Genomic DNA, 259,195 nt, shown 5'->3' on the forward strand with positions numbered 1-259,195 from the left:
TGTATATGTATATGGCCAATACGCCCATCTCTCTTTTAGATACTTTGAACCTCCACGTTTATCTAATCTTTATTCTTTATGATCTTTTATGAGTACTCTTTCGTGGGTTCATGATCCTCGCTTATCTTTTTATGTTCAAGTGCTATAACTTTATGTATCTTTATACAAATGTGTGTGTGTGTGTCGACACTTTCATGTGGTTTCATTATGTTCCAGACATGATCTGATCACTTTGAGATTTCATTATCCAGGACATTTGTTACCTAGTAGCTTGGCGTCCCAAGCCACATGGTTTGGTACCTTAGATGTGTAGCTGCGCAGCCTTTTCTCAATGTCTGGTATGGTTTCTCTTATAATCTCGGATCTGTATTCTATGCACCATTATTTTCTATCCGAGATTCCTTTATCTTATGGAACACTTGGTCTATCTTGTATAGACTCAATAGCAACTTGACTATGTCTCTTCTAGGACATTCATTTGGTGCTAAGCTGGTTAGTCTTTTTTTTTTCTTTTCGGGTCAGTGTCCGGCCTTTCAATTAGCTTCTCTATTGGCTAGCTTTGTATAATCTTTCTTTGGACGTCTTAAATCATAATCTCTAGTCCGAGGATCTTACCAAGACAATGATGGTTTAAAACCATTCTTATCATTCTTTATCCAGCTTATAATCTTTCTCCTTTAATGTTTGGATAGACGGATGCAATCCGTGTACTTGGCCACAATCTGATCACCCATGTTTGGCTCAAGTTTTCTTTATAAATCGTGGGAGAAAGTAATACTCCTATCCAACATATATTCTCAATCCTCTTCTGAGGTTCCATCTTAGACGGCACATATATGTATGTGGTGGTTTATTCAAAATCTCTTAAGATGGTGTATGTCTGGTTTTATGACCCGTATTCAACCTGAGATGGGAATATCTATGCTCACTTATATGGCCTGATGCATATTGTCATTCTATACATGTAAATTCATAATGTCCCCAAGCTTATAGATTGTAGAATCTTAGTCTTATAGATAATGGCTTATATGGCCGAACCTTTATAGGTAATGGCCTCTCCGGCCGGTTATGGTCCTTGCGGCCGACCTGTTCATAACATGGTCTTTAGACCATAATGGTACACGAACTTGTATTATTGATCATGGGTTTATCCTCTCTCCCCCTCATGAACATACTATAATTTCGTGATGCTTGGGACAATAAAGCCTGATGAGTTTCCCTTGTGTACATGTTACACAATGTGAGATCTTTTATGGGATAACTCTTTGTACCTTTTCAATTTCAATCTTTGCATCAAGTTTTAGACTAGGATGGCTAATCCTATCATGCCATATAGTGTATAATTTTGTGGGATATATCAGTATAGTCACCACTTCTCTTGCCTCTTATCATACTGATCTGTAGCATAGTTTTAAATCAGTAGAGATCATAGGTATAGTCTTGACCATTTTCTTATAAGGTCTTAGGCGTTTTTGTTTCTTTCTTTGAATCCGAAGGAACTTGTTTCCTTCTTGCCCATTGTTTCTATTTGGAAACCATTTATAACTCAATGGGTCACATATCATTGGGTGTGTATAATGCCCTTTAGGCAATGCCTTAGCCATAGTTTCTTTACTAGGCTTACTATACCCCTTTCATGATTTCTTACTTGGTATCATGCCCTTTAGGCAACTCTTTTATCAATGGAAACATTCATATGTTCAAATAAGATCAGGCAAGATTCAATATACTCAAAACCAATTCCATTATATATAAAAAAATCGTGAATGACAATTAGGTTAAAGCAAATCACAAATCAAGGACTTAAAATGTCGAGATCCTCTTAGTTAATAAACATGCCGGCCACTCCTTGAGTTATATTGGACACGGCTCCCTTGGATTCATCCTGATCCATTGCCTCAAGATATTTCATCTCACTGCTTTTCTTTAGCATCTTATTACTCTGCTCAGTTAGTAATAGGTATGAGAGCAGATCATTATAGGTGGTGAAACCTTTTTCTCAGATATGTTGTAACAATAGATTTCTTGGATCGGCTGTGAGGAAGGTCTTTTCCAGTAAATCCTCCTCTGTTACCACTTCACCACATAGTCTCAGTTTGTAAACGACTTTGGACAAAGCAAAGTGATATTCATCCACAGACTCAAAGTCTTGGTATCTGAGACTCATTCATTCATGTCTGACTTTTGGTAATAACACTATAGTGTATCTGGACTTTAATTATGTTCAAAGGTCATGAGGATTCTCAATATGTAGATACTGATTTCTCAGTTCCTTAGTGAGATGATGGCGCATTATTGTAAAGGCTCTTAACTTTTCACTTCTAGTTGCATAATCACCCTTAATGATACTCCTTTCGAGTCCTCTTAATTTCAGAGTAACTGAAGTGTTCATTGCCCATTCTAGATAATTATCTCCAGAGAGATTTAGAATGGCATAATCCATGGGTTCAAATCTCGGCATCTGAAATCATATTATCAATTTTTTTTTATTTAGAATTCTTGCAACCAATTCAAATAATCAGTGCATATGATTTCATAAGTTTATTTATAATACTTGGACCACACGGTCATGTATTGTGATGCCTAGACCTCACGGCCATATTAGTGATACAACGATCTTATGGATCAGATCATAATGCAGTCTGGGTCATATGACCATCCGGATACTAGGCTACACGGCCACATAGATATGCATTAAGCCAAACGGCTTTAATCTCAATCAAGGGCACAAGGCCGCGGGTATAATCAATGCTTTAGGCCACACAGTCGTTCGGTATGTTTCGTAACACAATGTCACACAATCCATATCAATTAAGTTTACCAATTTCAAGGTTGGTAATGTTTCAGCTAAATTTTTAGAATCAAGTAATCTAGCAACCTAACTCTCATTCAATATGTAGATATTCCTAATCTTTAAATCAATCTTTCAAGCTTTAAGTAATGAGAGATTTAAGGTTTCAAGGCCTTTAGGAATATAAATCGAGATTAAGGGTTTCAAAGCCTTAAGATTTTGATTAGATCTATCAATCAATCTATCAATCATAAAATCTCAGATTATCAATCAATATTTATTCAATTTCAAAATCAATTTTCAATTTAGGTTTTTAGGGTTTTGATTTTATTAATCAAACAATTTTGATTTCAAGGTGATCAATTTTAATCTCAATCAATAAGTTTTTAATAGTTTTCGAATTAGGGTTTTAGGGATTTCGAAAAACTTTGATCTTTGATCAAAGAGATTTGATTTGAGATTCAAAACCTTTAAGGTTCTGATTTTAATTGATCAATAGATCAATCTCGATTTAGTGTTTAGGGGATCGGACTTATTCGAGCTCCGATTTACTCTTTAGGTTTGATCTATTATCATATGACTTTCATCTTTAAGGATTAGATTTTAGGGTTTCAATCTTTACAAAACAACCAAATTTGATTTATGTTCTCAGAATTAGGATTACCTTTGTTTTGCAGATTGTAGAAACCAGACCTCCAAGATGAACGGATGAACCTCGGACGCGAGCTGCGACGCGGACGCGAGCTGTCTTCTTCCTATCGGGTCTCGAGCTAGTTGATTGGGAACTCAAGCTGGCTGTGATTCGAACTGGAAACTGAGGTCATCTAGGATCAGGAACACCTTAGTGCTGGAGCTGATCAGATGCTGACGAGCTGGAACACAATCTAGGACGAATTAGGGTTCTTCGGGATTAGGGTTCCAAAGACCAAGACGGCGCTGCGTATTGTTTCTGCGAGTGAGGGCGCGTCTGAGATCGGATCGACGAACGGTTTGCGTTGATGGATCCGTCTCGTCAAGAGCTTCAAGATGATATGTGGATCGTCGTCTGGTTCCTCAGGGTTGGAGAGATCGATCGATTTTAAGTTACGCCGGATTTAGGGTTTATGTGTGACGGATTTTTAGGTTAAGGTTTTGTCTCAGGGTTTTGGAGTCTATCGTGCTGATAACGTGTTGTAATTAGAGAGTTTAGAGACCGAATATTTCTATGTTATTAATGATCAAGGGGGTTTCTTTATATAAGGATTACAAGATGAAGATAAATGGAAAGTATCCAAAACCTAAACTCACTAGGATTAGGAAAACTACTAATACATAATAATGGAAATATTACATCTATTAGGAAAAGGAAAGGGTTTCTTTTTCTCCAAGCTCTGTGGCCGCCTCTCTCTCTCCTGAAGTCGGTTCTCTCTCTTCTCTCTCTAGGGCTTCGTCCATCTCTCCATCTTCTAGGTATTGAGCCGGTCTTGGATCGGACTTGGTTAATGACAATCCACTCCATGATTTATAACAATTGTGACACATTTCAACTTTTGCTGATTTTATATGCTATTTCATCTGACCATCTAAATAATATTGGTAAGCCAGAAAACGGTTCAAACGCCACCAATCAAAACCAAATATGTTCCCAAACATAGACGTCTAAAGCTAATCACTTTTCTTTATCCTTTTGCAATTGTTGTTCTTAAGAAGCCGGTTAAGCGACAATGATTCTCCCTGACCATCATTCAATAACCGCTGTTCCAGACAGCAAGCCATTAACTGTCGGAGAAGTGTCTCAAGATGAGAATACAACCGATCTTTATGTTTTGGATTTGTAGATAAAACCGCCGCATTTACGGCGTCTGCCACTACTTCCCGTTGAGATGCTTCAAGGAAATATCCCACGTTTGATTCTTGGGGACGTTCGTAGACAAGCAGAGCAAAGCAATCCTAAAAAAGAGAAACAAGAGACGAGAATCTCTGACTTTGAAACCCATAGATATCAAATACCAATCCATCACACAAGTTATATTGGACACGGCTCCCTTGGATTCATCCTGATCCATTGCCTCAAGATATTTCATCTCACTGCTTTTCTTTAGCATCTTATTACTCTGCTCAGTTAGTAATAGGTATGAGAGCAGATCATTATAGGTGGTGAAACCTTTTTCTCAGATATGTTGTAACAATAGATTTCTTGGATCGACTGTGAGGAAGGTCTTTTCCAGTAAATCCTCCTCTGTTACCACTTCACCACATAGTCTCAGTTTGTAAACGACTTTGGACAAAGCAAAGTGATATTCATCCACAGACTCAAAGTCTTGGTATCTGAGACTCATTCATTCATGTCTGACTTTTGGTAATAACACTATAGTGTATCTGGACTTTAATTATGTTCAAAGGTCATGAGGATTCTCAATATGTAGATACTGATTTTTCAGTTCCTTAGTGAGATGATGGCGCATTATTGTAAAGGCTCTTAACTTTTCACTTCTAGTTGCATAATCACCCTTAATGATACTCCTTTCGAGTCCTCTTAATTTCAGAGTAACTGAAGTGTTCATTGCCCATTCTAGATAATTATCTCCAGAGAGATTTAGAATGGCATAATCCATGGGTTCAAATCTCGGCATCTGAAATCATATTATCAATTTTTTTTTATTTAGAATTCTTGCAACCAATTCAAATAATCAGTGCATATGATTTCATAAGTTTATTTATAATACTTGGACCACACGGTCATGTATTGTGATGCCTAGACCTCACGGCCATATTAGTGATACAACGATCTTATGGATCAGATCATAATGCAGTCTGGGTCATATGACCATCCGGATACTAGGCTACACGGCCACATAGATATGCATTAAGCCAAACGGCTTTAATCTCAATCAAGGGCACAAGGCCGCGGGTATAATCAATGCTTTAGGCCACACAGTCGTTCGGTATGTTTCGTAACACAATGTCACACAATCCATATCAATTAAGTTTACCAATTTCAAGGTTGGTAATGTTTCAGCTAAATTTTTAGAATCAAGTAATCTAGCAACCTAACTCTCATTCAATATGTAGATATTCCTAATCTTTAAATCAATCTTTCAAGCTTTAAGTAATGAGAGATTTAAGGTTTCAAGGCCTTTAGGAATATAAATCGAGATTAAGGGTTTCAAAGCCTTAAGATTTTGATTAGATCTATCAATCAATCTATCAATCATAAAATCTCAGATTATCAATCAATATTTATTCAATTTCAAAATCAATTTTCAATTTAGGTTTTTAGGGTTTTGATTTTATTAATCAAACAATTTTGATTTCAAGGTGATCAATTTTAATCTCAATCAATAAGTTTTTAATAGTTTTCGAATTAGGGTTTTAGGGATTTCGAAAAACTTTGATCTTTGATCAAAGAGATTTGATTTGAGATTCAAAACCTTTAAGGTTCTGATTTTAATTGATCAATAGATCAATCTCGATTTAGTGTTTAGGGGATCGGACTTATTCGAGCTCCGATTTACTCTTTAGGTTTGATCTATTATCATATGACTTTCATCTTTAAGGATTAGATTTTAGGGTTTCAATCTTTACAAAACAACCAAATTTGATTTATGTTCTCAGAATTAGGATTACCTTTGTTTTGCAGATTGTAGAAACCAGACCTCCAAGATGAACGGATGAACCTCGGACGCGAGCTGCGACGCGGACGCGAGCTGTCTTCTTCCTATCGGGTCTCGAGCTAGTTGATTGGGAACTCAAGCTGGCTGTGATTCGAACTGGAAACTGAGGTCATCTAGGATCAGGAACACCTTAGTGCTGGAGCTGATCAGATGCTGACGAGCTGGAACACAATCTAGGACGAATTAGGGTTCTTCGGGATTAGGGTTCCAAAGACCAAGACGGCGCTGCGTATTGTTTCTGCGAGTGAGGGCGCGTCTGAGATCGGATCGACGAACGGTTTGCGTTGATGGATCCGTCTCGTCAAGAGCTTCAAGATGATATGTGGATCGTCGTCTGGTTCCTCAGGGTTGGAGAGATCGATCGATTTTAAGTTACGCCGGATTTAGGGTTTATGTGTGACGGATTTTTAGGTTAAGGTTTTGTCTCAGGGTTTTGGAGTCTATCGTGCTGATAACGTGTTGTAATTAGAGAGTTTAGAGACCGAATATTTCTATGTTATTAATGATCAAGGGGGTTTCTTTATATAAGGATTACAAGATGAAGATAAATGGAAAGTATCCAAAACCTAAACTCACTAGGATTAGGAAAACTACTAATACATAATAATGGAAATATTACATCTATTAGGAAAAGGAAAGGGTTTCTTTTTCTCCAAGCTCTGTGGCCGCCTCTCTCTCTCCTGAAGTCGGTTCTCTCTCTTCTCTCTCTAGGGCTTCGTCCATCTCTCCATCTTCTAGGTATTGAGCCGGTCTTGGATCGGACCTGGTTAATGACAATCCACTCCATGATTTATAACAATTGTGACACATTTCAACTTTTGCTGATTTTATATGCTATTTCATCTGACCATCTAAATAATATTGGTAAGCCAGAAAACGGTTCAAACGCCACCAATCAAAACCAAATATGTTCCCAAACATAGACGTCTAAAGCTAATCACTTTTCTTTATCCTTTTGCAATTGTTGTTCTTAAGAAGCCGGTTAAGCGACAATGATTCTCCCTGACCATCATTCAATAACCGCTGTTCCAGACAGCAAGCCATTAACTGTCGGAGAAGTGTCTCAAGATGAGAATACAACCGATCTTTATGTTTTGGATTTGTAGATAAAACCGCCGCATTTACGGCGTCTGCCACTACTTCCCGTTGAGATGCTTCAAGGAAATATCCCACGTTTGATTCTTGGGGACGTTCGTAGACAAGCAGAGCAAAGCAATCCTAAAAAAGAGAAACAAGAGACGAGAATCTCTGACTTTGAAACCCATAGATATCAAATACCAATCCATCACACAAGTTATATTGGACACGGCTCCCTTGGATTCATCCTGATCCATTGCCCCAAGATATTTCATCTCACTGCTTTTCTTTAGCATCTTATTACTCTGCTCAGTTAGTAATAGGTATGAGAGCAGATCATTATAGGTGGTGAAACCTTTTTCTCAGATATGTTGTAACAATAGATTTCTTGGATCGGCTGTGAGGAAGGTCTTTTCCAGTAAATCCTCCTCTGTTACCACTTCACCACATAGTCTCAGTTTGTAAACGACTTTGGACAAAGCAAAGTGATATTCATCCACAGACTCAAAGTCTTGGTATCTGAGACTCATTCATTCATGTCTGACTTTTGGTAATAACACTATAGTGTATCTGGACTTTAATTATGTTCAAAGGTCATGAGGATTCTCAATATGTAGATACTGATTTCTCAGTTCCTTAGTGAGATGATGGCGCATTATTGTAAAGGCTCTTAACTTTTCACTTCTAGTTGCATAATCACCCTTAATGATACTCCTTCCGAGTCCTCTTAATTTCAGAGTAACTGAAGTGTTCATTGCCCATTCTAGATAATTATCTCCAGAGAGATTTAGAATGGCATAATCCATGGGTTCAAATCTCGGCATCTGAAATCATATTATCAATTTTTTTTTATTTAGAATTCTTGCAACCAATTCAAATAATCAGTGCATATGATTTCATAAGTTTATTTATAATACTTGAACCACACGGTCATGTATTGTGATGCCTAGACCTCACGGCCATATTAGTGATACAACGATCTTATGGATCAGATCATAATGCAGTCTGGGTCATATGACCATCCGGATACTAGGCTACACGGCCACATAGATATGCATTAAGCCAAACGGCTTTAATCTCAATCAAGGGCACAAGGCCGCGGGTATAATCAATGCTTTAGGCCACACAGTCGTTCGGTATGTTTCGTAACACAATGTCACACAATCCATATCAATTAAGTTTACCAATTTCAAGGTTGGTAATGTTTCAGCTAAATTTTTAGAATCAAGTAATCTAGCAACCTAACTCTCATTCAATATGTAGATATTCCTAATCTTTAAATCAATCTTTCAAGCTTTAAGTAATGAGAGATTTAAGGTTTCAAGGCCTTTAGGAATATAAATCGAGATTAAGGGTTTCAAAGCCTTAAGATTTTGATTAGATCTATCAATCAATCTATCAATCATAAAATCTCAGATTATCAATCAATATTTATTCAATTTCAAAATCAATTTTCAATTTAGGTTTTTAGGGTTTTGATTTTATTAATCAAACAATTTTGATTTCAAGGTGATCAATTTTAATCTCAATCAATAAGTTTTTAATAGTTTTCGAATTAGGGTTTTAGGGATTTCGAAAAACTTTGATCTTTGATCAAAGAGATTTGATTTGAGATTCAAAACCTTTAAGGTTCTGATTTTAATTGATCAATAGATCAATCTCGATTTAGTGTTTAGGGGAACGGACTTATTCGAGCTCCGATTTACTCTTTAGGTTTGATCTATTATCATATGACTTTCATCTTTAAGGATTAGATTTTAGGGTTTCAATCTTTACAAAACAACCAAATTTGATTTATGTTCTCAGAATTAGGATTACCTTTGTTTTGCAGATTGTAGAAACCAGACCTCCAAGATGAACGGATGAACCTCGGACGCGAGCTGCGACGCGGACGCGAGCTGTCTTCTTCCTATCGGGTCTCGAGCTAGTTGATTGGGAACTCAAGCTGGCTGTGATTCGAACTGGAAACTGAGGTCATCTAGGATCAGGAACACCTTAGTGCTGGAGCTGATCAGATGCTGACGAGCTGGAACACAATCTAGGACGAATTAGGGTTCTTCGGGATTAGGGTTCCAAAGACCAAGACGGCGCTGCGTATTGTTTCTGCGAGTGAGGGCGCGTCTGAGATCGGATCGACGAACGGTTTGCGTTGATGGATCCGTCTCGTCAAGAGCTTCAAGATGATATGTGGATCGTCGTCTGTTTCCTCAGGGTTGGAGAGATCGATCGATTTTAAGTTACGCCGGATTTAGGGTTTATGTGTGACGGATTTTTAGGTTAAGGTTTTGTCTCAGGGTTTTGGAGTCTATCGTGCTGATAACGTGTTGTAATTAGAGAGTTTAGAGACCGAATATTTCTATGTTATTAATGATCAAGGGGGTTTCTTTATATAAGGATTACAAGATGAAGATAAATGGAAAGTATCCAAAACCTAAACTCACTAGGATTAGGAAAACTACTAATACATAATAATGGAAATATTACATCTATTAGGAAAAGGAAAGGGTTTCTTTTTCTCCAAGCTCTGTGGCCGCCTCTCTCTCTCCTGAAGTCGGTTCTCTCTCTTCTCTCTCTAGGGCTTCGTCCATCTCTCCATCTTCTAGGTATTGAGCCGGTCTTGGATCGGACTTGGTTAATGACAATCCACTCCATGATTTATAACAATTGTGACACATTTCAACTTTTGCTGATTTTATATGCTATTTCATCTGACCATCTAAATAATATTGGTAAGCCAGAAAACGGTTCAAACGCCACCAATCAAAACCAAATATGTTCCCAAACATAGACGTCTAAAGCTAATCACTTTTCTTTATCCTTTTGCAATTGTTGTTCTTAAGAAGCCGGTTAAGCGACAATGATTCTCCCTGACCATCATTCAATAACCGCTGTTCCAGACAGCAAGCCATTAACTGTCGGAGAAGTGTCTCAAGATGAGAATACAACCGATCTTTATGTTTTGGATTTGTAGATAAAACCGCCGCATTTACGGCGTCTGCCACTACTTCCCGTTGAGATGCTTCAAGGAAATATCCCACGTTTGATTCTTGGGGACGTTCGTAGACAAGCAGAGCAAAGCAATCCTAAAAAAGAGAAACAAGAGACGAGAATCTCTGACTTTGAAACCCATAGATATCAAATACCAATCCATCACACAAGTTATATTGGACACGGCTCCCTTGGATTCATCCTGATCCATTGCCTCAAGATATTTCATCTCACTGCTTTTCTTTAGCATCTTATTACTCTGCTCAGTTAGTAATAGGTATGAGAGCAGATCATTATAGGTGGTGAAACCTTTTTCTCAGATATGTTGTAACAATAGATTTCTTGGATCGACTGTGAGGAAGGTCTTTTCCAGTAAATCCTCCTCTGTTACCACTTCACCACATAGTCTCAGTTTGTAAACGACTTTGGACAAAGCAAAGTGATATTCATCCACAGACTCAAAGTCTTGGTATCTGAGACTCATTCATTCATGTCTGACTTTTGGTAATAACACTATAGTGTATCTGGACTTTAATTATGTTCAAAGGTCATGAGGATTCTCAATATGTAGATACTGATTTCTCAGTTCCTTAGTGAGATGATGGCGCATTATTGTAAAGGCTCTTAACTTTTCACTTCTAGTTGCATAATCACCCTTAATGATACTCCTTTCGAGTCCTCTTAATTTCAGAGTAACTGAAGTGTTCATTGCCCATTCTAGATAATTATCTCCAGAGAGATTTAGAATGGCATAATCCATGGGTTCAAATCTCGGCATCTGAAATCATATTATCAATTTTTTTTTATTTAGAATTCTTGCAACCAATTCAAATAATCAGTGCATATGATTTCATAAGTTTATTTATAATACTTGGACCACACGGTCATGTATTGTGATGCCTAGACCTCACGGCCATATTAGTGATACAACGATCTTATGGATCAGATCATAATGCAGTCTGGGTCATATGACCATCCGGATACTAGGCTACACGGCCACATAGATATGCATTAAGCCAAACGGCTTTAATCTCAATCAAGGGCACAAGGCCGCGGGTATAATCAATGCTTTAGGCCACACAGTCGTTCGGTATGTTTCGTAACACAATGTCACACAATCCATATCAATTAAGTTTACCAATTTCAAGGTTGGTAATGTTTCAGCTAAATTTTTAGAATCAAGTAATCTAGCAACCTAACTCTCATTCAATATGTAGATATTCCTAATCTTTAAATCAATCTTTCAAGCTTTAAGTAATGAGAGATTTAAGGTTTCAAGGCCTTTAGGAATATAAATCGAGATTAAGGGTTTCAAAGCCTTAAGATTTTGATTAGATCTATCAATCAATCTATCAATCATAAAATCTCAGATTATCAATCAATATTTATTCAATTTCAAAATCAATTTTCAATTTAGGTTTTTAGGGTTTTGATTTTATTAATCAAACAATTTTGATTTCAAGGTGATCAATTTTAATCTCAATCAATAAGTTTTTAATAGTTTTCGAATTAGGGTTTTAGGGATTTCGAAAAACTTTGATCTTTGATCAAAGAGATTTGATTTGAGATTCAAAACCTTTAAGGTTCTGATTTTAATTGATCAATAGATCAATCTCGATTTAGTGTTTAGGGGATCGGACTTATTCGAGCTCCGATTTACTCTTTAGGTTTGATCTATTATCATATGACTTTCATCTTTAAGGATTAGATTTTAGGGTTTCAATCTTTACAAAACAACCAAATTTGATTTATGTTCTCAGAATTAGGATTACCTTTGTTTTGCAGATTGTAGAAACCAGACCTCCAAGATGAACGGATGAACCTCGGACGCGAGCTGCGACGCGGACGCGAGCTGTCTTCTTCCTATCGGGTCTCGAGCTAGTTGATTGGGAACTCAAGCTGGCTGTGATTCGAACTGGAAACTGAGGTCATCTAGGATCAGGAACACCTTAGTGCTGGAGCTGATCAGATGCTGACGAGCTGGAACACAATCTAGGACGAATTAGGGTTCTTCGGGATTAGGGTTCCAAAGACCAAGACGGCGCTGCGTATTGTTTCTGCGAGTGAGGGCGCGTCTGAGATCGGATCGACGAACGGTTTGCGTTGATGGATCCGTCTCGTCAAGAGCTTCAAGATGATATGTGGATCGTCGTCTGGTTCCTCAGGGTTGGAGAGATCGATCGATTTTAAGTTACGCCGGATTTAGGGTTTATGTGTGACGGATTTTTAGGTTAAGGTTTTGTCTCAGGGTTTTGGAGTCTATCGTGCTGATAACGTGTTGTAATTAGAGAGTTTAGAGACCGAATATTTCTATGTTATTAATGATCAAGGGGGTTTCTTTATATAAGGATTACAAGATGAAGATAAATGGAAAGTATCCAAAACCTAAACTCACTAGGATTAGGAAAACTACTAATACATAATAATGGAAATATTACATCTATTAGGAAAAGGAAAGGGTTTCTTTTTCTCCAAGCTCTGTGGCCGCCTCTCTCTCTCCTGAAGTCGGTTCTCTCTCTTCTCTCTCTAGGGCTTCGTCCATCTCTCCATCTTCTAGGTATTGAGCCGGTCTTGGATCGGACTTGGTTAATGACAATCCACTCCATGATTTATAACAATTGTGACACATTTCAACTTTTGCTGATTTTATATGCTATTTCATCTGACCATCTAAATAATATTGGTAAGCCAGAAAACGGTTCAAACGCCACCAATCAAAACCAAATATGTTCCCAAACATAGACGTCTAAAGCTAATCACTTTTCTTTATCCTTTTGCAATTGTTGTTCTTAAGAAGCCGGTTAAGCGACAATGATTCTCCCTGACCATCATTCAATAACCGCTGTTCCAGACAGCAAGCCATTAACTGTCGGAGAAGTGTCTCAAGATGAGAATACAACCGATCTTTATGTTTTGGATTTGTAGATAAAACCGCCGCATTTACGGCGTCTGCCACTACTTCCCGTTGAGATGCTTCAAGGAAATATCCCACGTTTGATTCTTGGGGACGTTCGTAGACAAGCAGAGCAAAGCAATCCTAAAAAAGAGAAACAAGAGACGAGAATCTCTGACTTTGAAACCCATAGATATCAAATACCAATCCATCACACAAGTTATATTGGACACGGCTCCCTTGGATTCATCCTGATCCATTGCCTCAAGATATTTCATCTCACTGCTTTTCTTTAGCATCTTATTACTCTGCTCAGTTAGTAATAGGTATGAGAGCAGATCATTATAGGTGGTGAAACCTTTTTCTCAGATATGTTGTAACAATAGATTTCTTGGATCGGCTGTGAGGAAGGTCTTTTCCAGTAAATCCTCCTCTGTTACCACTTCACCACATAGTCTCAGTTTGTAAACGACTTTGGACAAAGCAAAGTGATATTCATCCACAGACTCAAAGTCTTGGTATCTGAGACTCATTCATTCATGTCTGACTTTTGGTAATAACACTATAGTGTATCTGGACTTTAATTATGTTCAAAGGTCATGAGGATTCTCAATATGTAGATACTGATTTCTCAGTTCCTTAGTGAGATGATGGCGCATTATTGTAAAGGCTCTTAACTTTTCACTTCTAGTTGCATAATCACCCTTAATGATACTCCTTCCGAGTCCTCTTAATTTCAGAGTAACTGAAGTGTTCATTGCCCATTCTAGATAATTATCTCCAGAGAGATTTAGAATGGCATAATCCATGGGTTCAAATCTCGGCATCTGAAATCATATTATCAATTTTTTTTTATTTAGAATTCTTGCAACCAATTCAAATAATCAGTGCATATGATTTCATAAGTTTATTTATAATACTTGAACCACACGGTCATGTATTGTGATGCCTAGACCTCACGGCCATATTAGTGATACAACGATCTTATGGATCAGATCATAATGCAGTCTGGGTCATATGACCATCCGGATACTAGGCTACACGGCCACATAGATATGCATTAAGCCAAACGGCTTTAATCTCAATCAAGGGCACAAGGCCGCGGGTATAATCAATGCTTTAGGCCACACAGTCGTTCGGTATGTTTCGTAACACAATGTCACACAATCCATATCAATTAAGTTTACCAATTTCAAGGTTGGTAATGTTTCAGCTAAATTTTTAGAATCAAGTAATCTAGCAACCTAACTCTCATTCAATATGTAGATATTCCTAATCTTTAAATCAATCTTTCAAGCTTTAAGTAATGAGAGATTTAAGGTTTCAAGGCCTTTAGGAATATAAATCGAGATTAAGGGTTTCAAAGCCTTAAGATTTTGATTAGATCTATCAATCAATCTATCAATCATAAAATCTCAGATTATCAATCAATATTTATTCAATTTCAAAATCAATTTTCAATTTAGGTTTTTAGGGTTTTGATTTTATTAATCAAACAATTTTGATTTCAAGGTGATCAATTTTAATCTCAATCAATAAGTTTTTAATAGTTTTCGAATTAGGGTTTTAGGGATTTCGAAAAACTTTGATCTTTGATCAAAGAGATTTGATTTGAGATTCAAAACCTTTAAGGTTCTGATTTTAATTGATCAATAGATCAATCTCGATTTAGTGTTTAGGGGAACGGACTTATTCGAGCTCCGATTTACTCTTTAGGTTTGATCTATTATCATATGACTTTCATCTTTAAGGATTAGATTTTAGGGTTTCAATCTTTACAAAACAACCAAATTTGATTTATGTTCTCAGAATTAGGATTACCTTTGTTTTGCAGATTGTAGAAACCAGACCTCCAAGATGAACGGATGAACCTCGGACGCGAGCTGCGACGCGGACGCGAGCTGTCTTCTTCCTATCGGGTCTCGAGCTAGTTGATTGGGAACTCAAGCTGGCTGTGATTCGAACTGGAAACTGAGGTCATCTAGGATCAGGAACACCTTAGTGCTGGAGCTGATCAGATGCTGACGAGCTGGAACACAATCTAGGACGAATTAGGGTTCTTCGGGATTAGGGTTCCAAAGACCAAGACGGCGCTGCGTATTGTTTCTGCGAGTGAGGGCGCGTCTGAGATCGGATCGACGAACGGTTTGCGTTGATGGATCCGTCTCGTCAAGAGCTTCAAGATGATATGTGGATCGTCGTCTGGTTCCTCAGGGTTGGAGAGATCGATCGATTTTAAGTTACGCCGGATTTAGGGTTTATGTGTGACGGATTTTTAGGTTAAGGTTTTGTCTCAGGGTTTTGGAGTCTATCGTGCTGATAACGTGTTGTAATTAGAGAGTTTAGAGACCGAATATTTCTATGTTATTAATGATCAAGGGGGTTTCTTTATATAAGGATTACAAGATGAAGATAAATGGAAAGTATCCAAAACCTAAACTCACTAGGATTAGGAAAACTACTAATACATAATAATGGAAATATTACATCTATTAGGAAAAGGAAAGGGTTTCTTTTTCTCCAAGCTCTGTGGCCGCCTCTCTCTCTCCTGAAGTCGGTTCTCTCTCTTCTCTCTCTAGGGCTTCGTCCATCTCTCCATCTTCTAGGTATTGAGCCGGTCTTGGATCGGACCTGGTTAATGACAATCCACTCCATGATTTATAACAATTGTGACACATTTCAACTTTTGCTGATTTTATATGCTATTTCATCTGACCATCTAAATAATATTGGTAAGCCAGAAAACGGTTCAAACGCCACCAATCAAAACCAAATATGTTCCCAAACATAGACGTCTAAAGCTAATCACTTTTCTTTATCCTTTTGCAATTGTTGTTCTTAAGAAGCCGGTTAAGCGACAATGATTCTCCCTGACCATCATTCAATAACCGCTGTTCCAGACAGCAAGCCATTAACTGTCGGAGAAGTGTCTCAAGATGAGAATACAACCGATCTTTATGTTTTGGATTTGTAGATAAAACCGCCGCATTTACGGCGTCTGCCACTACTTCCCGTTGAGATGCTTCAAGGAAATATCCCACGTTTGATTCTTGGGGACGTTCGTAGACAAGCAGAGCAAAGCAATCCTAAAAAAGAGAAACAAGAGACGAGAATCTCTGACTTTGAAACCCATAGATATCAAATACCAATCCATCACACAAGTTTAAGGTCGAAGAAGCGTCAATACCTCTACAATGTCTTGGAATACATTTAAACCAATGAACTGGCTAACTCCACTCTTCCATATTTCACAGCTACTTCCAATGCTCCAATCTATGCATGTAAGAAAAATTTCCCCCAAAGCATTAAGAGAAATAGTCTAACCACCATGGACCTGGTATGCCAATAATATAATAAGGAACAAAGAGCATACCCGTACTAACTCAATGAACTTTTGACAGCGAAGGAGGAAGCAAACTTCTGATTTATCATCCTGCATATAATACAATTGGGGTAAGAGTTCAAATCAAAATGCAAAGCATCTTAATTAACACTTTACGACTTGTTTTTCAATCCACCTGTACAAGTTGGGGATAGCAATCCCTGAGTTTAGCAAGAGCAGCATCAATCTCACCCTTCCCTATAAGCTTTGCCAACCAACAGAAGCATACATCAGTTCAGTAATAACAAATAAAAGCAGTACTAATTAAGTAGTTCAATACCTGTCTAAGGATCTTCCTCTCATTCAGTGCATATGCTGTATCTTGCACCTCAACACCGTCTTCTTGAGCAAAGTAGATAGGAGGAACTGTACTTTTAGTAGCTAGGTTGAAAGCTTGAAAAGTCTCTTCATACCCAAAATGAAGCAAGTAATTTTTTACTAGCCTGATGACCAAAAAAAATAATGAAGCTTTAGGAAAATTCATTGCCAACCTGAAAACAGAACAGAAAAGAGCAAACCTATAATTCATGTTCGGTGGTATGGATGTCTTTTCAATGGCTATTTGTTGCTTATTCCTCTCCGATACCTCATACCCCTTACACAACAGAAAAGAAAATCACCATCTAATTTATACCTAAACATTCTTACAGAGTATATGAATGTTAATCATTGAGTCTAAGTGGTAATGTGTGATCACAAATTATGTACTCAATTTGTATTAGAGAAAACATCTGTCACATTATATATTTATACCTTTATAAACATAGGGAAAATATGCAAATCGTTTCTTTTTACTACTCAATAAATGTATTCAATCTAAGATCTAGAAACTCCACTTCTATGAAATAACACAGAGGACTTACCTTAAAATCAAAAGCAAACTTCTCCAGCCCAAAGTTAACAGTAACCCTGCCAACATTCACAACAGAAGCAAAGAGCACAACTATGAACCTCACATCACGTGCAAGCAGCTGAATCAATTAAACAAAAACAAAGAAGAGAATAAAAGCAATACTCCTCGTTTTGGCTATGTACGGCGACAGTAGGAAACAGAGGACCCTTGATGTACTTGGAGACAGTCCCTACCAGAGTTCCATTTACACTACGACCAATAAGATATGTCAGAAGTGTGACATGAAATGAACTGGATCTTGATCTCCATTTCAAACATTGATTTACTTACGTGAAAAAGAACTCCTGAGAATCATAGTTTATACCGGCACCAACCGTATCACCGGTTGTATACGCCGGACCAAATGCTTCACCTTGTCTTTTCCCAAGATAAATAAGTCCATCTTCACCATGATACCCACAAGTGTTGAGTTCCCATCTAAATCATTACAGAACATGAATAACAAATTAAAGAGTGTCCTAAACCTAATCAAACACAACACGACCGAAACTGACAGAATTGTACCCAGGATGCCTTCCGGTTTTGAAGTTATCAGTAGTGAAACCAATCGCAACCCTTCCTTTAACGCCAGCATCTTTGACGTACATCTCGAAGTAGTAAGCGTGACGCTTGAAGGGAGCAGGCTTATTCGCTTGAACGACGCCGACGTCGTGACCGTGCTGGCCAGCGCCGGTGTACTTGAGGGAGACTTTATCGGGAGAGACGATTAGGAAACCGCCGGAGCTGTTGATCGTGTTTAGCTCCGTGGGTGATTCTTCTTCTTCCTCGTTGGCCATGTCTTCTCGGTTAGAAGAGTGGCGAAATTTGTGAATGAAGTGGGAGGAGTTCATTTGAATCAGAACCCTAGAATTTCGATTTATGGGAACAGAGTTGTTAGAGAGAATATCTCTTTGTTTGTTTCGTTGATTCAAATTATTTTTCTAGAGATGATGATGTTTTTATGCGGTAAAAGCTCTACCGAAAATGTAACAGCTTAACCAGAGAAAATAACAAAAGTAAACCGGTTCATACAAACAAACCATATACAGTTTATCAAACCGGAAAATTCATTGATTGGTAAGTTTTTTTTTTTTTTTTTGTCAAGGATTCTTGATATTAGTTATGATATTTTTCTTTGCACAAAAAAAAGTTATGATATTTTTCTTCTTCACAAATATAATATCGAACTATGAAATTTGGATGTTAATTTTTTTTTACAGAAATATAACACTGTAAAATAATATTTATGCAAATAATTGAAAATCGACTCTGGATTCAGCTCATTAAAACTTGAAATTTACTTTCCCAAATTATTAAAAGAATTTTGAGAAATTTTTATCAAAAACTTAGTTTAAAAAAAATTACTCAACTGCTATAGGTTTAATAAATAAAATTATATTTGCAGCATACACTAAAAGCTTTATTAATATTTGTCCATAATTTTTACACTTTTCTTCACTTTCGCAATAATAAATATTTTTATTTTCTTATTCACAGAAAGTATGAGACCCGGAATTTTAATTTGTTTCTAACTTCCATTATTTAAGAGCCGGCCTTAGTACAACTAGTCAAATACTTGTTTTTTTTTAACGAAATAATACTTCGTTTCTTTAAACTTTTTTTTTGAAAATATTATACCAAATTTTAATAGCAGAATTACTGTTTATTAATCTGACCAACAATGCTAAACACAACAACACTGGCTTAAACAGAGACGAGAATTCAAGGACGTTTGGAAATGGAGACCAATGAAGCGTCCCCTCCATAGACAAAGCCAGTTGCTACGAGTCCGAGAGAAAGGCGGCTCAGACCTTGAAGCTACGGTACCTACAGTTTCCGGCAAGCAAACAAATCACGAACCACTCCAAGAATCACAAGCACGGACTGACAGACCAACCCGACATTGACATACACCGGCGGCACGAGGCAGTGGAACTATCCGACAGCATCGTCGTACAGTTTAAGACACAAAGATTTCCGCTTATAAACCTCTCACCGGGACCGTACCTGTTGAACCTAGAGCCCATAAAGAAAAAGCAGACCAAACAGCACACCACCTCCGGAGCAGCCTCAACCGAGAGAGAAGACCGAAAGCCTAACTGAAAACCAACCTCTATCGGAACCTACTTCACTGCTCTGTTGTCAGCTAGTTGACCGCTGGATTTAGCACAAGGAGAGAAGCCCATAAACGGTGAACACCACAATGATTGAGACTTATAACTTTGAGACGAGCAGACCACCAGAAACGAGATGATGGCCAACGCAACACCAAGCGCAACCACCGGAGTAACCTCAGAGCATGAGAAAGACACGCCCACTCAAGGACTCCATGCGCTTCCCCCGTAGACCACCAGAGGAACAAAGACAGAGAGAAGACATCGGAGTTGCAAGCAACCCAGATCCGAGACCAAGAGGCCTCCCCGATGAACCATACGCCGCCAAAAAGAGAAACTCGGCGAGATCTATAAAAGTATTTCTGGACAAAGTTGCCGGAGCAAAACTGGAGGTAGCTACAAAGAGGAGCATCCGCCATCCTCTAGCATCACTACCCTCATCGGAACAACACAGATCTACTACATAGACACCGGATCTGAGCCGCGAGGAATCACAAAGCTTCACCTCCGCTGACACATAGAAGACCATGAAGACTACAGAGAAAAACGGAGGAAAACATAAAGGGACTCCGGCGACCGCAAAAGGACATTGCGGTCACCGGAGTAGGAAGCAAAATAACCGGAGGAGAATAGTAAGTAGAGGGAAGGAAGATGATATGTTTTTTTAAGGAGATAGTGGTTTCTTTAAACGTGTTTTCTTTAAATACGCTTGAGGACATTATCTTCTTCATTTTCTACAAAATTTTATTTGCTGCCAATTGTATGGTTTGATCATGGGGTGGTTTCTTGATTGTCTGATCTTAATACATAACTTTCAAAACACTAAAAGCATAGTTGAAATGCTCATCAGATATTTGTAAGACATGAGAGTTCGTTGAATTCCTGATCAGAACTTACTAGTTTCCTTTTCAATGTTTATTTATTCTTCCAAGTCTGAAGGAGGCTGATTGGATCAGCAAGCTTAGCATGGAAAAATTGAGCTTTCAAACAACATTTTGGATGGTTTAGCAGAATTCCAAAAACAAGTTCACGAACAGAAACACACGTTTTTGAAAGTTTTAGTCAAGCCCGTCTTTTACCATATATACAAATGAAGAAAATGACCAAAATAAGTTTAGTTATGCAGAATCACGTTTTAACGATTTTTGAGAAATTCTCTATGACATCCATTTTTAAGTTTTTGTCACAAAAATAACATTCAATGAAAAAAAATTACCAAAATAAGTTTTATTAAAGGGTAAAAATGTATTTTTTTCTTTATGGTTAACTAATCTAGACTTAAGGGGTGAGGTTTTGGGGATGGACAGAACTTAGGTTCACCCCCTAGGGTGAACCTTTAAATTCACCCCACTCTTTAGCACCAATCAAATTTCCACATAGATTATTAATTAAAAAACATTAAATTAAATAAAAAATAGTTACAAAAAATAAAAATTTTAATTTTAGCGACGCTAACGCTTCCACGTAAACCCTAAACCCTAAATCTTAAATTCAAAACCCCATACCCTAAATTCTAAACCCAAATCCAAACCCCTAAACCCAAACCCTATACCCTATACCCTAAACCCTAATCATAGACCCTAAACCCAAATTATATACCATAAACCCAAAAACTAGACTATAAACCTAAACTCTATACCCTAAACTCAAGTCCTAGGCCCTAAACCCAAACCGTAAACCTTAAATCCAAATTATATACCCTAAACCCAAAACTTTAACCATAAGTCCAAACGGTAAATCTTAAACCCAAACCGTAAATCTTAAACCCAAACCCAAAACCTATACCCTAAATCCAAATCCTAGACCTAAAACCCAAACGGTAAACCCTAAACCCAAACCCCAAACTTAGATGCTATAGGGTTTGGGTTAAGGTTTAGGTTTAGGGTCTAAGACTTGGGTTTAGGGTATAGGGTTTAGGTTTATAGTCTATTTTTTGGGTTTAAAGTATATAATTTGGATTTAGGGTCTTGGATTAGGGTTTAGGGTATAGGGTTTGGGTTTAGGGTCTAGGATTAGGGTATAAGGATATAGGGTTTAGGTTTAGGGTATAGGGTTTAGGATTAGGGTTTAGGGTATAGGGTTTGGGTTTAGGGGTTTGGACTTGGGTTTATAATTTAGGGTATATAGTTTTGAATTTAAGATTTAGGGTTTAGGGTTTATGTAGAAGCGTTAGCGTCGTTAAAATTAGTATTTTTTATAGCTATTTTTTGTTTAATTTAATATTTTTTAATTAATAATCTATGTGCAAATTTGATTGGTGCTAAAGGGTGGGGTGAATTTAAAGGTTCACCCTAGGGGGTGAACCTAAGTTCTGTCATTTGGGGATATGGTTTCAAATAAACAAAAAATAAATATTAAAATTTTCAAAATAAAAGAGGCTATTTTGGTTATTTTTTTTTTAAATGCTATTTTTATGATAAAAACTTAAAAAAAACTATTTGAGAGAATTGCCCTTCATTTTTTTATATAAGAAATGAAAATAAATTGGAGGCATATACTGTTCACAATCATATATTTTACTCATCAACTGTTGATGGTAAGAAGATCATTTGCTGAATTTCGTGTAAATGATGTATACAAAGATTTCTGTTTTGTTATATTAATAGTTTAAATTCTCTTGTGAGTGACAAATTTTTTCATTTGTGTAGTATGATGTTCTTTTACTTCTATTTCAAATGACATGTGAATAGATTCGACTAAAATCTTCGTGGGAAAATTGCCAAAACGGAACAAAAATTTAGGATGGTTGTCCTTTTATTATAATATCATCACTAAGTTGTTCCTATAATATAATATTTTTCATAATGCCAAAACTAACCTTTCATTAATCAAATTAAACATACATTAAAACAATTTTTAAAAGTTTAATGAAAAAAAGATAAAAATAAAATGTTTTAGAAAGACAAAAAATGTAAAAAGAATTTTAAAAAGGGAACAAAAGACACTGAAATACGGAACCAAATATCCCTACTAACCCTAATCTTCTTCCATATTAAAATCCTCTCCAATCATTCTTTTAAAATCTTCTAAGATAGAACCTGATTCTAATAACAATAGTCTACCCACTTTGTCACCAGCCAAAAAAAACTCATCCCGTGGTTGCACCAAATTTCCAAACACCACATGTTGTATAGATATGCATCATAGAACAAGAGTTTGTGAAAATCACAAGACAAACTATGGAGAAATCATAGATTGATTAAGAAGAAAATGAAAAATCATTTTTTTTTAATATTTTAGCAAAGCAAATCGATCAAAACACGTTTTAGGAAGTTATAATATTTTTAGAATATTTTCTTAACAGAAACTTCCTTAATTTTCGAAAAACAGGTTTTTTTATCCGTAGAAGACACCTTCTACAATGAGTAAAACCATAACAAAAATCTTGAATGCAATTTCTACCTTATGTAGACTTACATGTTGTATTTAGATTTCGCATTCCCAAAATTTTAGAATTCTTCATAAAAGTAGAAACTGCTTTTGAGAGAAAATTAGATATCTTTACAATTAGTAGAATTCGCATTCCCCATATTTAGAATTTTAATTAAAAGTAAATTTTTCGTTCTAAAAAAAGTAGATGGACTTGTTTATTCAGGAATTCGTTTTCTACTAACTCATTTTTCGTAGAAGACGAATTCTACTTTTATTAGAACAAAAATTTTTAAAAATTATTTATCATTCAACCAAAAAAATATATGTGTTTGTGTATATCAGTGTTTTATTAATTGTTTATATTTTTAATAATTTTTTTGATTCATAAAATTACTTTATTTCATTAAATTTGAAAAATGAAAAGGGTAAAAAAGAGACAAAATAGACAAAATTGGTTTTATACCAAAGAGATAACCATGCTATTTTGACCAAATCGGTCAATAAAATCGGAAACTATTTAATCGGCCCAATAAACCGACTAGGCAGCCCGTCAAACTGATTAATTGGCCCATAATTTTACTATACAAAGATAGATATTTTGGGCTTTACTTGAAGCCCGATATCTTAACAATACATTTCACGTTGAGGACACAATATATAGAGCGCATTTCCCTTCTTTTTTCTTCTGTAACCGATGTGGGACTCTTGTACTTTAACATTATAATGCGAAAGTACAATAAAATGCACAGATGGGGCGTCGAAGCCAGGTAGCTTAGCGTGATAGCAGTGGTCTTGACCACTAGGAGACAACCAATCTTTGACATTTTACGCATATGTTAATATATATACGCATATGCTTATAATAAAAGTACAAAAACTAATCTCTAATTAATTCCTTATTTGTTGTCTAGGCCTGTGTATATACATATATATTTTTAAAAATAGATTTTATTAAAGTTAATTATTGATATAAATTCGAGTATATATAAATTATCACATTATAATGTTATTTATGCTTATATATTTAATTTTAATTATTAAATAAAATAAAAAATATTAAAAACTAGGCCCCGCGTATATTCCGCTTAATCTCCGATTTTTCGGTAACTCGCTAGGTCCGAGGTTACCGTCCGACTAGCGCCTAGCGTAGTTTTGAACAGGGGTCCGAACTCTCACCGACTTATAAGAAAGAGGAAAAAAAAAACAAAAATCAGAATCTAAGGAGAAAAAACTGGGAAATGAGATAAAGAAAATAAAAGATTACCTACCAAATCCCCCACACACGACACAGCAAAGCACATACTCTCTCTCACAGACCATCTCACACATAATCACATGTAATGTACCAACTCGGTCAAAAAGTCACCTCCTTTTTTTTATAAGAGACCCAAACTCTCCGCACATCTTGCTTTGCGCTCTTCTCTCTCTCTCTCTCGCGTACACGCAAAACCATATTAATCCACCATGGGAAGATCTCCTTGTTGCGAGAAAGCCCACACAAACAAAGGAGCTTGGACCAAAGAAGAAGACCAACGTCTCATCGACTACATCCGTATTCACGGCGAAGGTAGCTGGCGTTCACTTCCCAAATCCGCAGGTCTCATAACTATTTTCTCATAATTATTGAGTTTAAATCAAATACTTTGGTCTATATATATATGCAATTATCATTATTCCTTTGATTGCAACAGGATTGTTACGGTGTGGTAAAAGTTGTAGATTGAGATGGATTAATTACCTTCGTCCTGATCTCAAACGTGGCAATTTTTCTGATGAAGAAGACAAAGTTATCATCAAACTCCATAGCTTACTCGGCAACAAGTAAATAAACTTTCCATTTTTAAAATTTTCCCGGGAAATAAATTTCAGAAACAGAGAGAAAATAGAAACAGGGGTAGCATCAGTTTTACCTTTTAATTGGTTTTTTTTTTGCAGATGGTCATTGATCGCGGGAAGATTACCAGGAAGAACAGACAATGAGATTAAAAATTATTGGAATACTCATATTAAGAGGAAGCTTCGTAGCCATGGAATCGACCCGCAAACTCATCGTCCGATCAAAGATTCCATCGCCGTGATTCATTCCAAAACGGTGCCGTCTCAGTTATCAACCGTCGTTACTGTTTTACCTCAGAACGGGGCCGTTGACAACTCTTTTACCGTCAGACCGAAGACGGATATTTCCTCCGATAACGTAGCATCCACAAGCGGCACGACGACTGATGAGGATCTCCGGCAGAACGGTGATTGTTATTACAATGATAATTCAGGAGAGAAAGAGGTTAATCTGGACTTAACTCTTGGGTCCGGGTCAACTTCTTTAGTCAGGTCGGGTCGGAAAAGTGGAACCGGATCATCAGCAGATTCAAAGCCGTGGTGGGATCCAGTGATGGCGGCGCGTTTGTCACTGTTGTGATTATTACTTCAGTTTCTTGGCCTTTTGTTTTAGTTTTGTTCATATATTTTACCTTTTAAAGGCTTTTATTGGAAAATTTTCACCGTTGTGGTAAGAACAAAGGAATTTACCGTTCTTTCTTAGCTTTATCAATCGGTACGATCAGCGCCGTGCATAGTGTGTTACCGATTATTCCTTTATTATTCTTTCTAACTTTAAATCGTAACCGTCACCATCAGCTTAGTATTTAGTATTATAAAAATATGTGTAAGCATATTAGATCACGATCAGCATGAGTGAATTTGAACTTTTTAATTTCAAAAGTAATTGTCGAAATTTCTAAGCGTAATCCATCAGGAGTGAAATGTGAACAGAGTTTTGGACTATTTTGGATGAACCGTTATCCACTTTTCCATGTAGATACAGATGGATATTGCTTACAGCCGAATACTTCTAGAAATTTGAGTTAGGTTACAAAACGGGGACCATATAGTATATTAGTATAGCAACTTACAACAAATATCTTGTTCATTATATACGTTCTTCTTTTTTTCTTCAAAAGAACTACATAATATTTCCCACAGGTTGTTGCTGTTAACAAATCTCCACAAATTCCTAACCAATAATAGTTCATTTAATAAAAAATTACTTTCTCGAGCCACAGCACAAAATTAGTTCTGTAACTGTTTCTCATCTCAATCAACATGGAAACATATAAGAGAGCATAGAGGAAAAAGCAATGGAGCAAGCAGTAGTCCGGTTCTCGTAAAGTATTACTCGATTCTCTTTCATCAGTTGGTTAGCGGTCAAAAATAGTGTGGCAACGGGATACGTATGAAAAGATGGAGTCATGGAGACGAGTGCAAAGATGTTTGTTTTGGGTGAACCAGATGAGTCAACAGGGCACCTATTTTTTGTTTTTCCATGCACCTACACTATGAAATAGGAGTGGCAGGAAGCCTTTTCGGGAGGACACCAGATTCATATTTGAAAACCACCTACTTGGCTACTACTCACACGTATGACTTTTCTCGATTTCATACTTCTGAGATTAGTATTTCAGGTGACCATCTACTACATCTTGAGATAATATAATGGTAGGCGTCACAAGCACATCACTAGAACGGTGAAACAATTAGCTCGGGAGATTGGCAACGATAAGGAATCATATTATGTCAACTAAGTATTACTACTGAAAGCCAATAATGCTCCTGGGTCTTTTACACAGATGGTTCGAAGGTTATGGAAACGTTACGTAGTCTGGTTTGTTTCTGTCGTTTCAATTCTTGAAGCATTCATTAGTATGTACCTTTTTTTTTTTACTTTTGATCAACAAATTTAACATATCTATTGATTTAACTCGGTGCCAAAATAAAGAAATATTACACTATAGGCGCAAACAACACAGTTCTTAAAAAAAAAAAAAGACTTCTATACAGGAAATGGAATGTGGAGAAGCAGCTGACTGATCGGGATAAATGGACAACATAAAATAAAATAATTTAATAAAAATAAATAGATAAAGAAGAATAAGACAAGGGAGAAGACATGTGACATGTTTTAGGAAAGTAGGTGGCCGAATCTATCATTATAACCATATTGTATCATTTGATAAAAAAAAAACCATATTGTCTGATAATTGACTTCACCTAGTTTCTTAAAGTATAGATATTTATGTTATAACTTTTTTTTTTTTAACACATTTATGTTATAAGACTATGATTAACCCGGGGTTGTAAGACTTTAAGAACCGGTTCTTAATTTTTTTAGTTAAAAGTTAAGAAACAGTTTATTACCTTTCGCTAAGAACTCCATCCTAAAAACTCCGAGTTAATCATGCTCTGACTTTATATATCTGTAATATATATAGAAATATCGGAGTCTGGATACAACTTATTTCAATATGGTGTTAGAGGCAAATAAAAAATGTACAACAAAAGAAAGAATCATGTGCGTAAGAAGAGGAAGAAGGTATGGGAATGTGGGATTTAGGTGAGATCCAGCCAAACATGACAACCTCCTTTCCTGGAAATTCAAAAGAAGCTGTCACTTTCCATTTTATAATAATAAGATTATTATATATAAAGTGTATACCTATTTACATCTTCTAGATGGGGTAGATTATAAGCGGATCTTTCAAAAATATAATATACAATATTCGTATTCGGAAGCAACTGAGGTTGAGTTTTTAACTAAATATTTTTACAAATCTAACATTATTTACCAGACTCGAAGAATAAGTAGGTACATTCAAATAGGTATGTGGTTGAATCGTATTTTTGAATCCCTTATTTTAATTCAAAGGACGAAATGATTCGATATCTAAGAGAAGTAAATTTGATGAAGTTTATTAATGACACAAATCTGTAAAGAAAATTCGATGAAGTAAATGGGAATCCCTTCTTTGTTTTCTCAAAAAAAAAAAAATCTGTAAAAGAAGTTGAATCTGAAAATATTGCGAAAAAATCTATCTTTTTGTATTGGTTAAGGAAACATAATTTCTAGAAGTAAAGGATAAATATGTACGTTTTCTAGAGAATTAATTTTTTCTGTGACTGTGATTGTTAACAGTCAAAATGGTACATATTTATTATTGTGTGCTAAATTCCATAAGTATGTACGTCGATACAGACAAATCACAAATTCGATAAAGTATGTACGTCCTTACAGACAAATCACACCACAAATGGTGGATAGAAGATGGAGCGTTATGTACGTAGCTGCCTGCACATGTGGGCAGACTTAAGCTTTGGTTCTTGGTTAAGTTTTGGTTTGGAATTTTTTTGCTTTTCAGCTCGGCCTTGTTTTGGTTATTTTAGTTTTCGATTCAAGTAACAAGGTTGGAAAACAACTAATATCTGAAATCTTTTTGGTCCAATTAAGATCTAGTTCAATTTCTGTTTTTTTTTTGTATAATTTGGGTTAAAAATTCGGTAATTCAAAGGGTGAATTAAATAACGAGTAATTCAAATGTTTGGGTAAAAAATATTGGATAATTTTAATTATTTTCATAAAAATATTCAGATAATTTGATAATACCAGGTTTCTGATAGCATTTAAGAACAGTATAATTTTGTGCTTGAGCTTTTTGATGCATAAACCATAATGATAAAGAGATAACTCTATAGCCTTATTATAATGCAAAAGAAAAATGAAAAGAGAAAGCTTTAAGTTTCATAAAAAATATGGTTTATTTCAAATGGTGATATCAATGGCTGATTAATCACACGAAAAACCTATGAACCATAAATCAATAGAACACATTAATGAATCACTCAACGAATTCTTAAAACAGATATTTCAGCAAAGACTTTTGATGATAAAATAAAATAAACTGATTATATTTTTGGATTGATGAAAGGTAATATCACAGTGGACTAATATGATCTTATATAGGTGGTTGCTCATTGTTCAGAAATAAGAAAAATAAATAAACAATTCAAGAAATCTAAGAACTGGCCATTGGAGCGTGAGCCGTGCACACCGTGTATTCAAAAAGGCTTTTGCCTCATGCCCCTAATAAACCGATGGCGCTTGGTTAGCATAGTAATCTGAATGGTGTAGTTGGTACCTTTGCTTTTGTCGTGTGGCTCTCCATGAAGGGTCTGGTGGTTTGGGCTCAACATATTCAGCTCCTTGGTGCATCTCCCAACCTTTGTTCTCCCTTTTGTGGTCGTTGGCCTTGTTTCTAACCAGATTGTTTCTTTTGTTCCAATCGGGCCATGCGATCACTCGTCGCATGCATAGCTACACAAATCTGGTTCAGTGCAGCCAGTTGGGTCTGGTCATGTGCTTGCTCTTCCATTTCTTTCTTAAATGATCCTCAAAGATCAAGTGAAACAGTGGAAGTCCTGGTATAGAAAATAAAGCAAAATGAAATAATGCAACTTAGACTAAATCTGATAAATATGCAAATAATAGACCAAAACGATATAAACTAAGTTGAATGAATTCTCTTTTCCCTTTTGAACGCAGGCTTGTGATGAATCAATTGTGGAAAGTCGAAATATTAAATATGATTCATTTTTAATAGGCCTGGGCACTCGGGTCCTCAGGTCGGGTTCGGGTCGGGTCCTTTCGGGTTTCAGTTTTTTGGGTTTTAGAGTTTATGACCCAATAGGGAAATTTGAAATTCTCGGTTCGGGAGTCGGTTCGGGTCCTATCGGGTTCGGATCGGTTCGGGTCTTAGATAGTTGGACCCAATAGGATAACTAGAATTTGTCGGTTCAGATTCGATTCGGTTCCGGGTCGGATTCGGTTCGAATACGGCCCAAAAATACAAAAAATACCACCTGAAAATATTTAAATATCCAAAATTTTATCCAAAATTGGTATTTTTATTGTATTAAAATGTGTATATATATTAAAGTATGTGAGATATAACAACACTATGTTGTCTCCTAGTGGTCCACCCAGAGCCGGCCTTGAACAGAAGCGGGCCAAGTCCATGCTTCCGGCCGCCGAATATTAAGTAATAACGCGGCCACATTTTTTCAAATCTTTCTTCAGCCGGCTTGGTAATTTAACTATTGTTAGTTTGAGGAGGTCATGAGTTCGACCCTAATCGGCCCCATTATATTTTTGGCTTCTAACCAATAAAATTCCAATACCGGCTCTGGGTCCACCCCCTTGCTCTTTGGACAAATAACCTTACTTCGACGCCCCTCGATGCATTTTATTTAATTCACATTATTAATCTTGTTAGGAAAGAAGTCCCACCTCGGTTAGACAGAAAAAAAGAATATAAATCATGCTCTATATATAGTCATTCATAATTAGATCGATGGGTAGAGAATTTTGGCTTTTTGATAGGGCTTAAAGCATCTATGGTGTTAATAATTCGGGTACCCATCGGGTCTTGGGTTGGGATCGGGTCGGATGCAAGATCCGCAGGTCCTCTATAACAAGATCCAATAGGGTAAAAACATCGGTCTGGTTCCTATCCGGACTGGGTTTTTTCGGGTCGATTTCGGATCCAGGTAAAATGTCCATGCCTAATTTTTAAAGCAAGTTTTTAAAATCAAACAATTATGGAATTACGATTTTTTTTGGACTCTTAGTTATGGAATGCACAAAATCTAAATAAGGCAAGTGGAGCTCACAACTTAAAACAAACTAGAAAATGACTCTCTCTCTCTCTCTTTTTTATTTTTTTATTTTTAATTCTTAATGATCTACACGAGCTAGAATTGTATCTTACCTCTATTATTTTTCTGGTTTTCAATTTAAATGAGCAAGAACACGATAATGACAAAACTGTTTTTTATTTATTTATTTTAAATTGTTTTATGATTTTTGAAATGAAACAACAAGAAGTATTCGGCCAAAAAAAAAAAAACAACAAGAAGTAAACCAAGCAAGGGGATATATTCAAATTGGGTTGTAGTCTTTCGGCTCTGATACCAAGATAATGTAAGATTAGAGGGTGATATCACTTTGGTGGATGATGGGGAGATGAAATTTGGTTATTCAATGCTTTCTTTCAAATTCGATAGATTTGGTTATTCAATGCTTTCTTTCAAATTCGATAGATGAATGATGAAGTGGTCAACGGATAAGGATTGACTCGCTAAATCTGGTGGGTTGATTGACTCTATCATATAAAGTACTGCTGAATCACATAAACAACCTATGAACCACAAATCAATAGAGTACAATGAATGGCTGAAAGAATTCTAAAGACAAATTTTTATGCAAAGACTTTTTTTGATAAAAACAAAACAAAATCATTATATTTATGGAATGATTGAAATCTATATTATTAAAATTGAAGTAACAGAGTATTTTTTGGCACTGTTTGAAAACATGGATAACAATATAAATGAGAATTGTTTCGAAATATGGATAATAGTATAAAAAAGAAGTATATTGTCTTTTTAGTAATTTCATTAATATAATTACATTAGTTGTCTTTCCATATTTCATTTAGTTCAATTATTTCATTAATTTTTGGATTTTTCAAAACTCCATGGACATGCAGAAGAGAAATGCTATCCCCACGCAGACCAATGCAAGGATTACTAGTAATCGACCTTGATGTCACTAAAGTGATATCCATATAGATATCAATATATTACTTGTGACTTTCTTTGTTACAAAACACAAATTTAAATCTAAAATTGAAATGATTAAAACAAAATCATAAGAAAAAATATATAATATTACTTTAACAATACATCATATCATTAATTATATTACTATAATATTAACAGTGCATATTTTTATTTATTATTTAATCAACATTAACTTTGTGTTAATTATAAAATCAAAAATGTAAAATAACTGACTTTTCCATATGGTTAAACATTCGGTTTAGTTTCTTGTAAAACAGTTTTTAGTTTCAATAAGTGGAAAATTATGTAGCTAAAAACATAATTCAAAGACATGTTTTTGTGAATAAAATAATAATTTAAATCAAAATAATAAAAAAATATTACATTTATTGTCACTTAAATTTTCACTCTATATAATTATTTTACTAAATAAAAAATGATTTTTTTTTTTCACTTAATTTAGCCAAACACATAGAAAGAATCATTTTTATTAGTTTATAAAATCAGTTAGGCATGAGCATTGACTATCTATTTAGGTACTGGTTGTTCCGTTCGGGTGTCATTTTTTTGTTTTGAAATAAGGCCTCACTTGAATATTATATATTTATGTGTGGGTTTTGAGTTGGCTCCTTCTGGGTCTAGATGAGTTTGGTTCTGATGTATAGAAATCTAAAAATATCTAAATAACAATGTATCTGAAACAAGTTTGGATATTTGTACCAAAAATAACCATATTACCTGATTCGGTCCAGGATTTTTGAATACAATTAGTTATATTACGAAACATCTAAAATATATAACACTAATTATGGAAAACAAATATCAATATCTAAAAATGTAAGAACCAGATGCACAGGTCAATCTCTAGTTTAAATATTAATATGAGCTTATATAAATCGTGGCTCATTTCTCAGAAAAAGGAAACTAAGGAAACAACCCAAGAAATCTAGAAACTAATCATTGGAGCATTTGGAGGGATTTTGGCTGAATGAAAGGAATTTGAGTTTTCTTGAACCTGAAAGGCTTTAGGGGGTATGTTAGATTCCTTGAGATATTCATGGGTGCTTTTGATCTCGTGCACCAACTGATTAGGAAAGAGCTGTTGAAGTTTAAATGCAAAAGACTCCCAATAAGGGAAGTATGAGCAAGAGTAGATCCGTCTGATCAACTGGATTTTGGTACATGGTAGGAATACAGGATGGCTTCTGAATGCTATAATATCTATCTTGGCTTCCATTATTAAGTTTGAGTCGAACCAATTTGAAAGAGTTGAAGACCTACCTTAAATAATGCCGGTTTGACCGGGTTTTGGAAATTGGTCATATCTTGATATTTCTATGACCGTTTCTCCTAATTTGGACATTTTTTTTGAAAGAATGTTAAATTAATTCAAAAAAATATATAGTTTACAACTAAAGTTTCTTGTTTGAGGCTTATGTCCATCTCTCATAAGCCCGGGCCTCCTCATCCAACACCAAATGAGAGGGATTAGTCATCGCATTCAATTGGCAATTGCACAGTCTTATAAGCTTACTTCGTCTTCTTAGTGATATCACCCACTTGCTTTCTGCTGAGCTCTCTTAGAGACGGCTTGAGCTCCTTTAGCTTCTTAGCTAGCCGGTGTAAAGCAGAGGTTGAGCTGAATAATGGGGCTGTGGTCTCCCGATACTTCTCGACCAAAAGAAGGAAACCTGGGTATTTTGTGATGTCGTTGGTGAACTTGAAAGGACGTTTAGGTTTCAGTGCCTCTGTTGTGAACTGAATTATGCACCTAAGATGGTATGAACAACCACCAGCTTCGAAGACACAATAAATTTGAGGAATCTTTGTTATCCACATGTCATTTATCAACGTTCTATACAACCACTACAGGAAAGCATATGACTTACTACGATTTTTTACGACGAAAACATGGCGTCGTAAAATTACGACAAGTTAACGATATATTTACATCGAAAAATGGTTTCGTCATAAAATGAAAGTAAATATACTAGTAGGAGTTTTCGTCGTATAATCGACGTAAATTTACGTCCACTTACAGACGAAATGATTTATCATTGTAAAGTTGTTGCAAAGGAAGGAGGTATTTACGACAAATAATTTAACATCGGCTTAACAACTGATATACAATACAATTAAGTGGTTGGTGAAAACGTGTATTTACTGGGCTATACCAAACAACTTTCCTCGTATAATGGTTGTAAAGTGGTTGTAAAAAGATGTTAAGAAGTTTTAAAATCTGTGTTATTTTGTTTTATAGGTTGATTATGACAATCCATATTATCCGACATGGTTTCTCGAGTTAGTTCAAGGTCCACTTGCAAAGATCACCACATCACTCATGTATTTCACACGGGGCTTTACTTTTCATACTTACGAGTATCGAAGACTTTAGGCGACAAGTAACTACAGAATATGTATGAAAGGTGAAACAGATTTCTACAAGATCTTTCAAAAGATAATCGAAGTGGAATTCACTGGATTACTGAAGCTGAAATGTGTCCTCTTCAAATGTGATTGGTTCGATCCCGTCGTCAACAAAGGTGTTCGGCTTAACAAATTTGGAGTTGTTGATGTTCATTCTGGACGAAGATACAAAAAATTCGAGCCTTTCATATTAGCTTCCCAAGCAGAGCAAGTTAGCTTCATCTCATATCCTCGGATCAGAGATTCATGTATTACTTGGTGGACTGCCATCAAAGTTACACCTCAAGGTCGGATTATTGGTGGAGACGAGCACCGTTTACAATAATATTCATGTGTCGATACAGTCGAGGTACCAGATCAACCAACCGATGACCTCCTCTTATTGATCCGCATAACCGTGGTTATGAAGATCTTCCTGATGATGAGACTGATGAAATCAATGAAGATGAATTTTATGAAAGTGATGAACAATGGATCGATGAGAACTAGAATGATGAATCTGAATGATGAATAATATTTGTTTTTTATAACAACTATATAACAATTGTTATCACTAATAATAATGCATGTTATTTTAAAAGAACTAATAATGCATGTTTTTTTAAGAAGTATGAGATGTTTGAAAAGAAAAAGAGAAAAGAAGTTTAAAATGGTAGAAGAAAAAAAGAAGGAGTATAAGATGTTTGAATTAAAAGAGAAGAAGTATATGGTTTGGGGTTCAGGGTATTGAAATTTAGGGATTCTGCAAGGGTTCGTCATAAGGTCGACATAAATAGAAACACGAGATCTCTTTTATTGGATGTTATACTAATTCGTCGTAAACTCGATGTAAAACAAAAAAATGCGTCCTCTTTAATTCGTAGTAACATGATTCGTCGTAAACTCGAAGTAATACGATTCATCGTAAAGTCGACGTAATTTAACGATGCGGGAACTCTTTAATTTGTCGTAAAAAACGCAGGATCTATTTATTTCGTCGTAAATTTACTTCGCCTTTACGACGAAAATTAATTCTCTATATATATGGACTCGCCTCATATCCTAATTTCGACGCGTCTTCCTCTGAAGGTCCTCTCTCTCTATCAGGTTAGTTTTTTTTGTTTTTTTTGTTTTTTTTAAGTTTAGTTTAAGTTAGTTTAGGTGGTTAGATTAGGTGGTCAGATTAGGTTTGGAATTTTAAGCGTTTATGTTGTGATAGATAAAACTGGAATTTAAAAAGTTTAGTTTTGATAGATAGATAATTGATATTTATAAGTTTTTCTGATCTAATATTTTTCTTAAAAATTAGGTGGCTCGTAGAAAGCGTGGTGCACCACATTATAGTCAGACATTCGGGATAGGAGATCCTGCATGTTCTTCTTCTTTGGGTCCATCTACGGCTCCGGAATTTGCTCAACATCCACCGTCCACCGAGCCAGACTGCGGAACAGGAAGCTGCGGACTTGGAGCAAACCAACATCCGAGACTTTTTCCAAGACAAAGACCTTACCTAGTTTTTTATTTTATGTATAACATTTGATTTTCTCTATTTTTCTTATGTATAACATTATGAATCTTTTTTATTTATGCAGTTTTTTATTTCAGAATTTTAAATTATTATTTCATAATTTTAAAATTCATTTTATAATATTTTCGGAATTAATTATTAATAAAAATTTAAACGAGAGTTGTTTGTCGACGTAAAGTTTGCGATTAATAAACAAGGAAGTCGACGTAAAAGAGACGTAAAACATTACGACGAACTAACAAGCCTTCGATTGTGAGAAGTCGTACAATTTACTTACAATCAACTACTTCTTTACTTCAAAATAGTACGCCTATTTTACAACGAAATTTTACGAATATATTACGATGAATATATTTCTCGTAAGTTAAGGACGATTTTACGACGACACGCGCTGTTTTGTCTTTACGACGAAAACGGTTCGTTGTAAAGTTTACGATGATTTTACGTCGAAATGTGCATTATGACCAGTGGCGGACGCAGTTAATAATGTACGGGGGCACGTGCCCCCATCTAATTTTTATTTTTCCTTCAATAATTAATACCAGAAATTCCCTGCAACTCTAGAACTAGACATACTGAAAAAATGTCATGTGCCCCCATCTAATTATGATGCTGCGTCCGCCACTGATTATGACCAAAGATTTACGACGATTCTTTTTTTCGAGGTTTGTTCGTCGTAAATGACTTTTTACGACGAAATAACAACGAATATGACAGTTGTAATGCGTATGTTTTCTTGTAGTGAACTTCCTTTGAATGAACTCATCTTTTCTCTTGTTACTCCAAGTAAGTTTTGGTCCATGAGCTTCCATGCCCAGAAACCGACAATGGCATATAACCTCTTAGAAATCACGCATACCCGTAGTAACCGTCGCGATATTATGCCCAAGTGCTCATCCAGCTTCAAAATCTCGTTAAAATCTTCCATAACTCTTTTCTTTCCTCTGAGAAGTTAGATGCATAGAAAAAAAACACAAGAACTCCTCTGCCATGCCATCCAGTAAAACCGAAACAGTAATCATCTGAGAGCTTTTAAAACACAGAGTAACATGAACCTAATGACTCCAAACAACCCATAGTCAGGGGCGTTCCACTTGAAAGGGTGTGGGGTCAACTGACACTACAAAAATACACTTATGAATTGTGGCTCAGTGGTAAGAAAGTGCACTTATGAACCCACAGATACTGGGTTCGATCCTACCCAGTGACAACTTAAAATTATTTTTTTAACTTTACAGTTTTATTTATATTCTGACCCCACACAAATTTCATGATGGGTCCGCCACTGCCCATAGTTTACCAAGTCTATGATGTTCATAGTTTGATATTGCTGACCAGTGTGGAAAAGCAGAAGTAACAATACGTTGCATCGTCCTTTCCTTTACCCGAGTTTCTATTCTATATCCAAATTTCAAAGAATTTTTCTGAATCCATTCTCTAACCACGGATTGCTTTTTTATCTTATTGAAACCTCGGATGTTCCAATAGAAACCTGACATTAATTATTTTTGCGGGTGGAATTTTTATTCAAAAGACTTTGATCAGGGTCGGTTGTCTTTTGAACAGTAAAGTTGGATAGAAGCTTATAATTGTCCTTTGAGAGGCGAGGCAGGGATTGTCTAGGTGCAATTCCCACGTCTCTACCTTGCAGTTTTTGGAAGATACACATTTGAGGAATTTATGAAGACCGTGATTGGAATTTATGAATGCTGCTTCATGGTTGGACCAATATCCGGTTCATAAATTTCTTATCTTTTGGTCCGTATAGCTTTGAGGATTATTCCACCTCACCTTGGAAATTTTTAGTTTAGAATTAAGTAAAATTGGTTTCATGATGAAAGTCTTCATGGTTGGTGATATATGGCTGTTTTAGTGTACAATGTACATATGTCCTGGTCAGTTCCTTAATTGCTTGACTGGTGCATCTGGTTGGCCTAAGGTGGAGCTACTGTTCTGGATATTGAATCAGATAAAAAGGAAGATTTTCAACAAAAAGATATGAAAACTCTTTGTACTAACTAGGAGATCTATATCATGACTTCCTCAAAGGTAATTTTTGTATTTACAAAGTTTAATATAGTCTCTCAGACGTATTTTCAATCCTTATTCTCAACAATTTTTGGGGGGTTTTCTATACTCATCAGTCATCACTTAGCAAACAATATTTTTCCGGTTTAGCAAATAAGTATGTGCATCTTAATTTTAATAATGTTAATTTCAGGGTTATCATGAGTTTCCAACTTAAAAATAACAATTGGTGATAAGAAGATTGACCATAACCCTTTATATGAAAGTTAATTATTTCTCTAACTACTGACATGGAATTTTCATTCATTCATTAACACTTTTCCTCACACACAACATAGACGATTATTAGAAGAATATCCACGAAGTCATGGGAACATCCGTCAACTGAAACAAGAACATCAACAATGGACTAAGGGATCAAAAACCATTTTCGGATACTTTCAAGATCTCTTTTCTTAATTTCATCAACTTGTGTTGCTCGGGAAACCAGATGATTCTGAGGAAAATATCGAGTATGTTCTCCGAGGACTCTCTAATGATTATAAAATGGTGGTCAACCAGATTGAAGGTCGAGACATGTCACTGTCTACGAAGGACACTACAAGAAAGCAAACGATTTGCAAGGAATTTTTTCTAAGAAAATAATATCTCACAAATATCGTAAAAGCTCCGAGCAATCCTTGCAAACCCCTTACAATTTTGATAGGAAAAATATCTCACGCAAATTTTCAAGAGATTTTCTAGGCATTCTTGTGTATCCTCGCAACTCTCTTGCAATTTTTCTAGAGAAAATTTTCCTTACATATTTGCAAGGGATTTGCGAGGATACACAAGAATGCCTAGAAAATCCCTTGCAAATATATAACGAAAATTTTCTAGAAAATTTACTTATGGTTTAGGGATTATTTGGGTTTAGATTACTTCTTGCAATCTATTTCAAAAAATTTACACCTATGTAATCTAAACCCAAATAATCCCTAAACCATAAGTAAAACCATAAAAATCCTAAATAAACCTAAAACAAAAGTTTGAAAATTTAACCTTAAAACTAAACTTCTAAATTTTTGCAAGGGAATTTGATAAGTTCCTAGAAATTCCCTCAAATCTCGGATTTCTAACCCTAAATAATTTTTTGATGTTAATTAATTTCCCAAAATCCGTATACATCTCAAAATTTTATGCAATATTTTTTTTGACAACATAATTTTATTAATTAGATTGTAAGAAATTACACAGATACATACATAATAATGAAAGCACATAAAATGACATAGATAAAATTATACAGAAAACCATGTAACACCGAGAAGCTGAAGATGATTCTCTCTGAGGCCTAATTCTCTTGCGATCTTGAAATCTTTGTCGCATCATAAACATCGATTCTCTTTGTTGTATTACATCGGTTCTATTCCAATTTAGATCTATATATATTCTTCGGTTTAAAATCCAATGTATAGATTTAACCATAAGAAATAAATATTGGAAAGACCAATTTTCAACGATTGTACGAATATCGCCATACAACAAAGAGACTAAATCTTCTATTTCGTGTTGCCATCTCTTCCATAAATCCAACCAAGATTTCAGTGATATATTTTGATACCAAATATATTGTATCAAAATATAATTTCTGAAAAATACATCTTTAGACAACATCAAACACTTTCCTTTGGTCTCTGAATTTTCTTCCACAACTTGAATCCATGGAGGCTTTTCTGGAGGACGTTGTTTCCATAACAAATCTAATAAAATTTGTTTGAAGCATCCGAAAGTCACGATCCGGAGAATATCACAAAACTAACAATAGTTGTTAGGTTTGACAAATAAAGGACGCAGAACGTCAGACCAAAGATTCCAACAAGGCTGTCGGAGATGTCTCGTTCTAGTTGGGTGATGCCAAATAACCGACTCAGCCGAGTAGACTGTAAACAGAACATATGACGTGACCAAAAAACGAAAAGATATCCACTCGCTGGAGATAGTGTCTCTTACCGGTAATCCATGTGTTTGATTCGTTGTTGGTGATGTTGGAAGAAACCCAGATTAATGAACTACCACACAACCACAACACCAAGAACAAGAAATAGGAAACCATGATGAAACCATCTTCGCATAACCAAAACAGTAACCATTACCATCCCCAAGGCCCTAAATTTTTTTATGCAATATCATGTTTTCGATACGATATTCAAATGAAACTCCAAATAAAAAATATATTCAGTATTAGCAAGGGAATTGATAGGGTTCCCTCGCAATTATTTTACAATTGCTAGATAATCAAAGCAATTGCCGAAGTACGGACATTTAAAACAATTGTAGAATGATATAAGATTTCCTGAAATCCATTTACATTTAAAAATGTTTGTAAAATATTTTATTTTCAAGACAAATCTTCAAATAATACCTCGTTCCACAATAAACAAAGCCCCATTCCACAATGCAAGCCCTTTCTTTGACCCCTCCTAGACCATATACCCTAAAACACAAAATGTTACACCCAATATAACTACTTCGAATTGTTTTTACTTTTATGTAATCTAAAACTAAATAATCCCTAAACCAAAATTGAAACCTTAAACCCTTAATAAACCTCAAACTTTTTTAAATACTTTTTTGCAAGGACCCCCTTGCTGCAACTTTGCAATTTTTAAAACTTAAAACAAAACACTTCCAAATCATTAAGTTAAATTTTTTTTTTTTAAAAAGTCAAAGGAATTGCAAGAGAATTAGACAAGTCCCAAGCATTTAGCAAATTGCAATTCCCTTGCAAATTTGCTAGGGAAATTAGTTTGGTTTATACAAACAATTCTCTTGCATTTTACTAGTTTAGTAATCAACTAGTTCTGTTTTTTTAGTAATCAACTAGTTTGGATAAAAGAGAGTTATGAAACAAAACAAACGAAAGGTCTTTGCATTCCTTTAATCTCGAATAAAGGACAAGTCTCAAATGACATTATATAATACAAGAAAAAAGGTTAGAAATCAGCAAGTCCACGAAGCAGATCTCTTGAGAACAGGTTTCATCTGTTTGTCTTCTTCAAGAGAGATCATTCCAATATGTGAAGGATCTTCAAGCATCATCTTAGCAACCAAGTAACCTGCGATTGACCAAGTCTGGTATTTTCTTGCTTGTTTTCCAACGTACCTTCCTAGCTTACCGTCGTAGTACTCTGGCCAGCAGTCTCTGTGAAGCCGTGATTCAATCAGGTCGATGGCTCGCCTCGCTATTTGAGGCCGACCGGTCTTGATGCACGCAGCTGTCAGCATCCACAGCAAAACTGCACAAAAGAAAAACAAAGCCTAGTTATAAGCTTATAGATATTCATATGTCGTTTAAGTTTAGACCAAATAATACTAACCTGGCCAAGATCCGCCATTGTGGTAGCTCCATCGAGTGTTCTTAGGATCACAACCGGTAACGATCCGCCACTCATGGCTCTCGATGCAAGGGTAACATATCTTGAGCGGCATCTCACCAACCAGCTCCTCCCAACGGTGCTCGAGGAGGTCCATAATGGCCATCGACTGATCAGGAGTCGCCAGAGAAGAGAGGATGGCGACACAGTTGCCCAATGAAAACCACCTGAAGTCCATACGAGCCGGGCTTACATTCCCAACAAAGTATCCTCCACGGAGAGGCATGAAGTCGAAAACCCAATCCGGTATCGAGTCCGGCATCACGTTAAACTTGTTCACCGCCGTGTGTGAGTACTCCTCCGTCTTGTACCTTCACAGAAGTTTAATCATTTTAGAGTCACATCAAACCATATATTATACGAATGAATATTCATTTTACCTGTAGATATCGTTGAGTTGCTGAAAGTCGAGCCAGAAGTAGTTACGCATGTGGAAACTCAAGGCGTGAAGTCTCTTCACAATCTTCTCTATGAACTCTCTACCTTCCTCGTCATGTTTCAGCATCGATAAGGCACTTCTCAGCGCCATGAAAAACAGAGCTTGAATCTCAATGGGGTATCCATAAACTCCCTACAAATCAAGAATTGGTAAGAATCATCAAAGATTTATGATTATAGATTCCCACAAGAATGTTCTTACCATTCTCCTATCAACCATGGAACAACCGTCAGCACAAAGCAGCGTAGGGAAAGTATCGAACCCTTCAGACAAGCAGAGCGAGAGTATAAGCCTTATTCCCCTCTGACACTCTGGTGTTTCAGACAGAGTCAAATCTCCGGTGGATTTTGTGTAAGCACGGAGAAGTATGATCCACCAAAACCCTGAATCAACCGGTGCCACTCTTCCTATAGCACTTTCTCCAAAATCAGCAACGATTGTATCGGTTTTACGGACAGGATCATGAAGCACCTTGAAGCTCGCCGGCATAACTCCTTCCCCAAGCTTGAACCGGTCGACCCGTTTCTCCCAACCTTGAAGCTGAAGTGTCTTGAGCAAGAAGTTTTTCACTATATCTGGCTCTCCGTTCATCAGAAACGCCAGTGCACTCGGCACAAAGTCTCGTACAAACACCTAGAGACAAAACCAAAATTACAAAAGTTTTGAGATATTCTATACTCTGGACTTAAGGCTCTTAACCAAAACAAAATTAGTGTGACCTTTATTTTTTATCAAAACCTGTGAAAAATTAATAATGCAAAGATTAATTAAAGGGAATTTTAGTTTTACCACCAGTTTGATACCATTTTTCAAATTTAACTTTAAAAGATAACTATTTTCATAAATACCTTAAATTTGTGATAAAAAGATTAAATTAACTCTTTTAAATCATTTATAAATAATTTAAAAAACATTTATAGAAGTTTATAAACCCAACCAACCCCTAAATACTAAACCCTAAACAATAATCACTAAACCTAAACCCAAATGTAAGAATATTATTGATAAAGTGTATTTTTGAAAAGTGATAGTGGTATTTTAAACAATTTATTTTTTAACAATACATTAATTATTTAAAAGTAAGGATGTCGAGTTGAACTCATTTGGTAGAACTATTTCACAAAGTTTATGTCTCATATCTCTGAAAATATAATGGGTTTATTATATGTGTTGGTTATTACCTGGTCGTAGTTCAAGACCTCCTCAGAGGCATGGTCATAAGCCGCAATGGTACCAACGGGCTGACCACGGAAGAAAACCATCGACCTTCTCAGAGCTTCCCAGGCCTCTGCAACCATTGGATGAGGCTCGAACGAGTTCCTAACATAAGAGAGAGGTGTGTCCACAAACGACCTGCTTCCAGGGGAATGAGCCATGTCTAGATCATGTCTTGAGTAGCCAGTCGATAACTCGCTCATCGACCTCTCATCGAACGATCTCTTCCTTTCGATCTTGAGCCTCGGCTTGTCCAACGCTCGAGTCAGATCGAAATCATCCATCTCGGATAAAGAACACTGTGATTCCAATGGTTCTTTAGGACATTCCATTTCTTTTGTTTTAACGGACAGGACAAGATCTACGATGTTTCAGAGACAAGAATCAGTTACTTGAAGATAAAACATGAAACAGAGATTTGCTTAGTTTAGTAACAGTAATTGACTTTGAATCTAGCTGTCTTTTTTCTTTTGTTCAGAATAATACTTTATCCAAACAATTAAAGGAACATATCAATGATAAAATAAAAAAGAATTATCTAACGGAATAATAATCCAAAATAGTGAATATCAATACATTTATTTCATATTTAATTTAATTAGGAAAATTATGTTAATAAATGAAACAGATCAAGATCCATGAGAACGTTATTAGAGTCAACTTCAGGGGAAGCTACAAAGAACAGATCTCGAGAAGAGAAATCAGATCTACAATTTCAAGACAAGATTGGTAGGTAAAGACGCAGATACATACGTGTTTTAACATAGAGTGAGTGAGATATAAGGAAATCAAACCTACGGAGACGAGGATAATTTGTAGCGGCGGTGGTTAAAACGATCGCCGGCGATGTCGCCGGAGAATGGGAGAGAAGGGGACAAGTGAGTGGAAAAAGGGGAAAAAAGAGTCATGACGAGTGAAGCTGTTATTTTATAGAGAGGGAGAAGACAAAACGGGACTTGTCAAGAGACAGACCGAAACACTAACACGGGTCTGGTAAGAAAAATGTCGACGTTAAGAGACAGGGTTTACCGGTTATGACCGGTTGCTTTATGGTCTACGTGGATTAAACTGCGACGTACAGAGGAGTACTTCTGAATCTCATTGTCTGATTTGGCAAATTGGACTTTTCACTTGGGATACACGATTTATCGGTTTCCCGTCCCCTTTTTTTAAAAATAATTTTTAATCACATAAAGCAAACCCCAATGTATTCTGGTAGGTGGACAATATTTATTTAATTTTTCTTAAGCTTGTTATTCGGTTAGGTGTAGGTGTGGGACTTATTATCCGAGATCCGGATTCGATCCGAGATCCGGATTCGATCCGAGATCCGGATTCGATCCGAGATCCGTTCCGGATCTGCTCCAAAAATAAGATATCCGGGGTGCCCGGATCCGAATCAAGATAGTAAAATCTTGGATCCGTGCAAACCGAATCCAGATCCGGATATCTTAATTTCTAGGTCCGGATATCCGGATCCGGATCCGTATTTTTAAAATACATTAAATTTTTAAATTTTATTAATAGTTATATTTATATTTGATATATTAATATTTATACATGAATTAATCTTATAATATTTTGTTTTAGTTTTTACAATATTATAAACATATATAAATATATTTATAAATATTTAATTTTTGTATTATATTAAAAATTAGTATTTTTTGTTAAAAAAATTATTTTTAATTATTTTGACGGATCCGGATATCCGCGGATAATAGAATATCGAGACGGAAATCCGAAACCCGGATATCTGAAAACCATGAATTCGGATCCGGATATTAAATCCACGGATCCGACGGATCCGGTTCCGGATACCCTAAATTTCTCGGATATCCGGATCCGTCCCAAGGCTAGTTAGGTGGACAATATATTAATTTTAAAAAATAATTCCATATTTGTTTAATTTTAGGGTATTTGCACTCTACACACAAGTCTTATGTCATATTTAAGTGTATACACATTTTTTGTTTGCTTCGGTTGTGTCGAAATTTTTATGACACTTATACTCTTATTCCATTTGATCCTAACCTACGGATTGCAAGTTTCTCAAATCTTCAGTTTAGATTTATTTCTGATAACCCATTCCTACACGAAAGCGTTCACAAGTTGTTCTCTTTATTTTATTATTTTTGAAATATTTCACCTAAATTTAAAATTCTCTAATCTCGAAAACTCTTTCCAACTCTTCTTTTAAATTCACATGTCAATATCTTACTTGTTCTCTTTATTTTATTATTTTTGAAATATTTCACCTAAATTTAAAATTCTCTAATCTCGAAAACTCTTTCCAACTCTTCTTTTAAATTCACATGTCAATATCTCCATTGATTTGAAGCTTAAAATCCAGATTCAACTCCTCAATTACTCCTTCATCCTTTCAAAACCACCTGAAATCGTTAAAGCTTCTAATGTCTACCAGCGGTCTTGTATCCCCTAGTCCACCATTTCCTTTTAGGTTGTTCGCTATCGGTGAAGAACCGCTTGGCATAAGGGATACCCCTTACCACAAACATTTCTTTATCAGTAAAATTCTAAACGCCCTTGACGAAGATGAAGTCAAAGTCTTAAGTGATTCTCCCTTCGAAAAACTCGTAAAATTTGCAGAGAAATCATCATTCTCAGGCTGGTTTGGGCGTTTCCTTATTTCCAGACAATTGAAGGTCGTTAAGAAGGATGAAGACTGGTTTTTGTTTTCTGGTAAAACCGTGAGGTTCTCTCATAGATGTCGGTGTTGGTGGCAGTGGATGTGGTGTGCATGTTGCTGCCACTGCGTCTCCTGCTGGTGGAGGAGCTGTCGTTGCTGCTCCTGCTACGGAAGAGAAGAAATATGAACCAACAGGAGATAGTGATGGAGATCTTAGATTTGGCTTGATACTTGCTTAATTTGTCAAAAATATTTTTGGCAATAATCATACAATTTAATATTTTTTACATATTTATTTGATTCAATAGAAAATTAGCCAGCTATAATCTTACATGTATATTTAAATTATGTTAAGATTCATTATTAAAATGTTAACATATTTACTAACATTTAAAATGTTCATATAGTTACTTGTATGTTTGATTTAACCTCTTTGTTTTATTACTAGCTTGTTAATTAATTCATATTTTCATTTCTATTTTGAATTAATCTTTAAGATCCATTGTGAGACATCTAAGCTTTTCTTATTGATAGCTAATATTAATTTTAGCCGACCTTTGAAATATTTATCCTAATATCAACATTTTTTAGCATTTGTGTTTCAATTTGTTGAAATTAATATTATATTTAATAGAAAACATAAAATTTTAGCCGGGTACATATGAAGTTAAACGTCTACGTTTGTTATTAGCCACAGACAATCTTTGCATAACATACTCAAACCGGTTAATACTATTCAATGCGGCTAACATGTTTGATACATATTTAATATTTTTGTTACAGCTATAATCACTAATTACTTTCAACGCCTACGTTCATTGAAGCCTCACAGTCTTCTCCCTATCTATCTAGTGCCATGAAAACGCCTAGAGAAAGGAAATTTGAACCAAATAAAGATCCACGAATCTAGAAACCGAGCCCCTCAGCGCTTAGATCAACCTAACCCCGAGCCAGCAACTGGAAGAGATCATGCACCAGAAGATCTAAAACAAACATGCAACTACTTCAGGTAAAAATTAATAACTTTCTTAATATTTTTGCATTCATTGATATTCGGTTTTTCACTCAATTCACCCAATTTTATCTTAACAGAGTGACGGTCTCACGGATTGTTATTTTTTGATTTTTTTTAGAAAATAGTTAAACATAAATATTCTTTCCATTCCCGAAGGGCATCAGGGACTACGGCTTATTCCGGTACACTGGAGAAACGCGAACCCTAGGTTACGAGTGATTAAATCTAGGAAAATACACATATTACAAAAAGAAGGAATTTAGGTTGAGGGGAAGACTGAGGGAGTATGCTTCCTCCTCCGTTGACACCACAACCACCAGATCTAGATTCCGGCGACTTCTCACGACAGGGGTGTCGAGTCCCGCCAGATCCACCGTCAGTCACCATCAACAGAGCCACCCACGGAGCGTCTCGCCTTCGGATGAAGAATGACTCCGAAACCCTGACTGCCACTTTCTGCAACCGCTTCATCACCTCGCAGGTCTAAGAAGTTCTGTGCTCATCCACTCTCGCCGACGAGAAAAGAAAGAAAGACGAGCCGACGAGATTCAAGAAAAAGGGGAACCGCCATCCCAGTTGTGAGATCCACTGACACCGCAAAACAAACCCTTACCTCGGAGCTCTACCCCAACCCCGATGACTGACATGTGATTCCGGTTGGGTCGCCGCCGTCCTCAAACAGCATACGCCAACCTTTCGCCAACGAGTCACCAGAACGACGGAGTTCTTTGAGCCTACCGCTACATAAGCCCACCCGAGTCACCCCAGAGAGAGGAACACCTCCTAGTATACTAGATTTTGCTGAGCCCGTCTCGTCGAGCAGACGGGATGTCACATCGAACACCGACGGAGATGCTGGAGAATCGCGTGATTCCCTAATGAGATTAACATATATTTCAATATTTAGACAAGTTTAAAACCAAACACCCACGCTTGCATGAAGGTTCTCCCCTAGTAAATCATAAGGACAAACAGTTTAAACTCATAAAGAATTTTGAATTCTCACTAAATCTGATTCAGTCAAACATTTTGGTCTCTAAACTAAATTGACAATTTAAAAAATAAATAAAAGAAATGAACCAATAAAAAAAGTATGTCCTTTATTTGTGAACTTCCTTCAAATATAATTAACAACGTCCCAGCGTAATAATAAATCAAAATAACTTAATCAAATTGAAAGTATTATAAAAAATATATTAGACAGAAGATTTTGTAACCATGTCTCCTTTCTATGAAAATAGATGTCTTCTCGACCATGTTATTGATTTATCGGTGGTTCAGTTTATTCACTGGTTTGTTATTTTGTGTAGCGGTTTGTATGGAACCAGAAGATGCAGTCGAGAAATACTTTGGTATTTTTTGTTAGTGATTGTTGGCTCTAAAAGTCACACTATGTGATTATTCTCCAATTGCCCAACTTTCCAATTTGTCAGCGATATATACTACTTCAACAATATGACTGTAACCCAACTCACAACTCCTAAACACAAAACCTTACCCCAACTCAAACCCCTAAATACTAAATCATAAACTCTAATAACTAAACCAAAACCAAATATAAACTATGATATCTATTTATGATTTTATAAGTAAAATTGAAATATGAAAATAGCATATAATATTTTAAGTAAAATTGAAATATGAAAATAGTATATAATATCTTTTATATATTAATTGAGGAACATTAGCAAAATAGTAACTTTATTTTTTGTAAGTATTTACAACCAAACCAGCTGAGGTGTCAGCCTCTCATACATTCATGAGTTATATGAACACTCTTTGTTTACTAGAAATGTTACACATTATGCCACTGACCATGAGTTATATGGACACTCTTTTTTACTAGAAATTTTACACATTATGCCACTGACCAATAAATGTCGTCCAACCTAATAATTTCCCAAGTTTTTGTATCATAAAACATTAATACTACACACCATTTGTTGTACAATGAACTTCATACGATTTATCATATCAGAGTATATTTTTTCCAACCTTTTGTATCTTTTAAAAACAATTTTATATATTTATTTTTTGTTCGATTTTATATATTTTGTTATAACTTGAGGTGTATATTAAAGTTCAAACCCGCAATTCTCACTTTAATTGCCATTTTTATTCTTCAATGTACTTATATAAAACAGTTCTTATAATCAATCTTTCAAACTAAACATTACACATATACATAAGACGAATTTTACACAGAAATAAGTTGAAAAATTCAATGTTCCTCAATGGAAATTTCTGTTTACAGCGATCGCATATATACTCAAAATCATGCCATTATATAACACAATAAAATTCAAAATAGGGGTCCTAGTCATATAGGGTTGTGATTATTAATGTGTACTCAAATAATAATTGTTTGCAATTGAAAGTTTCCTAAAAATGTTGTGTCTAATTATCAATCTTTAGGTACAAAATCAACCAACACTTAATCTTTGACATCAAGTTAGCTCATATATGTATGAGTTTTCGGTTTCTAAACAATCTTAACTACTTCAAGGCAAAAAAAAAAACAGCAGCCTAAAAACATCATTCCAAAAAAATTTGATGGCTACTTTTAACAAGATTTCTAATCTGAAACCTTTCAATGTGATATACGTCGTTATCCCAATATTCTAAACCAATTATTTCTGCGTTAGAGGATTAATAACAACCTGTTTAAATTTTATACTGAGTTAATATTTTTTTAAATCCAAAAACTCTTTGTAAACAAAACGAATAGAAATAGAATCCACTATTAATTATCTTACCAATACAACAAGATCTGTATAAGTAAACTGAAAATAGTATAGTCTTACCGAGTTTGCAATTCGAAGATGTAGAATGATCATATTCATGGCTGCTTATTGAATGTGTAAGTGAGCAGAAAGCACCCAAAGAGGATCTTCAATTTCATGAATGAAAATCAGGGGAAAGGAAACATTAATGTTGAAAAATCTAGCTCGATCTAGCTCTCGTAATCGTCTCACTACCTCTCTATCTCACTCGTTTGTTGATCTCTCTCGTTTGTGTAGGTTGGCGACTCCACAACACAATCAATCAATCACAACAACAAAGAAACCAGAGTAAAAAGAGACGCAAAGCTTTTAGAGTTCTGTGTCAATAGAGTAGGTACATCTCCTTCAGGATCGGGACCTGGTAATCCACTATCTCAGTGTTTACAGAAGCTTTCTTGGTTACAACAATGGCGATCGCCTTTTATCTCTCTCTTTCAGGTCTAGAATTGAGAAAAACAAAAGTCGCTACGATTTGTTATATAAGCTGTAATCCTCTACGACGCACAGCTCACTAACATGCAAGTCTTCAGGTTTCAACTCTTTATTCACCGAGGCCCACTTCTTACTTACTTACTTCTGAACGCAGGTATACTAGGAATTGGGCTTAAGTGGCCCATTTTTGTGCAGCCCATTTCTCACCACACTTTACAATCTCCACCTTGGTGAGTCAATGCGTCTGCGACCAACCCTAGATCCTCCGGAACTTCAGACTTCCGACCAAGCTTTAAGCATACTTGTTTTGTCTCCTTTCCCGATCCTGAAACTTTGATTCTTTTGTCCTCACTTCGAATCCTTCCTCTGTTTTCTGATTGGTTATCTCCTCTGACTTCCGAGACCCCTCTGCCTTTCTGTAGCTTTCTCAGTTCCAAAGACAACGATGGACAAGCTTCATCAAGCTTCAATAATGCTCAGCTTCGCCAAGCACCCGTCGAACTTCTCTCCTGGTAGCGTCTTTGTCAACATATCAGACGGATTAACTGAGGTATGTATCTTCATCAGCTTCACTACTCCGTCTGCAATCACCTCCCTTATGAAGTTATACTTCGTTGCAATGTGCTTAGTCTTCTCTCTGTAGACAAAATTCTTTGCTAGATAGATTGCGCTCTGAAAATCACAACAAACTTCAAATTCTCCCTTATTTAGCTTCAGCTCCTCACAAATTCCCTTTAACCAGATGCCTTCCCTTACTGCATCCGATAAAGCCATGCATTCAGCTTCAGTGGTTGACAATGCTACCACCTTTTGTAGCGATGATCTCCAACTGACGGTGTTGCCTCCAACCGTGTAGACATAACTGGTGATTGATCTGCTCTTGTCCAAGTCTGACGCATAATCCGAGTGGCACTAGCCTCTGACTTTGAATTCCTCATTTTTTGTGAAAGTTAAGTTCAAATACAAAGCTCCTTGTATATCTCTCATGATCCATTTGACTGTTAACAAATGGTCCCTTCCAAGTTTGCTCATGTACCTGCACACGAGCCCTACTGCGTATGCCAGGTCTGGTATGGATCCTGCCATGACATACATTAAGCTTCCCACTGCGCTGGAGTAAGGTACATTCTCCATCTCTCTTACCTCTTCTGCTTCTTGGTCTTTAGTTAGGGCCTTTAGTTTGAACTGTGAACATTGTGGCGTGCATACTGCTTTGCAATCTGCCATGCCAAATGTCTTGAGAACTTTAGCTAGGTACTTTCTGAGATAAGTACAACGTTTCCTTAACTCTGTTCCTGACTATGTCCATCCCCAAGGTTCTCCTAGCTGCTTCTAGGTCTTTCATTTCAAATTATGTGCTCAACTGATCCTTCAGCTTCTGTATTGTCTTCATCTCCTTTGACGCAATTAACATATCATCAACATAGAGTAGTAAATAGACCATGTCGTCCACTTTTGATCCTCTTAGATAGACGCACATGTCATATTCACTTCTCAAGTATCCATGCTTGATCATGAACATATGAAACCTGTAGTTCCATTCTCTTGGGGATTGCTTTAGGCCATAAAGTGATCCATGAGTAAGCACACTTGATCTTTGATATACCATGGATTTTACCCATTTTTAGCCATAGTATATTGGTGTTTTTAAATACATATTAGTTGTTTTGGAGTCTTTTTAGTATGTTTTCAGGTTTTGGAGTGATTTGGAGGAAAGTGATGATTTTGGTGCATTTTGTAGATAAAATGATAAAGACCCGTAGCTGGCCATCGACCACCCTATCAATCGATGGGCGAAGGCAATAATCGATCGACACACACTCTGTGTTGTCGATCGACAGCGAAGCGCGCGGAAGACAAATTGGGTTCCAACCAATTTTAAGCTCAAGTCCCACAAGAATTACTGACAAGTTTTAACCTAGTGAACAAGTCAAACCCGCGCGGTAAAAATTGCTAGAAGGAACTTCGATCGATAACTCAGTAGTTGCATCGATCGACGGGCTGAAAGGTGTATCGATCGATAATCCTTAATCGGTATCGATCGACACTTTCTCAAGACCAACAAACAACAAGTGTGTGTTGTTTTGGGCAACACACGCTTTCATACTTTCATATTTTCACATCAAACATATTTAGGGGTTTTAGTAGTTTGGAGAGAAGATCCAAGACTTCTTCGGAGATTTGTATTGGAATTCCAGTTTTTCTACCTTATTCTATTTATGCATTCTATTCAGATATTTATTATGTTCTGCTTTGCTATGTTTGAGTAATTACTATTGTTAGATTTAGGGGGTTATAAGGGATTAGCCCAAACTATGGATCCACTAAGGTGATAAGATTTTCTTCAAGGAATTGTTTGTAATTCTTGTGTTCTAGAATAGCTAACTAGAACCATGAACTTAGGATAATTAGGCGCACACGACGACATGGTCTGTTATCTGAATTAATACCCTTGAGCTAGAATTGCTAAAATCAGCTGATTCAAGACTAGTGAACCTATCGATTGACGCTAATCTCATAGCATCGATCGACGTTGGATCCGTATCTACAAGCGACAACTGAGATATTCGACTTAGTCAATATGATTGATTTGTACGAGGAAGCTAGAATACTTTCTCATTAGAATTCGAGTTCTAGGATTGACAACATGAGCATCTATATCATTATAATCATGATTACCTAAAACCCTAGATCTAGCTACTTTTTCATAATTGTTTACAACCTCAACCAATCAATCAATCAACTGAATAACTATCTTGTTCACCTCTGCTATTTATTGATTTACTCTGTTTGCCTAGGTTAATCATAAACTGATTAGGATCTATTGTGTACATGATAATGTGGGAACTTATTTATGCTACTCGACTTTGCCTCATGTACCCGATGAGGGACTTTGGTAATTTTAACACTTGGTCAAAATTTTAATAATGTTTTACATTTCGAGTTCCTCACTTCACTCCCATTATTTCTCATTCAATTTACATTTGTTTTTGACTTATGAATATACTAGATTGTGTAGTACTCGTTGCAATTTTTTTTTAACGAGCTGATAATCCGGTCATAACAACCACCGGTTTTGCCTGAAAGACCACCAGAAAGTTGACAAAAGTCAGCCTCTTTATTCAAGTCAAAACAGAGTTCAAACATTAACATGTTCTTCGTAATTTATAAATCTGATCTAGGAGTTTAGAGGTAGTTCTGATCAGATTTATAATTAGAGGTAGTTTTTTCGTATTTTGGCTATTATAAGTGTATATATGTACAACATCAAGATGCTGCAAAAATTAGCAAAATAAGCTTATGTTATGATCTATTAATAATTTCAAAACAAAAACAGTCTAGACTTCATATTCTCAAGAAGTCCGACCTCATAGGAAGTTCCTTCTAGGTCCGGCCTTTTCAAAAATTTAATGCAACTAAGACCTTTGATATAGCTTTCATATGCAAGAGGAATGAAGTATTTTAATTTTGTGGTTGAAAATATATACAAGATTTAGTGAAAACATGTTCATCTCACGACCAAACGGAGAAACCGTAGACAACATGGCCCAAGCCTTTGCTAGTGCTAAACCATGTATCGCAACGTCAATGCTGTCATAAATGAGGGTGGCCATATTTCTAACCATGATTTGTCTTGGCCGCACAATTCAAACCTCGACCATGATCTTTGTTCGATCATATTTGACCAAGGGCGACCTCTCCATTGTGCTTAACCTCGGCTATACCGCGTCACCTCGGCCGCGATAACATATTTGACCAAGGGCGACCCAACTTCAGTCCAGCACCGCTAGACTTATCCACTGCTGGCCAACTTTGGTTACAACTCTTATGTGTCCAAGGGTGACTCTGTCTTTGAGTAATTTTTGTATTTATCCTTTTTACTTAACCATAGACCCACTTAGTATTGTATATATGTGTGTGCGTGTTTTAGCTTTTTGTTTAATAGAAACCTAAATACATCAAATTCACGAATCTAGAGAGTAAGCTAGACTGGTGCACAAAAAAAAAAGAGTAAGTTAGACTCTGAAGAGCTTCCAGAGAGGTGAACTCGCTTTGTATCCCATATAAAGAAGATTTATTAAAACTTTTTTCTTTTATTTTTTTTTCTTTCGGTTTCCATAATGATATATATTGAAAACATGTTGTGTTCTCTGCATCATGTCAAAGTAGATAATTTTTTAGGTTGAAGGACATTAATGGTTGCATAAGAACTTACTTCGATTTTATTGTTAAATGGCTTAAGCACATGTTATTCATCTTTACTTGTTCTTATTGCATGATTTTTACTGTATGTTTATAAATCTGATCTAGGAGTTTAGAAACATGATAGCATTGAATCTAATAACTTGAATTAGTATTTGGTCAAGCGTCATGACCAACGAAAACTAAGTTGCAGATTTTGGTGAAATTTGTTAGAACTTGGTGGACTAATGCATATATCTTACAATAAACAACAAAAGATAAATGTATTGATTTTTTTGGGTGCAATAAATGTATTGATTTGCTAGATATAGTGATTGTAGCTGCAATAGTTATAAATGTATTGGTTTGTTAGATATAGTGATTGCAGCTGCAATAAAAAGATAAGTACCCATTAAAAAATATTCCTAAATTTTTTAACTTATTTACACTTTCATGCTATTAAGAATTAAATTAAACTACTTATTTTAATGCTTGTCTTTTCCAGTTAAATTAATGAGTTTTCCTTAATCAAATTTAAACTTAGTATCATTAAATGAACCTACCTATTTTAATGCTGGTCTTTTCCAGTTAAATTAATGATTTTTTTAATCAAATTTAAACTTAATGTCATTAAATGAACCTAAAAATACATCATATTTAAGGTAGCTTATTACGGACGAGTACAACCCAATAATGAACTTAAATTTTATTTTTACGAAAACGTGAATCACTTGACTTATGTAATATTTAAAATATATTAACTACAATATAACAAATGCATATAACCTACCTATGCTTTAGTTTGAAATGATCATGCTCAAGTTTTATATAGTCGACTTACATCATGCATCGATCGATGTACAATATTCAAACCACCTATAGCTTTCGTTTTCTTTATAGGATGTATCAACAAACCAATCATCTCATTGATTTTCTAAGCTTTATAAAAAAAAACAAATCAATAAATACAAACTCAAAATCCAATATCTTCTATTAATCAAAACAAAATATTTTCAATGTCGTATCTTTAATGTACCTATTAAATATATAAACTATAACCATAATTACACTAATTATAAGAATAAATTTGATTTCAACCAATTGATCTATTACTTCAGTAATTGATTTGCTTTCAGAAGATGAAACAATAAATTTAAAATTTATAAGAATATAAAGATATAGAGATTCCAACCAATTGCCTATATTTGGGTATGATTTTTGCATATGATTTTTGCATAATAAGCTTCAAATTGAACATTTATAAAGATAGAGAGATTTTTTTTAATCTTTTACCGATACAAAACTTAAACAAAACGAAGAGTTAAAGGTAATTTGTTTTTGTTACACTTCCCGAAAAAAAAACGGTTACAACATGGGCTTTCATAATATGACATTTTAACATATTAATGTTATGGACATTTAATAATTATCTAGACGAAAAACAAAGACTATAAATAATTTATTATTAATAAAATTATGAAATTATTTACAATTTGATGACTAATTCATCGCCCTTTTTTATATGTTAAATTTTTCATAGAAGTTTAAAAATCATTTTATTTTATTTAAACATGTATAACTAATTTATAATCTTTTATGCCATACTAAGTAATAATATAATATTTCTTCATATTTTACTTTAATAACCATTGTTTTTATATATCGTCTACAATTCCTTAATTACGTCTACTTGTTCAATTTTTTATATGATATCGAATATTCGACATAAATGGATGGTTAAGATGCCAAAAAAATTATTTACTTGGTGAATATAATACAACAAATATTACAAATACATCATTTAGTTAAATAAATAAACAAAAACCGAAAATTCATACCTGCGCTGGCGCATGGGTCAGGGTCTAGTTATAAGATTATATTCTGAGTCCTAGACCATATATAAGACCATAAATATATTATATCGTGTTTGTTGCATGTTATCTGCAATTATTCTTACTAGAAGTTTTACCACACTATGGGCGGTTTGTTCGTTTATAATTTTAATGATAAATATATCTCTGTATTAATAAAATATAAATTTAGAAAAAAAATGTTTCAAATGCATTTTTACGTTGTCAATAGTGTATTTATAAGGTAATAGTAGTAAACTGTGAATTTAAAAGAAATTATTTGTGTTTAGTGAACTTAAGTGGCTAAAATTTGTGGAAATAGAAATTTTAAAAATAATATAATTATAATCAAAATTTAAAATGCTTTTTATTTATAAGGTAATAGTAGTAAACTGTGAATTTAAAAGAAATTATTTGTGTTTAGTGAACTTAAGTGGCTAAAATTTGTGGAATTAGAAATTTTAAAAATAATATAATTATAATCAAAATTTAAAATGCTTTTAATATGTGTGAAACTCCAAAAACATAAATTAATACTTGAGAAATTAATAACCACTATAAATTAAAAAAAAAATTCTGAGTTGAGCTAATATAAAATATGACACAATTTAATAATCAATATATTGTATATTTTGTTTTCTATTCACAGTAAAGTTTATATTTAGTTTTCTTAATATCTCTAAATATTTTAATGTTATTTTCATTTTACACTTAAAATCCATTTACATTTATTGTATACCCTATATAATCGAATAAGAACAATATATAATTTGTATCTATAAAATTTAATCAATACATATACCGTGAAATCATATGTTCTTCATATATTTACATAAAACATAGTAACATACACTAAAATATATAAATCTTAAAAGGATTTTCTTGTAAATTAATAAAATATGAGAACCCTGACATTATTAATTTTTAGAGTTTTTTACTGTAAGTTTTTGAAATGGAGGAATTATAAATTAAACCTCAAGGTTTAAAATAAATGAATTTTATTTTTGTGTTATATTATATCATTTACTGGTTTTGATATTATATTTCTAAAATTAGAGTGAAATGTTTTGAAAGATAATATTTTTTGTTTAGAATATCATTAATTTTTATTTTTTATATAATTTGCATGTAAACATAATTACAGTTTCTATTAATTTTTTGGTAATCATGTTTAAACTTTATTAAGAGTTCAAATACTCTATATCTATAACAGTTTTAATATTTTTATTATTTTTGTATATCATATATTTTTATACATCATCTGATTTAATTTAAAATTATTATTTAAAGAATAGGTTAATAACCTTAATTTCATATACATTAATATTTTCATAAATGTGTGATCCTTTTGAATATTTAAATCTGCAAATTTTATGACCAATAAAGATGATTCAATAAATATTTAAATTTTGAAGCTATAATCTTTTTTCAATAATATATTTTGATATTTATTATTTTGAAAATAATTTTTTATAGTATTATAAAAATGTGAATTATGTATGAGATTTCAATATGAACTTTGTATGTTAGCGTAGAAACATATGTATATTACTAAAACGAAATTATTTTTTGGTCATGTTTGGAAACATAGATAATATAAATGAAAATTGTTTGGAAACATGCATAGTAGTATAAATGAAAATTATTTGAAAACATTGATAGCAGTGTAAATGAAAATTGTTTGAAAAAAAGAAGTATTGTGTCATTTTAGTAATTTCATTAATATAATTACACTAATTGTATTTCCATATTTCACTCAGTTTAACAATTTCATTATATATATTACCTTAACAATACATCACATCATTAATTATATTACCATAATAATAATAGTGCAGTTTTTTTATTTATTAGTTAATCAACATTAACTTTGCACCAATTATAAAATAAAAAATGAAAAATAACTGAATTTTGCATATGGTTAAACGTTCAATTTAGTTTTTTTACTAAAAAAAATTATTTTAGTTTCAATCGATGAAAAATTACGTAGCCAAAAACATAATTCAAAAACATGTTTTGTATATAAAATAATATAAAATAATAAAGATGATAAAAAAAAATAATAAATTAAATCAAAATAATAAAAATGTATTACATTTATTTTCACTTAATTTTCTACTCCATATAATTATTTTACTAAATAAAAAATTCTGTCTATTTTACTTAAATCAGCTAAACACATAGAAAGAGTCTTTTATTATTTTATATAATAAGTTAGGCCTGAATATTAGATCCATTTAGGTACATGTTGTTTTTTCTGGATATCATTTTTTTTAATTAGGCTCCGCTTGAATATTATAAATTTATGTGTGGATTTTGAGTTGAGTGCTTTGGGTCTGGATGAGTTTGGGTCTGGATGAGTTTGGTTCTCGTGTATAGAACCTAAAAATATCTAGATAACAAATGTATCTGAAATAGGTTCAGATATTTGTAACAAAAATAACCATATTAACCGATTCGGTCGAGATCTTTTCAATACAATTAGTTATATTACGACTCTTCTAAAATATATAACATTATTTATGGAAAATAAATATCAATATATAAAAATGTAAAAATCAATATCTGTGTGGATCAATCTCTAGTTTCCATTATTATTCTAGACTTAAGTTATTTATTAAACAGCTTAATTAAGATGGAGTTGGAATAGCTAGAAGCAAATCAGAAATTTTCTATTAAAATTTAAGCATTCTCAAAATGCATTGATTAGTGATTCTCTAACATAAATTGATCTTTACACAAACTTATTTGGTATAACACTATAAATAAACTATGGATAAATCTAATGGTATGTTAATAGACAGGAGGTAACAATTAAAAAAAAAATTGTAATCCGATTTAATGAGCATAATCAAAAGCCATAAACACATCTGTTATTTTTACAATCTTTCAGACTTAATTTGGTTCGGGAAATGTACTTCTAATGAAACAGAACGCAACATATTATCATATATAGGAAGAAGTGAAGATCTCGTAATGCTTTAATCATTCTCAACAGTCTAGTACTGTAACTGTAAAACTAAGAGAGACTCAGAAAATTATGATTCAGTAGGGAAAGTGATGTTTCCTTCTCTTAACCCCAAGTATGGATCCGCCTTTAGAAGCTGTCCCCTCTCAAGCTGTTTAGATCATTAAGAAAAGACTAACAAAAAGGTATAACTATGAGCACGTGGCCAGTTCATAAAACACACAACAAAGCCAATAACACACAAAGAAGCAGTTTCTTGTCGGCTGCAGTTTTTGACTATAGAGGTATTCTTCTGTGCACTTCTCTATTCTCCAAGCATCAGGATCAGAGAATTTCATTCCATAAACCTATGCGCATGCTGTCGGATTTAACTTCTCTTAATCAAAGGATGCGAGAAGTTCATGTACTGAGCATACCAATGGAACAAACCGGCATAAGTCTCTACAGCCCCCATTCACTTTCCTGTTCATATCAATCTCCCAATGCCCCGTTAAATCCTTCTGCACAACTACATCATCGTCCAAGAGAAGTATCCTATGCAGCTTCAGGTACATATCAGGTAAAGAGAATGTCAAGTGCTTCAATAGGAAAATATTGTGAATTTCTAAACTTCATATTCAAGGTATCCTTCGGCGCATTCTCAAGCTTGTTCTCAAGAAAGAAATTCTGAAGATTAGGAGACTCCAGTGGCTTCATATAGGCACACACGAAGAGTTCAAAAACATATAGTCCTCCAAAGCTTACCCTTCTACATGAGATCCATTATAACCCTTCAGCTTCAATATAACCTGCATCGCCCCAAGATTAGTGACGACGTGTAAGACATGTTTCCATGGCCTGCATTCTTCTTAGCAAATTTCACCACCACTGACGCTGCAATCACATTTTCAGGACAGATGGCGTAACTGAAAGATTCTGATCCTCAAGCTCCGGTGATCTAGCTCATTCTCTATTTCCCTCTTCCATAAACCTCCTCGCAAACCAATTAAACCATCCAGGTTGTTGATATCGCTATTACTGCCCCCAACTGCTTTCTTTCTAAATATGTTCAAATTCCTAAAACGTTAGCTTTGTGTCTCAGAGACAAACACAATCACAAAAACAATCTCAATATCAAAAACAGTTACAATAGGAATCACTACGACAGCAACAAAACAATTCAAACACATATATATATTTTTTTTTTCATTTGAGTGAGCCCAAGCTAAGCTCACTATAATGTTATAAGTCCAGACATTGAAAAACTCACTGGAAGTGACTTTAAGTGGCAGGATCAGGTAATAATTTGTGTGGGCTGTAGAGAATTTCTTACCGTGCTTTTTCTTGCTTGATTGTCAAATAGATTTGTTTTTGATGGCTTCTTATGAACAAGTCATAATTTTAGAAGGTGTCTCTGAGGGACATTTAGGTAAACAGCCGTAGACCTTCCACTTGCCCTTTCATCAGTGGATTTGTTAATAACGTAAGAAAGGTTCTATTAACTGAAATACAGTCATTGATCCCTGTGACGTGATCGTTAGCTAAATGACCTAAACCTGGAAACTTCGTCATCTATTGCACATGCACAATAGAGAAAGAACATTTTTTTAAAAGCAAACATTTTTAGAGAAACTGGATTGCAAGCGTTATTGAATCTTCTTGGGCGACAAATTATCCACATAGATGGGATTCGACCGAAACAAATAATAACACAGCATAAGAGTTTCATTGAAGATCTAAGGCCTTCGACTTTGTAATGCAATTTGTTGTATGAAGGTCGTAGATCGTTGTTGGATGAAAGCTTTGATGTAGGGTTTATATCAGAGGAGAAAGAAAGGAAGATGAAAGGATAAAATATCTTTATTAAGATAGGTACAAACAACAAAATTGAATGAGCGTGACTGGGTGGTGGTGATAACTCCACATAAACGTTGGATTGCAGAAATCGGAAACGATGATCGTGAATATGAAGAGTCGGAGACGGCTTAAGACGCAGAGTGTTTGTAAAGAAGTTTGGGCTAGTTAAAAACGGGCCATGGCTTATTTATATATTGAACCCACGTGAATTGATTTTCGAGTAACAAAAGAATGATGTGGCGATTTGGAAGCTTTCTACTGGCTGATTTTCCGATCCGACGTAGCATAGCTCAGAGGGTTTCATATTCCCCTTTTGGTATTGTAAGATAATTTTTCTTAAAGAAACCTATGCTTTTCCTATTTTGCCTAGTTAATTTCAGCCACCAAAATTTGTAACTAATCTTTTTGATGTCCGTTTGCAGTTAATTCCAATTCGGTGAAAATTCACACTCCATTAATGGCACCCTATATGATTAGAGTTAACAAATGTTTGTATGTTTGGATGCTTCCTTTTTGACTTGCTTATCATTGTTTATGAGACTTGGGCCGAATTTCTGTAGATGTAAAGTCTTTTGGTACTTTCCATGTGTAACAAATGTTTGTATGTTTGGATGCTTCCTTTTTTACTTGCTTATCATGTTTATGAGACTACGGGGTGATTTTTGAAACCTGCTTATGATTTATGAAGGATTTAGATGAAAAAGAGTTTGATGTACTTTTCTAAAGTTGGTTGATTTTTATCTACACATTCCAACTTCAAAGGGGATGTTGAGATACAAGCATATCTGAAAACTGATTACTTCTTATTGGGTATTTAGGGCATAATTAACGGGGTCCTTAGCAGGTTTCCAACGGGTGGGTCCCATTATTTTTATAAAAACCGGCTCTTAGAGCTGTGAAATAAGGACCGATCTTGGAGTGTTTCTTGCACTGTTCGCGGGACCCACCAACACGTGGCGGTCCGCGATTGGTTCGCTTTTTAATTAAATTTTTTTTTAATAAGACAAAAAAAAATAAAAAAAAAATAAAAAAAGCTACCTATGAAACCGTGCCAACTATCTCATGCGTTAAAGATGGTCTTAGAGCATGATTAACGGGGGTTCTTAGAGCATGATTATCGGGTGAAACCCGTTTTGGGTTTCTAAATTTTTTTTTTTGTTTTATCTGATTAAAAAAAAAATTAATAACAGAACCAATCGCGGGCCGCCACGTGTCGTGGGGCCCGCAAAATAGTGTAAGAAACGGACCGAAACCGTTCCTTAACTCGCGATTATGAAACCCGTTTTTATCAAAAGCGCGGGATCCACTCCTTAAGAAACGCGTTAGTATACCGCGTTAAAGATGCTCTTAGGAGTGGAGTTATTATCTTAATTTAAGAACCGGTTCTTAAATTACGCTAAAAACCCCCACCCCTAAGAATCCCCATTAATCATGGTCTTAGGTACTAGTAGCTTTCTGTATATTTTGGTTCACTATTTATAGATCTCCAATTAGGTTTAGATATTTGTATATAAGGCAGAGCCAAAACCTTCAGGGTTCTTTAAATTTTCCACCTGCTAAGATTTTCTTTCTGTAAAACGTGGTAATGAAAGTGTCTCAGAATATTAATAATTCATCCATTATTTGATTTTAGTTTTTGAGTTTTATGTTTCGTATACAATACGTACTTAAGTTTTACGTAGTGTTAGGTTGGAAATCAAAAGCGCGTTAAGATAATGTTCAACATATGATAAACAAAGAACTTACACTCGCAGATTAATTAAGATCCAATGGTACAACACAATATTTAAATTATAACACATCAGATATATGCGTTACTTGTCATGAGAAGTCAGGAACATGACGAGACTTCGGAAAGTAGAGACATCACAGGGCAAGACAATCTTATTAGGGTGAGCCTCCGCGTAACCGAACTCCTCGGCAGCCTTTTCTAGAAGATTCTGAAACGAAGGGCTCTTCAGAAACCTTGTGGGGACCACAAATCTTTCCAACTTCGTACCAACGTAAACCACGAAATGCCCTCTCGGTGTTCTTGAGGATGATCTTCTGATCGCTCCAGCATCTTCTTCTTCTTCTCGGTGGAAATGCATGTCAGTGACCTTGTTAGGCATAGTTATATATAGTTTATTTAATGTAGTGACCTATTTGTGTTGGCTGTGAGTCACAAGACATTAACGGATTTAGTGGGATCTTGTGTTTCCACCTCGCTTAGGAAGTTGGGTGCCTCAATATATTTGGACATACTTACATACATTATTTATATAGGGTTTGGGGATGCGTGCCATCTAGGATACATTCACGCAATTTTCATACATATATATTATTATATGATATAATTGACGTTTTTTTTTTTTTTTTTGCTAAACGTTACGAGTAGTTTGGGTTATTGTTTCTTAAACCTGGGTCACTGTTTGATAATACTGTGTGGCGGATCTACTAACCGTCGTATGTATTTTGAGTTTTGTATAGTTAATTAATTATGTGGATTACTATTTTACATTTAGAGCTGAATCTAACGATCTAGATTTAATTGACATATAAACATAAAACAGCTTGTTAGTAAAAAAACATAAATCAGCTTGTTAGTAAAAAAACATAAATCAGCTTGCGGTTCAAACGGATTAGCTATAAGATACAAATACAAGTTCACATGGGTAAGTTCTGTAATTTGTTGTATGGATAATGAACTTACGAATAAAACATCTATATATGTCAATATGTGTGTTGAGTGTAAGTATGTGTGTTGAGTGTAAGTTATCGTAGATAGGTAGACAGGGCCTAGCGATGATTGTGCATGGGAGAATAATGGACTTAGTGAGAGTCAATGACTTTAATTTTTATATGGGTCATATATTGAGATACGATAAAGGGACTGAGGAAAATCACATGGTTCTGCTCGTAGAAGATGATTCCTGTCTCCATACGTTTACATTCACTTAATTTATACTATCCGACAAGGTTTTACATTTCTTCACATACGCCAAAAACTGTGACTGGCTTAACGAAGTTATTGTTTATTAGGAAAATTATGCACAAAAATTCATCATGGTTTTCCTTTTGGTATAAAATTTTTTTTTTTCCATTTTTTTCTTTCTCTTTTAGCCTTTCCAATTCTAAAAGTTAATAAAATAAATAGTTTTATGAATAAAAAATTGTAAGAAATAGAAATAATTGATAAAACACTCATATACACAAACTAATTTTTTTTTTGTTCAAAAATTTGATAAATTAATTTTTAAAATTACGTTCTACTAAAAGTAAAATTCATCTTCTACGGAAAATGAGTTAGTAGAAAGTGAATTCTAGATTAAACATGTTTGTCTACTTTTTTAGAACGAACAATCTAATTTTACTTAAAATTCTAAATAGGGGAAATACGAATTCTACTAATTGTATCTACTTTTCTGTCGAATGCCTCTTCTACTTGTATTACATATTCTACAACTCTCGGAATGTGAAATCTAGACATTACTTTGACGGTAACATGAGGTAGAATCTGCTTAGGAGATTTTTGTCTTCGTTCTACGCAGTGTAGAAAGTGCATTCTACGGATAAGAAAACCTGATTTTTGCGAAAATTTAGGAAATTTCAGTTAAGAAAATATTCTAAAAATATTAGAAATATTCTAACTTCCTAAAAAATATATATTTGGTCACAAAAATATTCTAAAAATATTTTTAATCTCTGTGCTTGCCTTAAACATTACAAACATATATTTTGATATATATATTCAACATTTTTGATATATGTACAAACACATATCGACTAAAAATTATATATGTATATGTATTTTTAGTTTTATTAATATATTTATATATATAATTATTTGAAATTCAATTGTGTATATCATTGGGAATATATAAATGTTATTGTCCATGCTATGCATGAGAATATTTTATTTTTAATTAACATTATATATTAAAATTAATAATTGAATTTAAATATATAAGTATCGTAAAAATATTAGTTCATAAGTTTTACTTATTATAACTGTTTAAAGTATAAAATTATTTATCAAATATGATTAAACATTTAAAATATTTAATAAGAGGTTAAGATATCTAAATAATTTATAAAATAGTTAACATACACTAAAAATTGTTGAATATCGACTAAAAACTTTTAGTCGATATTTTGGAAATATCTGTTTGTAAATTTAAATGTACAACTTATAAAAAAAATTATTTTTTTTGTGCCCTTTATGTTAGTTAAATTTTTATTAATATATTCATTTCTTTTTATTAATGTATTTATTTAAATAATTATTTTGAATTCAATTGTGTATATCATATTTTTATATTAATATAAAAAACGTTAAATATTATTTTATTAATATATTATAAAATGCTGACTTATAATTATATATATATATATATATATATTTTAATTAAATATTTATTTTAATAATTTTTTAATATTTAAATACTTTTAAAATGTATTTATTTGATTAATTTGATTAATCAAGGGTTAGTTTTGGGATTATGAAAAACATTTTCTTGAAAGGACACCTTAATGATGGTATTATACTAAAAAGACAATTATGTTGAATTTTTGTTTTGTTTTGGCAATTTTCCCTTGTTTTTTTATTTAAAGGAAAAGAAAAAAAAAGTTATTGTTTTTTAGTGGTTTTGCAATACGAGTGACAGTTGGATATTTCATTCGATACATGCATTTTTTGTCGTTAAAAATCACGAGTAACAGCCAGGGATGGTACGTAGCTCATTCAGTTAGTAATAACTTATTTAGAAACAGATTCTTTGTTTCCAGATTCTAGGTGTTTTGCTAGAAATGAATGGTTTATATATAAACACAGACGCTTAACAAAACATAAACAATTTTGACTAAAAGATAGAAAACATGGATAATGAGTGAGTAACTGATAGGGAACCACTACTAAATGAATCAAGATGCTAAAATAATTCATTACGTTTAAATGTTTAAGATGTGGATCACACATAAACACACGTACAGTCCACTTATGTGGCCCTTATCACCTTTTAATCAATTATCTAAACATCACAAACTTTCATTTTCAATTAGGATAACTGTCAAGATCAAGCCTACTAAAGTACTTAAGCACCCTAATTGTCAGTTTCCATTGGCTAGATATGTAAACATAAAAGGATTTTGTTCAACTATTTTCACAAACGTACATTAATTCTGGATATAAAATCCTTAAAGTTTGGATTTTAATGACCAATATAAATCTAGTAGAAATAGTTTTTTGTGTGTTCTATGTTAGTTTTTTGTGTGTTCTATGTTATTTAATAATAGTAAATTGTAAACTTAATTTTATTGGTTTAATTTTATTAAAAATCGAAAATAACATGAAATGATGCATTTGTGATATTTTTATATTTAATATATTTTCTTAATATGTGTAAAAAAATAAAAATATTCTTTATAGAACAGACACACACTAAAAGAAAACAGCAAGGATACTGAGGGAAAAAATTGTCGGAATTTCGTCGGAATAACGTTATTCCGACGACATACCGACGAAAAAAGTTCTCGGAAATAATTCCTCGGAATTTCTTCTTTCCTCGGAAATCCCTCGGAATTTTCCGACGGAATTCCGAGGAAACAAATTTCCAAGGAAATTCCGAGGATCACTAGTTTGTCGGAAATCTCCTCGGAATATACCGAGGGAGAATTTCGTCGGGATATTTCCTCGGAAGTTCATCGATCGATGCGTTTTTGGACATATATCCATCGATCCGTTTATAAAAAAACGTTCGGAATATACCGAGGGACACCTTTCCTCGGAATATTCCGAGGAACATGTCCCTCGGTATATTCCGAGGAACATGTCCCTCGGTATATTCCGAGGAAAGGTGTCCCTCGGTATATTCCGAGGAAGATGTCCCTCGGTATATTCCGAACGTTTTTTATAAACAGATCGATCGATGGATATATGTCCAAAAACGCATCGATCGATCGAGTAAAAAATATAATTAATTTCCTCGGAATGTAAAAAATATTAATTTTTTTTAAAAAATAAATTTTTTGAAATTTAAATTCGAAAATATAAAATTAAAATTAAAATTGAAATCATATTAATTAATATTCAAAGTTTCACAAATAAAAATAAAACATTCCGAGTTTTTGGAAAAAAAAAACTACGAGTCTGGCACGTCCGGGAACACCTCGTTCGGGTACATCCTCTGCATCATCTCCATCATTTGCTGGTTCAGCCTCCTCTGTGCCTCATAGCCCGCCTGTTGAGCCGCCATCTGGGTCTCCAACAAAGATATGCGATCATCCTTGTCCTTCAACTGAGTCGTAAGTACTTCTGGATCAACAAAGGGCGGTGGTGCAGAAGAAGGAGGAACCAACCGGGTGCGACGACCCAAACCGACCAAACGTCCCTTCTTCTTTGGAACCGACTGAATAGAAAATAGCCAAATTTACAAATTTAAACCAAGAAATAAATGAATTGAACTTTTAAAAAAAAGAACTTACGGATTCAACGATTTCGTTGATTCGAAACCGGGACAAGTTGGTCGAAGCCGTCGAAGCGTCATCCTCGGTTTGAAGCTGAGACACTTCGTCTACCACCTGAGTTTGGACCAGGTCGACCACGTCCCTCACAAGACCGTCATTAATCTGGCCGGTCTTCTTGTTGGTATACGCCCTCCTCATTAGGGCGAGATCATCAACCGGCTCGCCATCATTTTCTTCCGCCTTGAAAAAATACATAAATTAAAGAAACATTAGAAATTAGAAGAAATGCACAATAAATTAAAATTCTGAAACTCAAATAATTGAAGAAAAAGCGGTTGAACTTACCATGCGATATCCCAGAGTGGCAATAGATTGAGCACCCAAGTTATACTTGTAGATGCCCTTCCCTTAACGGTCGCTCCTGCGGTTGGTGGAGTTGGTGGAAGAAGTTTCTTTCGTCTCTTCCTTATCCCAATGCGCACACAACTCCTTCTAGACCGTGTCGTTCATCGACTTTGGGACCTTTTAATAATAAAAAAAAAAGAAAATAGTTTAATAAATAAAAAAATAGTTTAATAATTAAAAAATTGTTTAATAAATTAAATCGAACCTTATTGATTTCCCACTTCTTCATCCACTCGTGGATCTGCTTCCCATAGTTGTCCATAACTTTATGGACGACGTGGTGATAGATAAAGAGCGTCTCATCGGAATTCCAGTTGAACTCTTGCTGAAAAAAAAAACACAATTAGTAGAAAATTTATATTAAAGATTAAAAATATAAGTAAAAAATTAGAATACTTACCGCAAACTGACGAAACCACAGAACCTGCTTGTCGGTAGGGAAGTAAGTGAAAGTCGGATGTCCCCTGTCGAGGGCCGAGTACATCATACGGTTGATCCATGCGCTGATCCCGTTCCCGGATCGGTTGAACCTAATAAAAAGAATAAACGGTTAATAATGAATCCAAATTTAAAGAAAAAAAATGTTTAATTACCATGTTTGACCCCGTCCATGTGGATACGGAGTGAGATACGGAAGATGGTCACGACCGGGCTGTTGAACCAACTCCGCAACATTCATCACTCCCGGAGGACCCGGAGGAACAGGAGCGGATGCAGCTGCAGGAGCGGATGCAGCAGCGGGAGCGAGAGGAGCAGGAGCGGGTGCAGCAGAGGGAGATGTATGGTTGGAGCTGTGGGGCGAAGGGGAATCCTGAAAATGGATGGAATCCCGAGACTGGCTCCCCGTACCACCACGACCACGACGCTGTCGAGGCCGGGTCTGATCATCATGAGACCTGTAAATTAAAAAAATATATCTAATAAATACAGAAATATATAAATTAAATTTTTTAAAAAAAAATCCCAAATAATTTAATCACAAAAAAAAGATTTATAGATATTAAAAATATTTAATAAATATATAAAAATAGTTCTAATAAACAAAAATAGTTTTAATAAATAAAAAATAGTTTAATAATTACAAAAAATAGTTTTAATAATATATATATATATTAAAAATATTTTTCAATCCCAAATAATAGTTTTTAATCACAAAAAAGTTTTATAGATATTAAAAATGTTTTGTAAAATCCAAAAAATCGAATTAATATACAAAAAAGATTTTTTAAAATCCAAAAAATCGAATTTATATAGAAAAATCGTTTTGTAAAATACAAAAATCGATTTTATATACAAAAATCGATTTTATAAATACAAAAAGAATAAAAAAAATTATAAAAAATTTCTAAATCAATTCAACAAAACAAATTATTCAACCAAATCACAATTCTAAACCTATTATACAACCAAATCACAATCCTAACCAATCACCCTAAAAAAAATCAATCAAAACTACACAAAAACCTAACAAATAGAACCTAAGAGAGTGGGATAGGGTCCTTACATGATTTGTGTAAGAGAAGGGGGAGATCGCCGGAGATATCGTCGGATTTCAGGGGGAAATCGCCGGAGAGAAGAGAGGAGTCGCACAGAGGAAGAAGAGAGAAATGGGGAAGAAGAAGGGGCTCGTGGTTATAAAACCTAGGGTCCGACGGACATTATCCGTCGGAATTCTAATTTCAATTTTCGCGAAATATTTGCCCGGTAAAATGAAAATATTCCGAGGAAATTCCGACGGATAGTAAAATATCCGTTGGGATTTCCTCGGAATATTCCGAGGAAATACCGAGGAACTAGTGTTTGGGGTTTCAAAACATCAATTTTTTTTGCCGTATTTCATTTCTTATACAATTGTAATGCATACCATTGAGGATTCTTTGTATAGATGAGCATAAACCATGAAATAACAAATTTCAAAACTAATTGAAAGTATTCCCTTTACCGTTCATTAAAAGGTATAAGTGTTTCTCTTATGTTGTGGGATTTCGTTCATACAATCGGAATAGTGTTAATTATACGGTAAGGAACAAATTTTTGACTTCATAATGAACGTAAGACACTTAATAAGGGTTATATAGGTGTTATTCAAACCGCAAAACGTTGTTTTCGGTTTAAAAACCCTATTTCCTCGGAATTTCCTCGGATTATTCCGAGGGAATTCCGAGGAAACCCTTTTCTTCCTCGGAATTCCGTCGGAATATTCCGAGGAAATTCCGAGGAAACAGGGTTTGGGGTAACAATGTGATCGATCGAGAACCAAATCTCGTACGTTTTTTTATAAACGGATCGATCGATGTATATATATCCAAAAACGCATCGATCGATCACTAAGATGGACCAAAGCGTAACAATGTGATCGATCGATTAGATTATCCCATCGATCGATCGAGAATCTCAATCGTTCCTCGGAATGTCCTCGGAAAATCTTGTAAGTTTTTTATAAACGGATCGATCGATGGATATACGTGCGAAAACGCATCGATCGATCACTAAGATGGACCAAAGCGTAACAATGTGATCGATCGATTAGATTATCCCATCGATCGATCGAACAAAATCTCGGGAGCCTTTTTTTAAACGCATCGATCGATCCGTATTTGTACAAAAACGCATCGATCGATGCGTGTGCGGGAAACAGAATTATAAGGCAAAACCCGAACTTTTTGGTTCAAAACCTCAGAACTCTCATCCCCTCTGATTTCCCCTATAATTCGACCCCCCCCCCCTTTTTCTCTCTCTATAATCATCCGAGTTGTGCCTCCTGTACCAAGGTGTGAGGCATTTGCTACCGGCATCTGGAAACTCTACATTCCCACCTGCTACTGCCTTCAACATGGGAGCGGTGCTGGCCGCAAACTTAGCAGGATACAAGGGGAAAGTAACCAAATCCAAGAGCAGTGCATGTGGATTTGGTGCAGTGATTACTCGGATCCTTACACATGTGGGTGTAGACTGCGAGAACCATCAGGTAGCACTGGACAGATCAAACAACGTTACGTGGAACTACCTGGATGTCATTTCTCTAGTAAGTAAGGAGTTCATAGCTGGTCCCCACTCGAGGATCGATCGGGGTGGTCCTTACGTCTACGTATTCCAGGACCGAGCGAAGAAAACACTCTACTGCCACCTGCCTCAGATCGGCCTGACTGCTCTACTTTCAGAGGCTGCAGTTGAGTTCCTACCCCCTGCTACCGCACTAGTAGACAAGCCATCCTTCTTCACGCCAAAATATCAGACCAAAGGCAAGGCCGTGGATGATGAAGAAGGAGAAGATGAGGCTGCACAAGCCATTCCAGATGATTCACAACCCCATCAGCTACTCCCATCAGACTCCAGCCAGTACAAGCTGCTTGAGCTTCCACCGAACGCCACTTCGCGCCAGCAACAACATTGGAGAGATAAGAGCATAAAGACAAACAACGACATGCTACACAAGATCTGGGCTGCCATTTCACGTATCAGGCCGTGTCGTTGCCAAAAGGATGATGTAGTTCATCGGGACAACCCTCCATCCAGCTCTGGTTCGGGTTCGAGTGGTACACACAGGGTAAGAAAGAGGTCCAAGAGACCCAAAGATGCAGGAACATCTGGAGCAGGAGACGAGGAGTAGGAGCTATCACCGGCCAGTATTGCCATTTGATTTCCGACCGCGCTATTTTATTTTCTTTTCTATTCTAACGTTTTATGGTCTTATTTTCTGTTGTCACACCAGGGACGGTGTAAACTAAGTCTGGGGGAGGGTACTTGTCATAGTTCCATTTAGGAATCTGCCATAACTTTTTCGGTTAATTTTGAACTTAGTTTTTTGTTTATTTTTTTTTTAATTATGAGTTCGTATTTCTTTTACATGGTTTCTTTGTTTTATTTGGTTGTGTACCAAAACGCATCGATCGATAGAGTATATCAGGTGTTCCTCAGAATTTCCTCGGAATATTCCGAGGCTTTTCCGAGGAAACATGGTTTGGGGTAACAATGTGATCGATCGAGAACAAAATCTTGTACGTTTTTTTATAAACGGATCGATTGATGTATATATATCCAAAAATGCATCGATCGATCATTAAGATGGACCAAAGCGTAACAATGTGATCGATCGATTAGATTATCCCATCGATCGATCGAGAATCTCAAGCGTTCCTCGGAATGTCCTCGGAAAATCTTGTAAGTTTTTTTATAAACGGATCGATCGATGTATATATATCCAAAAACGCATCGATCGATCACTAAGATGGACCAAAGCGTAACAATGTGATCGATCGATTAGATTATCCCATCGATGGATCGAGAATATCAAGTGTTCCTCGGAATTCTGTCGGAATATTCCGAGGCTTTTCCGAGGATAGAGGGTATATCAAGTGTTCCTCGGAATTTCCTCGGTATTTCTTTAAAAAAAAAAAAAAATCAATGGTAGTCTGTTTCCGAGTCATCATCACCAGAAGAATCTGAATCTGGATCTTGGTGAAACTCTCCAATCACTGGTTCATCCTCTACGTGAACGACGGCTTCCTCTCCGAAGTCGGTTAAATCGACTACAAGGCCAACTCCAGCTAAATCTTCTGCTGCACTTAAGTTGCCGGATGTGCTTGGTTGTAGTGGGTCTTCCAGCTCAGAACTTCCCTGAACTCGGCCTCTCGGGTTGAGTCTTGTAACAGTAACCCATGGATCATCTCTGTTCCTTACCCGGGGGTACTTGATATAACAAACCTGTAACATTTAGAAAATTATTAGTAAAATTATAAATTAATACACATGATGATGAATCATTCTGAATAATTAACATTTAATTACCTGATCGGCCTGAGAAGCAAGAATGAAAGGATCATAATATTGCAGCTTTCGCCTCGAATTTACTGATGTAACACCAAATGCATCTGTTCTCACACCTCGATCTGGAGTGTTGTCGTGCCAATCACAATAGAAAACAGTACAGCGCAATCCAACCATGCCCAAATACTTGATTTCCAAAATCTCATGTATGTGTCCGTAGTATACATCATCTCCTGATGCAGAACAAACGCCAGCATCATAAGTCGTACTCGAACGTCTCCTCTTCTGAGTTGTGAATGCATATCCTCGAGTACAAAATCTCGGATATGACTTCACAACAAAGTTTGGTCCAACGACCATCTCACGTATCCAATCGTCAAATGTTTCACCTCTGGCCAAACTAGCAGACACCTATTAATAGCACATATATATATATATGTTATATCAATAAATGTGAATTAGTATAAAAATGTGATAAAATATATTTTAATTTGTTTAAAGTACTCACATAAGTAAACATCCATCCAGTAAATTCTCTCTGCTTCATTTCTTCTAGTTCGTCCTCTGTGGCGTATCTATACTCGAACCGCTTTTCTGCCATGAAAATCCTGTATATGATGACAATAATGTAATTAATTAAGATTTAAATTTCAACTTGTTAAAATAAAAATTTGTAAGCTAATTTATTTACCTCTCATATTGAAGAACGTCTTCGCAGTTGGTGAGCAAATATGTTTGCAAATAACTGCGCTCCTGCTCAGTAAGTCGACGGTCCTTTGGTTTTCCGCTAAGTCGTCCAACGTCTGTGAAAATGTCTGGAACCGTAACATGATATGTTGCCCGTTCGCCTCTATCATCATGCCGAGCAGGTCTTCTGTTTTTGGTCTGAACTTCTGCTGGAAAGTAGTACTCGGCAAAGTTTGAAGTTTCTTCATTGATCATCTATGCGACTATAGAACCTTCCACCCTACTTAAATTTTTCACCATCTTCTGCAAATGGAACATATACCGCTCATACAGATACATCCATCTATACTGCACAGGACCACCAAGTTCCAATTCTCTTGCCAGGTGAATAACAAGATGCTCCATAACATCAAAAAATGAGGGAGGAAATATCTTCTCAAGGTTGCACTGAATCACGGCTATGTTAGTCTTCAAATTTTCAATACCTTCAAGAGTCACTGATCTCGTGCATAAATCGCGGAAGAAACCACTTATCCCTGCAATTGCTTCATGAACATTTCATGCTAATAGTTCCTTGAAGGCGGACAGAAGGAGGCGCTGCATCATTACATGGCAATCGTGGCTTTTCAAGCCAGTAAACTTTCCTTCCTTTATGTCGATACAGTTACGCAAATTTGATGCGTAACCATCTGGAAATTCCACATCGTTTGAAATCCAATCAAAGAACGCATTTTTTCCCTCTTCATCAAGTCGGTATATGGGAAAAGGAGCCCTACCATTCTCATCAACATGAAGTTCTGAACGAGCACATATATCGACTAAATCCAGTCTTGACTTCAAATTATCCTTTGTTTTACCTTGAACATTAAGGATCGTGTTCATGAGATTGTCAAAAAATTTCTTCTCAATATGCATGACATCTAAATTATGCCTTAGCAGATGATCCTCCCAGTATGGCAGATCCCAGAAAATACTTTTTTTGTGCCAGTTATTTAGTTCTCCAACAGCATCTACCGGAAAACGCTCATGTCCACCGACGTCTGGCGTCCTTTCTGCACCAAAATCTCTTAGTTGTATCTTCAAATCTTTCCCACAAATTTCCGGAGGTGGACTGTCAAACACCCTCTTGTTCTTCGTAAACAAATTCCTACTCCTACGATATGGATGATCAGGTGGTAGGAATCTCCTGTGACAGTCAAACCAACACGTTTTCCTTCCGTTTTTTAGTTGGAAAGCATCAGTGTTATCTTGACAATATGGACATGATAGACTTCCATGCGTTGTCCATCCAGACAACATACCATATGCTGGAAAATCACTTATTGTCCACATTAGTACTGCCCGCATTTGAAAGTTTTCTTTACACGAAACATCGTATGTTTCAGCACCTTGAGCCCATAGTTGTTGCAACTCATATATTAGTGGCTGAAGAAACACATCAAGTGATCTCTTGGGATGCTCTGGTCTGGGAACGAGAATCGAGAGAAACAAAAACTCTCGTCGCAAGCACAAGTTTGGGGGTAGGTTGTATGGTGTAAGAATGACGGGCCATAGAGAATACTGTCTTCCACTCTTGCCAAACGGACTGAAACCATCAGTACATAATCCAAGGTAGACATTTCTTCTCTCATACGCAAAGTCGTGATACTTTGATTGGAAATGCTTCCACGCTTTTGCATCTGAAGGATGTCTGATCTCACCATCTGTTGAGTGCTCCGCATGCCATCTCATTGGTTGCGCTGTGCGTTCAGACAGATACAACCTCTGCAACTTTTCCGTCAAAGGTAAATACCACATCCTTTTATATGGCACTGGAACTCTTCCACTCGTATCTTTATAACGAGGCTTTCCACAAAATTTGCATGTAACCCGCTGTTCATCCGCCCTCCAATAAATCATGCAGTTGTCGCTGCATACATCTATTACCTGATACGATAAACCAAGACCAGCTACGAGTTTCTGAACCTCGTAATATGAACCAGGAGCTACATTATCCTCTGGTAGAATACCTTTTACAAAATCAGCAATCGCATCCACACAGTCTTCAGCCAAATTATAATCTGTTTTAATGCCCATCAATCTTGTAGCAGATGATAAAGCTGAATGACCATCTCTGCAACCTTCGTACAATGGTTGCTTTTCAGCATCCACATATCATAAAATCTCCTAGCTTGTGCATTGGGTAAATCTTCCCCACTAAAATGATCATTTACCATCTGCTCAGTACCTACACCATAATCTACATCCATTCTAATTGGTTCTTCTAATCTAACCGCTGGCTGAGGTTCGCTAGTACTACCATGTTCATAATCAGTTTCCCCATGATGATACCAAATTTTGTAACTTCGTGTAAACCCACTAAAATATAGATGAGTCCAAACATCTCACTCTTTAATAACCTTTCTATTTTTACAATTAGAGCAAGGACATCTTAACATACCTGTTTTTGCTTTCGGTTGTCGGTGAACTAACCTCATGAATTCAGTTATACCTTGTTAGTATTCTTCCGTAAGCAATCTCGTGTTCGGATCCAAATGAGGTCGATCGATCCAAGAACGAAAATAATTTGAAGAAGACATATTTTTTATGAATCAAATTCGTGTGTAAATAGAGTAAGAAGGAGGATGAAGTTATGGAGTGAATGAAGAGGAAGAGGACTGCTTGTATTTATAGTTTAAATCCTGCCGACAGACCGAGGAAATTCCGACGGAATTCCGACGCCAACGGCTAGTTCGTCGGAATTTCCTCGGAATTTTGTAAAATCCCCCAACGGCTCTCCAACGGCTATAATATTTCCTCGGAATTCATCGGTTTTTTTCCGAGGAACACATTTTTCCTCGGAATTTCCTCGGAATTTGTGTTTCCTCGGAATTTCCTCGGAAATTCCTCGGGATATTCCGAGGATTTCATTTTCCGTTGGAATGTCCGTCAGAATACCGCTGTTTTCTTGTAGTGACAGTATTAATCTTGGCTACTATAGAAGATGCAGATCTATACTGTTCATTCTCAGATTCAAATTCATACAAAATTATGGAGTAAATTATCGTATGTATATTTATATTTTAACAGACGTAACTATATCTGTTAATATTATATATTTTATATTATATTGCTATGAATTACTTCTTTGTTTCGCTATGATGTTTGAGTAAAATATCCAATATATTTTTGTATATTTGTTATGATTAAAATTCTTAAAAACATATATAACTTATAAGAAATTGAAAAGTGGAAAAAAAAATTTAAATATCAATCATAGTTTTAAGATTTTGTTAGTTCAAGATTTCTTTAGCTAATTCTTATAGTTAGATGATACAAATATCATAATCAATTAGTATTTGAAATTGGTAAAAATTAGATATTAAATATTAGAAATTACTTGATATTTATATTGTTTGATTATATAGTGTGATAGAATAGGATTGAAACTTCTGTGCAATGGACTAAGAAAAACAGATTAGACCAGTTTGATTAAAACAAAAGTCGACCAATTAAAAATGATTTTAGAAATATAAAGTAGTCTATTTCGATTACAAAAGCATCAAACTTGGCGAGTCAGGTGAATGGATTACCCCTATTTGACTCTCATTGTGCACAAAGAAAAATTATGTCAAAACTACAAAAGATTGTGAAAATATTAAGAAAATTATATTACTCAATAGATAACATATGGTTTTCTTAAAGAATACAAAATAAGATTAAATTTACATCACATTATTTTATAATATTTTTTTGTTACTATATCAAAATTATTTTGGAACATAATTTGCGCTTTAGAGCGGGATCCACAACTATTTTTATTATATTATTATCTATTGCTTCTTCATATTCAATATGTTAAGACAGAAATTTTTCAAATTATATAATGTCTTAATATTATGAGAATTTTGTAATTATACTATTCATATCCAAATTTTTTTATTATTAGTTTATGTTTAGGTATATAATAAATATTTATTTAATTTGGAAATAACAATTGAATCTGTGATGCATTTAGAAAACGAAATGGTCAAGTCAGATGATAACTACAAAAATATCTTTGATTCCTAAAACAAAATCACTAAGTTAACTAGACACATAAGTTTTTGTAATGTGAGTTATAAAATTATTTTTAAGGTTTGACACCAGATTGAGGGGACTACTATAAGATCTTATCTCATATTCACAATCCGCCTTTGTGTCAAAAAATGATTTTGAATAATATCATGATTGCTCAAGAGATGTTTCACGATTAACATTTATAGGAAAAAAAAGTATGACAAAAAAAGAAAAGCAGAAAAAATGGCGCTTTAGATATAGGCTAACTCCTTACAGGGGGAGCATGGATCACAAGAGATCATAGAGGTGATGTCGGTATGCATGCAAGGGATGCTCTGATTCCGTCACCTGACCGGTTATCAGCAGAGATGAATTGCTTTCTGTGGGTTCTTAGGAGCTTGAGAGACTTGCGGCTAGAGGAGGTCAGTATTGGTATTGATTCCCAAAGGCTAGTGGGGGCAATCCAGAATCCTATAAGATGGCCAAGGTACCGATGCTTACTTCGTCAAATTGCTACATTATGCTCGGGGTTTGCAGTCATAGCTTTTGAAGTAGAATCAAGAGGCTCCAATAAGATGGCAACAAAGATAGCAAAGAGTGTCCTGCGAGATGGGCGGCTCCAGTCCTACCTTGCATTGGGAGGTCCGTCATGGCTACATGATCTCATCCAGACAGAGGTTGCTTTCGTTGACTCTTAAACCCTTCCCTGAGGGTGAGTTAATGTAGGTCTCTATTGTCATTGATGATTTATATTATAGGCGTTGGCCTTTGTCTTTGTGTTTATTTTTGTAAACTGGAGTTTTATCTCTTGCATTTGAGTTAAAAGAAGATATAGGCTATCTAACAAGTTTTGTCTAACCCAAGTGTATTTAATTTCAATATTATCTGATTCTTATAACATGGATTATTTATTAAGGAGCTACCTAAACCAGAAAATTTCCTTGAATACTATGTAGAACGGATATAAAAACATTAGTAACATTTATCAAGATCCCTAGAATATATTAAAGATTGCTTAAACAATATCAGAACCACGAAAAAGAGGCCTAATTATCTGAAAAATTGTCTTTCTTATGATCAATCGTCGGGGGAACCTAAAAGATCAATATTTTTTCAGGGTAAGGATACATAGAAGCAGTGGAAGATTGGATGAGGACAAGAATTATACGTCTTTCACAATTGCATATGGAGGTAGGAGCGTTTATTTAGAGTCATACATAAGTAACTTTCAAACCAGATTATTTAGAAATGTTTAAGATGGCGTTTGAACCAATGGACTGACATGCATTCATAATTCACCTGGAGGAGATTCAGAAATGTAAGGAGCTTTTCAAATCTTTTAATATCTCACTACTTTCTCATACAATTAATAGAAGGGCAGATAAGTTAGCACACGATGCTCGGATTCAATCATCTTGTTTTGTTTTTGTACATTTTATACCACTAACTTGGTTCTCTAAATCGTTGTGGTTTTTGATCCACAATGTTACAAAAGATAAAATTTTGTAAGAACTTCAAACATATTTTAAAATAAGAAAAATGAATGCAAGCTACACGAAAGAAATCCCAACACAACCAAAATTATGGACAAAGTATATATATTGAAAACTATAAAAATAAGAACTTTATGAATCATTAACAATATCCATAACCTAATATATTTTATGTTGGAAATACCATCAATATATTTTAATAGCTAAAGAATATGTTGGACTTGGATTCTGATGAAGTCCGCCAACCCAGCTTTGAGAAACAGATCATAACACATGCCAAAACTAACAAACTAAAAATATATATCTAGCATTCTGATGCAATGCTATATAACCAAGAACATGTCAAAACATCTATCAAAAATATTCAATTCAAGGTCTGAAACTTTCTAGAAATCAGAATCATGTTAATATATAGTGTTAGTAACATAACACTTATTAAATTTTTTAGTGAAAATTGAAACTTGGTTCCTCGTTCCGGCTACTATAATTTATTGGGATGTACATATATGTATTTTGGATCAAAAGATATGTGAATGTTACAGTGGAATGCTTCTAGTCAAGACTAGATGAACAAATTTATACCCAAGGCCTCGGTATTGATTATTTTGAAACTTCATTCATGTTGTGCAGCATTCTACAATTCGTTTGGTACTTTGTCAAACAGCTGTGAGAAAATTAGATTGTACAACTTGATGTAAAAAGCATTCTTGCAGTGTCTTCTCTCTGAAGACTTTTATATGGTTCAAACACATGGTTTCATTGATAAAAAGATACATGACTGTGTGAAAGTAAACAAAACCATATACGGGCTTATGCAAGAACCGAGAGCTTGATATAACACTGTTTCCTCATTTCTTCTTCAGTGTGGTTCCTTAACTTTGTGACTGACCTTTCACTAATCATCAAGTATCATTATGTGATTTATGATCTATTTTGAGGATATTTTTCTCAAGGGAACTCAAATACTCATATAGAACAATTCATTGATTTTCGCATGTCCGTTAACAGTTATGCATTTCTGGATGTTGATTGAACTAGAGCTAAGGATGACAATACTTCAACGGTGCTTATAACTTCATATATTTTGGATGGCATCTAGTGCTGTGGTCTTCCAAGAAGCGAAAGACACTGGTCAAATTGTCGACATGGGCAGATAGTACAACTCTGTTTATGCGACACATCCGAAGTTAAATGGGTTGTCTCCTTACTAGGTGAGCTTGGCAATTCTCTCCCTCAGTCTTAATTAGGTGTTTAATTATTGTGATAAAATTGGGCAACATACATGTGTCTGAATACTGTTTTTCATTTTAGGATGACATATATATTGCAGTGGATTATCATGTAACTAGAGTTTTGTTTCTTTCAAGTTCTACATATGTGATATGTGTTAGCCAGTCATAATTTTTTTTAATTAAATTTTGATGAAAAATTGCAAGTCTTTTTTTCATATACTAATTTCCCTTTCCAGTATGATATTTTTCTTTTTGAAACTTCTTTCCAGTATTGACAAACGTATACGCATTTTCACGTTAACAATTAGTGACATCAAATAAATCTAAAGTTTATTTAAAAAATAAAGCAAAAACTGTAAAAAATTAGGTTGATGTTTCATATTATAAAATCAATATAATTAATCATAATATACATAAGTTCAGATTCTGACACGTATCAGAAAACTTCTTCAAAATTGATCTCAACAAAAAATAAATTATCATGCAGATCTTAGTCTAGTAATATTTGTATATATAGTATGTTATATCGTATCCTTTTATATCTCTACCCTATACATTATTTTGTGTACATGAACTCGTAAATTTTATTATTAAAATACGATTTACCGTTCCATTTTTTTTTCTAATTTAGTGAACTTGAAGTTGAAAGTTCAATCCATGTAAAAACTAAAAAAAAAATAGGGTTCTATTGAGTAAAAAATATTGACTAAAACTGTAATAACTAAAAGTTTAGGGCTCTAAAAATAAAGAAATTTTGACCACAAATGTGGGCCCTGTGCTGTTGCACTCCGTGCATTACCCTGGCTGATGGTAATATTCACTTTCCACTAAAAAAAGCAGCCGCTTAGATGGGAAACAATTGAAATATAAGAGAGAAACTACACCTACATATTTAATTAAATAAATTTGAGACATATGTATAAACATGTATATAAATATAAAATATGTGGATATATCATATATGAATATATGGTTAATGTAGGCGTGAAGAGCGTTATGGACGGTATAGACCTGAGATGAAGCGAACCATACTGTTGTGGATCGTTGTGGACGGTATAGACCTGATAGATGAATCGAACCATACTGTTTGGATTGTATTCGTTACCTTTCTTTTTTTGTACGGACTGCGCAGTCTGTTAGACATACCGTTTAAACTGCAACATATATAAATTAAGAGTTATTTTCACTATACGACAGTTTATAAGTTTTTATGACATTATAAGGCCTGTGACCAAAAGAAAAAAATAAGATATTATAAAACAGTTTGTTTTACTAAAGTAGTTTTTCACAATTACAAGCTAAATACGTTTTTTTTTTAAACTAAATGAATTCCACAATTTTTAATTTTGTTTTATTTCCCTTTCTGTAAAAGAAAAATAATTTTTAATGACAGAAAATCCAAAAAATAATGATTTTAATGACAAAAGAGGATGAAGAGGATGAAGAAGCTTTCAAAGACAAAAGAAGGAAGCCATGTTGCTCGTCCTCCTCTCTTGTGAAGAGTCATAAGAGAAAGTCAACAAGCTCTCGCCGGAGACAAGATTTAGTCGTCCACATTGTCACCGTGTCGTAACTCTCTTACATGTGTTCGAAAACGCGGCGGTGGTGGCCGAAAATCAAGGAATAAACACTTGGCAGACATGGACAAAAAAAATGTTGGTTATAATCAGTCAAAAACTCGATTTTGTGAAAAATCTTGTTTCTTTAATTGTTTTTTTGGTTAATCTAAATAAGATTTGTAATTTTTTGTGTTAAAACGTAATTATACGCTGGAGCATATATTTAATTGATGGAGTGTGATGGATACACTGATACTAAATAAAGTTCATAAGGTTGTGTGATGTGTACTGGGTGATGTGTACATTATCCACATGTACACCAAGATTTAATATCCACATGTACACTTATTTACCAATATCGACATGTACATTCTGAAATATTTTAAGTAGATCAACAATAAACATATTTACATGTACACTTGTTTACCAATGTCGACATGTACACTTTACCATGGTGCAGCATTTAATTAGACATTTACGAATTTGTAACATAGATTTACAAGTTTCAACATTGTATGTTCAAATGGTGAATATATGTACACAAAATTTATGCCACATGAGAATTCAAAGCAAAGTCTAAATTGTTTTAATTATGTAAATTTTGAGTCTTTCGGATAGAGTTGGAGATGTACATCATGTTCGTGTTAAATTTTGATTCATTCAGATAAAGTAAACAAACTTCATGTTGCATTTTTGTTGTTATGTACATCATGTTTATGTACACGAGTATATTGATTAACCACATGGATACGATCTTGGCTCGACATGTACATGTGTTCTTATATTTAAATATACATGTTTTAACGATGTCCACATGTACACTATTGTAACGATATTCACGTGTACACTATATCTGGGAATCTGCTCATGTCGTAATTATTTGTGGGAAAAATATGTTAATATACCAAGCAGCCAAACAAAATTTATTAAAATTTGATTCAAGATCGAAACTTTACGAGAGGTATAAACTCAAAAGATCTGACAAACATCAAATGTCAAAGTTGGCCATTGTTGCTATGAAGCTTCTCACAAGTGGTGGCTGTGACAAAAAAAGGGCACGGCGACGACAGCTCCGGAGCTTCAGAACCAGTGCCACAGCTTTGAATCTCGTCTTAGAGTTCGAGGCAGAGGTGTATCCATTGAGAGAGAGAGAGAGAGCTTTTATACATCATGATTATACCACCATCAGAGATATAGCTTGACACGTCTCAAAAAATAGATTGGATAATAAAAATATTGATTGTAAACATATTTTCCAAAAAAATGTTCTCGAAACTAACATTCATTTTACAAAAGGAAAAATAAAGAATTCAAAAGGAAGAAACAATTAAGAAGATACATGAGATCCACTTTATTTCGTCTCTTAAATAAGAAAATGTATATTATGGAGATGATTGGTTGTGGCTGTAGATGCTAGGAACAGCCAAAATTTAGTCTAGAGCTATATATGTCAACCAATCGAGGTTTTTTTTCTTTAAAAAACTAACAACAAAAAAATTTCTGCAAAATCAAAATATGGCTGTAGAGAGCTTTATTTTCAGAGCAAAAAATTAGTGCTTTAGAAAGTTACAGCAATGAAAGCTACAGCAATGAAAGCTACAGTAAATAAATCTACAGATTAAATTCTACAGCAAAAAATATAAAGTTACAGCTCTTACCAATCATCCCATATATTTTTTAGATTTAGTTAGTGTAGTTGACACTTATTTAGTTAGATTTTAAGAGAAAATACGTTTTGGTTAAAGAAAACTATTTGAGTTGTGATTATGTTAATAAAAACTTAAAACTGATTTTGGGTGTAGTATTTTCATAAATTAATTGATCAGATTCTGACACATATAAGAAAACTTCTTAAAAACTGATTTTGACAAAATCCATAAATATTTTATTGTTTAGATCTGTAAATAAATTTAAATTTATATTTTTATAAAAACGAAAGTGTAAAGCCAATAGTTTATGGATTAATTAAAGTGTAGATTGTTTAACATACGAAGACAACTTATTGATTAAAATATAGGCTAAGTTTAAAAACACGTTTGTTCTTGCTTTAAAAAGTTAGAGTAGGTTCTATTTTGGTTGCAAAATCTTTGATTTTTAGCATGTTTAGGCTAGGTTTCGGCTACAAATCACGCACTTCGGTTTAGAAAACCCGAATTCAAATCGGGTTTAACCATGTTTGAGATTTGTTACTAAACCCGAGTAAAGCTGAACCAACTTTTAAAATATATGAATGGACACACTCGAAATCCAAGACCGGAATGATCCCAAACTGAGTTAGATTAGACACCCGGATACTTATGCCTAGTTTTTTCCGTATTTATAAACTAATAAATTATAAAGGTATACTATTTATGCATATCGTAGTCTGGTAATATATATATATATATATATATATATATATATATATATGTATATATATGTTTTTGTAACATATATACTTATGTTTTCTCTTACCCTTGACAATTTTTGTACATGTACTCGTAAGTTTTATGATCAGATACGATTAACCTACGATCTATACCGTATACAAATAGTGTCACAAAATTCATATCCCTAGATAATTAAATAGTTGGTAGTATTCACTTTCCACGCAAAAAAAATAGTGTGCTTTAGAAAGGAAACTATTGCAAAATAAACCAGAGAAGTTAGAGCATCTTTATCTTTAAAACCCATTTGGGGTTCTTATTATTTTTATTTTTTAAAAAAAAAAATTAAAAACTAACCAATCGTAGAATACCACATGTCAGTGGGATCCGCGAACAGTACAATAACTCCACCAAACTCGTCTGAAGAAGAGGAAGATGTGGGTTTTAACAAAATTGTGAGACCCACCTCTTAATAATCCACTTAAAAGGTAGAGATAAAGATACTCTTATGCCTAAATAAAAAAAAAAAATTCTACCTAAATATTTAACTTAAATCAATTTGACACACATTTATAAACATGTATATACGTATGTGGCTTCTCCGAGGCGGTTCTGTGACTCCCTTCTCAACAAGGTTTCTCTCTTCCCGATTAGTCAATTTTGGGCTTCCGTTTGAACATTGTCGGCTTGTTCTTCTGTGTTGCTGCTCTCGCTCTGGTTTTGCTCTGCGTGTTTGAACTGTGCCACCGGTTCATCAACTCGACGTCAAAGACTGTTCTTTCTTCGGTTCTCGGAGGAGGCGACTGACGGGAACAGGTTGCTTCTTGTGGTCTGAGGAGTTTTCCTTCCTTTCCGGTGGATCAGTCGTCTGCGAGGCGCATCCCAGTGCCGTGAGTTTGTCTTGCCGTGGGACTTTCTTCGCGGTAGTGTCTCCAGTTTGTCTTTGCAGGTTATGGAGCGAGCTTTTAGATTGATTAATAGCAGTCATTCCGTTCCCGTCTTTCTGCTCTTCGGCCTGGTATGAGGTCCTCACAGATCTCTTCACTTGGACGGTCTCGGTGCTGTTGGAGATTGTACATGGGCTATGGAGCGATTTTCTCACGGTTTGTGTTTTATACCCATCTCCCTTAGCATTTGGCGCTTAATTGATTGAGACGGTTATAAGTTTTGAGGCGATCACCAAGACCTAGCTACTCCTAAGGCGACATCGATAGTCCCGGCATCCGAGGCGACGAGGAGAACCTCACCTATTTATGGTTATCGCCGAGGGTTGAGAACAGGAATTGGTTCCTTAGGATTTTAAAATCGAGATAGTGGAATGTGCCGGGTTTAGTGGGTGGGCGTAACTACTCTTGTAATACATTGACTCGGGAACTTTTGTTCAAGTCGGCCTTGTAACCGTTTTCAAAATTCCCATTTATCGGGTTGATATTAATATAATTTCTATTAAAAAAATGTATATACGTATGTGGACAGTGGATATATGGATAAAGTAGGCATGAAGAGCGTTATGGACGGACGGTATAGACATGAGATGAAGCGAACAGGACTGTTTTGGATCGTTATGGACAGTATAGACCTGAGATACGGACCATACTGTTTTGGATTATATTACGCCATTAGCATTCGTTTTGTACGGACTACGCAGTCTTTTTTCATGGTCCTAAGTAATTTATGTTTTTATGACACATCAAAAATTTAATGGCTAGCAGAAAATAATTGGCAGATAATCACGACAAATAAAATAGCAAAAATTCAAAAATTCAAAAATTCAAAAAGTCATTCATTGTGGCAGAGTTAGAACAAAAGGGGCAAATGAACAAGTGAAAGATATCTAGAGTTATTAATATTATCTCGGGTTATCTTGTGTCAAAACTCTAAAACCGTTATTAAGAACCAAATTAAACATCTACTTGTGTCGAATACATGTTTAGAAAAGTAAGGAAAATCAAAATGGATGAGTCATGACAACGGCTGTATAAGACAAGTCAAAGACCGTAAGACCATCCGCAGCGGCGGATCTTGCGCGGTTCGTGGGCTCGGGATCATAGGCCCGTTGTATTAAAATAAAAGAGAAAATGGGTTTAAACCCGTGAACCGGCTCTTCCGCGTGAGCCCGTAAGATACGGGTTCATAACACGCGTCGACGAGCGAGAGGCTACGCGAGCTCGCGTGTTGAGTGAGAAAAAAAGGGTTTCGCGTTGGATATCTCATTTTTCCTTCCCTCTTCGTTACCTAGGGTTTCTCCGTTTCTGAGGCGATTCTCTGTGCGACTCGATACCCGTCGATTTTGTCGATCAAATCACTGTCGGAATCACTCGTAGAAGATCTGAGGTGAGTCTCCACCACTCCGACGGTTTGATTCATTCGATCTGGGGTCGAGAGGTCGAGAGCTTTCTAGGTTAAGGAAAATCGATTTGGGGGTTTCGTCTTAGGGTTACAAATCGAAAAGGGGGTTTTGATTTCTTGGTTAAAATCGACATGGTTGTTCGTTTTAGGGTTCATTTATCTAGGATTTTAATTCGATTTGGGGGTTTCGTATTAGGGTTCCAAATCCAGAAGGGGGATTCGATTTCTTGGTTAAAATCGACAAGCTTGTTCAGGTTCACCAATGCATAAAAAGACAAATACAGGTTCATAAATATTCATGGACCCGCAAAAAAATATTAAAAAAATCATGTGAACCCCAAGGGGGGTTTGAAAACCTAGTATGTAAGTAAGGTATTTGTCTAGGTTTTAAATAATCGAATAGGGAGTTGCTTCTTGCTTACTCGGAAGGGTTTTGTTCTTTCTCTTTTCCACAGAACTTCTATCAAGTAAAACTAAAGATTGGGGTTTAAATCTTGTAAGCCCTTTTCTTTGATCAAGTGAAACTTGAAGGACAACAGTCTCCTTCTCCAGAAGTAGCGGTTAGAGGCCGTGAACAGGATTACCAATTCATTGTGCGTTCTTTTCATGCATATTAGTCTTAATTTTCAGAGAGGTTGAAATCTCACAAGTATTATCAGAGAAATCCATGTTAACTGGATCTCAATTCAAGGCTGGTGTGCTACAACAGCTTCACAAGAAGATCGACTACAAGTAAATCATTAGGGGTATTAAATGATATAGAATGGAGCAACGAACCGGAATTTTTCGGTGGATATTGATGGAAGAAGTTATTTTGGCTTGTGGAAACACAAGATGTTTGGTCAGATGGAAATCTTAGGGCTGGATTTGGTGCTAACTGATTATGCGGCACTCGCTTCAGAGGCTGATAAAGGAATTGATGGTTCAGAAACTTAAGTGGATCTAAAAGGGCTGAAAAGACAAAAAGATTAAAAGTCTTTAAGTATGAGCTTAACAGATACAATGATAAGGAAGGTGCTGAAAGAGAACACTTATATTAGAATATGGATCATCAGACAAAATACATGCCTAACCGTATCTATTCATACAAAAGTTCTACAGTTTCATAATTAAAGAGGGTAAGAGCCGAAAAGAAATTGGATGTTTTCTTAAAGATAGTGTCTGATCTAGAGAGTCTTGAAATCAACATCTCAGAAAAAGATCAAGTTATTTATTTTATGAACAGTTTACCATATCAATGTTCATAAAGTAACCATATCAACTTACTCCATAGAAGTAGATTTGAATTAAACATGATTTGAATAAGCCTAGGTCAAATGCAGAAGGCCTATACGTGGTTTACAGGGGAAGATCTGAAAGGAAAGGAGGAAGAAGGATATATTACATAGAAAGATTTAAGAAAATTAAGTTATGTGAAAGATGTGTTTTAGAAAAAGCTCACAAGCAGAGCTTTAGGAGAGGTTTAAACACACAACAAATGGGATCTTCGAGTACATTCATTCAGATTTTTGGGGTGCCCCTCAACTTTTTGCAGGTTTTTCTGTATTTCATCACATTCATAGATTATTCCTCAAGAAATATGTGTAAAATATTTTCTAAGAAAAATATGAATCATTCAAGAAATTCAGGAATGGAATATGAGCGTAGGAAACAAGACATGCAAGAAGGTACATGTCTAAAGATAGACAACAACCTAGAGTACTGTAAAGATCTGTTCCATAAGTTTTGCAAACCGTTGGGGATTAAGAGACACAATACATGTACTCCACAACAAAATGGAGTATATGAAATGTTAAATAGGACTATCATGAACAAAGTGAGAAGTTTGTTTGCAAAGAAAGGTTTAGTGGAGAAGTTTTGGGCGGAAGCTGCCTCAACAGCAGTGTACCTAATAAACAGGTCTCCAAGCTCATCTATTGAGGTTAAGGCTACCCGCGGAAAAATTAGCAGATATTAACCAGACTTTATTCATCTAAGGTGATTTGGATGTCTACATTTGTACATATATCATAGAGGACTGGTAGTCCAAGGTCAGTTAAGGGACTGTGCATTGAGCATTAATATGGTACAAAGGGTTACATAGCATGGGTTGAGGAAGATGGAAAGTGCAGAAGCAGCAGGAATTTGATCTTTAACTAGGATGAAATGTATGAAGACACATTAATGTCTACCAAAGGACCTGGTTAAGATCGGAAAGAAGAAACAAGTCAAACAGAGAAAAATTATAGAAGGGTTTTGTTGGCGATGATCTAATCAAACAACCTTTGTAAGGGTACTCAAGAGAGGGAGATTCAGTTTAAGGTGGAGCTGACACGGGGGATTAAATTTAAGGTGAAGATGACTCAGAAAATTCATTTGAAGGTGAAGCTAGTTCAATTGACGTAGGACAAGCTACATGGTATGGTTCAGAATTTGAAACCACTGAAGGAGAAAGTGATGATGGGGTAATAATCAAGAAGCTCTTGAGTGTTACATTCTTGCAAGGGAAAGAGGGAGAAGGGAATCCAAGTTTCCTTCTAAGTATAATTTCCTTCTAAGTATGATGATCTCGGCGTTGAAGCCTACGCATTGTTTAGTTCATATGACATGGAGGAAGAACCAAAATTATTCTCTCTAGAAAAAGGAGGAAATCTGGAATAAGTGACACTTGGCAGCTGGAGATGAGATGGAATCTTTTCACAAGAATGAGACATGAGAGTTGGTCGAGAGAACATAGCAGAAGAAGGTGATTGATTGTAAATGGGTGCTTAAGTAGAAACAAGGAATTCCAAGGGTCGAGGAACAAAGGCATACAACTATGTTGGTAAAAAAATGTTTTTCCCATGTGGAAGGTGTCGACTACAGTGAGGTCTTATCTCATGTAGTCAAGTATGCCGTCTCTATAATCTTATGCTTACTCTAGTGGTAAATCAAGACTATGATCTGGACCAGCTAGATGTGAAAATCACGTTTTTATGGATCATTAGTCAAAGATATTTACATGGATCAAACGGAGGGTCCTTGTACTACCTTGGAGGTTAGATAGTATAATGAAGGAAAAGGGATACATAAGGATTTTGTGGGATCCGTGCATGAATAGGCTTGAATATACATGAGTTAGTATATCTAATGATATATGTGGATAATATGTTGATAGCATTACATTATTCAATGGGGATCAAGAATCTAAAGCAATGCTTGATGGCTGAATGTGAAATGAACAATCTAGAAATTGCAACTAGGAATTTGAACATCTTAGAATTTTTTAATAAAAGTAATTATTGTATTTCATCTATCTCTTCATCTTCACATTATCACATACATTGAAAGATATGCTTCTTCTTTTTTCCAAATAAACAAAAATCATTTCATACTGCACTTTTATGTTCAATATTTGAATTAAATGAAACTTTTGTATAGTAAAGATTGTTCTCCAGTTAACTTTATTTCTACATGGTCAAACTACAAAGTTGAGCTTAAACTTCAAATCAGCATAGTTAAAGAAGAAAAAATATTGAGCTTTATTAATTGGGAAATTTCCAAAATCAACATTAATCAATTTTAAATCATTGGTCTGAAAATCAGATATGGCAAAAGGTGATTTCGACTGTTTTAACAAATGGTGGCTATATTCCATTGTTTCAAGTTATTTCAAGACTATTTTTGAGTCCTCAAACCCATAAAAGATGGATGAATCGTTAGAAAACATCACTATAACAATCTTGGATTCGATTAACGAAGATTTCACATCTCCAGTTACAGTATGGGAGGTCAAACTTGCCATGTTCGCAATGCATCCGGAAAAAAATCATTGGCTAGATAGAATGACATCTTTGTTCTATCAAATATCTTAATATATAGTGAAGGAAGAATTTAATTCATACGGTTAATAATTTTCTTTTTAATGGTTTTATTTCTCAAGAATTGAATTATTGATATGATCCCCAGATTCACTTCTAGCAAGAGTTCTTCAAGGAAAGTATTACGGAATCAGCTCGCCTTTGCGATCAGTCCCTGTGATAGCTCTTCTTATCTCTGCTGGGCGAGCTTATCGGCAGTTAGGCCATTATTGATATGTGGGATCCGACATAAAGTACATTATGTTTTTTTCTTAGATTATAGCATGGTAAACCCCATGGATTCCTACTATACATGTGAGGCTGACTACGCCTAATGTCTTGGTTTGTTCATCCAAGGACGACGGTTAATGATATTATACATGGGGAGCCTAAAGAGTGGGATGTAGAGATGTTGGAGAACCTAGTTGTTCCAGAAGATATACCCCTTATTCAGAGTTTGGTTGTCAACCAGTCCAATACAGAGGATAAGTTTTGTAGCAGTTATACAAAAAGTGGACAGTATCCGTAAAATTGGTTTACTGGGTAACAAGGATTATTCTCTATCATGAGCCTGAGACTATGGTAACTGAACCTAGTCTCAAAAAGCTCCACACCTTTACTTGGATGAATCAGTACTCCACAGAAGATATGTCATCTAATATGGCAGATTATAACATGATATTTAGTGGTTACGAGGAACCTGACACGTCGTTATATCTGATGTGTTAATAATTGTCCACGATGTGGAGAGGCCGACAAATCTATCAATCATGCCATTATGAGTGTCCCCCAGCTTTGATATGGGCTTTATCATCAACTCTTTCATTTCCATTGATTTTTCTCATTTCAGTGTGTATATTAATTTGGATTACCTGTTCTGGAAAAAAATTGATATAGAAGACATTGGTATGGATAGGAACTCTTATCCATAGATAATCTGGTACATAGATAATCTGGTACATGGATAATCTGGCAGCTATAAAAACCTTGTAATGATAAATTATTTAGAGGTACTACCAGAGATCCTCTAGTGCTAGTAAGACACGTTGAAGGTGAAAGTGCTCAGTCATTTCATCATCCAATGAAAGCTCAAGCCTTATGTTTACAGAGCAATGTTTACAGGATGGATCATGCATTTATGACGCACAGATCAGGATATGGATGGGTTTGAAGGGATGATTTAAGAAATGAACAGTCATCTTTGCACACATATCTAGAAGCACTAATTTGGATTACAGAAAGAATGCTTCAATTTTCAGCATGTCAACTCTCTGAGAATGACAGTAAAGATCTACTTTCAATGATTCAAGAACAGGCAGCATGGTGAAAATACTCAACAGAACGAAAGGAGTCAACTTCACCTACTATCAATTGGCGCAAAACTGGACAGATGAGTCCTTAGTCAAGACTGCATCATAGAGCCAAAATTTACATGAAATGAAAAACCTAAATGAATCAATTAAAATTATGTAATTTAAAACCGCAAATCCAAGTCAATCTACCGAAAATTTAACAAACAGTAACAAATTTTATTTTTCTGGTCAAATTATTTTTAATTTTTATATAAAATATAATTAATAAACTAAATTGTTAATTAAAATCAATTAAATAATGTTGCCAAAATTGAAATAAACCAACAACAAAAAAAAAATCACATATGAAACAGTTTTTAATCCAAAAACAAAATTCAGAAAAAAAGAAATCTAACTGTAATTTGATCTTACTAGATCTCGACCCGCGCAACCGCGCGGATTTTTGTTTTCACTTATTTTTATATAAATATTTTGTTTTTAATTCTAAATTGGTATATATTATAATATATATGTGTCTATCAATTTTTAATACGGTATATTTTTTCATTGAATAGATTGTTTCAAACTTTCACATGTATTTCTATCTTCTTCTATATATTAATTTTTCGATTTTATTTCATTATTAAAATTGTAACTATATATATAAAGATTAGTAAAATATTGTTTTATTGTCATATTCAAAGATATTGTAACATTTCACAAATTTAGAAAGTTTTTAAAAAATTAAACTTTTCGCTTCATAGATTTATATTATCGAGTAAATAATTAAACATTTAGTTTTTTATTTAATTTTTAATATAAACTATATAGTTTAAAATTTGTTTTCATTGGTTTAAGATAGTAAAGATTAATCATTGTTAGATAATATGATTTTTGTTATTTAAAAAAAATATTTATAATTTTAAAAGTTAAAATCGACAAATATTTAAATATTTAACATATGGAGGTATAGTATTACAACAATAAATTATATCTATTTAATTTATACTATCTATAAATCTAATGGATCATCTATTGTTTAAATCCAATTATTAATAGCCCAATAAAAATTTCTGGTAGACCCAAAATTTAAATGATAAGATTAGAGATTAAATATAACATGACTTTCTAGGAATAGGTACATTAGGTCTATTTTTTAAAAAATCACACATGAATCAAAATCGTGACTTCTGGTTTAATATATATATTGTGGAACCTCTAATTATAGAACCCAAAAAATCTATTGGAAACCCGAATAACTGATTTTCCAAACCAAATAAGGGAATACCAACACCTAATTGAAATTGTTAACTCTTTGGAAGTTTTTTTCTTTCTTATGTCAAGGTTTGGAAGTTATATTTATTTTTCAGTTTACTACATGAAAATCAACGTTGTTTAATTGTTTTATACACTTCAGAACCCTTTATTGGATCTCACTTGTGTTTCTTCATTTTATAATCATTTCTATATACTATCGCTACTCAAAATCATAGTCAGTTTCTCTTAGCCTAGTCGAGTATATACTGAATTTGAAGGAGCAAGTATATACATACAGAAGGAATCAGAGTAATAACTAATAAGCTACGTATAAGTTATATCCAGACTCAATGGTTACCTTAATGATTCACCAAAAGACGCTTTACTCTTCAAACTCACTCATCTCACAATCAACATTCTCCACAACTGTACAGCTGAAAAATATTACTCACAGTCACACTGAACACACTTTTCACCTCTTTTCGTTTGCTAAAAGCAACCATATGGGTCAGACATTAGTTTAAGAACACAGCCAAGGGACATCCTCCTCGAGTGAGTAGTTAATTGCGTCTTAAAGACAATGAGCCCCTGACACTGAACCTTTGAGTTAGTCCGTTGTTACCTTTTCACCGGTTTAGCAGCCTGGTAAAGAACTAGCAGAGGCAAAGTGAGAGAGAGACCTGCGCGAGTCATTAATATTAAGTGAATGCTCGCGCTGGCTTGACGACGACCCAACAACCCAGCTCGTTGATGCATTCCCCGGGCTAAGTATGTGCGTATATCTTGAGTGGACAGAGCGAGGTGAGTTGTAAGATCTTCGGGAAACAGCATTCCTGAGATCTACTGAGCTCCGGCTAACCGGTATAGGTAGTGAACCCCTATATGACCCGCTTTGGAAGCTTGTATGGGAGCGAGAGTGGGGGAGATACATAGTTGTGGAAGATGAAGGAATATCATAAGATGACCGAAAGGAGCTTGTGGCAGGTGACGATGATAACAGAAAAGACGACGTCGGAGTCAAGCTAGGAGAAAGCAAAGGTGTGCGTTCGGATGGTGATGCGGGCATATCAATGTTGATGGTTCTTGCATCCCGTTTACAAACCGGACAAAAGGATCTCCTTTGGCCAAGCCACAAATCAACACATCCAACATGAAACTCTACCAAACCAAAAAAAAACAACAAATAAAGAATGTTATTACACAAATTTACATCGAGATGTGAGACAAAAGTTACTTACTGTGATTGCAAGGTAAGATCCTAAGCTTGTCACCAATACGGTAGTCTTCAATACATATAGCACAAGAGATAGAGGTAGAAGCTTCTTCACAAACACCATTAAAGATCGTAGCAGGCAACCTCCTAATCGTGTCTATCCCCATACGATGAAACTCTCCACCACCAAGAGACCTAACACGCCGCCTTCTAATCCGATGCCTACGGACAAAGAAGCAAGTGGCGAGTACAGCAGACATCGCAAGAAGAGATATAAACGAGATAGCCATGATTGACCATGCTGAAGTCTCGAAGCTTGGCACGAGCCACAGCTCGATATCGGTACGACCCGCATACCCTTTGAGTATTTCTCCAGTCGCTTTCGACACAAACGTCCCGTATATAACTACACCAGATGGGTTCCCAGCCACTACATTTAAAAGATCATTTAATTATAAGTTTAAGTTTGAAACAAAGCTTTAAAGAGATTGTGTTTTTATTATTTTAATTTACTTGATATCAAGAAACCATAATCCTCATTGTCGTAGACAATAGCTGCTTTGTAACCAGCTTTCTGCGCGTGTCTGATCTTTTCCTCGAAACTACAGCCGCCGCGGATGATCAAGACGTACGAAGGAGAAGTGATTGATCCTTCTTCTACAGTCACTGTGTTAACCAAACTTGAACAAGCATCGAGTGGCTCTGCTGTGTACAGTGCCCCACACTGATCTGATTTCTTGATCAGCGGAGCTGAAAAGCCAAACAGTAAGTATCAATCATCATTACAAAGGCCTGATGACAAAACCCAAATCCTCAATTTCTAGAATTAACAACAAGTTTTCATCTTCCCTACATGCGATCAAACCCTAATTGGTATCAAAAGGATTTGAATCGATGGGACAGTGAGAGAGAACTTACTGAAATTGGCTTCGATGTCGTCGAAGGAGAGAGATGTGTTCTTCCCGATCAACATCACTTTCGCACAAGCCAAGTGAGGGATTAGAAGCAGAGATAAGATCAAAATCGAAGCACGAGCCATGTTCTTTTTCAATCGAAATCGAACACACAGCGTAAAAGGGATACAGTACCGACGAGCTTAGCAAAGAGAAGCGACGAATTGGAAGAAATATTGAAAAAGTGTTTTTAGGGTTTTAATAATGGAAGAAAAGCTTGAGTTTCCCATAGAGGCGAGGTCAGAGTATGACTCTCACAAATATCTGAATCGTTCTGAATCCTTTTTCTTTCTTTTTTTTTCTAATTTGCGTGTAACAGTCATTTTGAGAATATTTCTTAAAGTATCCTAAATATTCGTTTTTGACACAAAAAGGCCTAAACTTTCTTAGATGCGTAAGAAACCCCGCGGAGTAGGAAATGAAATTTAGATAAATGACGACGATATGGGACTCTCTGGTCACTAACACTCGTGTTCTGCTTTAAGAACACTGAACCAGTGTGCGTTGAATATAATCGTATTCCAATGAAAGGATGACCGACACCAAATAAAGAAGATATGAATGTAAGGGAATCTACATGATGGAATCACAAATAGGATTGAGAAAATTTAGTCAAATGGAGATGGATGGTTGATTGGTTTGTATAATGGCCCAATTTATAAGATATAACGAGTTTCGAAAATTTTATTCGTAAACATCGGTGAATACATAACGAGGTGTTGAAATCCGCGAAATTGTTAAAGATTTAGGCAAAACTGTGATGGTTAAAATCATAATCCGAGAATGAATGAGTTAGCGATCTCTTTTTGTATTTATACGTTGAAATCGGTTAGGTATTTCATTTTCTCTTTCTTTCTTTGTTTTTTTTTTTTTTACGAAGAAGCTAAATTTATCTTCAATAGAGTTCGTAGTGTGATAAAATCAATTTTGATGAATTTTAAGGAATGAGGTTTACGAGACAATGAACTCGGCACTTTATGCCTTAAGCGATATTCAGATATAAAATGGTCAATTTTTAGTAAATTGGTCAAACAAGTCTATTGGAGGGTCTCCTAATTTTAATGATAACAAAGTTTTTAAATCTAATGGTGATGATTTTCTCAAAAATCGTGTCGTTTCCTCTGTGTAAATAGATGGATTTTCTTTATTTCTTTACATCCGAAACCAAAGATAATTTTCTCTCAAAATGTCTCTCGTTTTTCTTTACTTTCCCGACCATTTAGCCCCCTCCCCCGGTATATGCGATCAACCCAAGATCCTCACATGTTTCTCACCAAAACTTGTCTCTAGTCTGTATATGCCTAACAAAAGGCAAGGAGATCGTTTATGAATCAGATCGCCATCAGATGAATCTGGTTTGTCAAGTCTTGTCGCGTTGATCAGGAGATACTATGCTTCTCTTCAAAATGTTTCTACTCTCGACTAAGCTCAGCTGCGGTGGGTTCAGTTTTTTGAAGACTTGAATCAACATGACACGAGACTCATGAAGATGTGGACTCTCAAAATGATATCACTGAGAATGAATTCGGCGCAAAGATGATTCACAAAGTCACTGAAGATGATAATTCTTCTTCAATTTCGCAAGAAGAGTACTCTCTACTAGCTAGTCAACGAAACGGCCTCATTCTTCAAGAAGTGATTCCACACACAGACATGCGACCATCTATCATTAAATGACATGAGTTCATCGCTCATCAGAGTACCCTCTACTGGTTAGTCAAAGAAGCGGCCTCATTCTTCAAGAAGTGATTCCAAACACAAACATGCGATTATCTATCATCAAATGACATGAGTTCATCGATCATCTACTAAATTTGTCAACCATGAAGTTTGTTTCAGATGCATTGGAACCACTCTCACTCAATGTCAGCTTCACCTTTCTTATTACAAATCCGTGCAAGCTTTGAAAACAATCTGGTATCTTATGGGCACTTTCGGACAAGGAATTATTTTGTCCGCTAACTCCAACTTACATGTAACAAGGTGGTGTAATTCTGATTGGGCAACATGTTCCATAACTAAGTGTTCTCTTAACAGTTGGATAGTACAAGTTGGAGCATCTCCTATCTCTTGACAAACTAAAAAGCAAGACACCGTCTCATTTTCAGTTGCAGACGTCAAGCCATGAACAAGGTAACAAGAGAGCTCAAGTGGATTAAAGCATTAGTGCGAGAGATGGGTCATGATCACACATAAGAAATGACAATTGAGTGTGACAGTAAACCGGCTATTCATATCAGTTCTAACCCTACTTTCCACTAACGAATAAAACATATTGAACTGGTCAAAATGAGATTATAAAAGGAGTAATCAAGCATTTTCATGTGAGCACTCAGCACTAAGGATCAATTGACCGATATTTTTACCCAAGACATTGAATAGAAAGGAGTTTGATAGTTTCGTTTTCAAGTTGGTATTTCAAATTTTTATGCTCCAATTAAGGGAAAATGTATTGCAATATGTTAAATAGATATATACGGTTTAGATATCATTTCTTATCATATTAGACTAGATTATGACCCGCACAATTGTGCGGGATGAAAGTTATATATATATAAAAATATTTTTTTTATTTATTTGTGTTCATTTAGGTATATATATAATTAAATTTGAGTAAGCACATAAATCAAAACAATACCTCTTTTTTATTTACGATATTTTTTGGTAAATAAATTAATACAATTATTTTATTTATTTAATATAGTTTATAACTAAGTTTCAATGATATGGACGATATATACATCGTATATTTGAAAATTATTGAGAATTCATACTCATATGATAAACACAAAATTTCTAATGTGCGATTTTTTCAATGAAAATTTCAAAATTAAAATACTAAGGTTTCAATACTTTTTCAATACAAATTTATAAATTAACATATTTATGTATTTTATATGTTATATAGTTTAATTTTAAACTATATTAATATATAATATGAATTTATATTATATGAGATTTTATATTCATACGATTTATGATCATTTGTATCTTGTTATTACAAAAAAATTAAATCATTGATCACAAAATTTTAGTATGAAACATTTAACGTTTTTAGTTTTTAGTAATTTATAGTCATTTTAAAAATTCAAAATATAACATATAAGAAAAAAATTTAATTTTTTATTATATGGTTAATGTGATCGTTTAATATATTTTAATAACATAAAATTAAACAAAAAAAAACAAAGATACAAAAATTGTTATCAAATATTTATTATTCATAATCATTAATGTAATATATATGTTATTCATATTAGGTAATTCCGTATCTTTTATTTAAGAAAAGTGTGAGAATATTTTTTGTATACTATTTATTAATTTGATAGCTAATTTAATAAAAAAAATATAATATAAGTTAAGATAGACCAACCTATTTTTCTAATAATTCTGAATTTCATTCTCATGGTGACACGTGACTACAAAACAATGATGTAATGTTTATCAATTAATATATAAAAGATTTAGGATCTTGTAATATGTATAAATACAAATAGCTTAAGATCCATGAAATACAAGTTGAACATTCTTTAATTCACTATTTGTCATAGTGCCAGGAAACAAATATATTTTATATAATTTAGAAATTAAAAATGATTAATCAAATGTTTCGGCGAAATTAAAAAGAAAATAAAACTTTAACATCGTGAGATACACGCACATTTAAATAAATGTGTTTGTTCTAGTGACCGGTATAGAATACATTGCATGTTCTTATAGTATTCATACATGATATACATCATTGTCCTTTTCAAATTCTTCGGAAAGTATCTCCAGTTGAGTTAAAATTTAAAACAATACATATCGTATCGCTCAGAAGACAACGTGTTGTCCACTCTCCACGACTTTTCTGTTTAATTGATTAACATAAATTAACTATTTTTGCGAACATTTTTTAGGAAATAAAAATAGTTGCAGGAACAATTCCACGAAATTTGCATGGACCAAACGAGTCAATAGATGATGATGAACTATACTCTTTTTAATCATATTTATCTAATAAACTTTAATTATTTTCTTGATTCAGAAGTAAGTAGTATAATATAGTTCAAAAGATATAACTTCTAGCATAAGCACCATGAATCTTTCTAATACATCTATTATAACACTAACCCTTGATCCGGGTTTTTTATTTTTTACTTTTTAGGGCGCAAAACCGAAAGAGAGAAAATGGAAGAACATGATCGCTATTGGTGGCCAAGGAGCAATGGACCAACCATAATAATTATTGGGGTCATATCAATTTATAGTTAAATTTATATTTAAATGATTATTAAATATATTAAAATAATTAGTTACATATATCCAAATATTATAAAATATAATACTATATAATTTTGTAAACTTATGTAAAAAGGAAATTTAGATTTAAAATTATTAATAAAAATAGAAGTGTTTGATTACTAAAAATTTATAAGAAGATAAATAAAGGGTGAATTTGTGAGATAGCCAAAATCGAGAATATAATTAGGCAGATGACTATGATTTTGACGTTATTGAGTGAATAACATTTTATCTTCTCCTAAGCCGGTTATACCTCCACTGGAAACAAGTTACCGGTCAAAACAAAAAGAGAGATGACATCAATGAGTTTAGAGATGGATCACATTCACTGTGTACTATTAACTAATGAATCAAGCAAATACATCCATGTCACATGCTTTCTTACCATGTACAGGTTAACTGTGCTATATAGATGTTCTATTCCATTTATAAAAATACTATGTTTGATAGAAACAAACAAAACACATTCATACGAAACAGAACCATAAACCTTAAACTCAACTCCACATCTAAATACTAAACCTTAAACTCGAATCTCTAAACCAAAACCAAAATATTAAATATAATTTCCAATTATAATATATTTAAAAAATAAAATAAAATAAAAATATGTAAATTTTGAACTATTATTCTATACTATCTAAAATGGAATGGAGACTATTCTTGTGAACTAATGCATTTGTGTTCAACCTTAACCCACTTCCAACAAAAGTAGTATATGACACCAACCCCATCCCAACCCCTCAATAATAAACCATATAACAACCCCACCATAAACCCCTAAATACTTAACTTTAAACCATAATCACTATACCCTAAACTAAAATATAAACCCTAAACCCAAATATAAATCCTCAACCTAAATCAAATGGAACTAAATAAATAGCATAATACATATTGGTGAAAATATGAAATGTCTATGATATCATCGAAGAAGTTAATGCTAACTTCTATGATATCATCGAAGAAGTTATCGTAAAAGGACTTTTCATTCTAAAATGACTATCCCCCTTCGCAGTAAACAAATGAGTACGGCGAACCAAGAAAAGTTCAACCCTAAATCAATTTGTTTGCCTCAGCTTACTAGATCGGGCATGCAACAGAAATGATGGGTTAGATTTATCAACTTAGAATAGACTATGGCCGAATCTATTTCAAATAATGGGGAAAACATTGAAATAATATAATCTATGGCACAAAACAGAGAACTTACAATATTGCAACAGATCTCAAGCTAATCGCCGATATGAAGGAGATGAGGCTATGGTGATCGTTCATGCCGATCACACTTACGAACTCTTCTCGCAACCAATTTCACAAGTAGAGGCGATTTCTCCTTTGCAACGCACTTCGAGGAGTCGAAGAAACGCAGAAGAGGCCGACCGTGGCGATTGGGAGAGAAAATCAGTGGGTTAAAAGAAGGTGAGCAAACCGTCGACGGTAATCTTCACTTTTTCAAAAGTTACCAAAACAAATAAAAAAGATAATGTGATGCTAATAGCGCCACGAGTAACTTTCTTCAATTAAAGATTAAAAAAGTTTAATTTTATTTTCAGCAAGTTCTGCCGGTTAGAGTTAGGGACAAAACAACAATATTACATAAAATTGTATCAATGTATAGAAAAATTAGGGTAATTTTCTACTAACCTAATTACACATTATTGTAGTGTCATACAACCCAATTCCCCATAAATAAATTAATGTTGAAAAAAGAAAGATAAATAAATTAATAATTAAATGATTAGAAAAACTAACATTGCACAAGAAAAACATAGATTTACCTACAGTTGTTGTCATTTTTGTAGCCACCAATTCGCCGGAGTTTTGTATCGGCCGACACCCTATTTTAGGGTTACTCAATCAAATTTCAATTAGAAAAAAACAAGATTATTGATTTGAAAAATCTTGAGTTCAAATTGATTATCAGAAAATATTAGATGGATCAATAAAGGAATCTTACAACATTTTATTAAATTTTCTTGTAAAATAAGTAATGTTTTGTTTTCCAAAAACTCATACCGGTGAGCTGACCCCTCCCAAATAGGATAAACTTTAGAATTTACGGGTGACTAGATGAATAAAAAAAAACACTACATTCTTTAACATTCTTAAAAAATATTATCATTTATGAGAAATAGTTTTTTCTTTCCATTCATTCTCATTCTTTTTATCGTAGAGAATAAATGAACAAAATTGTTCTTTTTTTTTTTCTTTTGGTAAAATTTTAATATAAAACTGTTGTGGGTAAACTTTTATATATAGTAACTAACCTCATCCTGAAATGTCTCATATCCAAAAAATTCCGAATGATTTATTTGGAGAAGTATAATACCACCGCGCCGACAAAATATCGAACTTGCGATCTCTAGCAGTGGTCTGTGAAAATCTCAAGGAACCACTAAACCACCTTAATATCTCAAAACTGTCCTCATCATTCCTCATCTTTGCTACAATTTTATTCTTTTCTATAGTTCCTAGTGTTCCAATAATGATCATCAGTTAGGCCCTTGGAGAGAAGAAGGTACAAGGAAATAGAAAGAAAAATATGCCTCTAAATTATGATTCATGGATGCGTGGTAAAGAACTTGATTTTGATACAGGGAGATGGAGAGAGCATTTTACTTTTGCTATCTAGCTATATGCTTGCGCATTTGATTTTACTATGCACTTGCATGATTGCATCTTATTTGAAAAGTCGAGAGAAGATCATGGGCGAATTTTCATTTATATCACTTTTTTGATACCGTTATTCATGTTTATGAATCACTAAAGAGACATTTTCAAAAATTCACTATTTATTAAGTGGCAAAAGACTTTTATATTTTTGTTCTCTATTTATATAATAAATAATTATTTAAATAAATAAAAATAAAATAAAAAGATTTTTTTAAAATTATAATTTTTCAAATTCAAATTTTTTATAAATCTCTTTTTTTCGAATTTATTTTCATGTATATCACTTTCTTGGTACCGTTATTTATGTTTACCATCACTAAAAAAATGATGTATATTATAAATTTTATCCATAGAACTTGATCTACGAAAGATAGGATATCGGTATTGATAGTTTTTGTTCAAAAATACGATTATATTCATATTTAAGTAAGAAATATAACTGTCAAATAATATTAATTTTTTATTAGTTTTTTTAAATTCTATCAAAATATAGCTACAATTGTCTTCCCAGGTCTTTAGCTATTAAAAGTAGTAAATTGCATAAATGGCCCGTCCCTACCCCGCCCACAGTCCCAATCAAATAGATTTATCTTTCGATACAATTTAATGTAATAATAGAAGTTGGTAAAAATTGAAAAAAGAAAAAATGTAAATGCGAATGGTCACGGGATAATAATAATAAAATAATTGCAAAAAGAAAGAGTCAAGCACATGGAGCAGAATGAAGGGTGGTTTGTTTCTCGCCTCCTCTCCCACTCTTAAAACAAAAACAAAAACAAAACAAAACAAAGTCATCGTCTCCTCCCTTCTCCTTCATCCATCTCTCAAAATCAAAATCAAAATAAAAAAATGGAGAAACCAAGCTCTAGACGACCTTCAAGCAGCGTTCTCCCTTACGAAACACCAAGACTACGAGATCACTACCTCCTCGGCAAGAAGCTAGGACAGGGCCAATTCGGCACGACCTATCTCTGCACGGAGAAATCATCATCCGCCAACTACGCCTGCAAATCGATCCCCAAGCGCAAGCTCGTGTGCCGCGAGGATTACGAGGATGTGTGGCGCGAGATTCAGATCATGCACCATCTCTCGGAGCACCCCAACGTGGTTCGGATCAAGGGGACTTACGAGGACTCCGTCTTCGTCCACATTGTCATGGAGGTCTGCGAAGGCGGAGAGCTTTTCGACCGGATCGTTTCCAAAGGGCATTTCAGCGAGCGTGAGGCCGCGAAGCTGATTAAGACGATTCTTGGCGTGGTGGAGGCGTGTCATTCGCTTGGTGTTATGCATAGAGATCTCAAGCCTGAGAATTTCTTGTTTGATAGTCCCAATGATGATGCTAAGCTTAAGGCTACCGATTTTGGTTTGTCTGTCTTCTACAAGCCAGGTTTGATTGATTCTTTTGTTTAATGGCTTTGTCTTCGTTTCTTGATTGATTGAGCATTGTTAGGGACATGTTTTCTTTGAATATATCTTTCCCAATCAGGCTTTCACACTTAATTGATTGCTAAATGGGTTTGTCTTCGTTTCTTGATCCAAAAATGGTTTCTTGATTAGCTATCTTATTGCCTCTTGTATTTCGTTTGTTCATTTATTGCTTCTTGGTTAGAAACATGTTTTCTTTGAACAAATCTTTTTGAAACTTATCTAAGATTATGTGATTCCATTGTAGCAAAAAGCTTCATCATTTCAGATGTGAAACATGTGCTTTATTTAATTTCTTGATCCACAAAAGTTGCTAGACTTTGATAAAAATCGGATCTTTGTTGAATGGGTCAATTCAACTTTACTGCTTGAGCATTATTGTTAGGTGACTTTTTGTTGAGATAACAAATGAATACCATCCAGTCAAAATGCTTTATTAATTTAAAATGTGTAACCCATGCTTATGCATCAATGCCTTTAGAGCCTGTTTCACTGCCTAACCAGACTATCATTATGTTGTTTTATCTCTTCAGGGCAGTATCTGTATGATGTAGTGGGGAGTCCGTATTACGTTGCACCCGAGGTTCTTAAAAAATGTTATGGACCAGAGATAGACGTGTGGAGCGCTGGTGTTATCCTCTACATCTTACTAAGTGGTGTTCCTCCTTTCTGGGCAGGTAAGTTTATAAAAAGAAATCATCTTTGTTGCTATAACGAATCACCTACACTACTAATGCCCCTATTTTCTCATTTGCTTTACAGAAACCGAGTCAGGAATCTTTAGACAGATTTTGCAAGGGAAGTTAGATTTCAAATCTGACCCGTGGCCCACTATCTCAGAAGGTGCCAAAGATTTGATTTACAAAATGCTTGACAGGAGCCCCAAGAAACGCATCTCTGCACATGAAGCATTGTGTAAGCTATTGTTAATGATTGTGTGTTGTTGTTAGTTAGTTCCTGTAATAAGATGTAAGAATTGATTTTTACTCTGATGATATATTAGGTCACCCGTGGATCGTTGATGAGCAGGCTGCACCAGACAAGCCTCTTGATCCAGCAGTCTTGTCACGACTAAAGCAGTTCTCACAAATGAACAAGATTAAGAAAATGGCCTTAAGGGTAAAGAATTAACAAAGTAATAGAGTTTTTATTCTCCTTCTTTATTATCCAATCACATTGGTTAGGTAATCGCTGAGAGACTCTCGGAGGAAGAAATTGGTGGTCTAAAGGAACTGTTCAAGATGATAGATACAGACAACAGTGGAACAATCACCTTCGAGGAGCTTAAAGCTGGTCTGAAGAGAGTTGGATCTGAGCTAATGGAATCAGAAATCAAGTCTCTAATGGATGCGGTAAGGCTCTCTTTTAATTTCTTCACACAAAAGATGTTGTGCTAGGTTCTCACGAGGCATGAACTGGTGTGTTTGGCAGGCGGATATAGATAACAGTGGAACGATAGACTATGGTGAGTTTCTAGCAGCGACATTACACATGAACAAGATGGAGAGAGAGGAGAATCTGGTGGTTGCGTTTTCATACTTTGATAAAGACGGTAGCGGTTATATCACCATTGATGAGCTTCAACAAGCCTGCACTGAGTTTGGTCTCTGTGACACTCCTCTTGATGACATGATCAAGGAGATTGATCTTGACAATGTAAGGAGAAGCCTTCATGATATTGTCTTGTTTCTTAGTGAGTTTGTGTCTTAAAAGGCTGATGCTAAATACGATGTTTGGTTTGGTTTAGGATGGGAGGATTGATTTCTCAGAGTTTACTGCTATGATGAAGAAAGGAGATGGAGTTGGGAGGAGCAGAACCATGATGAAGAACTTGAACTTCAATATAGCTGATGCTTTTGGGGTTGAGGAAACTAGCACTGCTGAAACTGATGACAAACCAAACTAAATATAGGTTTTGGAAATTGAGAAATGAGGACCCCTAAAAGGAAAATTGAATATTTCATCTCTGTGTGTTTTGGTTTTGTTTTTTACTTATTTTTGTAGATGATAATGTGCAACTTTCTGAATTTTGTTTTAGTATGGATTATTTTTGCTTCATCATTCCCTGCCTTCATGAAGTTTCAATTAAAAAAAAAACTTTAATATTTGCACTACGAATAATTATTGTGGTGTAAGGTGTTATATTATGTTGGCATTTCAATATAATTTCTGACTTTATTTTTAAACCATTATCAGTTGATTAAGACCTTCAAAGTTCATAAGCATACATATAACTATTTTGCATGAGACGAATGTCTCTCATTGTCAGTCAATGTTGAGAAAATATAGCATCTTTTAACATAAAAGTGGTTTTTGAATGTTAGTTTCAAGGTTGTATGTAATCCCTTGTGTTCTTCTTTGCTATGTACTCGATCTTTAGTCTATATAATCAGATAATTGTCCATCTTTAGGTCATAGGAATGTCTTCAAGAAGAGTACCGGAGAACTAAGAGCAGAATAGAGTGGTTGCAAGCAGGAGACAAGAACAATAAATTCTTTCACTCAAAGACGATGCAAAGACGATGATGAAGGATGCATTTACACGGATCCAGGTGATATTCAATCCGACATTAAAGCATATTTCCAAAAGATTTATGCTGCTGAAGGCTGCGATATTGCTACTGATCTGATTCAAGGAATACCCAAATTAATAACGGAGGAGATAAACAGTCAGCTAACCAAAGAAGTAACGAAGCAAGAGACTGAAGAGGCGGCTTTTGCTACAGACCCGGACAAATCTCCTGGCCATGAAGGCATGAACGCAGGTTTCTTCAGACATCATTGGAATGTCATTAAGCAAGGTGTGTTCTCTCATGTTAAACTCTTCTTTCAACAGAATCATTTAGACTCCAAGATAAACCATACCCACATTTGCCTCATCCCAAAAACGGATTCCCCTCCCACACTAAAAGACTACAGACCAATTAGTCTCTCAAATGTTGCTTACAAGATAATTTCTAAAGTTTTTGCAGAGAGGCTCAAACCATGGTTGGATAAAATTATTTTAGAGAATCAAACAACTTATATACCAGGGCATTTAATCACAGACAATGTCTTAATTGCCCATGAGCTGATGCATTCTTTACATACCAAGAACCTAAAAAAACAAGTTTATGGCAATTAAATTAGACATATCTGAAGCATTTGATAAGGTTGAGTGGAAACTTCTAGATTCAGTAATGAGACAGATGGGCTTCAGTGATATACACATGTATATCATCTGTTACTTATTCAGTATTGTTTAATGGAGATCCTACATAATCAATTCAACCACAGAGAGGGATCCGACAGGGAGACCCCATATCTCCCTACTTATACATTATCTGTACTGAAGGATTGTCTCAATTGATCAAGAAAGCGATTCATAATCAAAAGCTTCATGGCTACAAAGCTTCGCGAGGAGGACCAGCTATCTCACACCTATTTTCTGCTGATAATTCTCTAGTTTTTTGCAGAGCAACGGTGGAGGAGTGTAGGGCATTAAAAGAAGTTCTTGCCATATATCAAAAAGCATATGGGCAAGCAGTCAACTATGCCAAATCTGCCATAACCTTTTCCAAAAGTATTTCCCAAACTGATGGAAACTAAAGGAATTACTAAATTAGGAGGTTTTGGGAGATATTTAGGACTGCCTGAAAAAATTGGTAGGAAGAAAAAAAAATGCTTTTGAGTACATTAGACAGAATAAAGAATAAAATGGATAGCTGGTACAATAAATATCTCTCTCAAGCAGGCAAAGAAGTGTTGTTGAAGGCGGTGATTACTGCGTTACCCACTTATTCAATGTCTTGTTACATGCTCCCAAAAGGATTAATCAGAGAGATTACAGCTTATATGAAAAGGTTCTGGTGGTCCTCTATTAAAGATAAGAACAAGATTGCATGGGTAAGCTGGAGGAAAATTACAAGATCAAAAAAAAGATGGAGGATTAGGCATAAGAGACTTGGAAGATTTCAACATGGCACTACTAGCTAAACAAGGATGGCGTCTGCTAAAGCATCTTCAGTCATTGCTAGCTAAAGTCTTCAAGGCCAAGTATTATCGTCATACAGATTTTTTAGAGGCCAGGAGTTGCTCCACGTCCAGCTATGGGTGGCACAGCATTATACAGACACAAGGTCTGCTTAAAAAGAAGGATTAAATGGGTAGTAGGCAATGAAAAGGATATTTGTGTTTGGAAGGATCAATTGTTAGGCTCAAAGCCTGCTACAAGTACCACTAGTGCAACACCAATTCATTGTCCTCAACTCCGTGTATGTGAGCTCTTTACTGAAAATACTACGGAATGGAATGTCCAGCTAATCAAGAGTCTGTTCAATGACCAAGATGCAAGTAATATTCTCGCATACGGCCTAGCTTCTTCCATAAGCCTGACATCATTATTTGGTCGTACACAAAAGATGGTCATTACAGTGTTAAGTCTGGATATCACTTACAAAGACAGATCACAACTCCAGAAGTTCAACAAGTTTCTGAGGCAACAGAAACATCTGAGGAAGTTAAAAAATTTTGCTCAGAGATATGGAAACTAAACATTCCTCCAAAAATAAAGACTTTCTGGTGGAGAGTTGCTCATAACAGCTTACCTATTGCAGACAATCTAAGGAAGAGGGGTATAAAACAGAGGATTGGTGCCAAGTATGTGGAGAGCAAAATAAAACTCTTAGTCATATGATGTTCCACTGTAGAGTTTCTAGAGGAATATGGTCCCTAGTTCCCACTACTTTTAAGGTACCCAACGAGGAAATTTCCCTTCTTCAAAATCTAAATAGTATCATAAGAGAATCTGGAAAATGAGGAATGACCTGATTTTCCAGCAAAATAGACAACATATATTACAGGTCATACATGGAGCATTATATGAATCTCAACAATGGAGAGAGGCGCTCCAGCTTGCAAAACAAAGTACACAATCGGATAGGAAGACAATTCCAAAAACTAAAACCATACAGGAGGTACTCCCTTGCTCGGCGTCTATGTATTGCTTGGTAGATGCTTCTTGGGTTAATGAGAAAGAGGTCGGAGGGATTGGATGGTCCTTATACAATAAAGAAGGCATTCATAAACTTTATGCTCCTCTTCAATCATGCCCACAAACTCTCCATTAGAAGCTGAAGCATGCTCCATTCTTATGACAGTTCAAGAAGTATGGAAGGTAAGATATAAGCATGTAGCTTTTATGACTGATTGCAAGCAACTTAGAGATGAGTTACATCAGCAGATGGCTGAACAAACCATCTTCAAAGTCCGTAACACAGAGGCATCCTCTATAGTACGGGACATTGTGGCAATGGCCACAGAGTTTAGTTTTACTTTTCATTATGTACCTAGAGTTTTAACTAGGAATGTTGGTGTAATGGCTAAAGAAGCTACATATAAGGACAAAAGAACTAAGTAAATCTTAGCAGTTTTGATAAGAAAATGTGTTGCACAAAAAAAGGAATGTCTTCAAGCATTTACATAATCTAATACACGTGTCAGCCCATACATATATATATATATGTGTTAATTTAATTAGCTGCATTAACTAGTAATCAGCGATATACTAAGAAATCATACACATATTTAAATATTTACAAAGTAACTAAATCATTAGAATTGATTAATGTTTTACTTTCACTGGCTTAAAAAAATATAAATGGTTTATAAATTATATATATGAAAATTAAATAAAATATTAATTCTATTATTAACTTAGTTTGATATATATAATTTTCGGTATAAAATTCAGACAAGTTTAATTATTTATTTTAAAACATATTCAATTGCAACAATCCAACTAAATTGAACTAACTGGTTCTATTTAGGCTAAAATGTGAATAATTTTGTTCTTATATTTTTAATATAATTATGGTACATTTATCTAGAATAAACTTTTCCGAAGAAAAAGAATAATGTGGAAGAGTCAAAACGACATTATCACTCTCAAAACCTTCAAGGCGAAATGCAGCTAACACATTATCAAGGTTGAGATTGGAGGTTCTTATACATGCAGCTAACGGATTATGAGGTTAAGACGCTAATTTTATGGGTTGAACAAAAAAAAACACAAAAAGACACCAATTTTATGATATTTTTTCTTTTCGGATATAATATTGAGAAATACAGAAAACATAAGTCTCTTATCACTCATTTTCCTCGCTTGCATCTTTACTCTAGTTTGCAATAATTTTGAAACTTAAGTAGCTCTAGATTTTTTTTTTTTTTTGATAAAGAATTTAAGTAGCTCTAGATTTTGCACCAGTTAATGCAGCATATATGAACTCTAGAGATTACAACAGTAAAAGATCGATTCAAAAGGTAACACTAGTGTCTATATATTATTCAACAACATAACATCGCACAATTCCGCATACATCTGTGCATAGATTCAAGGGCACTTGAGGCGGCCACCGCGAGTGGTAATGGAGGCGTAGCAAGGGCATAGGTGATGGTTTCCATGTGTGCCAGGTGGTACACAGTTGCATCGGAAACAACAGCTGTTGCATGCTCTCAAGCAGAGATTCGGCCTGGACGATTTGTTGCATCTCCCTTTGCATCTCCCACTGCAATCTACACGTGTACATACATACATATGTCAAAACTATAAACCAAAGTGACCAGTTGCCACAGAGACAAACGAACAACATTGGTTATTGCTCAACGCTATCGTTGGTCGGTATTAATGATATTTCCTGCAGTTAAGGCTATTTACGCACACAAAGATACTTTATACGTGTTAGGTTTACGTACCGATTTTAACAGCACCTTCCCTGCTTTCTGCTTCTGCACCTTCAGAAGCGTGAACGTGAAGCTGAAGAGAATATTCATTCATCAACACCATACACACATAACTTAAGTATTAATATGATTCAATTATATCAAATGATTATTGGAAAATAAAAGACATAATGTTGAACCTCATATGTGGTAAGGCAGACGAGGATAAGCAACATAAGCAGTGTCGCCCGGAAGATTGCCATATCTGAAAAGCATGCAATTTCAACAAAGCAGGATACAAAACTATTTTCAATTCTCTTCTATTGTATTTCGGCTATATGTGTATGGTACTAACTTCCTTGGAATATTTATAGTGGGTATCCAAATATTATATTGTTTTAAACTTTTTTTGTTTTTATAATCACTGAAAACATTTGATAATCCACATATTTTCTGGTCAGCTAATAGTCCTTCCATAATGAGCTGGATGACCGTGGTTTCTTTTAGCTTACATACGATAATGAACTCTTTGAAACGTTTTGATCTAAAATGAACTTCCCTTGGTTCATCAACAGTTTTCGATTAGTGTTACTAAAATTTATTGCTACTTACATACTTGTTCATGTTAGAGCACCCGCACTGATTACTACTATTTGCGACGAGTTTCTAGCTACAAAATTATTTAAAAATGAACAGAAGGAAAGAGTACAAGAATCTGGTGAGAATCATGCCTTCGTGAAGAGCTCTGTGTTTAGAGAGACTTGGAGTCCATCTGTCATATATTCATTGGAGAATTCTAGTTTTTACTTTAAATTTTAATTATTTAGATAAAATATCTTTATAACTTATATTAAAAATGTTAAGAAACCATGTATAAGAACCTTACCACTAATGATGCCCTTAGATATATAAATATATATATATTTGTTTAATTATGTGTCTACGATTAACTAAAATGAATAAGAAATCTAAGATTAACTAAAGTTAACTTTTTGTGTACATATATAGCATGGGTATATATAAAATTATAACATGTTAAATCGAATTTGTGTATTCTTTTCAAAAAAAAAAAAATCGAATTTGTGTACTATTATAACATGTTAAATCGAATTTGTGTACTGTCTGCCGGAAGACATGTGGTTGGAGATGTAAGTGTACTGGCAAGTGCGAGGCGATGTGGAAGGATATGAACATGCCAGCGAGGTAGAATTCACATGGTACATAAGGGGATCTATCTCGTTGAAAATGGGTAAAGTCCCATTTAATAAGAAGAATTGGTGGCAGCTGAAGAGCAACGCCTCAAGTGTTTTTAACACACATCATACTATTTAAGCGTTCCCCTTTACACGTGTATCATGTATATGCAGAAAATTATTTTGTTTGTTTCTCTTCTCTTTTCTCCAAAAATAATTTGAATCCAGACAAGTGTTCTGAATAGAGACAAAATGAATCTTATCAACGTACAGAACCTGTTTTGACATTTATTAAATTAGAAGCAAGAAAGAGCCTTATAAATTTTAGGTAAAAGATTAACTTAGAAACAGTATTATTAGATAGTATTGAAATAGTTGACAAAAAAAAAGATAGTATTGAAATAAATATTAATACATTAATAAATATTAAGATATTTTATAAATTTGGTTTTCTTGTAATTAGATGCCCAAATTCATCTGTCAAACACGTATAATCAAGTTCTATATAGTCTTTAAATTAACAGTGTTCATAAATCATTCAATTTTTTTTGAAACATACTCAGTCACATATAGAATTTTATATACTTAAAATTATTTATATCGTAATAAATATATAGAAAAAGAATAAGGAAAATTATAATTTTTTTTATAACTCATATAAATAAGTTATAAGTCTCTAAAATATTTTATATTTTTTATAAATGATTAAAAGTTTATAAATAATATTATATTTTTTAGAAAAACATTCATTCTTTGGTTTTCGAACTTATAGCTAATTTTATTATTTTTATAAGTGATTAATAAAGATTTTAATTTTTCTAACTGCATTTATAATCATCTCTTATAATTATTTATGAAATTTTATAATTAATTTACAAGATTTTATAAATAATATTTATAAAATCTTTTATCCATTTTAGTTATTTTATACTATTTTATAAAATTTTACATATTTTAATAAATTATTTTATAAGTTTTTAGTGTACGTCTCAACTAAATTTTTTAATTTACATCCAAAATTGACATAATTATAGATATAGGATAACATATATTAACTTATTACGTTAAAATATTAGTTAAGAATTTTTTTTCAAATCAAAAACAACTAAACGATTTTAACAACAACTAGATTCTGATTCGCGCGCCCGCGCGGTTGTAATTTTTCGATAATTACAAATACATTTAAAATCCAATAATTCAATGGTTTTATTTTATGGTTTCATTTGTGATACTTTATTTTATTGTTCAGACTATATATTTTGTTATTGTGTTATATATTTTTCTTTTGGGATGTGCGTTGGATCAGTTAGATAATAGTATTTTTTTTTATAAAAAATCTAACTATGTATTAATATACCATGTGAACATAATTTTTTTAAGAAGATTGTATCAACCTAAAATTGCATCTATGTATTTTATATATATATGCAGTTATTTTTAACTGAAATAAAAATCAAATATAAATTTGTACAGAAAGCAAAATCAAATACTTATAAATTTGTATAGAAAGTAAACTGTATAGAATCTAGAAAAAAATTATGTATATTTTACTTTCTATAGAAAGAGAGCTGCAGGGTTTGTCTTTGATTCTGTTTTCCATTTTTTTTAATGTATGCTTATGGTCGTATGATTATTATTTATCATGTCACCAGCTAAAAGAAACTTTGTTTCGTTTAATCTTTTGTGCCGTGTTATGATTTTTCATCAAACAGGCTAGTTGTAGCTTTTGAGTTAATGGTCGATACTTGTCTTAGGTAAGATTTGAGCCGCTTGATTATTTGGAGTGAGGGGACAATGACGACTTGAACTCGCCTTGAGTTTTTAAAAGGTATGAGTTTTATGAGAAGAGTAGAACTTGTCATCTTAGACATGCTTAGGTTTTTCTGCGTTAAATTTTGTTCCTTTCGCGCAATAGAGAGGAGGCATATATGCCGGTCCTCAAACATATGTTTTACCGACACATGATACACATCTGAACAAAGAAATGTATAAGATATCTTTAATCCGTTAAATTTATATTCTTAACACCAAAATATTTTGATAACTAAAAAGTGTGTTAGATTTAAAATCCACTAACATCAGATAAAAAAAAACATTTAACCAAACTCTTAAAAGCGGATATAACAAACAAACACATTGTGGAAGCGAATATAACACACAAACACCCACAAAACATACGAAGCTTATCGGAGATTAGTACCTTAGAATAGTCATTCGTTGTGGTTGTCTGCTGCGCAGAAAACCTATCCATCGAAATTTTCGTATATGCAGAACTATTCATCGATCCAAGTGTTTCCGGAATAGCTTCATCGTAAAATCCTTATCCGTATAGCTGTTCATCAATATCTCATAAATTGCAGATTATCATATCTAATAGAATTATATATTATATAATTATATAATGTGTTATCCAGTGTTAAAAAAACACATACACCAAAACATGATAAAAATAAAATAAATTCATAGATTAAACATTCAACTACAAGGTTATGCAGTCAAAATTATGTGAAAGATATATCAAAAGTTATAAAAGTTGTCGGATTTCAAATCTTACATATCTTTAGCTATCAAAATAATATTGATGATGTTAATAATATAAGATGTACTTACTTTGTTTCAAATTAGATGTTTAAGTTCTTTTAGCAAAGATTAAAAAATACTTTAAAGCTTAAATTTTCTCTTATTTAATTAGAAATAAAAGAGATTAATTAATATAAAAATATATATTGAAATAAAATGATATTTCTTTTGCAATAATCATTTAAATCATATAATTTGTATAGTTTTAATATTATTTTGTTCAGATGAATAGTCGTCTAGTGTGTCGTTCGTTTGGCAGATATTCATTATTTTTTTAGAACATTTTCAATTCTACTATATTTTTCACTTTAAATAGAATAAAAAATTTTAATGATATTATATAAAAAGTTAAAAAAATAGATTTACTCCAAATATACAGTAATTTATTTATTTTTTGTTCATTATTTTAGTTTTCAATTTAAAATAGAATAATATTGGAATAAAACATTATCTCTATCATAAAACTACCCAATTTTGATTTTCTTTTTTAACTATTTTCTTTTAAATAAATCATTAGAAATGGTCTTAATTAGAATAATGAATAAAACACAGTTAGTCTTCTTCAAAGTTAAGAATTTACAGATAAGTATAGCATTCAGGCACTTGGAAAAGAGCAATCTCTATGGCTTCTCTCTTCATTATCATCGATAGTCACGTAAAATAATTTCAAGTTTGTTTTTTTTCTACTAACAAAAAATGAAAGAAAAAAAGAAAAAAAAATCCCACGGGTTTTTTATGGTCATCCAACTCCAGAAAATCACAAGGAATAATGTAATGCTACATACAATTTTTAATAATAATTAAAATATAGATTAATTAACAAAAAAAAATCATCTTAAACTTTTTAACAGAAAAAATCATATTTAAAAAATAATAAGTAATATTTATTTTAAAAAATCATAACTAATTTTCAGATAACATGGTTTATTTATTTTTCAAATACAATAACATGTACAAAATTTAACTTATATATATATTTAAATAATAACAATTTATATTAAATATTAATTCTAACTATTTAAATTATTTGTTAATATTCATCCCGTCCTGCTGACCCTAGTAATATATAAAACACAGTTAGTCTTCTTCAAAGTTAAGAATTTACAGATAAGTATAGCATTCAGGCACTTGGAAAAGAGCAATCTCTATGGCTTCTCTCTTCGTTATCATCGATAGTCACATAATCAGCGGACGGTTTCTTGTTTCCCTTCACATTTGAAGATGAAGCTTGATCTATCATAGAACCAAAGAATTTACTTCTACCAAAGCCCATATTACTAATCGATCACACAACTAATCTAGCGATATTGCCAAGAGAATCTAATAAACATTCTAATTCATCAAATAAAAATTAATGTGTGATTCATCTAAAGTACAAGCATTCACATTGGTCCTTCAACCATCGAGGCTAGTTTATTTCAGTAGCTGTAATGAAACCATAAGATGGAGAGACTAGAGACAAACAAACGAACTAGGGAAAGAAAGACTAAAACCGAACCCAACACCGAGTGCACTGAGCAATACAATCTCCTTTACAATCCACATTGTACCCCAACACTTTCGGGTTCCGGAGCAACAGACTTCGCAGCGACTTACCCGTAATCCCCCATTGATTTTCCAAGATCCCAATGTTGGGTTTCATCTCTTCTTCTAAGCTGCAACCGAGTACTTCCGGGAACTTCTTCAGCACTTTGTGAAGATCCTCGTCTGACAAACCGAGACTTCTAAGGAACTCAAGTACGTGATTCAAAGCTTCCACCTTTGGATTCTCTTTCACTCGTTCTTCTGTCCAGTAGGGCGAGTGGATATGACCAAACGCTTTTCCTAGTATCTTGTCTTGCTCCTCTACGCTGAAATCAAAACGAGACAGAGCTTCTTTGCATTCTTCCCATGTCTTTGGCTCATCACCAGAGGTTTCCACTTGCGTTGGTGAACAGACCACTATCCACTTGTTTCGTGGACCACGAGATGTCCTTACTCCTCCAGCCACACCATGATATGACAAGTTCAGGCTCAATGGTAGAACACTAGTGCATGTTAGAGAATCACCCTGCGAAACAAAAGCAATGTATGTCAAAAGGGATTTAAGAAAAGACCACGAGAGGATTGTTAGCTCGATTACGTACTGCAGAGTGTCGAAAGCAATTGGCAGGACCCAATGTAGCCAAAGGGGAAGCTAAGGAGCTTCCTAACATCTCCTGTTTCAGTAAACCAAAGAAATTCCAAAATAAATCAGAAACTCCATGCACAACAAATGTTGGTATCAATTGGTATAGCAAGATAAGTGCAAGGTAATAGTAACCGAAGAAGTGAAAGTCCTCAACCACAAATGGGCTTTGGACAACCATTAAAATCTAACTGGAAGCATACTTAAAACATCATCAAAGGACAAAACATGAGTTTGAATTTAGTCTAAGGAACTTGCACGAACATAATCTAAAACAGAGAGAACTGATAAACAGATTAATTAAAGTAAGCAACATTACCCGACAAATGGAATTGTGTTTAAACCAATTCAGAAGCCTTTCGTGATTATAAAAAAAAATCCCAAATTTCGAGCAACCCTAAAACCTAGAACTAATTGGTTTCAAGAATCCCAAATTGATAAGATTGAAACGATAATCGAAAACATCAATGACGCAAGTTAGACTACTTTCAGTTAGTAATCGGAGACCTGGACTGCGAAGATAGTCTTGTCTTGGTCGCTGGAGAATCAGGAACACTGAGTCAGATATGAATGAAACCGTTGGTATTGACAAGGTTAGGTGTATGGGTGAGAGAAGAAGGAAGAACCAAGCATTGTTGTTGAGAAAATAAAGGTCGCTTTCTGAAATTGCGTCTTTACGCTGTATCCAACAGTCGATCGACACCAAAAACGTTTAGTGTTTTCAAAACAGTGTTAGGCCGGCTGGTTCAACCGATCGATTCGTGTGATGATCCAATCCGGTTATGTCTTCAGTTACTTTATATCAACACACGCAACGACCTTATTTTGTTTTGTCACCGGATTGCCACAATATTATTTCTAGATATGTCTCGCCGGGTACCCTTTTATGTTTAGATTGAGTTTTCGGATTTTATATATGTTTGAATCAGCTTCAATTAATAAACACTAAATGATAATCCGTGCAAGATGCGCGAGGTGAATTTTTATACTAATATCTGTTCATTAAACGATTTTAACATTTTACAACAGTACAATTTTTATCGATTGTAAAATGACAGAATACAAATGTTGGTATCTTAAATGTATCATCGTTGTTGAAGAGTTAACGTATTACAGCTAATTTTAATTATTTTTAAGATTTTATATGCACAAAAGATAATTAAGTTTTGCGAGTGACACAAATAACAAAAAACCATATATGCAACATCGATTGTAAAATGACGAAAGAGAATTATGTTTTCTGCTCTCAATTTGTTTCCTATTGATTCTCCATAAGTGATTTCATTTTATAGAAATCTTTTTGTTCTCGTTTCTGTTTCACTTATATGAGTTTTGTTTCTTTTTTTAACTTCTTCTTTGAATTCAGTGAATTATATAAGTGTCAATTTAAAAAGATGGACATCTGTAAAAATTAGTTCAATTCCAGATACATATCCAAGAATCATTTTTAAAGAAAGTCAATCGCAAACTATATTCACAGGCTAGTGCTCAAATTTAATATATCAAGTTGTTATAAAATATAAGTGCAAACTCGAAATATAAATGTCTGTTTAGTATATATTCACCAGTTCAGTATACAAATCATATAATTCTAGAAAAACAAAACAAATTACTTATTTTATTAACCTGCACTTTTGAGGTTTAGTTACTTGAGAGTATATCGATAAAAAATATATAATACTTTACCATTCTAGTATATGTAAACTATATATAAAGTAAGAACTATTTTATTTATTAAATAATAAACCAGGAAACTTATAATAAATAGTTCAGATCTATCCTTTTTACAATTATAATAACTAGATAGAATATTACGGAAAAACAAATATTAGACGAATGATCAAATCTCTCTTTCTTGGAACAAGCTCAAAAAGAAGTGATTACAATCTTGTCATGATATTTAATTAAAAACTTTTTAGGAATAAAATTCAAGAATAAAATATTTAATCTGAATGAAAAAGTGTATTTCTCGGATTGTCACAATCAAATAACATATTAGACACCACTTATTAAAAAATAATTTGTATACATAAAAGTATATATATTAGAGTAATCACATAAATCAAAACCAATACATTTTGTTTATTTACAATCATGTTTTTGGTAAATAAATCAAAACAATCATTTTATTTACTTTATATGGTATATAATTAAACTTTGGTGATATTGACATAGATACATATATATATAGTATATTTTAATATAAATATTTATTATTGATATTTTATTTTCATATGAGTTTATTAACATTTGTATATTTGTTGTAACAAAAATTTTAATCAGAATTTTTTTTAAAGTGAGATATATATATATCAATTTCAAAATTAAAATATTAAGATTTCAATAATTTTTCAATGTTAATTTTGAAATTAACATATTTATATAGTCTTTATACTTTAATTTAAATGATATTAATATATATATATATATATATATATATATATATATATATATTAATAAGACTTCATATTCATACAATTTATGACCATTTGTATCTTGGCTGAACAAAAAATAATAATAAATCATTGATCCTAAAATTTTCAATGTGGCGTTTTATCTTTTTTCGTAATTTATAGTCTTTTAAAAAACTCAAAAAATAACATACAAGAAAAAAATCTAGTTTAATGGAGATCTAATTTTTGTGTCGGTGAGACCAGGCATGTTTCTGGCCATAACCAATTCCGTGAAAGATACCGTGGACTGTTTTGGCCAATTATCTTTTCCCGGCTTTTTAGAATGCTTAACCCCAGCTTTTACTTTGATGACATATTTCTCTTTAGGGATAATAATGCATAGAATAAGCATTACGATCTTAATCTATTAAAAGTGTAGTACAAATATTAAATTTATCATTTATTTTCATCATAAAATATTAAATGAGACATAATATTACGTACATACACATGATTCTCTCTCATATATTTCTGTTACAGCATTTAGTGTTACTAAATATTTTATATGCATTTATTAATACATCAATACATACTTTATTGTTCATGAGATTTCCGCCCAAATTTATTTATCACAATACTATTGTTTTCTTTAAATGTTTAGTTAATGTAAATTATTCAACTATTTTTCCTTAATATTTTTTTGCTTACGTCATACTAAAATGATTGTTAATATTTATGCATTTATCTCACAAATTTATTTTTTTATGCTATTATATTAATTATCCACTGTCTCATTGTGTTAATTTCATAAGTGTAATTATATTTTTATTTAAGTTAATTTCATAAGTGTAATTATATTTTTATTTAATAAAATTCCATAAACCATTTAATGGTGTTTCTCACGATATTTAGTATCATATATGATATATCTGTTCTATTAAAAAATATCCTTTAAAAATAACCCTTAATTTGTCCTAATAATTACTTATGACTATACCACTAAATTAATAATTATTAACTAATTAATCATAAATTATTTATTTTATAACTTGACTTGTGCATTCGCAACAACCAATTTACAGAAAATTGAAAACCAGTATCTATCACTAATGTTATATATTAGAAATCGAACAAACATCCATACATGTTTGTGCAATCATTACATTTTTACGGTATAAAAAAATTTCATTTGTCAATTATCTTAACACAAACACCCGTACGGATGCACGGATCAAGCTCTAGTTGGGATTAAAAGAATATGATTCAAGTCAAATAAGACAAGGAATTCAATAAAGGTTCCAATATATTTAGAACACATCCATAAAGAATTAGAGGCATCCGAAAACAGAATTCAATATATACCAAACTAGTTAGCGAACAAAGAGTGTGTGTTTTGCTTTGATTAATATTTTATGTGATATATATCTTGTTCTTGATAAATTTCTCTTTGATAGTGGATACAACAGAAGATAAGTTTTGGTATTTAATTTAGTCAAATTCTGAAGAACAAGTGTTTAAATTATAATCTCTTTGTTTCAAAAAGATAGATGTTTTAAAAAAAAATTGTTTCACAAAGATAGATATTTTATGTTTTCTACGTAAAAATTGTAAACTTCAAGAAAATTAATTGATGTTATTGAATTATTATTGGTTAAAAGATATTGAAAATTACATAAAACGATACATTTATTATAGTAATTTAATGTGTTTTTTTAATATATGTGAAAATGTTAGAAAGTCTATCTTTGTAAAACGGATGGAGTAATAAATACTGGTTAGCTAAAACAAATCTATATAATAATAGTACAATTTCCTCTCTCCCTAAGGTGTCAACGTCCGCAAATATTTATTATTTTAGTGGCCTCAAGTTGTTTTTGGCCATAATATTTGTGTTCGCTTTTAACCAAATGTCTACATTTTCAGATTCTAGATCTCCAATCAAAAGCTAACAGTTCCGGCTTAGTGGAATAATGGATAACCGAATCAACATAGAGGGGAATCCCTCAGCCATGTGATCTCGACTACATGTTCTCTCTCCACTCTAGTTTTTATTTCTTTGATCAAAACACGAAACTCTTTTGTCGGAGATCACCTTCTTTCTCTTGAAGGCAATCGACATGGACTGGTTAAAATCTCTCAAGAACTTTATCTTCGCCGTTCATCTCCACGTTCAAGGTAAGGACAATCACCACGGAGGCACCGATTCACTCTGGCTTGCTTCTCCACCAATTCATCAACGGCGACGTCTCTTCTCCACTCGATATGAATCTCGTCTATATTATAATAAGTTGAGTTTTTGTTAACTCCTCAGCGTGCCACGTCAGCGTTTTGTGCGCCCCACTTTTAAAAAGTGTGAAAAAGTGTCAAGCTTATGGTTCGAACCCGAGTTATTGAGATATAAACACCAACATTTATACCACTAAGCTAAATGATACTTTGTACACTGATGGTCGAACCTAATATATATTTATGAAGATCGGAAGCCCTTGCTTCTCCGGCATCCTCTGAGAGTCGGGACTACAAGTGTATTATGGGTTTCATTTTTAAATGGGATTCATTATAACTTGAAAAAAAGTTCAAGTTTGCAACAATTATAGTTTTCTCATATTGTAAGTTGTTGTCGTTTAACATGAGTTTATGTTCTTTTCATCATTGTCTCAAACAAGTCTGAGTTACATAGTTGCGCCGTGTGTCTGTTCGTAATCTATTTTTTCACCGGTGAACTCTTCATGTCCCCATCTTAAATCGCTTGATCATAAATGTTCCTGATTTGTAGCCCCTCTATAAACCCTATATATGATTCTCGTCTTTCATGAGCTCAATCTCCATCTCCACAAAACTCATTGATTCCTCTTAACTTTAACCATCTTCTAGAAAATGTTTCTCTCTGCCTCTCCAGTTCCTCGAGCTGGCGTCCCGGTGTCCGTCACTCAACCTTCGAGTCTCTCCGTCTTGGTCGTAGTAGTCAGAGCATAGCCTCTGGCTTCCTCTGCTTATGGGATTTCCTGAACTTCAAGAAAGACAGGGAGTTTGTGGGAATCACGGTTCTCTTCCTTGATGAAAATGTAAGTTAATCTTCGATCTATTACACTTATTTAACATAATTGTTTTAATTGATTTCCTGATTCTTTGTTAAATAATATTATTTGCAGATTCCGTGATTCATGGGTTTACTCCCCTCGGACGTGCTAATCATTACATGCTATCTTTGAAAGCATATTCCATTGTGAAAGTCAATCGTTTTGAGGTTGCTATGTGCTCAAGCATGTACAAGATAACTGATCATCAATTCCTCATTCATTTCATCTCACTAACTATTATTGATGAAGTCATCACGAGTGCTCCTGAGATCAATCTTCAGTCAAAATTAGACCGTTCAAAATTTCCAAGTGATTGCGAACACAAACCTAGAACTCCGAGGTATATTATCATATTGCATCTGGGTTTATATTATGTTTTGATATCATAGCTGATATTTAAACTCGCAGATATGGTTGGACAAATCCGTTCTGTCCAGGGCTCGGACCTCACCAAAGAAACAACTCGAGTCGTTATTCATCTTCTCATTGATCCGTAAGAAACAATCAACACATAATTCCTTTTATATTACTGTCTATATTGTGCTAGCATCAATAATCAAAAATATTTCCTACCCAAGATTTGTGGTCGTCTATTTATCTCCCTTACTTATCAATCAAATTTTACACAAATATTTATTTTACAGGTTAAAAGAAACCACAATAACCCAAACAATCAAAACACCAAAAACTAGAATCCCAAAAAAGACGAATCATTAATGATAACCTCTCTTTTTGTCTAATCTTATAAATGAACTTCAAAACAAATATACCAAACCAATCAACTCAACTAAAACTAAACGACAAATACATTGAGCCAGCTAAACAAATACAAAATACATGGCCAGCTATTTAACAATTTACAAACTTACTTTCGCAGATGCTTACGAAGAAGACGAAGACGACAACCAAGATCAGTGAAATTACCTAAAAAAAAAAGCAGAGTAAGTTACAAACTCTGATAAATAAAACTAACAATGATTTTTGTTTACATATTACCTATTAAATAAAATAGAAACAAACACATCCACACCAGCAGATACAAAAGACAATCTCAACAGTTACAAAGGCGCAACAACATCTCCACCTGTTCACTCCTCTTGTCTTATGAAAGTAGCTTACATGCTCAATGTTAACATGCCAATGTTATTGTCTTTTCATGAGAAATACATATATTCGTTTTAAGGTCCAAATAATAATTGTCACTCATTTTATAGTTATTTCTGCAAGTCTTCATGTATTTGTTTTAAAGGTCCGGTAAAAGCAACAAGTTTAAAAATAAAATAAAACATATAACCAACGTAATAAGAATAAAAAAAATTATTATTAATACACACAACTAAACTGGAGAAAAAATATCCAGAAACAAAATGTACTCTCAACAACCTTAATATAATTTATGTAATCTCAACAGTACAAGTAACAAATTGAAAAGACAAACAAACAATAAGTCTCAGTGACACAGCAAGTAACACCACGAACTATATCAATCACATTACTAACACACAGTTTATAGTCTTTCATGAGTGAAGAACAGTGCATACACAGTTCATCATCACAACTCTAATCCTATAACAATAAAAAACTTTAAAAACAATGATCAACCCAAAACGCAAAATTCACAGGTATAATAACCCTAACAAATATTGAAATGAAACAAGAAATCTGAGCGGAGCAATGCCCCTGGTAAACAAAATATACCTAAACACTCAGAGCAAAAGTAGCACTGTAAAATGGAGTCCAACCAAAACAAGTGTCAAGCACAAACAATCATAAAATCTCTGAGATAAAAGTTAGTAAGTAGTAATTAATGATGAAAACCCTGAGTACAGATTCAAAATTTTAATTTTTTTTTTTTAAAGACACAGAAAAGCAGAATAACTAATTTATTTTGACTTTCTTGCTCCGACAACCTAATACCTACTCCGACGATCCACTTAGATACACAAATGCTCTAGCTTTTTCATTTTATCATAAATTGTGGGGTTAATTAGAAAAGTAATTCGAACTACTCTACTATAAAATCACTTTTAGATAAATAACAGTAATTGAAAATTAACGACAGAAAACATATATACTATGTAAATTTGGTAAGATACAAAATATTTTGACGAAGATATCTTTCTAATTTGTTCATATTTATGTTCTGTTAAATACTGCGTCAAACAGAATTACGTGTCATTGTATGAAAGATACATTGAAATGAAGAGAAAGTGGTGGTGAGTTGATCAAAAAAAAAAAAAAAAAGAGAAAGTGGTGGTGAGTTGATCTAAAAGTGAAAATTTTAGGATAAAACGTAATTTCGTCAGTACTAAATTTGAGTTTGAGTCTTACCAGAAACTAAGTTGTTATTTGTGTTTGAGTCTTACCAGGAATTAAGTTGTTACTGGAGCTTGGCGCATTATATTTTCATATTTATGTGTTAAATTTAATATATATTTTAAAATTGTTTCTACGGTGTTGGTATTTTTTTTTAAAAAATCTTGGATTGCATTTTAAATAGACTATGATTTTTTTTCTACACGGTGTTGATTACTTATATCGTCTTCGGATATGATATATATCTTACCTACCATTGGAAAAAATATGGTTGGTGGGGCGTATATTTTTCATTTATATATGTGTCTAGCTTTGATTTTCTGTATGATATGATCGTGAAACTATTCTTTATATATGTAAGATAAAATTTTATGTTTTTTTGTACTCGTGTGTATTATATTACATATTAGTGAACTTATAAACTGAAAATGTCTAAACCTATAAAGAAAATGAAGTTAGCTTGGGTTTTATTAGGGCTGCAAATAAACCTAACCCGAAAATCCGAATCGAACCCGATCCGATAAAAATAAATCCGAACCGATCCGAACCCGACATAAATACCGAATGAATGCTGTTTTTTGGTATTTTGGGTTATGGATATTATCCGAACCGAACCCGGACCTAAATGGATATCCGATAGAATCCGAAACATTTAAAATCACAAAAATAACTTTTACCAAATATGATCTTAATTAACGAAACAGATCTGATTGACTTACATGCACCTAGAGGATTTCTTTCAACTAAATGATTGAAGAAGTAGAAAATTTTGCTAGAATCAAAGAGAATGGCTGATCCACGATCAAAATGATATCGCTGAAACTAAATTTGTTCTTTATTTCTTGTAAATCCAATGAAGATATAAATTAGATTATTAGTGAGATAAGAAGACATAAACATCCTTAATGAAGCATGTTTTATTAGATAGTTATTAAGTTTGTTTTTATATTTTAGTCACAACATTTTTTAATAAGTCTGAATTTAAAACATGTCATGGTAAGTTTCTAACACGACTCCGTTTTAATAGATTAGATTTGCTTGATTAGATGAAGATGATGCTATGTCTTAAGACTTATTAGAATACTCGAAACCGGACTAATCATCGGTGATGTATACTTCGGGATTAGTTAGGCTTAGACTCATATCTTCACATTAAAAAGATATATATATTTTTAACAAAATATTTCAAAAATATCTACTTTGCTTTTTCTATACATTTTTATTAATGAATAATGGTAAATTGTAAATTTTAAAACAATTATTTGTATTTGCCGAATTACAGTTGTCTTAAAATTATGAAAAATTAATAATCATAAAAAGATGTAACTATAACTAAAATTTAATATATTTTATTATATGTGCACTCTAAAAAAATATACTATTTCCATTCTACAAAGATCAATGTTTTGCAAAAAGAAATTCATATTGTTTTTAGAATTTTTATTTTGATATAATAAATTGTATTTTTTTGTTAAAAAGTTGATATATTAAATGACTATTGGTATATTACTAATGGTGCTGAAAAGATTATGTGGTGATGTCTTAATGGTATAACAAGGGTTATGCAAATAAATTTTAATGGTATAATAAGGTTAGACGAAGACTCTCGTTGGTGAATACGACGGTACAAGATGGTTCCAGGTTCTGCTGGAGGTTGGAGGATTAGTGTTATACTTGGTTTGAGAGGAGATTGTTGAGATATCAATCAAAATCTCACCTCATAATCTTATACAAATAATGTCTATTATATATAACTTATAAATAATATCCAATGTGAGACCTTTTGAAAAGAAAATACAAAAACAAATTCATTTGGACTTTCTCATCTATTCTATTAAAACACAAGTATGGCCTATTGATGTTAGTTGAATCCAACAAATATTTTCCATGATACCTACCTTTTGATATGATAACTGTATATAAGAAAAATACAAACTTTATACGATAACCACCGCATCAGTTAACCTAATAACCACCACATCAGTTCTCACCTAACTGCATCAATATATTTGGGCCATAAACATTTAATTTACAAAACTCATTAAAATTGGGTCATGGACTTTGATTTACATAATTCATTTATAATTGGTATACAAATTATTATGTGTAATAATAATGTAATTATAATTATATACGAAATTAAATCATGTTTAATTTTTATTTTTATTTTATTTATTTAATCTATCTATTTAATTACTATTTTTTTACTAAACAAAACTGTAACAATATTTTGTTATTTTTTAACAAAATAACAGTTTGAAAATAAAGTACCATATTAACGTGTTAAAGGCTATGGCACAAATGTATAATTTAACAATATAATAAATTCAATACAATTATACAAATACTTTACTAATCATTTTTTTAAATTACGCAAATACGTTTGTTGATAAAAACACAAGTATGATTACAAAAAATACATATATATTACAAGGAAAGAAACAAATATATAAATTTAATTTTAAATAATATATACAAAACAAATAATATATCCGCCCTCCGAGGGCGGGTCACTCTCTAGTTCTACTTAAAACAGAAAATATCAAACTAATCGGTCGGAAGCCATGGACATGATTTTAAAAAATGTGGTATCATAATTAAACATACTATTTGATTTTCTTGTGATCATACATAGGTATAAATCATTACAAAGTAAATAAATTCTAATAATTTATCAATATATTATTTACATTTTAAATTATTTTATAATTTATCTTTATAAATTATTATTTTAAACAATGTTAAATATTTTTAGTTAAATATGTGTTTTATGTAGAATATTTGTTTGTTCGGTTATCATTTGCGTGTATTAGATTGCATCTACTTCTGAAAATTAATAATAATTGTTCTTCTAAGTAGGTTATATGTTTGATTAATTTTGTTAGTTTAGTTTAGTTTCTTTTATTATCTTCGATTTGTAAATATCTTTTAGTGAAATAAACATGGTTTGATCTATATTATTTTTTAAAATAAATTGAAAAAAATGAAATTTCATCTCTTGAAAGTTACATAAAATAAACATAAAAGAACTTTCTGAAGTTCATGTACATATATTATTTGTCATATATTTATACATTTTAAGTCATACTATAATATATATATATAACAAATAGTATATTATTATACATTAAAATATGCTGCTATTTTAGACCTTTACCTTGAATATAAAATTCTAGATTAGTCCGGTTAATCATATTGTAGATATACGTATTTACACAACTGATAGATTTGAAAGTCTATGCACAAATATCAGTAGTTCGTTAGTATTTTATTTCAATTAAACATATCAGTAATTTTATATTTAAATTTATAAAATATAAATTGAAAATTATTATGAACAATCCAAAATATAATAATTCATATTGTTTTGGTTATTTTTATCATGTGCATATCATTTTTTATAAATTCATTTGAATTAAATCCCAATTTTGTGGGGAATTTGTCAAATATAACCCAAAAATTGACTTGAAATGAAAAATTAAACAACATATTCAACCAAATGCAAAATTAACCTAAATAGTTAACAAAAATACATTTTCCCCATATAAGCAAAATTCCAAAAAGTTATATTACGATTACGTCTTTTCAAATTTTACATTTAACATAAAGGAGTCGATTAGGTGGAGGCTCCCGAAGAAGTCAACTAAATAGAATTTTCATGAAATCTACTACATAATTTGATCTACAATTATTTTATTTTTAAAATGTAAAAAAATTATGTAAAATTTATTATAAATCATCTATGAACCGAAAAGAGTTATAAAAATTAAAATTTAATATCGAACAATTTGAAAGAATATATATTGGCTTTCTAACCATGTTTATACAATGTTTATGGTTTAATAACAATATGTTGAAATTCCATCAAAGACTTTTTGGGTATAAGTATCAAATTGATTGATAAAAAGAGAACTATCTACATAAAATCGACATAAGAACAAACTATTTACAGATGAATAAGACTGTTTAAAGCATAGATAAATGTACACAATTGTAAGCTGACATTTTAAACGTATTAAAATGTTGTTATCAACTTTAATAATTCCTCTATGCAAATCAAACAAGGGAAAAAATCTATCTTCACCTAATCATTCAGCTTTTTAAGGATTTTAATTTACAAAGGGACAAAGGACAAAAAAAAAATCTATAACCACCAAAACTAATCTCTTATGGGACAAATGAGTGTAAGTTATGATTATACCCTTAATGAAAGCTCAACATCAACCATTGGATCTGATTCTTCACGTTATAATCTGAGCCGTCCGATCTTTAAAGATGAAATATTTACAATAATGCCATTAATGAAACTTGTCTCTCAGCCGCTGGATCTTATGAGTCTGTTTTAATCTTAGCCATCAGATAATCACTCTTCTTCTTCTCCATTTCTTCTTCAACCATACCCAACCACGAAAATTCATTTCCTTCACCAACCAAACCTCTATTCTTCAACTCTTCACCCACAAACCTTTACCTCTGTTTCTTAGGGTATTTTTACAGGTTATGACACCGTGAAACATCCCATTTGCGTCGTCCTTGGTTCTGAAATCTATTGGTAAGTGTAAACTCTCTTCCTCTCTCTTTTTTGTCTTTCTCTCTTATATTTTTATTGTTATTTGTTTCGGTTAAGTCATATAAAATACATGTTACCTGTTAGTCAGAGTATAAGGTTGGTTGATATAATTTTGTTAGAGTATGAAACATAAAATTGTAAAAGAAATCGTTTTTGTGTATGGTACAACCGGTACAACTTGTAACTCAAAATTCTTTAACAACTAGTTTCACTGGTACAACTGATGTAGTATTACTAACATTTTCATAGAAAATGTATCATTAGTAAATCTGGTACAACTAAGTGTAACACATTGAATAGGTGGTATTGATACACCTAATATAACTTGTAGTAGTCATGTGCAAAATGAACGTCGGATAACTGGTATTACTAGTATACCTTATAACTAGTTTGATATGTAAACCCGTCAAAGTGATAATATAACAGATATTTTTTACAACCGTAAAACTCATATAACTTGTACAACTACTCAATAATATTGTTGTTTTTTACTCATTTCAGGAAGTATGGATAGCAATGGATTTGTGGTGATACACTTTGAACATGGTGTAGACCGACATATTTCTACTTTGGTGATGAAAGGAAGATATGAGGAGAATACTTATTCCCACTTGGTTGATAGAATAGGCAAAAAACTGAAGATTGATGTAGATGCCACCAAGCTTCAACTAAGTTACTTTCCGCTGGTCTTGAATAATAAAAATTCTTCTTATATCTTGGATGATGAAGATGTTTTAGGATATTTGATGATGGTAGATAAGAAGAACCGACGTTGTGTCTTGCATGTGGAACTTGCCAAAATCGTCTCAGAAAATCAGAGCAACGAGATGTTTTCTATGAATGAGGAAAATCTGAGTGATGCCAGAGCTAATGATGGCATGGTTGGAGTTGGAGAGTTGGAAATTGTTCCTCATATTCAGGAGGATGAGTTTGAGCATGAGAAAATCAGTGAAGAGGGTGATGAAATGGATGATAGGGAGGAGTTGCCGGCTGTTACAGCAGTTGAACCTCCTGTTGTCACTTCAGAATGGGATGATGGCATTGATATTAGTCTTCATCAAGAATTTGCGACTAGAGAAGAAGTGAGGGATTTAGTGGACAAAGGTGTGCATTCCAATTGTTTTGAGGTTGATATACAGAAGTCGAATCCTCGGGTTTACATATTGAAATGTCGTGGGGCTAGATGCAGATGGTATTTATGAGCTGCAAAGCTGAAGAACTCTGATTTTTCTCTATCAGAACGTATAGAAAGATTCATACGTGCTCTCGTGGAGATGCAAGTGTCATGAAGAAGAAGAAAAGAGGCACGCCAAGCTTGGTCGCATCAGTGGTGCACTCTGATTATCCCGGCAAATACAAGACTCCGGATCCAAAGACTCTCATAGATTTGGTGCAGAACAAGCTGGGTGTTAAGGTTTCATATTCTAGGCTTTGAGAGGGAAAAATAAAGCTTTGAGTGATTTGCGTGGTAACCCGGAGGAGAGTTTTGCTAGGCTGCCATCTTACTTGTACATGTTACAAAGGATGAATCCTGATACCATTACACGATTAGAAGTGGATGAGAAGAACCAGTTTAAGTATATGTTCCTTGCGCTCGGAGCTTGCATCGAAGAGTTCAAGGTGATGAGGCAAGTGATAATAATCGATCGAACTCACCTGAAGGGTGTGTACAAAGGAGTGCTTCTCATTGCCACTGCTCAAGATCCAGATCATCATCATTATCCCCTTGCTTTTGCAGTAGTAGATGGTGAGAAAAATGCAAGCTGGGAGTGGTTTTTAACTATATTAAAAACTTTGATACCAGATGATCCTCAGCTTGTATTTTGTACTGATAGAAACCAAAGCATCATCAAGAAAGTACACGAGGTATACCCATTGGAGATCCATGGATATTTCAATTATCACTTGTCTAATAATGTCAGCGGAGCTTGCAACAATGTTAACAAGAAAGGGGTTGCCAAAAAATTTAGAAGTATTGCTGGTATTTACAGTGAGGTGGAGTTCATCAAATGCTACAACGATTTCAGGAAAATGTATCCTCAAGCGGCCGAGTATCTAGATGACAGTGTTCATGAGACAAAATGGGCAAGATGTAAATTTCCGGGAGAAAGGTACAACATAGACACAACCAACACTGTTGAATCTATCAATGGTGTTTTGAAGGAACCAAGGAAATATGCGTTGTTGCCAATGCTTGATGTGATCGTGGAAAAGATAACAGAATGGTTAAACAAATACCGTCTATTATCTCTACGCGTACCAGAGAGGCACTAATCCCACATGTGCATGGGATATTGCATCACATATATCCTTCGACTAAAAAGCTGAAGGTGACCGAGCTAAATACATTTGAAGGTCACTACAATGTGCTTGGCGAGGATGGTCATGGTTATTTGGTTGATCTGAGCAACAAAACATGCTATTGTAGGTGTTTTGATATTGATCGGTATCCTTGTGTGCATGCACTTGCTGCCATCATGGCGCGTGGAGAAATAGCTGAACATTATTGTTCTAGGTATTACTGGATGGAGCAGTGGACTTTGGCATATTACAGGATAATATGTCCAGTGCCTCATCATTCAACATGGGAAAGTTCTGAAATTCCTGAGGAAATCTGATATCAGGTTGTCCTCCCTCCGTATGTGGAGAAAAAAAAAGAAAGACTACAAGTTACTAGATTCTCATCTGCCGGAGAATATCGGAGGAAGAGAAAGAAGAAGTTTCCACCATTGATTGGTGAAAACGAAGAAAGTGGCAGAGATGGTAGTGATGGCAGTGACAGTGATAGCAGTGGTAGTGACAGCAGTGGAAATGAGAACGAAGGAGGTGACAACGAAGGAAGTGGTAACTAAAAAAATGATGAATGAGTCTCATTTGTGTTGTAGAATTTATTTGTGTGTTGTGGAACTTATTTGTGTTGTAGAATTTATTTATGTCTTGTGGAACTTTATTTATGCATTATGTTGTTTCAATCAGGTAATACAGGTGCAACATGGTAAAACTTGATAAAATATAACACTCATATATTTGTGTTGTCTTACGGGTACAACTCGTAAAACTCAAATAGGTTCGACTGGTAAATCTAGTACAACTATGTCTAATTTACTAAAATAGGATCTACTAGTATAACTAGTACAACTGTGCAGGTTGTAAAATTTAAATATTCTTTTGGGTGTTCCCTATTAAAAAACCAATCAAATAGTCTAATTTTTAAGTGTTTGGAAAGGTTTCTTTGTGTTTTGTATTGTGTTCTTTTTTTTTTTTTTAGATTTCTAACTCCATCACAAAAGTTTGTTTGATCTACCTTATACTTTTAAGGTTTGTTAACTTGTTTGTCCACTTATTTTTTTCAAAACATACATGACAAGTATTTTCACAATAGTTATGATTTCATTGTATCCGGGCAAGCATATGTAAACATACAACAGTGGTACAACTAAGGTAATTGTATTTTTTATATGGTACAACTAATATTTTCTGATTTCACTGCCAAAGTATAACTATGTACAAACTGGTACAACTAATAAACTAGTACAACTATGTGAAACTACAACATTTTAAATGTGTATCACGTTTTAAATGTTCAACACATTTTAAATTTGCAACACGTTATTTTGAACTATGTAAAACTAATGTTATTACGTAGTTGTACTAGTTGTACCATTCTTAAATGTTATTGGATTGTCATACTTGTATTAGTGATTCCATAATACCTGTTTTAGCATAATACAACGGTCCTAATACAACAGAAACAGGAACAGAAACATATATCATAAGTTTTAACACAACATCCACATAAGTCATAAGTTTTAACACAAAAGAAACATAAGTCATAAGTTTTAGTTGGAACATAAGTTTTAGTTCTTAAAAGCTATTCCAAATAGCTATTAGTTTTTCTGATACGGAGACCTGAGCGGACGAGAAGGTTTATGGGTCCTCTTTGGCCTGGTCTCCTCCTCATCACCAAGTTTTTCCTTATCACTAGCTGCCTTTTCAGCAGCAGCTAACTCATCAGCAGCCTTCTCTGCAGCAGCCTTATCATCAACCTTTTTCTCGAGTTTCTCCGCAGATTCTGCCATCACTTGAAGAGTAGATGGCGAGTCCTCCACATCTGTCTTGCCTTCCTCAGTTTCACCCTCCTTGTCAGCCTCTGTCTCGCCCTCCTTCTGACCTACTTCATCCTCATTGCCAGCGACCTCATAAGCCTCTTTCGCAGCCTCTTCCTCACCCTCAGCATCTACAACAAAACAAATTACAACAAAACCACCACACAACAAAATTTATATCACTGAAGCAAATCTAAACCGATAGCACATGAAAAAAAAAGCCAACAATAAATACCTTCAGGTGTTGTCTCAGTAGGAAGAGGAGTGTGTACAGCTGCAGTGATGGCATCTGACTCGCTATTCTTACCATCCTTATCAGCTTCTTCTTCACCCTCAGCATCGACAACAAAAAAAAATTACAACATCACCATCACACAACACAATTTATATCACTGAAGCAAATCTAAACTGATAGCACAAAAAAAAACCAGCAACAAAAATCTTCAGGTGTTGTCTCAGCCTCTTTTGCGCCATCCTTCTCAGCCTCTTTCGTGCCATTCTTCTCAGCCTCTTCTTCGACCTGTTTCTCACCATCCTCTCAGCCACTGCCTCACCATCCTCATTGTCATTGCCCATATTATCTACAACATAATAAAAATGAATACCCCATCAAAACAATTCCAACGCAAATTTGACATCAAAACAAAACTAATTTTAAAATCAATTACCTCTTCCTTTGCCTCCTGAAGCCTCACATGTTTCATATTCACCAAATTGTAATGACCAATTTTCTCTTTGAATCTTGTCTTGTTCCAACTCCTTTACTCGTGCTGCCAAGAGACGAATTGTTTCGTCCCTCAATGCAAATCTGTCATCCATTCTCTTGTTCAATCTTAATTCCAACTCTTTTACACTCTCACGGTCTGCCTCGCCCCCTGCCTCGGGTTCCTCACATACCCTTTCTTCCTCCTGTCCTTCGAATATACCATGAGGCTCAGATTGTTGCTGTGTGGTAGGCCGGGTTCTCACATCCATCTCGAATAGATCCTCCCAAAATATTTTTCCTTCCGGTTCTATAAGGATCCGGTTCCAACCGTCAACGGCTATGTCTGCCTTATCTGAATCATCTTGCAGCTCCACGTCTTCCACACTCCCTTCATCCATGATTTCATACAAGAGTTCTAGTTCATCTCCCTGTGGTTTCAACGTACTTGAAATCACCTGAAATATGACCAACAACATATCACACTTAAAATTAACTATGAACTTGAAGATAAAGATAGAACATTACTTAAAAATTAAAATCTTTTACCTTTGTGTTTCCAAGCGCCTTATAAATCTCTTCTAATGCAAATCCTGTTGTCCCAGTCCTCTTGTACTTCCATTTGCACATTCTTGGGCAATCTGGGAGACAGTTTGGATCAGGATCTCTGAAACTTTCCCTAAGGACAGGGATACATTCAAAAGCCAATATCTGCACATCATTTCACACAATCATATTAGTTATATAATAATTAATTACTTATATAATAACTAATATGCTTATGGAAAACATAATTCATATACCTCCAAAGGGGTGACAAACCCAGGAAATGTCCACTGCATATTATTCTCTGGGAGCCCTTTAGCGAAATGATCCCTCAAGTGGAAAATCTCCTTCATGCAATCATCAAATGTGTAACGCCCCCATGGAAACTTGTTGCAAAAATCTAGATCATCTACTGCCTGGAGAATGAAAGGCTCAATGAAGTATGCATTTCTTTTCCTTCCTCTTATTACTCTGGTCAAAAAATAAAGAACCGCCATCTTCATACGCTCATCACTACCATCATCAGCTTCCATCTTCTCAAGCTTCTCTAAGACATCCGCTTCTGTCACTCTCAGACCTTGTTTCTTCCTATTCGTCTCCTTAGTCTTCTTCTGCAAGTGCTTAAAATGCTTTGTTGCAAACTTCATCTTCCCTTTTCTCGGATAGTTTTCAGGGTATGATCCGCAGTATAAACCAGAGAGGAGGGCATGTTCCCTGATAGAGTATCTAATTGGAACACTGTTTACCCCAAACCAAGCTTGTCGCTCCTTTCCTGTATGCATACAACGAAGTAGCAACATCCACAATCCCTGAACCTTTCTTTTCTCGCAATAATCCATGTGGAATAAATGCTTGAACTGAGGGTGATTCTCAAACCAACTCTTCTCTGGCTCCTTAAAGTCTTTAATCGTCTCCAGAAAATCGTGTTGGTGGCACCTTGAGGAGAGCTTGCAAGCCATCCAATAATCACTCGGCTTGAAGAAAAAACTAACAGGTCTCATTTGTTCTACGGCCATATTCTCCTCCCCAGCCTGAAGACACAAATAAGAACACTAAATACACTGAATAAATATTCGAGTTACACAACACAAAATCACTTAGTTGTACCAGTTAAATTAGTTGTACTAAAAATAATATTACTAGTTGTACTAGTAAACCTAGTTATACGACATTTGTTAAACCAGTTATACATTAATAAAACCATATACTTAAACAATACTCAGTTTAATTAGTTAACCTAGTTATATTGTTAATAGTTGTATCACTTACCAGTTGCATCATTTTTCACTCTTTTAGTTATACTAATTATACGATACTCAGTTGTATAAGTTAAACTAGTTATACTTTTCATAGTTGTACCAGTTATAAATTCCAGTGAATATGTTTTACAACATATTATTACCAGTTGAACTAGTTTCATTCTTTTATTTGTTAGTTCAACTCTATGATAAATATTTCTAAAACCATTTCAAGTTGACTTGTTTACCGTTCTTGGCGCGTCATTGTCAATGGTAGCAGATCCAATGGCAGCCTCAGGTGGGTTTGAATCACTGTTGTTAGATCCAATCTGCTCACGGTTCCTATTTGTTAGTTCAATATTATCATAAAAATTCCAAAACTATTTTAAATTGATTTGTTTACCGTTCTTTGCGCTTCATTGTTAATGGCAGCCTATGGTGAGTGTGACTCTCTGTTGGGATCCTCTCTGTTGTTAGAAGTTATTGGAGCTTGCAGTGGATTCTCCGCCTCGCTGGGTGTTTGAGTAGGTGCTTTTTGTGGCTCAATCGGAAATTGATGGGCTTGGCGTACCCTCTCTATCATCCTGAGAAAGCAATTCCGCTGATGGTGCCGGGGAATGATCGGGATCGGAATGTTGTTCTGGTGAAGATGCGGTCCGACGCCGCTTGGTTTGATTGGATGAAGACTCCGACGAAGACGAGTCTTGCTTCCTCTTCTTTTCTGCGGTTTCAGTTTTCTTCTTTGCTGCATCTCTTTTTTTTTCACGGCTTCTCTCCTCCTCTTCACCGCTGCAACTTTCTTCTTCTCCGCCGCAGACTTGTTCTTCTTCTTCTTCTCCGGCGCACCTTCCTTGTTTGTTTTTCCGGCGAAGCGAGTCTTAGGAGCCATAGTTTTTCAATGAGTGACACGAAACAGAGAAATAGATGAGATTCAAGGGACCAACTTCAAGATGATTGTTACAGAGTTTGATTAGTGAGGGGAGATTGAGGGAGATAGTGATTTGAGATTGTCGATTGTGTTTGGATTTGTGTTTCTTGGTTACATCGAAGAAAAAAAAATTAGGGATTCAGGGGAAAACAGATGGGTCGGGTCGGGTTATTAGTAATTGGGATGGGTAGAGTGGTTGGGTTTGTAAATATGTTGAAATTTTAGGTTTTCTGGTATTTTAAGCTGAATTTCGATTTATTATTAATTCATTAAAGAATTAGAAATAGAAGTGTCCTATTCCAGATTTTTGTGTGCCCATTTGGTCCATCTCAGCATTTGATTCGCTTTTTAAGGTCTCGCGATATAACTCGTCCATATAACAATTGTTTTTATTGAAGAAAAGATTGACAACATTTTTTACTTTAACGTGTTTTTGGTCCCACTGGTCGTAAAAACTTCTACATAAAAACAAAAATTTTACAAAATTTCACAAAAATGTAAGTTCTTTTCACAGATTCCTCGCCGACAATAGTACAGCTGACTCTTCTGAACCTGCCTTGTGATGTGTAAAAAAACTCTTTTTCAATATTAGCATTTATTGACGTTCAAAAAAAAAAAAGAAGAAAATTTTACAAAAAAATGTCCAAAATTCAACCAAATACTATAAAAGGCTAAACATCTGTTTACTTACGCGCGCGTCCTCCTTTACTTTTCCATAGTTGGTTGCTATAAAGTGAGAGTGCCCACATAGGAAACTATTGCACAACGATGGCCGTAGCATTGACATTTCTTCTTCTTCTTTCTCTCGATTTCTCTTCCTCTCTCTCAATACCACTCGGATCTAATCTTCACGCTTCTTCAGATCGCAATCACTCATGGTATTCTCCTAACTCCGCCTTCTCTGTTTCCTTCATCCCCGCCGCAACTCCCGGCTCCTTCCTCTCCGCCGTCGTGTTTTCCAACACTGTTCCTATCTGGTCACCCGGAACCGTAGATTCCGGCGGATCTCTCCGTCTCCTCCGTTCTGGCTCCCTCCGCCTCGTTAACTCCTCCGGCGCTACTGTTTGGGACTCCGGCAGCGAGAACAAAGGAGTCACTTCCGCCTCTCTCGAAGATTCTGGAAACCTCGTCCTTCGGAGTCGTAGAAACACGACGGTTTGGTCTTCCTTTGCTCAGCCGAGCAACGTCATCGTCCCAACACAGCCTCTCACCGTCGGTAAGTCTCTCCGATCGGGCTCTTACTCGTTTCATCTTACGGAAGAAGGGAGTCTGAACCTTAAGTGGAACGATAGCATAGTTTACTGGAGCCAGGAGCTTATTAATAAATCAAGTTCAAATCTCTCGTCGCCTAGTTTTGTATTGGAACGTAACGGAGTGGCGTCTATTTTCGACTCTAGCGGCGGCGTCGTGGTTTCTGTTCGAAGCAATGACTACGGAGAAGAAGAGGGTGTGTTTAGGTTTTTGAAGCTGGAAGAAGATGGAAATTTGAGAATCTTTAGTGTCTCTAAAGGTGGTGAGATTCAGACACAGACTTGGGTTGCTGTCGCTGACCAGTGTCAGGTGTTCGGTTTCTGTGGGAACTTTGGGATTTGTAGATACGATGGTTTTGTTCCGACATGCGAGTGTCCCTCGGAGAATTTTGTTCCTATTGACGTGAACGACATGAGAAAAGGGTGTAAGAGAAAAGTTGAGCTTGAGGATTGTCGTGGTAACCAAGGCATGCTTGATTTGAACAACACTAGGTTCTTGACGTACCCACCTGAATTGTCTACTCAACGTTTCACTCTGGGGACAGAGGCGTGCCGTGCTAATTGTCTCGTTGATAGTTTATGTTTTGCTTCTGTTCTAATGGCTGATGGATCTGGTGTCTGTTTTCAAAAGCTATCCGGTTTGGTTTCTGGTTATAAAAGCCCTTCGGTTCCTAGTACCTCTTCTTTAAAGGTTTGTAAACCAGTTTTACCGTACTCAACGGTGAAGAAAACTGACGAACGGTCGCTAATCCGTGCGTTGATCATAGCTCTGGTTGTTATAGCCACGGTTCTTTGTCTGGTTGCGTTATTGGGAGCTTTGTGGTGCTGCTGCTGCAGAAATAGTCTTAAGTTTGGAGCTTTGTCGTCTCACCACACTTTACTTGAGTACGCGTCCAGTGCGCCCATGAGGTTCTCCTACAAAGAGCTTCAGCGTTGCACCAAAAGTTTCAAGGAGAAGCTCGGTGCTGGAGGTTTTGGCGCTGTGTACAAAGGCATGCTCGTTAACAGGACCGTGGTTGCCGTGAAACGATTGGAGGGGATAGAGCAAGGAGAGAAGCAGTTTAGGGCAGAGGTGGCCACCATAGGTAGCACACATCACTTGAATCTGGTGAGATTGATAGGTTTCTGCTCACAAGGACGCCACAGGCTTCTTGTCTATGAGTTTATGAAAAAAGGGTCGCTCGACAACTTCCTTTTCGCGGCGGAGTCTGGGAGATTGTTGAATTGGCAGTATCGGTTTTCTATCGCCCTTGGAACCGCTAAGGCGATTCTTTACCTCCATGAGGAGTGTTCTAATTGCATCGTACACTGCGATATTAAACCTGAGAACATTCTCTTGGACGAAAACTTTAATGCCAAAGTGTCGGATTTTGGACTTGCTAAACTCATACCAAGCGACAAGAGATACTGGAACATGAGCTGTGTCCGAGGAACCAGGGGATATCTAGCACCAGAATGGGTTGCAAATCTTCCAATAACTTCAAACTCTGATGTCTACAGCTATGGAATGGTTCTGTTAGAGGTTGTGAGCGGAAGACGAAATTTTGAAATCTCAGACGAAACAAACCACAGGAAATTCTCTGACTGGGCATACGAAGAATTCGACAAGGGTAACAGTAAAGTAATCTTAGACAAATGTCTTCAGAGAGATGAAACAGTCGATATGGAACAAGTGACGAGGATGGTTCAGGCCAGTTTCTGGTGCATACAAAAGCATCCGTCTCAGAGGCCGTCTATGGGGAAAGTAGTGCAGATGTTAGAGGGAATAATAGAGATGGCCAAGCCATTGGCTCCAAATGCTTTAGCCGACATACGAGATACAGAAAATAGTTAGAAACACGCGTTGTTTTCTTGAGCAGTGTTTCAGCGTTGGTTGCATTATCTCAGCTTCCCTTCTTCGTCTTTGTCCTCACAAATTAACTGCTGTAAGTAATGGGAGCTTTTTGTTTTTGTTTATGATTACATCATTTAGATAGAACTTCAATATTTCTTTGCATCCTTTTGTTTCTGGTTGGTTCTGATGTGTGTGTATATCTCACCTAATGAGAACGTCTGCATTCAATTCGTTACATGATCGCTGAATAGTGATCAAACGCTTAAACCTACTACACCTCAGGATAGCATGAGTCTTTTAGGTATAAACAGTTGTTAAAAAAATACAGAACCAATTTTTTCCTAAGAAAAAGAAAGTTATTCCCCCAATATTGGACAAATGTCTTCATACAGATGAAACAGTGATATGGAACAATTGAAGAGGCTGGTGCAGGCCAGTTTCTGGTGCATACCGCGTAACGACCCGGTTTACTTAACCAGTTGGTTGATTTTTCAATTTAGTTAATTTGGATTGAACCAAACCATTTCCTAAACCAAGACTTATATATATAATTGTATATATCATTTTTCCCTAATGGAAAAGCCCTAGCCGTATAATTCGAAAACATAAAAAAAAATATTTTTTTTAATTTTAAATTTATTTAAATAATGATTTATTATACCTATAGAGAACAAATGTATAAATGTCTTTTGTCATTTAATGAAGAAGATATTTTTGAAAATGTCGGTGGTAAAGATGAAAAGTGGTATCATGAATGTGTTAAACATAAAATTTCCCAATTATTTATTAGTTTATATCTTACTTTAATATTTTGTTTTAAAATATGTTATAAAATTCATCAATATATGTTATTCTTTAATTTTATAATTTATATAAAAGTTAACAAATTGATTAAATTACTTTATATTTATCATCTTTTGTAGTAATTTAATATAAATATATATTATGTATATTTAAATATTATAGGAATGTTATTTCTTATTCTATAAATAAAAAATGAATTAATATTCGTTTTATAATTATAGTTAATATTAGTTATGAATTTTATTATGTAAAGTAAACATTAAAAATAAATGTATATTTAAATTTTAAATAAAAAGGTATGAAAATATATTATTAAAACAAAACCTTAGAAAAGATACTTAAGAATGTCTTTTTAGATATCTTATTTTGAAAATATTAAAATATTTGGTTAAATATGGTATACATTTAATGATAACTAAATTAGTTGTAAGAGAAATAATAGGAAGTTAAATAAATGTAATGGTTCAACCTAGATTATTTGTAGGTAAATTAAAAGTTTTTCTGTTTTAATAGTATTCATTATAATTATAAAATTTAGAAAATCTAGCATATATTTGACCAAAAAAAGAAGAAAATCTAGCATATAATTGTATTTTTAATTAACATTAATTTATATTAATAATTAATCACAAAATTAATTAATTCTTTATTTTAAAAAAACATAATTAACTTTTTGGTAAGATCTTGTTAGATTTTTTCTCAATAGATTTTGTTTTATTTAAATTGATTTATTATTAATCATTAATGGAATGGTCCTATATGACTTTTGTTTAGTAGACTTCTTTGCACTTCTCTTTTTAATAGAGAAGATTTAAATATGAATATTAAAATATGAAATTATTTATTAGTTTATATACCTTACATTAATTTTTTTTTTAAATATGTTATCAAATTCATGAATATATGTTGTTATTTAGTTTATAATTTAGAAAATAGTTAATAAATTGATTAAATTACTTTATATTTATAAATGTTTGTATTAATTTAATTATAAATATATATTATGTATATATAAATATTATACAAATGTTATTTCTTATTCTATAAATTAAAAATGAATTAATATTCATTTTATAATTATAGTTAATATGAATTATGAATTTTATTATGTAAAGTAAACATTAAAAGGAAATGTATATTTAAATTTTAAATAAATAAAGTAATTAAAGATATTATTAAAACAAAATCTTAAAAAAGATACTTCAGAATATCTTTTTAGATATCTTATTTTGAAAATATTAAAATATTTGGTTAAATATGGTGTATATTTAATAATAACTAAATTAGTTGTAAGAGAAATAATAGGAAGTTAAGTAAATGTAATGATTCAACCTAGATTATTTGTAAGTAGATAAAAAGTTCTTCGGTTTTAATAGTATTCATTATAATTATAAAATTTAGAAAATCAAGCATATAATTGTATTTTTAATTAACATTAATTTATATTAATATTTACTCATGAAATTAATTAATAATTTATTTTATAAAAAAAATATCTTAAAACTTTAATTTAACAAGATATTTGGTAATATCTTGTTAGATTTTTTCTCAATACATTTTGTTATATTTTAATTGATTTATTATTAATCATTAAGGAGATGATCCAACATGATTTATGTTCAGTAGATTTCTTTGTACTTCTCTTTTGATACAGAAGATGAATAGGAACTTATATATAGATAAACACACACAAGACCAAAACAGCTCGCTCTCCCATATATTAAAATTCAGAAGAAAAAGGTAAATATGTTAGAAATATTTTAATTTTTGTGGAAAAATTTATGAAAAAAAATTCTTCTTCTGATTTGATAAATATAAAACTGATTTTTTTTTTATGTTTTGGTTCTTTAGGGGGATCTAAAGATATTTCAAGAAAGAATATTTCACTTTCTAGAATATAACAAATGGCAATCAAGAATTCCTTTTCTCTTTTACTATCTTCATTGATGGTGTTTGCTCTGATCGCCATACCCACAATTTCAGGTAATGTATCTAGGAGGTTTTCAAATATGACCCCCTAAAAAAACAAAAAAAAAATCAATCAATCTAAATATTAAGTTAAAAATACCTTTTTAATAATGTAAAATATAATATTTTAGTTCATTAAAAGTATCTAAAGTGATGCAGTGATGCTATTTAAAAATATTTTTGTGATTATTTAAGCTTGTGGTAAAATCAGTTTTAATAAGAATATTATTTAACATTTTAAAAATAAAAACCATTTTTGTGATTTGTTTTTGAGAAAATATATGGATTTAAGGAAAATATTTTTATTTAAGAAAATAGGTAGATTTAAGGAAAATATTTTTATTACTTTGAAAATATACTTTGTTGCTTAAGATTATATTTTAAAGGAATTATTATTTTCTTAATATCAAGATTATTTTTGTTAATTTTTTTTTAAAAGCACATTATAGATAAATATTTTCTTCATTAAAATTCCTTTAAAAAATGTATAGATGTTTAATTTTTTATTATTTATTTTATTGAAAAAGAAACTTCTAATTAACATAAATTGTTAAAATAAAAAGGTAAAATCAATTTTAGTAATGATAATTAGATGAAATATTTTAATTCATTAAGAATACTTATGTAATTAACCATCTTAGTAACTAACGTGAACACATAACTGTAGGAAACTGATTTTCAAATAATATTAGAAAGATGTCTTCAATTTAGGAAAACAATTAGATATTTTCAGAATAGTAATTAATCACCTAATCGATTTGGCAGTTGAAAACAATTTCACATCAATAGTGAATTATTTTACTTGGTCCTTAACACCATAAAATACTCAACTTAGAACCATTCTTAAGCTCTCAAACGTTCCTACTTGCATTTTGTGAAGATGAAAATATTGATAAGAATAAGAATTGCTCTGTTGCTTTTCAATTTAAACAATATTTCCACAAAAATCATGTAAAACAAATTTGCATACATGTGATATTTCACACATTGACATATGTATCTTTTTTTCACAAACAGGACAGCCAAGCGGAACATGGTGTGTAGCCAATCCCAAGATACAAGACCAAGTGGTACAAGCAGCTCTAGGTTGGGCTTGTCAACAGAGTCAAGCATACTGTAGCAGGATTCAGCTTGGCCAAAATTGCTACTCGCCTAACACTCTCAGGGACCATGCCTCTGTTGTCTTCAATACTTACTACCAGCATAATAAGGACCAAGGCGGTTCTTGTGATTTCAATAGGGCTGCAGTGATCACCCACACCGACCCTAGTAAGCAACTTTATCTAAACCCTGTTGTTTTTTAGTTATGGAAGCTCATTTAATAAATCGACATAATGAACAATTACTGTCTGATTTTCTCATTATTTGATAGGTCATGACACTTGCCAATTTGAGTCTGTCCCTGATTCTAAGTAAAGAGCAAAGACGAAATGAAGCCATCTTCTGCAACTAATGAATAAACTTATGTACTAATATTGAATACTAAATAAAATGCAGTGCATTATGATTACATTAATCTGGCCATTTTTATATATATAATATTTCCAGCAACAAATTCAACAAGCAAAGCACGTAGCTAACATAATCTGGTGATTACATTTATATATTAAGCAATCTTTGAGGAGAAAACATTGAGTTCATAAGAAGGACAAAGCTTCTCCATAAGTAGGATAAGGCAGAAGAATGACCACAAATTGACAGTAAAGATGATTTGAAATTCTTTAAAAAAGTAGAGTTGCCCATGCAGCAATGAACGCAAAGCCTCGGAATGGTGCCAAGGTAGAAAACTTCTTGTCCTCGCGCAATGCTACCATGTAACACCTACAACATTGACGAACATGAAGCTTTTCACACATTCATAACCAGTAAAAGACCAACAACCCAAAAGTTTGAAACTGGAGTCAATTAGTAAGCAATCTAAAATATAAGTACCCTCAAATGAAAGAAACAAAAAATCAAGAACACAAGGAGCAAACTATTTAATAAATATCGGGGATACTGCAAATATAGTCATTAGCTTAGATACAGAGAGAGATACCTATGTTAATCAGATCTACTTCAGTGTTTTGGAAACATGTCAAAACGGATAAAATCACATCCGTTGAAGAGTTATAAATTGCAAAATTTAAGAAGAAAAAAAAAAGCACACAAATCGAGAGAGAAAACAACTTACGGGCCAGCCGGAAAAGGCCACAATCCCAGCAGTCAACAAGCCACCAAACTGTGGAAGAAAGAGATATGTCAAGGATAAACAAGACGAAGTCAGTACCTTCGTTAGAGCATCAAATCAAAGACTTGAAATGGCGGCGACTTTGTGCCATATCCTGAGTATCCATCGATCTCCTAGGTTTCTTCTTACACAATTAACATTTGACCAGAGAGATGGGTCTTATTCGCTTTACGCCCAACGGCGTCCTTGTATTGTGTGCTGTTCTCTCAACCGAAATATCGCTTCTTTAGAGGTTACTTTTGTCCTAAAAGAATTTAACCTCTTCTCTTCTCAGGTTGATTTTGATGCTCCTCTAGTTCTTCTTCAGTAAACTCTGATGAGTTTCTCGGACAATTGCATGATTGGAAAATATAACTATAGTTTAGGATTGGAACTCTTAGAGCACCATTAACACAGTATCTTATGCATGTCTCTTAGGCTAATTATGATTTAAAAAAAATAGAAAAATAGAAAACGCTGAAGACACGTCTCTTATTCTGGCTCAGCAAGGGACGTCTCTTATGGACAGCTGTCGAAACATGTGTGGCTCGGCTTCTCTCTCTCAAATCCTCTCCTCGACGGCAACGACGGTGACCAAGTCGGTCTCCCTTGGTGGCTCTGAGAATCGCATCAAAATCGCCAAGGCCGGAGCCGTTAATGATCTCCTCTTCGGATCCGCTGTGCTCTGCTAAAGAGAACAAACTTAGAGCCGTGCAGTCGGGTTATTAAGGAAGGAGAAGCTGAGATTCTTATGCATAAGAAGAACCAAGTCTTCTTCAACAAAGCTCAGGGTTTTTTTTTCTTTGCCTTCTCTGTTTCTTGTTGGATTTAATTTGCTGCAAAGGCTCTTCTTTTTTATTGAATTACATCAAAGGCAATCTCAGGACTGATAAAGTTATAGCTTTAGGGGTTTATATTTCGTTTGAGATTGCAAGTTTAGTGCTTTTGCTTCTAACAGTTACCAGTTAGAGTTTCATTTTGTGTCTGTCAGAAACTAAAAGGTGTTTTACACTTTGGCTTTTTACAAGTCTTGCTTCAAGTGTTTGATGATAGATATTGCCTTTGATGTAATTACATTTTGTGTTTTACACTTTGGCAGGGATGTGACGCAAGATGCAATGTTTTGGGAAGCCCCAACAGCAAGCGGCTTCCTTGGTTTGGCCATCAGCTTCACTTCGATGTGGTTCTTGCATCAAACCGGACCCACAACATACATGTATCTCTCTTTTCCGACTACAGATAGAAACATTCCCTTATAATCTTTCATTTGTAAGTGGCTGATTACGGTATGATGTTATTTCTATTATGTGGCCAGTCTAGTGGTTTCATTCATCAAGGTTCCGATATCATTATCTGGTCTTGTACTCTTTGATGTCCCTCTCAGTCTCCCAAATTTGTTCAGCATACATTTTGGTAAGTAAAACGTTCTGCTCCACTTATATGCTCTCTTTTTCTTTGGTGAGTTAAAGTGGGAAAGATTCAATTGGTGTATGTTTATTTTGATTTTGCAGATTTATTTGCTGGTGTTGTCTTTGCCAGAGCCAAAATGTCATAATCGTGTTTCCAAGCCAAAGTACAACTCGTTGCAAAATCTCAGGACCGATGGTGTCCCCTTTCACAAGTCTTGCTTCAGGTGCTCTCACTGCAAATCCACCCTTCAAGTCAGTTTATTTCTTCCCCCTTCCAACACTCTATGTCTATGAATATGAATGAATGTTTGACAATAACTTGGATTGTCTATGTTGATGTTTTCATATGTTTGTTTTTCCTTTTTCTTCTTATGTTTTTCTTTGTACTTGTTAAATTTTTTTTTAAGAACTATTAAATAAAAGACTCCCATTGGAGCATAAAAATATTGGTGTCTCTTAATTAGGTCTTTTAAATAAATTTAATACTTAAAAATGATTAAGAGACCCAAAGTGAGGTTTTGGGTTAATGATGCTCTTAGGTCTTATACATGTGTTGTAGTCAAAGTCTCCTGCTTGGTTGATGTTCAAAGTTGCCTTTCAAAAAATATATTTCGGTCAATTTCTCTTGAATCCTACCTTGTTGCTAAGGTTTGGAGCACGAGCTGCAGCCCCAAGACTGTAAAAGATAGCGACTTATCTGCTGGTTTTGCATGAACGGTCCGTAATAAGACCAACAACTCTCCTATGAGTTGCTCGTTTGTGATGGAAAATGTAAGAGACTTGAACAAAATCTGAGAGAAGTTGAAGCAATAATGTTGCATCCATTGCCAGAGATTGCTGAGAGTATCAATGATACTGTCTATCATGAACACTCCATGTGGCCATGAGATACAGATGATTTTATGTTGATAGTGGATGCAATATCAAGGGGAGAGTTGAAATGGGTATTGACTGCTTGTGCTAAAGTTATTTCTGAGAACAACCTTCTAACGGCACGGTGGTGTATGGGAGTGCTAAGAAGCATGGTTTCAATATCTGGTAAGCCTATCCAGTGTCTAGGAGGGTACATGTTAGAAGGGTTTCTGGCTAGGGTCGCTGCCACTGGTTCCATATACAAATATCTCCGGTCCATAGAACCCGAGAGTTATGATTTCGTATCTTATGTATTCAACATGATGAATCATTAATTTGTTGAAATAAAGAGAAAGGTGAAAGGAAGACTTCACAAGACTTCACTAAATTTCACAAGACTTCACCTGACTTGTCCTAACTTAGTGTGGAAGGTTAGGGAGAGAAGGGAGAAGCAGGCCTACCCAATTTGGATTTCAATGGAAGGAGACCACATGTTGCTGAGCCAGACCTGTCACTCTCACATGCTTTGGACAAGCAGGACTACCCAATTTCCCTCTGTTATCATTTGTTTATTCATTACAGTGACCACAAATCTGGTATTCTCGAATCAAACAGAGCGTTTACTCAACGAGCGTCATTCCTCCAAAACAAGATCTACTCTTCGAATTCTCAACAGCTTGAAACTCGGGAGCGCTTAGCTAAGCTATTGATATAAAACCATTTACAGAAATCGAGTTAAGTCAAACAGTGAAACACCTAAACTGCTTCTACCAAATTATGATTAATTCCAATGATTGCTAAAGACCATACAAGAAAAAAAAAATACAAATCTCAAATCAAGGATATCCAATTGCAAAACTTAAATCAAAGAGATACAATATCATACTCGGCAGATGTGTCTGATGGTGAATAGGCCTTGGTATTTTGCCTTCGTCTCCTTTATCCACCATCGACGATCTTCGCAGCAGGGACAAAAGAAACATCTTGTTCTTTCTTATTCCTAGTGGACCTCTCAGTAGGATTCAAACCCAGATGAAGTTCTGACCATTTGTCAGAGAAAAAAGAACGAATGGCTCTTGTAGAATTCCAAAAAAATTCTTTCTTTCTTCCGGAAGCAGATGATTATTCTTCCGTGAATAGCCGAGGCATTGAGGAATAGTAAACACTGAGATTCCAAAAGAATGTTTGACTTTCTCTACATCTTCACCTACAGAAAAGTTGGAGATTTTGTTTTAATGTTTCTCCATAGCTGGGTAATTCCAGATTCAGGCTTAAATCAAATTAGGTGCGCTAAAATCCTTAAGAGTCTCATCCAACAACTCTTTGATTGAGTCATCAAATTTCTTCATTCCTGATAGAATATATTGTTGTGGTGTAACCTCAGCTGTTACGGGTGAGGTTAGACGTTTGCGGATCAAAAATTGTGCAACACCGGTTAAATAATAAATTAACAATATGAATATTTTTATAACTACAAAATATTAACAATCATAATATTATAATTAATATAAAATTTATATTTAAAAAATAATACTATTAAATTTTAAAAAATGTAATACTGTCAATCAAAATGGATGGTCTATACGAGGACAGAGAAGTCGCCACTATCAAGACCTCTATAGGACACTATTTGGGCAGCCGGTTCCTGCCCCTCTTCAAGTCAGTGATGTAGAGTATGATTTTCAAGACTCATTCTCAGATTCAAAGACATGGCAACAACTCAGGCCTAGGAAAGCTAAGGAGGATTGGAGCAATGTGGTCTTGTTTTCTCAGGGAATCCTGAGGTGTTCATTCATTTCTTGGTTAGCTGTTAAAAACAGGTTGGCAACTGGTGACATGATGAGATCTTGGGGGATGATACATGAATGTACTTCGTGTGAAGAAAGGGATGAGACAAGGGATCATTTGTTCTTCGCTTGCCCTTATTATTATACTGTGTGGGATGGTCTGGCTGGTGGGCTTCTAGGTTCTGGTATTGATTCGGATTGAAACTTGACTTTCGATCATCTTCAAACCTATCGCTTTACCAACCTCGACTCCATTCTTACCAATCTTCTTTTCCAAGCAACGATCTACCACATCTGGAGAGAGGGGAATGAAAGGAGACATCACACGAGTTGGATGAGAACATATACTATGAGGACACCGATAGATAAGACCATAAGGAATCATATTATGTCTCAGAAGTATCAGCCTAGGCATACGTTTGCAGGCATGTTACAGAGATGGTTTCAACATTCGATATAGTTTTCAATTGCTTAGTATATTTATCCTTTCGCATAGCAAATTAGTTTAGAAGTACTCTTGCTCTCTCTGTAAATGTTATGTTTTACCCATAGATGAATAAATATGAATTTCATCAGAAAAATAAATTTAAAAAATTTTAGAAAAGTTTTTTTGAAAAGTTTTATAATGCAAATTAAAAAAAAAATATTGAAAGATTAGCATTTATAAAGCCCTTTGTCAAAAAAAAAAAGATTAGCATTTATATTATTTCAATTTAAAAGTTTAATTAAATATGTTATGTTTATATAGCTTTTTAAAAAAAATATATTTTTATTTTTATTTTTATTTTCACCTTCTGGTGTTGTTGTGCAGGAAATGGGTGATGACAAAATGGCTCATAGCAAACTTCAAGACAATCTGAAGAAACTACAAGTACTCTACTTCTGATATATGATTTCCCATTGATTGTTTCATATACTTAAAATATGTTTTGTAATCTCTGCAGGGAATCAGCTTGAAGACGACGGAAATGGAAGATACGGCAAAGCCCTTCTACTGCAAAGGAACTGTTGAATGCTGCGAGTTCAAGAAACAGAGCTCAAAATCCTAGCACTGCTTTCTCTTGTTCGTTAATATTTGTTTAAAACTATATTTAAAGAACTCAGAATGTTAAAAATACAGTTTTGGTTTGACTATATTTATTGGTAAACGTTATTGTAGATATCTTCTTTAAAATTATATACTACGCTTGCGAGCAAACAGATGATGCCATCTCATAAAAGTAGAAACAAAGCTCAAAGTAAATCCAAAGTTATCATGAGAGAAACTAAAGTAGAGATATGAATAATCCGAGTTAACATAAGCGGAGAAACATATATAGTAATATCTTCTTCTCCCTAAAACTAGTAGCTAACCCATAATAAGAGAACATAACTACATTACACAAACTGCTGCTGATCCATCTTTTAATCATCATCTTCCTCCTGTAAAACATAAACCAACCAAGTGTGACAACTAGATAGTAGCAAGATTTACAAAGCAAAATACAATAGAGATTTTTATAAGGACAAACACTTCATTTCCAGCTTCATCTTCTTCGTTGAAATATTTTTAAAATAAGATTTTACCAAAAATTATAAACATTTTATTTTGTGAGATGAAGAGAAGACGATAGACTGGAATTGCAAATGAGAAAAAGGGTTTGGATTTGAAGAGAGTGGAGAAGAGAGTTTTTGTGAGGATCTGGATCTTTTTAGAGAGGGTCTAAGTAATGGGTATATAGAGGAGAAGGCATGGGATGATGAAAATACAGTGATTGGATAGAAAATCCAAAACTCTCCACCAAGACGATGCAATCATGGCTTTGGTCGACCTAATTCATCTCCTTCACTATCACTTCCTAATCGACTCTTCACTATCCTCCAGAGCTCCACTAATGCGCCTAACTGCAAGGTCTTATACTTCTTTTTGGGGCTTGGGTTTGGAAAGGTTCTTACTATCTTGTGTTGATGGCTGTCTTTTTGCACATGCAAGTGTAGCGGTTGAACATGGTCCAAAATTTTAGAGGGTCCATAATTTATTTTATTTTAGTAATAGTTATAAATATAAAATCATATATTTATAAAAAATCAGATAGCTATATGTAAATTTAATTTTTGTATTTATTAACCAATAATATAAATATAAATCACAAATTTGATTTTGTTAACATAACCAACAAAAAATGCAATAAGTTAGGAAGTAATTAGAATTTATATCAATTATAAATTTTGGAAAGTAAAAATATAGCTGTTGGTGTTTGTTTTAATGTTCAGTGTAAGTTTAGAAAGTTAATATTTTAATTTGATTATGCTTAGGAAAATATTATTAATTAGTGATTATAAAAAGGGAGATAAATATATAATTTTTTCACCAACTTTTCCAAAAAAAAAAGTAACCACAAATAAGAAAGACAAGTTCAAGCTTCTGTCGTGAGGAAAAGAAGAGTCTCCAAGTTCTTGTTTGATCAAATCAAGAGTCCACATCTTTTTGTCTAACCACTACCTAGATTCTATTGTTCTATTATTATTTTATAGATTATGGCTCATGATCGTGGATACAAAAAAATGTCAAAAGAAAAAAGAAACTGAAAAGTTCATAGTGGTGTTTTTCATAAGTTTATAATTAAAAAACCAAAAAATGTTTCTTCCACTCAATGAATATGAAAATATAGAAGATACGAATAAAAATGATGATAGTGTTGATGTTTGAATGCCTAGAGATGATAATGATTGTGATGATGCTTGTGAGAATGATCTTAAAAATGCTGATTGTTTGAATTCAAATGATGATGATTTAGAAAAAGTAAATGATGAGCATCTGTATACGTTTGATATTTTTGATCCAAGAAATTGGAATGTTCTTGATTCTAAGATGATTAATGTTTTAGTAGAAAAAGGTCCTAAAAGAGATATGTCAATTAAAAAGGGTCCAAAAGATAAATTCAATATATGCTTTTCTGCAAAGTGGTACAATAGAATTTTATTGAATGGAGAAAAATGCAAAAGAGATTGGTTAGTCTATTGTAAGGAGATTGATAAATTATTTTGTTTTTGCTGTAAGATATTTTAAAAAAGCTGCCGGTAAATGTCAGTTATCAAATGAAGGTTTTAAAGATTGGGCACATCTTAGTTCTTGGCTTAAAGAGCATGAAACAAGTGTTTCACATATTAAGAATATGACAATTTGGTATATTTAAGATTTCAGAAAAATCAAACTATTGATAAAGTGGCTCAAACACTAATTTTAAAAGAAAAAGATCATTGGAAAAAAGTTTTGTTTAAGATTATTTCTGTTGTAAAATTTCTTGCAAAGCATAATCTTGCATTTCGTTTCGTGGTACTAATGCTAAACTGTATAAAAATAACAATGGAAATTTTCTAGAACTAATTTAAATGTTAGTTGAATTTGATCCGGTTATCAAAGAGCATGTGGATAGAATTATAAATGATGATATTCATTTTCATTATTTTGGTCATAATATTCAAAATGAATTGATAATTTTGATTGATTATGCAATTAAATCTGAAATTTGAAGTAGAATAAAACAAGCAAAATATTGTTCTGTGATACTTGATTGTACTCCTGACAGTGGCCACCAAGAACAAATATCTATGATATTGAGGTATGTAGATTATTCTTCTCATCCTATTAAAATTGAAGAATCTTTTCTAGGATTTTTACATGTGAATGATACAAGTGGTCAAAGTCTTTTTGAAGTCTTACAAAATGAATTATCGTCTTTGGGTCTTGACATACATAATGTACGAGGCCAAAGTTATGATAATGGTGCAAACATGAAAGGAAACATCAAAGAGTACAAAAACGATCTTTAGATGTAAATCCAAGAGCGTTTTATACTCCTTCTAGTTCTCATAGTCTTAATTTAATGATGTGATATGGCTAATACTTGTGGAAAAGCTAAAGATTTTTTTGGAGTGAAACAAAGAATCTACACAATATTTGTTAAATCTAGTAAGAGGTGGGATATTTTAAAAGATAATATAAAAGATGTTACACTTAAAGCCATTGTCATCTACTCGTTGGGAGAGTCGTGTAAATAGTGTTCAAGCAATTAGATTCCAAATTTTAGAAATCCGTGAGGCTTTACTTCAAGTAGCTGAAAGTGATAATGATTCTATGATTAGAAGTGAAGCTAAATCCTTAGCGACAAATGAACTTGGTGAATTTGTGTTTTTTGGTGAGCATTGTTATTTGGTATGAAATGTTATATGGTGTTAATTTGGTTAGTAAAAGTTTACCGTCTAAAAATATGCTTATTGATGTTGCCATTGAAAAAGTTAGGGGAATAGTGGAGTTTTCAAAAGTATAGAGATACTGGTTTTTCAAATGCTTTGGAAACTGCTAGAAAAATTGCTATAGATATAGGTGTTGATCCAATATTTCCTCAAAAACGTGTTATTCAAAGAAAAAGGAAAATTTGATGAGATCTCAAATAGTTTACCTTCAGCTGCTCCATAATCTAGTGAGGAATTATTTAGGATTGAGTATTTTTTATGCATAGTTGATCAAGCAATTACTTTACTTACTAAAAGGTTTGAACAATATCAAGAGTATGAAAAGTTTTTTGGTTTTTTATTTAACCCTGAAAAAATGGTTTTCTTTATATGATATGGCTTTAAATAATTATTGTAGTAGTTTTGCAAATGCTTTTAAAAAGGGTGAGAATTTTGATGTTAGTGGAAATGAATTGTTTATGGAATTAAAATTACTTAGAGAAGTTATACCAAAAGAGATAATTTATCCTATTGACATTTTGAATTATTTGATGCGTGCTAATTGTTTTCCAAGTGCTATTATTGCTTATAGAATTTTACTAACTAATCCTGTAACGGTTGCATCTGCAGAGAGAAGTTTTTCGAAACTAAAATTGTTGAAGTCACATCTGCGGACAACAATGATACAAGAAAGATTAAATGGGCTAGCGATGATCACAATTGAAAATGATATTTTGGAGAAGATCAAGTTTGATGATTTGGTTAATGATTTTGCATCAAAAAGAGCTAGAAGAATGGCTTTATTTAGATGAAACTAGATGGTATTTTTATTTTATTTTATAACAATATTTTGTCAGAAAAACATATAAATTATTTTAGGTTATAAAAAGGTGTCTTGTTTTTTTTTTGAACAGCATCTTTATAAAGTTTGAGACGGCCTGTTTTTCACCATAGTGAGTCATCCAATAGCAATTTTCAGACTGAATTGTCAACTTGCTTTGCTGGCATTTTTAGACATATAACCTTCTCAAGAAAACAAAAAATAACACATATCTTTACAAAAAAATTTGATATCTCAGTAAATCTATATGCAAGTTATGGCCGTGCAAACCAAATTTAGTGGAAAATTGTAATGTAAATGGTGGAGGACTTTAAAGTCATTTTGCTTATAATTTATCTACAAGAAAACTTTTTTTTTTTATCAATAATCTACGAGAAAACTAACTTTTAGAATTTTTTTATATTCGAGAGCATCTTCAATTCCACCGTAAAAAAACTACAAAATAGAGTAGAAAATGCAGTCATGAACAAAAAAGAAAACATTACTGCATATATAGAGTAATTTTTATTTTGTTCATGACTGTATTTTTCAATCTATTTTGCAATATAATAATATTTTTTTTGTTTGTTTATGATTGTATTTTTCGCTTTATTTTGCAATTTTTTTTGCATTGGAATTCTGAGATGCTCTAATTTCGTGATCTTATATGGTTTTTGGTACGATTGCATCTGATAGTAATAATGATGTTTGTTCGTCAGTCTAAGCTGGAACATTGTAATCATGATTCATGAGTCGAACACACAGTTTCACTACATTTCAGAAATAATTGAAAATAACTCGAGAATTATTTATATAAGTATATTATATGGAGATGATTGATGGAGAAAAGAAGAGAGAAAGAATTAACTTGCACAAGTAAAAAGAAGCTGTTGTCAATAATACAATTTTCTCATGCAGCTAACTGAATCTCGCCGAGTTCTAGCTGAGCAGCGATATCCTCAAGCTGCTTCTTCACACTCATATCAATAAGCTTCGACCCAGAATCACCGTACCTAATCGTAAACCCAGCGACAAGGCTCGGATCAAGAACCGTCTTCACCCTCACGTTCTTCGCCCCGGTCAGCTTCTGAACCTGTTTGGCGATCTGAGCAAGCTGCGGCGGCTCCAGCTTCACCACCGATCTAACCTCGGCCAACTGCGTGTCCGTTATCTTGTTGTACACAATCTCGAACTCCTTCACGATGTCGGTCACTATGTTGATACGATTCGCGTCGACCAGGATGTTGAGGAAATTGGAGGTGTGGCTCTGGAGAGAGGACGATTTCACGATCTCGTCGATCACGAGACGCTTCTTCTCGAGCTCGACGGTTGGATTCGCGAAGAAGTTGAGCACCTGCGGATCGGAGAAGACCTTCTCGAGCTTCTCGACGTCTGCGCTCGTCAATTCGAGAGTATCGTTCCTCTTCGCGACGTCCGCGAGAGCCATCGCGTAGCTTCCCGCCGCCGTGGCTGACATTCTCGCTCCCGCCGCGTTTCCGCCTCTGATTCGAAGTGGTAAGGCTGTCTTTCGCATAGGAAGAGATCCCCCGATGTGGAAAGATGATGGAGGAAGTTTGGACTGCAGAGAGAGCATAGTTTGCTGAAGAGACGCCATTGCAGAGAAAGAGAGAGAGAGAGAGAGAGAGAGCGATTTGTGGTTTCTCGAAGACGAGAGGAGAAGAAGAAGCTAAGGTTTTGGGGAATTATAAAACGGACGGTGGAGATTTGTTGATGAGTAAAGATCGAGGGTAGAGCATAGAAGGTTTATCTTGTGATGAGATTGCTAGAGGATGGAGAAGCCGCCACGTGGAGACACATTATAGGTAAGATATCTGTGCTCCATATTAACGAGGATCGATTCCAGTTATCCAGAATTGTGATACCACAAATAATGTTGATTTCAATTAGACTCATGTGACCAAGCTGGAGGATCGACTAAAATCGATTTCACCTGACCTAGTTTGGTTTCAGCGGGTTGAAATTCGATAGCCTAGCACAAATTATGAGTAATTTTTTTGGGGTCAAATATATGAGTAATTTACAAGCTTGTTCTTCGCGCTCATCCTTTTTCTTTTGAATATCAAGAGTTTCAAGAATCTCCATAAACTCAAAATCACAGCATGTCATATTAATTTCGTCCCAGCAATCATTTGAACTGGAGACCTCTGACACAATGGTCAGGGTCCTTTCTAGCTGAGCTAATGACCTCTGGTGCTCGTCCTTTTACGATCTTCCTACAAGATTCAAGGAACATGGCTCTCTATTGAACATTTAACATGAGACCAAATGCATAAATTCTTATTTTTAGCACATCTTATTATATAAAGCTTGGTTCTTCAAAATTGTTAATTAATATAATTACGACACATGGCAATTATATATTTAAGATTGTGATAAGTGTTAATCTATCTCATAATTAAAAATATATATACTAAAATATTAAAAAAATAAATTATATTAAAAAGCAATTATAAACATTATTTAATAGTAATTTTCTTTTTATTTTAAATTCTAATCAAAAATTAATTGCAAAAGATTATTTGATAATATTGAGACATGTATTTGTCTGTATAAGACAAAATATATAAATAATTTAACAGAATTGTTTCTATTAAAACTAAAATAGTTGTATAAAAATATAAAAAAAATAATAATTATCAAATAATTAGTTTCCCTTTTAAAAGTATAAATAAAATAAAAATATAAAATTAATTTTTTTTTTTTTAATTAACCAACTTTACTTTTTAATAATTTTGTGTTAAAAAAAAATATAAACCAAAATTAACTTTAAATATTTCATCTGATATGACATGTGTTAACTAAAAAAATTAGATTGTGAATGATAAAAAAATGATAAACATAACCATAGAGAATTGTAAGATTTTATTTAATAGTATTTTTTACTTAAAAATGATAAACATGATGGTAAAATTATTTAATTAACAAAAAAAATTGTAAAAATATAAATGATATTGAAAAAACGAATTTTGAAATTGGAAACTTTTTAAAAAAATTATATTAAATAGAAATAATTATTTAATAGAAATTTTATTTTTCTAAATTCTAGACAAAATATAATTGTAAAAGATTATATAATATTAATTTCATTTTCTGATATCCTAAAAACTGTAAAAGAATATTTGATAGTTGTTTTTGTTTTTTATAAAAAAATCCTAAACAAAAGAAATTTGTATCATATTTTTAAGTCCTAACCAAAAGAGAATTGTAAAAATTTATTTGATAATATTTTTAAAAAAGTATTTGATGATGAACATGATACTAAAAATTCTTTAATTAACAAAAATATAAAATTAGTATTAATATGAATTTTAAAATTATATATTAATAACTAAAAATAATTATTTGATAGCAATTTATTTTTGATTAGAATTAAAAAAAGATGATTTGATAATATTGTGACATGTATTTGTCTATATAAGACAAAATATATAAATAATTTAACAGAAATTTTTTATTAAAACTAAAATAGCTGTATAAAAATATAAAAGAAAAAATAATTATCAAATAATTAGTTTCCCTTCTAAAAGTCGAAATAAAATAAAAGTATAAAATTAATCTTATTTTTCTTATAATTAACTAACTTTAATTTTTAATAATTTTGTGTTAAAAAAAAACTAAAATTAACTTCAAATATTTCATCAGATATGATTGTGACATGTGTCAACTAAAAAAATTAGATTGTGATTGATAAAAAAATGATAAACATGACCAGAGATAATTGAAATATTTTATTTAATAGTAATTTACTTAAAAAATGATAAACATGATAGTAAAATTATTTAATTAACAAGAAAAATTGTAAAAATATTAATGATATTGAAAAAAATAATTTCGAAATTGGAATTTTTTTTTAAAATAATTTTATTAAATGGAAATTTTATTTTTCTAAATCCTAGACAAAATATAATTGTAAAAGATTATATAATATTAATTTCCTTTTCTAATATTCTAAAAACTGTAAAAGAATATTTGATAGTTGTTTTTGTTTTTATAAAAAAAAATCCTAAACAAAAGAAATTTGTATCATATTTTTAAGTCCTGACCAAAAGAGAATTGTAAAAATTTATTTGATAATATTTTTAAGAGAGTATTTGATGATGAACATGATATTAAAAATTCTTCAATTAAAAAAATATATAAAATTAGTATTAATACGAATTTTAAAACTATATATTAATAACTAAAAATAATTATTTGATACCAATTTATTTTTTTCTGAAATTCTAAAGAGAAGATAATCATTATATATGACAATAATTTTCATTTTCTAAAATCTTAAACAAAATTGTAAAAAAGTATTTAATATTATTTTTTATTTTTATATTGTAAATAAAAAGAGATTTATAAAATAAAATGTTTTCCTTTTTTAAAAAATTCTAGCAAAATAAAACTATAAAGACTTATTTAATAAATTATTAAATTAGTACGTAAAAAAAGGGATAAGACCTCTAATGCCGTGAGTGGAATTAGTCCTAGGCGCACTAGATAAGAGTGTATAATGTTGTCATTAACTCGATTTGTGTATTTGACTTTTATTTCTTTTTACTTTTCATTCAATTTCTTATTTCAGTTTGTGTTCACTTTATACGTTTAGGTATAGTATTTTCTCTAATCCGATGTACAAAACTTTTAACAATTCATATATGCACCATGATTATAAAATACAAATATTAACTTGAACTTACATGTGAAAACGAATTTTAATTATAAAATAAATCTCAAAAAACATATGCAAAAAACAATCATAAAATATAATAAAATAATTTATTCTTTTATGATTTTTATTAAATTAAAACATCAAACAAAACCCGTTGCGTTGCAACGGGCTCATATCTTGTGGAAGAATAAAGTTGGGATATTCAAGGTACATGGAGTAGGGGCAGTAGTCCAACATAGCATTTTTAAATCCAATGCAATTCTTATAAAATTTTCATTTACTCCTCTATTTAAAGTTTATACTTATGTTAGTATTTTTGATTTCTGCCCTGGGTAATAACAAGTTCTAGATCCGCCAACTGATTTCATAATGTTTCAAAATTGGTACTGTTGAAACTGGTGGTTGGTCGGTTTAAACAGCATAACAGACTCTCCGGACCTCCTCATGCCGTCTTCCGCCTCATTGACAAGGAGATCCACAGCCAGACGTGAAAGACAGAACTTCAGGGACCTGATGCCTCTGTGGCTTTCTCAACATCATATTCTTTATATGACTGTCACCAAACCCTTTAGCTGCCTGCCTTGTTTTGAATTTTTTGCCTTGGTAGCTTAAAACTCACGTATTATGTATATCCAGAAACTTCATTCTAATGATATTATCAAATTTAACAACAAAAAAAAGAGAGAAGGATATGCAGAGCCGGCTCAAGTGGTGGGGCCAGCAGGGCGACCGCCCATGGATAAAAGGGGCCCATAAAAGTTTTTTTTCTTTTTATAGCGTTAAATTTTTAGGTTTCAAAGATTATCATTTAGATGTGTTCAAGTCTACACATGGCCGACTGAAAATGGATAGCGGTTTTTAGTAAGTTTTTGTAATTTCTCAGTTTTAGGCTCTAAAGTTATGTTTCCTTGTTTTGTACACGTTCATAAGAAATTAATTTGGTTATTTGTTAACACGTTTTCATCAAAGATCATTGGGCGCTAAGAAGGTCAGGAGGAAAACCCATTAGAGTAGGCCTTATAGAATCACAAGTGTTTGTGAATGCATTTGATAACGTGTTTTGTCTTTCTTAATATGTTTTTGTTTCTTAGATACAATTCAACTTATATTTACCGATCTTTCTCAGCTTTGCTTTTTTTTTTTGGACTTTCAGATTCCTATTCCTGAGTGTTATATTTCTTTTTATTGAATTTTTTATTTAATCACACAAAAGGTGTTTCAAATAGATTTGTGACAAGCTTAAGTGCTGATTAATTCGGGTTTGATCGTATGAATAACGTTTCTTAGTCAAATGATTTGTTTTGGCTATGCCATTAGTTTCTGTTGGCTTTAGATTATGAGATTAGTTATTTCAGTGAGCATAATAAGGTGTTACACATTTGTTTTGCTTGTTTTGATAAACATCATTGCCTTAGTTTCTTGCAATTAACCATATTTTTTTGCTTTACGGGACAAAATTTTTTTTTTGCCCCGGGGCCTACGAAGATTTTAAGCCGGCCCTGAGGATATGTATAGTATTATAGAGAAGAGCTGGAGTTATGTTGGGTTGCTGAGGGAAAACAGAACTTCTAGAACAGTACACAATCCATCTTAGAAAAGAAGTTTGTGAGCTGGTCATTATCAGAAGTTGAATATTCAATGACATTTGACTTAGCAGTCGTTTTTAAAGACATACATTGCTAGCTCAAGTGCAAGTACTTTTATATATGGTTAACTGAAAGAGTCTATGATTTAAGTGCCAAAACTTAGCTGCACCAATAAAACAAGAGTAATGATGTGGTGGAGCAGGTGATTAATGAGCGGGAATATTTTTTTTCTGTAACTGGCTTTCATAAACTAAAATGCAGAAAAATAAAATGTTTGCAAGAGCCTATTGGCAATAGTTATAGAACCTAACCAAATAGAGAAACACAACACGAGAAGATGATGGTCGTGTAACTGCAAAAATATGTGCCTAAATGTATAAAACATATTGCTTCAATAATTTCGCTTTTCAAAAAGTATAAGAACCCAAAAACCATTTCTCCAGAAAACTCTAAATTTGATAACTTCCAACCTCAAATGAAGAGAAAATTAAGATTGTATATCATCTTGCCTTTGCAATTAGAATTAAAATTTTTAAAAGCAGTGTTCGTAACTTTAAAACAGCTGAGGATAAATTTTTTTGGGAAGGAGATGTATTAAATTACATTATATCATTAATAAATTAATAAAATAATTGAATAAATAGATTCACCGACTAATAAGGATCAGATAGCAGAATCTGTTTACCGTTACTCCCTCCGTTTTTTAATATAAGTCGTTTTAGAAAATTTTTATGTTTCAAATTATATGACGTTTTCGATTATGTATGCAAAATTTATTAACATTTAATGTTATATGACCAATGATAATATACTTTCTATTTTATTATTGGTTGATTTGTGGTTAAATAAATAATTAAAGATGTTTTTGTTTAGAAAATATAAAAAAATTAATGATTTTCTTAATCTATGTGCACAATTCTAAAACGACTTATATTAAAAAATGGAGTAAGTAATAAATAATACATATATGAAATTTTCTCTTTATCTCAGCTATATGTGCAATGTATAACCATATAAATTAGATATGAAAGATAAATAAATTGTTATATACTATTATATATGTTAGACGTTAAAAGTGAACCTCAAAAACTAACGCGAAAATAAATGTTAAATATGACTAAGCTATTATATATTATGATAGTTATGAAGCTCCAACATTTTTCTCTAACCGTATAACATATATGGTTAGTTATATTATTTTGTAATAATTAAATATGAAACTGTATAAAATACTATTTAATTTATTTTTTTGGTTATTTCAACTCTTTTCGTCGTGAATTTTTGATAAAATATATATATTTTATTTTATTAATTGTATGATATACAATTTTTTAATTATAAAGTTTATTTGATGTCAATTTACTGCATTTTATTAATACACATTATTTAATTTAATTTGAAAGTTTGTTTAAATTTAAATAAATGTGAATTTTATTTAAAAAATATAAATAATATTATCTATTAATTCAATTGTTTGATATTGATTGAATTTGTAGTATCTAAACCTCCAAAGTTTACTTATTTTTTACTTTTTCATAAATTATTAAATATTTTAGTCAATTATAGTGTTTTATATTGTTTAAACACAAGATTAATTATTGTGTTGTTTGGAAATATTGATAGTAGTATAATATTGTTTTCTTTATTACATTATAATAAATGGGTGTATTTAATTTAAATTCATACAAAAAGGTTAGGTTCAAGGGAATGTTTTTGTTTTAATAAGAGAGATTTATTAATTTATTATTATGATTAGTTACTAGTTTCTAATTTGATTTAAATTTATGTTTATTTTTACATTTATATTCATATTTTAATCACAATTATTTTAAAATAACAATTTTATGTTTGAAGTGGAAATATGAAATAAAACAAAAACGTATTGTTGCTCAAAAATATTTTTTACTGGATAATATATACAGTAGAACCTCTATAAATTAATAATGTTGGGATTTTAGAATTTTATTAATTTATAGAGATATTAATTTATAAAAGTTTCTTTTTTTAGATTTTTTTTCTATTTTTAAATATTTTTATTAATAAAATAAGAAAATATTTGATTTTACCGTATATAAATTATTTAAATTTTAGAAAAATTGACTTTCATATTATTTTATTATCTTATTTGGTGTATATTTTTATGTTTCATAGAATTGTTATGTGTTTTTCGATATAATTTTACTAAATATTATTAAAATATATTAAAATATTAAGAAAAATAAAAGTATTTTCATTGTGAATATAAAAGCAACAATATAATGTTTAGTTTGTACTTATATAAAATATATATAGAGATATATTATTAATTTATGATTTTAATGAGACTATATATTTACATGGGAGTTTTAAAAATATTATTATCTTATTATTTTATCGATTTGTGTCAGATTTTACATCGGTCCAAATTGAGACCGACGAAATTTATTAATATATAGAGATGATTAATTTATCGAATATTAATTTATAGAGGTTTTACTGTGTATATATATATATATATGTGGAATTTATTATGTTGTAAATATTTCACACTTATATTTACAACTTTATATAAATATAATCTATACTATTATTTGCGAAGCAAATTTTCGGAATCGAGCTCTCACGTTAAAAGTTAGAGTGGTTAATATCGTTTATACCCTTAATGAATAAAATGTATAAATAAATTAAAAAAATTTGGAATCGAGCTCTCACGTTAAAAGTTAGAGTGGTAATATCGTTTATACCCTTAATGAATAAAATGTATAAATAAATTAAAAATAAAAAGAAATTTTAATTTATTTGATTAGATAATTGATTCAAATTAATAATAGTAAGAATTATCCAAAATCTGAAAATATAATTTAAAAAAGAGATAATATATATATATATATATATATATTGTATTGTTATCTGAAAAAGTTTTTTAGTGAAAATTTGAAAACATAAATTATATAACTAAATATTAATCAAATAAAATTATTAATTATATAATTAAAAATAGAATATTAAGTTATCCAAAAACTAAAAATATAATTAAAAAAAAAGATAATTTCTACATATATATTGTATTGTTATCTGAAAAAGTCTTTTAGTAAAAAGTTAAAAAAATATAAATTATATAATTAAATATTAATCAAATAATTTTTTTAATTATATAATTAAAAATAGAATATTGAGTTATTTTAAGATTTATTTTAGTATAATGAATATAGTGTACAAGAACTTTTCAAAAATTTATGAAATTGTTTAAGCCCGCATCGCGGGCAAAACACCTAGTTATGTTAATTATGTAAGTCATTGGATAATCTACTTTCATCTTATTTTCACGACTGTGTTGTGCCAGCTGATCGACAAACATATTCTCACACAACTTTTAAATTAGATCAAAAGACATATTAAACTGAAATACATCTATGTGATTCATCTAAATTAAGATACACATGGTGTTACAAGTACAAGATTCGTCAAAGTTCAAATCACATGGAACTGTGGAATTGAGAGATTCACAAGTGCTTACACACTGGTGAGTGGTGACCAGTGAGGCAGTGAGTAACAAATAGCATCATAAAACATAAAATGTTGATAGCAACAACACACATACAACAGTACGGATACAAGGGACACAGCAGAAGACCGGGTAGACGGGATAACAATATTTTACGGATGATCAAAGTTTAAAAACAGAGAGATGGGAGGACTCATGACAACACTACTAATTTTAGCCCTTCCCTTCAACGACCAGAGAGACTAATCTGTTCATAGTTTTTATCAACAGACTCCTTAACAGCATCAACCACTAGCTGTGTCTTCCGGCTAATGCTCGGCCAAAACCCATCGGGCTTTGCACCTTTGTTCTTGATTTCACCAACCAATCGAGCAAACTCTCTCACCATACACGCCTCTTGCGGAAGCTCTGTCTTAACCGTGTGCTCGCTCGGGGGATTAACCCACGCAGTCACTAACTCATTGAACCAAGCTTCAGTGCTAGTGGTGAACGATGCCTGGGTCTCTTGAAACGGAATAATGAAGTCGTGAACACGAAGTGTGCCGTTGGTTCCAATGGCGGTTATCTCCATTGTCAGGTTTGCCAAGAAGGAGCAGTATATAGTAGCAGTGCGTCCGTCTTCCCAAGTCAGAGAAGCTCCACAGGAGAGAATAACTCCTGCTTCATTAAGCACAGCGCCGGGAAAGGCCGTGACGGTATTGGGAAGCTCGAAGTTGTTGGCTAAGAGAGTTGCTCGGATCGCGTACCATCCAGCGTCTCCAAGCGCACCAAGCCCATCAAGACCTGGCTTCACACGGATGTCATTTTTCAAGAAATCTTCGTCTCCAGCAAATGAAAAGCAACTCTGTACCTGCAGATTCCAACATCGAGTAGAAATAAAATAAGACTTTAAAGACAGCTCTTGAAACCACACACTAGGTATGTTCTGTTGTTGAATCTGTCAAGAAACTGAATAATTTTCACAAAAGCCAGAGACTTTATCTTCTATACAAGAAACCCAGATTGATTTTCAGTTAAATCAAATTGAAAAACTTACGGTTTTGAGCTGACCAAAGCGGTCGGAATCAGACAGAAACTCCTTAAGCTTAGCAGTTCTAGGATTATGAACCCACATAGTACCATCCATAATCTGAACACCATTAGCTTCACAAGCCGCAACGATCTTATCAAACTCAGCTACATTCATCGCGACGGGCTTCTCAAGAAGTATGTGTTTCCCTTTCTCTGCGGCGCGTATAGCCCACTCGACGTGGAGACTAGTGGGTAGAGGAACGTAGAGCGCATCTACCTCTGGGTCCTCGAGAATCGATTCGTAAGAGCCGTGGATTTTGGTCGATTCAGGGTAGCCGTTGGATGTAACGAAAGACTTGGCCTTTTCTAAGGAGCGGCTTGCGACGGCGGCGATGGTGGCGTTTGGAGCGAGGTGGATGGCACGAGAGACTTTTCGGGCGATTTCGGCGCAGCCCATTACTCCGATTCGGATCGGCGTGTCGGTGGCCATAGCTGTTGGTTTCTCCTGGGAGGGATGATAGAGAGAGAATGAGGAGGATGGATAAGAGATGTGGAGCTTTAAGATACTGAACAAGAATTGTTAATCGAAAGAAGAGACCACCTTGAATTGAGGACACAAAAATTGGGAGTGTATGTGTATGGCTTACGTGGGATGTTCGGTGGGAAAACAAACGGAAGTTTTTTTCCAAAAGATTTTTGGAGGAGCATACCTAAAGTTAGATACCAACTGCTTCATACCTTTCATTTTTCATATTTATGTTTGTTTCAATCAGGTGTTCAAAATAAAAATGTTTATTTCAACTCTAAAAAACAAATTTTTCTTGATATTAAATTTTAAGTGACACTAAAAATTAGAGCTTTTCGACTAGTACACTCTATAGCATTGAATGTCATTCTCTTTGGGCCGACGGATCGGCCGATAGAATATTTTTATATAAAAAATAAAGATTTTGTCAAAAAAAAATATTAGAGTTTACTAAAATTTTATATTTTATTTCTCGGTTGAAAATTTAAAAATTTAAAATTAAAATTATTATAGGTTATTTGTTTTAGGAAATTGTCTAAACTACCATATCCTTAGTACCATTTTTTGATATTTACTTTAATCATCTTTACCATTAAAATTTGAATAAGAGAAAGACCATTATGCACCTAAATAATTAAACACCTAATACCTAATATCTTCTCTTCTACCTCTCCAAATCCATATCCGCCATGACCAACGACACTCCGATGACCAAATTCGACGAGACCAACGATTCTTTGGTGACCAAATTCGACGAAACCAACGACACTTCGGTGACCAGATCCAATTTCTCCGACCGAATCCAACGAGATCAACGACGCTCCATTGAACACCGACAAGCTCAGGTGAGCACAATCGACAAACTCAGAGATAGTTTGTGTCAGTGGATTTGAATTCTAAGTTCAACTGAATAAATTCGTTCAATTGAATTTATGTAAAGCCCCAAATCTAATTGATGTGTTTGAATTTTGAAGTGCAAATTTTCGAGTTAAATTACAGTGAATCTTGTTTTTGGAAGTGAGTACTGATGCATATGAATAATATGCGATTGGCTTGCGCTCAGATTTTGAAGATCGACGAGGTTGGTGAGGTTTTTGAAGAAGCAAGAGGGACTATGAACAAGAACGTGGTTTGTGCTATCGAAGAATTGTAGATTTATAAAGCTTTATAAAAGTTGCAGAGTTGACCTCTTTACACCATCTTCTCTCTCATCTTCTTTAGACATCTCTTATACTAAAACAATCGTGTATATCTCCTAGGACTTGCATAGTTGAAGAGGTTAGTTGGACATCTAACTGAGTTTGGTTGCAATCATTTTTTAACGAAAGAGTACGATGTGGAGAAACCTTGATATTCTCAGATTATGCTTGTAATGACAACTTTTTGTTGAGAACAAGAAATTATCTCTAATGTTTAGAAGAGAGTTTTATATAGTTCTTTCAACTCATATTCTTGCTCTTTCCATGAAATGACCTGTTTTTTGAGGCTAAATAATGGAGACTACTCTATTATTAAGTTATTTTATTTTTAGAAAAAAAATAGAATAAACTATTGGAGAAGGCCTACGCTAAACAAAAATTACAACCTGCACGAAAGTACACAAATAAATTCGAACCACAAACACTAATTTATATGGAGTGAAGGACACTATCAGACTAGTTGGCAGTTTCGAATTAGAACCGAAATCTTGTTCAAAAGAACAAGGGAAAATTCCATAAAATACGTTAACTAAATTTCATTAAGTTTTTTAATACCTAAAGTTTTTTGCTACCCAGTTTTAATAGTCCAAAAATTATTCTGTTAATTTTAATACACAAATTTTTAAAATTGTGCCCCTTTTAATACCCAAACTTTGCTTATTTTAATTTAAAATACTAATATGTTTCAAACAAAATTTTAAAAATCTCTGAAATTTACAAAAACAATCTTAAAAAGATTCTAAATTTTTTTTTTGGGAAACAAAAGTAACTAAATTGTGAATAATATTAAATTTTGTGATTAAATTTTTTAAGTTTTAAATGTTGAATTTAGTTTATTCTCTGAAATAGAAACAAAATTATTTTTTATTTTTTTTCAAAATTAAAATTTTAAAAATTTCTCTCTAATTTATTTACTTTTTTCCTAAATCTTAAAATAAAATTGGAAATTTTTAATATTTTATCTTAGATTTTGGATATTTTTGAAATTTCATTTGAAACTTATTATATTTTTAATTTAAATATACAAAGTTTGAGTATTAAAAGCGGCACAACTTTAAAATTTTGTGTATTAAAATGAACAAAATAAGTAGTTAGGGTATTAAATTAGATAGCAAAAAAAGTTTGGATATTAAAAAGTTTAATGAAATTTAGTTGGGATATTTTCATCGAACTTTCCCAAAGAACAATAAAACAATTTTTTTGTCAAACAATAAAACGTTTAGATTTTTGACACTCCAATCCAATAAAATAAATACATAATTAAATGAATGAAAATGCTAAACATGATTTCGTGCTATAAAAACAAGAGTGATGATAAAACTAGATGGAGTAATAATAAAAGAAAAAAAAAATTCAAGTACACCCTGGGCCGGCCCTGAGAGTTTGGAGGCCCAAGACCATTTAGTAAAGGTTTCAAAAATTTGGGGGCCTAAAAAATTTTTTTTTACAAATTGTGGGCCTATTTACATATAAAAGAAATTCAAAATTTTTGGGAGCCCAAGGTGAATGTTTCATTGGGCTTGGCCCAGGGCCGGCCCTGAGTACACCATCGGCTATACTTACTTGGTAAGATGATGATTGTTTGTACTTTTAACTAGTTTTTGATTTATGATTTTCCAAAAAGTATTTTTTATCCAATCTTGATTTAAGCAAAGTAGATTCTCTATTTTTTTTAGGGAAACTAATTTTTCCTTTGTTTTACTGTTTTATGCTTAAAAACCGAAATCCTCTTTTGTTAATGTTTTTTTTGCACAAATATTAATTTTAGAAAAAAACATGACTAAAATTACAAAATAATAATCTTGATAAATTAAGTTATTGGAGATTTGTTTTGGTAGATTAATTTATAACTTTATAATTAATATTGGATACAATAAAATTTATATAAAGTTGATTAAATTTTTTACTTATAACCATCTTACATTTATTACATTGTAAATTTTTTTTATATAACTAAAATTTAGCTATTAGTTGTTATGTTAATATATTTGAATTACTTAAATTTTAGGTACTTTAAAATATTTTTAAAAGTATAATTATTTTAGTTTTGTTTTTATAAAAGCCAAAATCAAAGTTTTCATAGTTCTATTTTTTTAAAAAATTTCGTTGGTTTTTCTTTTGTCATCAATTTAAACAGATTCGACTAAGAATCTGCTAACAAACTATGCTACTCCGCGTCTATAAGACAAATTGGAACGATTGAGTGTGAGCACTATGTGCAATGCTATTCACTTTTGTGTTCCGAGCCCTGGGGAAATGTGTGATCTCAAAAGTTTGAAAATTTTCCCTTATCTGTCACATTTCTTCGAGGTAGAATGTAAAAGAATACTATTCTTCTGGTTTCCAAAACCATCTTAACGAACTGTGAACAATCTGTCGTAAATATTACATAGAATTGTTGCAGATTTTTCATGCATTTCATCGTCCAGATAAAAGCTTCCACTTCTGCATGAAAGAGGGAAAGGCTGATCCTCGTCTTTCTGGCCCATCAATCAATCAAAACCCTCTAATATACTATATCAACCATTTTCTAGTATAATTCCTGATTCTTGCAAGACCCATCTATAAAGCACCATCTCCTTAAATAGGAGGTGTATTTTGTGTTTATGCATTGCTTGTCCATGTTGATGTAACCTAGGACTCATTATGCACATGTGGTGTTTGAGCCTCTTTCCATATTATTGCTTTTGTCTCTGATGTTCTCAAGTTGCCTCTGGGATCTTTGTCAATTTCATTAATTTTTTTGTTATTTCGTATTTTTCAAATATATCATAAAATTCAGGCAAAGTGATCATCATCCGAGATTAAAAAAGTTCAACAAAACAAATGATCCATATTGGCAAAAACCAAACATGTGTGAGAGACCTCCTTGGTAGTGATGAGATTTTTGAAATTACTATATTTATGTAGTAATAAAAAAATAAAAAATAATAACTAATATAAATAAAAAAAAATTTAGTAAAAAAAATTTGTTTAACTTATACTGAGAACATTTTTCGAATCTTTCAATAGAGTTAAACTAATTATTTACAATTTAATTCTACGTAAAGTTATATGCTTTGTTGATAATATGTTGGTACTATTTATTAAAAGTTGTGATAGTATATTTTTGAAATAATTTGAAGTTTTTGAAAAAAACTTATAAGTTAATTTTTTTAAATAACAGACAAAATGAAATAAAAAAACCAAGACATTAAAAACCACGTATTTTCTTTCGCTATTTTATCAAAAATCCCCAAACCATTTTATTATTTAGGGAAAGAACCACACAAGGTTACGTATTTACAAAAAAGAAAAATAGATTCAGTCCTCAAAAAACGATAGGATCTAATTGGCGCCCCTTTACTATTTCCTTCTCCTTCTTCTTCGATTTTCTTTTCAAATCGAACAAAAAGCATAACTTGATCTCCGAGATAGATCTACACAATCTTCGATCCCAATGGCGACGAGAAGACGTACTTTGCTCAAGGTCATTGTCCTCGGCGATAGCGGGTAAATATAAAACACGCTGATTCTTTAATTTATTCTCGCTTTTTTCAATGGTTTGATCTGTGATTGTCGCTTTCCAGGGTTGGTAAGACTTCGTTGATGAATCAGTATCCTTCTTTTGATTCTGTGAAACATTTGCTTGAGAATATTATTATTATTTGGGGGCCTTAACGTCGTGATTTTAAGATATGTGCATAAGAAGTTTAGTCTGCAGTATAAAGCGACTATTGGTGCTGATTTCGTCACCAAGGAGCTTCAGATTGGGGATAAGCTTGTTACTCTCCAGGTGGGTTTCTCTTTTGTTTATGAGGTTACTTTCTCAAGATTCGATTTTTTTTTTTTAATAATGTATGTATGTTTGGTTATGTAGATTTGGGATACTGCTGGACAAGAGAGGTTCCAGAGTCTTGGTGCTGCCTTTTACAGAGGTGCAGATTGCTGTGCGTTGGTTTATGATGTTAACGTGGCCAAGTCCTTTGACTCCCTCGAAACTTGGCATGAGGAGTTTCTTAAGCAGGTTCTTTGGCATGCTTCTTTGTTATATTAGCCGCTTGTTTTCATTGTTTGTTATGATGAATACATTGAACATATGAAGTTTTTGTTAGCTTTGGCTATCTAGAGTCACAATCTTGAGATCTGTATTAACATCTTGCTTCTACATTAGGAGAGCTTTTGGTTAGGAACATATCTCTTTGAGTCCTTATGACCGTATCTGAAGTTTTGTTTTCCCATGGTTGAGCAATATAACATGTTTTTGTTTGTTTGTTTGTTTGTTAAAATGATCATAAAACAATAATATTACCAACTAGCAAGTACATTACTAACTCATTTTCTGCCTTTATAGCAGTTTTAGAATTCGTTAAACTATAAAGCTTGCGCATTTTTGAGTTTTTTTCGTGCACTAACAAATTTATAATATGCTTAACTTTGTTTCTGTGGCATCTTCTTGTCCTGCACAGGCAAGTCCAGCGGATCCAAAGACCTTTCCGTTTATAGTGCTTGGAAACAAGGTTGACATAGGTGGAGGGAGCACTAGAGTGGTAAGTACAAGATCATCTATGCTTTAAGTCTTTGGAGTCTTTTACTTTGTCTGGGTTTCGTCATCTATATAACTTAACAGGTCTCTGAGTCGAAAGCAGCTGACTGGTGTGCTTCAAATGGTAGCATACCCTATTTCGAGACATCAGCTAAAGAAGACTACAATGTTGATGAGGCTTTCTTTACCATTGCCAAAACCGCTCTTGCCAACGAGAATGATCAGGACATGTATGTTGTTTTCTCTTTGCTTTAGCTCTAATATATTAAGTATTATCTCTGTGGGCTGTCAAAATGCACAGAAACAGCTGAGTAGGTATAGAATCTGTTCCTCATACACAGTTCTTTTTGGTTTTTGCAGATACTTCCAAGGCATACCAGCTGCTATGCCTGAAAACGAGCCAAAAGGGGGTGGTTGCGCTTGCTGAACTGTGGATTTCAAGATTCTTTTACGTTCGTTTTTGATACATTTGCTCGTTATTCATTCAAGGTTGGTGTACTCTTGAGAATTGCAGAACGATAAAGCTTGTAGAAGCAATCTTTTCAGCCATTCCATCATGTATTAATTGATTGGAGGAGTCTGTATGATCAAATCGATTCTGCTGGATATATTTTGTTATTTTCGGAAGAACTGTTATTTGCTCTTATCATATTTGGTTCCCACTCATCTTATATTTGGAGACGATATGTTCATTTTGCATGATTAGTTTATTTCTCTAGACGCTTTGGATGACTTCTATGGTTTCTTTCGGCACTGATTAGCATGGGCTTTACCCTCAGCTCTCAACGTGGAATTAGAAAAGAGTTTTATTTCACTCTATGTTCCTCGTAATGCAACACATTGCCTTGCAAAACAAGGACCTATGAACAACTAATTTTACCCAAGTTGTATATTTACCTTCCTGATTAGTTAACCTATTATTTGCATGATGACTACGTTGCTTCTTGTTTACAATAAGTTAATAATATGTCAGTTACAACTTCTAATGCTGTACATATTTGATTTGACATGGTACATATAATCTGGTTATCTTTTTACATTAGTCGAAAACACTCGAAATTTAGGTTAGACTATGCGGTAATCAATCCACCTTGGAAATGCGTTCACGGATCAACTAATCCCATATATATTATTTGTGAAATATTACGAATTCTTTTTGTATCCACGTGTCATCACTACGATGATTCTTAGAATTATTAGAGAAATATGTTGGTCCATCTAATTATATAATAAATTTTTTATTAAACTAACTATAAATTCATTATTAATGTCATCTATTATTTCCTTAAATAAAGATTACGGAGTTGCCTAATGTGGCTAAAGTATATATGACAATTAATGATTTTGAATAATAAAGATCTGATAAAAAAATAATGTATCTTCTATCAAATTTGTTTAATTTTAAACTATTAAAATAATTTAAAAAATCACAATAAACATATTATAAAAATTTAGATTTTTCTGTATATATTATATTTTGAATTTTAAAAAACGACTATAAATTACTAAAACTGTTAAAAGTCTCACATTCAAATTTTGCGATCCATGGTTTAAATTTTTTGTTAAGACAAAATACAAATTACAAAATCATATAAATAAAAGTCTAATTTAATTAATCATTAAGATTTAAAATATATATGTATATATATCATTCTAAATTAAACTATAAACCATATTGAATAAATAAATATTTTAATTTCAAAATTTATTTTGAATAATATTTTTTGATAAAAGTTTTGAACTAACATTGATAAATTTTTTTAAAATTATAAATTACTAAAATTATTAATTCCACAATTAAAATTTTGTTATCAGTAATTTAAAGTTTTTGCTATCAAAGATACACATGATCAAAAAAACATATGAGTAGAAAGCATCATTTAATAGATATTAATATTAAAAATATACTACGTATGTTAATATAATTTAAATTTAATTACATATCTATCAAATTTTTTAAAAAATTGTTTGGATTAATAAAATTGATTTATACGTTCGCACCATATGTAATAGTTATTGACTTTTAATTATTCAATATATATTTATTATTTCATAATATGTAAGAACATATGATACATAAAATAATTTATATATATAATGTTTATTCCATGTAAGACGCGGATCTAATCTAGTAGGACATTAATAAAAAAAATTATTCATCAAAATCTACCTCAATATAACGTATTGTAAAATGACTCTAAATGGGCCAACATATGGGCCTTGGAGGCTTTAATCTATTGTCAATCCACTCAACTAGCAAAACCTATCTTCTTCCTTCTTCGCTCGTACCAAATGACCTCCATGAACAACAACAACAACAACACCTCCTCCTCTTAAACCTTCCAATAAACCTAGAACACAATCGAAATGGTAGGAGCTTCGAGAACAATCCTCTCCCTCTCTCTCTCCTCCTCTTCCCTCTTCACCTTCTCCAGAACCTCCAACTTCGTCCCATTTCTCCGCCTCCACAAACCTTCCTCTAGATTCCACCACGCTCTTCGCCGCCCTCTATGCGCCGCCGCAGCCGCTCCGACGGAAACGAACATCGCAGACCCAGATCAATTAAAGCACACGATCTTGCTGGAGAGGCTCCGTCTCCGACATTTGAAGGAATCGGCGGCGAAACCACAACCGAGGCCGAGCAGCGTCGTTGGCATAGGGGAAGAACAAAACATTAAGAGTAAGAAGAAGAAGTTGGCTGAGAGTTTCGAGGAGCTAGGGCTGAGCGAGGAAGTGATGGGGGCTTTGAAAGAGATGAACATTGAGGCTCCTACTGAGATTCAGTGTATCGGTGTACCTGCTGTTATGGAGCGCAAGAGCGTCGTCTTGGGGTCACACACCGGCTCCGGCAAGACTCTTGCCTACTTGCTTCCTATTGTTCAGGTCACTCTTCTTCTTCTTGAGCTCCAATGTTAGAATCTGACTGCTTATACAGTGTTTGGTTCATGAACTGATTGTTAGCTAAATTGATAAAAGTTAAGTTATGCCATGTAACAGTAGATGATTTGATTTGTTTCTTTAGTGTCATTTCATGATATCTTTAGATATGAAGATAGGTTGGTTGATGTTCTTGAAAACATGGCGTTGTAAGTTGGATTGGTTTGAGTTTTTGCAGCTGATGAGAGAAGATGAGGCAACCCTTGGTAAAATAACTAAGCCTAGGCGTCCCAGGACTGTTGTTCTCTGTCCCACCAGAGAACTCTCTGAGCAGGTTCTTCTTCTACTGCTTTTGCTTTCCCTCTTTACGAAGATTAGTTGCTTCTCTGAGACATTGTAAATGTGGATTCCATGTTTGAGTTGAAACGAATATGAACTTGTGGTTGCTGGGAAAAATGTAAAAGTTGGAATATTTATTTTCTAGAAAGTTTTGGTTGCCTTCTTATAGGATGACCATAACACTGGAGAGTATGAGTATTTATGCTCAATGGTTTTGGACAGCAAAATGTGAAAATCTAATTAAGGACTCTGCATTAGGTTTACCGTGTGGCAAAGTCCGTAAGCCACCACGCGAGGTTCAGATCTATATTAGTTAGCGGTGGTTCTCGGATAAGACCACAGGAGGATTCGTTGAACAATGCAATAGACATGGTTGTTGGAACCCCTGGTAGGATTCTTCAGCACATCGAAGAAGGAAACATGGTCTATGGAGATATCGCATATTTGGTATGCTCTTATTCTGGTATCTTGACATTATATGTTCCATGATTTTGGAATTAAACAAAAGGGCAATGAGGATGTGTTCTTATACAGGTGCTGGATGAGGCAGACACTATGTTTGATCGTGGCTTCGGTCCCGACATTCGCAAGTTCCTTGCCCCACTGAAACAGCGTGCGTTGAAAACAAATGACCAAGGGTTTCAAACCGTCTTAGTCACTGCCACTATGACAACGGTATGCTCATGTTCACTGTGTGCTTTTACCCCCTTTGGCTTTTATCATGATTTATAAACTTTTCTTCTTGCGTTTTCAGGCTGTTCAGAAGTTAGTCGATGAGGAGTTTCAAGGGATAGAGCATTTGCGAACATCAACATTGCATAAGAAGATAGCAAATGCTCGGCATGACTTCGTCAAGCTTTCAGGTAGCGAAGATAAGCTAGAAGCACTTCTACAGGTAAAATGCACCATTAAGATTCTGGTATTCAAACATGTTACGGTTTTGGTACTTATGGTTTGATGAGAATGCAGGTTCTTGAACCTAGCTTAGCCAAAGGGAGCAAGGTGATGGTCTTCTGTAACACTTTGAACTCCAGCCGCGCCGTCGATCACTATCTTTCTGAAAACCAGGTCTCTACTGTGAATTATCACGGTGAAGTTCCAGCAGAACAAAGGTGCGATTATAAACAGCTTTTGCCTGAAACGTAATTCATTTCCTGAGGTTAAATCGGTTTGCATTTCATCAATCAATCCAGGGTTGAGAACTTGAAAAGGTTTAAGGACGAAGAAGGAGACTGCCCCACGCTGGTGTGCACTGATTTGGCTGCGAGGGGTCTGGACCTTGACGTGGATCATGTAATCATGTTTGATTTTCCAAAGAACTCTGTAAGAGTCCTTATTCTTTCTTCTCTTAATTTGTTGATTCACGTTTCTTGAGACCTTGAAAGTTTACTTTAAACTTGAATTGCTTAGATTGACTACCTTCATCGCACTGGAAGAACAGCTCGCATGGGCGCTAAAGGTTTGACCATTTTAATTAGTTTAATTCATTTTTGACTACCTTCTTTTAAAGCAGCTGCTGCTTATGATTTGAGGCACTGGGTAATAAAAAAGATAAGTGTTAATGTGTTTCTCTTTACAGGAAAAGTGACGAGTCTGATAAGCAGGAAGGACCAAATGTTAGCTGCTAGAATCGAAGAAGCCATGAGAAACAACGAGAGCTTAGAAGCACTCACCAACGATAACGTGAGGAGGGATGCTGCAAGAACCCAAATCACTCAGGAGAAAGGAAGGAGCGTTAAGCAGATCAGAGCAGTGAGCAAGCAACGAAACACTAGAGACAGAGGAACATCATCATCTCCACCTGCAAGACCAGCAGGTGTGAAGACACCAGTGAGGAAGTCTACTTCAGTGAGAAAGTCAACTTCGGGAAGAACATCCTCTTCTCCAGAAAAATCCACAAAGCCGAAAAGAAAAATATTAAAGACGGTTGGATCCAGATCGATAGCTGCGAGGGGGAAGAAGGGTTCAGAAAGAACAGGCAAGAAACTAAGTGTTGTTGGGTTCAGAGGTCGGTCTTCTGCGGCTAGACCCTCTTCTTGATTACGTGCTGTTTAACTTCAGGAAAGTTAAAAGTCAGTACAAAAGTGAATTATGGTCGGATTATGATTACATAAGTGTTAAAGATGAATCATCTTGAGAAACCATAACATGTTCTTTCTTCTACGAATTTCATATTTATAGAAGAAATTCACTTTTGCCTCGACAGAAACTCAAATCAGTAAAGTCTGTATATGACGTTGACATCAATGGTTGGTTGTATTTTATTCATTTTAGGGTGTAGAATGGTTTTTATGCAACATCGAGCATTTTAGGGTGTAGAATGGTTGTTATGAAAAATTTAAATGATTACAAAATCATATAAAAAATCTAATTTAATTAATTATTAAGATTAATATATATATATATATATATATATCAATGGGTTGGAACATTTTTTTCTTTATTATAGCATTTGGAAGTGAATATTGCAATGGGTTGGAGATGGATATTCGCAAAGATCTGGTTTTAGTTAGTTTTATTTGCTATTTAAATAATTGATATTTCTTAAAACCAAAACTGGATTACTTATTGGTGACTTGGTTTATCAGTTCGACTGAGGATCTTGATCGGGTTTAAAATCACTGATTTAGATGCAACAATTTTTTAAATAGATAAAAAAAATTTAAATTAACAAAATATTTGTAACATTGTTAATGAAATTTTGCATCATAAAATGTCCTGCGCTTTAAAAGTCGAGATCAAAGTCTAGTATTTTACTAAAGCAGAAACATTTTTTTTGTATCTAACTTGTTTTTGGTGAGATTTTATATTAAATACACTTATAAAGTTATACGAATACGAAATCATTATTAGAACCTTCTTTATGTTTAGACTGGTTTAGAAAATAACTGATCCGAGATTAATTTAATAACTGATAGTTTATGTTAATTTCAGTTACAGTAAGGTTTTGAGCGGGGAGTGAATAAAAAGACCGTCCATACACATAGAGTGGATGAGCCACTTTTACATCCCATTCGGTAATTTTTTCAAGTTAAAAATGAACTTCTTTTTTGATTGATAAAATATTGTTGAACCACTAGCAGTTCTTTTATATGAGAAAAATTCATAGAACCACTCTATACAGTAATATACAGCAAATCTAGAGTGTTTTTGGTGTGTCGGACTACTGTTTATTTTTATTTATTTTTAATTACTTAAAAAATAATATTTTTAATGGCTATAATATGTTTTGATATGGTGATTCATCAAATTACTTTTTGTATGTCTCTACTGTTTATACTTATGTGTATATACAATATATAATTTAAATTACATATTTATGTGCTATTATGTTTTGTATTTAAAATAATTATCTATTTTGCCAAAAATAATTAGTGTTAAATCATGTAAAATTATATATATAATAAAGCTCATATATATATATATATGATTTATTTAATTTTTAGATATTTTAATTTCTTAATTATATTTCTTGCATTGATAAACTTTTTTAAATAACTACTTTTACTTCTGAAAATAAATAGAAATAGAGAATATAAATCATTTATAGTTATCTCATATTTATATTTCGTGGAATGAATTGTAAATAGTAACATAATTTTTTTTATAATTTTTAAAAATTATATAAAATAAATATTTAAATTTAAAGTTCAAAATAATTTATATGTATAATAATTTTATATTGTATATAAATTAGTTTAAATTTGTAGAGTTTTTTTTTTTTTTTTTTGTCGACAATTTGTAGAGTATTTTGAACTGTTTTTTATCTACTTTCACTATTCAAACATATATTTTAGACCGCTGGATCCACTAGATTCACTAGATCTGCTAGATCCGTTAGTTTCACTTTTGTTACGTAACGCTTGATCTGCATTTCCCATTCGAAGCTTTAGAGGAATAAAAATCCGCCCGACAGGGCAGGTCCATATCTAGTGGTCTATTATTGCTCCATTGTTCTGTCTTTTGGAGATATATTTTGGATTATTATTAGCTTTTGTATATAAGAAAAATCACCAATTCAGTCTGAATGCTTTTCGTACAAACAATTCCATATGATTCTAAGCTTCTAACCACTAATTTTCCGCATGAAAATCAATAGAAAAGATGCTTGACCTCTGCAAAGAAAAAGACTGATATCTTGTGCATTTCATGGTTTTTATCATTCATTTTGGGTACATATTGATCATCTAGACTACCATTTAAACAGATTTGGGCTGCATTGCATTGTATATGTCTATATCAGGTGGTGGAAATTCTTGTTGGTGACTTTAAAGACATTTGGGAGAATTTTAGGCCAAAGAAGTAAAGATTGAGACTTAGATGTTTTTCCCAACCTAAGTGTCATAGCGACCCGGAGAAGTCACTACGAGAAAACTACTTGGGAGTTTGTAAGTGTCCTAGCGACATATTTATAGTGTCTTGGCTTGGTCACTAGGACAAAAACGTGAAGATCCAGCGACACGCATAACGACATGTAGAAGTCGCTATGAATTCTGAAGAGCTGAAATTTTCTAAGTGTCCTAGCGACTAGGTCTTATCGGCCAGAGCAAGTTGTTATAGACGAAAGACTAAGTGTCCTAGCGACAAACCTTGGTTGACCCAGCTCGTCCAACTTATTAATATGCATAAGGATTCCAACGATTCTATTATACACCAAAAACCTAGTTAGTACTTTTTTTTTATTAATATGCATAACTCATATTACAACATACTACATATCAAACCCCATAGACAATGCATAAGGTTTAGATAAACTTTATTTCCAACTATTAAACAAAAACATTTATAAATTAGCTTAAAACTTGTAACAACATATCATACCATCATCACAAGTTGTAGATGCTCTTTTATTTTGCAAGAAAATTTCAGAATTACATTTATGGTGACAAATTGTGAAACAATATTTTGATCCAAATATTGAGGGATCATACGTTTTTGCCTTTGGAAAACCTTGGAGGAGGAGGTAAACGACCTTTGGGAAACCTAGGAGGCGGTGAAGGGGGCTTAGGTAAACTACCTAGAAAATCTGAGCCTTTTTTACAATTTTTTATGCACCATCGTCCCCTTAAAAAACCAAAACGAAGAACGCGCCTTTGGACTGTCACCAGTTGATCTGGATGTTCCGTCTCTTCTGCACCAAAACAAACCTAACACTTTAACTACACATATATACTACAGCATCAACGCTTTGAAAAATTGTCATTTGTCTGTAAGTTCGCCAGCTCGGATAATCCCACCTTAAAACCATATTGTGATACAACTAAACGTGTTTTATTTTGTCATCTATAAAAGTAATCTTTGGTCTGAACAAAACAGAACAGTAAACATAACTTAGCTATACCAGTTTTATCGTTTGGTTAAGAAAAATTAAGAACATTTAATTGGTTATGAACTAAAAGGAATCCAAATTGCATAAAATCGGTGTTATGTTTGCTATTCTGTAGTTTTCTCAAATGGCATAACTCCAAATTTTGGATTGTCAAAAGCAAAATAAAGATTAAACATTTTTAAATAGGCTAATAAAATGTAAAAGTAATTACTTTATTTAGAGACAAAAAGGGTCTCACTAAGTTTGCGGTGCTGCATTTGTTCACCAAGGGCTTTATCCATATGGGGAAACACAAGAACGAGAAGGAGAAAGACAAGCATGAAAGATACTTTAGAAAATGCCATCTTGATTCTCTCTTTTAATTTACTGATGAGTGTACCTCATTTGTATGCATTTATATAGAATAGAGATGTGGAGACCTATGGGTTTTGTGGTTGTGTTGGAGTTGAAGCCATCGAAGACTCAATTGTCACTTATGGGTCTTGAAGTTTTGGAAGTATTGGGCGAAGTTTCTTGGCTCGCCACAATTGATTTTAATTGGTCAACTTGTCAACTTGTCAACTTGTCAACTGGTAAAATCACTCTTTTTCCAGGAAAGCAGAGCCGGACTTGGACAGAATGGTGTGACACATTTGAATGGGGCTCCAACCTCTTGAGGTCCCACTTAAAAAAATATATTTTATTACATATATAATTGCATATTATTATATATATATATACATAGCAAGTATTAAATATAGGATGCGAAGTTGATAAAAATAGTTCGTAAATCATAACAAAATGATACATAAACTGATTTAACTATAAACAAATTTAATATAAATTAAAATAAGTTTTCTATGTCATTCAAACTCATAACTGCTAATTTTTTTTCAAATAAGAAGTAATTTAGCCATTTGTCAAAAAAAAAGAAGCAATTCATCTAAAATTTTGCTTAAATGAAATCGGTACTCACTAATATAGATGTACTTTTTTACAAAAAAATCAATGATAATTATGATTCTTTAAATAATTTTTTTTTATTTGTAAAATTTATGAAAGTATAAGTAATTCACAATTATTTTTTTATTTTGAATGGACCCCTGAAATCTCAGGTCCTACTCTGGATCACGCACGCAACTTTAAAACTGCAAGTGACTGACGTAACGCCTTGGTGCAAAAGGCGCTTGCCTTTTAAAACTTAAGTCAAAAGCTTCATCTCAACAAAATGTTGGAGAAACCTTTTCTTTCGGTTATTACCTCATAATTCAATGAACATATGTACTGCATAAATTTTCTTACTAATGTGGCCAAATCTTACATCGGAGGTGATTTAATTGTATGATCTCTTTTTAATGAAAGAAATATAGTATATAGAATTCAAGGATCCAATAAGTATAACTCTCTTATTATTAATTTGAGAAACTAACTCAAAATTCAAGTTTTAATCCCTATACTCTATCAAGGTATGTCACACAAACAACATCTACTTATATAGAGCTTGTGTTTATCCTAATCCTATTAGATAACATAACTTTAGATAACTCCTAAGAATATTATGTATCTATCTCCATAACTCGGTAGGATTAGGATAATGCATTGCACCTTAAGCTTCTTTTCTTTTCAAGCTTACTCCAACAGTCTCCCTCTTAAGCTTGAAACCTTCTTTTGTCACTTCTTGCATCCCAATCAAATCCCTCATTTTTCTGAACTTGATTCTGCCTAGAACTTTAGTTAGGATGTCCGTTTTCTGTTGATCGCATGAGACATGTTCCACCATGATCTGTCCCCTTTCAACACACTCACGTATAAAGTGATAACGTGAGTGTATGTGTTTGCTCCTTCCATGAAAGACAGGGTTCCTGGTGAGTGATATAGCCGACTGATTGTCTATCCTGATCAGTACCTTCTGCATTGGTTCCTCGGTGATCTCACTTAGCAATTCCTGTAACCATATAGCTTGTATAGCAGCCTCCGTGCCTACCATGAACTCCGCTTCACAGCTTGAGAGTGCAACGGTTTCTTGTTTGGCAAAGCACCACGTGATCAAGCTCTCTCCAAGGTTGAATATATGTCCTGCAGTGCTTCTTCCATCATCAGGATCAACATTATGGCTACTATCACTATAGCCAATAAGTCTAGGAACCTTTGGTGTTGATCGAGTAAAGAAAAGTCCGAGTGATGTAGTCCCTTGTAGATACCTGAGAGCATGTTTCATAGCTGCTCCATGTGACGCCTTAGGGCTCTACATATATCAACTCAAGACTCCCACAATATATGACAGATCCAGCCTAGTATGAAGTAGATATCTTAGGCATCCAACGTTTCTCCGGTAACTCGTTGCATCTATATTTTTCAAGCTTCAAACCGTGTTCCATGGGTATATGTGACATGTTGCAGTTCTTCATACCACTTTCTTCCAAGATTCTCAATGCATATCTCCTTTGATTCAGAGTTATATGACCTTCTTCTTGACATACTTCAATCCCAAGGTAGTAGTTCAACTTTCCTAGATCACTCATATCAAACTTGGACGCCATCTCTGTTTTGAAATCGTCAATGATCTTTGAGCTTGCTCAAGTGATGAACAAGTCATTGACATACACAACCACAACAAGTATGCTTGCATTAACCGTTTTCCTATACACAGAGGACTCCTTGGAACACTTTGTAAATTCTAACTCGAGCAAGATCCCATTGAGTTTGTTGGTCCACGTCCTAGGAGCATGTTTCAATCCGTACATCGCTTTGTGGAGTTTGTACACTCTCTTCTCACTTCTTTTCACTTCAAAACCCTCTGGTTGAGTTACATAAACTGTCTCTTTCAAATCTCCATGTAGAAACGCTGTTTTGACGTCTAGATAATGGACCTCACATCCTCTAGTGGCTGCAATACTTACCAGTAGCCTAATTGTCTCAAGTCGGGCCACAGGAGCAAATACTTCCTCGTAGTCTATTCCATACTGATGCACATATCCCTTAGCCACTAGACGCGACTTGTACTTCTTGATGGTTCCATCTGAGTTGAACTTTATCTTAAACAGCCATCTGAGTCCTATTGGCTTCACACCGTCTGGAAGATCAACTAGACTCCACACTTTATTATTCTCAATAGACTGCAGTTCATCCTTGCAAGCCTCTATCCATTCCTTCAACTGTCTTACCTCTTCGAAGTTTCTTGGCTCTTCGTTAAGGCACAACAGTAGCATCTCTCCTTCTTCGTCTGCGAGTAAGACATAATCCTCAAGATACTTTGGTCTTGATGTTTGTCTTTCACTTCGTCTTGGAAGCGACCTTGTTTCGTGATCACTTTCCTCCTCTTCTTCAATGTGTACTGTGTTTGTATCCATAGTCTCAGCTTCATCTAGTTGATTTTCATCCTCTTTGTTGCTGCTGCCTTGTTATAGTGCTTGCCCGCGGACTTGATCTGCTGTCTTTACTAGCCCATGGTTTCCAAACTCTCCTAGTAATACGTTGAAACCATCATAGTTTCTTAGCTCTCCATCAATCCTCTTCCAGTTCCATCCTTTGGTTTCATCAAACACTACATCACGACTTACTATTATTCTCTTCTTCTCCGGATCAAGTAATCTGTACGCCTTAAAACCAGGTTATGTTCCAAGATGAACAAGCATCCGCGACCGGTCATCCAGCTTCCTTAGGTGCGGTTTTTCAATTTTAGCGTAGCAGATGCATCCAAATATGCATAGGTGGCTTATGTTTGGTCGCTTTCCTCGCAGTACCTCATATGGAGTTTGGCTCTGAAGAGATCTTGCCGCTATACGGTTTATCAAATACGCCGCATGCCTCACGGACTCACCCCACAAGTAATTAGGCATGTGCATGTGCTTCAAGATTCTCCTAGCCATCTCCATTAGTGTCCGGTTTCTTCTTTCCACTACTCCATTCTGCTGTGGAGTGTACGGAACCGTGAGATGCCTCTTGATGCCCTTATCTTCGCAGTACGAGTTGAACTCGTGAGAGATGAACTCTCCACCTTGATCAGTTCTGAACGTATTTATGCTTTCTCCAGTTTCTTGTTCCATTACTCCTCTCATCTTTTTTAACTTTCCAAAAGCTTCGCTTTTCTCCTTAAGTAAGCTTATCCACATGTATCTTGTGTGATCATCAATGACCACAAAGACATATATATTTCCTCCCATCGTGCTTGGCGTTATAGGACTGCAGAGGTCACCGTGTATCAACTCCAAAGGTCTGGTTGCTCTGTATGTCGTTGCCTGCAGAAACACCTTTCTTGCTTGTTTCCCAAGCAAACACGATGAGCATACATCTTTTATAACATTGACATTAGAGACTCCGCTGACCAGTTCCTTTTGTATCATGATCCTCATGGTTGCAGTATTGACATGCCCAAGCCTAGCGTGCCATCTGTTTGACTCACTTATCTCGCTCAAGTGAAGTTGTGATGAATCTTTGATCCCCATTCGTACCTTATATAGTTGATTCTTCGACCTGTTTGCCCTCACAAGGAGTCTCCTGTGTTGATCATCCATAGTTAGATGTTCTCCTCTCAACTGTATATCACAACCCCACTCTGTTGCTTGACCTAGGCTAATGATATTGCTTTTTAGCTCAGGTATGTAGTACACATCGTTCATCTTTCTTGCTTCTTCCTTCATGTCTACAAACGAAATAGTGCCTTTTCCTGTGATGTCAATTCGTGAATCGTCACCAAATCTCACTTTTCCAGTGATTGTCTTGTCCATCATTGAAAAATATCTCCCATCACCAGTCATATGGTTACTAGCTCCATTATCCAAGTACCAGATGTCCTCTGAATCACCGTTTGTTTCATACTTTTCAGGCAAGCAATTCTTCTCATTGAGATAGACAACTGTGTGCATCATTAGCTCGTATGCATCATGTGTGTCACTATTGTCATTCTCCAGTGTTTCTTGCAGCTTGAGAAGGCGGTCTGGACAATCTGAGGCGTAATGTCCGATCTTGTCACACCTGTAACACATCACCCTTGATGTATATCTGCCTCCATTGTATCTTCCTCTGCCTCATCCTCTGTAATAAGATCTTTCTCCTCTGCCGCGGCCTCTCTACTCTCTGTTGTACTCACGTTGGTCTTTGTTGTACTCACCAGATGGATGTGTGACTTGAGTTTCACGCGAGTCATCGTTTGAGTACATTAGCTTTGGTTGATCATCTGATTGTTCCTCATCCTCATGTATCCTCTCTTCATAAGCCTTCGTGCGACCCATGATATCTTCAAAGCTAGTATTATTTAGGTCTAATACTTGCTCTAATGATGCCACTATATGAATATACTTCCTCCGTGGGAGACCACTCAAGAGTTTCTTTACCAACTTTGGTTCTTCAATGTTAACACCTAGGGCTGCAGACTTTGATGCAATTTCAGCCAGTTTGCCTCCAAAATCATCTACTGACTCTGTATCCTTCATCTTGAGGCGATCAAAATCACTCATCAATGTTTGCAACCTTGCTTCTTTGACTCTCTCAGCTCCGATGTGTCTGGTTTTAATTGCCTCCCATACCTTCTTTGCAGTATTAAGTTCGCCGACTTGGAGTATCAATGCCTCTGGTATTGATTGAAGTAATAGCGCCATCGCCATGTCATTCTTCTCTCCTTCAGTTGCTTCATCTTCAATAGCTTCCCAAACTTTGTGCACCTTAAGAGCTATCTTCATCCTTATTGCCCATACTGTGTAGTTTATTGAGTTAAGCATTGGCCACTTTATAGAAGAAGATCCTCCTCCTTCCTTCGGATTTAATTTCGTCGACATGACGATATCACTACTCATCTCTTCTGAACCTCAAGCTCTGATACCAAATATAGAATTCAAGGATCCAATAAGTATAACTCTCTTATTATTAACTTGAGAAACTAACTCAAAACTCAAGCTTTAATCCCTAAACTCTACCAAAGTAGCTTGTGTTTATCCTAATCCTATTAGATAACATAACTTTGGATAACTCCTAAGAATATTATGTATTTATCTCCATAACTCGGTAGGATTAGAATAATGCCTTGCACCTTAAGCTTCTTTCCTTTTCAAGCTTACTCCAACATAGTAAACGTTGCAACAAATAGCTAATCCATGAGGAAAGAGCAGGTTAAACCTGAACAATTATGTAACCAATCAAACCTTTCTCTTTTGACTATTACCTCATAATTCAATGAACATGTTCAGGTTAATCCTGAACAATTATGTAACCAATCCATGAGGAAAGGGCAGGTTAAACCTGAACAATTATGTAACCAATCAAACCCCGAATATAACTATGAGAAAATTGGATGAGATTAGTTTCTTGTTTTCACCCTGATTTAGGTATACATCATCACACGTTGCCGTGCGCACACACACACACAAGTAATAGGATTGTGTATTTCACACTAAGATTATTGACACGCATACAACCTTGAACATATACATTTCTTTGACGAGACATGTCACAAATATAATCTATAGACATCAAGTGATATGAAACAATTACGAACAAAAAAAACAAATGAAGTGAATGGATCTGATTTTAGTATATAGCTACTCCTGTACAAAAGCTTCATGGCTATCAATCTCTGCGTTGGTGAGCGTGAGCGTACGCTGAAGCTTCCGAGGAGAGAAAACCTCAACCTCTACAACAAATGTTGCTGTGACCGGCCGGTGATCAGAGAGTTTAATCTCACTTCTTCTGTAACTCATAAGCTTCATTCCTTTCCCATACCATATAATGCGATCACACCTGAACAAACATTTAGTTTTAAAATATACATATCATATTTAAAAGGTCTGTAACGAGTATGTGAGAGCATCATACCAGGCTGGTGTTCGTTTCCCTGACTTGGGATCTTTTCCTCTGTAAATTTCTGAATCGATTGCGTATTTGTAAGTTGGTGGGAAATCTAGATTTCCTTCTGACCATCCCTCGAATACACGCCCTTGTCTCATTTCTCTTGCAAGCTACCAAATATTGATATGATAAGAGTTTGACAATATGATCTTGATCAAAGGCAATTTGATTATCCATGTTTAGTGAAAATGTACCTGGTCCTTCTCAGCTAACTTCTTCCAATCTTTTCTTGCAATAAGCTCATGTGTCTTCTTATACGATAAGTTAATCCGATAATTCAAATCCCCTAGCCAGATTATTCTTCTGTAGAACATTTAACATTGTTCTTGTTAAAGTTAATATCAATAATATTTATTTCTTGAATGTGAAATCAAGAAAAAACATACTCATGATCACGGATGCTTCTTGGAACTCTTGTTGCATTAAGAGAATGAGGATGAAACTGGGTTCTTCTATGAATATCGCTTACATCAGCGTTTCTTTTTCTATGATCTCCATCTTTTTCCCCTGACGCTAGATGCGTGCAGACAAAACAAAACGGTGTCTGATACACTGACATGCTCACGGAGACAGCTCCCTGTAAAAGTCATAATCACTTTGTCACAATCCGCAAATGCATTCCCAAAATCAAGTTTTAGTAATAGAAGTAATGAAGAAGACCTTGTTACCAATGTAACCCATAACGCCAACACCAACAGTAGACACACTGAGATTACGTATGTGTTTCCTCAAGCTCCTCCGAACCCATACGGTTAAAAAAACTCCAACCATCTGTTTGCTCACGATCCGTACATACGACGGTTTCCTCACATTCATGAGAGGCTTGAAGTCTATATCAGTTAGCAGAGGCGTCTTCTTCCCTGATGTTGCGGTTGCTTTGAAAGAGTTGTAATTCTTAAACGGCTTCAATGAAGACTTGTAGGAACAACGCCTTTCCCTGACATGTTGGTTTAACAATCTCAACGGAGGTTCGGGCCAGCTCAGCCCAACTCTCTCTGAGTAACTAAACCACCGGTTTAAACTCTTGGCACGTTTGGAACCAGTGTCATCAAGCTGCACTGACAATAACCTGTCCAGCGTCTTTGGCGATGAGAATTGCCTCTGGAGATACTCTTGTCTCGGCAAGCATGATCTCTTATCGTAATTAGTGTTTACAATACCGTCCTCGATTTCGAAATCTTCATCGACCGGATGAATAACGTTGCAAGTAAACATATCTTTTACAACATCAGAGATCTCCTCTTCGAATTGTTTAAACTTGGACGGAGAAGGAGGATCGCTGTAACTTATGATCTTTAACCTGCTCGGTCTTATCCTGTTTAAAGCGTCACGTATGGTATCCTCCCATTTAGAAACAGGCTTGTCATCTTCAACACCAAAAATGTTTCCAGCATTCAGTGGAACAATTTCCTGAAGACTGAGAAGAAAAAAAATGTAAAATCAAGAAAACAATGAAGTAAAGTTTGTTTATAATAAGACAGGAACATAACCAACAGAGCTGTTGGTATAATGGTAAAGTTGTGTCTTGTAGACACTCTGCCACTCAGGTTTAACCCTCGCAGACTATTTACAATGCTTGGTTCCCAGTGAAATCACATTTTTTTTAACTAACAAAAAAAAAAGGAACATACCCAAGAACATATATGTCTGCAGGTTCAATGGTATCTACCCAACCATCAATATCCAAGTCCTTTGGTGGAACTCTTCCACCAACATTCCAAGTCCCAACACAGATTCTAGCTACATCAAAAACATACATTAAAGTTAAGACACAGCACAAGAAAGTAGCAGAGAGACATCTCAAACATAGAAAAAGAAAAAAGAACCTGACTGATTTGGTGTCCATATACTGATTCCTAAACGTTTCTGAGTTCCTTCTTCTCAGCTCTGGTTGTGCATCTAAAAACATTCCACAAATATAAAAATGGCCGAGGATTCTTGATATCGACAAAGATTTAATGACATTTGAAACAGAGCACAATACCATCACTGTCAAGAAGACCTTCTTCTTCGATTCCTGAAACTCGATATCGGAATATAATTTTCTTTAGATTTCATAAAATTGTGTACAGAGAGATTTGAGAAACCACTGACCTTCGGATTCAGAATCGTCAGCACAATCATTGTCTTCTTGATCTTCATCGTCACTTTCAGGGGCAAGATCTGATTCAGTGTTTGGAATGTTAAACCATTTACGGAGAAGAAGACGAGCAGGATAGAGCTGCAAGCACGACGAAGAAACCGGAGAACAACAGAGCGTAGCCCAACTCCTCTGCGAAAATCCAAAATTAGAGATAAAGCGTTAATTTCCAAGAAATGGAAACAGAGGAGAGAAGATGGAAAAAGAAGAAACAGTGATCGATGTACCTCTGTTCGCCGGAACTGTGATCTACCTGGTGACATTAAGACGTGTAATCAAAAACCAGAAGGTTACAGAGGTGCTAAGGATGTAGAGGGAGAAGGAGAAAACGGTTGAGGCGTATTAACGACCATTGTTGAGAGGGCAATGATGATGAATGATGCAGTGAAATGTTGGTTTTGACTTTTTTCATAATTTTAAAAAGTAAACGCAGGATGAAGTCGTGACTGAGTAGATAATTTTCTGGAATCAGCCGGCGTTTTGGATTTGAATAAAGGCTAAAGGTTGACTCGCAATTTTCTCCTAAGTAGAGTTGAGGCATTCGGTTATTGGGTTAAGGCTTAGATTATTCGGATTTCTTAATTTTTTTTGAGTTTTAGAAAATAAATAGAAAGCAAATTGCTGAAGGTAGATATCGGTCTCGACAAACAACAAATTTAATAGGGTAAACAAATTTAAGAGGCAAGAGATTATGGTTATAACGAAGCGCGAATACAATATGAGGAAAATGAATAAAACAAATCCGAAAGGAAAGTCGATGGAAGTAGAACAGGTCGTCATAAGGTGTAAGAAATGGGCATATTCGCTTTATTTTTTTTGAGTCTTCTTCCTCTTTTATAGATTTTTTTTTCCACCTTTCCTCTCGAATGGCCATTCTTAAGCCGTCATTATCTCTAGAAGTTCATGTAGTCATCAGTGGGTTTGATGACAGCTACATTTGGCCCTGTCCATGTCTCATAATGCTGGACTGCCGTATTGCGTATAGTCAGAGATAGGCCTGGGCATCCGGGTCTTCGGGTCGGGTTCGGATCGGGTATTATCGGATCCGGGTCCTTCGGGTCCTAGCAATTTAGACCCATATAAGTATCTATAACTTTTCGGGTCGGTTCCGGGTCGGGTCTTGTCGGGTCCGGGTCTTGTCGGGTCCGGGTCGGTTCGGGTCTATAATTTCAATACCCGTAAAATACCCAAAATTTTTGAGTATATTTCGGATCCGGGTCGGTTCGGGTATTTAGGACCCGAAATAGACCCGAAATACCCGAACTGGACCCGAAAACTCTAAAAATACCCGAAGAACCGCAAAAATACCCAAAAATTTATCCAACATCAGACCCGAAAACCCAAAACATACCCGAATTTTACATGAATACCCAAATTATATTTTCTAAAAATCTAAAATTTCACCAAAAACCTACAATTATACCCGAAAATCCAAACCCGAAACTTTAAAAAAAATCCAAAATACCAAAAATATACCCAATCACCCAAATATACCTAGTATATACAATTATTTGCGGGTACTTCGGGTACCCGAACGGGTCTCGAGTAGGACCCGGACTCGAACTGAGACCCGCGGATCCAAAAAAAAAGACCCAATAAGTACTTAGCATGGACCCGGACCCGGACCCGAACCTGTATTTTCGGGTCGGTTCCGGTTCGGATCTTCGGGTCTGGGTAAAATGCCCAGGCCTAGTCAGAGATCCTGCGATTTGAGTCGGAGAATGGATAGTCTTTTACTTGGAAATGGGCTGAGGGGTTTTCATCTTTCTAATGGACTTGATATCGCTTCTGAGCCGGACCAACTCAGGGAATTGTATGAATGTGCAAGCCCACATTCAACACAAGTGACTCATTTTCTTTACACATCCACATATCCTAAGAGTTTGATTCGAATTCCGATTGTTATCGGATTCTCTTTCCGACTTAACTTGGACTAAAATGCGTTGTGTCTGTTTTTTGTTGTGATATACTCGCTTCCTCATTGTTTTTTTTTATTATGTATTCTGATTTTCTTTTTCTTTTTCTTTATTTGCTCTTGCTAGTTCACCAAATCCTTTTTGCGTTTTGGGATTGTCAATCCCATGAATTTGTGTATAGCTATATTTTTATATGTCGTTGGGTTCATCTCTAGTGTGAAAGTATTGTATATCTCATTTTAGATGAAATGATTATGGAGTGAAAATTCTATTTGGATAAGTGATCAAAATGATTTGAATTTTCTGGAATGGGATACAATGATTTGAACTAGTCATTTTTAATGTTGTTCTAGAGAGTAATTAGTTTCTAGTTGTTTGCGGTTTATATCTCGACAACGCATCAAACCGGCTTTTATTTCAACCTATACGAAGGAGTAAACAAGAAACAGCTTCACTCCTACTTGACTTTGATTAAATCTCTCACTCTCATCCGGTTTTTAATATCAAAAGACATCAGTATAAGTAAAATTAAAAGTATTTAGAAGATTAGAAGTTGATAAAAATTTCCAAGATTGGAGTTACAATAGTCTCTTTATCTTGCTGAGGCGTGTAGAATACAGTAGAACCTCTATAAATTAATATTCGATAATTTAATAATTTCTATAAATTAATAAATTTTGTTGGTCCAATTTGTACCGTTTCAAAATATGATACAAATCGATAAAATAATAAGATAATAATTTTTTAGAAAATTCTATGTAAATATATGGTCCCATTAAAATTATAAATTAATAATTTCTATCTATACATATTTTATATAAGTAAAAACCTATTATTATATTGTTTGTTTTATATCCACAATGAAATTATCTTTATATTTTTCTTAACAATTCATATATTTTTGATGAGATTTAGTAATATTATATCTAAAACCATATTTAAGTTCTATGAAATATATACTATATACAACAAATAATATAATAAAATTAATATAAATGTCAAATTTCAAAAAATAACAATTAATGTATATATACTAAAATCAAATATTTTTCTTATCTTAGAATAAATATATCTTAAAATAAAAAATTTAAATAAGAAAGCTTTTGTAAATTAATATCTCTATAAATTAATAAAATTTCAAAGTCCTTACATTATTAATTTATAGAGATATTAATTTACAAAAGTTTTCTTATTTAGATTTTTTATTTTAAGATATATTTATTCTAAGATAAGAAAAATATTTGATTTTAGTACATAGACATTAAAGACATTCACGTTTTTAAATTTGATTTTAGTACATAGACATTAAAGACATTTACACCATATAATTATTTTACTAAATACACAACTCTTTCTATTTCACATAATTTAGTCAAACACATAGAAATAGTCATTTTTAGTAGCTTATAAAATCAGTTAGGCATGAACATTCCATTTAGGTACATGTTGTTCCTCTCGGTTATCATTTTTTTTTTTTTGAAATTAGGCTCCACTTGAATATTATAAATTTATACGTGGTTTTTGAGTTGAGTCATTTTGGGTCTGGATGAGTTCAGTTCTGATGTATAGGAACCTAAAAATATCTAAATAACATCTTTGTGGCCAACATCTGGTTTCTCCAACAACCCAATTTCATATGTTCATATCTGAATACAAGAATCACTTTCACCCGTTTCTGGGCTACCAGTTTTCATTTTCTAGAGCTCGGTCTAGTAGACATCTTAGTTGAGTATGTCTTCTTTTCCTTACCCAAGACATCATATTTTAAGAATAAGGAAATTCAATCATTCCAAAGGCAGTAATTATTTGGTTAAAAGGCAAAAAGAAGATGTTAAATCTCCTTTTTTTTTAATGGTGTCATGTTATCTCACCGAAGTAACCATGAATCATGGTCTATCTCAAGAAGCTGCGCAAGCGTACACTACAAGAAAAATGGGTTTTATTAGCGGACGAAAAACGCTATCTATCAATTCGATAGCGATTTATGAAGCGTTGTATCATCGCCCGTCATAATAAGTCAAGTACTTTAGATAGCGGTTTTTTGCGATGCTATCTTATTGTCATATATTATAGCGTTTTTTTATACGCAATTAAAGAGTCTTTAATAGCATGAATTTTTTGTTATTATTTACATTAAAATTTATTTATTTTAGAATTATTTATTTTAGAATTATATATTTTAGAATTATTTTTTATTTAATTATTTTAAAATAAAAACTTAATTAAAATTTAAAATTATTCATAGAATCAAATTTTCTTTATTACTTAAATTTATCTATAATTAAATTGGTTTACAAAAATACAAAAAAAAAATCTAATTAAATAATAAACCAACAAACTAAATAAACCAAAAACTAAACCAGGCTTTAACCTAATTACTAACCAAACACACCACCACTTCGTTGTCTTCTTCATCTACCGGCCGCACCACCACCTTCGTCTTCGTGTTTTTCCATGACCTTCATCAGCCATTATTCTTCTTCTTCATCCTGGGATTTGAGAGGCAAATTGCAGAGAGGAGGCAAACGTCACATCCATCTAGACCTAATCTCGTCGCCTCCTCACCAACTCGCCGTCAGCTTCCTCTTCCTGAATCTGAAGCCGTCATCTTCCTCCTCCATCCGCCATACCTGCCTTGCCTTGCTTCCTCCATCCCTAAAACAAATAATACAGTTCAAAACAGAGAGAGAGAGAGAGAGAGAGAGAGAGAGAGAGAGAGAGAGAGAGAGAGAGAGAGAGAGAGAGAGAGAGAGAGAAAGTTCTAACCGTGGTTGTGCGGTGGTGGTGATGCTGGGATGGCGAACGAACGGTCGTGTGGTGGTGGTTGTGATGCTGGGACGGCGAAAACAAACGGGTGGTCGTGTGGTGGTCATCGTGTGGTGGTGGTGGTGGTGGTTGAGGAAGATAGAGATCCAAAGAATTAAAAAAGATTTAGATGAGATCAGATTTAGATCTGTAACAAAAAAAAAGAGAGATAACGTGAGACAAGGAAGGAAGAAAGAGACTGAGATATTAGATGTGTGATTTCTAGCCATAGGATCAAAAATACTCAGTGGTCAAGATTGCTATCCTTGTGTTTAAGATATTGACCAATGAGAAAAAAGGAAAAAGATAAACCAAACATATTTGTGGCCATTGGATTGAAATCAATCAAAGGCCAAAATTAATCCATTAAAAACTGTTTTCATTTAATATAATAATTAAGTTAAATATTTATATATAATTTCGACCAAAAAATATATATAATTAATGTAATTATAGTTTGGTTCAATGTTTCAAATAATAGACTGAAATTTGAAAATTATTTATAAGTTATGATTTACTTTAAATGTAAAATGAAATTAGTTTAAAGGTTTAAAATACAAGAGTATAGTAAATAAAATTAGTTTAAAGGTTTAAAATTTAAACATATTAAATTTTTAAAAATGTATGCTCAAAGTTTGGTGTTTAACTTTGAGAATATTTTATTTGTGATTTATGATTTAGTTTAATAACTAAATGTGTAAATTGAAGGTTTGAGGTTTATTACGATATATAAGATTTGAGTATATAAGGTTTAGAGTTCAAGGTTAAGATTTTAAGTTAAAATTCGAAAATAAATTTGAATTTATTTGAAGAATTAAGTTTAAGTTTGATTTTTTTTTTTTGAATTTAGATTTTAGATTTAAAGTTATGAGTTTAGAATAAAGATTTGAGTATAGGGTTTGGGGGTTAAAGGTTTAGGGTATTGAGATTTAAGATTAATTATTGAAAAAGAAATAGTTTTTGAGTTTGTATTTAATATTTGAGGTTAAATTTAAGATTTGATATTAAAATAGTTAGATTTTGAAGTTATGTTTAAAGTTTAGATTATGTTTTCTTGTAGTGTTAAAACTTGTTAAGGGTTTAGAGATTTAAAAAGTCAAAGACAGCGTTTTTAATAATGCGCTATTAAAAATACGCTATCATAGCATTTTTAAATATACAGTTCTATCATAGCGTTTCTAAATATACAAACGCTATATAAAACTAACGGGTATGTCAACCATAGCAGAAAGACAAAAAACGTTATCTTTCACTGTTATCAAAGCCCATTTTTCTTGTAGTGGTAAGATGTTCCAAAACTTGGTCCACGTGTTCAAACACTTTTTCCTCCATAAAATTGTCATATAATTTTTTTTCCATCAATGACTGCTTCTATATCAATTATTACATATGTTTGAGAGTAAATACATTATTTAACAATGATCTTAAAAGTGACAACGACCACTAAAAATAATTATGTTGAATATTTTCCCGAGTATAAGTTTGAAACCAATGTATAAGAATATCCACATTTTTAATCTCATTTATACTGACTATAAGTTTGGTTTATATAGTTTTTTTGTGGGAAAAAATCAGTTCTATAACAAATTTTCTACCACTTTTCAAATTTTACCCTACGATAACCATTTTCATAAATACATTATGTTTTGGATGAAAAAGACTAAACTACCCCTTCTAAATCATTTAAAATAATTTATAAAACATTTGTATGTCAATCCCACCTCCTAAATACTAAACCCTAAACAAGAATCAGTAATCCCTAAATTCAAATGTTAGAGTATTTTTGATTGATTGTATTTTTTGAAAAATGGTAGCCAATTTACGGTATTTCTAGCAATTTCTATTTATTTTTCAGTTACATATTTTATTTCATTTAGTTTTTTTTTTCATACTTGATAATTTTATTTAATATTTAAACATCAAACTTGGTAAAAGTAAAAGAAAATTAAATCTATGCTTTTCTTGTAAGATTATTTCAAAGGGAAAACATCGATCCCATCGATTTCGTTGACTAGTTTTCATCTCCACCTTCAGTTTTATTTATATTTCTTCTGAATTAATTTCAATATCTATTTTTATCCTATTTTAAGTGTATTTATTCTGAGTTAATGGCAAAGAAGAATATTGTATTTCATAGGAGTGTAAGACAAAAAGTATTTCTTTTGTTGTTAAGAATTTTCTCATTTTCAGCCATGAGACTCAGTGTCATGTTAATGGTTTCTTGTGTTCTCACATTTCTCATTTTAAATAATGGTAAAGGTAATTTTTGTTTAATCCAGTGTTTATCTAAATAAATTTTACAATCTACTAATCTTTTGAGCTTGATATAACGCAGTTGAGGTGGAAGCCGGCATGAGAAAACTTGGCTGCGAAACATTACCAAGCAATTATCTTGGAACATGCGGAAAAAATGGAATTAATTTATGTGTAGATGACGTAAAAAAAATGATTGTCAAAAATACTGGAAAAGCTGTGCCAAAAGGTTATGGAGTACGTTGTGACAAATGTATTGATGAAGCTCCCAAGCCAGGTTATGCTCGCATGCATAAATGTGTATGTCGATATGATTGCTAAATTTAAAAATATCTATATAAGCATAACCTCTTTACTAATAAAGACATGAGATCATTGTAATGGAGAGTTTTTTGGCGTAGATCTGGCTGGAAAAACAACTCATGTCTTACTAATAATTTTCCAAGTTATATTGGTTATGGTTCTAAATTTTAAAATACCTATATAAGCATAATCTCTTTACTAATAAAAACATGAGATCATTGTAATCGAGAGTTTTTTGGCGTAGATCTGGCTGGAAAAACAGCTCATGTCTTACTAATAATTTTCCGAGTTATATTGGTTATGGTTCTAAATAAATATAAATTTGAGGTAATAATAGAGAAATTACCTAGGATATCACTAAAAAAGTTTTTGTCACAAATATAGCATCTAAAAATAAAAATGACCAAAATAGCACTTAATGTTTTATCAAAAGAGATAAATATACACTTATACCCCAATGGTAAATTAATTTAGACATTAGGGTTTAGAGTTAAGGGGTGGAGTTTATGATTTAGGGTTTAGGGTTTAGGGTTTAGAGTTTAGGGTTTAGAGTTTAGGGGTGGGGTTTAGGGTTTATGGTTTAGAGTTAAGGGGTGGGGTTTAGGATTTAGGGTTTAGGGTTTAGGATTTAGGATTTAGGATTTAGGGTTTAGGGTTTAGAGTTTAGGGTTTAGGGTTTAGAGTTTAGGTTTTAGGGTTTAGAGTTGGGGAGTGGGGTTTTGGGATAAGATTTCAAATTTTGAAAAATAAAAAAAATAAAAAAAATTTAAATTTTTCAAAAGATAAAATGCTATTTTGATCATTTTAGTTTTTGAAGGCTATTTTTGTGACATAAACTTAGAAATGTGCTATTTTGGAGATTTGCCCCTAATAATATCCAAATTCTAATAACCTTATATATATATATGTGTGTGTGTTGTGAGAGAGAGAGGGAGAGAGAGAGAGAGAGAGGGAGAGGGAGAGGGAGAGGGAGAGAGAGAGAGGGAGAGGGAGAGGGAGAGGGAGGGAGAGAGAGGAGAGGGAGGAGGGAGAGGGAGAGGGAGAGGGAGAGGGAGAGGAGGGAGGGAGGGAGAGGGAGAGAGAGGAGAGAGAGAGAGAGAGAGAGAGGGAGAGAGGAGAGAGAGAGGAGAGAGAGAGAGAGAGAGAGAGAGAGAGAGAGAGAGAGAGAGAGAGAGAGAGAGAGAGAGAGAGAGAGAGAGAGTTTTTCTCTTATGTGATTGTGTATGTGGGTAAGGAATATTGGTCAATGAATGTATCAAAACATGAAACATATACATAGGAAAATTGACAAAATACTTCACAACTTTCAAATTTAAGACAAAAAAATCCTAACTTTCACTTAGACCTGAATAATCTCATATTTTCATTGACTATGCTATTTCAATCAAGTCAATAGTTGAGTTATGTTAGTTAATTATATTCAATAGTCAATTTTTGATAGAACCAAAATGGCTTGTTAAGATTTTTTTTTGTTTCAATTTTAAAAGTCGAAGATCGAAATGACTTACTTAACATTGGGTTATTTAGAAATTGTATATATGTTAATCTCGATTAAATGACTTACTTAAGCATATATATTTTAAATAAGATTAAGAACTGAATCAAGAACTAAAAAAGTTGTTCACTGTAATTCATAATTTAAAAAAAAAAATTAAATTAAGTTTTCCTTGTTCACTTAGGATCATCTAATACATGTTTCAAGTTTTTTTTTTGTTCACGTACATGTTTCAAGTTATGACCATTCATTTGGTTTGTATCACACATTAGAATGGGTTATAACCATTTTGGGATATCAACTTTCGTTATTGATATCTATAAAAAAGATTCATGACCAAGTTCCCATTTTTTGGCTTCTACTTGGAAGATTATTATGTGTTTTTTTAAGAATAAGAAACAACTATTTAGCTCTTGATTCATTTTAAACTTATTTAAAACATTTTAAATCGAGATAAAAGCTATAATTTTTAAGTGAGCCATTTAATTACGTTATTCTAGTCCTCAATCTTTATTCTAGTCCTCAATTTTTAAGAATGAGAAACAACTATTTAGCTCTTGTTTTGTGTTGATCAAGCCATTTGCCATTTCTATCCGTCAAAGGTAACTATTAAACATTACTAATATAACTAAATGATTGACTTTTCACAGTACATACTAAATTGATTTGGTCAACAAAAAGACGACAATAACCTTCATCTTTGAGATTCATGGCGATGGAGATGCCTATCTATAGGTGAATGAGTGCGAAGAAGCTGAAAAAGGTGGCGATTGGGAATAAATGAAAGCGGTGGAAACATGTTTTCTGAGAATGAATGTGAAAGATAATGGCGAACTTTTAGTGTTGATTGAATGCGTTACAATGAGTTTTTTCTTGGACAGAAATCGCAGAACAGGGAAGTCAAGAGGACGATGTTTCAGAGATAAAAGCTATAATTTTTAAGTGAGCCATTTAATTACGTTATTCTAGTCCTCAATCTTTATTCTAGTCCTCAATTTTTAAGAATGACAAACAACTATTTTGCTCTTGTTTTGTGTTGATCAAGCCATTTCTATCCGTCAAAGGTAACTGTTAATCATTACTAATATAACTAAATGATTGACTTTTCACAGTACATACTAAATTGATTTGGTCAACAAAAAGACGATAATAACCTTCATATTTGAGATTCATGGCGATGGAGATGCCTATCTATAGGTGAATGAGTGCGAAGAAGCTGAAAGAGGTGGTGATTGGTAATAAATGAAAGTGGTGGAAACATGTTTTCTGAGAATGAATGTGAACGATAATGGCAAACTCTTAGTGTTGATTGAATGCGTTACAATGAGTTTTATCTTGGACAGAAATCACAGAACAGGGAAGTCAAGAGGACGATGTTTCAGAGAGACGAACTTTGGTTCTTTGCTTCAGCCGTATTAAGGTTAGAGTAGTCGACATCCATCTCATAGGGCCGGATACACCTTCAAATTTCGGAGCCCAATCATGCATTACGCAACCAAAGCCCACGATCACAGAGTTTTAATGAAACGGTGTTTTTTCTCGGATAGACACGCGTCAGCTCCTGGAGACTTGGCTTTGTGACCTGGAATCCTATGTGGCAGCCTTATGAGCGAGTAAAACACTTCTTTATATATATATAGATTTATGTCTAACTATCAGTAGATATTTAAAATGGCGCGTTTGTGAACTGATGTTTTTTCGTTTAAATTGGAAAGTTGACGTTCTCCATATTTATCACAAACCAGCCACTGCATTATTCCATTAAGTAGCAATCACTGAGCAGATATTTGTGGCGAACATTAGGTTTCTCCAACCACCTATATCCATATCTGAATCCAAGAATCACTGTCACACATCTCATAATTAGCATTTTATGAGCTCCACCACCTGATATTGCTCAAATTAACATTAAACTACTCTCTCAAATAAGATGTTCAGTTTTATTCTTTAAGGATTGAATCCACGAAGACTCTAAGATTACACAATTAAGGATTAAATCCATAGAGACTCTAATATTACACAATAGATCTACTGTTTTTGAAATAAAGCTATAAAGTAAAATAGAATGTAGTAAACAGAGAATCAAGAGATAGTGTTTGTAAGTTATCAGGATGAGAGGAAGCTAGAATTAGGTGAACTCTTAGGTACAATAGGAATGCAAACTAAATAGATTATCAGGGATTTATTATAGATCCGTTCTCGAACTCAAACTCAAGTTATAATCAACCAACTCTTGTTGCAAAGATTATGTAATGTTTAAACCTAGGACTCCAACTCTCGTATGCGAATCCTTGGGAGTGTCAGATCGCCACCTTTTGAGTGTCGATCGGTACTACCTCTAAAAAAGCTTTAGCTTACATATTTGATATATTCTCTAACCACCTATACCAACTCTCGTATGCGCCTAGTCAATTAGATCATATAAGTTTTAATTCAGGTAATAGACCATGCTCTCGCTTGCATCAATTATCATAAGATTTAAGTTTGATGTGATCAATCCTAAGCTTAGCAGTAAGATCAACTAGATAAAGAACCAATTGATTTCCCTAACAATAATAAAGTTTAGCAGACCATTAAGTAACATTTGAAGAACCATAAATCTAACAATAGAATTACTCAAACATAATCATAGTAAACATAATGATAGTCTGAAAAAATTGCATAGATAAGTAAAAGAAAGAAAGTAGAGAAACAAATGGAGTTCAAGATCTTTTCTCTGAAGGGATTCAGATATCTCTCCAATCATAAGCTCTCTCTCCTAGAATAATATGAAGCTTAGTTTATAAAACTGCTGAAAACCCTAATGAATAGTGTAATATGCGGCCATTGACTTGTTGTGCAATTCTTGGAATTTCTGAATAAAACTTGTAATTTCCTTAATTGATCATTAAACTCGCGGATTGAAGGGGTGTGGATCGACAAATTTGAATGGCATTGATTGACACTTCTTGTAAGAACAGACTCCAACTTCAAGCTTTCAGGACAGCTTTCCTTAAAGCTACAAAATGATCCAAAAGCTCCAATCATGTCCAATAAGTACCTAGACCTGAAAATACTCTAAAACAACTCCAAATGCATATAAAAGTCTTTATAAATAGGTTTATATCTTGGCTAAAAGCTGGTAAAAGCCATGACGTATTAACTCCCCCAGACTTATCCTTTGCTTGCTTTCAAGCAAAACATAGAATGAACATGGGGACACAGTTTGAAAACTCAGGGACTCACATATATTTAAAACTACTACCATCACCTCTGCAATGTTGCAAGCTGCACTGAATTGGTGCCACCTTTAGAGACAATTCCATGTACTAAACCTTAGCTTAGCAACTGATATACTATGGATTTTACCGCTTTTATGCCATAGCATATGTTTTATTTAGAGTCTTTATATTATATATGGAGTCTATTTTAGAGTCTTTACAAGTTTAGGTGCGTTATGTAGCATTGTGGAGTTTATGTAGCTAAATGGAGGTAAACCTGTAGCTGTACAAATAAAAAGAAAACTGAGTCGATACCTAGAGGAAGTGTCGGTCAACACACATCCTGGGTGTCGATCGACACCCGATGCGAGAAAGCCTTGCGGACCAAGAATACCCCTAAAGAGTTTTGACCTAAAATATATATGTTATACCATTGTTTAGGTAAGAGAGAGACATATTAGGTTTTTATTATTCTTAGAAGCTTTTTACGGTTTTGGAGAGAAGATCCATTAACTTCTTCAGAGTATTGTTGGAACTCCGGTTTTTCTATCTCTAATCTAATTATGCAATCATTATGTTTATATATGTGTCTTACTTGATTATGTCTGAGTAGAAACCTTTTTAGACTTAGGGTTTAATATGGTTGTGATGAATTGTTGATATTAGAATTTCTAAGCTATAAAAGGGTCTAATCAACTTAGTTAACTTATCGATCTGAACATTAACGGATGTTTGGAACTGTATCGATCGGTACCCTATAGGTGTACTGATCGACACTCGTTCTGTATCGCATATGAAAGTATGGTATCTTTGTAGATACTACCGAACAACAAACAAACAAACAAGAGATATAGACTGAAAGAAAGATTTTATTAATCGTATGAGCACAAGAACTATAACGTTTGGTGTATAAACCCTAGTTCTAGCCGCCTAGCTCTAGTCTCTTAGTATTTGAATGTTGATCCCTTATTCTAGGGTTTGGGCTCCCCTTTTATAGCTTAGTCATGGTCGGTGATTAGGTTAAACCATTCCATATTCAGAAATATGGAAGAATCTCCCTTAGTAGAAAACTTCCATTTTTACCCAGAGGCAGGAACGAAGCAGGATTTGACCCGAGATTTCTCCAGGCATGAACCTGAAGGCCAGTGTCCTTCTCGGAGGCTGGAGGAATTCTTTCTGGATTATTTTCCCCAACAGTTTTCCCTTTATTTCTCGATTTTGTCATTGAATTCGGGAGATAACATGTGCACTTCGGTCGTCCGAAGTTGTCGTCCGAAGTTGTTCCTTCTCATCAGGTCCGCCTCGAGCAGGGCATCGCTTCAGTAATGCATGTTTTTCAGGTTCTTCTTAGGCCTGGACCGTGTTCGAACATGGAGGAAAATCACTTTGTCGGATACAGACCAGAGTCTAGTAAGCGTAGGCTCGGAGCCTGTTTGGATCGATTGATCTCACATGATTCTGGATCCTGGTCTTGCATTTTAGTGGATGTCAAGTCTTATATGCAGGGCTCATGGCCTTAAGTAATTTTTTTTATCTCAATGGTGCAGGACCTGATCAGGAATCATCGGATTCAGGTTGACAGCAATTAAATTTGGATTATATTAACTCAAACTGGCTCCATGAAAACCATCACATCCTTTGAGCCTCTCAGATTCACACGAATCTGACCTTTAACATGAAGTCTAAACTTGCAGTAAACTTCACTCAAAGCCTGAACTTCCATATAGTACTTAACATGTTTTATTCTGACAGATTTCTTGACCATCCTTTTACACTTTCCTGCAACCTCTTTCCTGAATCTTAACCCACCAGTGATGATTAGACAGCCATTAACCCTCATACCAATCAAACAAATAAGGTGTCCCCTAGTCCCTTCATCTTTATGAGCTTCCAAAAGCTGTTCTTTACACTTCTCAAACACATTTTTTCACCAAAAAACTTATGCACTTCCTTAACAAGAAAAACATACTAACACCTAGTACTGAAACTTGGCTAAGACCTTGCACAGTGAACATACAATTGTGTTTCTGCTTAGAACTGTTCTTGATTCCTTACACCTGCAGATCCTAAATATTCAGAATGCCAACCAAGGACATCACACTTATTATACCTTTTGATATGCAGCACATACCGATTGAACCATTATTAAGCTTTCATGAGACTTGAAAAACGTTCCTTATTTCCACAGCTCTGAGTCAAATACCATAACTCATATCTTACTGAAAGTAGAACCCAAGTTTTGTCGATGAGAATCCACATCCAACACCATCTTCAATATGGTTGATATCACTCAAATTATCCTAAGGAGTGATTTATACTCTCTCAAATAAGAAGTCGAGTTGTAGTACTTAGGGATCAAATTCACAGGGAGCTAGGGAACCAATTAGATCTAATAGTAATATGATTAAGCTAGGTTAATAGTTTATAAATCAGTAAATAAATACAGCAAAGCAGTAAATAAAGCAAAGCAGTAAATAAAGCAATAAACAAGTTGAACAAGACAATTGTTCAGCTTGGCAGAGAGTTGTTTGATGGAAGGATGGTGATAGACCATGGATTTTACCCACTTTCAGCCATGGTCTATAAGTGTTTTAATATATATTTACTACTATATAGAGTCTATTTATAGTATTTACAGGTTCAGGTACGTTCTGGAGAAATATGGTGATTTTTGAGTCTTTTGAGGTGCAGAACTGCACAGATGCATCAGATGTTTAGCTACGTATGGAGACCTTTCCACCGTTAGATTGAGCCCATATTTTGAGCCAATATATAGCCTTGAGTTAGATTTCCAATGCCACCGGTTTGAGGTCAATCAGCATTCTGTAGCAGAAGTTATGCTCGTTTTACTAAGAGTGGTCAGTCTGCCTCGCAAGAGGAAGCTGTCGAGGAGATGAAGGATTGTCGATCGATGACACAGCATTGGTGTCGATCGACAGTGATGCCAGAATATGGGCTGAGCATATTTTATGACCGCTGAAGCCCAGAAGCAACCCCAAATTACCAGAATACCCTTGGACGACCAGAAATCCTATTTATGTTATTTATAAGACATTGTTGACGGCTACGCTATCTAAGCTTTATTATTCATTGTTCTTAGTTAGGATAGAAAGGAGGAACTCCTTTAGAGTCCTCCTGGAACTTCATTGTCTTTGGTTTTTATATCTATTGCAATTTCATCTATTCTATCCATGATTTCTGTGACAAACTTCATGTCTGAATAGATCCACCTGTTAGGTTTAGGGTTCAGATAGGTTATGAAGGATTAGCCCAAAACATAGAACTGCTAAGTTGTGATATTCATCATAGGGATTAGCCCAAAAAATAAAAACGTCTAGAAGGAACATGAAAAACTTGTTTTTTATGTTTCATTATTTTAGAAGTACATCTGTTTTTCTGACATTAAATATACTCACAATATTAAATATTAATATACAATAATTTTGAAAATCTATTTGAGTCGTTAAAAAAAAATTATTTGAGACACTAAATGATAATGGTTCTCTTATACATTTTTTTGTCTCATTTCGATAATTGTGCTCTTATATTTATATTTGATACAAAAATATATTTTATATATTTTACCAACTTTGATGATATATCTAAATATCTAAATGGTTAATTTATGGTGTAAATTAATTATTTCTTATTCAAATGTAAATAGATATTTATAGTTTAATTTATAATATTTAAAATTAATAAATTAATAATTGTATTTTAATGTATGTAGATGTCATTTAATCGCCAATGAAATGAAAATTCTGGTAGATTTACGAGTTCAAATCGGCAACCGAATTATCAATTCCTCACGCATAATTAATTCTAAAAGTAAGTACTATTAGTATTCTAATTTAATTATAAAATGTCAACCTATATTGTAATTTTAATTTATAGAACAAAGAAGAAAAACAAATGATAATACATACATGAGAAAAAATTAATTCAATCGTTCGTCGAAGCAAACACCATGAATAATTACCCCTTAAAAAATCAAACTGCAATTGGACGAGTATATATATGGGGTTGATAAGTTCAAAAAAAGCTTTCAGTGTGAATATGGCTTACGGTTTTTTTAGAAACAAGCTTAATGAATTTTTTTATAAAAATTATAAAAAGTGGAAGACTTACGAATTTTACCAGCATTTCGGTTGATCCTGATACATATATGATATATCATCTAATGCATGGTGTAATACATTTTTTAACTCATCAAATAAATATATCAAGTGATATATTAGGTTTACGATACTGTGATATTTTTAATTGATAAGGATACAAAGTAGCCAAAAATTTGAGGCAAACTCCACTAGAAATTTGGAAAATAATAGTACGATATTACATGATATTTAATCACAATCTCAATACTATGTACACCGAAGAAGAAGAAGAAGAAGAAGAAGAAAGGGAAAATGGTCAATTCTTATGTTCCCGGTTTTTTCATCATGGACATTTGCATAATGTCTAAAACATCAAAAATTAATAAATTTTTAAATTTTAAACATAAACTATTAAAATGTGGTAAATTCCCACAAAACCGGAATTGATTTTGGTTTATTTAGGTTTGAGTGTTGATGTTTCTGACACGTGGATAAACAAACCAATTTTCATCAAAATGACATCATTTTGACTATCTTTGTTAATAAATTTTTGAGAAAAAATGGAATTGGGTAAATTCGAACCTGGACAACATCAGAAAAGCCATATTATTCAAACACTAGGCTATTTAAAATTTCAATGATTATGTTACATACGTTAACAATTATTGGGTACCTTATTCTGCTCTTACATCACCGTCTCATTAGCTTCTTTGAACTTTGACTGGAATTAGGTGATCTTTTCCACATGTTATGCATCTCAAACATCTGAGAACAAAAAATATATATGATTAACTTCATGAAATGATACATAATTGAGTTCAGTCTGAAGATCCAAAATCACACTTTTGATTCAGAAATCAGAGATTAGTGGGATGAAAGAATCTATTTTCGTCGAGGCTGGAGCAGCTTCAAGTATGTGCAATCGTTCCTGCAAAACAAAAAATGTTAACGGAAAGATCATCATCTCCATCAAAAATATAAATGGATGAGATCAAATCCAAGATTCAAAGGTAGTAAGTAACTTTAGAAACTCAACCCAGAAAAACAAAAAGACTCAAATTAACAAATCCAACCCAACGGAAATTGATGCCATTGCCGGAGATGAAGATGAATCGTCATCGATGCTGTGAATCAAGTCGTCTGATTCATTTTAATATAAGTATTATTGTAGTAAAATATATGTTATATGTTCATGTAGCCTAGTGGCTGACTATTTAGTCTGTATAGACTGTGTCACAAGTTCGAATCTTACCAATCTCCATTTTTTCTCAATTTTCTTTTAACAAAGATAGTCAAAACGACGCCATTTTGATGAAAATGTTTTAAACCGATTTAACCAATTTATTAACGTGTCTGAACCATTATCACATGAACCTAAATAAACCAAAATCAACTCCGGATTTGTGGGAATTGGCTATATTTTAATAGTTTATGTTTAAAGTTTAAATTTTTTTTTAATTCATAATGTTTTAGGCATTGTGCAAACGTTCATGTATAAAAAAACGGGAGCTACAAGTCTATGGAGGAATTGGCTATTTTCTCTCTTTTGAAAGCACTATTAAAAAAACCACAAAATTTCAAAAAAAATCTACAATAACTTCATCTAGGTGATTTTCACCGGTATAACTAGGATGAATGGAAAAAGGTGAAACAATTATGTCTTTCTCTAAAAATTTCAAAGCGGAAATTTTATTGTACACACCTAAATACACTTAAAAGAGTTAGTATTTTTTCGTAAGTATTTCTTTTATATAGCTGGAAGCCTCGATGAAGATAAACTACAATTGTTGGAAGCTATGATCGGTGTTTCACGGAACAACGAGAATGTTTCAAGATAATTAAATTCATGCCAATCGTTTGGGAGTCCACACTCGGGTTTCCAACAATGGGGGACACAACCAAATGCTCAACAATGGGGCACACCATCAAACGCACAACCATAAGGCACACCACCAAATGCTTGACATTGGAGCACACCACCAAATGTACAGCCATGAAACACATAACCAAATCTTCAATTGTGGGGCACACCATCAAATACTCAACAGTATGCCACACTATCGAATGCACAACAGTGAAGCACACAACCAAATATTCAATAATGGGGAACACCACCAAATGCTGAACAATGGGAGCACCATCAAATATTCAATAATGAGACACACCACACAATCTTTCACAAATAAGATTTTCACCAAATTTTGACCAGCGTCAAACACAAAATTTTCAAGAAGGCGGCTCATAAGGAACAACAAAATATATTGTTCAATAATGATTTTTAATTGAAAATCAAGAAGAAATTTTGCAAAATTATGAACAAGATTATTCTGATGGTGAAACTGTAGAAGCTTCCTCAAATGTTCAACAAACTTCATTACATGGTCTCGATATTAAAAATTATTTTGAAACTCATCAAATTTCGCATACTCTGAGACCTTGAGATCTATTCAATATATGGAGAGCTCCACAAAGAATATTTATAAATTTAAATGACAATAGTTGAAATTACTCAGATGACAAAAATTAAATATGTTTAAGTTGTGTTTCACTATTCTATTTTATGTAATAAAGTATTATATTCTATTATTGTTACATATCTTGTTTAATACATTTTTTATATTTAGTTATGATGTGCTCTTATTTCATGTTTAAATTTGCAGGTTTTCGCCTATGTTAGCTGCAATTACAAAGTATTCACAAACTTAAGTTAGGAAGAGATAATTAAAATGAGGGATTTACAAAATAAACTGTTTGCGGAATTAATAGTTAATGCGAGATTTTGAAAAAACGTCTGTGCAAACTGAGGGAAGGTTGGGATGGATAAATATTTGTCGTCGACTAAGAATGTCACTAGAATGATACACACAGTGTGTGATACACTGCTAACAAATATGGTCCATAACCAACATTAAATGTAAGCATTGAAAGAACTATGACAATTCAAAGAAAATTTATGGAACTTCTTACGACAACTGAACGTTTGGCATGCAATTATATAATAACACCAAAAATGCAAGAGTTATACCAAATTCTAGAATGATTTCAACCAGATCGAACATATTATCTGTTTTTCAGCGGATTTGTTGACGTTATTGATGGGACTCATGTATTCGTAAAAGTAAAGCACGAGTTACAAGGAATGCATTGGAATAATGTATCATTGAACATCATGGCGATGTGTGACTTGAATATGTTATTCACATATATAGAGAATGGAGCACTATGATCATGTCACAATACAATTGTTTTGACAATGGCACATCAAAGCAATTATGAGTTTTCTTTGCCTTCATTAGAGAAATATTATCTCTCATTGATTATGGATACCCATCGAGATACCATATGTCTCATTTCAACTATGTTCTCTCTCCAAATAATAAATATGAACTAATCAATCGTTATCATCTGTCTCTACGTTCTATAATTGAGACGACATTTGAAATTTGAAAAGAAAAAAATAGAGAATCTTTTAAAATTTTCAAGATATAGTATTCACATACAAAAGAGAATGGTTATGGAAATAGTGATATTACAAACTTTATATAAATCTCAAACTTTTTAGATAAAGATTTTTAATGTAATGCAAGACACAAAAATAAATAATAGATATTTTGAATATGACATGAGTGATAGGGAAACAATCAAGATAGCAAATGAAAAACAAATTGCACAAATAAAAGATAATATACTAATCTGTTATTGGAAATCAAACTACTCAATGTTTTTCTTGTATTGTATTGCACTTGATCAGTTTAATATATGAATGTTAAATTTTATTTTAAATCAGTTTTATTAATTAAGATTACAAATAATAATAAAATTATTACAAAATACGTAAAAAAATTTCTGTTTATTTTATATTAATAAAATATCTATTATGTACCGTTTATTTATTTTAGCAATCAAAATTTATTATATACCAAAAAATATTTTTCACCAGTCAACTACTATTTTGCACTGTTTATTTTTTAAATCGTATTTTATTCCGCTATTGTTGAAGTGTCCTCTACTTTAATTTTATACAGCTTTTTATAATTATATCATTATTATTCGGAGCAATAGTTTATTTTTGATACATAAATCTAAAATAATCAAAGTTTATATCTCGTTCAATTTTTTTTCATAACTCTCCCAGCAAAAACATTTTATTTCTAGAAAAAAAAGAAGAAAATAGCACCTTTATTTATAAATCATCATCCTAAGGAAGGGCATAATGGTCTTTATTTAAGTATTGCGGAAGCCCTAATAATGAGGTATATATAAACGTCGCCGAAAACACACTAGCAGACCTCTTTCGTGTTTTAGCTTGCAGAGATCGTCACTTCTTGAAGGCGGCTTCTCCTCACGCATCTCATCTCCGCTAATCACAATGGTAATTAGGGTTTCAAAATTCCATTTCTCTCTTCTAAGTTCTAAGGAAGTTAGTAGCTTAAGTCAATGTTAAGATACGTGAAATGTTTGCGTCTATCTGATGTGGAATGTTTGTTATGGTGTGTAGTCTCTGGTCGCGAATGAGGAGTTTCAGCACATTCTCCGTGTGCTTAACACAAATGTCGATGGGAAGCAGAAGATCATGTTCGCCCTTACCTCAATCAAGGGTATTGGGAGGCGTTTGGCAAACATCGTCTGCAAGAAAGCAGATGTCGACATGAACAAGAGGTTTACTTTCTCTCTCCCTCTTACTCTTATGTTTGTCTGCTTTAAGAAATCATTGGCCAAAATTTTTGGTTCTTTTGTCTTTTCGGCCTTGGTTTGTTTATCTGTGTAACCATTATAGTTGTAGAATCGCTGGTTTCGTGTTATGTAATGCTCTTGGTTTACACTTTGTTGTCCTAACATTGTCTTTAAAACCTTTGGTTTCCTTTGACTCTGTGGCCGTTGTTTGTTTGTTTGTTTGTCAGTGTAACCATCATAACTCTAGATTAGCTAGTCTTGTAAGTTCTTCTGTATACTAATTTACGCTTCATGTTTTGATCTCGTTCTGGTTCAGGGCTGGTGAGCTATCTGCAGCTGAGATCGACAACCTGATGACGATTGTTGCCAACCCGAAGCAGTACAAGATCCCAGACTGGTTCTTGAACAGGCAGAAGGACTACAAGGACGGCAAGTACTCCCAAGTTGTCTCCAATGCCCTTGACATGAAGCTCAGGGACGATCTCGAGCGTCTCAAGAAGATCAGGTAAACTAAATACTAATCTCGATCATTACATAAACTGTGTTCTCTTGGGGTTTGAATTGAATGGTATTTGTAACGGTTGTTTTGTATTTTCTTACAACGCACAGGAACCACCGTGGGCTGAGACACTACTGGGGTCTCCGTGTCCGCGGACAGCACACCAAGACAACCGGTCGCAGAGGAAAGACCGTTGGTGTCTCAAAGAAGCGTTAAGCAAGCCACATGTTTTGCTAGTTACTGCTGCTTTATTGGATATGCTTCATATGAACCGGCTTTGATTTATGTTTCTGCTTCGAACTAGTTTATGTGTTGCTTTTGGATATTTGAAATAGTTTATGTCACTTTTGGATCTTCCAAATAGCTTGTGTGATACTTTTGGTTCTTCTTGTCCTCTCTTATTATCTTTTCCATTGGTTAAATCTGTTTTTACTCTCCATTGTTATCGACCATGGATTTGAAGCCTTTACAGCATGAAAAGGCTTTTTCCTCGTATTGGTTAAATCTGTTTTTACTTTAGTAAGTCATATTATAGAAAATAATGGTAAAAAATCAATTTGTTTATAGCAACTGTGGCACATATGTAAAGACTAGTTCCTCGTATTGAAAAAATAAAAATTGAAATGCTAGGATTTTTCAATATTCAGCTAAAAAAGAATACTAAAACATATGATGTATAAAAAGGGTGCCATGTATGTAGTGAGAGACTCATCATTAATTCTGCTTAACGCTTGCTAAGCTTTTAACCTTGGTCCTTCATCAGAATCATCTCCATTTTTCTGTTGACGGGTCGTTGGAAGAGAATAGCTCTTCTTCTCCTTACCACCCGGCTTGGACGAGGCATTACCGTACCAGATCATCCCCAGCACTGCAATTATCATGCCGAGAACCACGTGCAGGTTTAGACCATCTCTGTCAAAGAAGAAGAAGCCCATTGTCAGCACCAAGATCGTCTTCATATGGCCCAGGACTTGGAACGACACCGCCGTGAATCTCCCTATACAAATGAACTGGCTGAGGTTTGTCCCAATAGCTATTGTGCACGAGAGGGTTATAAACATCTGCACAATCATCACAGCTTAGTTACACAATTGCATAAGCGAAACGTAAATGGTCTGTATATTGATTTGAGTGGGCACTTTACCAGAGAGACAACGTTGTAGTCATACATGTCTACTCGTTTTTCTGTCAGCCAAAAGTCGAGAAATGGACCGACTATCAACAACGTTGCAGCTTGGGCCGGAGCAGTATGACCCAGTAGGTTGAATGAGGTAAGCGAATACTTTCGCTGAAGATAATGCACATACTGCAAATAAAAAAAGACAGAAACTTTATGTGAATCTTTAGTTATAAAAGAAGTTATGTTACTTTGCAAGCTCTGAGAACTTACGTATTGTTGCAAAGCAGTACTCCAGACAGCAACAAAAGCAGCAACGAAGCCTTTGGTGTTGACACTAACATCAGTAACAGTGCAAACACCAACACCCACAAGAACAAGTCCTATGCTAAGCTTCGTGTCTCTCGAGTAACGAATCTTATCGAACACTACTTCCAACAAGCAAGCTACAGGAATCATGCTAAGCTTTGCAATCTGACAAACAAAAAAATTAAAGGATTAAGACAGCGACAAAGAATCAAACAGGTTTTGCGAGAATCTTTACCTGATAAAACCCAACGGAGTTCCACATAAGACTAACATTCATCCCAACGATCGAAAAGTTTGCAAATAGAATGAACTTAAGAAGCTCTGTGAAGGGAAGATGAGAAGGCTGAATGTAGCCTAGACATCTTAGAACAAGTGTCATCAGTGTCGTCGTGGCGAAATGTAGACCGGTCAAGGTTGTTGCTGCAGTGAAATCGAAAATGTAAGATACATACACAAAGAAACGAAGAGAGATGATGAGATAAAAACAAAATTGAGATATTATTACCGAAGCTAAAGCCGTAAGTAGCCATTAAAGCTTTATTGACAATGATGATTCCGACAGAAGTAACGACATTGAACATCCAGGCAGCAGCATCTACGGTTGCTTTTTTGTTTGCTTTACTACCGGGAGCCATTGTTACTTTGGTCTTTTTCTTCTTCTTCGTCTTCGATTGCAAAATCTCAAACAAACATTCTCCAGACAAAATCCTACAACAGATTTTAATTAAAACGAAGCAAAACTATTTGAAACAAAAAAAATTCCCCAACGAGGATCAGATCGGATCTAGAGGAATCGTCTAATGGATCTACTGTACAATAGGATCCGGCGAAATGATGTCATCAAATCAGAGGAATTCAAAAGGGATACAATAGATCGAGGGAAGGTACCTGGAGAAGAACAAAACGCGGTAGCAAAAATGATCAGAAGGCAGCGCGGCTGTCGACGTTGGTTTCTCTCTTTTCTATTTTTGAGTTGAAGAGTGCGCTTAAGTACAGTGATCTCCTCATCATTACATTTCCACAATAAAAAAGAAAAGAATAATTAAGATGTGTTTTTTTTTTCTTTACCAAAAGAGATGAGTTTTTTTTTTTCACTAGAAGTGTAACAACCTAAACCGAATCATCAAATCCAAATTGGTGGAGTTGGATCACCAATTCTCTAAGCTGTAGAAAAACTTCGAGCTAACTCATTGGTCTTTCTATTGTTTGATCGCTAAATCTTTTAAACTTTTTATAGACCAAAAATGAGATAATATCCTAATAACTTTTTTTTTTTGTCTCGTTGGTCTTTGTATTGTTTGCTTTTCATATTTGTTTGATCACTAAATCTTTTAATTTTTTTTATAGCGATTAAACTTTTTAGTGTAGATGGAAAAAACAGGTCATTCTGCTTGTACTGATACAACACCAAAGTCAAAACAGTCTATTGTGAACACCACTCGTTGTTGTTGATACACTTTTATACACTCTATATATGACTCGTATAAACGTTTCGAATTTTGCATGTAGATGTGTGAAACGACGTCTAACATTCTTCACTCCCATCCATGCTGCTTTGACACCTTCCTTTTTGCATAACCACCCTTATCCTGAAAAACTACGTTTCCTTCCAAGTAACAAGTAACAAGTAACAACACCACCATTCTCTGTATTCATCTCTTTTAGTGAGAAATCTACTAATATTTTTGCCTTTGTTGATATCTTTCTCGGGTTTCTTTCCATAGTTTATCTTCCACTTCTACAAATATTTGCATTCCTATCTTTATAGTTTAAAAAATATTATTTCATGTTCTATCGAGAGTAATTAACATATTGTGAATCTTTTGAATTCTTCAAAACATGTAATCCATATTAGTGAACATCGATTCTCTTGGAAATATTTTTGGGCTGGAAGGTGTATTTGAAAGAGTCCATTTATAATTAACTAGAGTAAACTCGAAAAACACATGATTATTGATTTTTCCTCAGCTCCATATCGTACACATTGCACATTGTATACTACGTGCGTTCAAGAGAAGTTTAACAATGCCTTAATATAATTTGTCAAATAAAATGTTATCTTTGGTGGACATTGTAATTTCCAAGAGAAGTTTAACAATGCCTTAACATCCACCCTATTAAAAATATATTTATATTTATTTGGTTACAGCTGTTCCAACTATTAACCCGAGTTTATCGTATAATTTCCACACTTTGTATCATTTTAGCCATATGAACATGGTTTGGAATACTCGCTAAATGATAGTATACTTTTGATAATAGTCACATCCTCTCGGGTAATAAGCTCATTTAATATTTTAAATTCCATATTTATGTCAACTGAAAAATTAAACCATTGTCAATCAATGACAAACATTAATCAAGTGTTTTCCTTGTTGTTGGCCTTAGAGAAGGAGTGGGAACAGTCTGTTGCACCTGACAATGGTGCGCTTGAAAAATAACTAGCTATTTCTACATATATGGAGAAATTTCGGCGCAGTAAAACTTTATTTCCTTTATTTGAGATCAGACATATATATGGCAAGAGCGCAAAATTCAATGGAGTACAAGCTTGCACATGATGCTCGGAACTCTCCTTTTGCTATGCTTTATGTCCGATTATTTGGCTTTCCGAAGTGGTAAGTCCAAATTCTTAGTTTAGTTATTATTGTAAAAAAAGTAGGAGTAGGAACCCAAGAGTCATTTCGTTTTCATGTTCGCATTCTTGTAATTAGACATTTCTAACTAGAAATTTAGTGTATACAATACTTCGATGTCAGTATAATGGAGTGTTCTAACTAGATCCAACCGATCCATACTGCAAAAATAATGACCTCTAAAAATCCATGCAACCATAGATTGTGGTTTGTGAATGAGACACCACAATTGTTTTATGAATAACGATGTGTTGAAATCTGACAAAGTGCAAAATCCTAATCCTCCATTTTGTTTACCCTTGCATAATTGATCTCATACTTATCAATGCATGCCCTTGAGTTAGGTTTCTACGAGTGTGTCAAGTCATTCGCTGGTCGGACGTCTTTATTGTTGCATCTTTACGAATGAGTCGCTGCACCAGTGATTGCATCATACACACACACCGGCCATACTTGCTTCTGGAATTGGTTGTACGGATGCAACTATTTGGACTTCGATCTGGGTCTGATTGTTAGTGTTATTTCCCCTAATCATCATAAATCTTCTTTGGCGTTGCTATCTAATTCCCCACATACGACGTCAATTGTTGAATCTAAATTTGGTGTCTTCGAGATGAAAGCATGAATTCGATAGTGAGTTATTTGGAAGACATTTATTATAAGATTTATGATTGATTATAAGAAAAATAGTCTCCAAATCAGCTAAAGACGATGAACTCGTCAGAAACAATATAAATCTATAAAACTAATTCTTGTGCGAATTTATGTATTTGTGAAAGTCTCTGTCTTTTTGATGACTTTCTCACTTTTCATAAAAGAATACAGCGGTTAGATATTTCCTTTTTTTTGTCGACTTGGATGTTTATAATCGCCTCTTTTCTTACTATCGAGTTGAGTTCATTTACATGATGACCTTTTCACGAACATCATCCATCTCCAACAAGTTTGTTTTTCCTTTTGTTTGGAGCTATGTTCTCCCTCCTTGGAGCTTTTGTCTTCAGAATTTGGGGAAACAATCACTTTAGTATTCAACAATGTATAATCACATCCTTGTGGTCCAGTGGTCTCCACTAGAGGAGAACTCATTATGTTGGTCCAGGTCAAGGATCAATTCTCTTCTAGTGCGAGATTATTAACCCCGTGTGTGGCCACCGTCAATTAACATGGGGTGAAATCGGTGGTCCTCCGGGATGCATTCGGCGGCGATATCATTAGGCACTAGGCTCCGTAAGGTGTTTAGATACCCGAATTATCAAAAAAAATATATTCAACAATGTATTCGAGTGTCTTTTACTATGATAATTAAACTTGGACAAAAATACATTGCAAGATTTGTGGAAGACCCCTTGTCCAGTGGTTTAACTAATGGTTCATTAATACTTCTACACTAGAAGATCTAGGTTTCAATTCCCAGAGAAAACGATTTATTAAACAATTATGAAGGCTACGAAGTAAATGTTTACAAGGGATCTTCAACATGGTGCAAGCAAACCTTGTCAGAAGGAATTTTCATAGGACGACTCAGGTGATACAGTTAAACGTAGATCCTCATAAGACAAGTAGTATTGTCGGTTATGAATCTTCAATGTAATATTTCTCATAATTATAATATTCTAATAAATCACCATTAAAAAAAAATTAGTTGGGAGAGAAAGAGGCAAGATTTTAAGAAATGTTTGGGCCTGATTTTAAAATACAAATCTTTATAATTCGAACTGATCCAAATTGACATTCTGTTTAAGACATCGTCGTACCATCTATAGAAGATAATTTACAGAGTTGAATGTCCAAAACGAAAAAAGTAAAACCTTCTTCTTCGCTCTTGCCGTTTCGTATAAAGCGAGACAAGTGCCCCTCTTTGGTCCAATCCTCTTTTTTTTTTTTTTTTTTTATAGTTCTTCAAAATCGCGGAGAGAAGAGCGACCATCCGTTCACAGCCGATTACAAAAGAATCTTTAGGGGGATGGGTAAGAAGAGAAAAGCTACAGAGACGAGCCTCGATGAGGTAGATCGGACTGTTTACGCCTCCTTTCGAACCGCCGCGAACTCGCTGTCTCAGCTTTACACTCAGTCCATGAACCACCAGAAACTCTCTTTCCAAGCAGGTGAACGCCATGGTCTGGTATGGATTTAAAACCCTTCTCTCTCTCTCTCTCTCTCTCTCTCTCTGACTCTTTGTGATTCTTATCTATAAAAGAGTAAATTCAATTTGATTGGTCTTCGTTGAGAGGTTCTGTTGATTTCAGTTTTTTTTATTTTAAATTATAATTGTTAGTTTTCTCACTTCTGCGTAATCTACAAAGTGTTATGAGTGGACAAGGCTGTTCCATGTACAACCTGTGTGTTAATGTTCTTTATATGATAGGGTAATCATTTCTTATTAGATCAATGTGTTAGTATGGTTAGACAGAAACGCATAGATTAGATTGTTGCGGCTCTTACTAGTTTTAATGCATCACTACCTAAGAGGAGCTCCGAGGCGGGAACAATATCGATTACACACTGAACGTTCTGCTTAATTCTTCCATGTTTCAGGAAAAACTGTACCAATGGATATGGAGACAACAAGAAGGAGGGTCAAGAGTGACTCCTGTGGATATAATCAATTACATTCAGGTTTATATAATTTTATCTAACATAACATGGAATTATCCGGGTCAGATCTGTTTTTTCCCTGTTCTTGATTGAGTTTACTGTTTACCCTAATGCAGAACGAGCTGGAGTGCTGCACAGAGGAGCCCCCAATATCCCCAAGAGCGCCGCCACCTCAACCAACAATGCATGTCACAAATTCCGGTCTCATTGCCTCTTCAGGCACGTCTTGCCCAACAGCTGTTCCGGCGGTTCGGTCTGAGCAATGCGAAAACCAGGCCAAGAACTCGGTTTTCTCAAACGCTCTTTCAAGTCCCGTACGCCGTAGTCTGCAGAACTACCAAATTCCGCAAGGAGGATACATATCTGGCGGAACCAGAAGCAGTGAACTGAACAGGGGATCTGACTCTCCTAGTTCTTTTGATTCTTCAATGGACATGCATGCAGAATAAGAAGCTATAAAGATGTAATACCCCCTCTTGTGATAATGTTTGATCTTATACAAAACTGGTTTGAATTTTCATAATGTATCAATTGGTTGTCGTCTTGAAGGTGGTTTGCTGGTATTTTGGTTAGGGTTTCTGATGGTCACATGTAAATCATTGTGTTTGGGATTCATATCTCTATTAACTTCTTAGTGTTCATCTTTCAAATCACTGGAAGATCATCTGGTAAATCATTAATATTATAACTCATGCAACAAGAAAAATTAGTGTGAATTAGGTTGATAGCAATATATGCAAATGTATTCAGTAAATGACTGCAAAATGTTGATGGTTTCATATGTCAATTGATCTCTCCAACTAGAAGTACAATTTACAAATAACTATAATGACAAAAAACATTGGTAGCTACACGTAATATATGTGAACACATCCAGTATGAAGTATTATGTGTCAAAAATTAAACCAACTATTCTTAATGCATGGTTATAGACACAAGTTTTCAAACTAATGTAAAACAATTCTTCATCATTTTATAGGAAAATTATCAAAATCTAGCAGCAGAGTTTGTTCCACCAACATCAAATCTAAGAGATGAGATTTTATTTTATGATCTAGAGTATAACAGTTGATCAAAAAAAAAAAAAGATATGACACCATTGATTCACTAGCAATCAACGTTTATGACATGGTTTTTGTTTTTCATTTCTTCTTTACTTTTGCTTAGTTAATGTTGTTTAATTAACAATCAATTGGTTAATTAACAATGTTGTTTAATGTTGTTTCATCCAAATTTTACTTAATGATTCCTTTGAGATCATAAGATAAAAAATTTGACCAAATATTTCAATCAATATTCAACCACTTCAGTTGAAGGCTGGTATAAAGCAGGGCAAGATGCAGCCAAAAATATGTTGGATGTCTTCCAATTCTGATGGTTTATTAAAATGACTACAATATATAGAAGCTAATCCAAAAACATTCTAGAAGCAAAATCTAATAGATTTCCTCCGAAGGTGTTATTGAGAATTTATATCTATTTTGTAAAAACTATTGTGCAGGAACAGGTGTAGGTGTGTAGCATGTAAAAGGTTTCGTAAGCAACATGATAATACCTGAAAAGTGAAAACTCAATAACATACTTGCTCCCATGGAAGAAAGCCATTTAAAAATCCAAGACATGGTTGTATTATACGATTTCAAATCGAATCATACTTTACTTACTTTCTTTATTCCTAATCGAAAGATGATTTTTGATACATTAAACAACATAATAAATGCTATTGTTTCTTTTTACTCCAGTCAAGTTTTTGTCCCACTCGTTTACCATTTCTCGACAAGTAAATACCATCATCCTTGGCAATCCACATGTAGGATTCACCACATTTACGAGCAAACCCTCCTGTATATGCTCTAAAGCCTTGAACATACTCCATTTTAGGTCCTTTTCGTAATACACAATCCCATTTTGTCCTTATGAATATATCATCTCCGAACCTAAATTTGTATGCATGTCCATTGAATTTTACACGATGGACGCCTAGATCGTCGTCTTTAGATTTGCAGTGGACTTCGAGAGTGCTATGACTCTTAGCTAACTTGTTTTGAAAAGAAACAGTATTTTTACGACACTTAGCTTCGTGAAATCCAACAAACAAGGCAATAGTTAGAAGAAAAACAAAAGAAAAATTAATCATTTTTATCTAACTAGTTTTTCTTTTGGATGAAAATTGATTTGGAGGAATATGAATCTAAAGAGGATCCGTAGTCTACTTATTTATATTTTGTGCATGGCTTTACATTTTGGAATTATTTTCTTCTATAATAACTATATATTTTTAATTCTATCATATCTCATTGGTTTAAATTCTTATGTAGTTCGTGATTTTGTAACTGAAAATCAAACCGGATCCCGCTTTAAGGAATCCCAGAGAACTATTGGACACATAAATCTTGTTTTTTTCTTTTTCATTTATCTATACTAACTTTTAAAATATTAAAGAACTGATCAAGGAAATTAGCTTGTACTCCCGTACTGTAAAAATCTATGCATTAATAATACATGAATTATGATATTTTACTAATTTATAGAATTACTAATCTACACAAGTCTTGGTTCAATTTCCAGAGGAAACACAATTTTTTTGCAGATTATAGGATACAAGCTTTTCGGAGATTCAAACGTGATGTCACTACAAGAATTTATTAAAATAGCCACGGTTTGGCAAAGAAATTTCCGAAGCCAAATTTATTAGCTACAAATATAGCGAGAACACATAATTTTAAATTTGTAGTTAAATTTATAGCTAACTGTAGCAATCCGTAGTTATATAGGCAGAGACGGATTCCATTGGTTGTCTATAGCTAAATAGCTACGCCTTATCTAGAGATAAGTGGTTGCTATAATTGTTCTAATGTTTTATACAATAATCTCATATCTCAAATTTAAAGTTTAATATTTTTAATTCTAATCTATAACTTCCAAATACAAACTTTAAATCTTCAAACAAACTCTATACCCCCAAACATACATTTAAATCCTAAACTCTAAATGCAAGATATTAAAATTCTATTTTATTACTTTTATTTTAAATTCTTAAAGTAAAACAAAAAAAATATATTCTTTTCAAAATCTAATCTCAAATTTTAAATTTAAATTCCAACACTATATTTCAAACCACATTATAAACCTTAACCAAAATCTTAAACTTAAACCATACCCCAAACCTTATGTAGTAAATACTTACACTAAACATAAGCTTTAAACTTAAATCTTAATCTTTAATTCTAAATCTAATTTTCTTTAAACTTCATTATAAACCTTAAATTTAAACCCTAAACTATGTATATCTCAACCTATATCCTAAACATAAACTCCAACTTTAATATTTTCAAATTTAACTTCCAAATCTTAAACAAAAAAAAACTTTATACTCAACCTCTTAAAAAAACTTAATCTCAAACAACTCTTAATTCCATAATTGAAACCCTATATCATAAACATGACCTTTAAATTCCAAATAAAATCTAATTCCTATAATATTATATACCCTAAACCATACAAATTAAACTTCATAGTTTAGTCCTATAATATACCATAAAATTTAAACTTTATAGTTTATTCCTATAATCTAATTACATATAAGCTAACACTATAATAAAATTAAACATAATTAATAATGCAAAACATGTTGTAGGCAGAGCCGTTGTGGTCGTATGCTGCGGAGAGATCATGTCCATCGAGAATGTCGTACATGTAAAACCATTCGTCGATCCAAATATTATGAAGAGAACCGCTGTTCATAAAGTTATTCATCATTTTCGCATATGCTGCAGGTAGTTGGTAATCATATGTAATAAAATAGATAATATGATGATGTAATCGATAATTTGAAAAATAAAAAGAGTTATTAATTGACAGAATTTTATTAGAAAAATATATATTTAAACTATATTTTATATAAAATAGGAAAATCATTATTTTGCGGTCTATGTATTGATTAAAATTTATACGTTAGTTTTTAATGTTATTTCCATTAGATTATATGATGTATTGGATATATGTACCATATACTATAAATGTGTTTAAGAAGTAATTTGATACAATATTATCAAACCGTTTTCAAGTTTATATAATTTTATCTAACATAACATGAATTATCCGGGTCAGATCTGTTTTTTTCTGTTCTTGATTGAGTTTATTGTTTACCCTAATGCAGAACGAGTTGGAGTCCTGCACAGAGGAACACCCAATATCCCCAAGAGCGCCGCCACCTCAACCAACAATGCATGTCACCAATTCCGGTCTCATTACCTCTTCAGACACGTCTTGCCCAACAGCTGTTCCAGTGGTTCGGTCTGAGCAATGCGAAAACCAGGCCAAGAACTCGGTTTTCTCAAACGCTCTTTCAATTCCGGTACGCCGTAGCCTGCAGAACTACCAAATTCCGCAGGGAGGATACATATCTGGCGGAACCAGAAGCAGTGAACTGAACAGGGGATCTGACTCTCCAAGTTCTTTTGATTCTTCAATGGACATGCATGCAGAATAAGAAGCTATAAAGGTATAATACCCCTCTTGTGATGATGTTTGCTCTATGCAAAACTGGTTTGATTTTTCATAATGTAACAATTGGTTTTCATCTTGAAGGTGGTGTACTGGTATTTTGGTTAGGGTTTCTGATGGTCACATGTAAATCATTGTGTCTGGGATTCATATCTCTTTTTTAACTTTTTAGTGTTCATGTTTTAAACTACTTGAAGATCATCTAGCAAATTATTGATGTCATAACTCCTGCAGCAAAGAAAAATTAGTGTAAATTAGGTTGATATCAATATATGCAAATGTATTCAAGTAAATGACTGCAAAGAGTTGATGGTTTCGTTTGTCCATTGATCTCTCCAACTAGAAGTACAAGTAACCATAATGGAAAAAACAATATAGGTCAACACATCCAAGTATTGTGTTAAAATCTACACCAACTATTTTTAATGGGGCAAATCTCCCAAAAAATTCCAAAATAGGTTTTTAGATAGCTAAACGTAGAAGTATAAATGTATTTTACTATTTTAATAAAACCTATTTTGGCTATTTTGACCTTTGTGTACTACATTTATGTAAAAAAAAGTTCTCCTTAATGCATGGTTATATTTACAAGTTTTCAAAATATGTAAAACCCATTATTTGGAATGCAATAAGATGAATGAAAAATTTATGGGGTCGAATCAAGAATTTTTTGTATTTAACCATGCACTAGGAATAGCGAGGTGTAGTTTTGACACAATACAAAATTTGAGATGGTGTAGTTTCATTCTCTATATTAATATTATATCAAATATGTTTGCATGTTAAAAAAAAAAAAAAAATATATATATATATATATATATATATATATATGTTTGCATGTTAACCGCTGATACTTCATCATTTTATAGAAAAATTAAGCCTAAACATTTGGGTCCCGGGTCGTGTTGGGTCTTGTCAGATCCGGGACCTTTAGGTCTTAGATATTTGGATCCAAAAGAATGATTAGAATTTGCCGGTTCAGGTTTCGTTCGGGTCCTGTCGGATCCGGATCAGTTCGGATCTTAGATATTTGGATCCAATAGAGTAATTAGAATTTATGTGTTCGGGTAATGTCGAGTCCAGATCGGTTCGGAGATTGAACGGGGATTTAATTTTGAACAAATTTTTGAATTTTCATATAAATATCGATATATTAGTTATTTTGTGGGATTTAATGTTGTGTTCGATTCTCTTGATTGCAGTTTTAATTGATATTTTCAGTGAATTACTAATTCCAAACATCCCACATAGGAATATGTTAAACTTGGTCAATAGAAACAGCTGGTATAAATAAGTCATACCCCTACCTTGAATCAGCACTCAAACGGGTTATAATATAGCCATTGCCCATCATTTTTTAGGTCTGAAACCAGTTAAAATGGGTTATAAATTGGTTACTAATCCGAATAATAACGTCTAATTAGATCAATCGACTGGTTAATTGTTAACCGATTTGAAGACGAATTGGCTATAAAGGAAACAATTAGAAGTATTTGTATTTCAAAGACCCCATCGGATCTCGGATTCGGGCCGGATCGGATCTAAGACCCGCAAGTCTTCTACAACAAGATTCAATGGGGTATAATAGCATTACCTTTAACCGACCCAAACTGTTTTTTTCGGGTTGGTTGCGGTTTGGGTTTTCTGATCCGGATAAAATGCCCAAACCTAGGAGAAATAATCAAAATCTAATGGTAGTGTTTGTTCCAATATTTAATCTAAGACATGATATTTTATTTTATGATCAAGAGTATGACACTTGATTCACTTTAGCAATCAACCCCCACCCCCAGTCATAGCTCCTGAAATTCATTTTACAAAAATTCTCTTTTATCTTCACACTCGCGTTACTATTTTTTCGATGCGAAAAGGTTTTATAAAAATATAGTTTATGTTTTTCTTTCTTTTTTTTGTGAAGAAATTTTTTGTAACGATATATTTTTGCCATATAAATTTTAACTGAAATTTAATATTTATAAAATTAGACTCATCTCATTTAGGATTCACTAAAGCATAATCATCAATGGTGGCTGACTTATAAGTAACATGGGGTTTTTGGTCGATTTATATAGGTTTGTATTTGATGATTATGCCTTATACAATTTTTATACTCATTGAAATATAATCACATGTTAAAAAATGATAATTAATTATTTAAATGATGTTATTAATAAGAAAACATTTAAAGTGATGATCAATACAAAATTGCATAAAAGAGCATAACCTATATAACTTTGAAGTTGATGAATGGATTTCAATATTACAATATAATTCAATATTTGTAAATTTTAAGTAATTTTTATTTTTGATGTATAAAAGATGAATTAAAAACTATATTAATAATTTTAAACATCAAAATTCAGATTAGTTTGGGTATTATTATTAAGGAGACATTGGGTGGTACAAATATAAATTAAAATTTTAAATGAAAATAACGATTAAGCAAAAAGATGTTTTGATAATGGTAAAGTATAATATCAAAGTTCCCTAAAAAATATATTGATTTACAATATTTGAAAATATTCTGTGATTACTTGATTAAAATAGACATAATAAAAAAGTTAGTTTCATTTTCTAATAAATGTTATCTTCCATAAGATTAAATTTTAAAATATATTATTTAATATTGAAAATAAATATCAAACCAAAATTTTGTGAATTGTTTGAGAAATTATTATTATGCAAATTTATAGATATTTTTAATTTATGTAGTTTGATAAAAATATAAAGAAGTTGTAAATCAAATTGAAATTTGGTTTAGAAAATTATTATGAAAAACGAATGTAAACAAACTCAGTAATATTAGTTTTAATTTACATACTTTAGTTCATTAAAAAAATTTCAGTTTATGTTATGTTATCTATGTTAGTTTTGATAATCTGAGAATACAGCTTGATACAAATAAAATATTGTTATTACTTTTAAAATATATATTATGTTATTGAAGATTATGTTTCAAAAGGAATATATTTCTAATATTAAGATTATTTTTTGTAAACTTTCCTTTTTTATGAAATAAAATTATGTATGGGATATATTTTCGTTTTAAAACTTTATTTTTGTCTTTTAATAATTGTTTTTTGTGAACTTTCCTTTTTATGAAACCAAATTATCTATGATACATTTTTTCGTTTTTAAAAATTATAGTTCATTAATTAATGTTTACTTTTATTATATATATTATTTGGAAAGATGATAGAGAAAAGGAAATTAAATGAAAAATAAATAAAAGTTTATTAATTGCAATTAGATATAATATTTTTAGTTTATTTAGGGTATCTCAATAATCAACCGTCGTAAGAATTAACGTGAGTGCGACACGTAGTAGACTGACTTCTCATTAATATTATAGAGATTACAATCAAACATAACTGTAAGTATATTTTTGTAGTTTGTTTTAAAAGTTATTTTTGATAAACTCGAATGATGAATAATTTAACATCCTAAACAAATGTTTAGGTTTTATCTAGAAATTCATAAATGATAAGCTATGGTTGTGATAAAACTGAAAAATCAAAATCATTATAAATTATTTATCATCTAAACCAAATATTTAACCTGTATAACAAAAAAGTAATCATATTATAGATTATGTATAGTATAATTTTTATTAAATAAAACAATTATTCACCAAAAATAATATCTCTTTTGAAAATACGGGTCAAAATCTAGTAGAGATGTTAAAATAATTTTTTAACAGGTTTTGCATGGGGGTTTAGTATAAACTAATATTAATTTAGACCCATTTAATTTAATGGATTATAAGTGGTGGGTAGTCTTACTACGATCCATTTATTAAATTGATTTTTACTTACCTACATTTACTTGCCCGTGTAGATGGATCATGGAAGAATGATGGATTCACGAGTGGAGTAGGATGGATTTTACAACTTCAAGATGGAGCAATAGATCTCCTAGGCCTGCAAGGTTGCCATAAGTTAATTTCGTCACTACATACCGAGCTAAAGAGTTTAGTATGGGCATTGAAATGTTTATCTCGCCATCAGCGGTTCTGCGATTACTTTGTTACGTTACTGATTCCTAAGAATTAGTCAATATGATCACAACACCAGAAGACTGACCCCTTTTGCAGCTGAACTTACCGAGTTTAAAGATCTTTGGGCGTCCTATCAGGGCGGAAAAGTGGTTTATCAACCCAGATCCAGTAACACTCAAGTGGACTTCCTTGCAAGGCACACTCAAACAAGAAACCGTGTTTTCTCATATGTTAACACGTCGGTGCCTTATTGGCTAGACACTAGAAACTCGTCCTTCGCGGATTCGTACTAAGATTTTCTTTGTACTCTTATTGTGATAAAAAAATGGATTTTTACTTCAAATTAACGGAGATTGTTATAACCTGTTTAACTTAACATATTTTAACTGTTAAATATATTTAAAAATATATTTTCCAAAAAAATGATTTCAATCTTTTTCCAAAATTTTGTTTTCCAACTTTTTTTAAAAAAAAAATTGTTATTCAAATAACTCCTTAGGTATTATTTACAATTTTCTTTAAAAAATAACTTTTATTCCAATAGTTTTACATTATAAATAAATGATTTAAAGAAAATTTGAACAGATTATATACCATTTTAAATTGTTCTAAACGGATCAAATGGTTAATATAATTCCGGTAGCCCAATAACTCTATCTCTATTATTGAATTTTTCTATTTTATAATAACAAATAAAATAAAATACATAGGAAATGGTCTTACAAAGCTTAGAGTTTGCCTCTTCAATCACGATGGACCACAAAGATGGAGCCATAAATTTCCACAAGTATATGTATCATTAGCTTTGAAAAATCTGAAAGGTAAATTTAACTTCCTTGTTGTTCTCCATCTCTGATTTTGTTCAAGGCTAATAGCAACTGAATAGAGGACCTCACGAACATTTGGCGATCAAGTAAAATTATACAAACCAAGCCTGTTTGTCTCATGTGAAAAACAATATAACCTTCTATTCACAAACAAAATGTGTGTTCGTCGCATCTGAAAAACAAAAGCTATCCTGAAGTGATGAGTGGGTGGTTCGTAAGACAATCCTCGAGTTTGTACGTAGTCTTGATGATGGGATTAAGCTATGAAACTTGTATATTTAGAAAATAGCACATGTTACAACCAATAATATGTAAAACACACAAATTCTACATTAGTGAAAACTAAATAATTTACTTAAATAAATTGATAAATATGTTACAAAAAAAAAAAATTGATAAATAAAATGAAATACTGATATAGTAAATTTGGAAAGAAAACATGTTTGCAGAGTCGAGACACTCTTTTTTTTTTAATTTTGTAAACGTCCATAATGTGACATTTTGCTTCGCCCTATTCAGATATTCACGACCAAGAAGTACTGGATTATCTTTAGGATAGGTTGTAACATCTTATCAATTTTATCGATGGCTTCCCTTTCATTACCGGGGACTGCAATGAAATTACCATCAGTACACTTAACAAACAAAGTGTCCATGACCTTTGACAAAACCAACAACAAAACTGCAGAAAATGGATGGCCTGACTGGCTCAACTAATTAGTAGAGGAGGTTGCTTTAGCAACTCGACCACTCGGAAGAGGAACGAAGGTACTCAGCCCTGAGATGCTTGTGCCCATAAGAAATCGCGGAGTCAAGTTTCAATTCTCTCATGTTCACAGTTTTAGGTGTTGTACTCTCGAACACAAAAGCAAAAGCAAAAACTAAAATAAAAATAAGAAAGTATGTGAGGGACATTGAAAAAAAGACTTAGGATATGTTAGATTTTTGGTGGGTAAAGAATGAAATCAGGGTGACTCTTTTACAGTATATATGGTCAACAGAGCCATAAATTAGAGATCTGAGAATTGATTCTCACATTAATCATTTTGACAAATATTAAAACTTATGTTATAAATAAATTATAACTGATTTGTGTATGCTTAATTGTTCATAATAATGATATTAGTATCATAAATTAAAATAGATATTCTTTTTATTTTGTCCACAAATTTCAGAGTATAGTTTGTATAAGAATAATATTTTGACCCATTCACCCATTTTCTGAATCCCAAATCTGAAACTAGAGTCTGATCCAAATATATTCCTTATTCACTTTCTATTACAATGTGAAATATCTTATAAATATATCATTTTAAGCGATCTAAATATCCTTTCTTAATTCAAACCAACTTTGATTTTGACACGTGGTTACCAACTCCGATTACTATATCTACTGCCACATATTATGTTCCTTCGTCTCGTATTCTCTCTGGCTCCTCTTCTTCTTGTTCTGGTGTAATTGGCTCGAAAGATCTGAAACGAATGAGATGAGCAAAACAAAAAATCTCTCTGTGAAGTTTTCGCCATGATTCTCGATTTGATTAGTCCCCGTACGGTTCTGCTGTACACAGTCACTTCACTTAGAATTTCAATCGAGTTGAATAAAATATTTTATTAAATTTGTTTCTCTTTATTTAACATGGATATATATATATATACACAGGTCATCGAGTTACGGTAACACATTTCATCACACGGAAGTTGTAGAGTCGGGCTAATTCATGCTTATGATGGTGGAAGCTGGAGATTACATGACTTATTTCAGTGTCAATGATCATAAACCTGAGGTGACATTGAGTATGGATTGGATTGGGGAACATTTGTTAATTCTAAGAGCTAGAGTAGCCTCGCCACGAAGACCCAAGTCAAAGTGAATTTAAAACTCGTTGGCTCTTATCGAATCACGACTTCGCCGTGATTAATTTCTATGCCAGCAAGGAGTTTTTTGGTAGCTTTGTGTCTTGGTAATGTTGTTGTTCAGGCTGAGTTAGCGATAGGTTAATCTAGGTAGTTTTGGATACAACATGATTTAAAGAAGACGATTGGTCAGAAACTAAAGGACTCTGATTAATTAGAAGCGCATGCTCACTCCGAGAACTTACACAAGAACCATAATGTATGATTGGAACAGTAACGTTTGGAGTATGGCGAGTCAAGGAGCACATCTTCTTGTTGGAGGCAAAAAAGGAATGTTCTATGCAGGTCCACATCTCACGAATTGTTCAAAGGAAGGATCAATTTCTTCGAAATTGTTAGAAAAATAAAGCATTTTGTCGAAGGGGTACGATGGATTCTGCGAGATTAATGGTTATATGTACCATTATCTTGGGGGAGGGTGTTGGAGAGAAGATCCCACATTGGAAATATGTAAATGATTTGAGTAATATATAAGAGACTTGTGCCAATCCATTTACCGCAAACTTAATTTAAGTTGGAAATCCAGGAAACTTAACATGGTATCAGAGCCCAGATCCTAAATACCATAAACTGCTAATTAAAATTGGGTATAAATGTCGTATTAAACTCGCTTGACCGAGTATAAATGTCCTAAGAAGTTATGAGTTTTTTGGTCGATAAGAGCCATCATTATCTCAAAGAGTGGTATTAGGGATAAGTGTCCAACATCGGGAATTCTAAAAGACATTAAGTAATATATAAAATATTAGCGGCAGTCCACCAATTGCCAATTGGTTTTAAGTTGGAAACCTATAATAAACCCGAGTCTCTGCCTAACCTCACGGTTCTTAGGTTGGTTTCCAGCTCCTGGATCTCTCTCTCCTTCATTTATCTATTTCTTAAAGCCTTCATAGGCATGGTACCTACTGGTATCTTCTTTTCTTTTGTTGCTAGTTCTCTTTTCTTCCATAATATGTTATGTTCTTTGACCCAGAGGGTCTTTACTCAATGAAACTCAGTGTTAAAAAATACCCGAATCTAATACAGATACTCGTGTCATGATGAGTTAAAAATAAAAAAGAGGGCCATCTCATTTCCTATAGAATAATAGTAATGTTTTTATTTTATTTTTGTCTTATGTGTTTGTTATTGGATATTTTATATTTTAAAAATGCGTAAAATTTTAATATTAGATTTTATAAAATTTTACTAGTTTGAAACAGATTTGAATAACTAGATTTTAAAGTATTATTTGGTGAAAAATAAGTTTTGTACTACTAGATTTATTTGGTATTACTAGGACAAAAATACCTTTTAATATAAATTAACTGCATAGAATGTATTTAATTCGTGTTTTAATATATATATATATCCCATTTAAAACAGGCATCTACAATCATACAATAAATAAAAAGAGAATACCAGCAATAGATAGACTGTCTACGTAGGACTCAAAAATCAGCCAATAAAATTCTTTTTTTTGGCCATGTCACATACCATTTTCGTGTTGGGCTTCTAATAATTTTTTTGATTTGTTAATTTGATTTGTTTGGCCCGGTTTATTTGTCTATAAAATTTATATATTTTAAATGTTAAATATAAATTTAAATAACAAATTTTAATTCAATTAATTTTATTTTTGTGTTATACTATATCATTTATTTGTTTTGATATAATATTTGACAAATGAGAACGAGAATGAATTTAAAAAAGGATACAATAAATAAAAGGGGAATACCAGCAATAGATAGACTGTCCACGTAGGACTCAAAAATCAGTCAATAAAATTCTTTGTTTTGGTCATGTCACAGACCATTTTCGTGTTGGGCTTCTAATAATTTTTTTGATCTGTTAATTTGATTTGTTTGGCCCATTTTATTTGTCTATAAAATTTTTATATTTTAAATGTTAAATATAAATTTAAATGACAAATTTTAATTCAATTAATTTTATTTTTGTGCTATACTATATCATTTATTTGTTTTGATATAATATTTGACAAATGAGATTGATAATGAATTTAAAAAAGGATAGTTAGGAGTACTAATTAGTAAAATTTAAACTTATATAAAATGCTCAACTTAGAGTAAACAAAAATAATAGTAAATAACAATGTGATCAACGAAGAGTTAATCTAAAATTTATGAAATAATTATATTTTTCTGAATTTTAAAATGTCATCAATGGTAATAGTAAAAATATTTCTTATGTGCCTAAGTCTATGACAGATGTTATAGTTGCCTATAAGTCATTGAAAAACTAAAATATTTGTAAGATTTCAAGATATCATAAGCACTAATTCCAAAATATATAAATTTCACAATAATTAACAATATACAATATTTTTTTTTAAACTAATCAAAATAACGCAATAAAATTAGTAATGGTCATAACACCATTAGGAAGATTTTAATACAATAAATATAGAGAAATCACTGGACATTAGAAATATTTAATACAACAAATATAGAAAAATCATTGAAAATTTCAAATGAAAAGAAAACAAAAAAAAACCAAATATTGTATCATACCATATATGAAGTTAGGAGAGGTAACGATTTAAAATACTAATCAGTAAAATTTAAACTTATACAAAATGCTCAACGCAGAGTAAACAAAAATAATAGTAAATAAAAATATGATCAACGAAGTACTAATCAGTAAAATTTAAACTTATACAAAATGCTCAACGCAGAGTAGACAAAAATAATAGTAAATAACAATGTGATCAACGCAGAGTAAACAAAAATAATAGTAAATAACAATGTGATCAAACAAGTACTAATCAGAAAAATTTAAACTTATACAAAATGCTCAACGCAGAGTAAAGGAAAATAATAGTAAATAACAATGTGATCAACGAAGAGTTAATCTAAAATTTATGAAATAATTATATTTTTCTGAATTTTATTCTGAATTTTAAAATGGTATCAATGGTAATAGTAAAAATATTTTCTTGTGTGCCTGAGTCTATGACAGATGTTATAGTTGCCTAAAAGTCACTGAAAATTTAAAATATTTGTAAGATTTCAAGATATCATAAACACTAATTCCAAAATATATAAATTTTACAATAATTAACAATATACAATATATTTTTTAAACTAATAAAATAATGCAATGAAATTAGTAATGTTCATAACACCATTAGGAAGATTTTAATACAATAAATATAGAGAAATCACCGGACATGAGGAAGATTTTAATACAACAAATATAGAAAAATCATTGGAAGTTTCGAATGAAAAGAAAACAAAAAATAAAAAATTGTATCATACCATATATGAAGTTAGGAGAGGTAACTATTTAAAATACAATAACATCAAACTATATACTCCTCACTTATCAATCTCAATTTTTGGTTTCAGTAAACCTATTTTATAATATCAACAGGTGGTATATAGTAAAAAATTAATCTTTTAAATTTATTGGAAAAATAAATAAAATATAATAGAATTGTTTATTTAAAATTTATTAATTATAAATAATAAGTAAATATTTATGTAAAATAAGTACAAGCTCAAACAAAACAAGTTCGACACTTACATTGATAGTTTAACAAATTTAAATTAACAACCGCGTGTAACGCGGTAAAAATCCTAGTTTAATATAATAATATAATATCTACACATAATATTATCTAAGATAATAGTAATACTTGCTTCTACATAATTATATTTTGTCAGATTCAAGTGTTTTTAGTTATACTGTGTAAAACGAGATTTTAAAATTGTACCAATTATTTTATACGATTTTAGTTATTATAAGAAACTTTCATAGAAACAAATTTTCAAAAATATGTATTTTGTTTGATACACCTTACTATAACTTTCACATTCACATATTAATCATGAAAGTATATTAAAGTTTTTGTAGAAGTGTTATATTTTCTCTCAACTACAAAAATTGCTTTACTTTTGCTTAAAACATCTTTATTATGATTAATTTTTTCAAAATGAAAACATGTTCAAATAATATCTGAACTGAGAGAACTTTTCTGACATCCGTTACGTAACCAAATGATAACATCCTTATTAATTAAACTGAAAACAACAAATTTATTCTCCCTAGGTCTAATAAAACCCCTTTGACTGATACAACAGCCCAAAGGATCTTATTATATAAGCACTAAAAGATAACTCTTTAACACCACAGTTGTTTCCACCATCAAGGTGGTTGCGGTCTTTGTCTTCTTACTAACAAACCTTTTGCAGTAAAAAATATGTTCCTCCACCAAAAAATAGAATAATTCATTGTTTCCCATCAGAAATCTTGGTATGAGTTGTTTTTTAAACACGAGTTTTACGAACAAGGATGGCCCACTTATGTCACCGGCTTGGCAAATTCACTAGTTTAACATACGGTGCATAAATCAAGTTAAAGTAATCAAAGATTTGCCTTTCCATGAGGGGAAAGCCATTGTATAAAGTCTGAAAGAGCGCATAGATATATCAAATATGTTTCCGTTTCATCCAGTTTACACCAACAAATATGCACTCTCTCTGACCTTCTCCAGTAGCTTCCTCCTCACGGGAACCCAGATCTTTAATTACTTTAACTGGCTTCTCGCACCATATGTTGAACTACTGAATGTGCACAATCCTAGGACATGAGGTGGACTGTCCTTGTTCGGGAAAATCTTGTTTAAGAAACAACTCATACCAAGATTTCAATGGGAAACAATGAAAAAAATTATTTTTGATGGAGGGGCAGCCTTTTTTACTCCAAGAGGTTAGTTAGTCAGAAGATCAAAACCACAGCCACCCTGATTGTGGAAACCACTCAGGTAGTGAAAAGTGACTTTAGCGTTTATCGAATAAGATCCCTTGTCAAAGAGGTTTTAATTGCACCTATCGAGAATAAAAACGTATTCTTCTTCAGTTTTCTTAATAAGGGTGTAATCATTTGATTATGTAACGGATGTCGGAGACTTTCTTCTTAGTTCAGATATTATTCGAAACATATTTTCATTTTGAACAATAATAATACTAATAAATATATCAAATTATAACAAAAATAAAGCACTTGTTGTGGTTGAGAGAAAACATATCACTTCTACAAAAAATTCCGTATAGTTTCATGATTAATGTGTGAATATTAATTATATATTTAGGTGTGTCAAAAACGGGGAAATTTCAAATTTGCCACATTGGCTGTACGGGTTGTACGACTATTCATGTTTACCTTCATTAAAATGACATTTTCACAAATACCTTTTTCATTAAAAAACAAAAGACCCTTATATCATTCCTTTATAAATATATAAATATCCTTGTTCGGAAACTTGCTACACGTTCCTCATACGCTTGGGTAACGCCTAGCGTCGAATGAAAAGATCGGGGATTAGCCGGAGATTAATCGGCAATTTATTTTGGTTATATGTGATACATTTGTGATTTGGATGAGATGACTTTTGATGAGTTTGTTAGGATTCTTCAAGCTTTTGGACAGAGTAAATCATATGAGAAAAGAAGAAGAAGAAATAATATCCACATGGAATTTCTTAAAGGAGTTCATCTTCTGAAGATTCTATGGCGATGCTGTCAAGAAACCTTACTAAGTATCTAGAGCTACAACGAGGCAAAAAGGAGAATAAAAGAAGAGATGATTCAAGGAGTTCATCATCAAAGATACGATGCAACAAGTGCAAAAAGTTTGGGCATGTTCGGTTAGAATGTGAAAATTTGCAAAGATAAAACAAGAAGAGGGATGACAAGAGTGATTCTGATACTGATTCAGATGATGGTGAGCAGCTAAAGAACCTTGTGGCGTTCACAACTTTGAAGACTGGTTCTGAGACAATCTGCGGCAGGATCAGCATTAGCGTCTGTTTCAGTATCTTCATGTGGAGGTGATTATGATTCTGGAAGTAATGATGATGATGATGATGATGATGATGATGATGATGGAAGCTTCGCTGGGAATTATGAGTAGTTGTATGAGAATTGGCTCAAGCTAGTTGAGGTGAATTCAGATTTGGCTAAGGAGAAAACCAAGTTAGAAAAAAATTTCAAGTTGCTGAAGTGCTTAATATGCTTCAGAGAAAGAAGAAGAAGCACGATAGGTTAGTTCTCAAATTAGGAAACCCATAAAAGTTTGAAGATGCTAAATAATGGGACGAAACAGCTAGATCATCTTCTCAGTATTGGGAAAATGATCGATTTGGTCTTGCTCTGGTTCACTTATTTTTCTCTTCTCCGTTGATATGCTTGGCACTGTGGAAGGTGGTCCGTTGCGGTTGCTCTTAGTCTCCTCTGGGGAAAAGTAGATCTGCGGTTGTTGGTCTCTGATCTATAGTTATGGCGATGCAGGGTGGGCTGTAGGTCACCGGAGTCGGTTTTTAGTGTTTGGCAATGGCGAGTGGTTGAGGTTTTCAACTCTCTCGATCTACTCCCTCGTCGGCGCTGTGTCAGCGCGAAACTAGGTTCGTGTGACTCCTCCCTTCAGATCTGATGGGCTTGTCGTTCAAGCTCTTGTTTAGAGTTGGAGTGTCCCAGTGTCGTTGTAGCTCTTCCATTGTTCAGTGTTGAGTGGTGGTATCTCCCTCTTATTCTGTCCAGGCGGTACTTCAGAGATTTTTTTCCGGAGACATGTGTGTGTTGGTCCAAGTTTCTGTGTGGTAGCTGTGCCACGGTGTTTTTCATGTGCGGGTGTGAAGTGATTATGGGTTGGGCCGTCTATGATCTGCAATTTTAGGATCTTCCGTCAGCCGCTTCTGTTTTGTCTTCCTGGTCTTCGCCGCTTTTGGGTGGTGTTTCTTCCTTACCTTCTTTTCGGGTTCTCAGCGGTCTCCTCCATTGTTGTTTCTCAGGAGAGGCATTATGGAGCTTCCATTGGTTCTTGATGTGAGCGCAAGGCAGGGTTTTGGCTCTCCGTTGAGTCTCGGAGTTTTGATACCTTGCTTAAGAGAATATGTCTCTTTATATATTAGACACTCCTTGTCTAAACTTCCAATATGCTACTTTGTTTGATAGCACACATTCTTCCCTCAAACTAAGGATCACACTCATCTTGTTTCCCACAACATCGGAGGTTTCATTCCTACTCGAAGGGTATTTTGGTCTTCTTGCAGTTCTTCCTCATGCCGCTCTGATACCTATTGTTAGGATTTATCAAAGCCCATGTCCAACTCTTTATTGTCTGATTAGTACGATATTGTCTACTTTCGGTCTAAGAGACTGGCCCACATGGATTCACTTTTGGGCTCCTTCCCAAAAGGCATCGTACTAATTAGAATTGAACATCTTTATATATATATATATATATATTAGACACTTCTTGTCTAAACTTTCAATGTACGACTTTGTTTGATATCTCACAGATCTTCTCTCTATTTTGCATGTCTCGGAGAGTAATCTAGAATGTGGCTCTCATCGCAACCCATCTTCTTGCTCATGCTCGCAGTTCTTTCTGAAGTCGAGCAAAATAAGTGTGGCATTAGTGGTTATTTGGGGACAACCCGGTTGGCGCAAAAGAGCTCTTATTGCAGGTTGAGCTCTTTAGCTCTTGGGTCTCTGTCTCCTCTACCGGTGGTGGTTGGTGGTGCAGTTTCTCTGAGGCCGGTTCTGTGCAAAGCTGCGTGGGTTCGTCGTCAATCTGTTGGAGTAGCACTTTGGGCAAGCCGACATCTACCGATCGTGGTCTTATGTATTATCAAAGGCAGCGATCCCATTTGGCAATGAACATGTTATCAGCCAAACTCTTTCTTCTGCTAGCGTCTTGGTTGCTCGTGTTTTAATAGTTAACTGTCCCTTGGGTCCAATGTTGCTTCTTCTTTTCTTCTTATGTGTTTAGTTTTTTTTCTTTTGGTCTTTCCTTCTACTAATGTCTTATGTAATTTTCGTCAAAATTTTAAAATTTTGATAATAAAGTTAGCATTTACACCAAAAAACTTTTTTTTCATTTATATATACTAAATTTAAAAATATTAAAGAACTGATCCACGAAATTAGCTTGTACTCTAGTACTGTAAAACTCTATACATTAATTATATAAATTATAAAATCTTACTCATTTATAAAATTATTAATCAACATATTTTTATTAAATATATATATATTTAAACCTATATTTTATAGAAAATAATTATTTTTAAGTTAATCTATTGATTAAAATATATACATTAAGTTTTTAATTATTTATTTAATATTATTTGATGTATATGATATATGTAACATATATTATATGTAACATATATTATAAGTGTGTTTAAGAAGTAGTTTGATACAATATCATCAAAATGTTTTCAAGTGTTGAGAAAATTAAAGATGAATTTAATAAAAACCAATAACACAATCTTTTATATTTTGTTTACTTGTTTTTATCCATATAAACTATATATATAATTATCAGTTTAATATATTAATGGGGTGTATGTTTATAGAAGATTTTCTACAAATTTTTTTTTTTACAAATTTCTACAATTTGTTGTCTTTTATTCTATTGTATTGCATCATATTTTTATTCGACCCAATTTGAAACTGCTTTAAACTTATTAATACCTTGTGTTTGTTAATTTATCAAATATAATTTTCTGTTCAGAAAAAATAACAGTCTTTGTGATAATATGGAAAGGTGGAAATGAAAGTAATCTTTATTGATGTACTGATCAAATTGCAAAAGTACAACTTATTTAGACGAAGAACTATTATACTTTAGTCCAGTCAAATGTTTTTTCCTCAGGCTTACCATTTTCCGAAAAGTAAATACCATCTTCTTTGGCAATCCATGTATGCAATTGACCACATCTACGAGAAGGTCCTGATGTGTATGCTCTAAAGTTTAGAAAATACTCCATTTTAGGCCCATGTTGTATGAAACAATCCCAATATGTCCCTTTAAATATATTATCTCCAAATCTAATACTGTATACAGGATCACCGAATTTTACGAAGTGCACTCCTAGATCGTCGTCTCCAGATTTGCAATGGACTTGGAGGGTATCATGACTAGAAGCAAAGCTGTTTTGAAATGCTAAAACTTGTTTAGGACAGCTAGCTTCGCTCAATCCTGCAAACAAGGCAATAATTAACAGAAAAACAAAGAAAAAACTACTCATTTTTATCTTTTCCGCTGTGAAGAAAAAGTAGGAGGGGGTTGTTCTTGTTCTTATTCCATAGGCTACAATATATATATATATATATATATAGGGATACAAATTTAGGGTTTTAAACTTTTTGGAACATGGGCTTATGGACATCTAACAATACTAAAAGTTTTTATTGGTTAAATGAGAGAATATTCATGTAGGATTAAAAAATCATCCAATCATAATATATTATTCCATAGTCACTTGCCATGTCACAAATAAGATATTGGGCCAACGTTTTTTGCAAGAAACCATAGGCCAATAATAACAGGAATTGGACCACTATAAAGCAAAGCCGAGTTCTTCCTCAGACTAAGGGCATCATGACTGGTTTCCCACGTAGTTTTTGCGGTTGTTAGCGGTTGTTGGCATTTTGCAACAATCACTCACATTGCACTAAACTGTTTCAAACTGCTCTAAACTTCTTAAATTCAAAAGCTGGTTCCAGCTAGCATTTGCGGTTGCAGAAATATAATTTTATTTTTTTTTTTTTTAAACAATAGAACTACAAAAATAAAAATAAAAATAAATTTTAAATTGAAATAATAGAAATATTAAAATATATCTATTATATTCTAATTTATATTATAAATTTTAAAAATAAAAACATGTTCTATAATTTTTAAAAATTTAAAAATATATTTTTAAAAATATAATATTTATATTTATTATAATATTATGATGTATAAGATTTTTATAATTATATAAAATATAAATATTGTTAATTAATTATTTAAATGTTGTTGTATTTAGTGGTTAACCAATCATAAATATCCCGCAAAAGCACCAATTTCTAACCGCAGTACCAGTCGTACAAATCTCTTAAAATCGCTTAAAATCGCAACCACCCGCATCTGCAAACCGCCGCAACCGTTTCGGTTACACCAGTCATGTCCTAAATTAGCCGACAGCAAGGGCTCGTCCTTCACCTTCATGTGCCTCCTTAGCTTCACCTTCTTAGTTTCAAACCCACCTGAAAATATGACGTCTGTAACTCTTCCTTTCCATGTAGCTAATTCGCCTCCACCACTACTACTACTCATTAAACTATCTCCTTTATTCTTTCAATGTGATCGTTCCAACTCCCTCTGTTTCTCTCATTATATAAATCCCTTCTCCGTACAAAGCTCGAAGCACGTTCTTCAAGCTCCATGCAACCACATCAGGCAATGGGGACGAGATCGGAAAAATCCAGCAGCAATTCTCCATTTCTCTGTTTTTCTGGAGACATCTCAGGGACTGATCTAAGTTCCCATTTAATCCACTTCTGGGAGGCTAGAAACACTGCGAAAACTGGTTCTTATTGAAGAGCAGGTATGAGATTTGATTTCTAAATCTTACCTGCCATCAGATTCTTTGTCAAAATTTCTCCTTTATGATCTTCGAACAGAAAGGGTTCAGCTCATCAAATCGTGCTCCAAGATACCAACCTCACCTCAAACCGGGAACCACTTACATCCTCATCAAAATCGTTGCTGATCACAGTTTAATGACAGACATGTTCAGGTTCCACTTATATGAAGATTTTGAAGCCAAATCGAATAATGTAGATGTTGTTGGACACATGAAGCTAACCAATGGACAGTCTCTCATAGACTACCCCGTCCTGGATAAAGTGGGAATAAAAACCGTATCTTGGTTCATTTACAACCTAACGAGTATGTTGTTTGCAGTATTTGTCAGTTCTTTTTTTTGTAATTGTGTCAACCTTTGAAACCAAAGAAATTGTAAATTGCATTTAAAGTTAGTATTATTTCCCCCGCGAACCGCGGGAATCCAAATCCTAGTATCTATAATAAAAACTCTATGAATAATGTTCGGACTACGATAATCACTACAAGAAAACAGCGGCATACTGAGGGAAAAAATCGTCGGTATGTCGTCGGAATAACGCTATTTCGACGACATACCGACGAAAAAAATCCTCGGAAATAACTCCTCGGAAATTCATCTTTCCTCGGAAATTTCCGACGGAATTCCGAGGAAACCCTATTTCCTCGGAATTTCCGAGGACCACAAGTTCGTCGGAAATTCCTCGGAATATTCCGAGGAAGATGTCGTCGGAATATTCCGAGGGATAAACTTAATCGGAATATTTCCAAAATTAAAAAAAAAAATTATAAATTTATTTTTTTAAATTGAAATTCGAAAATATAATTTATATTGAAATAGAAAACATATTTAAAATACAAAAAATAATAAAATAGTTTTTATAAATAAAAAAAATGTTTTATAAATACAAAATTAGTTTTAATAAATATGAAATCATCTTTTTATAAATACAAAATAGTTTTTATAAATACAAAAAATAATAAAATAGTGTTTATAAATCAAAAAATGTTTTATAAATACAAAATTAGTTTTATAAATATAAATATTTTTATAGATATGAAATAATCTTTTTATAAATACAAAATAGTTTTTATAAATACAAAAAAATAATAAAATAGTGTTTATAAATAAAAAAAAAATTTATAAATACAAAATTAATTTTAAAATATGAAATCATCTTTTATAAATCCAAAAATCGAATTTATATACAAAGAACGGTTTGTATATTTAAAAATAGTTTTTATAAATACAAAAAAAAAATAGTGTTTATAAATCAAAAAAATGTTTTATAAATACAAAATTAGTTTTAATAAATATAAATATTTTTATAAATATGAAATCATCTTTTATAAATCCAAAAATCGAATTTATATACAAAAAACGTTTTGTAAAATCGAATTTATATAGAAAAAACATTTTGTAAATACAAAAATAATGAACAATTTATAAAAAAAGTTCTAAATCAATTCAACACAACCAAATCACAATTCTAAACCTATTACACAACAAATCACAATCCTACCCAATCACCCTAACAAAAATCTATCAAAAACCTTCTAAAATCATCAAATCTACTTAAAAACCTAACAAATAGGACCTAAGAGAGTGGGATAGGGTCCTTACATGATTTGTAAGGGAATGGAAAGGATTCGCCGGAGAGATCGCCGCGAGAGAAGGTGGAGAACGCCGGAAGGAGAGAGAGATCGCCGGATAGGAAGAAGAGAGAAATGGGGAAGAAGATGCGTTTGGAGTTTATAAAACCTTGGGTCCGACGGATATTTTCCGTCGGAATTCCCTCTGTATTTTCAATTTCAATTTTCCCAAAATATTTGGCGGCTTTTTTGCCCGGTTAAATGAAAATATTCCGAGGAAATTCCGACGGCCACTTAAATATCTGTCGGAATTTCCTCGGAATATTTTCATTAATTCGAGGAAAAAGAATATCATGTGCATGTATTTCTATTAATTTATATTGTTCCTCGGAATTTCCTCGGAATATTCCGAGGAAATACCGAGGAACTAGTGTTTGGGGTTTCAAAACATCAATTTTTTTTGCCGTATTTCATTTCTTATACAATTGTAATGCATACCATTGAGGATTCTTTGTATAGATGAGCATAAACCATGAAATAACAAATTTCAAAACGAATTGTAAGTATTCCCTTTACCGTTCATTAAAGTGTATAAGTGTTTCTCTTATGTTGTGGGGATTTCGTTCATACAATCGGAAAAGTGTTTATTGTAGGGTAAGAAACAAATTTTTGACTTCGTAATGAACGTAAGACACTTAATAAGGGTTATATAGGTGTTATTCAAACCGCAAAAACGTTGTTTTCGGTTTAAAAACCCTATTTCCTCGGAATTTCCTCTTCCTCGGAATATTCCGAGGAAATTCCGAGGAAACCCTTTTCTTCCTCGGAATTTCCTCGGAATATTCCGAGGAAATTCCGAGGAACTAGTGTTTGGGGTTTCAAAACGTCAATTTTTTTTAAACGGATCGATCGATGGATATATGTCCAAAAACGCATCGATCGATCACTAAGATGGACCAAAGCGTAACAATGAGATCGATCGATGAGATTATCCCATCGATCGATCGAGGATATCAAGTGTTCCTCGGAATATTCCGAGGAAATTCCGAGGAACTAGTGTTTGGGGTTTCAAAATCTCGAATGTTTTTTTATAAACGGATCGATCGATGGATATATGTCCAAAAACGCATAGATCGATCACTAAGATGGACCAAAGCGTAACAATGTGATCGATCGATGAGATTATCCCATCGATCGATCGAGGATATCAAGTGTTCCTCGGAATTTCCTCGGAATATTCCGAGGAAATTCCGAGGGACTAGTGTTTGGGGTTTCAAAATCTCGAATGTTTTTTTATAAACGGATCGATCGATGGATTTATGTCCAAAAACGCATCGATCGATCACTAAGATGGACCAAAGCGTAACAATGTGATCGATCGATGGGTATATGTCCAAAAACGCATCGATCGATCACTAGTTCGTCGGAATTTCCTCGGAATATTCCGACGGATTGATGTTTCCTCGGAATTTGGGTTTCGTCGGAATTTCCTCGGAAATTCCTCGGGAAATTCCGAGGATTTCATTTTCCGTCAGAATGTCCGTCAGAATACCGCTATTTTCTTGTAGTGAATTTATTAATTTATAGAGTTATTAATTTAAAGAAAATTTACATTTTTAGACTTATTTTATTTTATTTCATAATATTACATATTAGTTAAAACTTTATAGATTTAAATTTTATCTATTTTATGAGATTATTTGATACATTTTATGTATGTTGAATACATATGGAAGTATAAAAATGAGTTCTTATATGTAATTCGATAAAGTTACACCAAAATATTGAAATGAAAAATAAAATTTAGAGATACAATTAATTTTAAAGATTAATAAGGAATAAAATTCTTTACATATGTATATACAAAATTTATATATATCGTAATTATTAATTTATGATTTCAATGGGACCATATATTTATCTAGGAGTTTTTTTAAATATTATTATCTTATCATTTTATCGAATTATGTCATATTTTACACCGGTCTAATTTGGAACCGGAAAAATTTATCAATTTACCATGTTTTTTAATTTATCGAGTATTAATTTATAGAGTTTCTACTGTATAGTAAAATTGTGAAGGAGTAATGCTTTACAAACATTTTTTTGGTTATTAGAAGAAGCTGTTAATTTCATAGATCTTAAACAAAAACAAAAAAAAGAAGAAGAAGGTAGTTCGTATATTCTTAGCATAAGTTCTCAGGGGACTGAAGAGTAGGGGTCCAGAATTGAAAATCACATGGGCGAAAGTAGCATGGTGTGATGATTGTAAGTTGAAAAGCGAGAGTGGTTTGGGAATGAAGCCGCTTGAAGATGTGAATCTGTTAATGGTTTGACGCTTCTTTGGAGAATTCTCTCGACGTCTTCTCTTTGGGGACAAACGGTGTGACCGTACCGGTCCAACTCCGTGTTCCTCGTATATTAATAGTTAAGGGGTTCAAAATTTTTTTGTAAATCTATATTTTTATACAGAAAAAAATAAAATAAATAAAATTGAAAAGAGCACAAAAATATTTGATATTTATATATTTTTATTTTCATCACGAAATATGCAGAATATTACTGATTAAATTTTAAAAGCAGTTTTGAAATTATATGAATATAAATCTTAATGAGTAAAAAAAATTGTCATATGACTCATAACAATGTTAAACCGGCCATGTGTGTATTTGAAATTGTTTAAGAGGAATCGTTTCAGGGAATTAAGCGAGAAAACATGTCAAGAATATTAGATGTGGAAGAAGATTTTAAAGTTAAGAACCATTGCCAAAAAATTTCATAAAAAGAAAATTGGCAATGGTACACAGTGGCGGAGCCTGAAATTTTTTGTATCGGGTTCAAGAATTATTTTTTCTTGTACCGTAGTTATAGGGGGTGATTGGTTGTGATGTAGGAAATGACTTTAGCTTTAATTTTTATTTACAGCCTTAAAAACCACCAATCATGCTTTATATTGGTTTTTAAAGTTACAACTAAAAAAATAAAACTACAGCCAAAAATAAAAATAAATGTAAGAGTCTTATTTTCTAAAGCTCATCTTTTTAGCCGTAGGAAATTTTAAATGTATATCCCTTAAAGCTAAATAAAAAAATTATACAGAATAAATTCTAAAGTAAATTTTCTGCGGTTGCAGCTCAACCAATCATCCCCATAAATTTTTTGTAACAATAAAAAAATGCGGGTAAAACTAGTATAAATCTAAAGTTTTAAAGATAAAAAAATATAAATATTTTAGTTGTATAATTAAATTTTATCTTTAATGTTTAATAATTATTTTTGTGGGGTCAAATTTAACTTTTTAGTAGGGTCAGGTCAATACAGATTTTACTTAAACAAAACAATTTTTTTTTTAAAAAGTAGCTTCCTAGACCCCTGATGGTAGAGACATACTTCATTCTGGTACGAACATTGGTCTGAGATAGGTGTGATGTATGAGATCTTAGGGGACTGAGGTAGAATTGACTTGGGTATTCAGAAATGTTCTACAGTGGAAGAAGCGATGAACGCAAAGGATACGTTCTCATCGCTTTGTTATTCTGAATGTAATGGAAAGAATGATTGGGTATGTTAGCGAAAAACAGAGGAGCTGGGTTTTTTTTCTTTTTAAATAAAATTATATTTATATTTCTAAAATCCCTATAGCGGCCAGATGTTTTATTGGTTACATATCAATTAGAACCGAAAAGCAAAACCGGATTAAACCAGAATCATGTAACTTTAGGGCATGATTAAGCCCGGTCTTTTAACCGGAGTTCTTAACTTATGATTTGATATTTTTTTGTTTTTTTGTTTTTTTTATATTTTTCGGTTAATAAACGACTCTTATATTTCTTATTTAAGAAATGGTTCTTAAATTTTCTGAATTAAAATCTAAAAAAAATAAGAACCATCACTTAGATGAAGCTAAGAACCCAATTAAAAGAGTGGGTTAATGATGGTCCTAGAGAGGGTGGCTTATATCGTCCGTATCTTCTCATTGCCTTCAACAGCGGACCATCCCGATCTCTCGCCGTTTTCCCTCCATGCCGATCTATACCCGAAGCTGTTCATCACGACCTCCACCGCTTCGATCTCACCGTCCTCTAGCACTCTAGCACGTGAAGAGGAAGAACCCAGATCTGTGTTCGCTTCCAAAGCTTCAGCTGTTTTGTAGCCGCTCCTCCGGACTCCACACCTCACACGGCCGGAGAAGGAGAAGGGGCTTCGGATTCGAACATGCACCACAAACCTCCTTGTCGCACCTCCGAAAATTTATAATAAAAAAAAAGGGAAATGGAGAGAAGAAGCCTTCTCTCAGCTCCGGCAATGGCCAGCGGCGAAGAGGCAAAACTCTGATCTTGTTTTTAGAGAGGCAAAACAGAGAAGCTGTGTTGACGATAAGGACTTATGAAAAAGGAAAATCGGGCTACAACTTTCAAGGAAGAATTTTCAAAACAAGATATTGGGATATATTGAAATTATGCAATAGTTATAGACTAAGATTGTAAATATTCTTCATTAGTTTTAGGGTTTTGTATATATATAGCCAAGAGGTCTCTTTGTAAAGGGGAACAAGAAATAATACATAGAAATTTCAGAGCTCATATGGTATTAGAGCAAAGGTTGGATTTTTTGTTACTCTTTGCAAAGAGACCTATAGACTACATATACAAAACCCTAAAACTAATAAGAAACATTTTCAATTTTTATCTATAACTATAACATAATTCAATATATCCCAATACAAGAGACTTGGAAACAACTGAGGGATGATCGATCACAATGTGTTTGGACTTTGGACGAAAGGGAGTTTGGTTCTCATAGGCTACATCAGAGTATTATTTTATACTTTGGATCATAATGTTGGACACTCTCGACCATGGATTGGGTGAGCAAATGGAGTATAGGTGTTGATTCAACCTGTGTATTCTGTCACAGCTCTGTCAAGTCAGGAAACCATCTCTCTTTCGAATGTTCCCACTCATCCCAGGTATAGGAGATGCTTAAGAAAATAATGCAGAGAAGCTACACAACAAATCGGCACAATATCATTCCATAATCGTGGATAAGGAGAAGCACAAAACTTTTCTTTATTCGATATGCCCTCCAATGTGCATAGACATGGAGAAGCACAATGCTGCCGCTAGCAGTGGGGAGGCTTATAGAGGAGACAGTTCTAGAAAGTGCAGCCTGTTGAGTAAGAGAGGAGAAAATCTCACCGATTCTCTTCTCTTTTGGTTTTATACGATATAAAAATATGTTTTGCAACACAATCAAAAACTTCTAAACTTGCTGCACTAGATGCACAAGTGGTTTTTTATAATAATTTTAACATTTTTTCAAGAAAACAAGAGCAGAAATAGAGAAAGATATGACTAGAATTCAAAAAAACTAACAAGAGCAGAAATAGAGAAAGATATGACTAGAATTCAAAAAAACTATCTTCTTATGAGATCAGGAGGCCTGAGAAAGATACTACCGAACTGAAAATAATATGAGAGGAAAATATTACTTTTTGCCTTTTTAGGTAAAATATTAAATATTATATCAATTTCTATTTTCGAGGAGAATTACTAGGGGGAAGTAAACAACAACGAGACAACCGAGAACAACTACGAACAACAACAAATCAAGCACTATCAACACAATGCAAGCGATTAACAAGATTAATAACGGGACAGGCTCAGAGCAAGCAACCGGGAAAACCACCAGGAGAGACCTAGATGGACGGAGGTTGAACACGACGATCGGAAAAGCCGTCCTCAAGCAATACCGATGACGTAAACCCATATCTGCTTTCAGCCTCCAAGATCTGAGAAACAAAGACGACCGTGGAGAGAAGAGAGGCAGAGATGGAACGACAGACAGACAACTAGAAAAACGGCGAAGGTCCGGCTGCCGCACAACATTGGCGGCTGCCGGAAACAGAGAAGAAAAGCGAGAGGGTTAGAGAGAGGTGAGAGCAAAATATATTTAGAGAGAGAGGGAAAGTATTATGTTCCTTAGTCACATGTATAGCTATGTTCTACAATTTCAGATAAATCATCAATCAGATACCAGACTATTACCTTCATTGTACTTTTGGAGTTATAATTATATTACCGAACATATTTTATGTAGAGATATATCTGAGCAGATGATTTTCAGAACTCAAAGCATTATAATCCATTATTGCTGCAGCTCGGTTTTCGCCAAGATATTATCCAAGATGAGTTTTCTTGTCGGGATCAGAGTAAGAACATCCATGGCCAGCTCCAGATCCAGAACCAATAGTCATAATGTTATGAGCAAAGTAATTGCGAGAGGCTAAGGCCTCGATCGCAGTCATCTCCGTACCACTAACCATTTGATGATGGTGTTGTTGAAACCTCTCCACTTCTGCTATCTGTCATTAAAAATATCAATTAGCTATATTAATGACTTTTATAAAGTTAGATAGATGATTAATGGATGTAGCTATGTAATTAACAAACAAATTAATTCTTCTTCTTTTTTTCTTACCTTGGTTCGGAGATAGATACTCTCATTATCGAGCTTAATCTCCTGCAGAATATACCATATTCAAAGAATTTTCACAAGAAATATTGGGAAAAAGGTATGTGATACTTACCCTTTTATGCAGGCTCTCGATTTCGGCTAGAAGCAACTCGTGCTATTTCTTGCAAGAACACAAAGCAGACTTAGAATATGTGTATATATAAAGTGGTTATAAATAAGAGACTATTAAAATGTTTTAGCTACGTACCTTCTTGGACCTGATCCTGGAGATGGCTTTCTCAAGGCGATTCTCAACCTGTTTTAGTTCCTTGACATTTAAGGCACTCAAAGAGTCTCCCATCAGATTCCTACAACATTATATATTAAAAAACGTGTTACAATCAATACATATAACGTAATAACTTATAAATATGCCTGAAAAAGCTGCTAACCTGTTGGAATTTTGAATCGTTTGGATCTGTTGTCTCAGCTTAGCAGATTCTTGTTGATAGTACTGTAGTTTAAGCACCATCAAAGTAAGAACATATACGTATCTACATAATGATGTTAAATAAGTGTAGGGAGATGGAGAGAAAGTAAAACCGCGGCATTGATTTCTTGGACAGAGTGAGTGATGGCGTTACCAGACGAAGAGTTCTTGTACCTCTCAATGGTTGCTCTTATGCTGTCACGAAAATAACCATCCAATTCATTTTGTAACTTTCTAAACAAACTGAAGAACATAAGAATATTTATGCATATATTCACTGCGGTGTTCTAACTTAACAATATATAGAGACAACAAATATCAACAGTGTTATAAATTCTGAACAACGTAGAACAATAATATAAGCTTTGTTATATTCAGATATTTAAGTTGAATTACAATTATAAATGAAAGGACGTAAAAGTGAAGCTGAAACTTTCATGTAAAAAGAAAAAACTAAATGGTTTTGTATATACACTTCAATTGGTGACTATGGCTTCAATCGGTGACCAGGAAAATGAATGAAATGAACATAAAAATGTTGAACAAGATTCCATTTAAGGAATTGAATTGAAAAAAAAAATATATATGGTCGAATTTAGATGTGGAAAATACTCTTCATTAATTCATCAATATATGAGGAACATAGATGAATATGGTGGAGTCCATATATTTTTAATTTGACAAAAAATTCAACTTAATTGGTATCAATTTTGAGGAACAACAAATTCATCATCATTTTTTTTCCTAAATTGTGGTCACCAATTGAAGCATAGTTGAAGTGACTTTAATATTAAAAAGGAAATCGAATAGCTAAGATTAAAAGCCAAAAGAGGAAGGAAAAGACATGAAGAAATAAATCTGATCTGCTTAAGCTGAAAGATGAAAGAAGAGTACAAACTACAACACATCTCTCGCTGCACAATCAAGTTCCAAGAAAAGGTTTAAAATGATTTGTTGACCAGAACTGCAACTTCAGGCTAGCTACATAAGTTTGGTACTCTCTCTCTCTCTCTCTCTCTCTCTCTCTCTCTCTCTCTCTCTCCCTCTCTCTCTCTCTCTCTCTCTCTCTCTCTCTCTCTCTCTCTCTCTCTCTCTCTCTCTCTCTCTCTCTCTCTCTCTCTCTCTCTCACGATTTTCTCACGATTTACATGTATATGCATACACATAAAGTACTTGAGTACAATGTAATTATATTCATGAGGCCCTTGAAGTTAAATTATCGTATGTCCTGTTATTTCGTATTGGTTCATAAAATATAGTCTATATATATTTTCTTAAAAATCTGATTTAACCCGTATTGTACACCTAGAAAGTCTAATGTTTGCATTTCAGTTTCTTATATATTTTATCATTACATCAACGTTTTCAAGACAGTACCCATACATGTGATGTATACAAATAGTACAAAAATTACATCATTTACGCTTAGCAAAAGGCCTAGCTAAGATTAGTCATATTCGTTTCCTGTGGGTACACTGATGCAATCAATACAGATGCAAATTCTGATTTATTGATAACATTATGCAAAATCTAATGCACCCAAAAAAAAAAATCCTACTATAATGCACCCTTATGCAGTTATGCTTGTAATTAACTATTTCACATTTATATACACAAAAAGATGGCTTACTTGTCATTCGCGTACTCGTAGAGACGGCCACGAGTTGAGAAGACTATGAGGGCAACCTCTGCATCGCAGAGGACTGCAAGCTCATAAGCTTTCTTCAGAAGTCCATTTCTTCTTTTGCAGAATGTTACTTGTCGATTTGTGGAGTTCTCTATCCTCTTGATCTCTATTTTTCCTCTTCCCATCCTTCATTTTAAACACCAAACATTGATTATAAATATATGACTGTGTAAAGACATCATGAATTGACCAATTCAGACTTTATTTATAACGTAAAACTGTTTAACAAAATGCACAATTGATTAATATACTTCAAAATATATTATAATATATACCAGAAAATATAACATTGTAGTGTACCTAAACAAAACCTTAAAAAGTTAGGGTTTGAGTTGATATATTTTAATACTTACCAGACTCAGTTTTATGGGTAGTAAAAAGAGTTTTTTATATTCAACTTTCTTGGGAAAATAAATTAAGGATGTTCTTGATTGATTTCAAGAACAGACAAGAATCAGTTGGATTTGATAATAGCTGAAACTAGAGTCTTTGAAATTTGTTCAGATATTATCATATGTATTACATGTATTTCTTGTTAGATTTGTTTCTACAGATCTCACGTATTAATATATATATATATAAATATAAATATATATGTATATATATATATATATATATATATGTGTGTTCACAGAGTAAAAACCACAAAAATTTGTATTATCAATTAATTTTCCATCAGGAGTTTATCCACACAAAAAAGCTTCTCATCACGAATTAAATAATAAAAAAAAAACATTTTGTCACGAATCTATACTATATAAAAGTTGAGGCTATAAGCCATCGAGAGCGTCGACATAGGATTTAAATGACCAATTGTAGTATGACAAATTATTATTTAAGTTTACTATTTTTAAAAATGTTAATATTACCAAAAAAAATGTTTATTTCAAACTAAAATATAAATCAATATCGAATAAGGTAAATTTACAAAAATATAAATACTATATTAAGTTAACATAATGTTTAATATTTTTCGAAAATTAAAAAATAAATAACGAAAAGAATAATTAATTTAAAAATACAAGACTTTCAAACAAGTATAACTATATAAATCTAAATTTAAACTCACGATTTTCAAAGTTTAGGTTATATACTATTGAAAATATTCAAACTAACATATACTATATATAAGTTGATATTATAAATCATTGAGAATGTTCACATATTATTTTAAAGCACCAAAAATATACCAAATCGTTTTTCAATTTGGTATTTCTAAAAATGTTAATATTACGAAATTTTTTATTTCAAAATAAAATATAAATAATTATCAAATAAGTTAAACTTACAAAGTTAAAAACATCATGTACAAATCTATACTATATAAAATAAAGTTTCGAAAATTAACATAAAAATAACAAACAAATATAATAGTTAATTTAAAAATGCAATACTTTCAAACAATTATAACTATATAAATCTAAAACACATGATTTACAAAATTTAGGTTATATACTGCTGAAAATATTCAACAAAAATATGTACTATATGTAATTTTATGCAATAAATCATTGAGAATATCCACATATTATTTTAAAGCACCAAAATATGTCAAATTACCATTTTAATTATTATTTTAAAAATTTCAAGATTTTCAAAAAATGTTTATTTCAAAATAAAAAGGAAACTACTATTCAATTTAGTGAAAATGCACAATTATTAAGGAATCAATTTGATATATAAAGTAAACCTTTGAAAGACCAACATAAAATCAACTAACAAAAAAAATCTTAAAGAATACAAGATTTTAAAATAATAAAAACAATATGAATCTAAAGCACTTTTCATTACATATGAATCTAACAAAATATGATTTCAAAATGGAAGCTATTTCTTTCAAAAAAATATCAATAATAAATTTTGTAAGCAAAATTGCCAAATAACTAAAAGAATCAGTTTATTATAAGAAATAAATGTTTGGAATATCAACATAAAATTAAGTAACAAAAATAATCTTAAAAATATAAGGATTTCAAATAATAAAGACAATGTAAATCTAAATCAATTTTTCATTACATATAAATCTAAATAACATATGATTTCAAAATTGAGGATATATATTATTTAAGTGTTCACATAGAATTTAAAAATATCATTATAATAATATAAAAGTCAACATCTTAATTTGATAAAGTAAATAAAAATCTATACTATATAAAAGTTGAGGCTATAAGCCTTCGAGAGCGTCCACATAGGATTTAAACGACCAATCGTAGTATGACAAATTATTATTTAAGTTTACTATTTTTAAAAATGTTATTACAAAAAATGTTTATTTTAAACTAAAATATAAATCAATATCGAATAAGGTAAATTTACAAAAATATAAATACTATATTAAGTTAACATAATGTTTAATATTTTTCAAAAATTAAAAAATAAATAAATAAAAGAATAATTAATTTAAAAATACAAGACTTTCAAACAAATATAACTATATAAATCTAAATTTAAACTCTTGATTTTCAAAGTTTAGGTTATATACTATTGAAAATATTCAAACTAACATATACTATATATAAGTTGATATTATAAATCATTGAGAATGTTCACATATTATTTTAAAGCACCAAAAATATACCAAATCGTTTTTCAATTTGGTATTTCTAAAAATGTTAATATTACGAAATTTTTTATTTCAAAATAAAATATAAATAATTATCAAATAAGTTAAACTTACAAAGTTAAAAACATCATGTACAAATCTATACTATATAAAATAAAGTTTCGAAAATTAACATAAAAATAACAAACAAATAAAATAGTTAATCACCATTTTATATATTACTTATAGAACTTTCAAAAATTGTTTCTTTCATAATCAATATAAGATTAAGAAAAAGCCAAAATCATTAAAGGAATCATATTGATATATAAACTAAATATTTGGAAGAATAACATAAATTTTACGTACAAAATATAATATTAAAAAATAAAAGAATTTGAAATAATAAAGAAAATATGAATCTAAAGCACAAATGAATTTAAAAATGAGGCTTTACGTTATTTAAAGTGGTCACATAGAAGCTAAAATTATTATTAATAATATGTATTCTCAAAATGTTAATTTGATATTTTTAAATATAAAATTTCAGATATTTTATTTCTCTCAAAATAAAATTAAATAAGTTTAAATTTTTTTGCCAGAAATAAATAACTTTATTTTTAAACTAAATATTTGAAAATTAAAAATAAAATTTTATCGAACAAAAATAACATTTTAAAAAAGAAATCAACATAAAAAATGTTCTAATAATCATGTATGTGAAAGTAAATAAAAATAAATACAAAATTACAAAAATGATAAATTAACTAATGTATTAATTATCTTAAAAATTAGATTGGTATTTATACTAAATTCTTGAAAACTTAACATAAAAAGAGTTTAACAAGAAAAAACAAATTATGTCCACAGCCAATATTACGATAAGGGCTATATACTATTAAAAATATTCATATATAAATAAAAATACGAAAAATATTCCAAATCAGTATCATTGTTTAATATTTTTATAAATCTTAATATTTCTAAAGTAAATCTATATATTAATTTCAAAATATGAACTAAAATTAATTAACTTGATATATATGCTAACTATCTTAAAACATAACACTAAAATTTATTTAAAAAATTCATAAAGTATGTCAAAACATAAAATAGCATATACATAAAAATAAAATATCTAATTAATATTAAAATAATTAACCTAATCAAATAAGTAAAAAATAAATTTTAGTATTTTTATATTGGTGTTGGCTACAAAATCATCTAATTTTATAATAGATTATAAAAGGTTCTTAAAAACATTGGTCAATTTTTGTTTCTTTCTTACCGGGCCAATTCAGTTTTGGCTTATAATAAGCTTACAAAGTTCTATTAAAAATAAAATGTGGTAAGAATAATCCACAATTAATATACATATTGTTGATTAAACAGTTTGTTTATATGCTTTTGAATTGTCTTTTATCAATTAAATAAATTAACATAGTTATTTACTCATCAACAATTAGATTTTAATAAATTTTGAGACAATTGTATTTAAAAAGTCATAATTCAAATATTCATTTAACTAACCAAACATATTTTCATGAAACATACCTAAAGTTTTTTATTATCTAAAATATTTTTTTTTAAATTAGGTCACTAATAATAATAAATCGAAATACATGGTAACCTTTTTCCGAGAAAATTAACTTCTCAATCGGGGAAAACATTTTGTGAACCTCTAAAACATCATAATCCCACCACTAATTTATATTGTAACTATATCAAGTAGGAGATATATTTAATTTTTAGATTTTTATTTTTTATTTTAATAAATAAAATATTACTTAATATTAGCATAAATTATATATATATATATATATATATATATATATATATATTCTCCTTTTCCTATATCTAACAAACAAATAGTTACTATTATTTAAATTTCATCAAAATATTTATTATGATTTAGACCTAAATATACATATAAAACTATTAGATATGCATTTAAAAGAATTAAATAAGAGTATTTTAAATACAAATATGCATAAAATAAGTATATAATAATACATTCATTCTAAAAATTTGGTAAATACAGAAAAGTTAGATATATTGCATAAGGATTAATCTTTTATGTCATTCAAATAGAAATACATATAAAATTATAATAAAATATTTATAACAGTGTTGTATAAGTTAATAAGCATGGAACAATCTATATGACGCTTTTAATTTTTTTATTAAGAGACAATATACACACATTTATAAATACATTTATACATTTACGTATACAAACAAACTGATATCTAAATATTAGTTATTTAAACGGTAAAATTGTATAAAAACTTAACTATGAAAAATAATAAAGCACACTTTAAATAAATTTCATAGAAAAATGTATATAAAACAATTTTCTATTATATTTATCTTAATATTATTAAAAAATAAAACTAATTATTAATAAAGTATTCATAGTAGTGTATAGCATAGTATAGTAGTGTATATGTACTGAGAAATCTATGTGATATTAAAATTATGTACTTATAAGAAACTATAAATACTTTAGTAACAGTAATTTTACTTTTATAATACAAACAAATAAATAGCTAAGTTCAAAAATAACAAATTTATAAAAACAATGTAAATAGGAAATCAAATAATATTTTAATAATATTAATAAAAATATTTTTTTCGAAATTCATCTTTTTCTTAAAATATATTGCAAAATTAAATTAAATTATTAAAGCAGATTCGCGCGTAGCGCGAGTAAAAAATCTAGTCTATACTATATAAAAATTGAGGCTATAAGCCATCGAGAGCGTCCACGTATGATTTAAACGACCAATCGTAGTATGACAAATTATTATTTAAGTTTACTATTTTTAAAAATGTTAATATTACCAAAAAAATGTTTATTTCAAACTAAAATATAAATCAATATCGAATAAGGTAAATTTACAAAAATATAAATACTATATTAAGTTAACATAATGTTTAATATTTTTCAAAAATTAAAAAATAAATAACGAAAAGAATAATTAATTTAAAAATACAAGACTTTCAAACAAGTATAACTATATAAATCTAAATTTAAACTCATGATTTTCAAAGTTTAGGTTATATACTATTGAAAATATTCAAACTAACATATACTATATATAAGTTGATATTATAAATCATTGAGAATGTTCACATATTATTTTAAAGCACCAAAAATATACCAAATCGTTTTTCAATTTGGTATTTCTAAAAATGTTAATATTACGAAATTTTTTATTTCAAAATAAAATATAAATAATTATCAAATAAGTTAAACTTACAAAGTTAAAAACATCATGTACAAATCTATACTATATAAAATAAAGTTTCGAAAATTAACATAAAAATAACAAACAAATATAATAGTTAATTTAAAAATGCAATACTTTCAAACAATTATAACTATATAAATCTAAAACACATGATTTACAAAATTTAGGTTATATACTGCTGAAAATATTCAACAAAAATATGTACTATATGTAATTTTATGCAATAAATCATTGAGAATATCCACATATTATTTTAAAGCACCAAAATATGTCAAATTACCATTTTAATTATTATTTTAAAAATTTCAAGATTTTCAAAAAATGTTTATTTCAAAATAAAAAGGAAACTACTATTCAATTTAGTGAAAATGCAAAATTATTAAAGGAATCAATTTGATATATAAAGTAAACCTTTGAAAGACCAACATAAAATCAACTAACAAAAAAATCTTAAAGAATACAAGATTTTAAAATAATAAAAACAATATGAATCTAAAGCACTTTTCATTACATATGAATCTAACAAAATATGATTTCAAAATGGAAGCTATTTCTTTCAAAAAAATATCAATAATAAATTTTGTAAGCAAAATTGCCAAATAACTAAAAAAATCAGTTTATTATAGGAAATAAATGTTTTGAAGATCAACATAAAATTAAGTAACAAAAATAATCTTAAAAATATAAGGATTTCAAATAATAAAGACAATGTAAATCTAAATCACTTTTTCATTACATATGAATCTAAATAACATATGATTTCAAAATTGAGGATAAATATTATTTAAGTGTTCACATAGAATTTAAAAATATCATTATAATAATATAAAATTCAGCATCTTAATTTGATAAAGTAAACAAAAATATTATTAAAAATAATTAACTTGATATATAAAATAATTATATATTTGAAATTAAACAAAAAATTAACAAAAATAAAAATATTCAAAAAGAAACAAAGTTTTAAAAAACATATTTATAAATAATCACGTATGTAAAAATAAATAAAAATCAGCACAAAACTATAAAAAGATAAATTAAAATTTGTAAAACTTATCTTTAAAGTTAGATTGATATTTGTAGCTAATTATTGAAAACTTATTATAATAAGAGATTGTTCACGTACCTTATAGGAATTGGTATTGATCGCATATTATTACTAAAAATATAATTATGTATGTAACCTTTAATATGATATGGACTATATGCTTTAAAAAACAGAAATAACTGAAAATATTCACAAATAACATATACTATATATAATTTGATGCCGTAAATTATTGAGAATATCCATATATTATCTTGAAGCACCAAGAAAAATATGTTAATCACCATTTTATATATTACTTATAGAACTTTAAAAAATTGTTTCTTTCATAATCAATGTAAAATTTAGAAAAAGCCAAAATCATTAAAGGAATCATATTGATATATAAACTAAATATTTGGAAGAATAACATAATTTTACGTACAAAATATAATATTAAAAAATAAAATAATTTGAAATAATAAAGAAAATATGAATCTAAAGCACATATGATTTTAAAATTGAGGCTATATGTTATTTAAAGTGGTCACATAGAAGCTAAAAATATTATTAATAACATGTATTCTCAATATGTTAATTTGATATTTTTAAATATAAAATTTTAGATATTTTATTTCTCTCAAAATAAAATTAAATAAGTTTAAATTTTTTTGCCAGAAATAATTAACTTTATTTTTAAACTAAATATTTGAAAATTAAAAGTAAAATTTTATCGAACAAAAATAACATTTTAAAAAAGAAATCAACATAAAATATTTTTTCTATCATGTATGTGAAAGTAAAATAAAAATAAATACAAAATTACAAAAATGATAAATTAACTAATGTATTAATTATCTTAAAAATTAGATTGGTATTTATACTAAATTCTTGAAAACTTAACATAAAAAGAGTTTAACAAGAAAAAAACAAATTATGTCCATAGCCAATATTACAATAAGGGCTATATACTATTAAAAATATTCATATATAAATAAAAATACGAAAAATATTCAAAATCAGTATCATTGTTTAATATTTTTATAAATCTTAATATTACTAAAGTAAATCTATAAATTAATTTCAAAATATGAACTAAAATTAACTAACTTGATATATATGCTAACTATCTTAAAACATAACACTAAAATTTATTTTAAAAATTCATAAAGTATGTCAAAACATAAAACAGCATATACATAAAAATAAAATATATAATTAATATTAAAATAATTAACCTAATGAAATAAGTAAAAAATAAAATTTTAGTATTTTTATATTGGTGTCGGCTACAAAATCATCTAATTTTATAATAAATTATAAAAGATTCTTAAAAACATTGGTCAATTTTCGTTTCTTTCTTACCGGACCAATTCAGTTTTGGCTTATAATAAGCTTACAAAGTTCTATTAAAAATAAAATGTGGTAAGAATAATCCACAATTAATACACATATTGTTGATTAAACAGTTTTTTTATATGATTTTGAATTGCCTTTTATCAATTAAATAAATTAACATAGTTATTTACTCATCAACAATTAGATTTTAATAAATTTTGAGACAGATGTTTTTAAAAAGTCATAATCCAAATATTCATTTAACTAACCAAACATGTTTTTATGAAACATCTCTAAATTTTTTTATTATCTAAAATATTTTTTTTTAAATTAGGTCACTAATAATAATAAATCGAAGTACATGGTAACCCTTTTCCGAGAAAAGTAACTTCTCAATCGGGGAAAACATTTTGTGAACCACTAAAACATCATAATCCCACCACTAATTTATATTGTAACTATATCAAGTAGGAGATATATTTAATTTTTTGGATTTTTATTTTTTATTTTAATAAATAAAATATTACTTAATATTAGCATAAATCTTTAAAAGTGAAGGTATATATGTTTAGTGTAAACATATACTATGAACGTGATATTTTTGGCAATTTTCCAAAAAATAATGTAAAACAAACATTTATATATATATATATAAATAAAAATGAACACCCGCACAAGCTCTAGTAAATTACTTAAAAGAGTATTACAAAAATTCAGCAAACAATTTTTAGCAGTTATCCACCATCCAACAGTTTGTATATATGGCCTAATATGAAATTAATAGATTTCAACAAAAGAAAAAAAAATGCAAATTACGTACGGTCATTGCAACGTTCGTCGTCATTATTAGCCCAATTTAAAAAATATAAGCAATTTTATATATAAGAACATCGGTGGTGTGAGTTCCGATAAACCAGCGAGTTTGTTTTGTTTCTGCAGATGAGTACGTGTTATGTTAGGGTCCAATTTTATGGAGCCAGATTTTAGGCAAGCAAAATTTTACCAAATTTGGTTTCACCGGGGAACTTTTACCAAATAGACGGTGCAATTTCGTTTAGTCTGAAAAAGACTAAAATTTCCATTAACTTAAGAAGAAACAGAGATGGGATGCAGTTTTGAAATACAGACTTAGGAACACCAAGCCAGCAGGAACATAAGAGTCTTCTGGAGCCAAAAGCCATCTGGATTACATGAATTCAATGGAACCGAGCATAAAATATCAACAACATGGATCAAGTACATACAAGAACAGAGCTAATCATCAATAAACTAGTTACCCTAGCAAAAACATCACCAAACTTGGAGAGAGTTGAAGAAGAAGTAAAGCATCTAAGGCCAGATTATTGGAGATGGATCAACATGTAGAACTCCTTCTATTGCTCTGGAACATACCACGAATTCAACCACAATAAACCATCAATGGGAGTCGAAGCAACAGCTTTAACATTTGAAACATCCAAGGCGAATTTCTTTTAGTCCTGTGAGTTTAATTACTGCTCTGCGTTTTTCGGGCTAGTATGTTTTCTGCTGTATTTTGGTGTTGTGGTAGATTTTTCTCTCCTTTTTATTTTTTTACAACTTTTTTTGTTACAAATTTACAAATCTTAATATGTTTCTTAAAAAAAAAAATCATGGAATCAATGATTTTCTATATTTATATATTCAAAATTCAATGTTATAGTTAATTTTCAATTCAAAATATGTCGAACCAACATTTGAAACATCCAAGGCGAATTTCTTTTAATCTTGCGAGTTTAATTACTGCTCTGCGTTTTTTCGGGCTAGTATGTTTTCTACCAAGTATTTTGGTGTTGTGGTAGATTTTCCTCTGCTTCTTATTTTTCTTACAACTTTTTTTTGTTACAAATCTACAAATCTTAACATGTTTCTTAAAAAAAAAGAGAGTCATGGGATCGATGATTACTATATATATATATTCAAAATTCAATGTTATCGTTAATTTTCAATTCAAAAATATGTCGAAAACCAAATTACAAAAAGAAATATATATGTTGAAAATATGATTCCCCGAAAAGGTTTCCTAGGCTTTATATAGTTTTTTTTTATAACATCCTAGGCTTTATATATTTTATAACACCAAAGAATTTTATTAGCTAGCTTGAATTTATATTGTTTTATTCCTTTTAATGGATCCCTAAAAATAATTGATTTTCTTGTAATTATGATGAGATACAACTTGGCTGTTTAACGAAGAGTTAAAAAGATGTCAAAGTTGTGCTCCAACCTTCTGTGGAAACACGTTTCATAAAGTAAACACCACCGGTCGGGTCTAAATAGAGCAACCCAATAATACATTAATACGTTTTTCCACAAAAGTAAAAAAAGAAATTGATTGCGTTTCTTATATATATTTGTGGTTTTACAAGCTCACCAAACTAGAGTTTTTAGCACAAACAATGATGATAAGACCATGTTTATCCCTAAAAAACTCAAATGGGTTTCTTAGGTTTTTTTTATCTAAAAAAAAAATTAAAAAACATACCAAAATAGTCCACCACGAATCAGTGGGGCCCGCGAACAGTGTAAGAAACTCATTAAAATCGGTTCTTAATTATTAGTTTTTGTAACCGATCCTTAAGAGTTTTGTGGGGGTTCACGCACTAAGAACCTCACTAAAGACTCCGGATAAACATGCTCTAAAACTATAAAAAAAAAATAGTCTACAATATTCTGAATAAAAGAATTATAATATATACTCTCTCCTTTTCGTAAAGTAAGATTTTCTAAATATTTCACGCTTATTAAAAATATAATAAATATTTACAGTTTAATTTATTATTTATTTTTCTATTCATTTTTCAATTACTTTCCATTAATTAAATCTAATCAATTCAAATATTTGTAATTAATGTTTCTCAGAAGTATACAAAAGTACTATAAAAATATAGAAAATCTATCACTGTGAAACAAGAAAAAAACTAGAAAATCTTACTTTCGAGAACAAAGGAAATATCTACCTTCAAACTCTAAAATTATAAACCCCAAAGTTAAATTAGATCGAGAAACTAAACTTTACATCCTAAATCGCAATCTTCAAAATTTGAAATCAACCCTAAAATCTAAAAGTATTATCTAATTGACAGCAAATAAACACTTAATAAGAGAAAACAAAACGAAGCAAATGGATAAAAATAAGAGCTAATATCAAGTTTTGTTACAACCTCTTCATGAGGTCTTGCTTTATATTCTAGAACCAAAACATAAGTCACTCACTGTCCACTCTACAGTTTAGTTTCTATTTCCTGGCATATATCTTTGCACCAACATTGATCGATGTCCACGTACACTCACTTTGCTGGTTTGGTTCCCTGGTCCTGTCTACAAAGATAGATTAGTTTCACGACATGTATCAAGTCCGAGAAAGAATATTAAATATCATATACTATTATACTAACCTGGTCGAATTAGAGATGGCTTGAGAGAGCTCTAACATGAAGGTCCAAAAGTAACATATGTTTTATGTAAACTAATTATAATAACTATTCATAAATTTATTAGTATTTAATAACATCCCACTACCCAATAGTTTTTATCCTTTAGAACGGAATTATTTTTGGTTTCACGTAAGGTGAACCTCTAAATTCACCGACCAATAGAATTTTGTTATTTGATATTTTATATCTTTTAAAAAAAAAAAATATTGTCAAAGTTATATTATGTTTAAAAAAAAAATAAATAAAAAAATATAAAATTAGTAATAGTTACAAAAAAAAAAAATTTTAAAAAAATATTTTTAACATCGTCAGCAAAACACTAAATACTAAGGTATATCTAAACTAATTATAATAACTATTCATAAATTTCGAACGCCACTCACCCTAAACGTATATTTAAACTAATTATAATAACTATTCATAAATTTATTAGTATTTAATAACATCCCACTACCCAATAACTTCATTAAATTCAATAACTAAAATAAACAGAATTAATATATATCTGAATAAAACTGTAAAACAAACCCCTAAAAATAAATCAGAAAAATTGTAATAATATTCGCACCTGAAAAAAAAGGAATGAATAATAGAAAAGTCACTAATTAAGCATGAGATGCTAATACACAAGTAAGGACTCGGTCCCAGCACTCCAACCAGATAGTCTTAGTTCTAACGTTAACAAACCTAATATCTAATGTGTTCAAGCATGGTAAGCTATGGTGAGAGAGAGAGAGAGAGAGAGAGAGAGAGAGAGAGAGGACTGATTGTAGCAATATGTAGAGTGGGCAACCACTAAAGATCTTCAACAAATACATATAAATATGATAAATTGTATTTGTTATTCATGCGTAAAACTTTGTTTGTCTTACCGTACAAAAGAATTTCATGTAACATAAAGGATTGAAATAAGATCAATATTCTTTCAAGAAAGTGATCTGGTGTATGATTCAATCATTATCTAAATTTATAATTCACATTTTTGTATTAAAACCACCAAATAAATAACA

General features: G+C 33.0%; 22 protein-coding genes and 6 long non-coding RNA genes across 33 annotated transcripts; 12 read left to right on the forward strand and 16 right to left on the reverse strand.

Annotated features, from left to right (window-relative positions):
- Positions 1 to 16,077: 16,077 nt before the first annotated feature.
- On the reverse strand, positions 16,078 to 18,803 carry LOC106438485 (ran-binding protein M homolog). The gene is given in 11 exon segments (XM_013879651.3): positions 16,078 to 16,488; positions 16,590 to 16,627; positions 16,630 to 16,675; positions 16,776 to 16,835; positions 16,921 to 16,989; positions 17,065 to 17,227; positions 17,303 to 17,379; positions 17,648 to 17,693; positions 17,800 to 17,886; positions 17,968 to 18,114; positions 18,202 to 18,803. Coding segments are annotated over 11 exon segments (1,344 nt in total). The 5' UTR covers positions 18,528 to 18,803; the 3' UTR covers positions 16,078 to 16,203.
- A 5,642-nt stretch (positions 18,804 to 24,445) lies between these two features.
- On the forward strand, positions 24,446 to 25,693 carry LOC111197763 (transcription repressor MYB6-like). Its single transcript, XM_022699265.2, has 3 exons — positions 24,446 to 24,759; positions 24,854 to 24,983; positions 25,098 to 25,693. Exons 1-3 carry the CDS (start codon positions 24,627 to 24,629, stop codon positions 25,576 to 25,578), a joined length of 744 nt encoding a protein of 247 aa, XP_022554986.1. The 5' UTR covers positions 24,446 to 24,626; the 3' UTR covers positions 25,579 to 25,693.
- Positions 25,694 to 40,459: 14,766 nt separating this feature from the next.
- On the reverse strand, positions 40,460 to 43,647 carry LOC111204463 (alkaline/neutral invertase CINV2). 3 transcript variants are annotated; one of them, XM_022699266.2, is made up of 6 exons: positions 43,437 to 43,647; positions 42,609 to 43,003; positions 41,629 to 42,060; positions 41,369 to 41,559; positions 40,932 to 41,299; positions 40,460 to 40,850 (listed from the first exon to the last, which is right to left on the reverse strand). In XM_022699266.2, the coding sequence occupies exons 2-6, from the start codon at positions 42,972 to 42,974 to the stop codon at positions 40,555 to 40,557; spliced, it is 1,653 nt and encodes a 550-aa protein (XP_022554987.2). In that variant the 5' UTR covers positions 42,975 to 43,003; positions 43,437 to 43,647; the 3' UTR covers positions 40,460 to 40,554. The 3 variants fall into 3 exon arrangements, with proteins under 3 accessions (XP_022554987.2, XP_048606893.1, XP_048606894.1); XM_048750936.1 differs by having other exon boundaries at positions 43,441 to 43,623; XM_048750937.1 differs by having other exon boundaries at positions 43,396 to 43,614.
- A 2,757-nt stretch (positions 43,648 to 46,404) lies between these two features.
- On the reverse strand, positions 46,405 to 49,264 carry LOC125583640. Its single transcript, XR_007320682.1, has 2 exons — positions 49,112 to 49,264; positions 46,405 to 47,182 (listed from the first exon to the last, which is right to left on the reverse strand). It is a non-coding gene; the product is annotated as an uncharacterized LOC125583640 (long non-coding RNA).
- A 506-nt stretch (positions 49,265 to 49,770) lies between these two features.
- On the forward strand, positions 49,771 to 53,506 carry LOC111204464. Its single transcript, XR_002656908.2, has 3 exons — positions 49,771 to 50,072; positions 50,265 to 50,643; positions 51,264 to 53,506. It is a non-coding gene; the product is annotated as an uncharacterized LOC111204464 (long non-coding RNA).
- Positions 53,507 to 62,061: 8,555 nt separating this feature from the next.
- On the reverse strand, positions 62,062 to 62,957 carry LOC106443742 (auxin-induced protein 15A). The gene has a single exon (XM_013885296.3). It carries the CDS (start codon positions 62,467 to 62,469, stop codon positions 62,173 to 62,175), a length of 297 nt encoding a protein of 98 aa, XP_013740750.2. The 5' UTR covers positions 62,470 to 62,957; the 3' UTR covers positions 62,062 to 62,172.
- Positions 62,958 to 92,354: 29,397 nt separating this feature from the next.
- On the reverse strand, positions 92,355 to 94,504 carry LOC106423570 (receptor homology region, transmembrane domain- and RING domain-containing protein 4). The gene is made up of 4 exons (XM_013864341.1): positions 94,197 to 94,504; positions 93,792 to 94,028; positions 93,304 to 93,708; positions 92,355 to 93,223 (listed from the first exon to the last, which is right to left on the reverse strand). Exons 1-4 carry the CDS (start codon positions 94,315 to 94,317, stop codon positions 92,700 to 92,702), a joined length of 1,287 nt encoding a protein of 428 aa, XP_013719795.1. The 5' UTR covers positions 94,318 to 94,504; the 3' UTR covers positions 92,355 to 92,699.
- A 7,536-nt stretch (positions 94,505 to 102,040) lies between these two features.
- Positions 102,041 to 104,522, forward strand: LOC106423559 (calcium-dependent protein kinase 4). Its single transcript, NM_001315563.1, is given in 7 exon segments — positions 102,041 to 102,578; positions 103,150 to 103,293; positions 103,379 to 103,531; positions 103,620 to 103,735; positions 103,801 to 103,968; positions 104,048 to 104,272; positions 104,364 to 104,522. Coding segments are annotated over 7 exon segments (1,503 nt in total).
- A 4,149-nt stretch (positions 104,523 to 108,671) lies between these two features.
- Positions 108,672 to 109,750, reverse strand: LOC106423462 (gibberellin-regulated protein 3). Its single transcript, XM_013864243.3, has 3 exons — positions 109,516 to 109,750; positions 109,349 to 109,409; positions 108,672 to 109,168 (listed from the first exon to the last, which is right to left on the reverse strand). The coding sequence occupies exons 1-3, from the start codon at positions 109,576 to 109,578 to the stop codon at positions 108,987 to 108,989; spliced, it is 306 nt and encodes a 101-aa protein (XP_013719697.1). The 5' UTR covers positions 109,579 to 109,750; the 3' UTR covers positions 108,672 to 108,986.
- A 4,659-nt stretch (positions 109,751 to 114,409) lies between these two features.
- Positions 114,410 to 116,097, reverse strand: BNAC03G28640D. The gene is made up of 3 exons (XM_013864352.3): positions 115,763 to 116,097; positions 115,215 to 115,286; positions 114,410 to 115,138 (listed from the first exon to the last, which is right to left on the reverse strand). Exons 2-3 carry the CDS (start codon positions 115,281 to 115,283, stop codon positions 114,575 to 114,577), a joined length of 633 nt encoding a protein of 210 aa, XP_013719806.1. The 5' UTR covers positions 115,284 to 115,286; positions 115,763 to 116,097; the 3' UTR covers positions 114,410 to 114,574.
- A 15,271-nt stretch (positions 116,098 to 131,368) lies between these two features.
- Positions 131,369 to 135,326, reverse strand: LOC106423454 (uncharacterized protein At3g43530-like). 2 transcript variants are annotated; one of them, XM_013864234.3, is made up of 8 exons: positions 134,611 to 135,326; positions 134,456 to 134,536; positions 133,227 to 134,000; positions 132,973 to 133,134; positions 132,389 to 132,881; positions 132,149 to 132,301; positions 131,956 to 132,042; positions 131,369 to 131,851 (listed from the first exon to the last, which is right to left on the reverse strand). In XM_013864234.3, the coding sequence occupies exons 3-8, from the start codon at positions 133,983 to 133,985 to the stop codon at positions 131,502 to 131,504; spliced, it is 2,004 nt and encodes a 667-aa protein (XP_013719688.1). In that variant the 5' UTR covers positions 133,986 to 134,000; positions 134,456 to 134,536; positions 134,611 to 135,326; the 3' UTR covers positions 131,369 to 131,501. The 2 variants fall into 2 exon arrangements, with proteins under 2 accessions (XP_013719688.1, XP_013719687.1); XM_013864233.3 differs by having other exon boundaries at positions 131,956 to 132,045; positions 134,611 to 135,325.
- A 433-nt stretch (positions 135,327 to 135,759) lies between these two features.
- Positions 135,760 to 138,449, forward strand: LOC125574903 (G-type lectin S-receptor-like serine/threonine-protein kinase At1g34300). The gene has a single exon (XM_048750938.1). The coding sequence runs from the start codon at positions 135,904 to 135,906 to the stop codon at positions 138,217 to 138,219; it is 2,316 nt and encodes a 771-aa protein (XP_048606895.1). The 5' UTR covers positions 135,760 to 135,903; the 3' UTR covers positions 138,220 to 138,449.
- A 2,021-nt stretch (positions 138,450 to 140,470) lies between these two features.
- Positions 140,471 to 142,501, forward strand: LOC106423572 (glucan endo-1,3-beta-glucosidase 1-like). The gene is made up of 4 exons (XM_013864344.3): positions 140,471 to 140,763; positions 140,875 to 141,006; positions 142,009 to 142,260; positions 142,364 to 142,501. The coding sequence occupies exons 2-4, from the start codon at positions 140,928 to 140,930 to the stop codon at positions 142,405 to 142,407; spliced, it is 375 nt and encodes a 124-aa protein (XP_013719798.2). The 5' UTR covers positions 140,471 to 140,763; positions 140,875 to 140,927; the 3' UTR covers positions 142,408 to 142,501.
- On the reverse strand, positions 142,499 to 143,322 carry LOC125583641. Its single transcript, XR_007320683.1, has 2 exons — positions 143,165 to 143,322; positions 142,499 to 142,812 (listed from the first exon to the last, which is right to left on the reverse strand). It is a non-coding gene; the product is annotated as an uncharacterized LOC125583641 (long non-coding RNA).
- Positions 143,323 to 143,699: 377 nt separating this feature from the next.
- On the forward strand, positions 143,700 to 148,312 carry LOC106423573. Of its 3 annotated transcripts, none has more exons than XM_022699269.2 (6): positions 143,700 to 143,991; positions 144,300 to 144,416; positions 144,521 to 144,613; positions 144,712 to 144,861; positions 148,060 to 148,119; positions 148,193 to 148,312. In XM_022699269.2, the coding sequence occupies exons 3-6, from the start codon at positions 144,572 to 144,574 to the stop codon at positions 148,295 to 148,297; spliced, it is 357 nt and encodes a 118-aa protein (XP_022554990.1). In that variant the 5' UTR covers positions 143,700 to 143,991; positions 144,300 to 144,416; positions 144,521 to 144,571; the 3' UTR covers positions 148,298 to 148,312. The 3 variants fall into 3 exon arrangements, 2 of the variants coding, with proteins under 2 accessions (XP_022554990.1, XP_022554989.1); XM_022699268.2 differs by having other exon boundaries at positions 143,705 to 143,991; positions 144,516 to 144,613; XR_001284685.3 differs by lacking the exons at positions 148,060 to 148,119; positions 148,193 to 148,312 and adding an exon at positions 145,258 to 145,844 and having other exon boundaries at positions 143,705 to 143,991; positions 144,516 to 144,613.
- Positions 148,313 to 153,067: 4,755 nt separating this feature from the next.
- On the reverse strand, positions 153,068 to 154,331 carry LOC106423548 (ATP synthase subunit delta, chloroplastic). Its single transcript, XM_013864319.3, has one exon. It carries the CDS (start codon positions 153,896 to 153,898, stop codon positions 153,194 to 153,196), a length of 705 nt encoding a protein of 234 aa, XP_013719773.1. The 5' UTR covers positions 153,899 to 154,331; the 3' UTR covers positions 153,068 to 153,193.
- A 7,741-nt stretch (positions 154,332 to 162,072) lies between these two features.
- BNAC03G28700D (uncharacterized oxidoreductase At4g09670) lies at positions 162,073 to 163,766 on the reverse strand. Its single transcript, XM_013864305.3, has 2 exons — positions 163,068 to 163,766; positions 162,073 to 162,881 (listed from the first exon to the last, which is right to left on the reverse strand). Exons 1-2 carry the CDS (start codon positions 163,530 to 163,532, stop codon positions 162,258 to 162,260), a joined length of 1,089 nt encoding a protein of 362 aa, XP_013719759.1. The 5' UTR covers positions 163,533 to 163,766; the 3' UTR covers positions 162,073 to 162,257.
- A 4,262-nt stretch (positions 163,767 to 168,028) lies between these two features.
- Positions 168,029 to 169,941, forward strand: LOC106423536 (ras-related protein RABG3a). Its single transcript, XM_013864307.3, has 7 exons — positions 168,029 to 168,259; positions 168,337 to 168,363; positions 168,443 to 168,542; positions 168,627 to 168,773; positions 169,216 to 169,296; positions 169,377 to 169,522; positions 169,653 to 169,941. Exons 1-7 carry the CDS (start codon positions 168,207 to 168,209, stop codon positions 169,717 to 169,719), a joined length of 621 nt encoding a protein of 206 aa, XP_013719761.2. The 5' UTR covers positions 168,029 to 168,206; the 3' UTR covers positions 169,720 to 169,941.
- Positions 169,942 to 171,557: 1,616 nt separating this feature from the next.
- Positions 171,558 to 174,776, forward strand: LOC106423545 (DEAD-box ATP-dependent RNA helicase 39). Its single transcript, XM_048750939.1, has 9 exons — positions 171,558 to 172,175; positions 172,408 to 172,503; positions 172,767 to 172,955; positions 173,043 to 173,183; positions 173,263 to 173,403; positions 173,478 to 173,620; positions 173,702 to 173,831; positions 173,919 to 173,967; positions 174,088 to 174,776. The coding sequence occupies exons 1-9, from the start codon at positions 171,660 to 171,662 to the stop codon at positions 174,546 to 174,548; spliced, it is 1,866 nt and encodes a 621-aa protein (XP_048606896.1). The 5' UTR covers positions 171,558 to 171,659; the 3' UTR covers positions 174,549 to 174,776.
- A 2,471-nt stretch (positions 174,777 to 177,247) lies between these two features.
- LOC106423484 lies at positions 177,248 to 178,455 on the reverse strand. Its single transcript, XR_001284671.3, has 2 exons — positions 178,076 to 178,455; positions 177,248 to 177,639 (listed from the first exon to the last, which is right to left on the reverse strand). It is a non-coding gene; the product is annotated as an uncharacterized LOC106423484 (long non-coding RNA).
- A 5,724-nt stretch (positions 178,456 to 184,179) lies between these two features.
- Positions 184,180 to 187,498, reverse strand: LOC106423571 (type I inositol polyphosphate 5-phosphatase 1-like). Its single transcript, XM_048750940.1, has 10 exons — positions 187,024 to 187,498; positions 186,751 to 186,928; positions 186,641 to 186,673; positions 186,483 to 186,555; positions 186,288 to 186,392; positions 185,317 to 186,073; positions 185,043 to 185,233; positions 184,851 to 184,959; positions 184,624 to 184,766; positions 184,180 to 184,548 (listed from the first exon to the last, which is right to left on the reverse strand). Exons 1-10 carry the CDS (start codon positions 187,057 to 187,059, stop codon positions 184,350 to 184,352), a joined length of 1,824 nt encoding a protein of 607 aa, XP_048606897.1. The 5' UTR covers positions 187,060 to 187,498; the 3' UTR covers positions 184,180 to 184,349.
- A 3,458-nt stretch (positions 187,499 to 190,956) lies between these two features.
- Positions 190,957 to 191,995, reverse strand: LOC125583643. Its single transcript, XR_007320684.1, has 2 exons — positions 191,479 to 191,995; positions 190,957 to 191,367 (listed from the first exon to the last, which is right to left on the reverse strand). It is a non-coding gene; the product is annotated as an uncharacterized LOC125583643 (long non-coding RNA).
- Positions 191,996 to 193,643: 1,648 nt separating this feature from the next.
- LOC111199905 lies at positions 193,644 to 194,407 on the forward strand. Its single transcript, XR_002653700.2, has 2 exons — positions 193,644 to 193,776; positions 193,853 to 194,407. It is a non-coding gene; the product is annotated as an uncharacterized LOC111199905 (long non-coding RNA).
- A 12,673-nt stretch (positions 194,408 to 207,080) lies between these two features.
- LOC106423553 (40S ribosomal protein S18) lies at positions 207,081 to 208,460 on the forward strand. Its single transcript, XM_013864324.3, has 4 exons — positions 207,081 to 207,237; positions 207,364 to 207,524; positions 207,856 to 208,044; positions 208,149 to 208,460. The coding sequence occupies exons 1-4, from the start codon at positions 207,235 to 207,237 to the stop codon at positions 208,252 to 208,254; spliced, it is 459 nt and encodes a 152-aa protein (XP_013719778.1). The 5' UTR covers positions 207,081 to 207,234; the 3' UTR covers positions 208,255 to 208,460.
- A 120-nt stretch (positions 208,461 to 208,580) lies between these two features.
- On the reverse strand, positions 208,581 to 210,502 carry LOC106423552 (UDP-rhamnose/UDP-galactose transporter 5). The gene is made up of 6 exons (XM_013864323.3): positions 210,353 to 210,502; positions 209,970 to 210,172; positions 209,700 to 209,884; positions 209,429 to 209,629; positions 209,183 to 209,344; positions 208,581 to 209,099 (listed from the first exon to the last, which is right to left on the reverse strand). Exons 2-6 carry the CDS (start codon positions 210,097 to 210,099, stop codon positions 208,773 to 208,775), a joined length of 1,005 nt encoding a protein of 334 aa, XP_013719777.1. The 5' UTR covers positions 210,100 to 210,172; positions 210,353 to 210,502; the 3' UTR covers positions 208,581 to 208,772.
- A 3,289-nt stretch (positions 210,503 to 213,791) lies between these two features.
- Positions 213,792 to 215,348, forward strand: LOC106423437. The gene is made up of 3 exons (XM_013864209.3): positions 213,792 to 214,222; positions 214,636 to 214,716; positions 214,812 to 215,348. The coding sequence occupies exons 1-3, from the start codon at positions 213,884 to 213,886 to the stop codon at positions 215,142 to 215,144; spliced, it is 753 nt and encodes a 250-aa protein (XP_013719663.2). The 5' UTR covers positions 213,792 to 213,883; the 3' UTR covers positions 215,145 to 215,348.
- A 3,500-nt stretch (positions 215,349 to 218,848) lies between these two features.
- On the forward strand, positions 218,849 to 219,187 carry LOC106423467. The gene has a single exon (XM_013864248.1). It carries the CDS (start codon positions 218,849 to 218,851, stop codon positions 219,185 to 219,187), a length of 339 nt encoding a protein of 112 aa, XP_013719702.1.
- A 24,705-nt stretch (positions 219,188 to 243,892) lies between these two features.
- On the reverse strand, positions 243,893 to 247,140 carry LOC106423504 (agamous-like MADS-box protein AGL11). The gene is made up of 7 exons (XM_013864278.3): positions 246,510 to 247,140; positions 244,993 to 245,074; positions 244,842 to 244,903; positions 244,658 to 244,757; positions 244,523 to 244,564; positions 244,414 to 244,455; positions 243,893 to 244,297 (listed from the first exon to the last, which is right to left on the reverse strand). Exons 1-7 carry the CDS (start codon positions 246,689 to 246,691, stop codon positions 244,112 to 244,114), a joined length of 696 nt encoding a protein of 231 aa, XP_013719732.1. The 5' UTR covers positions 246,692 to 247,140; the 3' UTR covers positions 243,893 to 244,111.
- Positions 247,141 to 259,195: the final 12,055 nt, after the last annotated feature.

The sequence above is a fragment of the Brassica napus genome, chromosome C3 (assembly GCF_020379485.1).
Source record: "Brassica napus cultivar Da-Ae chromosome C3, Da-Ae, whole genome shotgun sequence".
Taxonomy (NCBI): domain Eukaryota; kingdom Viridiplantae; phylum Streptophyta; class Magnoliopsida; order Brassicales; family Brassicaceae; genus Brassica; species Brassica napus.

What these genes read in the sequence shown, in the direction of transcription:
- LOC106423548 (XM_013864319.3), bottom strand. Translation starts at nt 153,898, where the DNA reads ATGGCGTCTCTTCAGCAAACTATGCTCTCTCTGCAGTCCAAACTTCCT.
- BNAC03G28640D (XM_013864352.3), bottom strand. Translation starts at nt 115,283, where the DNA reads ATGTTAGGAAGCTCCTTAGCTTCCCCTTTGGCTACATTGGGTCCTGCC. An exon ending in ATTGCTTTCGACACTCTGCA is followed by an intron (nt 115,139 to 115,214) that starts GTACGTAATCGA and finishes TTTGTTTCGCAG; the next exon opens with GGTGATTCTCTAACATGCAC.
- LOC106423462 (XM_013864243.3), bottom strand. Translation starts at nt 109,578, where the DNA reads ATGGCAATCTTCCGGGCGACACTGCTTATGTTGCTTATCCTCGTCTGC. An exon ending in TCTGCCTTACCACATATGAG is followed by an intron (nt 109,410 to 109,515) that starts GTTCAACATTAT and finishes TATTCTCTTCAG; the next exon opens with CTTCACGTTCACGCTTCTGA. An exon ending in GGAAGGTGCTGTTAAAATCG is followed by an intron (nt 109,169 to 109,348) that starts GTACGTAAACCT and finishes GTACACGTGTAG; the next exon opens with ATTGCAGTGGGAGATGCAAA.
- LOC106423571 (XM_048750940.1), bottom strand. Translation starts at nt 187,059, where the DNA reads ATGTCACCAGGTAGATCACAGTTCCGGCGAACAGAG. An exon ending in TGACGATTCTGAATCCGAAG is followed by an intron (nt 186,674 to 186,750) that starts GTCAGTGGTTTC and finishes ATCGAGTTTCAG; the next exon opens with GAATCGAAGAAGAAGGTCTT. An exon ending in AGGTCTTCTTGACAGTGATG is followed by an intron (nt 186,556 to 186,640) that starts GTATTGTGCTCT and finishes GAATGTTTTTAG; the next exon opens with ATGCACAACCAGAGCTGAGA.
- LOC106423572 (XM_013864344.3), top strand. Translation starts at nt 140,928, where the DNA reads ATGGCAATCAAGAATTCCTTTTCTCTTTTACTATCTTCATTGATGGTG. An exon ending in CGCCATACCCACAATTTCAG is followed by an intron (nt 141,007 to 142,008) that starts GTAATGTATCTA and finishes TTTCACAAACAG; the next exon opens with GACAGCCAAGCGGAACATGG. An exon ending in GATCACCCACACCGACCCTA is followed by an intron (nt 142,261 to 142,363) that starts GTAAGCAACTTT and finishes ATTATTTGATAG; the next exon opens with GTCATGACACTTGCCAATTT.
- LOC106423454 (XM_013864233.3), bottom strand. Translation starts at nt 133,985, where the DNA reads ATGGCCGTAGAACAAATGAGACCTGTTAGTTTTTTCTTCAAGCCGAGT. An exon ending in GGTTTGTCACCCCTTTGGAG is followed by an intron (nt 133,135 to 133,226) that starts GTATATGAATTA and finishes AATGATGTGCAG; the next exon opens with ATATTGGCTTTTGAATGTAT. An exon ending in TTCAGGAGGCAAAGGAAGAG is followed by an intron (nt 132,302 to 132,388) that starts GTAATTGATTTT and finishes ATTATGTTGTAG; the next exon opens with ATAATATGGGCAATGACAAT.
- LOC106423545 (XM_048750939.1), top strand. Translation starts at nt 171,660, where the DNA reads ATGGTAGGAGCTTCGAGAACAATCCTCTCCCTCTCTCTCTCCTCCTCT. An exon ending in ACTTGCTTCCTATTGTTCAG is followed by an intron (nt 172,176 to 172,407) that starts GTCACTCTTCTT and finishes GAGTTTTTGCAG; the next exon opens with CTGATGAGAGAAGATGAGGC. An exon ending in CCAGAGAACTCTCTGAGCAG is followed by an intron (nt 172,504 to 172,766) that starts GTTCTTCTTCTA and finishes ACTCTGCATTAG; the next exon opens with GTTTACCGTGTGGCAAAGTC.
- LOC106423504 (XM_013864278.3), bottom strand. Translation starts at nt 246,691, where the DNA reads ATGGGAAGAGGAAAAATAGAGATCAAGAGGATAGAGAACTCCACAAAT. An exon ending in CCAGGATCAGGTCCAAGAAG is followed by an intron (nt 244,565 to 244,657) that starts GTACGTAGCTAA and finishes TGCAAGAAATAG; the next exon opens with CACGAGTTGCTTCTAGCCGA. An exon ending in TCGAGAGCCTGCATAAAAGG is followed by an intron (nt 244,456 to 244,522) that starts GTAAGTATCACA and finishes TATATTCTGCAG; the next exon opens with GAGATTAAGCTCGATAATGA.
- LOC106443742 (XM_013885296.3), bottom strand. Translation starts at nt 62,469, where the DNA reads ATGCCTAACAAGGTCACTGACATGCATTTCCACCGAGAAGAAGAAGAA.
- LOC106423467 (XM_013864248.1), top strand. Translation starts at nt 218,849, where the DNA reads ATGCAGAACGAGTTGGAGTCCTGCACAGAGGAACACCCAATATCCCCA.
- LOC111204463 (XM_022699266.2), bottom strand. Translation starts at nt 42,974, where the DNA reads ATGGAATGTCCTAAAGAACCATTGGAATCACAGTGTTCTTTATCCGAG. An exon ending in AGGTCTTGAACTACGACCAG is followed by an intron (nt 42,061 to 42,608) that starts GTAATAACCAAC and finishes TTTTGTCTCTAG; the next exon opens with GTGTTTGTACGAGACTTTGT. An exon ending in CAATGGCGGATCTTGGCCAG is followed by an intron (nt 40,851 to 40,931) that starts GTTAGTATTATT and finishes TCTTTTGTGCAG; the next exon opens with TTTTGCTGTGGATGCTGACA.
- LOC125574903 (XM_048750938.1), top strand. Translation starts at nt 135,904, where the DNA reads ATGGCCGTAGCATTGACATTTCTTCTTCTTCTTTCTCTCGATTTCTCT.
- LOC106423536 (XM_013864307.3), top strand. Translation starts at nt 168,207, where the DNA reads ATGGCGACGAGAAGACGTACTTTGCTCAAGGTCATTGTCCTCGGCGAT. An exon ending in ATAAGCTTGTTACTCTCCAG is followed by an intron (nt 168,543 to 168,626) that starts GTGGGTTTCTCT and finishes TTGGTTATGTAG; the next exon opens with ATTTGGGATACTGCTGGACA. An exon ending in ATGAGGAGTTTCTTAAGCAG is followed by an intron (nt 168,774 to 169,215) that starts GTTCTTTGGCAT and finishes TGTCCTGCACAG; the next exon opens with GCAAGTCCAGCGGATCCAAA.
- BNAC03G28700D (XM_013864305.3), bottom strand. Translation starts at nt 163,532, where the DNA reads ATGGCCACCGACACGCCGATCCGAATCGGAGTAATGGGCTGCGCCGAA. An exon ending in GCTTTGGTCAGCTCAAAACC is followed by an intron (nt 162,882 to 163,067) that starts GTAAGTTTTTCA and finishes TGGAATCTGCAG; the next exon opens with GTACAGAGTTGCTTTTCATT.
- LOC111197763 (XM_022699265.2), top strand. Translation starts at nt 24,627, where the DNA reads ATGGGAAGATCTCCTTGTTGCGAGAAAGCCCACACAAACAAAGGAGCT. An exon ending in TTCACTTCCCAAATCCGCAG is followed by an intron (nt 24,760 to 24,853) that starts GTCTCATAACTA and finishes TGATTGCAACAG; the next exon opens with GATTGTTACGGTGTGGTAAA. An exon ending in CATAGCTTACTCGGCAACAA is followed by an intron (nt 24,984 to 25,097) that starts GTAAATAAACTT and finishes TTTTTTTTGCAG; the next exon opens with ATGGTCATTGATCGCGGGAA.
- LOC106423437 (XM_013864209.3), top strand. Translation starts at nt 213,884, where the DNA reads ATGTCCAAAACGAAAAAAGTAAAACCTTCTTCTTCGCTCTTGCCGTTT. An exon ending in CAGGTGAACGCCATGGTCTG is followed by an intron (nt 214,223 to 214,635) that starts GTATGGATTTAA and finishes TCCATGTTTCAG; the next exon opens with GAAAAACTGTACCAATGGAT. An exon ending in ATATAATCAATTACATTCAG is followed by an intron (nt 214,717 to 214,811) that starts GTTTATATAATT and finishes ACCCTAATGCAG; the next exon opens with AACGAGCTGGAGTGCTGCAC.
- LOC106423573 (XM_022699269.2), top strand. Translation starts at nt 144,572, where the DNA reads ATGTCCCTCTCAGTCTCCCAAATTTGTTCAGCATACATTTTG. An exon ending in TTTGTTCAGCATACATTTTG is followed by an intron (nt 144,614 to 144,711) that starts GTAAGTAAAACG and finishes TTGATTTTGCAG; the next exon opens with ATTTATTTGCTGGTGTTGTC. An exon ending in ACTGCAAATCCACCCTTCAA is followed by an intron (nt 144,862 to 148,059) that starts GTCAGTTTATTT and finishes GTTGTTGTGCAG; the next exon opens with GAAATGGGTGATGACAAAAT.
- LOC106423570 (XM_013864341.1), bottom strand. Translation starts at nt 94,317, where the DNA reads ATGGCTCGTGCTTCGATTTTGATCTTATCTCTGCTTCTAATCCCTCAC. An exon ending in TTATGGTTTCTTGATATCAA is followed by an intron (nt 93,709 to 93,791) that starts GTAAATTAAAAT and finishes TTTTAAATGTAG; the next exon opens with TGGCTGGGAACCCATCTGGT. An exon ending in GATCTTACCTTGCAATCACA is followed by an intron (nt 93,224 to 93,303) that starts GTAAGTAACTTT and finishes TTGGTTTGGTAG; the next exon opens with AGTTTCATGTTGGATGTGTT.
- LOC106423552 (XM_013864323.3), bottom strand. Translation starts at nt 210,099, where the DNA reads ATGGCTCCCGGTAGTAAAGCAAACAAAAAAGCAACCGTAGATGCTGCT. An exon ending in TACTTACGGCTTTAGCTTCG is followed by an intron (nt 209,885 to 209,969) that starts GTAATAATATCT and finishes ATTTCACTGCAG; the next exon opens with CAACAACCTTGACCGGTCTA. An exon ending in GTACTGCTTTGCAACAATAC is followed by an intron (nt 209,345 to 209,428) that starts GTAAGTTCTCAG and finishes TTTTATTTGCAG; the next exon opens with TATGTGCATTATCTTCAGCG.
- LOC106423553 (XM_013864324.3), top strand. An exon ending in GATGTCGACATGAACAAGAG is followed by an intron (nt 207,525 to 207,855) that starts GTTTACTTTCTC and finishes GTTCTGGTTCAG; the next exon opens with GGCTGGTGAGCTATCTGCAG. An exon ending in GAGCGTCTCAAGAAGATCAG is followed by an intron (nt 208,045 to 208,148) that starts GTAAACTAAATA and finishes TACAACGCACAG; the next exon opens with GAACCACCGTGGGCTGAGAC.